General features: G+C 40.9%; 1 protein-coding gene across 8 annotated transcripts; it reads left to right on the plus strand.

Annotated features, from left to right (window-relative positions):
* The first annotated feature begins 2,339 nt into the window (after window positions 1–2,339).
* Window positions 2,340–137,391, plus strand: LOC126162846 (choline-phosphate cytidylyltransferase A-like). Of its 8 annotated transcripts, none has more exons than XM_049919611.1 (10): window positions 2,340–3,119; window positions 3,202–3,350; window positions 3,792–3,910; window positions 22,838–22,946; window positions 40,984–41,100; window positions 59,953–60,104; window positions 80,763–80,984; window positions 94,277–94,486; window positions 134,321–134,439; window positions 136,892–137,391. In XM_049919611.1, exons 2-10 carry the CDS (start codon window positions 3,341–3,343, stop codon window positions 137,034–137,036), a joined length of 1,203 nt encoding a protein of 400 aa, XP_049775568.1. In that variant the 5' UTR covers window positions 2,340–3,119; window positions 3,202–3,340; the 3' UTR covers window positions 137,037–137,391. The 8 variants fall into 8 exon arrangements, with proteins under 8 accessions (XP_049775568.1, XP_049775572.1, XP_049775566.1 ...); XM_049919615.1 differs by having other exon boundaries at window positions 3,202–3,317; XM_049919609.1 differs by lacking the exon at window positions 3,202–3,350.
* The last annotated feature ends 150,967 nt before the right edge of the window (window positions 137,392–288,358 follow it).

Here is a 288,358-nt window from a genome sequence, read left to right on the forward strand (position 1 = left end):
TGTTTCAGGACCAGATGAGATATCCGATTCTAAAGAGGTTATGTGACGGAACTTGCTACCCTACTAGTAGCAGTTTATCGTAAGTTGATGGGTACCTAATCACTAGAAAAAAGTGCAAGTCCTTCCCATTTTCGAGAAGGGTTATACGACAGATGCACGTAATTATAGGCCTATATTGTTGATGCCAGTCTGTTGTAGAATTATGAAACATGTTTTATGCTCATGTATTATGAGGTTGTTGATGAACAAAAATCTCCTCCATAAAAATTAAAGTGAATTCCTCACAAATCTTGTGAAACTCTGCTCGCTCTATCCCTCCGTGATATGTACAGCGATCAGTTTTATGCCGTGTTCTTAGAATTCAGGAAGGTATTTGACACAATTCCACACTGCCATATAATGAAAAAATAAATATGAAAGTACTGAGTATAAGATCAGATTTGCAACTGGGTTCATGACTTCCTTGCAGAGAGCTCAACTTGTTTCTCTAAACAGGACAAAATCAACAGATGTAGAAGTAATTTCAGGAGTACCCCAAGGAAGTGTGATAGGACCATTACTGTTTACAGTGTATATAAATGAAAATGTCAGAAGCCCTTCTGTTCACAGATGGCACAGTTGTCTATAACAAAGTAGCAACACCAGAAGACAGTGTTAATTTGCAGAAAGACCTGCAGAGGATTGATGAATGTTGCAGGCTCTGGCAGTTGACTCTGAATGTAAATAAATGTAACACATTGTGCATACATAGGAAAAAATACATTTCACATTACTGTACAACTACACTATTGATGACAAATTGCTGGATACAGTATATACAATAAAATATCTGGTCATTACCATCTGGGGCAACCTTAAGTGGAATGAACTCATAAAAGAAAAGGTGGGAAAACCAGATGCTACATTGACATTCACAGGAAGAATCTTAAGCAAATGTGTCTCATCTCCGAAAGAACTGGCTTACAAACCATTTGTCTGACTGATGCTTGAGTACTGCTCAATATTTTGGCACTTTTATCCTGTAGGACTAGTAGAATAGAGAGAGATCCAACAAAGAGCAATGACTTTTGTCACAGGGTCATTTGGTCGACGTGAGCGTTATAGAGATGCTCGACAAACTCCATGGCAGACACTATAAGAGATGCTATGCGTATCACAGTGATGTAATATTAAAATTCAGAGGGTGTGTTCCATGAAGAATTGGTCGGTATATTACTATCTCCCATAAGCGTCTCATGAAATGACAAAACATTTTTTAGAAATTAGAGCTAATATAGAGGTTTTCCAGTCGTGAATGGAACAGGGAAGGTGGGGATCAGGTAGTGGAACGAGAACTACCCTCCGTGACACTCTGTCAGGTGGCTGGTGTATTGATGCAGTGTAGAAGGAACACATTTCTGGACTAAAGTGACTGATTTCAAATCTTTATGAAGATTATTCTGATTTCTATTGATACAATGAACTGAGCTGTTGGCTTGAAAAAGATATATCTTTACTGACAAATTTCATTAAGGAATAACCATGTTGGAAGCAGTAGTTAATATTCCTAGCTCCCTCAACAGGGTTCTGTAGGATGTTCTTAATTTCACACAAGTAATCCTTATTACACATTCTTGGACTCAACTTTAGTTTGGTTTATGAATTACTCCGAAAAATAACCCCATACAACAATATGTATTGAAAGTGAACATAGTATGCTAACATTTTGTGTTATTCTCCTAGGTGTGCTACAAATGTTTCTGAAGACTTATCTGCAAAGTCTTAACACACAGATGATATAAACATGAGAGTGCTTGCTAAACTAGCAGTTCTAGATCTGTAAATTGTAAACAGTAAATGATTTTTGCTAAACAAACTTCTATGCACTTTTTCCAATCTGCTGAGCACAGTCACTGGTAATTCGTACAGAAAATATATTTTGCAACTGATACCAATAATTAAATGAGTTGTACTGTAAAAAATTTTATTTGTAATACATAAAACTGTGCTGAAGCTTTCATACTTCTGTGGCAATATACATTTCTAAATACATCAGGTCAGCTCATACATAATCCTTTAAAATTAATTTTTAATGCATCACTTAAAATGGTTGCAATCTTCTGAAACACTTTATGGTATGAGATGCAGAGTATAAGATTTCTATTAGTCAGGTTGAACTTCCTTCCTCATTTGCATTGTTAGTATCTTATTTTTAATATCAAATCATGAAGTGGGACTGACAAGAGACCTACACACATTCCCTAATGTATGTATTTTCCCCCATTCCCATTTCATGCCTGCAATTCCATGGCAGTGGCACTACCGATTTTTATCAGATTTATCATCTGGTCTGAAACACCATACAGCCAGACAGTACAACCATTATACATTGCTCTAAATTTCTCTGGGGAAATCACCAATGTTTTTGATGAGAAGTCTACTGAATAAAATGCGTGACAATGTTTCTACTGCTTTCGTTTAAACAAATTACTACGTTTTTGCAACGAAATGACGTTGCGGACCGAAGAATGAAAATGCACACTATCTGAATTTTTGCGAGCTACTTCTATATTCATCTCACCACTTTAATTGGAAGTGGGTGATATAAAACATGTTATCTCCTCATAAGACACGAAAATGGAATTAGGGATTGTCTCTTCCTCAATTAAACACTCACTCCCATGGACCTGATACTTAATAGTCAAATGTCTCTGCTATAATTTATGTGAACTAGAAAGAGAGCCTATATAGGCTCTCTGTATGTGACCTGCGTTTTCATGGATACGTTGCAATACGTCAAACTCGACGATGTCTAATTGTTATCGTCAATTCAGCACTTAAACGGTTCCAATTTTCTCTACGCCGCACGCAGAACAGTGCCTCTAGGAGGGGAGCCGTTACGTAGACCCGCTAAACGCGAAACGTGTCGTGCCAGGTCATAGCTGCACATCGATTAGGTTCACACGTATCATCGGGTAGACACTGCAACAGAACTGTTAGATATGTTTTCTGTTAGTATACATGCTTAAGTGTAAGAAGTGCTTATTTTCGAATCATTCGCTGCAAGAAATAGATACGTTGGCAGTTAACCAATTTGCCGGAATCTGTTGCGAACGTGACAATGTCATTGATTGGAAACAGTAAGTACAGAACAACAACCGACATATATAGCTTAACTCCTCGGTTACCATGTCTAATGTTTACGAAATAAAAATTTTCCAGTTATAATAATACTGTCGTAATTTCTCACATCCTGGCACGTCACAACATCATACGATAAGTGACGCAACTCATAGATTGAAATTACGGGAACACCAAGGATAACAATATTCAAACAAGTGAGTTGCGAAAATTATTATTAATGCCTCCAGGTATTGATATTATCTAAAACAGAAAATAAGAATTGGATGACTATTTTTGAAGTATTTCACTTGCGTGTAAGGGGAAAAAAAGCTTTGATTATATCCGTGAAGGCTTCGTCAATAGTCGATTACTTGATACCTCCACTCGGCTGTTTGCACACAAATGGATGAGTTATTAAGTTTTAACAGCAAAAGGATAACGAAAATGGTGAAATTCCATTCCCCTTTATTATGAAAATTTAAAATGGCACGAATTTGAACGGTACATCGCGCACATGTTTACAAAGGCAGCTAAAATCTGCAGCACCGTAACCAGTACACTAAAGATCGTCTGCTGCGACGCTCAAAAGCTGTTATTGCATGCCGATTGTTGTAACTGCATGGACTTTTTAAAGACAGAAATAAGTGCCTAACAGAAAGGAAGAGTGTAAGTTACATATGATGTTGCAGGTAAAGCTGAGCCAAATTCTGGATGGAACCTCCAGTCTCCGTCAAGGATGTCAAGAAAGCGTCCACGGGAAGTAGAAGGTTCTAATTGCCTGCGAAACAGTAATCTACCCATACAAATGGTGAGTAACATTAAACTACTTCATAATGTGAAATGGAGAAATCATAAGGCAGATATGAGGAGAAATTGCACGGCGGAAAATTTCACATGGTAGGCTAAAAGAGAAATTTGGTATGCAGAAATTATTGTTTATAAGTTTAAATAATTGTGTCACTAAGTGAATTGAAAGAAAGTTGTTTTGCACTGCTGTTCTACTGGAAACAAATTTGAATAAATTTTGTCTGTACAGATATTAGGGCGTAACGGGCTAGTGTTACTTATTTTAGTATGGTGTAAGTACCATATAATCAAGAAGCCCACGATGTTAGTGACTGTAGCAAGGGATTCTTGTTGAGTGGAAACATGGTGCCACTTTATAGTGCAATCCAAAATTGACTTAAGGCTCGCGTTTATGATTTTTATTTTTGTTCAAATGTAAAACTTGTAATATAGTTACATTTTACTTGTAAATTAAACAGTACTTTCATTCAGTAAGACCAGTTACAAAGGGGCCACTGCGAAGACTTTACATTACAACTTTGTGTGTTACACACCCCCAACATAAAAATGTTAGATATATGTCAAATCAGTTTCAGTTGAAGACAAGTAATAAATGTATATTTAGTAAAAAAATACTTTAGAATGTAAATGTAATTGCATTTTTTGCCGTAAAGTTACATTAGGAATTATAAAAACTAAAACAAAGAAAACATACGAAGATGACACTATTTTACAGTTAACTTCATGTGTACCATATTTGTGAAATGATGACTAAGTTTGTTATTGTAACATATAGCATGGAACAACTCAAGATGTTTCTTTTGTTGTGGTCTTCAGTCCAAAGACTAGGTCTCCACACTGCCCTGCCTTTTCATCCCTACATCCACATATTTATATTTATTTATCTAATAATAAATATGTAAGGATGTTACCCAAATGTACACACAAATTTTATGTGAAGTCATTATAAGGAAATGTAATACACAAATACATACATAAAATAATACCAAATAATACATTGTAATACAAATTTGCATACATACATACTTTCCCATCATGAATCTTATAGAGGGAGACAAAGGGATTAATGTAGGTGGCTCAAGTGTGATATTGGATCACCACTGAAATCTTGGATGTGGTGATAGACTGATCTTTAGTGTAGCCCAAGATTCAGTTTAGGTTTTAAGGTGATAATTTGATTGTGAGTTGGTGAAGCCGACAAATATGAATGCAAATGAAGGTTGTTGTAACGTGTTGATCTGTACCATAGCCTCGCGTTTGCATTTGTGTCATATTTAAACACAATTTGCCATTTTTTTGTTTTAACACACTGTTTGGCATAAAAACTAAAAGTGCAAGCAAAACTCAGAAAACGTATTAGATAACAGACAACTCTCTGGTGAGATTTTGATGCATATTTTGCACTTACATCGTAAATATGCTACAAAAAAATTCAAGGGAGACTACTGTTGTTGGTTGAAATAGTTCCAATCCTTAGTCTGAAGATGACAACAACAATAACAATTGACAGAAGGCTGTGAAAACCTTGCAATTCTGTTTCATTAAATTTTACAAAAGGAGCAAAACCAGTTTCTAAAAAAAAAGTTTCTAATATATATATATATATATATATATCTAAAAACAAAGATGATGTGACTTACCAAATGAAAGTGCTGGCAGGTCGACAGACACACAAACGAACACAAACATACACACAAAATTCAAGCTTTCGCAACAAACTGTTGCCTCATCAGGAAAGAGGGAAGGAGAGGGAAAGACGAAAGGATGTGGGTTTTAAGGGAGAGGGTAAGGAGTCATTCCAGTCCCGGGAGCGGAAAGACTTACCTTAGGGGGAAAAAAGGACGGGTATACACTCGCACACACACACACACACACACATATCCATCCACACATATACAGACACAAGCAGACAGACTGAGCGTGAGTCGTGCTTTGGTAGCTCAGTTGGTAGAGCACTTGCCCGCGAAAGGCAAAGGTCCCGAGTTCGAGTCTCGGTCGGGCACACAGTTTTAATCTGCCAGGAAGTTTCATATCAGCGCACACTCCGCTGCAGAGTGAAAATCTCATTCTGGAAACATCCCCCAGGCTGTGGCTAAGCCATGTCTCCGCAATATCCTTTCTTTCAGGAGTGCTAGTTCTGCAAGGTTCGCAGGAGAGCTTCTGTAAAGTTTGGAAGGTAGGAGACGAGGTACTGGCAGAAGTAAAGCTGTGAGTACCAGGCGTGAGTCGTGCTTTGGTAGCTCAGTTGGTAGAGCACTTGCCCACGAAAGGCAAAGGTCCCGAGTTCGAGTCTCGGTCGGGCACACAGTTTTAATCTGCCAGGAAGTTTCAACACATGATCTGTTTTTTTGTATTTTACATGTTTAAATAAAACTTCATAAGAAACTTAATCTGTTCATAGGTAAGATAAGACATTATATTTTCATTTTTTTAAAGTATTATATCGCTGAGCCTAAAAACATGCTATCAAAAGTGTGTGGTCATTAACAGATCCATATTTAGCCCTGGTTCCGTGTTATGGCCATGCATGTGGCCGTAAGTGGAGACATATATGTATCCTGTTTTGGCCACTTCTAAAACCTGATACAAAAACATCAATATTAGTGTTCTGTCCTACATTACACTAGGCTAATTTTATTTAAATAGGCTTATTAAAATATTTTTGGTATTTTTATATCAATATATACCTCATTGTTAGTATTGTCTTGGCATATCATACTAATTTACCTATGCTTGTAAGATACAAAATATGCAATAGGCACTATTCAAATATGCAACATTCTTTAACTCCATCTTTGTGTATTATTTATAGGAAAAATGAGTCAACCAAAGAATAAGAAGTGTCAGTATTCTCCCAGCAAAGTAAAAGATGCTCTAAAGGCTATTGATGAGGGAATGAAGGTTGCTACTGCAAGCAAGTTGTACAAAGTTCCAAGGACAACATTAAGAAACAAAATTTCTGGTGTATCTCCAAATGAATCTACAAGGCACTGTGGTCCACATTCCGTCTTAGGTGAACAAATTGAAAAAAAATTGGTCGACTGGGTTTTGGACTGTTCTAGCATGGGACTTCCAGTTACTAAAGAAAATCTCTGTGCACCTGTGAAAAAACTTATTGAGAGTGCAGATATTGAAACTTGTAAGGCTACATTTACTAACAATCGACCTGGATAAAAGTGGTATTATGGATTTCTTAAGAGACACACGGTTCTGTCATAAAAACATGCAGAATATGTCAATAGGGCTAGAGGTTCTGTTACAGAAGAGAAAATAAGAAACTGGTTTCACGAAGTATCCATCACTTTAAATGATATGGATGTGTTAAATGACCCAAACAGAATGTTTAATATGGATGAAATGTCTCTTTTTCTGGCTCCTGAAGGGGAATTAATCATAGGTCCTCGTGGCCATCATGTTTATGATGAGTCATGTAACTCTGACAAAGATAATGTTACTACATTGTTTGCAGAAGCTGAAATTCCCCGGCCTGTAGTAATATTTTTAGATGGGCACTGCTCTCATTTGACACTTCATTTGAGCAGATATTGTAGGGAAAATCAGATCATTCTAGTGCTCTCCATCCCAATTCTACACACATCTTGCAACCAGTAGACATAGCTGTCTTTGGACCTATGAAAAATATGTGGAAGAAGATTGTTCAGAAATGGCATTTTGAAAATAATGGCACTGAAATTTCGAAATCTGATGTACCTTCTGTTCTGTCACAAATTATTACAGAACCTAAAATGGTGGCAAATATTCGTGCTGGTTTCAGGGCAACTGGTCTGTTTCCATTTAATGTGAACAATGTAGATTCAGCAAGATAGTTGTTCGTAGTATACTAGCGTCAACAAAAGTTCAGACAAGTGAGGAACTTCAGACACATTTCTCATATATAGAAAAGCAGATTGATCCTGTCCTTCTAGATGAGTTCAGAGCAACCAAGAGAAGGAATAATGCGTGGGAAGGAAATCAAGAAGCATTATTACTTTTCAAGTTCTGGAGAAAAATAGCTGATGAGGTTGAAATGCATGGTGCTAGTGGTAACACTGATGACATTCTGACAGATAGCATAGCGCCTCCCTCTGAAGATAATCAAACAGAGAATGTTTCACAAAACCCAGACAGACTTAATCCTTCATCCATTCTAAATGTTGATAATATTGACATATCTTCAAAACGCAGCAGCATTTTACAGAATTCAGATATTCCTTCAACACCCACCAACAGTCTTATTCCTGCAGATATATCAACAACCCCCAACAGTATTTCACATAGTTCAGTTACTCCAACATCCAACCACAGTCCATCTTCGGTGCGTATCCAAGTGACACCACCAAAATCATTAGCGACAGTTTTTGAAAGTGTCATCACTTGGCCAGAACCCAAACAACGAGGCACAAAGAGAAAGAAAGAATATACACCCACTGTTGTGACTAGTGACAAGTGGGTGGAATATCATGAACTGAAGGAAAAAGAGAAGCAGGAGAAGGAGCAGGAAAAAAGGAAGAGAAAAGTTATGAACAAGTTAAAGTCCAAAGAGCAGCACTTGGCATTATCTCACGTAAAAAGGGGAAGACAAGAAACAGACAAGAGTTGAGTGATAGGAAAACAAGTTCTTCCGATGAAGAAGAATGGACAGTCAGTGGAAGCAGTTTAGATGACTACTTAGAAGGAGATGAAGATGAAATACCAGAAAATGTGAAACTATCTTCAAGTGAGATTTTGAAAGTAGGGGACTTTATTTTGGTAAAATTTAGTTTAACAGGAAATAGAAGAACAAGACCTGCAGTTTTTAAGTATGTATCTGTAATTTTGAAAGTGCTTTCACTCTGAATATGAAATTCAGTGCCTAAAAAGTTCTAATGTTCAGAAAACTTGTTTCGAATACATTGAAAATGATATTTCGACTATAACGGGTGAAGATATTATAGGGAAACTGCCAGATCCAGTCTTGATGGAAGAAGGACGTTCATTAAAAACAAAGTTCCCTGGTTCCATTGATACTTGTGAGAAATAAACTTGTCTGGAAGTTGATTTAATAATTACTTTGCCTAATGATTTTTTTTCTCTGTTCATTCAGTTTCTGTACCTTTTACCTATTTGATGTTTGTTTGTTGTCTTATATACTTGTATAAAGCACAGATTACTTTCTGGCACATGGACTGACAATTATTGTAGCCATGGTTTTATTATAATATGAAGTGGCCATAAGTTGGGAAACAACTGGCCATAGGTAGGGTTAACATGGCCAAAACTGGGGAAATGCGCCATTTATTTTTCAATATTTTTTTCTGCTTTTGTTATACAACTTGGAGTATTTGTTTTTACATGGTTGTAATGTGTAGACTTTGAAGCAATAGATACGATTTTTTGAAGTAATTTGTATACTGTCTTCCTATACTAAAAATGTGATGTATCTCGAATTGCCCTTAATGTGGCCATAACTGGGGTCTCGACCCTACAACGTTAATGTGAGACAGAAAATATTGCAGTGCTTTGGTGTCCTCTAACACTACTGAATGCAGTTTCGCAGTTGCCCACTGAAAGTGGTTTCAACCTATTCAGGGTCTTCGTCTGTGATTCTAATAATCCATCCCCATTCGATTTTCCAGCGGTCTAACTACATGAAGCTGCAGGTGAGCTGGGGGTACCTGAAAGATTCAAGGATACCAAACGACTGCACAAGAAGTCTAGAAGCTCAGGCAACCAGCTCATATGTCAACTCGATAGCATGCATGATGACCAAGAGTGCTATAAGTGGCCCATAGCTCTGCTACTCAGGTAGCAGGGCTATTTCAGGAGCACACTTCGAAAAAATAACTATGCACCATGCAGACACACTTAAAGCTGTGATGTCCCTTATCCTCACTCATAGACAGTATCAGTCAGTGCCCCAGGGTAGTTCTTATGGTGTTCCTCCAACATAAGAGAAGAAAGTGTGAGGTCCCCAGCAGTTTTGTAGATCAGATTGGAATCCATGTGACCCCTTTGTGTGCAATGATTGTTGAATATAGACAATGAAGGAAAGAACAGCAGTTGATTGCGAAATCTGTCAATTTATTACAGCAGATCTAGATTTCAACTGTTGCATAGTCATCTTTAGCGCATATAACAACAGGTGACATTACTCGAAAGTGTTGCGTAATGAACAATATTGGTTATTGTGGAGCATACAGGAATCTTAACTTAAGCCGTGACTATGTATTACAGATCTGCTGTAATAAAACTACAGATTTCACAATTAATTGCTGTTATTTTCTCCATAGTTAATTTTGTAGGTGCTACTTTGCCTATGAATCTGTCAACCTACACCAGATCTACATTTACATTTTTTTTTTTCTTCCAAACTGCATGCAGTCTGCTTTATTTACATTTAATGTCAACTCAGTCCTAAAATCTGTATTAGTGTCATAGGCATTTTTTTCTTTTTTAAGCTAACCTAACCCCTCTAGTTTTTCTGAAAGGATGACAGTGTTAAATGCTTTGGAGATATCTAATTAACTCCTACTAGGCTGTTGTTTTTTTCCCCACATTTCTGCTTATTTGTACAGTGCAGCAAGTTACTGCTGTTTCTTTGTTTTTACATGCCTGAAACCTAAGCTGACTCCTTTTCAGGAGCTTATGATTATTTAGATATTTGTTAATTGTGCTCCATCCATTTTTTCAATATTTTGATGAGTGATGGAATGAGTGCTATTGTACAGTCGTTTCTTACCTTTTACTTGTCACCCTTTTTAAATAATGTCTTCACTTTTAATATTTTTAGCCTTTCGGGAAACTCTGCTTCACTAAATGATAGGTTGGCAATGTACATCAAGAGTCTTGTGGTCTGTGGAGCATCTGCCTCTTCTGATGTTTTTAGGTTTCAAGCTTTTTGTCACTTTTGACACTTCATGTTCATTGGTTGGTTCTATGTAAGTTCTCAAATCATACTGTAATCCTCAGTGGAGACTTAAATCATCCAAAAATTAATTGGGAAAATTGCAGTTTTGTTAGTATTGGGCATCATAAGAAGTCCTGTGAAACACAATTAAATGCCTTCTCTAAAAACTTCCTAGAACAGATAGTTAGGAATCCCAATCAAGATTGAAATGTATTGAATCTAATGGCAACAAATAGACGTGATCCCTTTGAGGATGGCCACATTGAAACTGGTATCAGTAACCATGACACAGTGATGACAACAGTGACTACCAAGGATGTAAAGGTAAAGAACAACTAAAACAAGCAAAAAGATATTATATAGGCCTATTCACTAACAATAATATAAGGAATAGGATAGATTGCTAATCTCCATAAAGATGATCTGATGACTTGGCAGAGTGCACATGAGGTGTGCTTACTTGTGTGAATGCGTATATGTTTTCTTTGCTGAGGAAGGCTTTGGCTGATAGCTGCACGTGTAGCAGTAATTTTGTTGTACCTGTCTGCAACTCAACGGCTCATCTTCACTGTGAGTAGCAATCTATCGTATTCCTGATATTATTGTTATTTCAACCTGGAGTTTCCAATATGTTCAGTAAACTAGATAAAAAAAGATCAGTAGTGTCGTGTCTCAGGGAGGAACTTAAAACTTTCAGCACAGGGCAGGAACATGTAGAGGAACTATGGCTCAAGTTTCAAAGAAAAGTTGACCATAACAGGGTAGATATGTACCCAGTAGAACAGTTGTTAATGGGAGGGAACCTCTATGGTATACAGTCACTGTAAAGAAACTTCTAAAGAAACAGAGACTACTGCATAATAGGTGTAAATCATAAGACTACAGGCAGAGAGAACCTGAGTGAAATGCATTTGACTGTCAAGAGAGCAATTTGTGATGCCTTCAATGACTACTGTAGCAGAATATTTTCAAATGATATTTTGCACATCCCAAAGAAATTCTGGTAATATGTTAAGGCCGTTAGTGGCACCAAAGTTAGTATCCATCCCGTTGCGAATGAGATTGGAACTGAAATTAAGGGTAGCAAAGCAAAAGCTGAAATGCTTAACTCTGTTTTCAAATGTTTCTTTACAGAGGAAAACCCAGGAAAATTGCTCCAATTTCATCCTTGTACCTCTGAAAAGATGAATGAAATAAAAACTAGTGTCAGTGGTGTTGAGGAATCATTAAAACTTAACAGAGCTCCAGGGCCTGAAGGAATTCCTGTCAGATTAGATACTGAATTTGTGGCTGAGTTAGCCCCTCTTGTAACTGTAATCTGTCATATATCACTCAAACAAAAAACAGTGCCCAGTTCTTGGAAAAAAGTACTGGCACAACTGCCTACAGGAAGGGCACTAGAAGTGATCCGCAAAACACTGTTCAATACCCTTGACATTGATTTCTTGTATAATCTTAGAACATACTTGGAGCTCAAAACTAATGAGGTGTGTTGAACAGAATGACCTCCGCCTCAATGCCTATCAGCATGGATTCTGAAAACATCGATCTTGTGCAACCCAATTCTCACTTTTCTCACGTGACATACAGAAACCTTTGGAACAAGGCAGTCAGGCAGATGCAGTATTTCTTGATTTCCAAAAAGCATTTGCCTCAGTGCCACACCTATGCTTGTTGTCAAAAGTACGATCATAAGGGCATATCAAGTGAAATTTGTGACTTGAGTTGAGGACTTTTTGGCAGGGAAGACACAGCATATTATCTGGGATGGGTAGTCATCGCCAGATGTAGAAATAACTTAAGGTGTGCCTTAGAAAAGTTTGTTGCGGTGCTTGCTATTCATATTGTATATTAATGATCTTACAGAAAATATTAAACACTCCAACTGCACACATCCCACACCATAACAGAGCCTCCACCAGCTTGATCAGTCCCATGCTGACATGCAGGGTCCATGGATTCATGAGGTTGTTTCCATACCCATACCCATACACATCCATACTCTCGATACAGTTTGAAATGAGACTTGTCTGACGAGGCAACATGTTTCCAGACATCAACAGCCCAATGTTGGTGTTGATGGGCGCAGGCGAGGCATAAAGCGTTGTGTCGTGCAGTCCTCAAGGGTTACATGAGTGGGCCTTATGTTTCGCTGAATATTTCGCACGCTGACACATGTAGGTGTCCCAGCATTGAGATCTGCAGCAATTTGTGGAAGGATTGCACTTCTGTCACGTTGAAAGATTCTCTTCTGTCGTCCTTGATCCCATTGTTACAGGATCTTTTTCTGGCTGCAGCGGTGTCGGAGATTTGATGTTTTACCAGACTTCTGATATTCAGGGTACACTCGTGAAATGGTCGTGCAGGAAAATCCCCACTTCATCGCCACCTCGGAGATGCTGTGTCCCATCATTCCTGCGCTGACTATAACATCACGTCCAAACTCACTTAAATCTTGGTAACGTGCCATTGTAGCAGCAGTAACTGATCTAAGTGTGGTCAGTTTAGCTGTAGTGTATTCATCCATAGCTTTATTAATTTCTCTGTGCTTTCTTGATGCATAGAGCTTATGACTGGACTTCACTGACCGCGGTTTCTTAAAAGGGCTAACACCTACCTCTGTAGTTGACTGATTCAGGATATTTAATTCTTCCTCCATTGATGCAAAATCTACATCATCTGCACCATGGGAGGCTTCACCTTGTTCTGATAGTATCATTGTTGTTATTCTGTCAAAACATTAAGAACAAAAAAAGTCGTCACTGGAAACATCTTCACTTTGAAACAGAGTCTTCAAATGAGAACACACTTTTTTTTTTTTTGTCTCTTTTAAGGATATGCACATAGTCAGCACACTTCACTCTCCTGTGGCCCCAGTCAGAAGATATTTCAAACAGTCCCTTTCACTAAACACACTCCAACTGCGTCAACTAGCAAATTCCTCATGAAAACACAGAACTCACTGGATGGTCTCAGATTGTTTAGAAGCCTCATCTGTAAACAAATTAGTACTGAACAATTACAATACAGAAACCTGCAATAAACAACCACGACAAAGAAACTGACAAGAAACAACAAAAGAGTGTAAGAAATAACTGCAACAAAGAAAGTGAAAAGAAATAACTGCAACAAAGAAAGTGAAAAGAAATAACTGCAACAAAGAAAGTGAAAAGAAATAACTGCAACAAAGAAAGTGATAAGAAATAACTGCAACAAAGAAAGTGATAAGAAATAACTGCAACAAAGACAATAGAAATAAACATTATAACAAAGAAATTAGTAAGAAACACTTTCAGTGAAGATGTACATCCTTGAAAGTTAAAAAAATGATTTTTTAAAATAAAACCTGTCCAACTTAAAATTGGAAGCTCTCCTTTATCGAGAATATAGTAAGTACTACATGGTATTAATCAACAGAAAAAATCTATCTTTTCTGGATTGGCGTTTTTGGAAAAAAATTGTTTTTTTCTGTAAATTACAAAAAAAAAAAAAAAAAAGAATTCGAGAGGCGGCAGTAAAAGAACTTTGACAGATATGTCCAAATGGAGGATACCATTGTAATTGTAAAGCAGTTAGCGTTCAAATAAGAAAAAAACCTCTAACAAAATATCTAGAACTGTTTTCTGAAATTCGCAGATTGAAAATGGTGTTTCCAGTGTCATCTTTGAAGGCCTGTATCTTGGGGCAGGAACTTTTATGAAGAAAACAAAAATATGTGTTTCTTACTTACTCCTGAATTTTAAAATATGCTAAAATCAATAACATCCGAGTCTAGAAGGTAATCCCCCTGCCTGAAGCGATACGGATTATGCCCATTATTAAACCTATTCCTTCATTACCTCTGTTTGATTTTTTATCTGCAACCCTGTATTCATCTGACCAGAAGTCCTATTCCTCTTGCCACTGAACTTCACTAATACCCATTATATCTAACTTTAACCTATCTATTTCCCATTTTAAATTTTCTAGCTTACCTGCCCAATTAAGGGATCTGATATTCCACGCTCCGATCCGTAGAATGGCAGTTTTGTTTCTCCTGGAAACTACATCCTCCCGAGTAGTTCCCGCCCGGAGCTCTGAATGAGGAACTATTTTACCTCCCAAATATTTTAGCCAAGAGGACGCCATCATCATTACCCATACAGTGAAACTGCATGCCCTTGGGAAAAATTATTTGGAAGAGCAGTTGAACGGAATGGACAGTGTCTTGAAAGGAGGATATAAGATGAACATCAACAAAAGCAAAACGAGGATAATGGAATGTAGTTGAATTAAGTCAGGTGATGCTGAGGGAATTAGATTAGGAAATGAGTCACTTAAAGTAGTAAAGGAGTTTTGCTATTTGGGGAGCAAAATAACTGATGATGGTCAAAGTAGAGTATATAAAATGTAGACTGGCACTGATGAGGAAAGCATTTCTGAAGAAGAGAAATTTGTTAACATCGAGTATTGATTTAAGTGTCAGGAAGTCGTTTCTGAGAGTATTTGTATGGAGTGTAGCCACATATGGAAGTGAAACATGGACGATAAATAGTTTGGACAAGAAGAGAATAGAAGCTTTCGAAATGTGGTGCTACAGAAAAATGCTGAAGATTAGATGGGTAGATCATATAACTAATGAGGAGGTATTGAGTAGGATTGGGAAGAAGAGAAGTTTGTGGCACAACTTGACTAGAAGAAGGGATCGGTTGGTAGGACATGTTCTGAGGCATCAAGGGATCACTAAATTAGTATTGGAGGGCAGACTGGAGGGTAAAAATCGTAGAGGGATCCAAGAGATGAATACACTAAGCAGATTCAAAAGGATATAGGCTGCAGTAAGTACTGCGAGATGAAGAAGCTTGCACAGGATAGGGTACCATGGAGGGCTGCATCAAACCAGTCTCAGGTCTGGAGACCACAACAACAGTTTTCCCTTGCTTTCAGCCGTTCGCTGTACCAGCACAGTGATGCTGTTTTGGATGATATTACGAGGCCAGTTCAGTCAATCATCCAGACTGTTGCCCCTGCAACTACTGAAAAGGCTTCTGCGTCTGTTCAGTAAACACATGTTTGTCTGGCCTCGGAACAGATACCCCTCCATTGTGGTTGCACCTCCAGTTTGGCTATTTATATTGCTAAGGCATGCAAGCCTCCCTACCAATGGCAAGGTCCGTGGTTCATGTTTAATACAAAATCGAAATCTTTGCACTTCAAACACTTGCTCAATACTTACAAGGCATGTAATGAAATAGGCAGCTCACTTAATGCTACATAATATTAATGTTAGTCAGTCTAATTAGATGTAGGCTATAGGGATTTATGACTAGATCTCCCAGAAAATAATTTAAAAAATCAAATATAAATTTTTAAGGATTTATTTCACACTACTCTTACACAGTAACCAGTAACCAGTACATGACCGAAAGAAATCTTGATTTTGCTGCAGTTATGTATGCCCTAAGAGACAGTAGATCATCAGGTTTTTTTTTTTTTTACTTGGTAGGAAGTGGCTTTCTATACTTTATTGGCAGCTAATGTGGGTCTGGTTCAGCAAGCCTTCTTTTCTCTTGATATGAGTATCTATGGACATGAAAGTTTCTGTGTCTGGCTAACAGTGCTTTTCACTTAACTTGAAGGGATCTCCAGATTGAGATCATTGTCTTCAGGATTTCCAAACTTCTGAAGTCTTCTCTTTCCATTTTATTCACTATGAAATTTTTTGGATGTGCAGATTTTATCACTTCTGTCCATTCATCTGGTGTGTACACTATTGGACGTCTGTTTCATGCGTACACTTCAGTGTTAACCAAAATCATGATCACTAGGGATTCTGCTATGACCTACTTGCACAGGTACTCAGTCGGTGGCAGCAGGTGACCCAGCGGCATAATCTGCCTCCTCGGTCCCTTCATGCCTTTCTCGGCCATGGACAATGTCATCCTCCAGTGGAACTGCAGTGGTTTGTTCCACCATCTTGCTGAGCTCCGACAACTTCTCAGCCTTCACCTTTTCCTCAGCATTGCTCTTCAGGAAATTTGGTTTCCGGTGATGCGAACCCCCGCCCTCCGTGGCTATCGGGGTTATTATAAGAACTGGGCAGCTTATGAGAGTGTATCTGGTGGCGTCTGCATCTACGTCCTTCACTCCCTTTACAGCGAGTCTGTCCCACTACAAATACCTTTAGAGGCTGTCGCTGTTTGTATGTGGACGCCTCAGGCTGTTACTGTCTGCAGTCTCTATCTTCCACCAGATGGTGATGTCCCGCAGTATGTCCTGACTGGGCTGATTGCCCAGTTGTCGCCACCTTTTCTGTTACTGAGCGACTTCAACGCCCAAACGCACATAACCCTCTGCGGGGTGGATCAGTGGCCACAGGCCGAGGCAACATCATTGAGCAAGTATTGGCACAGCTCGACCTTTCTCTTTTAAATAATGGTGCCTTCACACATTTCAGTGTGGCGCATGGCACATACTCAGCCATCGACCTTTCGATCTGCAGCCCTAGCCTAGTTCCATCTGTCCAGTGGAGTGTGCATGACGTATTGTGCAGTAGTGACCACTTTCTGATCTTTCTGTCACTGCCACAGTGTCACTCTTCTGGGCACCCCTGCAGATGGGCTCTGAATAAGGCTGACTGGGACTTGTTCACCTCCATTGCCACTATTGAGCCTCTTTCCAATGACGCTGTTGATGCGGTGGTTCACTCAGTCACCACCGGCATCGTTACTGCTGCAGACTCTGCCATTCCCTGTTCTGGGTCCCCTCGGCGGAGGACTGTGCCTTGGTGGTCGCCCGAGATTGCTGAGGCAATTAAAGATCGCAGGCGGGCACTCCAGTATCACAAGCGGCATCCCTCATTGGAACATCTCATTGCCTTTAAATGGCTCCGTGTGCGAGCCCGCCGCCTCATTTGCCAACGCAAGCAGGAGTGCTGGAAAAGGTATGTCTCCACCATTGGCCTCTGCCCCTCTCCATCGCAGGTTTGGGCCAAGATTAGACGACTCTATGGCTATCGGACCCTCCGTCAGCGTACCTGCGCTTTCACTGAATGGAGCAGCCTATACTAACTCCAAAACAATTGCGAACCGCTTAGCAGAGCATTTTGCTCAGAGTTCTGCTTCTGCGAATTACCCACTAGCCTTCCGCTCCCTGAAAGAGTGGTTGGAACGTCGGAGCCTTTCATTTCACACGCGCCACCCTGAATCGTACAATGCTCCATTCAGTGAGTGGGAATTCCAAAGTACCCTAGCAACTTGCCCTGATACGGCTCCCGGGCCAGATTGCATCCCCTGTCAGAGGCTCAAACACCTCTCGGTGGACTACCAGCGACGCCTCCTAGACCTTTTCAACCGTATCTGGGTTGAGGGTGAGTTCCCATCGCAATGACGGGAAAGCATCGTAATCCCCATGTTGAAACCTGGCAAGAACCCACTGGAGGTGGACAGCTACTGCCCCATTAGCCTCACCAACATTCTTTGCAAGTTGCTTGAACGCATGGAGAGCCGGAGGTTGAGTTGGCTACTTGAGTCTCGGGGCCATCTGGCTCCGTCTCAGGGTGGGTTCCATAAGGGCCGCTCTGCCGCCAATAATCTGGTGTGCCTGGAGTCTGCCATACATACTGCCTTTGCCCACCACCAGCATCTTGTCGCTGTCTTTTTTGACATGCGGAAGGCATACGATACAACATGGCGACATCACACCCTCTCTACGTTTCATGGTTAGAGTCTTCGGCGTCTGCTTCCAATTTTCATACAAAATTTTCTGTCACTTCGTTTCTTCTGTGTGCAAGTTGCGGCCTCCCATAGTTCCTCCTGAGTTCAGGAGAATGGGGTACTGCAAGGATCTGTCTTAAGTGTCTGCCCCTTTGATTGCAATTAATGGGCTCACTGCAGCAGTGAGAACATCTGTCTCATCTTCCTTGTATGCTGACGACTTCTGCCTATACTATAGCTCCACTGGCATTGCAGCTGCTGAACAGCAGCTATGACTTTATCTTGATGGTGAACCTCTTGCTGTGGTAAAGACGCATTGGTTTTTGGGTTGGTTTTCGATACCTGATTGACTTGGCTGCCTCATATTCGGCAGCTTAAACAAATGTGCTTGCGGCATCTTAACGCTCTTCGTTGCTTGAGTCACACCAGCTGGGGTGCCAATCGCTCTACCCTTCTACGGCTGTACCAGGCGTTAATTCAGTCGCGTCTAGATTATGGGAGCCTGGCTGACGGTTCATCGTGGGATCCGACTCGCCACTGGAGCTTTCCGGACAAGCCCTGTCAACAACGTACTTGTGGAGGCAGGAGTCCCTCCGTTGCAGTTGCGGCAGCAACTATTACTAGTCGCTTATGCTACACACGTTTGTAGCTTGCCCGGGCATCCCAGTTATCGTCTCCTGTTCCCTCAGTTGGTCATCCATCTTCCGGAACGCCAGCCCCGGTCAGGGTGTATGATCACAGTTCGCGTCAGAGCTCTTCTCTCTGGGATTGAGGTTTTCTCTCTTCCACCTCTTTTCCGGGCCCCTCTGTGTATACGCCCGTGGTGTGTGCCCTGCCCATGCCTTCAGCTCGATTTGGCACAGGGCCCGAAGGACTCGGTCCCTCCTGAGGTCCTTCGGCACCACTTTCTTTCAATCCTTGTTGCGTTTCAAGGCTCTGACGTTGTCTATGGTTCGATGGTTGCTGGTCATGTCGGTTATGCTCTTACTCTAGGGCATCCTTATGAGCACCACTCATTGCCAGCTGGCTGCAGTGTTTTCACTGCCGAGCTGGTCGCCATCTCTCGTGCCCTAGAGTATATATGTTCCCGCTCAGGTGAGCCCTTCGTTATCTGTAGTGACTCCCTGAGCAGTTTACAGCTATCGTCCAGTGTTTCCCTTGCTCTCATCTGGTGATGGCTATCCAGGAATCCCTCCACACTCTTGCCCGTTGCAGCCGCTCTGTGGTCCTTGTGTGGACCCCGTGTCATGTAGGCATCCTGGGAAATGAACGCTGGCCAAACAGGCTGTTGGTGCACCAGCCTTGGAGATTGGCCTTTTGGAGAGTGACCTCAGGTCAGTTTTGCGGCAGAAGGTACTTCGCACCTAGTGTGAAGAATGGCGCACCCTTCCTTCACCCAACAAACTTCGGGCCATCAAGGAGGCTACCGGTGCGTGGTGCTCCTCCTTGCTGGTCTCTCGCAGGGACTGTTGTCCTCTGCCGGCTGCGCATTGGCCATACATGGATAACACACAGCTATTTATTGTGCTGTGAGGACCCACCTTTATGTAGCTGTGGGACAGCTTTGACTGTGGTCCATATCTTGTTGGACCGCCCGCTTTTAACTCACATAGGTAGACGTTTGCGCTGTCTGATACGCTTCTTCAATTTTATCAGATGACGTTGCGATGGCAGATTTAGTTTTGAGTTTTATTCGTGCAGGGGTTTTTTATCGCTTGATCTAAATGTTTGTCCTTTTTTTGTGTTGAGTCTTTCCTTTGGCCTACAATTTTAGACTGGGGTTTTTAGTGTGTTTCTTGGTGGTTGGCTTTTCCTTTTTTTTGTTTCTATGGTCGGTTAACCACTGTCACACTCTGTGTGATTTTAATTCCTTTTGTCTGCTCCCTGTCTGTGTCTTTCTTGTCCTGTGTCGTCTCTTGTCATCTCCACTGTTTCTTTTTATTCCTTGTGGGGCTTTCAAGTTCATGGAAAAAGGAACCAATGGCCCTAGTAGTCTGGTCCCTTCAGTCCAACCAACCAATCAATTATTAGGGTTTCTTCCAGTTCCATTCACATATGAAGCGTGTTATAATAAGTCCTATCAGAGGGAAAGTGGCAGAAGAGATTTTTAATGATATTTTTCAAAGAATTATTAAATGGTTCTCTGAAAATGGAAACTCCCTGAATTTTGAGAAAATACACTACATGCACTTCTTTACAACAAATAGTCATACTAGCAATTGTTGTAGCTCATGAACAGACGTCAGTCAACAGGGTAGAGTGCTGCAAACTTTTGGGTGTACATATTGATGAAAACTTGAATTGGAATCAGCATAGTACTGAGCTTCTCAAACAGTTAAATGCAATCACTTTTGCTCATCATATAATTCCTAGTCTTGGAAACAAACAAATCAACCTCCTGGTGTATTTTGCGTTTTTCAACTCTGTAATGTCTTATGGAATAATTTTCTGGGGTAACTCATCATTTAGGAAGAAAGAACATATTGCATGAAAGCAAGCAGTACCAATAATGTGTAGTGGCAACCTACCGTCATCATGTCATGAGTTGGGCATTTTAAATGCACCATCACAGTTCATATGTTTGCTAATGAAATTTGTCATAAATAATCCACCTCAATTTGAGAAGAATACTGATGTCCATACCTACAACACCAGAGGAAAAAACTTCAGTGGGTCGGAAAGGAGTTCAGTATGCAGCATCAAAAATTTCTGACTGTATGACCAATAATATAAAATGTATTGACAGTGAGCAAAGCTAATATTAAATTTAACCTAAAATCCTTTCTCCTTGATAACTCCATTGGATGAATTTTTATTTAAGAACTGATAGACTGTAAAAGAAACCTGGTTCAGTTGTATGAGTAGGACTAAAAAATAATACATTCGTTTATGATAACACTAGTTACAGACTGACTTGTTCCATTCATTTTGATAAAAAAATCACTCAAATCATCTATGTACATCTAGTACACAAATCTGCCACCCAAAACAGAAGAGAGTGGTTTTTATTATGTTCATTCATGGAACAACTCTTTCTGATGAACACCTCATGAGATTACAAAATTAAACCTCAACAGCTCAAGTTATGAAATAATGACAGTAAGGATTAAGACATCAAGTTAGAATACTCTGATAAATGAAAGTGCAAAGATTTTCAATAATTGTGAGGTGGCATCCTTTGTTGCACTAATTTCTTTCTGCAGTGCTACATCTAGTAAAATAGACAGCTTCTTGGGCAGATAACGCAGAATTTTGTGATTAGAAGATGCAAAGATGTTGTGCCTGGGTGAGGACAGTCTTGGACTCAAGAGTCTCTGAAATATGTAATATTCATTGTGAATGTGGATGCAGCTGTATTGGCCAGTTTCTGTGTGCAGCTTTCAAGCCTCATACAGATCACCGACAGAAAATTAAAAACTGAGTTTTGGCAAAAGCTGAACGGTCTTACAATACATACTGACTTATGTTGGTGAAATGTGAATGTTACACATCCAGCTACAAGAAGCTAAGTCCTTAAAGTTGCCATAGATATCAGAAAATGCAAAAATAGTTTTAAACTGGACAGTAGTTATAATTTTAGCAGTGCATGGCAGTAGATTTTTGGCAAAGTGTGGATAACAAGAAATTCACTGGGTTGTTTACATCTAGATGCAAGTGGTGTACCACTAGCCTTTTGTCCATCACAAATATTGACTAGATTTTTGTGTATATGACATCTTGTTGATGATGACTGACCAGTCACAGGTAGACTATTGGTTATAAATACCTCTACAGTACCACTCAAGGAGGTTACAATGTAACTGGATAGATAAAAAATCGACTCACCAAATGGCAGCAGCATACACACATAAAACAAAAACTTTCCTTCTCATGCTGTCCGGCAAGACTCCTCTGACCTGCTGTTCTGGGTGACTTTTCTGAAATCTACCCCTCTTCCTAAACCTCCCCAATCCTTTCCCATCATCCCTCTTCCTTCCCCTTCAACCCTTCTGCTGGAAGGAGCAGCCAATGGCTCCGAAAGCTTGTATACTTATAACCTTCTCTTATGTGCTTGTTCTGCTGCTGCTTGGTGGGTATATTTTTTTATCTGTCCAATTACATTATACTCACGAGGGCTAGTTAACCTGATGAAGATAATAGAGGTAATTGATGAAGTTGTATTCGAAGCAGTGAGATGACTGAGAAAATTTTACTGCAGCTATGTAACTTTAAACAGTGTGCCATTATTATTGATTTGTGACACATTATTAAGTTTTTGTGCACTAGTGAGTTTATGAATTTTGTTTTTGTTGTTATTATTATTAATATTGGAGCATAAATTCACTAACTGTAAACGTATATATTTCAGTCCATCTGCAAGCCAGCACCATTTAGTGATGAGCCTGAGGCAGCAGCTGAACGTGAACGCTGTGATTACAGCCAGCGTGTTTCTTTCAAGATGGCAAAATCTGGAAATGGTGATCAAATATTTAATGAACTACATACTCCCAATTTGGCTCACTTTTACTATCAAATATTCCCAAAGGTTCATAATAGATATCTAAGAAAGACTATTTGCTTGATATCTATAATTTAATTTCATTGGTGACCTATTATTTGATTGTATTTAAATAAAATCCAAAAGGACATGGTGATTTGCAATAATAGATAACCCCAAAATGAAAAGACAAATGTAAACACCTGCAATAAAGTGAGGTAGATAAGAACCACTATTCAACAGGTGAAAGGCACCCAGTATTGAAATTTTTCATTTTATCCACATCCAGCCAACTTTGACCCATTACATGATGGGAATAGGAGAGTATAGACTGAGATTTGAGAATGAGCTGAAAGCCTAAATGATTGTGATGCAAATATTGAATATGTATATCATCCATAATAACCATTATGCCACACACAGATATGTTCAATGGTGTGCCATAAATGATGTCGAGGTTTATACCCATTTCTGCCCTGGGGTACTCAAATATCTGATCTGAATCACTGTTCAACATTTGCATTCTTTATTGCAAATGCTCACAATTTAATTAGCCTTTTTTATGGAGTTCCAGCTAAATTATAACTTCTCCATGGGTCTCTGCTGTTCTCTCTCATTCAAAAAATTAAGAAATTTGAGAGGCCAGTGTTAAAACTTAATTAATACTTTGCATTACATATGCCATTTCTAAATAAAATTTTGGTGTTAAAAAAAATTAAAATAAAAAAAAAATCTCTAAATGTGGGAATTATTTCAGCCGCACCATCTACCAGTTTGTAGAATTTTCTGGTTTTCAGCAGAGTTGACTTAGTTGGAGATATGACAGTGACCTCATGTTGATCCATGTTATCTGCACCTGAAAATGATTTGGTCAGTTGTCAAAATATTTGGGCACAATAATAGAATTGTGCACTTTAGTGGAAACTTAAAAATGTTACAGTTAGTCAGTCACACAAAGAAAAAAATGTATACATGACAAATAATAAGTCTCTTTGCCGCCTGCAGAAAGCTGTGTCATGTAGTCAGTCAGTTGGTAGAATGTGATTCCTGATCTTTGTGTAATATTACAATAACTTATTTACAGCTTGTAAATTAACTAAAATTTTACTGCAGAATCATAACCATTGGAAACTCAAGGTTTGAATATCGACAACACTAGGGAATGGATGGATTGCTACTCACTTTAAAGATGACACGTTGAGTTGCAGACAGTCCCAACAAAAAGAGCCAGTTACAAAAGTGTCCATTCATCACCGAATACCACACCGGACTGGAAAAACTAAATGACATTCTTTGTCAGGACTTTGATTATCTATCGTCCTGATCCTACATAAGGTCTTTCCCACCACTACCCACTGCCACAAGAATTGTATCCCTGTAGAAGACCCAGGTGCAAGATCTATGCAATCCACCCACGCATCACTTTCTATGCCTGTCCTGTAACAGACTTATCCCTATCCCATCAAAGACTGGGCCAAGTGTGAAAGCAACCATGTCTTACATCAGCTCTGCTGCAACCATTGCACAGCTTTTTGTATTGGTATGGCTACCTAGTAACTGTCCACCAAGATAAATGGCCACCACCAAACTGTGACCAAGAGCAGAGTAGACCACCATAAGGCACAATTTGCTGCTGAACATAACATTCTTGATTTCAGTGGCTGATTCACAACCTGGTCCATCTGGATTTTTGCATTCACCACCAACTTTTTTGAACTGCAGAGATGGGAGTTATCTATACAACACATTCTCTGCTCCCAAAAGTATCCCACCCTCAACCTACAATATGCTACTGTCCCCACACCCTCCGACCAAGTTTCTGCCCATATGTCGTATCACCTCCTCCATTTTTATGCCCCTTCACCCTCATTGTGCACTGTCCTCTGCCAGTGCAACTGCCTATCCTTTCCCCTTCACTGCTCTTCTCCTTTCCCACTATCCATTTTTGTCCTCAGTAGCCATCTCCCAACATTGCGCTTGACTGTCTTGTCAGGCTGCCGTCTAGTCCCTGCACTCCCTGCCAGACAGCATCCTTCCCCCCCACCCATACCCTGCTACTGCTCCTATTTCCCCGCACACCCCGGATTGCCCTTCACATGATAGTTGCATTCCGGTCAGAGCTGCCAATGCTGGCAGTCATATGTGCATGAGTGTGCTTGTTTGTGTGAATGTGTGTATGTTTTTTCTTTACTGAAAAAGGCTTTGGCCGAAACCTAATGTGTAACATTTCTTCCATTGTGCCTATCTACAACTCAGTGGGTCATCTTTACTGAGTAGCAGTCTATCCTTTTCCTGATATTATTGAGTCATAAACTTATTGTTAAATACAGGGACAGGGAAAAAATATGGAAACACCCCAAGAAATGCATGCTTGAAAATAAATTCAGATGCTAGCCAAGCCTGCAGTTTGTTTTGTAGTATTTGACCACGAGCGACATCCGTGCAATGTCCTCAAAACATTACAAACATTAGTCATGGTCAAAACAGTGTTCTTTGTAGCTGTGAGTGCATTATGTTGGAACTAAGTGAAGCCAAATGTAGGCAGATTGTTGGTTATTATATTGTGGGCATTTTTGTAACCAAGGGAACCAAAATGGTTGGCATTTCAAGAGACAACATCTCAAACTCTGACAAAAATAAAGAGGACAATGGCTGCGAAAATCACTACAGGACTGATTGTTGCACTTGCAGTCTATGTCAGCATCAAAACAACACAAAGGGAACTCTATAAGCAGGAATTCCAAAACTATTCATCAGTGATGCTAATGTCCATAAAAGGAAAATGTGGTGCCAAAGCCATCAAACCTGTCATTTAGTCTGGCAAGTGTTGTTTCACAGTGTTTCCAACTTGTGACCGAGTTTATGTCCCGAGAGTGAAGCACTGCAGGGGTTTGGTGGTGATTTAGGCAGTCATATTGTGATATTCCATGGGCCCTATGTGTACTCTGAAATGTCACGTTACTGCCAACGATTATGTGAGCATTTTGGCTGATCAGTTCCATCTCTTGGTACAACGTTTGTTCCCCAGTTGTGATGCCTTGTTAAAAGACGACAGGGCCCCTGATTGCACAGCTCACATTGTCCAGGACTGGTTTTGTGAGCATAAGGCTTAACTGGTGCATCCCCCAGCCACCGCAATCGACAAACCTTAGTGTTACTGAGCCTCTGCGATGCGCTTTGGAGAGAAGGGTGCACGATCACTGTTCTCTCCCCCCCCCCCCCCCCACTCCTTTTTTACCTGAACGTGCCACTATTTTGCAGGGAGAATGGCATAAGATTTATCCATTCCAAGATGACTGGAAGCTGTTTTGAATGCCAGCAGGTTTCCTACACTGTATTAGGCATGGTAATGTGTTGTGGTTTTGGTGTTCCCATATTTTTGTCCAACCCCTATAAACAGCAGTTTAACATTACCATATGAAAATTGGAGATGTTAAAGTTGCAAAAAGATATTATCTTGTCAAATACGCTAAGGTAATGCAGATTAATGTAAAAGTTGCTTTCTTCTTTCACTGTGAGGACAAAATTGATCTTGAGTCAGGAAAGCATTACAAGCTGACTATGAGAATGTTTTGCAGCTGAACTAAAAGTGATGTCTGTACTGCCAACACTATCTATCTCCTTAGTAGACTTGTCAACTTTGCTGAATGTGACATGTAGGACAGCCACCCAGGGGGCTTGCCGCTCTTTGGCAAGTTCGAGCTTGGCTACCACGGGACCCCAGCTTTTGCAACAATTTTTCCCTTCCATGTTGCATATCTACCCTCTTGCTGTCTGGCATGTTTTTGGGAATGTGCCCCCAGGAGCTCGGCATTCAGGTGCCGGGTACGGGCTTGGCGACCCCGGGGTTCCTGAGCTGGGGACTGGTAAGCGTCACCAGTCCCCTGTCACTGTAAGCTCTGAGCACCACCGTGCGGCGCAGCGGTGGAATGTTGTGTGTCTCAGGGAATGGGGATCTTGGCTTGACCGTCCAGATCGCGAGGATGGAATAAACCTCTATAAACAACCCATCAATCTCAAGGTGTGCTGCGCACTGATGAGATTCATGGCTGTTGAGGTGGAACAGTCGTTAGCGGGCAACCTCTGGGGAACCTGCCGCACCTCAGTTGTATAAGGCTTACCTAGGCACGCGGGGCTCTGTCTAGGTGGACTTCTATTTCCCTAGCTGCTCGTGAGACCGAGATGGATCCTTCGAAATCCTCTTTTTCTTCCTCTCAGCGGAAAGGGTGGGCCGCTGGAAGGTTCTAACATCCAGTCTCTTAAGAGGGCTTGTGCAGTCAGTCCCCCTGACTCCAGCACTTCTTTGACAAGTCCAGTCTTAGGTAACAGAACACATTCTGGTAATCCAAATGTGTTTCTCATTGTGAAATGGAAGGAGGGTAGTTTCAAGAAGATTTCACCCTTCTATATTCAAAAGGGTTTGGAGGGAATCTGTGGCTCCTTAAAATCGGTGAAGCGCTTAGGTAAAGGGACCTTGCTAGTGGAAACTTCCACTTCCCAGCAAGCAACTAACCTCCAATCTGCTAAATGCCTTGGAGAGTATGCCATAGACACTGAACTGCACAGCACCTTGAACTACAGCAAAGGTGTTGTGACGTGCCGGGATCTAGTTGACATTCCCAAGGAAGAACTGCAATGTGAGTGGGCTCTGGAAGGTATCATTGATTTCCAACATATCATGAAGAGGATTGATGGCAATCTTGTCAAATCCGACTCCTTTATTCTGACCTTCAGTAGCACAAAACTTCCTGAACATGTTAAAGCTGGCTTCCTTCGCCTTAGTGTGAGGCCTTATTTCCCGACCCCAATGCGCTGTTTTAAATGCCTGTGTTTTGGGCATACCACCTTAGGACGTAAAGGCGAAGCGACTTGTGGCAACTGCGGTAAGGCTGCTCATGGAGTTGGTTGCTCGTCTCCGGCCAAATGTATCAATTGCTCTGGGAATCACCCTGTTTGGAGTAGGGACTGCTGAATATTTTTAGAGGAACGCAAATTCCAGAAAATAAAAACAACCAAGCGTATCCCCTATGGTGAGGCCAGGAAGATCTATAAGTCGATGCAACCTCCCACATTTGCTACATCTTTTGCATCCCTGGTTCAGAAGCCTGCTCCAAAAGTCGATGCCTCAACGTAGACCGAGGTGGTGAGTGTTGGCACTAACACCTGCAGCTGTCAGAGCACGTGCAACACAGCCAGTGTTTCAGAGCCAGTAGCCCCTACTCGAATGGCAGACAAAGGTACAGTGGTGAACTTGGGCCAGCCCCTGGCGCCTCCAACAGCTGAGGCAGTTCCAAAGCCCAGTGCGCCAATTACCACTCCCACATCAGCTCCCCCAAAGCCCACCAAACCACAGAAAGCTCCTGTACAGCAGCAACAGCGGGTCAAATCCCGTGGTAAATCGTCTGACCATGCGGATGTTGTTTTACGTGAGGCTTCATCTGACTCTTCCCCAGAGTTGATGGAATATGATGTATGTGTGGGCAATCATCTCGTCCCACGCCTGCCCCTCCACCTGCTGCGGTCTCCCCGCCCCGTCAGAGAGACAGGATGAAGGTGCTACCCCCATCATAGATGGCTCCCATACTTCAGTGGAACTTGCAAGGGTTCAGGACGCATGTGGAGGAACTTCGTCTACTCTCTCAGGGTAGACCACTGTGTCTATGTCTCCAGGAGACTTATTTCCATCCCTCATACTCCCGTGAGATACGAGGCTATACACTCCACAAAAAGGACGACCTGCGTGGGGAGAGAGCTAGAGGAGGCATTGGTATTTTTGTCAGGACGGACTACCACTCCTCGCCTCTCTCACCTACGACGACTTTACAGGCCGTCACTGTGTCCGTGCACGTGTGTCATCCATTGACCGTATGTTCGCTTTACTTGCCCCCACATGATGCACTTGATGAAGCGGCCCTCACTGACCTCCTTACACAGCACCCCCAGCCATTCATTATTTGTGGTGATTTTAATGCCAACAATGTGCTTTGGGGCTCTGCAATTACCTGTCCCAGGGGTAGAGCAATTGAGAGGCTTCTCCTGTCATCCTGTGACTACTTGCTCAATGGAGGACAGAGCACTTATTTCTGCTCAGGGACTGGGTCGTTCTGTGCCATTGATCTCTCGCTTTGCTCTCCAGCTCTTGCCGCGAGTGCTCATTGGGAAGTGGTCGCTGACTTGCACGGCAGTGATCATTTCCCAATCTGGATTCACCTGCCAGATGGTGTGGGCCCTGAAAGGAGACCACCACAATGGGTGCTCAGTGGAGCCGACTGGACGCTTTATAGCCAGTTGGCCCAGTTCAAACACTGTGCGAATGTTGAGGTGTGGGTGGATCATATTACCACAACGGTCCACCACGCCGCTGCAGCATCCATTCCACAGTCCACAGTCCACTGGCCACCGGAAGAGGCCACATGTCCCTTGGTGGAGTGCCGAATGCCACTCTGCAATCAGGATCAGGCGTGCAGCTCTGCGTCGTTTCCAGTGCCAGCCGACTGCTGAGAATCTTGCGGCCTTTGCAGTGGTGAGGGTAAGATGTCGCCACATTATTTGTGAGAGCAAGAAGAGGTCGTGGCAAAAGTTCCTGAACACCATTAATCGTTCCACCAAAAGTTCCATTGTGTGGGAGACCATCAGGAGAATTTCTGGCAGAGGAGGGAGGTGCCCCATAGGTGTTTTATGGATAACGGCACTCTCCACACGGACCCGCGAGATATTGCCCAGACTATGGCAGCATATTTACTGCAACAACCAGTCAAGATCCAGGTTTCCAGCGCCATAGAGCGGTTGCTGAGAGATGTAGTCTGGACTTCCAGTCCACCTCTCATGAAGTTTGCGACTGCCCATTTTCTATGTGGGAGCTGGATTCTGCATTGTCTGCAGCTCGTGACACATCCCCTGGTCACGACAGGATCCATTACAGTATGCTATGGCACCTCACAATGCGCAACAAAGAAATCCTCCTCGCACTTTTTAATGCCATTTGGGTGTTGGGTCACTTTCCTGGTGCGTGGCGTGAGGCAGTTTTAATTCCTTTTGTAAACCCTGGGAAAGACCGCATGAGCCCGAGTAGCTACCATTGTGTTGCCCTCAGTAGTTGCATGGGAAAGACCTTGGAGCGGATGGTCAACTGCCACCTTGTCTGGATGTTACAATCCCGGCAACTCCTTAGTAGCTTTCAGTGTGGGTTCAGGAGGTTTCGTTCCACGTTCGATAACCTTGCCCTCCTGGAGGCAGCTATACAACAAGCTTTCCTGCGCTGTCATCACCTTCTGGGTGTATTTTTCGACATCGAGAAGGCCTACAATACCACTTGGAGGCGTCTCATCCTGGAGCAGCTTCACGGATGGGGTTTCTGTGGTTGTCTTCCTCTTTTTATTCAGTCTTTCCTCTCGCCACGATATTTTAGATACTGAATTGGTGATGTCCTGTCTGATCGCTTTGAGCAGGAGAACGGACTCCCTCAGGGTAGCGTTTTAAGTGTGACTCTCTTTGCCATCGCTATTAATAGCATTATGTCCATAGTGAAAAGTCCTGTCCAGTGTTCCTTGTTTGTGGATGATTTCTCTTTGTTTTGCTCTTCTTCAAGCCTTGCAACGACAACGCATCAGTTGCAACTTACTCTTAGACGTTTCGATGACTGGGCACAGAGGAGTGGTTTTAAGTTTTCCACCGAGAAGTCTGTATGTGTTCTTTTTCACCATTCTCGTTCGATTTTAACCTTTCCTGAGTTGAGGATGAGGGTCACTATTCTTACTTTTAAAGACACAGTGAGATTTCTGGGGCTCATTTTTGACTCGCAGCTTACGTGGTTACCTCATCTTAAAGACCTGAAACGACGGGCACTTAAGGCTTTAAGTATTTTAAAATGTCTTAGCCACAGTACATGGGGAGCTGACAGGACTTGTCAGCTTCAGTTTTACAGGGCGTTTGTGCGATCTCGGCTCGATTATGGCTGCACGGTGTATGGGTTTGCGAGGCCTTCGTACTTAAAGATGTTGGACGTTGTGCACCATGAAGGACTTCAGTTGGCCACTGGGGCATTCCGAACTAGCCCTATACCAAGCCTCTGTGCAGAGGCTGGTGAACCGCCACTTCATATGCGGCGACGGCTACTTACAGTACGCCAGGCGTATAAAACTTTGTCCACACCATACACCCCTGCATACCATACCGTTGCTCAGCCTCCTCTGGCACGGTTATTTCATAACCGGCAACGTGCAACGCAGCCCTATGGGATTCGCACACAGGATTGCGTTGCTGCGATGTCTATGGCTGGTCTTTGTGTTTTACGTCGCGGTTGGAGAAGATTTCCACCTTGGCTCCTTCGGAGACCCAAACTTATTTTAGATTTGACTACTTTTAAGAAAGATAGCACACCAGATTTTAGATTCCAATCTCTGTTCTTTAACATTTTAGATGTGCATCACGGTTTCACCGTCGTTTACACTGATGGCTCCAAATGGGAGAATTTCTTTGGCTGTTCTGTGGTGTTCCCTGATCATGTTACCTGGATTCGCCTCCCTGCTGAATATACCATTTTCGCAGCGGAGCTCCGTGTGATCCTGAAGGCACTGGAGCAGATGAATCGTGTTCGGGGCGATCGATTTATTCTCTGCTCTGATTCTCTTAGTGCCTTACAATCACTGCAGAACCTGTACCTGACTGAGGAGATGGTCCAGCTGATATATGACCAACTGTACTTGCTCCAACGGCGGGGTAAGGAGGTATCCTTCTGCTGGGTGCCTGGTCATGTCGGAATATGGGGCAATGAACAGGCCGATCGGGCTGCCAAGGAGGCCTGCAGAGAGCAGGATGTGGTCCAGTGTCCTATCCGCTTGCAGTCTGTCATCTCTGCACTCCACAGGAAGTGCATGGAGTTGTGGGAGGACGAATGGCTGTCGGTGACGGCCAATAAACTGCAGTTGGTAAAGTCAACAACTCGGCCGTGGCATTCCTCCTGCCGGTTGCTCTGGTGGGAAGAGGTGGCCCTCACACGTCTTCGGATTGGGCACTGTCCTCTCACACATAGCTTTTTATTACGGCGGGAGGATCCTCCGTTTTGTGATGCTTGTGGTGTGCACATCTCTGTCCGGCACATTTTTACAGACTGCATTTTATACCGTGATGCAAGGGCAGAAGCACAAGTTGATGGGGATCTGCCTTGTGTTTTAGCTAACGATGAGACGTGTGTGTCTAGGGTCTTAAAGTTTTGTGATGTGTCTGGACTCTGGCCTAAACTTCTAGGCTGGAGGTTTTAGTGTACTGCAGAGTGGCTGGCCCCTCCCTTTTTTCCTTGCAGTCAGCCAGCCACTTCCATCTGCTACATTGTTTTAGCTCCCTCTACCACTTTCTTCCTGTGTTGACCATGTTTTACTGCTGACGCCCTGCTTCATCCCACGCTTTGGTGTGGGTAGGCACATATTTTTCAAAGCTTGTTACCTGTGTTTTATGTTCTGTTTTATATTACTGTTCTGAGTTTTTTTTCTTGACACCCGTCTCACTATGTTACTGAAAGGGTGCTGAAGACCTTGCTGTCGTGTGCCCAAAAAACCCTCTACTTATACTACTACTACTACTACTTTGGGAATGTGTACTGCATTTTCAGTAGCTGACATCAGAAAAATCTCTCCCTGATTTTCATTCCTCTTTTTTTTCCTTGTTCACCTTTTCCTATCCTTCCTTCGGTGTTTGAGGTTCCTCATTTTCTTCTTCCTGCCTGTGCACTCCTGAAGGCTGACTGATGCATCTGATGCGTAACAGGTGACTGGGTAACAAGCAATTCCCAGCCGTGTGTCAATACGTAGGGTTCACACATACCCCCTGGTACAGGCCAAGCCCAGGGAGGGGTGATTGCCTTGGCTTCTTCCTTCCAAAATTGCCTGTTGGTCCCTCTGTCAGATGTTTGTCAGGTGTGACCTCAGATGTTCGTCAGGTGTGACCTTAGGTGTGAACCGTCACCTAAGGAGGGTGCGCTCCCCCTCTGAGGGGGCCCCTAGTTGGAAGGAGCACGCCATCAGAGATGCTGGCAATCTTGCGGGATTTTTGCAGTGAGCCAGTTGCCTTCTTATCAGTCAACATCTACCAAACGCAAATGGAATAAAGCTCACAATTCAAAGACCCTCCCTTCTGCATCACGGTTTCTCGTGGCTTCACATACTGAAAATGACCAGTCTTTGCATCAGCAAATGTGCTGATGCAGTTTCTATCCCTGTGAAATCCTGCTCTCAATTACGATGCAGTGACATTTTGCTTTTGGAGACGGCTTCTGATTCTCAAGCACAACTACTGCTCGCAGTTTCGCTCCTCCACAATTATCCTGCTTCTGTCGAGGCCCGTCACACACTGAAATATTCGCGCAATGTTATTTACACTAGGCTGCTCGATGGTCTGACTGAGGCAGAAATCCAAACTTACGTCTCTGATCAGGGCGTCATTGCAATCCGTCAGGTGATAAAACAGGTAGATGCATCCTTAGTGCTCAAATGCACTCTGTTTCTCACATTTGATGTAGTGGTGCTTTCATCAGACATCAAAGCAGGATATGAAGTTATCACAGTCACATCATAAATTCTGAACCTGATGTGCTGCTATATTTGTCATCATTACAACCATATTTTAATATCTTATCGACACCCGCCAAGTGTGTAACCTGTGGTAGGGTTGCCCACAAGGGTGATTGTTTGCCAACTCCTCCCCACTGCATCAATTGCAATGCTGAATGTGCAGCCCCCACCTGAGGTAGTCCCACATATCTTGATGAACGGGCCATCCGCGAGATCTGGGTGAAGAAAAGTGCCTTATCCTGTCGTTTGCAAGTGGAAAACCCTGATGTTGTACTGTCTAGCACTTACAGTACTGTTCTTGCTACTTCTCGCTTCACGAAGGACATGGCCCCGCAGACATGCGACCTCAACTTAAGCACCGCAATTTTAAAATCTCCCAGTGTCATGGTAGCAACCCCGTCTCCTCCTCCAGCTGGAGGCTTTACTCCTCCCTGGTGACATTTGACGAACATTTCCCTATTTGTGATGACCAGGTAGACTACCTTATCAGTGTTATCCTTACTGCCGCAGAATGTTCCATTCCCTGCTCTTGCTCTTCATCTTCACCTCACCATGTCCCTGTCCCTTGGTGGACTGAGGCATGCCAAGACACAATTTGTGAGTGCTCTGTGTTTTTAACCATTATCTTATGGTGGCAAACTGTATTCGTAATAAAAAATGGTGGCGAACTGTATTCATTATAAACAGTTGCATGCACAGTATCATTGCATTCTTCGGGACAGCAGAAAAGCTAGCTGGATTTCATTTACTAGTTCTTTTAACAGTTCCAATCCCTATTCTGTTGTGTGGGCTAACCTCCGATGGCTCTCTGGGGCCAAGGTCCATTCTCCAGTTTCTGGCCTGATTGTAGCAGATGATGTCATAGTGCACCCTGTTGCTATCTCCAGCACCTTGGGCCGCTATTTTGTGGAGAATTCGAGCTCCAACCCCTATCACCCTGTGCCTTCCTCCATCAGAAATGAGTGGAGGAGGCTCAGGTGGTATTCTTCTCTTCTCAGAATTGTGAGTGCTACAATGCCACCTTTACTATGAGGAAGCTAGATCATGCTCTCCAGTTCATGCCGATCTCCGCCCCAGAGCCAGATGATATTCACATTGAGATGTTGAAGAACCATTCTCTTCTGGGCAAGCCCTTTCTCCTTCATACATACAATTGCACCTGGGCAGAGGGCATGTTTCCCAGACGCTGGCTTGAAGCCTCTGTCATACCCATACCTAAGCACGGTAAGGACAAACACCTACCTTGTAGCTACCTTCCCATTTCTGGTGATGGAATGTATGATTCATGCCCAGCTGGTATGGTGGCTTGAATCTCACAATTTACTAACCATTAAACAGTGTGGATTTTGAGTGCACTTTTGTGCAGTTGACCATCTTGTCACTTTTTCAATCAATGTTGTGAAGGCCGAAATACCAGACTGTGACCATGTTTTTCGAGTTGGAGAAAGCGTATGACACTTGCTGGAGGACTGGTATCCTCCGTACAGTCTACACGTGGGGCTTCTGAGGCTGCCTGCCCCATTTCCTTCAGTAATTTTTAAAAGACTGAGTTTTTGAGGTACACTTGGGTTTGCTTTGTTGGACACCTTCATCCAGGAAAACAATGTGCCTCAGGGTTCCGTCCTGAGCGTCGTCCTCTTTGCTACCACCATTAACCCTATTACGGCCTGTCTCCTGCTGGGCACCTCGGGCTCCCTTTTCGTTGATGGTTTTGTCAGCTATTGCAGTTCACGGACTTGCCTCCTTGAGCGTTGTCTTCAGCATTGTGTCGATCATCTTTACTCATGGAGCATCAACAATGGCTTTCACTTTTCCACTGACAAAACCATTTGTACGACTTTCAGGTGGCACAGTGTGCTCTTCCACTGTTTTTACATCTTGGGCCTGTTGCTCTTCCATTCATTGAAACTATGAAATTTCTGGGGCTCGTGCTTGATAGAAGACTTTCTTGGTCCTTCCATATGTCTTACCTGACTGCCCATTGTACCTGGTCCCTCTGTGTCCTACGTGTCCTTAGCGGTACTTCCTGGGGAGTGGATCGAACCATCCTCCTCCGTTTGTACCGGTCTCTTGTCCGTTCGAAACTAGACTATTGGTATTTCGTTTTTGCATCTGCACGTCAGTCCATCTTACGCCGCCTCAATACACTCCACCATTGTGGCATCCATTTGGCCACTGGTGCGTTTTACACTAGCCCGGTTGATCATCTGTGTGCAGAAGCTGCCAAGCTACCACTGTCATACTGCCATGATTTTCTCCTCGGCAGATACACCTGATGTTTGTCTGCCATGCCTGGCCACCCATTCTATGCCTCATTCTCCAATGACTGCTTTGATCGCCAGTATTGGGTGTGTCCATCTTCTCTGTTACCTCATGGAATTTGCTTTTGGCTGTTGCTCCAGCAGCTTAACTTCACGCTACCTGCCACTTTCCCAGTGGCTGTGAACCCTTCACTATCTTGGCTTCGTGTGCCAGTCCTTGTTCAACTTGGACTTCAGTTGCTTTCTAAGGACACTACTCTGGACTCCTCTATCGCTGTAAGTTTCTGGACCTGCGCACGGAACGTCACAATGTGCCTTTGTGTACACTGATGGCTGTCGGGCTAACCGTGGTGTCATGTTGTTGGGTGTGCCTTCATCATTGGCACCGACAATTTTCGGTATCGGCTTCCAGAACACTGCTCAGTATTTACAGTGGAGCTCTTTGCCCTGTATCAGGCCATGCAGTACATCTGGTGACACAGGCTTTCAAATTGTGTCATTTGCTCAGACACTCTCAGTGCCCTTTCAGAGCCTGTGTGTGCTGTACCCTGTACATCTCTTAGTGTAACAGATCCAGAAAAGCTTTCATTCACTGTGATGTTTATGTGGGGTCCCTGATCATGGCGGTCTGATGGGGAAACGGGGCTGTGACACTGCAGTCCTTGAACCTCAGCCTGCTGGTACTTCCATTCCCTCAGGTAACTCCTGTGTTGTCCTCTGTCAGTAGGTGGTGTCACTTTGGAGTCACCACTGGTCTTCCTTTAATGGGAACAAGCTCCGGGGAATTAAACCTTTCCCAGCAGCTTGGCCAGCCTCCTCTCGGCCCTCTCGCCACGAGATCATCACTTTAGCTACATTGTATATTGAACACTGTCTTTTTAGCCATCGCCATTTCTTAAGTGGTGATCCCCCACTAATATGTGCTCAGTGTCCTCAACTGTTGATGGTTCGCCATTTCCTGATGGAATGCTCTCTCTCTCCCTCTCTCTCTCTCTCTCTCTCTCTCTCTCTCTCTCTCTCTCTCTCTTAACCACATACGTTCTAATTTATGTTTGCTGTCTGAGTTATAAGCCATTTTAGTAAATAACACACAGGCTGTGGACTGCATTTGACTTATTATCAATCGTAGCAATATGACGAAGGGCATTTAATCTTTAGTTCAGGATCTCCGTTGTCTCTATGCAGTGGACCTTTCTCCAAGTCCATGTTTTTAGCTGTCTTTCCTTCCGTCGATTGGGCTTAATGTGTAATCATTTCTAACTCCTTTCTCATCTTCGTGTACTGTGGTTCTGACATGGGTGTGTATGACCCTAGTTGTTTTTGCACCCTAAAGTAAAACAAAATAAAAAAAAAAGACATAGGACAGGAGGTCAGTCTCTGTCATTGCTTGATGGTAGAAAGTTAATGTATACCCACAGATTTTGCAATTGGTCATGAAGTTGTGCTTTCCCTAATATAGTATGTAGTAACTGCAGTGTGTGCTGTGATGAAAATGATTGACATTAAGACATTTATCTTTGAATAACACATTTCAAATTGAGCATCAGTTTCGAATTTTGGGCATTTTCTTTTCTTCCTTACAAATTTATTTTTTAGCTATATCATCCCTGCCTTCTTCATTCAATTACACTGTTTTCTATTTTCTTCTGTTTGCATTTATTTCATTATCTACCTGGGGAGTAATCTACGGGCATGAAAGCTCAGGATTAAGAATTAACATTTGCACATAGTATACTTTTTGTATAGTCTTAATATCTTTTAAATGAATGTATTAGATAACAAAACTTAACCCTTACTTTCATGTTTAAAGATTGTAATACACTTTTTAAAATGTATAATTTGTTCAAACAATGGAAAGTTCAGGTTTGAATATTAACAATATTATGAATTGGATAGATTACTACTCACCATAACAGTGACACTTCGAGTGGCAGACAACCATAATGAAAAGACTGTTACGTGTTGAGCTTTTGGCCGAAGCCTTCTTCAGAAAGGAAAACACACACATTCACACAAGCAAGCACTCCTTGCACATATATGAACCCTGTCTCCAACCAGAATGGAACTAAGCTGTTTTGAACAGAAGCAGTAATATGAACTGGGGTGGGGAAGAGGGAAGAACAGCACAGTACGGATGAGGGGAAAGAGTTGGTGCAGCCTGGAGGAGTGTGCAAGGACTGTATGATGACAGGACAACCCTACTAGGCACAGTGTCAAGAAGGTATGGGGTGGGAGGAGGAGGAACAGGTAGTGGAACAGCAGATGGGTGGAAAAGGTGAAAAGACTGCTGGGTGCCATAGCAGAGAGCGGCATGCAGTGAGGATGAGGTGACGTGTATTGGGATGAGATGATAGGACAGAGTGGGCAAAAACCATTGTTTTGAGGGTTTGGGGACAGCAGGTTACTATATGTTGAGGCCAGGAAGATTTCAGGAGCAGTGAATGTTTTGTAAGGATAACTCCCATCTGCACAGTTCAGAAATGCTGGTGATGGGAAGGAGGATCCATATGGCCTGGGTTGTGAAGCAGCCATTGAAATCAAGCACATTATGTTCATGTGCATGTTGTGCCACTGGGTGGTCCACTTTGCTGCTGTTGGTTACAGATTAACGGTGGGCAGCCGTCCTGGTGGACAGCTGGTTGGTAGTCACACCGATATGAAAAGCTATTCAGTGATTGCAACAGAATTGGTGAATGACAAGGCTGCTTTCACAGGTTTTCTGGCCCCTTGCAGACTAGGATAAACCTGAATAGGAAGTGCTGGGTGGGTGGATTGGGCAGGTCTTGCACCTGTGTCTTCCACAGGGATATCATTTCTGTGTCAAGGGTTTGGGATTGGGAGTAGCATAGGGGTGAATCAGGATGTTGTGGAGGTCGTGTTGCCAACAGAACGACATTTTAGTTTGGGGGGACTTGGGATGCTGTCATCCCCCCACACTGAAAAATCACTCCCACACAGTCTGGCCACCTGGGAACTGTCTCTCTGCAGTGACAAAAACTCTCTTGCCCAGTACGCCAGAGGCCTCACAAAGGCCTTCACAGACAGGCTCTATCCTCCCAGCCTAGTCCCTAAAGAGGTTTCCTGTAACACACCTAATCCTCCCGCCACCCCCAAGGACCAGCTGCAAATGAGCGCCCCCTTTGTCACTCAATCCCACCCTGGACTGGAACAACTGAACCCCTTTGTTGATCTGGGCTTTGATTATATATCATCATGTCCCTGAAATGAGGGACATCCTACCCAAGCTCCTTCCCCCCTCACCCACCTAAAGTGGTGTTCCATTGACCACCCAACCTCCACAGCATCCTGGTTCATCCCCCTAGGCCACTCCCAATTCAAAAGCCTAGCCACAGGCGTCATAATCTCTGTGGAAGACACAGATGCAAGACTTTCCCAATCCACACACCCAGTACTTTCTTTCTGTTCCAGTTCTGTCACACACTTATCCTACTGCTTCAGAGGCCAGGCCAGCTGTGCTGCCATCATTACACAGCTTTTTGATTGGTACGACTACAAACAGTCCACTAGGATGCATAGCCTCCACCAAACTGTTGCTAAGAACAAAGTTGATCACATCATAGTACAACATGCAGTTGAGCAGAACAAGCTCAATTTCAGTGGCTGCTTCACAACCTTGGTTATAAGATTCCCTCCACCACCAGCTTCTCGAAACTATGCAGATGGGAGTTATCTGTAAAACACATCCTCTGGTCCAGAAATGATCCCTATCTGAACCTATGGTAATCTACTATCCCCACTCCCTCAAGCCAACAGTTTCTTCTTCCTCCCTCCTGTCACCTTCTCCCAGTTCACTTCCCCTCACCCTCAATGTCTGCTGCTCTCTGCCAAGGCACAACTGCTCTTTTCCTCTTCTCTGCTCTTCTCCTTTTCCTACCGTGCCCCCCCCCCTCCCCCCACATCCCCAACAGCCTCCCAAAGCTGCACCTGGCAGCCTTGTCCTGTCATCACATAGTCTCTGCACACACTGCCAGTTTGCGCTGACCTTCCCCCCCCCCCCCCCCTTCTCCCTCCCCATCCCAGTCCTTATCGCTGCTTCTATTTAGTGCGACAGTTGCACTCTGGTTGGAGCAGCCATAGATAGTGGTCATGTGTGCAGGAGGTGTGCTTGCTTGTGTGAATGTGTGTGTGTTTTACTTTCTGAAGAAGGTTTCGGCTGAAACTCAGTGCCTAACAATCTTTTCATTGTGCCTGTCTGCTCCCCAATGTGCCCTCTTTATGATGTGTAGCAATCTATCCTAATCAATTTTTGATAATGTGTTGTAACTGATAAATGTACTCACCAAGTGGTGGCAGGAGAAAACTTTTGTGAAGGTTAAAGAAATGTGCAAACTTTCGGACCTGTGGTTGCTTCTCCTGCCAGAAAGCTTGAAGGGGAAGAAAGAGGGGTGAAGAAAAGGACTGGAAAGATTGAGGAAGTGGAGAGAGTTCATAAAAGTTGCCCAGAACCCTGGGTCAGGGGAGAATTATTGGAGGGTTTGATAAAGTGCAAAGTGCTTCTCCATTTTCTCAACCTCTCCAGTCCTCTTCCTTCACCTCTCTTTCTTCCCCACCAGCCGTTACGCCATAAGGAGCCAGTATCCAAAAGTTTGCAGATTTGTTTATCCTTCATATAAGTTTTCTCCTGCTGTCCCTTGAAGAACAGGTTTTTTATCGATCCAATTACATCAAATGTACCCTAATCATAATTTGTTCCAAATACTTTTTTTTTTTTTTTTGCAAGCACTGCTACATGGCTCTTAAATGATTCAGAGAAGATGTCTTAAAATTGCAAAAAGCTGTTATATTAACAGTTTTTAACATAAATCATAATCAGGTTGACAGATATTATCCTCATAACATTGAATGAGAGTCCATTGATGTGAAAATTACAGATAGAGCACAGGACTCCACTATATCAGGCATCATGATTTTAAATTGTACTTCACTGAACTTCTATGTTCTGCCTGTACGTTTGATGTCACAGGACCTCCCCGTCCATGTTATGTTACTGATATTTGTTAACTTCATGAGTATTCAAAATGAAAATTAGTTGAAAATAATAAAAATGAGTCATTTAAAGACTTTGGTGGTTTTAAGATATCTTTTCTGAGATATAATTTGTTAATGTAATATTGAATCATTCTTTTTTTCTTAATTGTCAACAGTACTAACATTTGTATTTTTCTCACAGTTGGTCGACCAATAAGGGTGTATGCTGATGGAATATATGATCTGTTTCACCAAGGGCATGCCCGTCAGTTGCTGCAGGCAAAAAACTTATTTCCAAACGTTTACCTTATTGTAGGAGGTTTGTATGCCAAAATTTGTTAAAAATTATTATATTTGTTGATCAGCAAGTGCACTCCCCCTCTCCCCTCTTGCTCCCCCCAGCTCCGCCTCTCCCCCCCAGCTCCCCCTCTCCCCCCCCAGCTCCCCCTCTCCCCCTAGCTCCCCCTCTCCCCCTAGCTCCCCCTCTCTCCCCCTAGCTCCCCCTCTCTCCCCCTAGCTCCCCCTCTCCCCCCCTAGCTCCCCCTCTCCCCCCCAGCTCCCCCTCTCCCCCCCCAGCTCCCCCTCTCCCCCCCCAGCTCCCCCTCTCCCCCCCCCAGCTCCCCCTCTCCCCCCCCAGCTCCCCCTCTCGCCCCCAGCTCCCCCTCTCGCCCCCAGCTCCCCCTCTCGCCCCCAGCTCCCCCTCTCGCCCCCAGCTCCCCCTCTCGCCCCCAGCTCCCCCTCTCGCCCCCAGCTCCCCCTCTCGCCCCCAGCTCCCCCTCTCGCCCCCAGCTCCCCCTCTCGCCCCCAGCTCCCCCTCTCGCCCCCAGCTCCCCCTCTCGCCCCCAGCTCCCCCTCTCGCCCCCAGCTCCCCCTCTCGCCCCCAGCTCCCCCTCTCGCCCCCAGCTCCCCCTCTCGCCCCCAGCTCCCCCTCTCGCCCCCAGCTCCCCCTCTCGCCCCCAGCTCCCCCTCTCGCCCCCAGCTCCCCCTCTCGCCCCCAGCTCCCCCTCTCGCCCCCAGCTCCCCCTCTCGCCCCCAGCTCCCCCTCTCGCCCCCAGCTCCCCCTCTCGCCCCCTGCACCCCCTCTCGCCCCCTGCACCCCCTCTCCCCCCCTGCTCCCCCTCTCCCCCCCTGCTCCCCCTCTCCCCCCCTGCTCCCCCTCTCCCCCCTGCTCCCCCTCACTCAAATGGGGTAGTCACTTGACACAAGTATATGAATTAGCAGATCCAGTTAATTGATGAGTAAATCCATTCTTCTGACTAGTGTGTTCCATCCTTCTATCTACAGTGGTAACATACGAAGTGATAAGAAATCCGAGGAAGCAGATATTTGTTGAGAGACAGCTGATGGACATTGACACTACATGCTAATATACTTTGCAAGTGATGCAGAGATTCAGGAATTATTCTTACAACCGAGATTTATCTGAGAATGTTATTACGTTTGCGCTTGAAAAGTAATTTTTTTTTCGCGCTCTTCAGTCTGAAGACTGGTTTGATGCAGCTCTCCATGCTACTCTGTCCTGTGCAGGCCTCTTCATTACTGAATTAAAACTGCAACTTGCACCCATTTTAACTGCCTTACTGCATTCATTCCTTGGTCTCCATCTACAATTCTACCTCTACTCTTCACTCAGATACCAAACTGGCAGTTCCTTCATGCCTCATGATGAATCATGTCTGTTTATCAGTTCTTTTAATTAAGTTATGCCACAATTTTTTTTTCATCAGTTCTGTTCAGTGCCTCCTCATTAATTATATGATCTACCCTTGTAATCATCAACATCCTTCTGTAGCACCACATTTCTATTCTTGTCTGAATTTTTTATCATCCACATTTTATTTCCATACAATGCTGTACTCCAGACAAATAACTTCAGAAAAGACAACTAAACTTATATTAAATGTTAACAAATTCCTCATTTTCTTAATTTTTTTTCCCTACAGCTTGTGTACATGTTATATATTCTCTACTTTGGTCATCATCAGTTATTTTACTGCCCAAACAGCAAAACTCGTCTACTATTAGTGTCTAATTTACTAATCTAATTCTCTCAGCATTGCGTGATTTAATTCAACTACATTCATGTACCTTTGTTTTACTTTTGTTGATGTTCATCTTGTAAAGTCTTTTAAAGACATTGTCCATTCTGTTCAGTTGCTCATCCAAGTACTTTGCAACCTCCAACAGAATAACATTGTCATTGACAAATCTCGTAGTCTTTATTTCTTCTATCTGATATTTTAATTCCCTGTACAAATTTCTCCTTGGTTTCCCTTACTTAATGTACAGATTAAATAACATTGGAGTATTACAGTACATTGGAGATAATCCGCAACCCTGTCTCACTCCCTTCTCAATCACTGCTTCCCTTTTATATCTTTCTATTCTTATAATTGCATTCTGATTTCTGTGCAAGTTGTGAATAAATATTTGCCAACTTTTGCACCCTGTGTTTTGTTCCTGTTTCCTCCAGAATTTCGAAGAGGAGAACCTGGTCAGCATTGTCAAAAGCTTTCTCTATATCTACAAATGCAGTAAACATATATTTGCCTTTCTTGAACCTATCTTCTAAGACAGCTCATAGGGGCAGTATTGACTTGTGTGTCCCAACATTTTTCTGGAACCCAAGCTGATCTTTTATGAGGTTGGCCTCTACCAGTTTTTTCATTCTTCTGTAAATAATTCGTGTCAGTATTTTGCAAGCATGAGGTATTAAACTGATAGTTTGGGAATATTCACACCTGCCGACACGTGCTTTCTTAGGAATTAGAAGTATTACATTCTGCTTGACGTCTGAGCGTATTTCACCAGTCTCATATACTCTGCTCTCAAGTAGGAACAGCTTTCTCATAGCTGGCTCTCCCAGGCATCTCAGTAATTCTGAGGGAATATCATTTACTCCAGTGATCCTTTTTGGCATACTACTTTCAGCACTCTGTCGAATTCTTCTGTCAGTATATCATCTTCTGTCTCACCTTTGTTTGCTTTCTCTTCCCTTTCTATAACATTACCTCCCAGTTTGTCTCCCGTGTGTACCCCTTCTGTACTGGCTGTTTCAGAACTGTTGTAACAAACTTCTGGGGGAGGTGAGGTACACCATAAAGATTGAGAATAGCATAGTAACATGTGGCCACAAATGTGAATACAGCTCTAATGTTACAACAGATGATTAAAACTTGTACCATCAGATTGCAACACACTCCCAACACCAGCAGAGCATTGACTGTCAGACATGCTTGAACTTGCTTGGAGTTTCTTTGATTGTAGCACCTGCACAGACGATTCTTGCAGTGATATCCATTTCAGATTCCAAAGTATCATGATACATGAGATTTCATGGCTGTCCACAGAAAGAAATCAAGGCCCAAGAATATCTGCTGAGTGGGGGGAGGGGGGGGGGTGCCAAGGGGAATGGTCCATGGGCCACCACACCCATTCCATTGATGTGGGAATGACCTGTTCAAAAGCCCGTGAACAGCCAGTCCAAAATGATCGAAAACTGTATCATGGTGAAACTACATGCTGTGCCTCACATTTGCTGAAACATCTTCAAGCCAAGAAGAATCTGTTCCTGATCTGTTCTGATAATTCAAGACTGTCCAGTGGAATGGTAAAAGGTCAGCAGTCACCAACCAAACTCACCCACACATTGATTGTGAAATGATGATGTGTCGTGGTGTGGTACTGCACACCATGGGGTTTTCTGATAACCAAAAATGCTTGTTGCGCTGATTGAATACGCCATCCCTAGTGAATGTAGCCTCATCAGTGAGCAACACACAACCTGGGAAATGCACATCTTGGTCACTTTGTATCAGAAAGCACTGTGCAAAGTGTACACGTACAGGATGGTTATTGGGGAGCAATAGCTACACCCTTTGGAGATGAAAGGCATGTAATGACAAGGCATCTAAAAACACTCTCAACACCTACTAGAAATTCTTAAGTCCGAGGCAGTGGTATGTATGCTTGCACTTGGATTAATCTCCACGGCACCAAATACACTTTCTTCCCTAACGACAGAATGCACCAATTGTGGGCTGTCCTCACTAGCACTGCCACTTGTTAACAACCTTTACCCACACAAATTTCAATGCAGACATTCACACAAACTGTGATGTGGTTTATGTCTATCTAGAAAGCATTCTCAGTAAATGTATCCAGCAGTTCGTCGATTGCAATTGGCTATTCCATACATTAAGTTCATCTCTACTGGCTCACCGTTTATATATTTTTCCATGCTCCTCGTATGCTTGCTAGCATTCGTATGAAGAAATCCTCATGTTTCCTTCCAGTTCTTTCGTGTACATCACCACTTAGCGGCACCCCCTCCAGTACTCTCACATACATCATCACTTAATGGCATACAACAGTGTTTGCAACCGAGGTTGCTTTTGCAATTCTCTATCCTTATGGTTGTCCCACTTCCCATAGAAGTTTGTTTTCAGTTTCCCCTTCATTGCTTAGTATTGGCTTGCCATGTGAACTCTTGACAGAGATACAGCTGCTTCTATCTTCTCCAGAGGTCACTTTAATTATTCTGTAGGCAGCCTCATCTTTCCCCTCATTATGCATGATTATACGTTCATGCATTTCTTACCTAGCCATTCCTGCTTTGCCATTTTTCACTTTCGGTCAGTGTTATTTTTTAGTTATCCGTTTTCACTTCTTCTTGCTTGATTTGCTGCATTTTTATGTTTTCTCCATTGTTATATTTTCTCCTTTCATAAATTAGGTCTTGTATCCTGTGCATTATACAAGTGTTTCTGTTAGACCATGTGTTTATACTGATTTTATCATCTGCTGCCTTCACTGTTTCATCTCTCAAGGCTACCTCTTTTTGTCAGTCATGCCAAAATCGCTCTTCGTCATTTTATTTCTTTCGACTAACCTGTGCTGCATTTCCTTACTTTCCTACTTTTCTGCAATTTTTCAGCTTTAATATGTACTACATCCCCAATAAATGATGGACAGAGTCCACTCTGCCCATGGAAATATTCTGCAGTTAAAAATCTGGTTTTGAAATATCTGTCCTACCATGATGAAATGCATTTGACACCTTCCTGTGTTTCCAGTTCTTATCCACATATAGGACCTTCAGTGTGGTCTTTAAACCATGCGGTAGTGACGAAGTATGATCTGTCCAAATTATACCAGACAGCTTCCTCTTTCGTTCCTTCCCGCCAGTCCTTGTTCACCAACTATTTTTGCCTTGTTTCCTTTTCGTACTATCAAATTCCAGTCCCTCATCACTATTAAATTTTCATCTCCTGTAACTATCTGAATAATTTCGTCTCTTCTTCATCTTCAGAGCTAGTTGGCATATAAACTTGTACTAGTGTATTCAGTGTTGGCTTCAAGGCTATCTTGGCCATGATAATGTGTCCACATGCTGTTTGTAGTAGCTCACTCACATTTTTATTTTCTTATTTGTTATTACGTCTACTCTTACATTACCCCTACTTGATTTTGTATTTATAGTCCTTCATTCACTTGGCTGGACACACTGTTCCTCCTGCCACCAAATTTCACTGTTGTTAGTTATTTTATGAGGCTACAGTAAGCATTAATCAAATTCAAAATAGATGTCAATATCTTCAGCTTATCAAACATAGTCTAATGCGAAATACATGTCTCACGCTTTGTCGGATTTAAGGAGGCAACACTATCCTGAAACCACAAAAGCTAGTGGTTTGAATTCCCTATTCAATTGGAGCTACTTGGTGGCTCCACTTCAGATGGCCTTTAAGCCTCAGAAAAACTGTTCCGTGACTAGCGAGAGATAGAGAGTAAAAGAATTCTGAAATCAAATAGTTTACAGAATATCAACATAATCACAGTTGTTAGTTTTCCATGTCTGGAGGGTGCTGATTCCACATTTGTTATTCAGTTGAGGCACTGAGAACCATTTTTCTTCTTCTTTTCCTTCAGTGTTTGTCCCGTGTGCCTGCGGGGTCTGCTACATGGGTCCGTTGTCTTCATTTCACTCTATCACAGGCTGCATCTGGGTGGATTTTCGTGCATTTAAGGTCTTTATGAATTGTATCAGCCCAACGTTGGTTAGGTCATCCTTTGGGTCTTCTGCCGACGACTTCAAGTGTGTAACCCGCCTTGTCAATAGAGTCATCACTGGCTTATAAAACATGCCCAAACGATTGAAGACAACACTCACGCATCTTGTCTTGGATCAGTGCAACACCAAACTGTTTCCTAATGCTGTCATTGGAAACATGATCTAACTTAGTGAGGCCCACTGTCCACCTTAGCATCTTCGTTTCCATTACACTTAGGTGGTGTTCTGTCTCAACACCACAGTCGGCCAGCACTGTACAATGTGACTGGTCAGATGACAGTGTGATAGACTTTTGATTTTAAGTTATCTTTCATCCTGCGGTTGTAAGTGACTCCGGTTGTTATTTGCCACTTCATCCGGGCTGTGTGAGTTCTGGTGTTGACCTCTTCGATGAGTCGGCTGTCAACAGTGATTGTGGAATCAATGTACTTAAACTTACTCACATGAGTCAGATCTTCACACCATTAATCGTGATGGTTCCCATTTCATGTCTGTCTGATGTCATGTACTCGGTTTTCTTCAAATTAAGGTGCAAACCGTGTTGCACCAACCTTTCACTCCATTTTTGAGTTTGGCTCTGCAGATCGAGCTTGTTTTCTGTTACCAGCATCGCATCTTCAGCATTAAGTAGGGTCCTTGATAATGGCCGGTGCAGGTCAGCTGTCATGGTGTCCATTACGAGAATGAACAGAAGTGGTGATAATTCAGAACCTTGATGGACGCTGACTTTGAAGGGAAAGTCCTTAGATAGTCCTGAGGTTGTACGGACATAACTTCTTGGCTGTGCATAAAGTAACTGCACCCAGTTAATAATCTGTTGCCTCTGCTGGAAGATCATCTGGGCTGATGGCTTACCCAGGCTTCATTTTCCTCAAAGCAGTCTTGACCTCTTTGACTGCAATTTCTCTTGTGGGCACTTCAACAGCATGGCCAGTTGGTATTGGTGGATAGGGGAACTCTTCTGTGAAATAGCTGCACCATCGTTCTCTGGCCTTCTTCCAGTCAACTAGCAGATTACAGAATCCATCATTGACTCCGTAAACTGATGAACATCTTCAGAATTGCGATGTCTTGCTTCAGCGAGTCGATATATGTCCTGCTCTCCTTCATGTGTTTCAAGTTTTGCGTCTACGTCAGCATAACGTGAGGATTTGGTTGCTGCTATAGCCTGTTTTGCGTCTCTACAGGCTGTTCTGTATGCATTCCATCGCCCCGGTGTTTTATTGGCAAGTAACACATGATACAATCGTTTCTATGCGTGTACCATGTCTTTGATGGTGTCATTCCAGAGCCACATATCTCTATCGATCCTCCATCATCCTGGTTTTGTTGCATGTGCAGCTTCATGAGCAGACCCTTTCAGTTTCTCCCAGCTTTCTTCAACTGTGGTAACTGGTGCCAAAGGTAGCTAGTGGTAAAGTAATTCAGGCTGTGATGTTGGCTTCCTTATCCTTGAATTTTCACCATTTGATTCTTGCAGGTCCTGTGCGATCTACGTGCTTGTTTGTTGGCAACTTGTTTCGTAGCTTCCAGATCAATGGACGGTGTTGTGTCACAACTGTTTCATAGGGAATGACCTTTGCATCAAGCACATCTTTGAGATCACAGTGTCTCAAGAGGATGTAGTCAATCTGTATGACATTAGTGCTGCTGTAATGCGTGATTAGATGTGAGTCGCACTATTTGAACCATGTGTTTGCAGTTGCCAGGTTATGAGCTTCTGAGAAATCGAGGATACACTGACTGTCATCATTCTTTTATCCAAATCCATGCCCACTGTGAGCAGTATGTCCTTCCTCTCTGCACCCTATGTGCCCATTCAGATCACCAGTGATGATGATCTGGGGCACTTCAGCAGTCTTTGCATTAAGCATCCTCCAAAAGGCATCCTTGATGGAAGTTGCTTGGCCAGTTTCTGGAGTGTAGGCACTGAAAAAGTGGATTTTTCTCCCATCTGTGATGTACTCAATCTTCATCAGGCGATCATCATATCTTTGCGTTTCAGAGATATTACTGTTAAACTTGGATGATGCTATAATGCCAACGCCACTAGCTGTTCTGAGTGTGCCCTTGTACATCAGCTTGTAACCGCGTCCAATGTCGTACAATTTGTTTCCACTCCACCATGTTTCTTGAACTGCACAGATGTCTATGTGTCGAGCTTTAGGTAGTTCATTGTACTGGCCAGTCATGGTGCCGACATTGAGTGATGCAAGACGGGATGTGAGGGCTAGCTCGTTTAGTCATCGCCATCCATGATATGGTAACCCTTGCATATTTCTCACGCTGACTGGGCCATACCAACGCGCGTCGCCTACGGGGGACACCCTAGCCTTTGTACCATGTCCAGAAGACAACATTTCCATAAACACGTGACAGGCGCTGAGAACCATAAGGGCCTAAAACACTTCATAATCATAGCATTTATTCATGCTTTTGACATCTGTTGATCTTATGGTGAGTCAGATTTATCTGTGCTTTAGGCTCACATTGTATGTATGAACATTCATGAAAAGCTGTCTCATTGGTTTCTCTGATATCCACTTAAATGTGGGCTCAGTGACAGTGTGCTTTCTAGGCCCTTATGGTTCTCAACACCTCAGTTAATGAAAAGCCACTCCAGTTGCTTACTTAGAACTTTATTAAGTTTACACGGCCGTGTTTGGCCTTTGTGTTAGGTATTTATCCAGTATATCTGACAGTGCCATATTTTAATACCCAATATGCTGAGGATATAAGTATTTTATGTAATAGGAGATGAGAGATAGTGGTTATATATGTACAGTGAAAGTGCAGAAAAAGTATATAGCTTATGTTATGCTGTAGAGAAGCAGCATTAAATGATGGAAACAGTGAAAGTCAAGTGGATTTAAAAAAGTTCTGCACACAATGATGTCATGAGAAAATAAGTATAAAAACTGTACAATCCATTGCATTGAAACAGTTAATATGCTATAGCTTAAGAAGAATTATATTCTGACATATTTAAAAATTACAGTTTTATGTTTTTCAAATAAAATGCTGGAAGAAATTATTTGGTTTTAATAAAAGTATAAAACAAATGCAAGTCGAACGTCCTCTAGCAAGTGAAATTTAAACCACCAGGAACTGTTGATAGCTCTAATGTAGCTGGGATGCATTGTTGATTGCTTACAAAAGTATTTTTATCTAGTTATTTGTAAACATACTTTGCAGTTGTAATTTTGAAACACATCAGTATCTCTTCTTAAGCTACAGTGTGTTATAGTTATGACAAACCCATTCCTCTTGTGACATAACTGGGCTCGAAACTTTCTTAAAGTCTCTCGACTTTTACTGTTTTTGTCATTTGAAGGTGCTTCTCTACAGGATAATGTATGTTATGTGGGTGGTTATAGTTAAACTTTCGCTTCTTGAGTCAGTGTACACGGAAAACTATTTACAGATGGGTACACAACTTTATAGGAATAATGTTCAGACTGCGCACTGCAGGATTTGTGTTGTTAGAAGCGTTAGTGTGATGATTTGCCATTTGGCAGCAGTAATGGTATGGCGATGTATGGAGGAACTTGCACCTCTAAAATAAAGGATTTGCAGTGTTGAACGGCACACATTACTGTTATCTTTGCCAATATGTGACTCCTGCTCTACAAGAGAGAGGTTCTTTGGACTCAACTGTTAATGATGCACGAGGGAGTGCCATCTTATATTGCTCATGAGGTCACTTGGTTACTCTGTAACACATTTTGAAAAAATCAAATCATTGACAGATCGTTCCAAACTGCATAGCTACGAAGGTCACCATATTTGAACCCATGTGATTTCTGGCTGTGGGTTTACGTAAAGGACAGGGTTTATCACTGGGACAGTAACACACATTGGAGGTTGAAGAAGAGCAAAGTGATGGAGGTAACCATCATCGCACCTGAGATGTTTGGGCAGCAGTAGAGCTATCTCTAAGACGGTTCAGAGTTTTCGATGGATGCAGGTGGTTGTCATGTTGAGCAATGTTTGTGACCTGTACTGTAAACAAGGCATGCCATTAACAAATGTTTCCCTCTCTTGTGGAAATTACAATGTGTTTCTTTCAATGTTTTGTTCATTATTTCTCATCCGCATGTCCTTACAAATCATTCCACAAAGTTTCGTTGTTCTACGATCACTCGCTTTTTCTTGGGAGCCCCTGTCAAGTATTGAAAGTTTAATTGTATCCATCCTGTATATTCTTTCTGCATTTGTTATGTATTTGTATAAGCATTATGTCTCATCTCTTTGTATATAAAATATTTATATACCCACCATTATGTATTAACATATGACAGCTTCAGATAAGCTTCGCAAGGGCCTAGTATAAAGGTCAAAACTGGTCATGTGGACTTAATAATGTTCTAATTAAGCAACTAGAGCATTAATATTCTAGGTCGCTTAAATACTGTTGCTTAAAACAGAGAAATAAATAAAAATATCAGTTGAAATGTTTTTCTTTACTTTGTTGCTTTACTTACTCTTCATTGTAAAACGATTGTTGTAAATGGTGTGGGTAGGTGTTGATCTGTCTAAAAACTGTGGTTTCTGTTACAGCATTGCATTTGAAGGACAATGCTATCATGTCCACACTGTGGTACCTATCAATCCTAAAACATATATATTGTGATCATAATTTTCTGAATTATGCGGATAGGACTTATTCATGCAGTACATTTTTCACTTCGGCAGTCCTCCTGCCCTCATTTTCCACTACCGTATTTACTCGAATCTAAGCCACACCTGAAAAATGAGACTCGAAATAAAGGAAAAAAAAAAAAAAATTCCCGAATCTAAGCCGCACCTGAAATTTGAGACTCGAAATTCAAGGGGAGACAAAAGTTTTAAGCCGCACCTCCAAATTGAAACAAAGTTGGTCCATTGTAATATGAGACACGATTTAGGTCGAATGAATGACGATACAGCTACAGTGGTTGGGTTCGAGTCGTAAGCTTAGCAGTTAAGCTTTACCACGTAGCCATTGCTATGCGTCAGGCGCTCCGTCCGTATTTATACGGGTACCCTTCCTTTTTCACGTGCTTCGTCTGGTTTGAGTCGATTGCTTATTTTGCTTTGATCTGATAAGTGCCGTTTTCTTTGTTATAGGTGTTTGCGTCACTCTAAGCTGAAAATGCATTACTGCATTGTGTCATGCATTGTTTGTTGCATTCTGATAGTGTGTGTTTATGGCCTGTCACGGCTCGCGGCATGGCTTGCTTTTGTGCGCACTACCGCCGCGTACAATTTAAAAAAAAAAAATAAAAAAAAAAAGAGAGAGAGAGAGAGAGAGAGAGAGAGAGAGAGGAGGAATCGTCTCATTAGCGAAACAATGGCAAGAGACTGCTATTTGTTGTTACTTACACTGCTGCTTTCTTTGATAATGATCAACAAGAATCAAATAATAGACTGCGTATGATAGAACATGTTCTGAATGAGAGTTAGGCGAAAATTTTTCTCCGTTTGAAAATCTTTGCGGCCGCTTCTTTATTACATCAAATTCTGCACAGAAATTAGAGTCATCTTAGATTTAAAAATCTAGTCACTTGCCGTGCTTCATTTCTGACTGTATCACTATTAGGCATAAGAATAATACGAATATAAACATGACACGATACGTATATTCTTCCGCGTTTGCTGTTGTCTCACTCTAGTTTCGTAGTTTATTAGGCAGACAGGATTTAAATGAGATAGCAGCAAACACGAAAGAATACATGGCAAAATGTTTATATTCGTATTATTCTTATGGTGAAGAGAATACTGTATATGATTCAAATTTCATCAGGTTCCTGTTAGCAACCATCTCTTCTCACAGATAGGAAAAAATTCAGAACGTAGAGTTGGCCATATTGACAAACATCCCAAACAGTCTTGCCAGTCAGTTTTTCGTAGTACACTGAAATTGTGCTACATTAGAAGATGAACAATACGGAATTTGTATTTACTTCGTTGGATTATGTATGAAAATGCAGTGGTCGAAACTCGCGGCGGAGAAAAAAAGCTCGTCTCCCACTTTTTTTTTTAAATTTATTTACTGACGCAAAGGTTTTGGCACCAGTATTTATCTTTGTGCCTACAAAGCATGCCTGCGTAGCGCTACATATATTCGACGGCAGAAGTTAGTTGTGGCGGCACGTACCAACATTTTTCAAAACTTCCGCTTCCTTTGCGCTCGATTCTAAGCCGCAGGCGATTTTTTGGATTACGAAAACCGGAAAAAAAGTGCGGCTTAGATTCGAGTAAATACGGTAACTCCCTGCACCCACACCCTCTACCCAGTCTCCTCTTCCTTTGTCTCTGTAATCCTCAGCCCTCCCAATCCACACTTCCACACCATTGCATTGTGCACTGCACAAACGCACTGGCTCTAGTGTCCATGCGCCAGCTGCCTCTCCCTCCTGCGTTCCTGTCCCACATAACTGCTGTACCCTTCCATACCACCAAGTCTACCAAATCCCTACACCTCCTCCCACTTCCTGCCTCATTCTCCCTCTGCCTACCCCATGTGACATAATCCCTCACCCCATTCCACCTGCCAAACTGCAGTCCCTACACTATGTAGCAGAGAGAGAGAGAGAGAGAGAGAGAGAGAGAGAGAGAGAGAGAGAGAGAGAGACTGACTGACTGACTTGTACTATATAGTGAGTAATATCCTTTACTGCTAAACTATTTATGGACCAAGTCCTTCATCAGACATAGACAAAACAAAACACCAAAACACATGTGACAGTGTTGTCTCCAAGCACCAACACTCGACTATGACTGTGTCTCAGGTGAACAGAAATCCCTGGGGTTGGCGGTGGGGGTACAGAGCAGGTAGGGGGTAGTGAGAGGGAGGGATATCAGGATAGAGGTGAGGTAAGATGTTAGTGGTTCTCTGGGGTGTGTGCAGTGACATGGTGTACTAGGTGCAGCATCAAGAGGCTGTGCAGGTGGGGTTGGGGCTGGGGTGGGGAGTGAAGGGGAGGTAGGATTGGTGAGATGGGATAGGAGGCAAGTGTAGGGCTGGAGGAGGAGCAGGAAATTTGCCACTGTTTGACAAAAACATGCAAGTCATTTTCTCCTCCTCCTCCTCCTCCTCCTCCTCCTCCTCCTCCTCCTCTCAAAAGGCTTCGTCTTGTCTGCAGCTAAAGCTTCCCCTCTTCAGCAGTCCTTTTCATGTCCATGTATAAAGAGCTCCCATCTTATTGATCCTATTTTTTAAATAGGATGTTCTCAGTCATCCCTTCGTTTTCTTCTGATGATCTTGACTTCAAAAATGTTTTTGGGGAAAAAAATCATTTCTTATTAAGTGTCAGTGAGTTTCACTTTGGATTGTCCCATAACTTTCAGTGTTCTCTCTTCTCTCTTCTCTTGTAATTCTCCCCCAGAACCACATTTCTGCAGCTTCAAGGTGAGATTTTTCTTGCTTTGCTGATTTTCAGATTTCACACCCATATGCCAGGGTACTCCACACAAAGGTCTTTACAAATCCTTTCTTAGTTTGGAAGGTGATGTGCTCATTCAACAGAAGTTGTTCTTAATTTGGAAGCACTCTTATTTTCTTTGAGATGTATATTGTTTTCCTTCACAGTGCCACCAAGATATTAACATTTTGTTATTTCCTTGAGTTGCTCATTGTCTCCTTTTTGTTTCTGTATAACAGTGGTTCCTGAAGAGGGGATCAGCCTTTTCAGTAGTTGCAGGGGTAGCAGTCTGGATGATTGATTGAACAGGGCTTGCAAAATCAGTCAAAACAGCATTGCCATGCTGGTGCTGTGAATGACTGAAAGCAAGGGGAAACTACAGCTGTAATTTTCCTAAGGCAGCTTTACTGTCTGATTAAATAACGATGGTGTCCTCGTGGGTAAAATATTCTGGAGGTAAAATAGTCCCCCATTTGGATCTCTGGGCAGGGACTACTCTGGAGGATGTTGTTATCAGGAGAAACAGAACTGGCATTCTACGGATAAGAGGTGGAATGCCCAATCCCTTAATTGGGCAGGAAGGTTAGAAAATTTAGAAAGGGAAATGGACAGATTAAAGTTAGATATCTGGGGAACTAGTGGAGTTTGATGGCAGGAGAAACAGGACTTCCGGTCAGCTGAATACAGGGTTATAAATACAAAATCAGATATGGGTAATGTAGGAGTGAGTTTAATAATGAATAAAAAAATACGAACACGGATAAGCTCCTACGAACAGCATAGTGAACACATTGTTGTAGCCAAAGTAGACATGAAGCCCACACCTACCACAGTAGTACATGTTTATATGCCAACTAGCTCCACTGATGATGAAGAGATTGAAGAAATGTGTGATGTGATAAAAGAAATTATTCAGATTGTTAAGGGAGACAAAAAATTAATAGTCGTGGGGGATTGGAATTTGATAGTAGGAAAAGGAAAAGAAAGAAAAGTAGTAGATGAATATGGATTGGGGAAAGAAATGAAAGAGGAAGGGAACTGGTAGAATTTTGCATACAGCATAATTTAATCATTGCTAACACTTTGTTTAAGAATCATGAAAGAAGGTTGTATAAGTGGAAGAGGCCTGGCGATACCAGAAGGTTTGAGATAGATTACACATTGAAGCACCAAAAAAACTGGTATAGGCATGCATATTCAGATAGAGAAGTATATAAACAAGCACAACACGGCGCTGCAGTCGGCAACACCTATCTTAAGACAGCAAGTGTCTGGCGCAGTTATTGGATCAGTTACTGCTGCTACAATGGCAGGTTATCAAGATTTAAGCGAGTTTGAACGTGGTGTTACAATCAGGGCATGAGCGGTGGGACACAGCATCTTTGAGGTAGCGATGAAGTGGGGATTTTCGTAAGGCTATTTCACGAGTGTACCGTGAATATCAGGAATCCAGCAAAAAATCGAATCTCTGACATTGCTGTGGCTGCAAAAAGATTGTTTAAGAACAGGACCAGTGACTACTGAAGAGAATCATTCAACGTGACAGATGTGCAACCCTTCTGCAGATTGCTGCAGATTTCAGTGCTGGGTCATCAACAAGTGTCAGCGTGCGAACCATTCAACAAAACATCATCAATATGGGCTTTTGGACATCAAGGCCCACTCATGTACCCTTGATGACTGCACGACACGAAGGTTTATGCCTCGCCTGGCCCATCAACACTGACATTGGACAGTTGATGACTGGAAACATGTTGCATAGTCAGAAAAAATCTCATTTCAAATTGTCTCGAGCAGATGGACGTTTACTGGTATGGAGACAACTTAAAGAATCCGTGGACCCTGTATGTCAGCAGTGGATTGTTCAAGCTGGTGGAGGCTCTGTAATGGTGTGGGATGTGTGCAATTGGAGTGATATGGGACCTCTGGTATGCCTAGATAAGACTCTTAACAGGCAACATGTACATAAGAATCATGTCTGATCACCTGCATCCATTCATGTCCATTGAGTATTCTGATGGACTTGACAATTCCAGAAGGACATTGTGACACCCCACAGTTCCAGAATTACTGCAGAGTGGCTCCAGGAGCACTCTTCTGAGGTTAAACATTTCTGCTGGCCACCAAACCACAGACATGAACATTATTGAGTATATTTGGGATGCCTTACAATGTGCTGTTCAGAAGAGATCTCCACCCCCTCGTACTCTTATGGATAGCTCTGCAGGATTCATGTTATTAGTTCCCTCCAGCACTACTTCAGAAATCAGTTGAGTCCATGCCAATTAGTGTTGCGGCACTTCTGCATGCTCACATGGGCCATACATGATATTAGGCAGGTGTACTAGTTTCTTTGGCTCTTCAGTGTATAATGATAAGACATAGATTTAGGAGCCAGGTTTGAAATTTGAAGACATTTCCATGGGCAGAATTAGACTTTGACCACAATTTATTCGCTATGAACTGTAGATTAGAACTGAAGAAACTGTAAAAAAGTAGGACGTTAAGGAGATGGGACTTGGATAATTTGAAATAACCAGAGGTTGTTGAGAGTTTCAGAGGTAGCATTATGAACAGTGGACAAGAACAGGGGAAAGGAATACTGTAGAAGAAGAATGGGTAGCTTTGAGGGATGAAATGGTGAAGGCAGCAGAGGATCAAGTAGGTAAAAAGACGATGGCTAGTAGAAATCCTTGGGTAACACAATACATACTGAATTTAATTGATGAAAAGAGGAAGTATAAAAACGCAGTAGATGAAGTGGGTGAAAAGGAATACAAATATCTGAAAAATGCGATATACAGGAAGTGCAAAATGGCTGACAAGGAATGGCTAGAGGACAAAGTAAGGATTTAGAAGCATATATACCTAGGGGTAATGTAGTTGCCACCTACAGGAAAATTAAAGAGACCTTTGGAGAAAAGAGAACCACCTGTATGAATATCAAGGGCTCAAATGGAAAACCAGTCCTAAGCAAAGAAGGGAAAGCAGAAAGGTGGAAGGAGTGTACAGAGGGTCTGTACAAGGGCTGTGTACTAGAGAGCAGTATTATGAATTTGGAAGAGGACGTAGATGAAGATGAAATGGGGCCCCATTGGGAGAGCCAGCCATTACAAAACTCTTCCATCTGGTGAGCAAGATGTATGAGACAGGCGAAATACCCTCACACTTCATGAAGAGTATAATAATTCCGATTCCAAAGAAAGCAGTTGCTGACAGGTGTGCAAATTACCGGTCTATCAGTTTAATAAGTCACGTTTTCAAAATACTAACACAAATTCTTTACAGACGAATGGAAAAACTGGTAGCAGCCAACTTTGAGGTAGATCATTTTTGATTCCATAGAAACGTAGAAACATACGAGGCAATGCTAACCCTATGACTTATCTTAGAAGATAGGCTAAAGAAAGGCAAACCTACATTTCTAGTATTTGTAGACTTAGAGAAAGCTTTTGACATTGTCGACTGGAATACTCTTTTCAAATTCTGATCATGGCAGTGGTAAAATATAGGGAGTGAAAGGCTATTTACAATTTGTACGGAAACTAAATGGCAGTTATAAGAGTTGAGAAGCACGAATAGTGAGCAGTAGTTGAGGAGGGAGTGAGACAGTGTTGTAGACTTTACCCGATTTTATTAAATCTGTATACTGAGCAAGCAGTAAAGAAAAGGAAAGGTAAATTTGGAGTAGAAATTAAAACCCAGGGAGAAGAAACAAAAACCTTAAGGTTTACTGGTGGCATAATTCTGTCAGAGACAGCAAAGGACTTGGAAGAGCAGTTGAACGGAATGGACTTCGTCTTGAAAGGAGGATATAAGATGAACAACAAAAGCAAAACAAGGATAGTGGGATAGAGTAGAATTAAATCAGGTGGTGCTGAGGAAATTAGATTAGGAAATTGGACACTTAAAGTAGTTTTGCTATTTGGGCAACACAATAACTGATGATTGCCGAAGTAGGGAGGATATAAAATGTAGATTGATGATGGCAAGGAAAGTGTTTCTGAAGGAGAGAAATTTGTTAACATCAACTATGGGTTTAAGTGCCAAGAAGTCTTTTCTGAAAGTATTAGTGTGGAGTGAAGCTGTGTATGGAAGTGAAACATGGACCATAAACAGTTTAGACAAAAAGAGAGTAGAAGATTTTGAAATGTTGTGCTACAGAAGAATGCTGAAGATTAGATGGGTAGATCACCTAACTAATGAGTAAGAAGTGACCAGTTGATAGGACACGTTCTGAGGCATCAAGGGATCACCAATTTTGGTATTGGAGGGGAGCATAGAGGGTAAAAATCATAGATGGAGACCAAGAGGTGAATGCAGTAAGCAGGATTCAGAAGGATGTAGGTTGCTGTAGTCACTCGGAGGTGAAGAGGCTTGCACAGGATAGAGCAGCATGGAGAGGTGCATCAGATCAGTCTTTGGAATGCAGACCACCACCACAACAACAACGACATATCAGTCTTACCTGTACCTCATTTCTTGTCGATAGATGGATGGTTGGATAAGTAGTGGTGGATGTATAGATATATATAATTTACAACCTTCATCAGGATTCATATTTTCACCATTTAATATTTTTTCAACAAAGGCCATTAATTAAACAATTTTTTTTTAGATAATTCTTCGTAGGAGTGGCTAAATTTTGTGTTGTTGGCTGATATGTTGTATTTCGGTAGTTGTTTTCTTAACTGTGTAACTAAACCGTTGCCTTAATGTCACAAGTTGCCGATCCATATATGATGATACTAAAATGCCAGTTTTTCATTTTGCATTCTAACCATGGAATTTTAATATTATGATTAGTTTTTAGTATTCTTTTCAATGTTGGTTGTCAGTATTATTGTTTTTGGTCTAGTAAATACAGTAATGTTGTGTCCAATCTCAAATTATTTACTTTCAAGTTGACCATGTTTCTGATTTTAGTAGAGAATATTCCTTAAGCTTTGTATGTTTTTTGTATCATTTGTATGCACTTACAATTCTGAAACATGTAAAATATGTTAGTTCTTGCCAGCAGTGTGTGTGTGTGTGTGTGTGTGTGTGTGTGTGTTCATATAGAGTAATGATTTTCCATGACTTCTTATATCTTCTTGCATGTTGTCTTTTCAAAGATTTTGATTTTTAACATTTTACTGCTGATTTCTCACATCTGTGTCCCAGTGCTGCTTCATTTTCCTGTTTCGGAAGGTTGTTAGTGGATGCTCTTCTTCTTTGCCACTGGACATTATTGTTATTTTTTTTATGCAGTTTAAAGACTGTGTTTTAGCATTTATTGTCGCATGTACAATTTAAAATTGCCTAATTATGAGGGCTATCTGGGTGTAAATCCTTATTTTTTGTAATAATTATCATTTTATATTTATGTGTGTGTGTGTGTGTGTGTGTGTGTGTGTGTGTGTGAGAGAGAGAGAGAGAGAGAGAGAGAGAGAGAGAGAGAGAGAGAGATAATGCCCAAATAAGTTGGAGGCATTATGTTATTCACACTACCATACTTATCATGTATAGTAATTAAATTGGATGACGAAAAGACTGTTCACTGGTGCCTGATTGGCAACAGTAGTAAAATTTCAGACTTTTTAAAAATTTGGTAACAAAAAGCTACATACATACTGAAGGCATACACTTAGTTCTTAATAAACAGCATTCTAATTGTTTAAATGTATTTTGAAGCTTATGTTTTTTTTACCAGTCTGCAGTGATGCACTCACTCACAGCAAGAAAGGTCGCACAGTAATGACAGAGTCTGAACGTTATGAAGCTGTTCGTCATTGTCGCTATGTAGATGAAGTTGTTAGAGATGCACCTTGGGAACTTGATGATGACTTTCTTGCGTTTCACAAGGTATGATAAAATTTTTTAACTATTATGTTGTTCTTCTCACTGCATCTTAAGAAATGTTTGTTGGGATTGGCGGGGGGGAGGGGGAGAGAGAGAGAGAGAGAGAGAGAGAGAGAGAGAGAGAGAGAGAGAGAGAGAGATTTATAAGTATAATAAAATGCAAAAAGAAAAGTAAGATATTGGTATATGGATAGTACTTTGCCATTGCAGGTAATGCTTATCTGATTGCTGTATCTCATTTTTAATTTCTCGATGCAACTTTTAATTCACAGCAGTATGAAATCTGCTGCCATAATATTAATCATAATCATCAGCCTCTGGATAAGGGCCTCCTCTAGACTTTTCCAACAAATAACTCACCTTCCATTAGGTTATTGTCTCATTCTTTTATTGCTCTTATAATGCAGCTAAGATAGGTGTAATTTAATGAAATAAGGTATACAAATCATAGAATGCAGATGTCAGGAACAAGAAATGTATGATGATGGTCAACTTTTTATTAACACACATGTTATGTCTCCTACAATTTGTTAAATTGTCTCCTACAATTTGTTAAATTGTGTGGTATATTAGTATATATCCACAGCTTAGGCACACTAAATAATTGAGACTAGGTATTTTTTCTCTCTATTTTAGGAAAATTGTTATGTGATATCCAAGATTAGTTGCTCAGCCAAAATGTAGATTCAAAATCACTTCTGCTACAGCTGTAATGGCATTGCCTGTGCAATTGAAAAAATGACGATTAAAAATCTTTTTGTTGTTAGAATTATTTTTTCATGAGTGATTTCTTCTTTTATTTGTGCACTCAAGAGGAATATAGACTGATTATTTATAAAATTGTTTTTCTGCTCATCAGCCTGATGAAAACAAGCATTGTTTGTAATTAAATCCACCTTCAAGGTATTTTTGGCTTGATTACTCTGTTTCATTTTTCATTCTTCATGGCAACTTTCAGTTCTCAGTGCAAAATCTGCCATCATCTTCTTCTTTTTCATCTTCTTCATCCACATCAGACATCTAAGGTACACTGGTGGATTAGCTGGTTCTAGACTTTTCCATTGTTACTGCACATTTGCGGAAGGCATCTATTCACCTTCCATTAACTCACCTTGTTCTTTTCTTACTCTTGTAATGACATTTGTTGTGTCAGTAGTTGAGGTGGCCAATAAAAAACAGTCAGAATTCTACACAAAGGTAACACATTAATAAGTTTATTTACAATATGTACACATGGTAACAGAGATATACATAACCTGGTAAACATGTAGGTTCTTCTGTAGTGCTGAATTGCCTACAATGAGGTAGTGTTGTTGATAGTAAAAAATAGTCTTGAACAGTGGTGCAATCTGATAGACACTGACATGTAGCAGTTGCTTGGTAGTGTCGTGCTGATCAGTGTATTATCCTTGCTGCAGTCTTCTGTACTAAGGTTGATATAGTTTGAAGATTCACTGAGTCTGTAGAAGCAGCTCTGAATTACAACTACTTAGAACAATGCGACAGCCAATCAGTCGCATGCAATGTCATGTGAATTTACTGTCCTCTGTGGTGTGTTTGCGTGGTGCCCCCTTTGGAGACAGTGAGCTCCTCAGCGATGTGCTGATGGGGGGAGGGGGGAGGCGGGATGTTGCTTTTGAACGGCACACAGTGCACTGGGGAGATGCCATGCAACCTTGCAGAATAACCGTGGGGCACATGGAATAAAATGATATGGTTGCCTAAATCATCACAGAACCCTGCCATGTTTCTCTCTTGGGATGTAAACTGGCCAGAAGTTGGAAACAATGTGAAACAAGACCAGTGTGACTAAATGGCATTCTCCCATTGCTCCGTAGTCCAGGTTTTATGGTTTCGATGTTTTCTTGTTACTAGTGTTTGCATCACTGATTTCAGCTCAATGGCCACTTTGCATCTCATTTCGTTTACTGTGGATCTGTTGCGTGAGAATAGGTCGTATTCGCTGTAAGATCGTATTGGAATTCACCGTATTGTAAACCGGCAAAGAATCTCTTCGGTCCACTGCCTGGCTGCATCTCTTGGCCAGCTCCATTTCACTTCCATTATAGTCATTGTTTGCCTTCCATTCCAATCTGTTTCTGATCCACATAGATACAGGGAGTGGACTAAATATGTAAAAACTAAAAATCTGCACATTAATGTCCTTAATTTGCTGTAGGAAAACTGTTGTTCTTCAAAACAGCTTCCAGATGTCTTGGAATGGCTATAGATCCTGTATGATTTCAATGGAATCTTGTACCATTCTTCCTGCAAAATTGTTACGTGGGATTGACTTGATCAACCAGAATGGTCAAATAATCCTTGACAGTAATGCAACCTTGCAGAATAACCGTGGGGCACATGGAATAAAATGATATGGTTGCCTAAATCATCACAGAACCCTGCCATGTTTCTCTGTTGGGATGTAAACTGGCCAGAAGTTGGAAACAATGTGAAACAAGACCAGTGTGACTAAATGGCATTCTCCCATTGCTCCGTAGTCCAGGTTTTATGGTTTCGATGTTTTCTTGTTACTAGTGTTTGCATCACTGATTTCAGCTCAATGGCCACTTTGCATCTCATTTCGTTTACTGTGGATCTGTTGCGTGAGAATAGGTCGTATTCGCTGTAAGATCGTATTGGAATTCACTTTTTGTAACATATTTGATTTCATTTCGCGAGCTTCGTGTTCAGTTTCATATCATTTCGCAAGTTTCGTGTTCCTTGTAGCCTGCGTAACCACCTGCTTCTTATACATTGTTCTTGTTACTAGTGTTTGCATCACTGATTTCAGCTCACCCTACAATTCCCTGGATATGGAGGTCACTTCATGTTGTTTTGGCACTGGCAGGATTTGCAAGTGCGACTTTCAGTTATGCAACGATTTTTGCGGTTCTCGTCCTCTTATTTATTCACCTAATTCTCTTCAATGATTGTCCATCACAATCACTCAACATTCACTTTCGTCCGCATTGTGACTTAGTGGATGACATTTTTCTGCTTTCCCTGTATGTGGTTTAAAACTTAAATATGGTGCTTCTTAGACCTTCAAACACTTTAGCTCCCTGGCTTACAGAAGCACCCACCATATTAACACCAACAATTTGCTTATGTTCGACTTCACTTAGCTTTGATGTAATGCACTTAAGACTGTACAAAACACTGATCTTGTAGTGTCCTCGTTGAGACTGTAGAGTCTTGTACCATAGGAATCAAGGGAGAGGATGTTGTTTGGTGGCAGGTCTCCTCTTTCTACAACACAACTGCACACATGTATTAACAGGGTTCTTTATTTACTTAAACAGATAGTTGCTACTTAACTTTAACAGCATTCTTGTGTTGTAGTCCTCATTAGCCTCACTGCTGGTGAAGTACAGGTCCCACTATGCGATGAATGACAGGTGCCAAACTGGAGTGCAAGTTGGTGCGCCAGTGACTGAGCTAGTGACTAAGATTGAGATAGTGACTGAGACAGTGAGCTAGTAACTGAGTCTAAATACTTGTGTTCGAGAGGGCGTTGGCGGCGTGTCGGTTGCGAGCCTATCTTTGGCCTCTCTCCTGATAGGTGCGATTGATTCAGTGCTTACTATTGATCTTCTTGCTACATCTTTGCTGACCGGTATGCTGGCGACAGCTTACCTCAGCACATTCCCCACCCCCCCACCGCCTCGAAATGCCATACCATTGTCATAAAGGGAAGATGTGAATGACAATGGGGAGGGAGGCAGGATGCTGGATGTAGAGATGAGTTGGGAGTCGTGACTGTGGAGGACGGCATACTCCTGACTGTACCCTGCCATCTGGCTTGCGAGACAACAGATACATCCTCCAGAAAACTACTACCAGGGCACATGTCAAGGCCTGAGGGTCTGTCCTGGGGCAATGAGTGTGACAGCGATGGTGGGTCCAGGTCCAGGTCCATTGGGTCGGCAAGCGAGGACTATGGGAGCGAGGGTGCATCATCCATCCGCTCCTCCTGCAGTACCCTGGCAGCACCAGCAGGCAGCTGTGGAGGCCATTTAGTCAAGTGAGGCTGTGAATGTGGCGAAAGAAAAGCAGCAGAATCATGGGGCAAATGACACCCGCGAATTTGGTTCTGGTGGCAGTTCTGCAAACCACCAGGACCTGCAATGCTTTCCTGGATCATGCCCCTTTCCCAGCACCCATGGTTGCCATAAACTCTGAAGAGAACAAGATAGTGCAGCACAAAGCGATACTTGTGGACCATTGGTGGCACTGGATTCTCTAGTGGGTGTAGCAAGTGGAGCAGCATCTGATTGCGGTGGCCATGTAGAAGTTCTGCTGGTGACAGTCCGTCTCACGGATGGGAGCGGTAGGAGGTGAGAAAGTGTTGCAGCACCTGTTCCAGGGTGGACTGTGGATGAAATGGAGCACTTGTTAGGTGACAAATGCCATTTCTGAAACTTCCTGGCAGATTAAAACTGTGTGACGGACAGAGAACGAACTCGGGACCTTTGCCTTTCGTGGGCAAGTGCTCTACCATCTGAGGTACCAAAGCATGACTCACACCCCGTCCTCACAGCTTTACTTCCACAGTACCTCGCCTCCTACTTTCCAAACTTTACAGAAGCTCTCCTGCGGAAGTAAAGCTGTGAGGACGGGGCATGAGTCGTGCTTGGGTAGCTCAGGTGGTAGAGCACTTGCCCACAAAAGGCAAAGGTCCCGAGTTCGAGTCTCGGTCCGGCACACAGTTTTAATGTTCCAGGAAGTTTCATATCAGTGCACACTCCACTGCAGAGTGAAAATCTCATTCTGAATGCCATTTCGTTCACAAAACAGTTCAAAATAAGGTGAAGTGAACTGTGGTCTGTTGTCTGACACAAGAACTTCTGACAAACCTTTTGTGTAAAATATGGAGGGCAAAGCTTGAATGGTGCTCTGTGATTTGGTAGAAGTCATAGACGCTGCAAAGGGGAACTTGCTACAAGAGTCTGCCACTATGAGCCAACGACTGTTCCGAGATGGTCCTGCAACGTCTATGTGCACTCGTTGCCATGGTGATAGAGTCTTAGGCCAAGCTGAGAATGTTTGTGGTGGAGTGGATCGGTTTTCTGCGCATGCGTGACATTGTGACGTCATCTGTTTAATAGGGCGTCTGTGCCCTGCCGGGTACAGTGCCATGGTGCTAACTGTTCAATCCAAACAAGTCCCCAATGTCATTGATGGAGCAATTGCAACACATCAGGAATAAGCACACACGGTTGTCCACTATCATTTTGAACTAGAATCACATTCTTTGAACAGAAAGATTATGCCGACGTACAAAATATAGCCAAACAACTGAGTTCTGGATACTGTTCAGTGAATGAGGCCAAGGCATGTGAATGTAATGCAACAACGTCTTCAGATCAGGGTCCACTTTCATGGCATGTGCAATTTTTCTGTAGTGCAAGGGAAAAGATTCTAGCAACTCAGAGTCTTGCGCATTGATTTGGCAACAAGATGTGGCAGGGTCATCAAAATCAGAGTCTCGGCCAAGGGGAAGGCGAGATATAGCATCTGCATTGCCATGCTTTGCTGTAGGTGTGTACACAATGTTGTACTGACACTGCGAAAGCAACAAAGCCCATCATTGCAATTTTTGAGCAGTGCATGTAGGAGCTGACTTTGACGGATGAAACGAGGACTGGAAAGGCTTGTGATCTGTCACTAAATAGAACTTGCGACCATATAAATAGTGATGGAATTTGGTTACTACATACACAATAGTGAGAGGATCTTTTTCTATTTGAGAATAATTGTACTGTATTTGAGAGAGCAACTTGAGGCAAAAGCAATAGGTCGGTCTTTTGTACCAATTCTGTGCAAAAGCACGTTGCCGATTCCGTAGGAAGGAGTATCAACTTGCAAAACTACCGGCTTGGCAGGGTCAGAATGCATCTGTCACCAAGCAAAGCATTTTTGAGTTTCTGAAATGCGTCTTGACAGTCTTTAGTCCACACAAAAGGTACATTTTTGTAATGCAATGGAGCCTCGATCTGAGTGGCATTCAGTATGTGAGCCAAATGTAGTATGTCATCTTGCATTACTGATGGCACTTCAGATACTTTGAGAAGAACGGGTAGGTCACGGATTGCAAGCAAATGAGATTGGAGGGGGTGCACACCCTTGACTGTTTATCACGTGGCTTAAGTACTATAGTTCAGTTTGGAAAAGTCACACTTTTCGAGACAACACTTGAGTCCTGCTTCTGACAACACTCAAAAAAGAGTACGCAAATTGGCAATGTGGTCCTCTGGTGTACAACCTGAGATAACAATGCCATCAACGTAGTTTGAACAAAATGACACTTTTGCAGTCAGCTGTTCCAAGTAACGATGAAAAATGGTGTATGCGGAAGTGCTGCCGAAGGGCAAATGCAAATACTTGAACAGTTCTAAGTGTGTATTTACAACAACCTTTCTGTGATTCTTCATCCAATGGAATTTGCTAGTAGGCATCATGCAAATCTATCGTGGAAAAGTAATGTCCTGCACCAAGTCTGTCCATGAGTTCCTCAGGGCAAGGTAATGGGTAAGTGTCAACTACTGTGGGTTGACTGTAGACTTGAAGTCAGCGCAAATGCGAATGCAACCAGAAGGCTTAGGCAACAAAACAAGAGGACTTGCCCATTGACTAACTTGAATGGGAGCAATTACACTGTTATCTTGCAATTCTTTAATTCACTGGCTTCTTTTTCTCTTAAAGCAGTTGGTGTGGAGTGGGCCCAGAAAAACATAGGCCATGCATTGTATTTCAATGTGACATGTGCTACAAAGTTACTAGCTTTTTCCCGTTCCTTCTGAAAATAGTTAAGCAAACTAGCGACATTGTCTTGTGGTGCAAAAGATGATACTGAAAATACATTGTCTTGGATGCTAAGTCAAAACAAATCAAAGCCCTCTAAACTGAATATGTTCTCACTGTCTCTTGATTTCAACACAGTAAAATTCACTGTCCTAGTATGAGATTTGTAAGTGGCAGGCAAACTACACTGTCCGAGCTCTGGAATTTCCTGTCAGTTGTAAGCAGTGAGGTGCTTGCTAGATTTAAAAAGGTGTGGTGAGCCTAACTGTTCATATGTCCAGGGTGTATACGACCCGGGAGATCCGGGAAAGACCCAGGAATTTTTTCATCCGGGAGAAAACCGGGAAAAACCCGGGAATTTTTTAGAATTCCGGGAATTTTTCATGCTTTAGTTTTCAGTTAATTTTTTGTAATTTTCACTAGTAAGAACCGATATTCTAACAAAGGATATAACTGTATCCCACCACTGCAGAATAATACTGCAACAACATTACATGAACGAGAGAATAAAACTAAAATTGCAAAGGAAATGCGCCATATAATAAAAACACAGAGCTCATACAAGTGTCTGCCAACAGCAAAATGTGTGAAAGACTATGTAATGCTTCGTAACACAAAATTACCTCCGATGTTCGTGACGTCACAACTGTTTACATTAGATCCATTTAAGCAGTTACGGGCGGGCTCATGCGCATGCGCAGTTAAGTTGCGTATGAGTCATACCTTCTCCCGCTTCTGTCTACAGAAATGTCGCTGCTGGCAGCAAACCGTGGTATGTGAACCGGGAGGAAATTTCGAGGGGGGCGGGGGCAAACTCATATTCTTAAGGAAGCACCTAGCATCAAGCGCACATTGGTCTATCGATTGTTCAAATGATTTTGAAGCGCATCCCTGTTGGTTTTTGAAAATTTTTGAACACATTCTAAGTTGATTTCTGAATGAATCATTAGCTGATTTTTGAATGCATGCATAGTGTACGTGATGTCTCTGCCAGGGGAATCCTCATCGCATCTAGAAATAAACTTTCCAGCAGACAAAAGGGGCGGGGCTGTACGAGTTCAGTGGAATAAAGCCGAACGGGTGAATGCCAACTGCTGTTTATGTGATTGATCAGGTATGCGAATGATCAGTGTTGTTTAAATTACTAGAGAAGTCCATAGATTCAGACTACGAGAGTGGAAATAAGTGACAAACAAGATTAACTGGTAAGAAAGATTACGTATTATCTTCTCGGTGTACCCAAGAAAATGAAATTTTGAAAGAAAATTTTGGTCAGATCGCTAACCTAGAAAGGGCAAGTTGTATAGTCCCCGACTAGCAGCCGCTAGGTTATATTGTGGGAGTAGCGCGGAAAACGTGTTGTACGAACGTCTAACCAGAGAATAATCGCTGGATAACTAAACGGGTCTACTATTGCCTCGGTTTGAAATATTGTAGATCAGGGGCTGATACGCAGAGGAGTCTGAGTGTCATATAAGTTGTAGTGCGGGGGGGCTAGTCTTCACGTGATCCTTGTTTACATTTAGTTATTTTGCTGTTTGCTCTTCATTTACTGCTCTCACATCAAATGAAAACAAAGTGATTTCTGTGGCTGGGAGCTATCAAGTGAATTAAAATACATTCATGTAATTACGGAAGGCTAAAATGTGTTGTTAGTTTCAGATTTTATTTCCACCTTTCTGACAGTCAAGCATTAATTGCCTTGCAGAATAATGGAGGTTACTTTTGTTGCTTTGCTGCAGAAATCCGGCTTTTGATCTATCTTTCTGCTGAGACAGCCAATTTATTTGAAATGAAGTGTTTACCACACTATTGGCTAGTTTCAACTGTTCGCTGCATTTCAAATGCACGTTTTCATCTTCTAGCACGTATAGCATTGTGCCATAATAAAGAACTCAACATGAGATAATACAGTACTCGTACTCCAAGAAAACTGACATCCCGAACACCACACTGAAGAGCTTAATATCAGGTCGAGGCCTACTTCGTTGGCAATCTGGACATACGAATGTACACTGCAAGGCGAATTATTCGTTGCAGTATGATTCACGAAATTCCGACACTCTTGGAGTATCCTCTGATGTCTTGTTTCTTTTATGACATAATGTAAGATCTTTTAATGTTTCACACATACGGGCTGCCTACGTCATCGCAGCTGCGCAAGCGCAGTGACGCCTTTTATCTGCCGGAACAAATCTATTTCTAACAGATCGCGGGAAAATATTGCGAATTGTGGTTTGAAAAGCGTTATTTTCAAAGTAAATTTCCTTTTACGCAAGATGAACTATGTGCGAGAATGTACGATGAACTTCTTAAATCACAGAGCGTTTGACACTCTTTGATGACAATCCATTTGGAAGAATTTCCAGCCCAGAAGATCAGAGATTAATGACGGCATTAAAATTTTACTGGCACATTTGTGTGATGTATCTTAAAGTGTAAAACGTCCAAAAAAGATCAACATTATATGTGGAAGCTTAGCTTCTCTTGCGGCTTACAAATCGTAGAGACCTATACCATATCTGAAAGCTTTTCTTTTCTTGCAGCAGCACTGTTTATATTAACTTTACCTATTTGTGTGTTCGTGCTACTTAACAATGATGTTGCTATTGGCTGACTACATCACGTGTCCTATTCTTTGAATATCCGCTGTCATCGGCTGGCGAGATCACATGACATGAGCTATGACTGGCTTACAAAAGCGCATCGCAATCTTGATTTCAATGCATCGGAGAGTAACAAGCGGTATTTGGTGGAATACGAATTTATACTTTCGTAACATGAAAAAGTGTATTTTCACCCTGGAGAAAGTGTATCTTCAACCGGGAGATCCGGGAAAAATCCGGGAATTTTTTTTCCTTGTCCACATATACACCCTGTATGTGGCATGATTAAGCAAAGTTACTGAGGAACCTGTCTAACTGAAAGTTCACATGATGGCCAGAAAAAAATGGTGGTATGCTGGTCGACGGCATGTGTTGGGCTGTTTGATTGGTTGCTTGTGCTGCTGACGCAGCTTGTGCAGCCAGCAGTTGTACCATCTTCAATAGAGTAGCAATTTGTTGGTTCTGAAACTGAAAGTTTGTGCTAGATCCATCACATTGGCTGTCTGCAACTGAGACAAGGGGACAAGGGGTGGAGGGGGTGGGGAATACATGGTTTACACATGTACATTATAGCAAAAACAAGCAGAGCCTCTGAAAAGAGAAATGTGATTAGTTCTACGGAATGTGTACAAGATCACAACAATAGTTCAGCAAATAGAAATGTGCACCCTGCAAGCTAAAACATGACAGAAGCAAGCAAAATCTTCGGCCAAGTTGATTATCTTCAGTCTGCACTGTGTTATCCTCATTGTCACTCCCATGTCCTTGTTGACACAGTAGAGAAGAGGATGTCGTTTGGTGGCCAGTCTCCTCTTTCTACAACACAACTGCACACATGTATTAACAAGATTCTATATATACTTAAACTTTTACAGCTCCTTGTGTTGTGTTACAAGCTCTTCAATATTAGTCCTCATTAGCCTCACTGCTAGTGAAGTAAAAGTCCCGCTATGCCATGAATGATAGTTGCCAAATTGGAGTGCGAGTTGGTGGTGTGTCAGTGACTGAGCGGCTGCGCTGACTGAGACTGAGCTAGTGACTGAGGTAGTGAGCTAGTAACTGAGAGGAAAACGGAGCCCTCCAGTCAGTGGCAGCGATCTAAATACTTGCAGCGATGAGGGTGTTGACAGCATGTTGGTTGCGAGTCTGTCTTTGGCCTCTCTCCTGATAGGTGTGCTTGATCCATCGCCTACTATCGATCCTCTTGCTACATCTTTGCCGAGCGGTGTGCTAGCAACAGTTTATGCCAGCACAGTTCTCACTGCAACTGACACTTGAAATGTTAAGAGAACATTGCACAGGTACCGCTCATGGTCAAATACAACAGTCAATCATGCTTGGCAAACAACTGTATTCATGTTCAGGCAAGCATGTCTTGCAGTGTTTCCATGTTTTGGACCAATTCCTGACGTTACATGACATTATTTCAGTATGAAGCTGCAACTCTCATATGTATCTTTGAAATAAGACACCATAAAATGTCAACACTTCTGTGCTTTTCATTTATAAATATGAAGTTATGATGAACATAAATATGAAGTTGAAGTTGTCCTACCAGCAGCAACAGAAGAATCAACTAACATTGTTGTTCCCTCTTTTTTTTTTTTTTTTTTTTTTTTTTTTTTTTTTTTTTTTTTTTTTTTTTTTTAAAATTAAAGAGCATTATTTTCCTTTTTCTATGCCTTGAAGCACTTCCCTTTCACGTCTCTCTTCGTTACATAGAATAGGGAAATAAGAACCAGCCAATAAGAAGGATGCAAAATTATCATCTTCATTTGAGTCAAAAACAGCCATATACCCAACAGTCTGTGACCGGGAATGTTATCATGGTGGGAAAGCCAATCCTTTAATTTCTCCTTTGCTGGCCGGTTTTTCAGGTAAGGCCTCATGTGATCAATTTATGATTTTGAGATATTAATGTTGGTTCAAATTCTGAAGGTGGCAGGGGTAAAATACAGTGAGCGAAAGGCTATTTACAATTTGTACAGAAAGCAGATGGCAGTTATAAGAGTCGAAGGACATGAAAGGGAAGCAGTGGCTGGGAAGGGAGTGAGGGTTGTAGCCTCTCCCCGATACTATTCAATCTGTATATTGAGCAAGCAGTAAAGGAAACAAAAGAAAAGTTTGGAGAAGGTATTAAAATCCATGGAGAAGAAATAAAAACTTTGAGGTTCGCCGATGACATTGTAATCTGTCAGACACAGCAAAGGACTTGGAAGAGCAGTTGAACGGAATGGACAGTGTCTTGAAAGGAGGGTATAAGATGAACATCAACAAAAGCAAAACGAGGATAATGGTATGTAGTCGAATTAAATCGGGTGATGCTGCGTGAATTAGGTTAGGAAATGAGACGCTTAAAGTAGTAAATGAGTTTTGCTATTTGAGGAGCAAAATAAGTGATGATGGTATAAGCAAAGAGGATATAAAATGTAGACTGGCAATGGCAAGGAAAGTGTTTCTGAAGAAGAGAAATTTGTTTACATGGAGTATTGATTTAGTGTCAGGAAGTTGTTTCTGAAAGTATTTGTATGGAGTGTAGCCATGTATGGAAGTGAAACACGAACGATAAATAGTTTGGACAAGAAGAGAATAGAAGCTTTCGAAATGTGGTGCTACAGAAGAATGCTGAAGGTTAGATGGGTAGATCACATAACTAATGAGGAGTTATTGAATAGAATTGGAGAGAAGAGGAGTTTGTGGCACAACTTGACTAGAAGGAGGGATCGGTTGGTAGGACATGTTCTGAGGCATCAAGGGATCACCAATTTACTACTGGAGGGCAGCATGGAGGGTAAAAATCGTAGAGGGAGACCAAGAGATGAATACACTAAGCAGATTCAGAAGGATGTACGCTGCAGTAGGTACTGGGAGATGAAGAAGCTTGCACAGGATAGCGTAGCATGGAGAGCTGCATCAAACCAGTCTCAGTACTGAAGACCACTACAACAACAACAACAACAACAACAACAACAATATTGGTTAAGTTCACGAAGAATTGTCAGCCTGACATTTTTAGTAGTATTTCTTTATTTTTTACACATTTACTTTTTTTTTCCTTCGTAGTTTTCTCCATCTCCTTGTGTGCTTCACTCCTAGTCCTTAGTTGCACTGTTTTTTAACTTCTCATTTTTCTTTCTATTAACTCGTCTTTATTTGTTACTCTGTCTTTCCATTATTGGACTGTAGCTGGGAAAGTATATAGCAACGAACAATCTTTAATCTGCTACTCTCTGACTAGTGGATGTTTAACTATTAAAAAATGCAGTATTGGCTGATTACGAAAAAGCCATTCTCAAGCCCGCATTCACCACATGCAGCTGTGTAGCATATGTTCCCATTATAGATTTTGGGAACCTTTAACCGAGTGCCCTGTGTAATAAAGAACATAAAAAATCTGACAGTACACTTGTGAGCACCCAAATGCAAACTCTACTAATTGTCAGATCAATAATTTTGATAACATTTTCCATGATCGAAAGTTTATGAATTTTATTTTCAAAAGTAGTGGTGGTGTTTCGCAGCTTGTGTGAAGTTTGTTGAAAAGAAAAAAGCATTGTGGCAGGTCTACATCACAATACCACTTGTAGAACAATGAAATGAATTTAACAGCTGTTGAGTATTAGCAGATACACAAATAATTCTGCATTTAATTACCCTATTATAAAAAATCTGTGGGGTGTTTTCCTTTTTAGGGTTTTGTATCTCAGTCAAAAAACCCTAACCATTATAGGATCACTTTGTTCTCCATCTAGCTCTCTGTCCAACTCATAATACCCCTTTTTCGTAGGAAGTGGTAGATGTATCAAGATGGTATAAAAATTTAAGCTTCCGAGTTGATGCAATCGAAAGTTGTGGCCATTCATGTCACATATTTCGATACTTGTGAACTGGCGTATCAAACCCTATAGGGTACTTCCCATTGACATAGAATCATAAAATTCAGTGAGCAGTAAGGTTTCATAGTACAAGAAAAGCAAAAAATTCCAAATCCCTTGGCAGTGTAAATAAAACAAGCTTTTAAGTCAGTGCAAATGAATGAGATGAGATGGCCAAACATGTCACATATGATGATACTTGCAAGCTCACTCATTAAAATCTGTACGTGAATTGTCTACATACATATCATGCCTGGTGGTCTAGTGGTAAACAGTGTACTTGGAAACCGAGAGGTCATTGGGTTGGATCTCGATCAGACTATGAATATTTCAGTCATTGTTTCAACCTAGTTTTCACCTCTCATTGATTTGAGGAGTCACCTGAAACAACATGTGGTTCAGAATCCACATTAACCCCCTGCGGGTTCAGGGGTAAGAATAGGCCTGCGGTATTCCTGCCTGTCGTAAGACGCGACTAAAAGGAGTCTCAACTGTTTCGGCCTTTAATGTGATGGTCTCCTAAGGGGTTTGACCACTACCTTTCCAAATTTTCCGTTAGTGCGTACCATTTGGGGAAGGACGCCTTATCTGGTGCATCTTAAATCCATCTTGCCCTAAGATCTGGCACACTTGCTATTGTCATGGAGTTGGTCTTACATCGAGCTTCCGGCCACATCCGCTGCAGTGTGTTCCGGGTAGCATACATTCACTCCATTGTGCACTTCCATCTTTGCCCTCGTGATGTACATGGATATTTCGACACCCGACATCCAGCACGGTAGCCAGTCCGTTGTGGTGGGGTCGTCATGTATCCTCTTGGTGGTAGCCCCCTGACTACACAGGGATCGCACTGCTGATGCCTGAGCTGCTACCTCCCCATGTTTGCCGAGGAGTAGATGCCTATCCCTCTGGGGCATCGAGACTCCCGGCAAAGGCCATCCTACCAGGTGGTCTTTGCTGTGGCTGGGTGGCGCCCTTGGGGAGAGCCCCTGGTTGGAGTGGGTGGCATCAGGGCGGATGACCCGCAATGAAGCTTGGTACTTCATCTCTCGCTGGTGGGCCTCCACCAGCAGTCTCTAAGTGATTGAGGTCTAACCTCAATGGTAAGAAATACGAACCAAGATCATTTCCCTCCCTGGCAACTCCATGGGAGGAACGTATGGCTAAAGAAGACAGTGGAGCATATTCACCGTGGTACCTCGTGTGTACACGAGTTGATGGGGAATCATTTATGTCAACCAAGCTCCAGTTTTTTGTGGAGCATTTAGAGGACAAGTTCGTTGAGGTGGAGGGCTTGTCCAAAATGCGCTCTGGGTCAGTCCTCATCAAAACAGCATCCTCTGCCCAGTCACGGAGTTTGCTCGCTTGTGACAAGTTGGGGGATGTTTCCGTCACCATCACACCTCATAAGAGTTTAAACATGGTCCAGGGTATTATATTCCACAGGGATCTTCTTCTGCAGTCCGGCGATGAATTACGCACCAATCTAGAACGACGAGGTGTTCACTTCGTCCGGCACGTCCATCGGGGTCCGAGGGACAATCAGGTAGCCACCGGTGCCTTCATCTTGGCCTTCGAGGGTGACATCTTACCCGAAAAGGTGAAGATGATGGTTTACCGCTGTGATGTGAAACCATATATCCCTCCTCCGATGCGGTGTTTTAAATGCTGGAAGTTCGGGCACATGTCATCCCGCTGTACTTCCGGCATCACATGTCAAGATTGTGGACGTCCTTCGCATCCCAATACTCCATGTGCTCTGCCTCCCATCTGTGTTAACTGCGGAGAACACCATTCCCCCTGCGCGCCGGACTGTAGGATATTCCAGAAAGAATGGAAGATAATGGAATATAAGACCCTGGACCGCCTGACCTACTCCGAGGCTAGGCGGAAATATGAGAGGCTTCATCCTGTACCAATGACGTCGACCTACGCCGCTGCTGCAACACCAGTTCGAACATCTACCATGTCATCACATACAGTTGGATCTCAGCTCTGTCAGAATTCACCGGCCCCCTTGGTTGTGGGGGGGCACTTCACTCCCTGTTGCTCCTGCTCCACCTCCTTCAGGAGCAACACCACCCCAACCATCGGGGACATTAGTTCCCCCTTCCCAGCCGGAGAAGCATGAGACTTCTTTGGCTACTCTCGCCAGGAGGGGGTCCCTTGGGGCCCTCCCATCCCAGGCTTTGCCCAGTGCCAAAGCGGACACCCGCAAATTTCCGAAGCAACAACCGGCCGCTGGTTGTAGGGCCTCACGGTCGTCGTCTGTCCCTGAGACTGACCCAGTGAGACCCTCCCAGCCAGACCCACCAAAGGCACAGCGTGCAAAGCAGTCAAAGAAAAAGGCTCCCAAGCATCCTGACATTGCAGTGGCACCTGTGCCACCGCACCCTTCCAATTCTGCACCTGAGGATGAGGTGGAGATTCTGGCGTCCGCTGAGGACCTGAATCTTGCCAGTCCCTCAGACGCGATGGATAGTTGTGGCACAGGTAGTGACTCGGTAGCACCAGGGGCCCAGGAGGTGTAATCTGCCTCCCCAGTCCCTTTACATCTTTCTCAGCCATGGACAGTATCATCCTCCAGTGGAACTGCAGCGGTTCCTTCCATCATCTAGCTGAGCTCCGACAACTTATCAGCCTTCACCCTTTCTTCTGCATTGCTCTTCAGGAAACTTGGTTTCCAACAATGCGAACCCCCGCCCTCCGTGGCTATCGGGGTTATTATAAGATCCGGGCAGCTTTTGAAAGTGTGTCTGGTGGCGTCTGCATCCATGTCCTTCACTCTCTTCACAGCAAGTCTGTCCCTCTACAAACACCTTTAGAGGCTGTCGCTGTTCAGGTGTGGATGCCACAGGCTGTTACCGTCTGCAGTCTTTACCTTCCACCAGATGGTGATGTCGCGCAGCATGTCCTGGCTGTGCTGATAGCGCAATTGCTGCCACTTTTCTTGTTGCTGGGCGACTTCAATGCCCATAACCCTCTGTGGGGTGGGTCAGTGGCGACAGGTCGAGGCGCAGCCGTTGAGCATGTATTGGCACAGCTCGATCTTTCCATTTTAAATGATGGTGCCTTCACACACTTCAGTGTGGTGCATGGCACATACTCTGCCATCAACCTTTTGATTTGCAGCCCTAGCCTCTTACCGTCTGTCCAATGGAGAGTGCATGACTACCTGTGTGGTAGTGACCACTTTCCGATCTTTTTGTCACTGCCTCGGTGTCAGTCTTCTGGGCGCCCTTGCAGGTGGGCTATGAATAAGGCTGACTGGGGCTTGTTCTCCTCCACTGCCCCTGTTGAGCCTCTCTCTAATGATGACATTGATGCGGTGGTTCACTCGGTCACCACCAGCATCGTTACTGCTGCAGAATCTGCCATTCCCTGTTCTTCTGGGTCCACTCGGCGGAGGACTGTGCCTTGGTGGTCGCCTGACATCGCTGAAGCGATTAAAGATCACCGGCGGGCGCTTCAGCGTCACAAGCGCCATCCCTCTATAGAACACCTCATCGCCTTCAAACGGCTGCGTGTGCAGGCCCGCTGCCTTATCCGCCAACGCAAGCAGGAGTGCTGGGAGCGATATGTGTCCACCATTGGCCTCCATGTGTCTCAATCACAGGTCTGGGCCAAGATTCGACGCCTCTAAGGCTATCGGACCCCTGTCAGCGTCCCTGCGCTCTCACTGGATGGATTAGTTTGTACTGACTCCAACGTAATTGCCAACAGCTTGGCAGAGCATTTTGCTCTAAGTTCCGCTTCTTCAAACTACCCACTGGCCTTCCGCTCCATTAAAGAGCGGATGGAACGTTGGAGCCTTTTCTTTCACACCCACCATCCTGAATCCTACAATGTTCCATTCAGTGAGTGGGAATTTCACAGTGCCCTCGTCGCTTGCCCTGATACCGCTCCTGGGCCAGATCGCATCCACTGTCAGATGCTGAAACACCTTTCAGTGGACTGCCAGTGACGCCTCCTCGACCTTACAACCGTATTTGGGTCGAGGGTGAGTTTCCGTCGCAATGGCGGGAAAGTATTGTTATCCCCGTTTTGAAACCTGGCAAGAACCCTTTGGAGGTTACCGTCCCATTAGCCTCACCAACGTTCTTTGCAAGTTGCTTGAACGGGTGGTGAGCCGGCGGTTGAATTGGGTACTTGAGTCTCGGGGCCTTCTGGCTCCCTCTCAGGGTGGGTTCCATAAGGGCCGCTCTGCCGCCAATAATCTGGTGTGCCTGGAGTCTGCCATACATACAGCCTTTGCCCGCCATCAGCATCTTGTCGCTGTCTTTTTTGACATGCGGAAGGCATACGATACGACATTGCGACATCACACCCTCTCTATGCTTCATGGTTGGAGTCTTCGGCGTCTGCTCCCAATTTTTATACAAAATTTTCTGTCGCTTCGTTCCTTCTGTGTGCAAGTTGCGGCCTCCCGTAGTTCCTCCTGAGTTCAGGAGACCTGTTTTTAATAGCAATTAACGGGCTCGCTGCGGCGGTGGGAACGTCTGTCTCAGTGTCCTTTTAAGCTGATGACTTCTGCCTGTACTATAGCTCTACTGGCATCGCAGCTGCTGAATGTCAGCTGCAGGGCCCTATCCGCAAGGCGCAGTCTTGGGCTGTAGCGCATGGCTTTCAGTTTTCAGCAGCCAAGAGCTGCGTTATGCGTTTCTGCTGGCGACGTACTGTTCATCCGGAGCCGCGACTTTACCTTGATGGTGAACTTCTTGCTGTGGTGGAGTCGCATAGGTTTTTGGGTGTGGTTTTTGATGCCCGGTTGACTTGACTGCCTCATATTCGGCAGCTTAAACGGATGTGTTGGCAGCATCTAAATGCTCTGCGATGCTTGAGCCACACCAGGTGGGGCGCCGGCCGATCTACCCTCTTACGGCTCTACCAGGCGTTAATCCAGTCTCGTCTGGATTATGGGAGCCTGGCTTATGGCTCAGCATCCCCATCTGCGCTGCGGGTGCTGGACCCAATCCTACACAGCGGAATACGACTTGCCACTGGTGCCTTCCGGACCAACCCAGTGGAGGCAGGTGTCCCTACATTGCGGTTAAGGCGCCAATATTTACTGGCCGCTTATGCTGCCCATGTTTGTAGCTTCCCCGGGCATCCAAACTATCGTCTCCTGTTCCCGCAGTCAGTCGTCCATCTCCCAGAACGTCGGCCCCGATTGGGTTGTGTGATCGTGGTCCGCGTCAAAGAGCTTCTCTCCGGGCTTGGAGTTTTCCCTGTTCCACCTCCTTTCCGGGCCCCTTTGTGTACACCCACATGGAGTGTTCCTCGCCCTTGCCTTCGGCTCGATTTGGCACAGGGCCTGAAGGAGTCAGTCCCTCTGGAGGCCTTCCGCCGCTGCTTTTATTCCATCCTATCCATGTATCAGGGCTCTGGCGTTGTATACACTGACGGTTCGATGGTTGCTGGTCAGGTAGGTTATGCTCTAACTCTACGGGACCATTACGAACAACGATCCTTGCCGGCTGGCTGCAGCGTTTTTACTGCTGAGCTGGTCGCCATCTTTCGTGCCCTAGAGTATATCCGCTCCTGCTCAGGTGAGTCCTTCGTTATCTGTAGCGACTCCCTGAGCAGTTTACGAGCTATCGACCAGTGTTTCCCTCGCTCTCGTCTGGTGATGGCTGTCCATGAGTCCCTGCATACTCTTACCCGCTGCGGCCAATCTGTGGTCTTTATGTGGACCCCAGGCCATGTTGGGATACCCGACAATGAAAATGTTGACCGCCTGGCGAAAGCGGCCACCAGTAAACCATCTCTGGAGGTTGGCCTCCCGGCGACGGTTTAGCGGGCAATCTTACGCCGCAAACTTTTCGACCTATGGGGCACTGAATGGCGCAACCTGCCCATGCCAAACAAACTTCGCCCTATCAAGGCGACGACGACTGTGTGGCGTCCATGCGGGTCTCCCGCCAGGAGTCTGTTGTCCTCTGCCGGCTGCGCATTGGGCACACTCGGCTGACGCACGGCCACTTATTGCGCCGTGAGGACCCACTTCTATGTCGCTGCGGCTTCGTTTTGACTGTGGTCCACATTTTGTTGGAGTGTCGCCTTTTAGCTGTGCTCAGGCAGACGTTAGCATTGCCTAATACGTACCCTGCCCTTTTAACAGATGACTCTGCCATGGCGGACTTAGTTTTGCGTTTTATTCGGGCAGGGGGTTTTTATCATTTAATCTGAGTGCTTGTTATGTTTTTTTATGTTGATTCTGGCCTTTGGCCTATGGTTTTAGACTGAGTTTGTAATATGTTTCTCGGTGGTTGGCTTTCCCTTTTTTCCTCTGTGGTCGGCCAACCACCGTTACACTCTGTGTGATTTTAATTTGTTTTGTCTGTTCTCTGTCTGAGGTTTTCTTGTCGTGTGTCGTCTGTTGTCTCCATTATCCGTTTTTTACTCTGTGTGTGTGTGTTTTTAAGTTTTGGAACAAGGGACCGATGACCGTTGCTGTCTGGTCCCTTAAACCCACAAACCAACCAACCAACCAATCCACATTAAACTGTAGGTTGGTTAGGGACACACAAGTGTCTGAAGTGACATCCAATAGAAATACTTGCACCAGGCCATTGAGCCATACAAAATTATTATTATTATTATCTATATGCATAATTACGTTTGTAAGAAACCCTATTTTCCGTATCATGGTATGCTGAAGATTTGCAAGATAGTTTCAGTAACTTTTCTTGGTAATGGAAAGTCATTATCATGTGTACTGGAAAGTGAATTTAAAATGTTTTCTCTATTAGATATTAAAGGATACCTCAAGAAGATGGAAAAATAAATTTGTTGTTTATCATTGTACTACACTTGCTTAAAACATTCAAGATAATTCATAAACTGTTGTTGATCTTTCAGTGTGTTTATTGTACATGTTAAGTACAAAGTCAGTTAACCTGAACACATCAGTTGCCACTAACTTATGTTACTCGTATGTGTCTGTTGATTAATAAGTCTGTGTGTTTAGTCATGATACTATACTTAACTTTGAACTATGCTAGTTTTGCATCTTCAGGTTTTGGCAGCGCAAAGACTGTTCCATTAAGTTTCGGGTGTGCAGCCGCAAGAAATCTCCTTCTTCTTCTCTGGCGCATTTGCATCTGTGGCCGCATGCGCAGTCGCGCGGTACACGAGTATAAAGGGACGAAGCGAGCACTGGAGCGGCAGTCTTGCGGCTCACTCTGAAGATGGCTGAACGTTATACAGCCGAAATATTAGAAGAAGGAGATTTCTTGCGGCTGCACACCCGAAACTTGATGGAATGTGCTAGTTAGTTTTGTCTGTAAAGTTAGCACGACTAACAGAAAAAGAGCAAATTCTTGTAAAATATTTAAAGAAGATTTAATTTACATTACTTGCTTGTTCTGCAGATTGATTTTGTGGCACATGATGAGATGCCTTATATGACAGAAGATGGCACCGATGTATATGCACGACTAAAAGAAAAAGGGATGTTTGCAGCCACGGAACGAACAGAAGGAGTTTCCACATCAGATATAGTGGCAAGAATAGTGCGAGACTATGACATTTATGTACGAAGAAATCTTGCAAGAGGATATTCTGCAAAGGAGCTAAATGTTTCTTTCCTGAATGTAAGTTTTTATTTCATTTCTAGCTGTTACTTCATGGTGACGTAATACAAATAATATTATTTGGCAAACCAGATTGGTAATGTGGCCATGATGGCAGCACAATTGTGTTGATGCCCAAAAAGAAGGGAGGGGAGGCAGTGACAGCATACACTCTAGTACTTTTACAAGTGGAGTTCTGAGACACAATACATGTCTTTAAGCACCACTGAATGAAGTACCCATTTAGAACAAGACCAGTAACATAAGATACAATATTTCTCAGAGAAGCTGCCCATAGTGCTTTGCAGGTAGTGTCCCTAAAACTACCTTCCGCAGTGATGTCGCTATTTTCCACAGGGCTGACTGTTGATTTGTTGTCTGCTGTTTCAGCCTTGGGTGATAATCCCGGCTCTTTGTTCAAGTTTATGCCAATTGATTTTATTATTTTTTATTCAGTTTCCTCGTCTGTCACATTGTCTCTACTCCAGTAGATATCACACACTCTTTTGGTGTGACACGTGGCCTTTCAAGTCTTATGATGTCACAACACTAAAAGCTCATATGGCAGTTGCAAAAGCTAATTGATTGTGTGGCCTAGTGATCAGCCTTTTGGGCTATACTCTGTTCATCATAAGAATAAACATCAGGTAAACATTACACTATGTATTTTCCTGCATTTGCTGGAACCTCATTGGATTTCGTTTCACGTGGAGCAGAAGCCAATCTGTCTCGAGCACAGTCAAGTACGAAAATGAGGATATGTTTAATGCTGTGCATTACGCGTACATCGACTCAGCGATAATACGGGACAACACCTTTACCGGTGCATTTTACTTGGAAAGCACTGGACAGCACCTGGTCCAACTAAACTGCAGTGATGTGAACAGTTGTAGCAAAGACGTAAATGTAATTTAATTCTTGAACAGAAGGAAATAAGGGTAAAACACAGGCATACGCATCTTAGGTGATCCAAAGGAAAACATGCTCCCAATCTTAGCTAACATAGTACTGTAATTAAAAATAAGAGTGATGAAAATTCCTGATTTTATCAGGGGTAATTTTTCTCCATGAGCTATATGCAGCGTAAAAGCGCACTGCTGGGACTTCACTGTGTAGCCAAATATTGAAGCCACTGAAGGTATTACAGTCAGTCATCTGGTAATATCTGAACCTCTTCCTTATTGGACTCCGAGCAAAGCAGTATATTTCAGTATTGCCACAATGATAACGAGGCGATTGACAACAGGATCCCAAGCCACCAAAAAGTCCACATTTCCTCCTTCTCCTCTTTTACGATGTGCTGTTCTGCATTTTGCCATCGTTCAGCAGTGATGTGTCAACAAGCTTTGTGCATTAGTTCGAGTAAATTTGGCAGCTTAAATGTCTTGTTATTTCTCACGACATATCCCTTAACTTGGCTCCAGATCAATTCTGTTGGGTTCAGATAGCAGTGGTATGGTGACAACTGTAAAAATACAGCATTTGTACCATGGGCTTGACGTTGTGAAAATTATTTTCCTTGTTTCTACGATACTTATCACTCTGGCTCATGTGAGGCCACATCTGTCCTATAAAACAGTGGTCATATTCAGACAAAAAGTTTTTGATTTTACATTTTTCTCCAAAAAATCTAATTGTGTAATGTTTTTTATCTTCAAAATTTGTAACAATCTTTTATAATATATCGATAATTAAGAATGTGTGTTTGCAATGAAAACCAGAATTCTGCATGTGATATGTAATTAGAAACTAGAAGACGTGCATTTTTCTTGAAAAAATGATTGTTAAGAATGAGTTAATTACCGTATATTGATAAATTTCATATTTAAATGTCGTATGTATTGAAACGCAACAAAAAAAAAAAATTGTTGATCACATTGAGTTTCGAACTACCACCCACCAGCCCACTCAATTATCAAGAAATGAGGCTATCAATTATGCCATGATTACAGTTGCAATCACATCTCCAATATTTATTAAATCATGTTTCTCTACAAACGTCAGAGCTCATTTTTCTCTGTAACATCGTGAAAAACATTAAGAACAACTTGTTTCTAGCCATTAGTGGTGCTCTGCACACGTTTCACTAAGAAACATGAAGCAGTGTCATCCATTTGTGCGATACTTATGAACAGTGATACAATCACAGCACAAGTGGTGCTTAAAATAAAAATTACGTAGCTAAAGTATGATTAAGACAAACATTGATGGCTGTTAATACATCAGAAGGTCTTAAAAGTTCCATTTACAGTGACGTAGTAGTAAAATCTGTAATACGTAAGTTGGACCTACTTCCAAGAGCAGAACAACACCGGTGTACAAGAGCTATGGCTGCTGACAATCATTGTGTTTGTGTTTGTTTACATCAGATTTATTCTTATGATGAATGGAGTATAGTAAAAGCTGAGGACATGTGTTCGATCACTAGTGCCAGCTTCAGATTTTTTTCTGGTGGAAAGGTCTGGAAAAAGGTCTACTCAGCCTAGTGAGGCCAACTGTAAAGCTACTTGAATATAAATCAGCAAAATTGATGCACAAATCATGAAGTAGTGTTAACATTGACAGGTTCGCTCCAGAAAAGGTGAACATATGGTGTTTATTTAAGAGCAGTGAAAGCATCAACCATTATTTTTTCAGTTTCACACGAGACACTTGATGTATTATTACTACAGACATTATTCTTTGCAAGACTCTGGACTAGTTCTATGAAATTTGGATCTATGCCAGGAGTGGTCAAGATTTTGGCTTTTGGGCCATGCTCGAGCCCAAGCGCCAAAGCACTCAGCCTCGCTTCACATTCCCCAACTACCACACCACACTATCTGAGCGTGACGAGGGAGAAGAGGGCAAAACAGTGAAAATGACACATTTAAACGACAGTACATTCATACTGAGGATGACTTGGTCTTGTATTTAACATTTCTGAACAACACAAATCACAAACAAAACAAGTTTTCAGTATTAATTAATTATTTTTGGTGTGCTGAAGATATAATATAATTTATAACTGGTACAAACTATTGGCATACTGACAGACGCAGACAATTTTACAGTTTTTTGCACTCAAGTTACCTCATAATCGTGAAGTACTGTAGCACTTTTGAAACACCATTATCAGACTTACAAATCTACCTGAGAAAAGCAATGTAGTCGTCCTGGAGAGTTTTAACGTAAAACAGTTTGTAATTAAAACTGGAATTACCTTTCAGATCAATCGTTAAATCTGCACATGCACTGGTGCACTTTCAACTGAAACGGCAAACTGTCTTGAAAATAGATGTAAGATAGACAGTGTCCTCAAAACCTTTACGGAACTATTATTTTAATTCTTGCAAGGTCACAATGAATGCTTCAACCTTTGTGCTTTCTTTAATGCCAGTGGGTTTAGGGAACTGGATAGTCTGTGTGAGAAAGTGTCCCTTCCACAATGTGATTTCCTTTTTAAACGTATCCTCATCAAATCAGAAAGAAATTACCATGAGATGTCTCACTGTGGGTAGAGTGCAGTCAAGTCCACTTAAAATGCTAAGTCTGCAATCAGTTCCTTTTTCCTTGATAAATTCAACAATAGCGAAATTTAAATTGAAAAATCATTCCAGGCATACCCCTTGACTTAACCAATGTCTTTGCAGTAATATATTAAGTCTCCATACTCTTTGTTCATATCCATTGAAATTTTTTGCAACTGAAAATGGATTAACGGGTGCAACTTCAGAAATTTTGCTATTTGTACCACCAATTTCTTCAAGTGCTCCATATCTGCAAAGTTAGCACAAAGTGCTTCTTGATCTACAGAACAATGAACCCCATCTGTCAATCGTGATTTTTTGCTCTTCCACTCTCATCTAAAAGTTTAAATTCTTTCTTCATGGTACTATAATGTCGTTTTGTACCAAATAAGCAGTTCCTGTCACTTAATGCGAATTGAGAATTCTGAGCCCTCTCTTCTGTCATTTCCATTCATTTTAAGGGATTGTACCAATAGATCACTAGACTGCCCCTGGACCTCTGAACATACTACATACCACGAACAAATAGCAAAGAGTAAACAGAGCTGACACCACAATTCTGCCAAACTCGGAGAGTTGTACTGACCACAACATGCTGCACCACAATGCTAAACGAAATGTCATGCTGTTCTGGGTACTTCCGAGAACAATAGAGCAAACCCGAATGACAGGCCGGGCCGTGGTCTTCTCGCGGCCTGCACATTGTGCGTGTGCAGTTTGGCATATTGTGGCTGCCCCTGATCATGATGGTATGGCATTAGTAGTTAGGGAACCATTTGGCTGCAAAATTTTTTCCATGGAATGAAGAGGGGAAGGTTGGTGCTCCTTAGTTAATTTAAAAGTTCAGCCTCGTTTGTCTCTACATTTCTAACTTTTTCCTGCCCACGTCTGCATGATAATCCGAATTTCTCATGTTGTAGCCATAGAGGAGAAATGGCCACAAAATGAAACTCTACATTCACAACAATGAAATGTTGCCTTGCACTGTTGTTTAATTATACTCGTTGAGTAATGTGATTTTTCCCTATTTATTTACTGTGCACTGTTTATTAAAAATAAAAAATAACTCCTATATTTAGGCTCTTTCCGAAACAAGATTCCATTGATGAACAGTCTTATCTCAAGAGTTCCTTTGCTACCCTGAACGTATAGCTTTTATGTGACGAAAGCAGTGGTGGTTTTGCAGAGATGGTTTTCTCTACATCATTAATAATATTGCAGAAATTTCCATTTAGTAATACACGTATCTACTTCATCATTTTTGTGCATTTTACTTGTTCTTCTTTGGGGCAGATACTTGAGTCCTGCCTTATGGACTGATGACCTAAGCAATTTGGTCCCATAGATCTTACTACAAATTTACTTGAGTCCTGCTCCACTCAGCATTGTGTTCCTCCTTCCATTGACTTCACTTTTACATGTCAACATTTGCTTGCACCCTATGCTCCCTCTGTTGTTGGCATATCACGTCTTTCTTGTCCTTAATATCCATAAAATTAAGGTTGTTAACAGTAAGTTGTTGTGGATTCGCATGAAGGTGTTTTCCACAGATGCCTGTCATGTTTATTCAAATGCTTGTAAAGTTTATTTTTCTTTTTCACATTGCGAGGTAATAAAGCACAATGCTTTGAATTGAAACGTGGCTGTACTTACTTACATGACAAATTAAATCGTGCTATGGCTGGGTTAGCACATCACCTTGTCAAGTAACAACAACAACAAAATGCTAATAAGATAACAGTATGTGTGATGTTCTGCTCTATACGCTTCATAGTGTTTCTCTGCCAACATTTTTCCTATAAATTGCAGATTCAATGCCAAGTTTTTCTATAAAGGCAGCTAACTTGGAATAAATTAATTTCTGATTTCTTTTATTGCTGTAATATAAAATGCAGTCAATATTGTTTTTGCTGATTTGTGAGTATATTTTCTTTAGTCAATATTACATTCTACTCAGGGAATCTAATCAACATGTAGACATTTCCTTTTCTTCAAACCATTATCAAGGAAACTAAGAAGAAGTTGTTGCTGAGAAACAAATAGCAATAGTTGCACGGTGTCTTGAAGATTTTCTTCTTAATTTCATTCAATTTTGAAAATGAATGAACACTATATGCTGTTGCTGGGGAATGGTCAGTGACTTGAAATTTTATTCGAAATATGTACTTGGCCCATTACTGTAAAAGATGCAACACACCTGGTTGCAATGGTATTAAATTGATGAGAAGATGTGCTTCCAATTCTGGCTAGCATATTGGTTTAAATATAACTTTCCAGATGATTTATGTAGGGAGTTGACACAGTTTTAAAAATATTGGATGAAAGTTCTACTCAATGTGTCATTTTATAGTTGTCAAGGAATTGGTTATATTTTCATCTGTTGGTTATGTACTAAAGAAATGTGCTTTTTGTAAGTGGCCACAAAATCCTTAACAATTTTGTAATAGAAAGTTTATTGCACAGTTTCAGTACTTGGTATAGCTTTATAAATTATGGAATGGAGCTGTAATAAGAAGTAGTAATACTCTATCCTTTAAGTATCATTAAATATGTTTTGTGGTAAATACAGTTGTCAATCAGCTCAGGAGTTTTTGAGGCTGTACAAGTTTTGTTCTTTAGGAAAACACCACCTTGTCTGCTCCCAGGACTAAATGTCCCAGTAAAATTATATTTTGCATTCAGATAGCTCAATTTCGTGAACTGTTCTGGATACTCCCATATCCAATAAAATACTTACACCTTTTTGGGGACAGAATATAGGGAAGAATACATAAAGTGTACACTATGTACAGGTTTGAGGTTTATCCTCACATTTTCCCTCAATGTACTGGACCATCTTAATACCTCTCATTTGAACAAGATAATACTACTAATTGATAATTTTTAGTACAACACACAGATTTTCCTAAGATCCTTAGAACTGGAGCCTACCCATACAGTTTTGAGTAGAACTCAACAAGAACAGCCTATACAGAAAACAATAAACACATATTTATCCCTTTACAAAACCTCTCCCAGCAAAATAGTCCAGAAAAAAGAAAGAAAATATTTTAATTAAAGGTGCAAACTGTGGTAGTATTAGAAGATACTGGTCATGACAGAGGAATTGCTTCCCTCACTTAATTATTGTGTGTCCTACTAATCATCTTCCTTAGTATTCTCTTCATAATAATTAGATCAGGTAATGGCCTAGTTTGGTTAATACTGGAGAAAAATATATAGTATCACATTGTAAGAACCTAATGATAACTAAAAATGTGCTTTCTTAAACTAGTTGCAGTAAAAGACCCTTTCATATTACCTAAACCTAGAACCTGTACAGAGCTTACAAAAATATAAATATAAAAACTGGTCAAAGCATGATCTACAATTGGAAGCACATTCATAACACTGCAGCTTTGCTTTCTCCAGTATATGTCTTGATGTGCTCTATTGGCCCAAAGTGTGTTTTGTTTTTTCAACTGAGACACTTCTTGTTCCTATTTCCTCTTCATTATGTGTGTGTTCCCCATTACTCTTCTTGTTTCTCTGTGAGGCCCATCAATATTTATTTTTCCTTGCATTACAAAACTATTTTTTCTTAACTTCAATACCTGGTTGGGTATAGTCTCTCCCCCTGAATCCAAACAATTGTTTCTCCACATCTCTTTCTCGCAAGTCTCATGAAGGATATCTAGTTGTTCCACATAATGTAAAATTGAACTACCTCTTGACCATTTCTTCCCAATCATTTTTTCACATATCCAGGTGTGCATTCTATTGGTCAATACTCATATTAGATGGCTGTCATTAGTTCAGCCAAGAATTTGACCCTTGTAAAGTGCCTTCAAAATACTTTCAGAACTCGGTCAATGTAGGTATGTTGGTCATGGATCCAGTAGTTTGTAGGTTATTTCGTGCTGTCATTCTTCAGACCAGTTATTTCTCAGAATCTTCGCATTTCAGAATTTCTTTTGTATTAGGGAGTCCCATTGTTTGTCTTCTTATTTTAGATACCACATTACATCTACATCTACATCCATACTCAGCAAGCCACCTGATGGTGTGCGCCGGAAAGTACCTTGAGTACCTCTATCGGTCCTTTCTATTCCAGTCCCGTAATGTTTGTGGAAAGAAAGATTGTGGGTATGCCTCTGTGTGAGCTCTGATCTCTCTGATTTTATCCTCATGCTCTCTTCACGAGATATACGTAGGGGGGAGCAGTATACTGCTTGACTCCTCAGTGAACATATGTTCTTGGAACTTCAACAAAAGCCCATGCTGAGCTACTGAGCGTTTCTCTTGCCGAGTCCTCCACTGGAGTTTATGTATCATCTCCGTAACGCTTTCGCGATTACTTAATGATCCTGTAATGAAGCGCACTGCTCTCCGTTGGATCTTCTCTCTCTTCTATCAACCCTATGTGGTACAGATCCCACACGGGTGAGCAGTATTCAAGCAGTGGGTGAACAAGTGTACTGTAACCTACTTCCTTTGTTTTCGGACTGCATTTCCTTAGGATTCTTCCAATGAATCTGTCTGGCAAATGCTTTTCCGACGATTAATTTTATATGGTCATTCCATTTTTAAATCACTCCTAATGCCTACTCCCAGATAATTTATGGAATTAACTGCTTCCAGTTGCTGACCTGCTATATTGTAGCTAACTGATAAAGGATCATTCTCTCTATGTATTTGCTGCACATTAAACTTGTCTACATTGAGATTGCATTGCCATTTCCTGCACCATGCGTCAATTCGTTGCAGATCCTCCTGCATTTCAGTACAGTTTTCCATTGTTACAACCCCTTTATGTTCTACAGCATCATCCGCAAAAAGCCTCAGTGAACTTCCGATGTTATCTACAAGGTCATTTATATATATTGTGATAGCAACGGTCCTACGACACTCCTCTGCGGCACACCTGAAATCACTCTTACTGCGAAAGACTTCTCTCTATTGAGAATGACATGCTGCATTCTGTTAGCTAGGAACTCTTCAATCCAATCACACAATTGGGCTTTTAGTCCATATGCTCTTACTTTGTTCATTAAACGACTGTGGGGAACTGTATTAAACGCCTTGTTGAAGTCAAGAAACATGGCATCCACCTGGGAACCCGTGTCTATGGCCCTCTGAGTCTCATGGATGAATAGCGTGAGCTGGGTTTCACACGATCGTCTTTTTCAAAACCCATGTTGATTCCTACAGAGTAGATTTCTAGTCTCCAGAAAAGTCATTATACTCGAACATAATACGTGTTCCAAAATTACAAATTTGACTGCCTTTGTATGATTCCACATTGATGGGAAAGCGTCTTCCAATTTCTGCTAGAAAACTATAGGCTGTATTCTGCGCACAAGTGCATACACCGTCTTGTCTCGTGTTTCTGCTACGTGGTTCTGGTCTGCTGTGCTAATCATTCTTCAGCGGGTAGCCGTGTGGAGTTGTAAGAGAGGCTGTTCTCCAACTAACATAACCAAGTCAACAAATGCTCAGATGTCAGTTAAACAACATTTCACATTAACATCTTGCTGAAAATCAGTTTAATATTACAATTGCCAGACTATACAATTTTCTCTATGTGACAGATTGTCACGCAAGATCCAAATCGACACTGTTAGATATCTTTGCACAAAGAAGCAACCAGATGCACATTGTCATTTGCAGTGCTATTCCAGGGGCTGGGCTAATCACTGGCATGTTACTAACATGGAGTAAGTGGCCCTACATTACAGCAGGTGGTGATGCTTTAACACACATACCGCTCCCCTGACATACAGCATTCATGGATTACTTTGTTTCTGCCCAGAATTTACGCGTTCAGAAATCTTCCCCCTTATTTCGTCAGCTACGAGGGTTTGAAAAGTTCTCGGAATCACCACAAGAGGTCAGCACTTGTGCAACAAGTTGTTCACATGATATTCATTGGACTGTTGCCTGTAAACACATGCCACGTCAGTGCTCTTGGAAGAGAGCTGTGGTGGTGTCGTGACTCTGTTGTTCCCGCATAGTGATTTGTGAAGATGGAAAAAAAAAAAAAAAAAAAAAAAAAAAAAAAATCGAGATTCGACCAGTGATTAAGTACTTCATAAAGAAAGGTATGAAAGGAAAGGACATTCATGCCGATTCCCAGAATACACTGGGAGACTCTGCTTCTTTGTATTCAACTGTTGCCAAGTGGACAAATGAATTTAAATTTGGCCAGGAGAGCTTTGTAGTTGATACAGGGAGTTGTAGGGCTCTTGAATTTTCCTTGCTTCTCTTTTTCAATAGTTCTCCTGAGATCAGCTTAAAAGTACTTAGGAGCATTGTGTCAGAGAGCATATTTAAAATATTTGAGGTACTGATAATTGTTTTGAGTAGGTGTTGTAACACTGGAATTCTATTAGGAATCAACTTTCTACACATTTTCTTTCATAAGTTTTGCCTAAAGTCTTGTACATGCATAACAACGTAGTCCCACAATTTGGTGATCAGAGTCATGTTCAAAAATCCACTACTGATTGGTACAGCAGGGTATGTGGTTTTCTGACAAGCATAAGCATATTCAAAAACAGTCAAAATTGGAAATAACAGTAAGAGGCTTCACACAGTAAGTTGCAAGCCAGTGAATCCAAAAAATGAAGCAAAGTCTATCTTAAAAAGAATCTGATTAATCCTAGTTATGTCCAAAGCGACACTCCAGACCCTTAGGAAGTGATTAAACAATTCCATCTACAGATTGCTGCACAGTTGTGGAATATATTTGTCACTACTTGGTGAGAATACAATAAACAGCATTATTATTTTAAGGTGACAATGGAATGATTTTATTTTCAAATACCGGCTGAAGAAGTGATAAGTTATTAATATTTTACTTATTATGTTTCAGCTTCACGTGCCTTATGTGGGATATATTTGTTAAGTAAAATGTGAAAATTATAAATAAACAAAAAGAGGAAAATGGGATAGAACAGTACAAGTAATTATATGAAAAGCTGCAGTCTTGTTATCTTAAATTTTGGTTCATGTTCTGTAATGAAAATAACTGAATAAAATCATTATGTTCTGGTATTGTAATGCATCTACACTGAAGCACCAAAGAAACTAGTATAGGTATGTATATTCAAATACAGAGATATGTAAAGAGGCAGAATAAAGTGCTGCAGTCGGCAACACTTATATAAGGCAACAAGTGTGTGGTGCAGTTGATAGATCGGTTACTGCTACTATAATGGCAGGGTATCAATATTTAAGTGAGTTTGAACGTCATGTTATAGTTGGCACACGAATGATGGGACACAGCATCTCTGAGGTAGCAATGCATTGCGGATTTTCATGTATGACCATTTCTTAGTGTACTATGAAAATCAGGAATTCGACAAAACCTAAAATCTCCAATTTTGCTGTGGCTGGAAAAAGATTTTGCAAGAATGGGACTGACAACGACTGAACAAAATTGTTCAAGGTGGCAGAAGTGCAACCCTTGCACAAATTGCTGCAGATTTCAATGCTGGGCCATCAACAAGTGTCAGCATGCAAACCATTCAGTGAAACATCATCGGTTTGGATTTTTGGAGCTGAAGGCCCCCTTTTGTACTCTTGATTACTGCACGACACCAAGCTTTACGCCTCGCCTGTGCCCATTGATACTGACATTGGACTGTTGATGAGAGGAAGCATGTTGTCTGGTCGGACGAGTCTCATTTCAAATTGTATCAAGCGGATGGATGCGTATGGGTAGGGAGACAACCTCACGAGTCCATGGACCCTATATGTGAGCAGGGGACTGTTCAAGCTGGCGGAGGTTCTGTAATGGTGTGCGGCGTGTGCAGTTAGTGGTACAGGACTGCTGATACATCTAGATGTAACTCTGACACATGACACATACGTAAGCATCCTGTCTGATCACCTGCATCCTTTCATGTGTATTATGCATTCCAATGGATTTGGGCAATTCCAGCAGGACATTGTGACACCCCACATGTCCACAATTGCGACAGAGCGGCTCCAGGAACATTCTTCTGAGTTTAAACATTTCCGCTGGCCACCAGACTCCCTAGACGCGAACATTATTGAGCATATCTGGGATGTCTTGCAAGGTGCTGTTCAGAAGAGATCTCCACCCCCCTGACACTCTTACGGATTAATGGACACCCCTGTTGGATTGATGGTTTCAGTTCCCTCAGCACCACTTCAGACACTACCGTATTTACTCGAATCTAAGCCGCAGTTTTTTTCCGGTTTCTGTAATCCAAAAAACCGCCTGCGGCTTAGAATCGAGTGCAAAGTAAGTGGAAGTTCTGAAAAATGTCGGTAGGTGCCGCCACAACTAACTTCTGCCTTCAAATATGCATGCTTTGAAGGCACAAAGATAAATACTGGCGCCAAAACCTCTGCATCAGTAAAAAAAATTTAAAAAAAGGGTGGAAGACGAGCTTTTTTCTCCGCCCCGAGTTTCGAACCACTGCATTTTCGTACATTATCCGACGAAGTAAATACAAATTCCGTATTGTTCATCTTCGAATGTAGCAGCATTTCAATGTACTACGAAAATCTGACTGGCAAGACTGTTAGGGATGTTTGTCAATATGGCCAACTCTACATTCTGAATTTTTTCCTACCTGTCAGAAGAGATGGTTGCTAATAGGAACTTTTATGAATTGTGAATCACATGCAGTATTTTCTTCACCATAAGAATAATACGAATATAAACATTTTGCCATGCATTCTTTCGTATTTGCTGCTATCGCATTTAAATCCTGTCTGCCTAATAAATTACGAAACTAGAGTAAGGCAACACCAAACGAGGAAGAATATACATATCATGTAATGTTTATATTCGTATTATTTTTATGCCTTATGGTGATAGTCAGAATTGAAGCACGGCAATTGACTAGATTTTTAAATCTAAGATGACTAATTTCTGTGCAGAATATAATGTACTAAAGAGGCGTCTGCAAAGATTTTCAAACGGAGCAAAATTTTCGCTAAACTCTCGTTCAGAACATCTATCATACGCAGCTTATTATTTGGTTCTTGTTGATCATTACCAAAGAAAGCAGCAGTGTAAGTAACAACAAATAGCAGTCTCTTGCCATTGTTTCGATAATGAGACGATTCCTCTCTCTTTTTTTAAAAAAATTGTAAGCGGCGGTAGCGCGCACAAAAGCAAGCCATGCCGCGAACTGTGACAGGTCGTAAACACTCATTATCAGAATGCGACAAACAATGCATGCTACAGTACAGTAATGCATTTCAGCATAGAGTGACATAAACACGTATAACAAAAAAAACGGCACTCATCAGATCAAAGCAAAATAAGCAATCGATTCAAACCAGACGAAGCACGTGAAAAAGGAAGGGTACCCGTATAAATATGGACAAAGCGCCTGATGCATAGCAATGGCTACCTGGTAAAGCTTAACTGCTAAGCTTACGACTCGAACCAAACTACTGTAGCTGTATCGTCATTTATTCGACCTAAATTGTGTCTCATATTACAATGGACCTACTTTGTTTCGATTTGGAGGTGTGGCCTAAAACTTTTCTCACCTCTTGAATTTCGAATCTCAAACTTCAGGTGCGGCTTAAATTCGGGAAAATTTTTTTCCTTGATTTCTAGTCTCATTTTTCAGGTGCGGCTTAGATTCGAGTAAATACGGTAATTGAGTCAATTCCACATCATGTTATGGCACTTCTTCATGGTTGCGGGAGCTCTACACGGTATTAGGCAGATGAACCAGTTTCTTTGGCTCTTCAGTGTAATTCATTCAGAGTTATACCTCAAAATGTGTACAATTAGTTATGTGCATCCATTAATTATTTTTTTTACTCTTCCAGGAGAAAAAGTTCCGCTTGCAGAACAAAATGGTTGAACTAAAAGATAAAGGAAAGCGTGTAATGGAGAATATTGGAGAGAAGAAGGTAGATATGTTACAGAAGTGGGAAGAAAAATCACGTGAATTCATTGATACGTTCCTCCTGCTGTTTGGGCGGGATGGCCCCTTGGTAAGAAGAATGAAACGCACTGTACACCGAATTCGAAATGAGGTCTGTTAAATAAGTTACATTTATTCAGCATTGTTTTGGTGTGCAACTGTACCAATGCTGGGTATGTCGGCTTAAAGCACCTCGAGTTTTGTCAGCATTTTCTCTTGTAAGGCAATGTACTGTTTCCATTTGTACAACTGTGTTTGTGTTGTGTATGTGTGATTGGACTATGTTGCATGTGTAGTGATGTATGTTTATGTGGGTCGTATTTTGACTTGCAGTTATAATGTAGAGCTGTTGGAAAAGATATATTCACGTACACTTGGATGCACTGTCCAGATAATGTATTATAGAACATCTCAGAAATGTAAATGTTAAAAGTGAAATAGTGTGCATTTGTCATTTATTCCACCACTGTTTAGGTAGACTGATATAAAACCTGACTTCTGGCTAGCTGCCACAGGTACTTAGTTTGAATTCTTCACATAAAGCAGCAGTAAACTTTTCTTCTCATCAGTACTGTAAGTCTTACCATCTACACAAATTGCTGACATTGTAGGATGCTGAAGTTTGTGGACCAGTTGTTGTATTCTTATTGAGCTGTTTTGGAGTTGTGTAAGCTTGTGGTCTAGTAGCAATATCACACAGAATAAGTGAAACATTGGAAGTTTAAGCCCATTTTTTCCTGGATTTTTCAAGGATGCTCTTCTATTCCATCAGTCTGACTGAAGGGCAAAGATGATTTATATCACTTTCTGACCTACTAACAATAGCAAAACATTTCAAAAAAACATTTCACAAAAAATCTTGCAACTGTCTGTCCTCCTCAGATCGCTTTCTGCTCGAGTGTTGCCCTCAGTGCTGTGGACAACAGCCGTGAAGTCACTGTGTGATGGGACTGACAATCTACACAGCTGATTATATGACATATCACATCTTGCACAGTGATCTGCAAGGATGTACTGAAAAGTAACACCTTCAGTTTCTTTTAATGTGGAAACTCCTAAAGATTTTTGAATAAAACGAACTTCATTAACATTCTACATCTTTGTTCTTCATGTCTACATATTTATTACTCAACATCATCTCCCGGGTGACAAACATCTCTCTCCCAATGAGGAACCAATTTGTTGATACTGTCACTGTACAATGTTTTTGACATTCATGACAGAGCCACAACCTCACCTCTGCTTGCACCGCTTCATCACTATTAAAGTGAAGTCCTTGAAGCTGTTCTTTTAAGTTTTGGAAGCAGATGAAAATCACACGGGGCAGTGTCAGGAATGTATGGAGGATGATCGATGACAGTGATCCCAAGACATGAGACTTTACAGATGTTGCAACACTCGTGTGTGGTCCGGCGTTGTCATGCTGAAGGAGAATGTGCTCTATCTGTAGACGGTTGGAAACTTGGTTACAGCTCTCTGTTTCTCATGTACTGAAATAATTACATTACACACCAGCATGTTACAGGCTACAGTTCAGTGCCCTCTAACAGCAGAAGGTTGTGACTTGTGTCAGCGAAGTTGGAAAGTCGACTGAGTAATATGTATGACACATAATATGTCAACTGATATTGAGAATAGAATAAAAAATTAAGAGGCATTACTTTTCAACACACCCTTGTGCAGTGTGTGTTGCTGCACTTTGCTTTGACAAGCATAAAAATATTTATTTTTGTGATGTGAATTTGCACATGAAATATTATTGATAAACTGAATGAACACTGTACAGTATCAACATTGGTTAGATTATTAACTCCTGCTGCATACAACATGAAGGAAATTGAAATATTTAATTTACCGTCACATTTAAAATGTACCTGGGGAAAACACACAGGCTGGTGCGTAAGTCCATAATAGTTTTGTTTGCATATTATCACTCAGGTGGATGTACATGTATTTATCAGTTATGTCTTTCTACTTGATGTTCTAATATTGTTCATCCCATTGCACATTGGATTTAGTGTATTTAAAGATAATGAGAGTTGTTCAAATATTAGGAAATCGAGTGTCAACTGGAAAGTCATATTGTTTGCATTGGGTGGGATAATTCAAATTATTTGTGCCACATGTGGGCTGAGTGCCATAAGATAAAAGCCAGAAAATAGTTTTCATATATCAAGCAGGATCAGTTTGAAGTTAATGATTCTCCACATCCAGGAATGCCTATAGGCTTTGATGAAGATTATTTAAATAGTTTAATCCATGATGGTTCATGTCAGTGTTCATACCATTGACAAATATGATCAGCTGCCACCATTTAACCTTCTTGTGAAATTGATGTTTAATGTGTAAGGTTCGAAACCATATTGTGGGGATAATGTGATCTAATTTGCAGAAGGGGGGGGGGGGGGTGGAAGATCTAGTGGCCTCGCATCAAAATATAGTATCTGCTGCAGGCTAATGTGTGGGTCTAGGACAGGATCAGATTTTTGGTGACAATAAATAATGTAGTCAATTCACAAAACTAGAACTCTCAATTTATTGTTTATGTATTAATTCTTTAGTGATCATATAACAGTATTACATGTAAACTTGAACCATGGAAAATCCAGGTTGGGATAGATTGCTACTCAACACACAGGGGAGTCGTCGAGTGGCTGACAGGCACTGTGAAAAAAACTGCTAGATATTGTACAGCTATCAGAGTATGTCTTTCATCAGATAAAGCAAGCTTCTTCATTGTGTCTATCTGCCACACCGTGCTTCATCTATGTGGTGAGTAGCTACTTATCCTCTTTAGATTACATATAGACTTAACATTCTAGAGAAACATGTCTTCTTTCTTACTGATTTCAAGCCAGACATATCTGTTCTATATTAGCTGTTCCCCCCCCCCCCCCCCCCCCCCCCCCCCAGTGACAAATATATGACAAGACAGCTGAGCCAGTATAAGCAATATCTTTGCCTAATCTCTTAATCTCTTGCTGTGTATGCAAAAATAATTGTGTTGACAATCTGAAACATATACTTTTTTACTATGGCAAAAACACTCCTGCTGCTGACGGGAGCATTGTGATACTGCAACACCCTACTGCCTCAAAACTGAAGTATCCCATAGTAGGATCTTTTGCCTAGAATTCTGCAAAGTTTTCTACAGGTTTGTCCATGCACCTGATTTGCCAGTATATGTTGTCAGTTGAATTACTTGACAGGAACTTTCATAACTATTGCTGCTTTCACTGCAGCCCAGCAATAGGAATTATTCCAAGACTGAGCGATTCCTTTTACTAGCCAATAGTTTCTTGAATGAGCAGATGCAGCACTCTGATTTCCATGTAATTTAGCACCGTCACAGAATAGTGATTGAAGATTATGAGGATTGCACACGCACACGCACACACAGACAGACAGAGTCATAGAATAGAAAATACTGTACAGTTAAGTTTATTCTCACATTAACAATACTCTTACAACCAATATACCTCCCATACCTCCATCCACTACTTATTTGCTTGAGAAGACTGTTTGATTAATAACACCAGCTTCCTCTAAGAGGAAAACAAAGAGTAATTAATGTAGGGTAATGAAATGTTGGGAATACGTTTGTCTAGATAACATATTTAAGCAATTAACATGGCAAGATCACAAGTTAGTTTAAGCAAGAGATAAGCCATTGCAAATGTGAAATGCTGGTTAATTAATAACTGGTGTTTAACTGTCAGAATGTTGATGCAAGCATGCATACATGCCCGCATTGTGGTGTACAGATGCCAGAAGCCAGTTTGTGGAATGTAACATGATGCCTGTTGCACTTTGTCAGTCAATACAGAGATGATTAACGCTGTTAGTGGATGACGCTGCACTTGTTGTATGATGATGTCCCATATGTGCTCAGTTAGAGACAAATCTGGTGATCAAGCAGGCCAAGGCAGCATGTTAACACTATAGAGCATGTTGGGCTACAACAGTGATTTGTGGACAAGCGTTATCCTGTTGGAAAACACCCCCTGGAAGTTGTTCATGAATGGCAGCACAACAGGTTGAATCATTAGATTGACGTACAGATTTGCAGTCAGGGTGCATGGGACCTCTACAAGAGTGCTTCTAATGCCATATGAAATCGCACCCCAGACCACAACTCTAGGTGTAGGTCATGTGTGTCTGGCATGCAAACAGCTTAGGTATAGGCCCTCAACTGGTCTCATTCTAACCAACACACAGCCATCACTGCCATTGAGGCAGAACCAGGTTTTGTCAGAGAACACAACAGACCTCCACCCTGCCCTCCAGCAAGCTCTCTCATGACACCACTGAATTCGCAAAACGGCAGTGATTTAGGGTAATTGGAATGAGTGGAATGCACGCTACGGGGCACCTGGCTGAGAGATCTCCTTGAAGTAACCAATTTGCAACAGTTTGTTGTCACTGCAATGCCAACTGCTGCTCAAGTTGCTACTGTAGAAGCCGTACGGTGCACCAGAGCCATATGCCAAACATGATGGTCTTTCCTCTTGGAAGTGCCATGTGGCCATCCAGAGCCCAGCCTTCTTGCGACCATATATTCTCCTGACCACTGCTGCAATGAATCGTGTACGTTTGCTAAATTCCTGCCAAGTTTTTCTTCGGTATTGCAGAAGAAACATTCAGGTTCTTGTAACCCTATTACATAGCCTTGTTCAAACTCAATGAGTTGTTGATAATGGCGTCTTTGTCACCTGAAAGGCATTGTTGACAAAAATCAGCTCAACATGCCTAACCTCGGAGGTAACTACCACTCATGGCTGTTACAGCATATATTTAAAGCAAACCTGATTTGCATCCTCATACTTGTGTTACTAGCACCACTTTTGTGACTGGTGCAAAATTTGAATAGACATCATCTTTCAGGTGTAGAAACATGCTACCAACTTTTGTTTAGTCGCAAAACTCCTCAGTGTTGAATTCTTTTTTTTTCTTTTTTTTCCAGTCGGTTTATTACTGGAATTAATAACCATGTCCTGTACCCTTCTGCACACTAGGACCTCTCTTCTAGTACTGGCTCCTGTATTCCACAAGTTCCTATTGATTTTTGAATTGTTTAACATCCAGACATTTTTCCCAATCAGCTGTGTAGCTATAGTTTGATGACATCTTGTCATAACCATGGGCTTCTGCAATAGTCTAGTCTCCTATGGCCCTAATTACACGACTCTAAAACATATCCATCCTGGTCAAAGCTCGAGTAACTCTGATTCTCCACAGAACTGTCAAAAAAGTTCTCAAGGCCCTTTTCAATTTTATTGACATAAGTGTATTGTTCATTTCAAAAAGATAAAATTTTTAATTCTTTGGGTTATTATACACAGAATGACAGTTTTACATTAGAACGAAATGTTCTAGTCATCATCCAAACTTTTTGTTTTCTTTTCTGTATGTTCTGATAACTGCATCTCCTGTCATGTTATAGGAGACTGAAAGCGAACTTGTAATTTCATTTCTTCACAGTTTTATCATCTCGCTTGTAATCTCATTGTGTATGGTTTCTTTGCATAGTTCACTTTCTTGATTTCAATCTTTCTCCTGTTTGTAGGTTACACAATTTCACTGTGGGTGTTTGTGTTTCACAATCAGTGCTGCGTTTTTGTATTTTTCGTTTTTGTTCCTCTATTTGGGGAGATAGTGCAAATAAAAGCATTCATAATAAAAACTAGTTTTTTAAGTTTATAATGTTCAGATGAACAAAAAGTATCATCTGTTCATAATGTTGACAGGATAACAAAAAGAAAAGAGCTTTTCAGTTTGCATTACACTTGCGATAGAAAAACAGAAATTACTGTAGCAGCTACTGAAGAGGGGTGGGGGTGGCGGGGTTGTTCACTCAAGTAATTCTTTCTGCTCTAATTTATGGTGCTGAAATTATTGTTGATGCAATGAATACTATTCGTAACTACACTTAGCCACCAAGTAGGTACGAAAATGAGAGTAAAGCTCGTTGACATTCTTTTCATATCATCAGTCAACACAGCGGGTGCCTGCAACACATTTTGCGCCCACTCAAACAGATTGGCTGTGGAAATGTATTATTTCAATTCTTGACTTTACGTTTACACTGCACAATGTTACCAATAGACCATGAGCAGATACGGCACCATTACAACTTGAGCAGAAAACAGCACTTCCTACAGGAACTTCCACATGAAAATGACTGGATTTATGATTCTGCTGGGTAGCTAAATTAGTCATATACCCACTGGTAGTGTGTATATGTATGAAGTTATGTTGACATCTGACCATGTCGTCTGGGTGCAGTATGTTTTTGTCAGGTGGTGTAACTGAGTTGTGATGGTTGCATAGTATTTGCAGCTAGTCAGAGGACAAGTTTATGGAGCTGTCTCTCATAAGTATATCTAGGTCCTCGGTACCGCGTGCCGCAATTAGTCTCCGTCTCCTGAGGATCTGTCAAATCCATGGTGCTATCTGAATAATAATAGTGTCCATACATTTTGACAGGATGTTTCACTCATTTTACAACCAAGACATAACGTTATTCCCCCCTGAAATCTCCATGTAAGTCTTCAAATGATCATTTTTGGGCTGGTGTGTTGTGGAAAATCTGTTTTTGATGTTTTGGCATCCATTGAAGGGTCTGTTAAACTACCACCATTGCTGAGGAGTGTCAAACAGCGATCAGGGAGAGAGAAAAGAGCCTGTAAGAATTGTAATGTGGTCCAGTAAATGGAAACCTCACAGAATATAGATTAGCAAGAGCAAGAACTAGGCTATAATCAAACACTGTAAAATAAAATCATATAAAACTTTAACAAGAGTTCCAAAAATCTATAAGTAGCTTCAGTACATCAGAAAAAGTATGGGAGTGAGAGGTGAAGTCTGTAGTGAATCCTCCAAAATTATTTATGATATCGCATAGTATGCAAATTATCAATGAGATCGCCCCATGTTAGATGCCAAAAACATAGGGAATTGACAATTCTTTGACATGACATAGCATGCAAATTACTAGTGAGGTCACCTCATCCTGGGATCCAATAATTATGTGACATGAATAGTTAAGTGAACTCAAAAAACAGCAAACAGTTGTGAGATTAAGTGATTGATTAATGAGTAGAACAGATTGATTAGATGATTAAAACATGAAATGATGGCGATTTGACTGGATGTGAACCCAACTCCATTATGAAGGGGAAAATGGGGGGGGGGGGGGGGTAATGAATTATATGACCATTCTTCGTGGTCATTCTTCATATGGTGATGGTGTCACCTTTTAGTGGCAGTGCTGAGACAGCAGCTCTCATCAGGGAGGACCCAAGACCAGTCTGTATGGTGACTGCTCGTTGTGGATTGCAGTAGCTGAAATAGTGATATCACGATCTCAGAAGGCAGATGTAGGCGATGAATGGAAGAGCTTCCATGTCCTCTTGCTTCTGCGCTTGGCATTGCCATATGCAGACTACATGTGCAATGCCAACCAGTGACTGATCGCCGTTTCATGCCCACGCCTCCCAGTGCAGGGTGGAATTTTTCCGTCTTGCATGGGCTGGTGTGTGACTCTGAAATTGGCATCTTTCTCATGTTTTCACTGTCAAGACTGTTACCAGTGTTGATAGCACATTGTTCCAGTGTTTTTCTGCATTCCTAAGTTGTTGTGAAAGCAATTCTTTGTAATGTCTCTCTGTGTTGGACTCTGGCTATCTCTGCATGAAGCCTGGAGAGTCTTATGTTTGTGCTTTGTCTAAGAATCTGCTGGGGTTTTTATGATGTATAAGCAAAGTCCTCATTTTTTTAAACTGGCTGATATGTTCCGCAGTTCTTTATAGTTTCGCATGCCTTTCTGCAAATTCTTGACACTTTGTGTTTGTGCTCTGTCCTAGTGCCTGTGGACTGTGAGGCAGGAAATGCATTGTTATATGCACACTTCTTGTTGTCTGCCATGCTCTTTGCATGGTTTCCATTCTTAAACGAAGGGAGGGGATTTGCCAGGCTATCCCCTGCATGTTTTGCAGACTGTGCCTCTGGTGCTCGCTCTGTGGGGTTATACTTACCTCTTGTCCAGGGCTGTTTGCACTGTGGGTTGGGTGAAAACGGCCATCAGTGGATGTATTACAAGACATAAAAGCAGAGTTATCATCTGCAAGGGCAATAGTGGATAATGACATCACAACCACACCACATACAATTACCTGGTTAAGTGTCCAGACACTTCCACAAACTAACATCTCATGCCACCCTAGATGCTATACATTGTTGACAGAGAGAGTAGACTGTCTCAATTTTAGTTCATCAGGGACAGATGAGTACAACCTCTCTTTCACCACATGGGAGTGGGACCATGCATGGTCTTAGACCCCCAGTATAACATCAGGTACAGGTGGAGTGCAGTATGAAACATTACTCTCAAGTACTACTTCAAAAGAACACTAACACACTCTTTTTGCCAAAACTTCACCAAAGATGAAACCCTAATTTATGGAGAGGGTACAGCCATCGTATTTCTTTTGAAACCAAGGGAGGACTAGACAGATACAGCTATTGAAATACGGTTCTCAGCAGCTGCATCAAGAAGACTTTTGAGTGCATAATCAGCTGTTACTCGGTGTGGGCAATTGAGTTTATTGAGCTACTAAACCAAAGTCCAGTGTGAGTTTAGGAGATGTTGCCTACCACTTGACAAACTGACCGTACTGGAGGTATTGATACAGGAGCCCTTTCTAAGCAGACAGAAATAAATTAGTGTATTTTTGTACATTAAAAATGTCTCCATAACAAAGTTAAAAATTAGACACATGAATATAAAAGGAATAAGTACCAGCCTAAGAATTTTGACACACACAGGTTAACTATGGGCAGTAAACTTAAAACACTATTATGAAAACAACATCTGGAATGTGTGATCTGAGGTTTTCCTGGCATACAGAAATCTTGAAAATTTCTTTGGTAATCAGCTGGGTAGCGTCGTCCAAAAGGCACGATATTCAGCTAGCCAACTTCTTGCTATCTTCAGGCGTTCTTGGTGTCTGATTGATCTATGATGGATGCCGACTTTATATAATCTCCACCCCACGAAAACATTATTAGGATCAGTCAAGGACGACTTAGTACTGCGGAAATCAGGAGTTTACAGCATCCCTTGCCAGTGCGGGAAAATGTATATAGGACAGACAATACAGACGGTACAGGAGAGATGTAGTGAATGTAAACGCCACACAGACGAAGCACAGATGACCAAGTCCGCTGTGGCAGAGCGATGCATCTCACATGGACATGACGTGAACTACGATGGCACAAAGGTGTTACAGCAGTCGAACACCTTCAGGGACTGTATCCTGAAAGAGGCAGTGGAGATCCGGCTGCATGACAAACTAATAAATAAAGACAGTGGTTTCCAGCTAAGCAAGGCCTTGGCTCCAGCTTTGAGTATAATTAAAACACGACGACAGTCTACACGGAAATCTGCTCCTGTCAAGACATCTGAAGAAGAAGAAGAAGAAGTTGCATTGTCATCATGAAGGTAGAGTTCTGCAACCAGCCGTGGCCGTGGAAGGACTGTGGCCCATGATCTGTCGTGGGACGCCGCGCTTCCCCTACCACCCTTACCCCACCACTGGCTGTGGACTGCTCAAAAGCACCCAGACAGAGGCTGCGGGAGAGGGGTGGAGATTATATAAAGTCAGCATCCATCAGATATCAATCAGACACCAAGAACGCCTGAAGATGGCAAGAAGTCGGCTTGCCAAAATATCGCGCTTTTTGGACGACGCTACCCGGCTGAATACACAAGACATTTTCAAAAACATTTGGAATGCAAATAAAAATGGAGAATCCTTTACAGAAGCCAGGAAATCAACATCAAAGGGTCTCAAGATGGTCAGGCTAAAGCCTCTGAAAGATCAACTGACATCACTAAAATAAGAGTTTAATCAAAACAATGTCAGGGACAGTGTGTACAGAACCATCTTAAGAAAATATACGCCACCAAGATTACATTTTGAACATCCAAATATCTTCAAAACTGCATACATCATCACTGAAAACTGTAAAATACTTGCAGAATATTTCAAGCATTTATGCAACTGTGACCCACCAACAGAAAATTTCAATTTTGACAATACAACATCAAGAGGACCAAATTGGAAGCCACCAACGTTAAAAGAAATTAAGGAAACATGAGGAAGACAATATGTTGTTGTTGTTGTTGTTGTCTTCAGTCCTGAGAGTGGTTTGATGCAGCTCTCCATGCTACACTATACTGTGCAAGCTTCTTCATCTCCCAGTACTTACTGCAACCTACATCCTTCTGAATCTGTTTAGTGTATTCATCTCTTGGTCTCCCTCTACGATTTTTACCCTCCACGCAGCCCTCCAATGCTAAATTTTTGATCCCTTAATGCCTCAGAACATGTCCTACCAACCGGTCCCTTTCTTCTTGTCAAGTTGTGCCACAAACTCCTCTTCTCCCCAATTCTATTCAATACCTCCTCATTAGTTATGTGATCTACCCATCTAATCTTCATCATTCATCTGTAGCACCACATTTCAAAAGCTTCTATTCTCTTCTTGTCCAAACTATTTATCATCCGTGTTTCACTTCCATACATGGCTACGCTCCATACAAATACTTTCAGAAATGACTTCCTGACACTTAGATCTATACTCGATGTTAACAAATTTCTCTTCTTCAGAAACGCTTTCCTTGCCATTGCCAGCCTACATTTTATATCCTCTCTACTTTGACCATCATTAGTTATTTTGCTCCCCAAATAGCAAAACTCCTTTACTACTTTAAGTGTCTCATTTTCTAATCTAATTCCCTCAGCATCGCCTGACTTAATTAGACTACATTCCATTATCCTCGTTTTGCTTTTGTTGATGTTCATCTTATATCTTGCTTTCAAGACACTGTCCATTCCGTTAAACTGCTCCTCCAAGTCCTTTGCTGTCTCTGACAGAATTTCAATGTCATCGGCGAACCTCAACGTTTTTATTTCTTCTCCATGGACTTTAATACCTACTCTGAATTTTTCTTTTGTTTCCTTTACTGCTTGCTCAATATACAGATTGAATAACATCGGGGCAGGCTACAACCCTGTCTCACTCACTTCCCAACCGCTGCTTCCCTTTTATGCCCCTCGACTCTTATAATTGCCATCTGGTTTCTGTACAAATTGTAAATAGCCTTTCGCTCTCTGTATTTTACCCTGCTTTGCAGAATTATGGAAGCACGCTATTGACAATGTGATATCATGCCTAACAATAAGAAAAAAAAACACCCTGCAGGCTTGATGGACATCTGCATTAATACATCTCCTACATAAAAGGGATGTAAAACAGATCCTAATATTTATAGGGGAAACTCCCTCTTGTCGATGTCCTACAAGATCCTGTTGAAGGTACTTGTAAGCAGAGCAGAAAGAATACGTGATCCACAGTTAGTGGAGTATCAAGGAGTGTTCAGAAGATGTACAATGCTGTCAATAGAAATACATTACTCATCATTTTAACAGAGTTTGGACTAGATTACAAAAGAACAGAACAGAAATAATTAAATTAACTTTAACCAACTCTACACCAAAAGGTAAATGGCGAGGGAGGCCTAGAAAAATTTGAAAGAAGAAGGCAAAGAAAAGTATCAGAGCCTAAAAGCAGCTGTGAATCAGAATGCAGATTAAGATCTAATACAGAAAATTACCTGAAAGCTGAAAAGATAATAGATGTAATGAGAAAAATACGATTAATATTCCACATGCACACATGCAGGATGAATAAGACAGAATAACTAATCAAATCATTGGCTTACTAAACAATCACAAATCCAAAATTTCATGGCTGAGAGAACTAGGAAGAGAGACAAAAAATATGGAATTTGAAATTGTTGTAACCCGATGTGGGTCGTGACACTTCAGAAGCTCACGCTCAGACCAGAGATGATGCAGGATTTGAGGTCATTCATTTATTGGTACACAAGTGGCTATGTACAGGAATGACATGGCAACAGGGTCAAGCTGAGATTTGTCAGGTCTCTGTGGTTGGAGACAGTACAGAATGACTTGGATGTTAGTCTAATGAGGTAGATATGGTGATGTTAAGTTAAGGGGGTAGTTATGGTGATGATAAGGAAATGAGACTCTGGATTGGCCTACTGGTCTGCTTTTTATTGCATCTTCAGATGTTTGCAATTAACGTGCAGAAAACACAGATACTAGTTTATAACTTTAATAAGTGTGAAACATAGATGAAGGTTACTAGATTCTCCCACCAGTTTCCAAAAAAAATTGGCATCCAAGCCTTTAACTTTGATTCAGGTATACATGGTAACATATGGGACTACAGGCCATGAATCATAGAAGTGCCAAATTGTATTGCTCTAAATGAACTCTTAGATTCAAGTACTTGTTATGAAGAAAGTGATGTACAGACATACCGTATTTACTCGAATCTAAGCCACACTTTTTTTCGCCTGCGGCTTAGAATCGAGTGCAAAGTAAGCGGAAGGTGCCGCCACAACTAACTTCTGCCGTCGAAAATATGTAGCGCTACACAGGCGTGCTTTGCAGGCACAAAGACGAATACTGGCGCCAAAACCTTTGCGTCAGTAAAAAAAAAAAAAAAAAAAAAATAATAATAATAATAATAATAATAATAATAATAATAATAATAATAATATGGAAGACGAGCTTTTTTCTCCGCCCCGAGTTTCGACCACTGCATTTTCATACATTATCCAACGAAACAACAAAGTAAATACAAATTCCGTATTGTTCATCTTCGAATGTAGCAGCATTTCAATGTACTACGAAAATCCGACTGGCAAGACTGTTCGGGGTTTTTGTCAATATGGCTAACTCTATGTTCTGAATTTTTTTCCACCTGTGAGAAGAGATGGTTGCTAATAGGAACTTTTATGAATTGTGAATCACATGCAGTATTCTCTTCGCCATAAGAGTAATACAAATATAAACATTTTGCGATGTATTCTTTCATGTTTGCCGCTATCTTATTTAAATCCTATCTGCCTAATAAACTACGAAACTAGAGTGAGACAACAGCAAACGCGGAAGAATATACATATCATGTTTTGTTCATATTCGTATTATTCTTATGGCTAATTGTGATACATTCAGAAATGAAGCATGGCAATTGACTAGATTTTTAAATCTAAGATGACTAATTTCTGTGCATAATGTAATGTAATGTACTAAAGCGGCATCTGCAAAGATTTTCAAACGGGGAAACATTTTCGCTAAACTCTCGTTCAGAACATCTTCTATCATACGCAGTCTATTATTTAGTTCTTGTTGATCATTATCAAAGAAAGCAGCAGTGTAAGTAACAATAAATAGCAGTCTCTTGCCATTGTTTCGCTAATGAGACAATTCCTCTCTCTCTTTTAAGCCGCGGTAGTGCGCAGAAAAGCAAGCCATGCCGTGAGCGGCGACAGGCCGTGAACACGCACTATCAGAATACGACAAACAATGCATGACACAGTACAGTAATGCATTTTCAGCTTAGAGTGACGTTAACACCTATAACAAAGAAAATGGCACTTATCAGATCAAAGAAAAATAAGCAATCAATTCAAACCAGACGAAGGACGTGAAAAAGGAAGGGTACCCGTATCAATACGGACGGAGCGCCTACCGCATAGCAATGGCTACCTTGTAAAGCTTAACTGCTAAGCTTACGACTCAAACCAAACTACTGTAGTTGTATCGTCATTCATTCGACCTAAATTGTGTCTCATATTGAAATGGACCAACTTTGTTTCGATTTGGAGGTGCGGCCTAAAACTTTTTCTCTCCTCTTGAATTTAGAGTCTCAAATTTCAGGTGCGGCTTAGATTCGGGAAATTTTTTTTTCCTTGATTTCGAGTCTCATTTTTCAGGTGCGGCTTAGATTCGAGTGCGGCTTAGATTCGAGTAAATACGGTAAGTGCATGTTGACAAATGTGCAATGGCAAACAATAACCCTAGTCAGCGGTGCGTACAGGCAAGCTTCGCAGGTCATCCTTAATGTACAAGCTTAATTGAGTGTAATGCTCACTTACATAGTACCTGCTGCAGGCTTGTCTATCCAAGACTGGGTGGAACTCTTTTCTGTTTGGAACTCTTCTACTCATTGGAACTCTGCCTGGCTTGATGTTCTGAGGGCCTATATATATAGCATTTGGGGCTGTTTGCTTATAAATGGCACACGGCTGCTTCACTTTTGACCTTGACGAGCATGAAGTCGGTGGTTTTCAAATGCATGTGACTTCTTAATGGACTGAAGAAAGCAGCTTGCACAGTACATTGCTACCTAATTTATAAGACTTACAGCTAATATTCATAATTAGATATCTCTTCATGTTTCAGTCGTAATTGTACTTATTTCTTATAAAAGTTACATACACATACATAAATACATGTATTTCTCTTTTCTTTTAACTTATAAGCATACATACGGACATATAATCTTGCATTGATACAATTAATACATCCTTGTAATCACAGATATGTACTGTAAGTAATCACATCTTCTTCCGTACTTCATCTGCGATACTGTGTATCCTGTGGTGAAGCACTGGGGTCAGAAATGATTTCACGTAGGGGATGCCCTTCTTGTGAGATTTTCCCATGAGCTGGATCACAATTCACATGCACATGGTTGTAACACTTCTTTCCATTCCTGCACTAGATGCTGCATCTGAGATGTTAAGTGCCACTTCTAGGGCTACGAGGGATGGTGGTGGTTACTAATGCATAGATGAATATGCTGTTTTCCAATTGGATCTCAGTTTCTGCTACTCCTGTTTGCAATTTCAACTTATTTTCTAATTGTCCTCTCCCTCCTACTTGCTACTACTGGCAGAGTTAAGCTAATAGAGGGAAAGTGACCAGGGGTCAGTCTGTACAGATCACGGTATCTCCGTCACCTACACCTTTTGAATTCCTATACTTAAGTCCCACTTAAATCAGTTTTAAAATAGAATTGAGACTGTTCTTCCTCGTCATATGAACTCAGTTGTATCACAACCTCACAGGATTAAAGTTGAAATGAACTTCTAGTAATCTATTCACATATACTGTTATGAACTTCTTGTTCATAAATTGGAGTACTGCATTTGGTCCTCTTCATCGACTTATGTTCCTTGCTTGCCCTCTTCTCATACCTTTGTCATGTAATAGAACCTTGTCTCCGACTTTGAATTCCTTGGGGTTTTGAGTGTGATCACAGTATCTTATTCTCCTCCTTGCCATCTGATTCATCTACTGCATCTTTTCCTTTAGTTCCATTGCGTAATCGTCGTAGGTGTGTTATACTTTGGCCAGATCCCGCTTTAGCATCCTGGGAATGTTCCATATTCTTCCAAAAGATAATGTGATTGGAGTGAATCCAGTTGATAAATGTGGTGTGGTGTTACGTACAAAAGTGACAAAATGCATCCATTCATCCCAGTTTTCCTGCTTCATTCCCACATGATGGCGTACATATTCTGTTAGTGTTCAAAGTGTTCTTTTGTATGCTCCATTTGTTTGCGGATGGTATGTAGAAGATTGAGTAAGCAATAAACAATCTTTAGAAAGTTTGCTCCTTGGCCACTCAGTAACATTCTGCACTAAGACTTGCACTATTGTGTCAGCATCCTGTTGCACTGTAGGTTGTGCTACGATAAATTTTGTGAGGGCATTCTGAAATGCTAGGAAATATCTAGTCCCTTTCTCTGTTATCTGAAGTTGTTCAGCCATGTTGATATCACAATGAGCAAATACGTGGTTAGGTATTTTGGTCGCCACTAATGCCATCTTCACCTTGTTCTGCATAATCTTGTTCTTCTGACAATTCTCAAAACTTTGAATATACCTTTCTAGGTCTTTCTTCATACCTCTCAAGAGATCTACAACATTTAATACATCTACATTGATACTCCATAAGTAACACTTCTTAAGTGCCTGGCAGAGAGTTCTTCACAATAATTCTCTATTATTCCAATCTGCAACATTGCATGGAAAAAATGAACACCTATATCTTTCTGTGTGAGCTCTGATTTTGTTTTTCTTTGTGATGATCGTTTCTCCCTATGTAGGTCGGCGTCAGCAAAATACAGGGTGTCCCAAAATAATGTGTACACTCTTTGAAACTGAACACCTCTATAATCAAAGGGGTTAGAAATACAATTGTAGTGGTGTTAGGTGCCTCTTGGTCTGACTTAAGTGGTAAGTGTTCAAACTGGTGTCCATCCATCGCAATACACCATCTGTGACGACTTAAGACTGAGCGACATGCCAACTTTATTGTTTTCAATGGAATAACATCACAAGCTGGCTCAATTTGCTCTCTAAGATCATCCAGTGTGTGTGGTTTCACAGTGTAAACTGTGTTCTTGAGAGTACCCCACAGAAAGAAGTCTAAAGGATTTGAATCTGGAGAATTGAGTGGGATACTCCACACTCCCTCTTCGTCCTATCCATCTGGAAGGGAATGTACGATTGAGAAATGTCCTCACATCCTTGTAAAAATGAGATGGCACCCCATCCTGTTGAAAGCAATAATTTTCATTTCCAAACACAACACTAAGACCAGGATTTATGATTTCCAAGTACAAGTAGCCCATGACAGTGTTGTCAAAGAAGTACTGCCCGATTAACCCTCTAAAAGAGAGACCGTGCCAGACTGTTACTCCTGGTAGATTAACATGCCTTTGCCCAGTTATGTATGGATTCTCCCTGGCCCAATACGCCCAGTTAATTGTTGCATCTAAGTTTAAACATGCTTCATCTGACCAAAGAATTCGATCTTGGAAACTTTGCTCTTCTTCACATCTGTTAATGAACTACTCACAAAATTCGTTTTGCCTATCAGGATCATCCTCGTTAAGAGCATGGAGAAGTCTTGGAATGTAAGGCTTAAAGTTCTGAGAACGCAAAATTCTATGAACACTGCTTCTGCAGATCCCAGTCTCACGAGAGCATTGCCTCACAGATTTCTTCGGGGATCGTTTGTATGCCTGGATTACTGCATCAACACTCTCATAGTCTGTTGAACTTCTCTTTCGTCCGTTATGTCCATTCTTCATATCATGCACCATTCCTTTGACTTCAAACTTGTCTCAGATTATTGTAACAGCTACTCTTGTCAGTGGTGGTGTTCGGAATTCAATTCTCCAACGTTGGTGTACTGCACTCACATTATCTGTTTTCCAGTAACACTTTAGCACCCATTTCCATTGTTCAAATGATAATGCCATGTTTGCTGAAAATCCTGAAACAAAAGAAAGCATTGTTATGTTTTTCACCACCTTCTAAATTATTACCCATATAAATTGTATTTCTGTCTCCTTTAATTAAAGGGATATTCTGTTTCAAAGAGTGTATACATTATTTTGGGCACCCTGTATTTTCACAATCAGAGGAGAAAGTTGGTGATTGAAATTTCATGAGAAGATTCTGTCGCAGTGAAAAACGCCTTTGTTTTATTGATGTCTTCCCCAAATCCTGTATCATGTCAGTGACACTCTCTCCTCTATTTCTCAATAATACAAAGTGTGCTGCTCTTATTTGAACTTTCTCAATCTACTCCATTAAACCTATCTGGTAATGATCCCACACTGAGCAGCAGTACTCCAAAAGACAATGGAGAACTCCGTTTAGTAGATCTGTTGCATTTTCTAAGTGTTTTGCCAATAAAACATAGCCTCTGGTTCACCTTCTGCTGAACGTGTTCTTCCCAATTTAAGTTGCACAGATGATTCCTTGGTGTCCATTCATTACTGGCCATCTTGTTCTTCCCCATCAATCTCTTCCACATTCCTGATGACTACAACTGGGTCCTCTGGTGTGCAAGACAGTCTGTCTGCTACTGCGTTTACAATCCCAGTCATATTTGCCAATTTAATTCTGAATTTCATTAGTCTTGATGATGGATCACTCGTACACTCCAGTTATTTCAAGGGTTCATGATCAGTATATGCAGTGAATTTTCTTCTGTACATGTAAGGTTGGTAGTGCTTCACTGCCCACACTGTGTCTAAGAGCTCTTGTTCAATCATACTGTATCTCTCTCGGTGCAGTTCAGCATTCTGGATGCAGACGTTACTGGTAAGTCCTGTCCTAATTGTCCTTGAGTCAGTAAGGCACCGATCAACTTCTTGCTTGCGTGTGTTTTAATCCTTCTGTCATAATTATGTGCCCTAAGTAATTTACCTCTTTCTTTAGGAATTAACACTTGTCGGCCTGCAATTTTAACATGATTTTGCCTTCTTCCACAATGTGTACTGCTTCTATCTTAACTTTAGGACATCCATTATAACAGCTTCTTCCATGGTATTCAAAATACTCATTTCTGTCTATGGTTATCAAAGCTGCAGCCAAAGATACTCCCAACTGCTGCTTCTCCATTATTCCTTTGGTCAGATATGTGTTGTGCACTTAAATCCTTATCATGGGCCTATTTGTATAATGTCACACAGGCTCACTTTTCTTTCCATCTGCTTCTCATCTTTGTTCCTAGCTTCCCTTAGATGTGGCACTCTATCACTTCTTATTTCTTCTGACTCTTCACTCTAGAGATCTCTTTTAGCACTCAGAATTATTTCTGATTCTACTCGAACTCATGCTGAGGCCTCTGGGATCACAGTTTTCCTTGTCATCCACTTCTGTCGGCTGCCTTATGCCTGTTCCGTGGGCACTGCTCCTCTCTTCATGGCTTTCTCCTAGTCTGCAAGATTCTGTGGTTTGGCTCATGTTCTGTCTGTAGCCATAGTGGTCTGCCCGTGAGCCATAGGGTCTTTGTCACCTAATCTATGATTACTTTTACACTCTCACAGAAATCTCTGCCTAAGATTCCTTCATACAGGATGTCTTAACTCATGCTTCACTATATGAAACTTATGCTTTACACACACACACACACACACACACACACACACACACACACACACACACACACACACACTTTGTTTCTGCCATTTTTTTCCCTGACATTTGAGGCTTTAATGAAACAAATTGGTTACACATATATCATTCAAAGTATTTTCCATTGCTGGCCACTACTTTCTCCCATCTTTTGGGCAGTGTACGAATCCTGCATCGAAAAAATTGTTTATCTTTTGAAGCGATCCATGAGTTGATCCAATTTGTGACTTCTTCATGAGATCAGAAGTGTTGGTCAGCCAGGCCATGCACCATTGATCTAAACAGGTGATAGTCAAAGGGAGAAATGTCTGGAGAATATGGAAGGTGGGGTAGGACTTCGCATTTTAATGTTTCCAAGTATGTTCTGACCTATTTTGCAATATGGGGTCGAGCATGGTCATGCTGCAAAATCGTTTTATCGTGCCTCTCGCTGTATTGTGGCCGTTTGTCTTTTAATACTCTGCTGAAATGCGTTAATTGTGCTCAATAATGAGCACCTGTGATTGTTTCACTTGGTTTTAACATTCATAGTACACAACGCCGAGCTGGTCCCACCAAATGCAGAGCACGATCTTGGAGTCGTGAATATTCTGTTTCGCCGTCGGCGTGGAAGCATGGCCGGGATATCCTCATGATTTTTTGCATTTAGGGTTATTGTAATGAACCCATTTTTCGTCCCCGGTCACAATGCTATGCAGAAATCCCTTCCATTTTTGCCTCTGAAGCAACTGTTCACAAACACCGTTCAACGTCTCTTGGTTTCAGCTCACAAGAGACCCAAGTTCCTTCTTTCTGAATCATGCCCATAGTTGTGAGACATTTTGAAATGGCTTCCTGTGCCACTCACACTAATCGTGCCAATTCTTCTTGAGTTTGACGCGAGTCTTCACTCAGCAATGTCTCCAATTCTGCATCTTCGAAAACATTCTCTCTTCCACCAATATGCCAGTCTAAGATGTTAAAAACACCATTCTTGAAGTGTTGAAACCACTTCCGACACATTCTTTCACCAATAGCGTCCTTACCATACGTACGTGTATCATGTCTGAAATCAGCAACTCTGATAATAAAATTAAAACAATTTGGAATATTATTAAAAGAGAAACAGGTCAACCAAGAGCAGAGGAAGACAGTATTACCATCAAATTGAATGAAAGCTTTACGAACAAAAAGTCAGAAGTTGAAAATATTTTTAATAATCATTTTCTAAATGTTGTGGATATAGTAGGATCCAGGTGTTCATTAGAAGATGCTAGGCTGTTAATGGAAGAGGCCATACCTATGCAATTTGATACAATTTAAATCTCACCCACTTCTCCCTCTGAAATTAAGAAAATAATAAACTTGCTTAAAAGCAAAAACTCACATGGAATTGATGGCATTTCCAGCAAAATACTAAAAGCTTGTTCTCAACAGATAAGTAAGATTCTCAGCCACCTGTGTAATAGCTCTCTGGAACAGGGCATTTTCCCTGATAGACTGAAATATGCTATTGTTATACCTTTGCATAAAAAGGGGGATAGATCTGATGTCAACAATTACCGTCCAATCTCCCTTCTAACAGCTTTATCCAAAATTTTTGAGAAAGTAATGTATTCAAGAGTAGCTTCACATATCTGTAAAAGTGAAGTACTAACAAAATGCCAGTTTGGTTTCCAGAAAGGTTTTTCAACAGAAAATGCCATATATGCTTTCACCAGTCAAATTTTGAATGATCTGAATAACCGAAAACCACCCATTGGGATTTTTTGTGATCTCTCAAAGGCTTTTGATTGTGTAAATCATGAAATTCTGCTAGACAAGCTCAAGTATTGTGGCATGAGTGGGACAGTGCACAAATGGTTTAATTCGTACCTAACTGGAAGAGTGCAGAAAGTTGAAATAAGTAGTTCTCGTAACATGCAAAGATCAGCACATTCCTCAAACTGGGGAACTATCAAGAATGGGGTTCCACAAGGGTCAGTCTTGGGTCCTTTATTGTTCTTATTATATATTAATGACTTGCCATTCTATATTCATGAAGAGGCAAAGTTAGTTCTCTTTGCTGATGATACAAGTATAGTAATCACACCTGAGAAACAAGAATTATCTGATGAAATTGTCAATACTGTCTTTCAGAAAATTACTAAGTGGTTCCTTGTAAACGGACTCTCACTGAATTTTGATAAGACACAGTACATACAGTTCCGTACAGTGAATGGTATGACGCCATTAATAAATATAGACCTTAATCAGAAGCGTATAGCTAAGGTAGAATATTCCAAATTTTTAGGTATGTCCATTGATGAGAGATTAAATTGGAAGAAACACATTGATGATCTGCTGAAACGTTTGAGTTCAGCTACTTATGCAATAAGGGTCATTGCAAATTTTGGTGATAAACATCTTAGTAAATTAGCTTACTACGCCTATTTTCACTCATTGCTTTCATATGGCATCATATTTTGGGGTAATTCATCACTGAGGAATAAAGTATTTATTGCACAAAAGCGTGTAATCAGAATAATAGCTGGAGTCCACCCAAGATCATCCTGCAGACATTTATTTAAGGATCTAGGGATATTCACAGTAGCTTCTCAGTATATATACTCTCTTATGAAATTTGTTATTAACAACCAAACCCAATTCAAAAGTAATAGCAGTGTGCATAACTACAATACTAGGAGAAAGGACGATCTTCACTATTCAAGATTAAATCTAACTTTGGCACAGAAAGGGGTGAATTATACTGGCACTAAAGTCTTTGGTCACTTACCAAATAGTATCAAAAGTCTGACAGATAACCAACAAGTATTTAAGAAGAAATTAAAAGAATTTCTGAATGACAACTCCTTCTACTCCATAGAGGAATTTTTAGATAGAAATTAAGAAAAAATTTTTTTTAAAAAATAAAAAAATAATAATAAAAAGTAAAGAAAAATAAAAAAACACACAAAAAATAAAGTTGTTATATTAACTTAAGTATGTTGTTAAATTAACCTAATTATGTCATGTATTGGAAAATTCGACTCGTTCCACATCATTACGAAATATCGTATTCATGATCCATGGAACTAGTATTAATCTAATCTAATCTAATCTAATCTAATCTGCATTTGTCAGTCAGGTGGCGACACTTTGTAGATGTCTCATGCCGCATAATGTTGGAAGTTGGTGCGGTCAGCAGATTCAGATGTCAGTGGCTCTGACCTCAATTGCTGTAACTGCTGGGAAGGCATCATCTGATGTTTATTGCAGTGGTCTATTAATTTTGTGACCCTGGACAGTGGACAGCCTCTTGACTTCATCTGTATTCTTCTTGCTTCGCTCCTGCTGTACACTAAAAATGACAGCTCTCCATGTACACTGTATCAGATATACCTTGAAAGCTCAAGCCAGTCATCCTAAGATGGGGCGTGCTAGTTCTCCAAGGAGAAAATCTTATGTTTCGTATTCGAAGGCACCTTACTTCTTAGTAAAGGTACTCAGCAATTTATCGAAGCCTGGGCCCCACGTCTAGCATCGGTTTATATGTCGTGGGTTGCAACATACTTAGAAGCTCAAGCTCAGATCAGAAGTGACACAGAATTTGAGGTCACCTGTTTCTTGGTCCATAAGTGGCTGCGTGCAGGAGTGAGCTGGTGTGGGGTCAGTCTGAGATTTTTCAACCAATCAGTTACCAGAACAAATGGTCACTGTGGTCTGTAACTTCATTAAGATTCAGATATACGCAGTACTGTATGGTACTACAGACCACGAACCGTGGAATTGTGCTCTAATTGAACCCTTTGGTTCAAGTACTCATCACAATGAAAGGGACTTAAGACACAGGTACATAGAGACAAATGTATGATGGAAACCATTAATACTAGTCCAGAGGTGGTATATACAGGCAAGCTTTGCAAGATATCCGTAGTGTGCAAGCTTAATTGAATATGATGCTTACTTGCATAGTATCTGCTGCAGGCTTGTTTATCCAAGAATGGCTGGGACTCTTCTCTATCTGGGACTCCTCTGTTCAGTGGAACTCTGCCTTGCTTGACGTTTGAGGGCTTCTGTATGTGGCATTTGAGGCTGTTTGCTTAAAGATGTTACATGACTGTGCTGCTTTTTTATATCCAATTCACAATCAGTAAATGTGAAATCGGCAGTTCCCCAATATGTGTGACCTCTTAATGAACTGACAAAAGTGGCTTACACTGTACATCTCTGCCTAAGTTACAAGCCTTATAGCAAATATTCATACTTAGTTGATTTCTTTTTTCTTTTTCTTTTTTTTTTTCTGGCAACGCCCTCATGATTCAGTCATTACAACAATGAGAAACAGAATACTTCGTAATAAAGCACTAGCAGAGGGACATGTTCAGGACAGAGAAACACAAGAACTGTAAGAAATTGGACACAAGAAGAGAAGGAATGAAATTCTTGAAGAATAGAAGTAGTATGGACCTAAAGGAAACCGCAGCTGAAAAAAAAAAGGAGAAACAATGTTGATTTATTGTACCCTCTAAAAGGGCTAGGGAAACATGTATTGAGACCTGCCAATTGTTTTTGTGGAGGATTTTGTAATCTTCTCTTCTGGCTCTTATCTTTCTTCCATTGGCTCCCAAAGACAAATGATGCAGATAAATTTTGAAGATTTGTTTTAGAAGCCACGGGTTTTTGGTTTTCCATTGAGATAATTAGTGTGTGTGTGTGTGTGTGTGTGTGTGTGTGTGTGTGTGTGTGTGTGTGTAGGGGGGGGGTGTCAGTGTGTGCGTGCTAGTTTCAACCATAGACATGTTTTTAGTATACTGACATTGCTACTGTGGGACACACTCTTAGTTTTAAGGAATCGGTAAGATTTCTTAACATTGTATTTGGTGCAAAGCTTTGCTGCTTATGTGTCTAAAAAGACCTTAAAACGAGAATTGTGAAGGCTGTAAACAACTTGATATTTATAAGCTAGATGATATGGAGTACATACAGGTCTCCCCACATATTGTTTTCCAAATCCTTCATTAGATACTGGTTGTATTAAGACTATACAATGTATAGATCAGTAAGATCTTATCTAAGAATGTTAATGTGTCCACAACGTGGGTATTAGGCGAGTTACTGGCACCTAAAGAACAAGTTCCACACATAGTGTATGCACAGAAGTTGGTGAACTATCACTTTCTACATGAGTGCTTGTTTCTTACGGTGCAACATGTTTATAATGCAATGTAATTTCCCCAGTTTTCAGTATGTATTCTCATTGTCCAAACATAATTTGGATATGCCTGCTTAAATCATAGATTGACAGTGGGATCTGGGCAAAGGTACACCTCAAAAATTTAGATGCAGTCAAACAATGGAAATTCCATGATGGAATAACAAGAATATTAAAATGCTAGATTGCTACTGCGTTGAGTTGCAGACAGACAAAATGGAAAAGAATACAAGAAATATATCAGCTTTTGGACAAAGTCCTTCCTCAGTGATAGGACACTCGCACATATTCACACAAATACAACTCACATACAAATGACCACTGTCTCTTAGTGTCAAGGCCTCACATTTTTCTGCAGATATGGTGGAAAATTGACAGAGGCTGATTTGAGGGCAATAGAGGTGGATCATCGTTGGATTTAGGAGTAAACCGAGTTGGTCAGGTTTCAGTATTGACTTTGGATTGAGTCTAATTTGTAGGGTTATTGACAAAAAAGTGTTTTCACTGTAGGGATCAGGAGGAGAGAAGATCTTTAACAAGCCCAGCGTGACTGAATATGGGGCAAAAGATTAGGACCTTTGGAAATGGCTGATGCTTCTGTGGGACCGAGGCTTTTGGAGGACAGGTACATGACTGTGTTGCAGGTCAGTTTAGGTTCTGGGTTCTGTAGGGGGCAGCAGGGAGTTCTGAGGGTATGGTGAATGTAGTAGTTCTGCTAGGTAGATTTGGAGATAATGAGGGGATGCAAGGAAGATTTGATGGAGGCTTTTGTAGTGGTGATGAGTAGTGGTGGTCAAAGGCAGGAGTATGAGGTGAATGGATTATACTTTTTTGGAGGGGAGGAGGGAGCAGGGGCATTGTGCATGCTACTCTAGTTCCTGGAATGCAAGGGTTTCAACCTGGGAGATGGTATGCAGAAGAAATTTAGGTGTGGTAGATATAAATGTCCAAATCCAAGAGTGAAATAAATATCCCTCATGGCTATTAGTAAGCCCAGGGCTATATTTGCATTTGACACAGAATCCCTGATTCAATTTCAAACAAGTGTTTTATGAATCTTTGAATGACTACTGTAACTTTAAGTTTGCTTACACTGATTATACCAAGTAATTGAAGGCATTTGACTGCTTGGCTATTTTCAGTGACAGTGTTCTTATTGCTTGTCTGCCAAATCAATTTTTAGATTTTGTTGTAGAGCTTTTTGTCATTTTTAAACATGTGGTGTGAATTAGAAGAGATCAGTGCAAGGACTTCCTCATATGCTTAAATTCCCGTAGCACCCATCAGAGGATTCAACAATGATATCCAGTGAACTGAATGGTTCAGAAAATCGTTTAGCCTCCTCCTTTTACAATTTCAAGGGAAATAGGTATCACTGATTTGGGTACCATGGCACATGGTTATTCATAGGAATGAGCAAGTTGACAATGCAACCAGGAATACTTGTAAGGGACATGTGGGGACACAGTGAATCATGCACTAAATGCTATCTTCTAACACCACAAAAGAAAAATTATGCATCAGTGGAAGAATACATGGCTGGAGATACAAAGCAACACACTGTACCAGACACTGTGGCAGACATAATTCCAGTCGCTCAGATAGGAAGTGGCACTAACAAAACCAAGAATAGGACACTGCTGTATGATGTACAGCTGTCTCTGATGTGGAGAAGCAGCCCTGGTTCATGGTGCATGTGACATGCCAGTTAGTGTGCCACATCTTGACTGACTGTGTACTGTATTCAGTGAAAAGAACAGAAATTTTCCTGAACAGTAACCTACCAATCATTTAACGACTCAATAAGTTGTGTGTACAAATAGTTTTAAAGTTTTGCATGTTATCTGGTCTCCTACCCGAACTATCAGGTACAGCAAGAAATTTTTTGTGCACCTCAGTGCAGATTACTAATTGATTCCTCTCAATGAGGAACCATCCATATTCCTTAGTAAATTGTTGTACACTTTGACTCTTTTTACATTTCCTTTTGTAAGAGTTTCCAAAAAGTTCTACTGTACACATATTTACTATATTATAACCATAATTACATGAATTGCAAAAATAGTATGAGCTCTTATAATCCGGATGCCATCTGCTGTAAATTAAAATCATTTTATCAATCATCCAGTAGCACATATTCCATTATACAGTAAGAAGCTACATTCTGGAACACATTGTGGCTAAGTCCATCACCTAGGAATCTAAAGTCATCAGTTGTTCTTGAGACTGCTAATTGGTGTGTGTGTGTGTGTGTGTGTGTGTGTGTGTGTGTAGGGTGGAGGGTAGTACAGTAATTGCTATTTGATTTGGACATATACTATTCTTTTGACTTTGCTTATCTGAACAACATATTGACCTATAAGTGAGAGGAAAATATAAAATTATAAATACACCAAATAGCTAGCCACTGCTTAGGTTCAGGAGGTGAAATTCCAGTGCTGCAGATACTTCTGTTTAAATGTGAAAGCACTAATCCCAGCTTTTCTAACTATTACTACCCTCTTCAGAAAGGAAGTAGGTTAGAAAGGGACAGCAGATCACTCAGATCCCAGGATGAGAGGGACTCACGTGCCTTATGGACATCCTCACAACAAATGGGCGCCCTGTCCTCCTTGGGTCTGAGTGTCCTGCTGCTCCTTTCTAACCCTCCCCAACCTACCCTTTTACCTGTCCCAATCTACCCTCTTAACTATCTGTGAAGGAAGTAATAGTTCCAGAAGATGGGATTAGACTGTGTAATCTGGAATTGTGTTTCTGCAGCTGTCTGCCTGTTGTCATGTTGATGGAATTGTGACATATTTTTGTTTCTGGTAATGTGAGCTATATTTCCACAAGTGTGTTATTTTTTGTATGGAGTGATCATGTATATAAAAAGTTCTAGCTATAAACTGCTATCAGAATTGACAATAGCCAGGTTCTGTAGCTGTATAGAAAGACATTATTCAGAGTGAAGTGCAGATCTAAAATATAACTTAATTGCTTTAAATAATATGCTGAAAGGTTGAGAAGTCACAAACATGCAACTATTTTTTGTACTAATATGTCAGATATTTCTTTATAGATGTGGGTTTTGTGGTTCACGCATTTGTGAGGATGCCACCATGTGAGGCAGAGTGATATGCTTGGTTTGTTACAGTGGCATTGTTTGTAATTGACACAAAGTTTTCATTTTGTGTATTGCATTAAATTCTGTTCAGTGTATTATTTTTCTCTTTAAGTCTATCCATCCGAACCATGTCTCCATCTTACATTCATTTTCATTACTACTCCAACAGTTAGGTCTTTTCCCCTCCTTGAACCCTTTGTGTTTTATGTTTCTGGTTTCAATGCATATTGTTCTGCCGAACAGTCATGTTTCTGCACAATAAAGATATGCTGATCCCTCTTTAGTGATTCAAACGCCTTCTCCTGTTAATTTATGTGTTTGATATACTTTGAATTTTTTTATTGTCATGTTACAAATGGAGCTTAAAAATGTGGAAAAAATGGGTAATTCTCTTTGTTTTAGGGCTGAACATGTGTAAAATGGTTATCTACAAACAATTAAGGATTTCAACAGTTTTTAAATGTTCACGGATGAAATATGTTTGTTTTCTGCTATCTAAATAATGGTACCAGAAATGAAAGTTAATGGTCTATGATAAATGAAACACTATCCCTCAAATTCTAGCCATACAATAACTCAAACAATGGAAAATCCAGGATGGAATGCAACAATATTATGAAAAGCATAGTTACCACTCACTATTTAGGAAAGATGCTGCATCACAGTGGCACAACAAAAAGACTGTCCGAAAGTTACCTTCAGCCAACAAGGTCAAACACACACACACACACACACACACACACACACACACACACACACACACACATATGACCATAGTCTCTGGCAGCTGAAGCTGTGGCTCAGCATCTCTACTATATGGTGAGCAGCAACCATCCTTTCCATAATATTGTGACTAGCCTTATAACAACATAGATAACCTAGTAAAAATCACAGTTCATGATGTTTTCTACTTGGCAGTACCTCTCATTTATGATCAGAGTGCTAGCTTATTTTAGTTGTGCACACTCCCTATTGTACTGCAGAATTATCTCCTGGGACAGTGCAGCTAAAATGAACAAAGTATTCATTCAGCAATGCTGCTTGTAGAAGATACACATCTTGCAGAGCCCCCTTCAAAGATCCTTTAAGCTGCTGCTTTCATGAGTGAATTAAGTTGCCTTACAATTCTTCCAAAGAATCTCTATATGCCGTCTGTAATAATTTTGTAGTCACAAGGATGTGGAATCCTAGGCCTCCTTGCTCCATCCTTGTATTTGGCATATTGTTCCAGGTACTACAGTATGAGAGTGTCACATGATGATTTATGGATTTTACTGTTCCCAGTGGTTGCTTGCCAGTGGTGTAATCAAACAACAGTGGATCTTTCAGCATATTTTTATGCAATGCAAGATCAAAACTTAGCATGTTTCATCCAATAAATTTGAAAAATTTACTTTGAAATTCATTGAAAATTTTTCATTGTTTCCCTTGCATAAATTTTGGTTTCATTTAGCTACTTTTTGTCAACAAAACTTTTTACTGAAATCTCTGATGAAGCTCTGTTGGCTGTTGTAGCAACTTTCTAACACAACTATTGAGCCACCGAGGGTCTCTTCCAAAATCCTGCCCAGTATCCAAGTCTAAAGAGTATTGGACAATACTTACAAATTTTATCTGTATGTCCTTCACAATGTTTTCCTCAGCAGTGAATAGTTGAGTGACTCTGCAGATAACTGACAGTCTGTTTCTTGTCACACTTGATAAACAAAAATATTTTGCTCTTTTTCTCAACTTTCCTTTTGACTCCTGTGGTCATTGATGCTGTAACAGCCTTTTGGTCACTTATTCCCTCATCTAGGTAAACTGAAATGAAAAGTTCATATCTGTTCATCACTAGTTAAAAAGTTATTCCCTTTAGCTGCTATTGATAATTATCAGAAAAGATGTTAGGAACAATCGCTCACACATTCTACTTTCAGGCACCTGTTTTAATAATTTGACTCTCCAGTTCTGTAGCTTGCAAGTTGAAGTCTCTTCCTATTACCATAGCGTGATCAGATAAATTGCCTTTGATATTCTCCAAGTTTCACCCAAAGCTTTCTGTGAATTCAGCTCCTTTGACGATGGTATATGAAAACATCAGATTACCAAATGTAAACCATTTGCAATGCTTGTCTTCAATCAGATTATTTTGTATTGCCAATCTGTAAAAACCTGGACAAATATTATCAGATTCTGTACAGTTGTAAATCACCATCAAAGCAATCATTTGCAGTTGAGTAGGTTTCTCTTCCTATCATCTGTGACTCTGGAGGTGAGTACTCATCTGTGAATCTTGAGATGAGTGTACAATCCAATGTGAGAGGCAAACAGTTTGCCACAATGATGACATGGTGTCCCAGGTGAAGAAGCTTCAATCTTTCCAGTTCATGTCATCAGTTCCTTTTCTTTTTGATGCTTCCTGTTATCAGTCACTGTTCATTGGCTGTTTAGTCAAAACAAAGTGTCTGATGATAGCCTAATGATCCCAGAGCGAATGTTCAAGGTCTGAGGTCTCACAGTTATTAATACTAATTATACAACTTCATGACAGCCTTATTTGCATCTTTAAATTGTCTCCTCTGACCTCCCACACAGTGTTTGCTCATTGTTAACTCAGAGTACAGTGCTTGCTTGGGAATGCAATTATTGGGCATGTGCTCTACATGCACAGTTCATCGTAACTGGCATCCTAAGACATTCGCTTCTGTACTGGTTGTCTGTGCCTCTTCTAGGATGTTGACATATTTTTGCATCTATCTTGCAGTGTTTTATGCAGAGTCCTCAAGCATTGCTGGTGATGTCCCAGCTTTTTAAGATGCTGTCTGTAATGTGTGTAGGATTCAGATCCATTAAACAGTGTGGGAATTACAATTGAATTGTATGCAAGGATCTTTGTTGCAACATTGAATCATGATTGTCAAATACTCGAGATTTTAGTCTGGCAAAGGATGATTCAGCATGTTTAATTCTATATTGAATTTCTGAATTGATATTTGCACTTGTTGAGGAGATGGTGTCAGAGTAACGAAATGTGTTAGCTATTTAAAAGGTCACTCCATTTATGGTGATAGTGATATTTCTTTGTCCACCTCTAGGTGCTGTTTGGTAAAAGATCCATGTTTGGTATTCAGTTTGAAATCAGTTTTTTTGTATGCTGTGGAAAAGGCATTCAGGATTAACCATGGTTCTTCTGACTGAGCTACAAATGCTTTATCATCGACATTCTGCAACTCAGCTAATGTTCCAGAAAATATTGCAATAATTGCTTTTAAACAGGTCAAATTAAACAGTTTTCCATCCATCCTGTAAGTTAACTTTTTTCCTGGAGTTAGATCATCTTTGAATAGCTGCATGACAGTGGCAACATACGAGGAAAACATGTGAGGGCAATCACATACTATTGCTCAACACCAGTGTTGATATGGAACGGGTCCCCAGCTAAAATCCTCCATAAAGCTTCACAGTTTTTTTTTTTTTTTTTTTTTTAATTTGAATCAAATGCCTTAGTGAGATCAATAAAGGCAGTTTAGAGGTCTGTTTTGTCCTCTGCATTTTTTTCCTGAAGTTAATGAGTAGTGAATGTCATTTCTGTGCTTCCTCTGCAAGCCCTAAAGCCACACTGGCTTTCTGGTAGTAATTGCTCCTCTAAGGGCATAGCACAATTCTCCAAGCTACACAGCAATAATCTTCCACGGTACTTATTGCAGTCTATGTAATTTCTTTTCTTAAATATGGGAGCTATCAAACTATCTGAAATCAGGAAGTGTTTCTTCAGTGTTCTGAATTTTAACAATCATTTCAGGTATGTGTTTTGAGGGGTTCCCCGCCATAATGCCATTGGTGTTTTGTCTATCTTGTGATGTATATTTGAATTAATTGGAATCTATTTGTTGTCAGTCTGCCTTCTTTTCCTAGTGCAGTGTGTGCATCATGACACTGATAAGTGAATCTAAACCTTGTCGTGAACACTTTCTGCCATTAGCTAATACTTCACTAACAATTTCTCTTTCTTATTAGGGAGGATGAATTTTCCCCTTTGTAATTAATGTGGCCGATTTATTCTTTCCCCCAGTTCGTCGCTGCACCTGTGGAATGGGCCCCTCTAATAAATGTTCATATGCTGCATGTACTCAGCTACCTGAGTAGCTGCTTCCTATGTGCAACACCTTGCTGACCTTTCAGTCAATGGAGGAAACCAGTAGAGTTCTCATTTACCAAACATTTTGAAACATATGTAACAAGGAATTACTTTTTATCTTGTTACGAGAAATGCTTTACATCTCAGTTACTTTATAACACATTTACCTAATAAGTAATGGGGTTAGGCAACATTAATGCTTGGGATGTGGTCTATCTCTTAGACTCTGAAGTCCTTATACTGCTGTCTCTCTTAACTGTGCCCTGCACGTGAGACTCTCCAGTTTTGTATTTTGTTGCAGATCCTTTGTCCATACTCTTCCACTGGAGTACTCATGGTCTATTTTGAACTCTTCATTCACATTTTCCATTCCCTTTATGTTCCATATCTTCCATCCATTGAATCTGTTTATGTGGAAAGTTTATAGTCTGCCTGTTAGGTCCATCTCACTTCCTACCCGATTACCAGTGTTTAATGTGATACAAAGACCAGTTTTGTCATAGCAACTCCTCTTACAATGTTAAAACTTCTATTACATGAAATTCTTTTATTTTATTTTCCAGTCTCAGAATATGCAGTTGATATCAGAATTAATTTTAACTTCCTAAAAAAAGTCATCATCAAGCGACAGTTGAAAAAAGGAGGATCTTTAGTAAAATACTAAGAAATTAAATTACAAACTCAACTCTTTGTATAAACCTATACACACTTAAATGCATTGCTTATATACTGAAAAGACAATGTCTTCCACCTTTGATTGTAGTTTTGTTTTCCAGTATTGGCAAGTTTTGTCTGTTATGTCTTTTTTAAGTGCTAGATGATGTCGGTGGGTACAAGCCACAAAGCGCTCCAACCATCAGCTGGTAAACAAAAAAACTTACGAAACACTTCAAAAGTACTCTGTGTGCTGATATGATAAGAACAACAACTTAAGGTGTTGCCAATGTTATTACAAGTAAGACAATTGCTGATGCTGTGACAGTTTATTTTGTTGCAGTTAACTCACAATGGCCAGTGTTCTCATTTCAACTATTACTTTTAAAGTGGGGTTCCTGTCTGAAGAAAAGTAAATGCTACTCTCTAGTATTACCATAACATGAAATACGATGAGACTAGTATTGTGGTGCAAATTCGTAATTTCTTAGACGAATGCAATTAAGGTTAAATCAAGGACACCATCAAAGTAAATATGTTGGAAAACCTTGTAAGCAGGGACAGAGGTTCAGTTTACGGAATTTATTAAGATCTCACGGGCCATATCATCCATCAGAGCTGGAAAACACTGATAGAAAGTGGAAAACACTGATAGAAAGTGTGTCCTACAGAATCATGGTGCAGTCACCAAAAAACAAACAAGCACAAGCGGGTACAAAGATTCGAACTTGGCTATAAATAGTGGTGCATCATCAACCACACTATACAGTCTGGTTAGAGTTAAGGCAGTGAGTACTCGACATAATAACGTATTTTGTCCTGATTGGTGCAACTGAAGGCAAGATGCCTTAAAAATACTGATGTTGTTGTTGTTGTTGTTGTTGTTGTGGTCTTCAGTCCTGAGACTAGCTTGATGCAGCTCTCCATGCTACCCTATCCTGTGCAAGCCTCATCATCTCCCAGTACTTACTGCAACCCACATCCTTCTGAATCTGCTTAGTGTATTCATCTCTTGGTCTCCCTCTACGATTTTTACCCTCCACGCTGCCCTCCAATGCTAAATTTGTGATCCCTTGATGCCTCAGAACATGTCCTACTAACCGGTCCCTTCTTTTTGTCAAGTTGTGCCACATACTCCTCCCCAATTCTATTCAATACTTCATCATTAGTTATGTGATCTACCCATCTAATCTTCAGCATTCTCCTGTAGCACCACATTTCAAAAGCTTCTATTCTCTTCTTGTCCAAACTACTTATCGTCCATGTTTCACTTCCATACATGGCTACACTCCATACAAATACTTTCAGAAATGACTTCCTGACACTTAAATCTATACTCGATGTTAACAAATTTCTCTTCTTCAGAAACGCTTTCCTTGCCATTGCCAGCCTACATTCGATATCCTCTCTACTTTGACCATCATTAGTTATTTTGCTCCCCAAATAGCAAAACTCCTTTACTACTTTAAGTGTCTCATTTTCTAATCTAATTCCCTCAGCATCACCCGACTTAATTAGACTACATTCCATTATCCTCGTTTTGCTTTTGTCGATGTTCATCTTATATCTTGCTTTCAAGACACTGTCCATTCCGTTAAACTGCTCCTCCAAGTCCTTTGCTGTCTCTGACAGAATTTCAATGTCATCGGCGAACCTCAACGTTTTTATTTCTTCTCCATGGACTTTAATACCTACTCTGAATTTTTCTTTTGTTTCCTTTACTGCTTGCTCAATATACAGATTGAATAACATCGGGGAGAGGCTACAGCCCTGTCTCACTCCCTTCCCAACCACTGCTTCCCTTTTATGCCTCTCGACTCTTATAACTGCCATCTGGTTTCTGTACAAATTGTAAATAGCCTTTTGCTCCCTGTATTTTACCCCTGCCACCTTTAGAATTTGAAAGAGAGTATTCCAGTCAACATTGTCAAAAGCTTTCTCTAAGTCTACAAATGCTATAAGCGTAGGTTTGCCTTTCCTTAATCTTTCTTCTAAGATAAATCGTAGGATCAGTATTGCCTCACGTGTTCCAAAATTTCTACGGAATCCAAACTGATCTTCCCCGAGGTCGGCTTCTACCAGTTTTTCCATTCGTCTGAAAAGAATTCACGTTAGTATTTTGCAGCTGTGACTTATTAAACTGATAGTTGGGTAATATTCACATCTGTCAACACCTGCTTTCTTTGGGATTGGAATTATTATATTATTCTTGAAGTCTGAGGGTATTTCACCTGTCTCATTCATCTTGCTCACTAGATCGTAGAGTTTTGTCAGGACTGGCTCTCCCAAGGCCATCAGTAGTTCTAATGGAATGTTGTCTACTCCCGGGGCCTTGTTTCGACTCAGGTCTTTCAGTGCTCTGTCAAACTCTTCACGCAGTATTGTATCTCCCATTTCATCTTCATCTAAATCCTCTTCCATTTCCATAATATTGTCCTCAAGTACATCGCCCTTGTATAGACCCTCTATATACTCCTTCCACCTTTCTCCTTTCCCTTTTAGAAATGGGTTTCCATCTGAGCTCTTGATATTCATACAAGTGGTTCTCTGTTCTCCAAAGGTCTCTTTAATTTTCCTGTAGGCAGTATCTATCTTACCCCTAGTGAGATAAGCCTCTACATCCTTACATTTGTCCTCTAGCCATCCCTGCTTAGCCATTTTGTACTTCCTGTCGATCTCATTTTTGAGACGTCTGTATTCCTTTTTGCCTGCTTCATTTACTGCATTTTTATATTTTATATTAGCCCACCCAAAAGTCCAACACTCTTGATGTTATGGGCATGCTTTCTCAATGTTCCTACCTGCATTCTTTTGATTTCTGTTTGTCTGGCCTTCTCCATTCAAGTATTGGGTAGTAGATGGTGTAGGCATTCTGGAAAAAATAATATTTCTTGCTTTTCTTCAGTTTTCACTGCACTAAATTTTTGCCATGCCAGCTAAGCTGCTTCAACATAGTCAGATGTGGTTTGACCGATGACAAAACTGTTTGTCAGGTACCTTGTGATATTGAAGAAAGCATGATTTTTCAGAAGGATAATGCCTAAGAATCACACAGGAGATGTCAACCCTCTGCGAGGATGTTGCAGTAAGCCAATATCTCAAACTGTGATCACATGCTGCAGAATGCTCCAGTCTATCAACCAAAAACATTTCCTTGAAAAGACAGAGAGAGATCTACAGCAGAGCCAGAAACAAAAATAATTGTAGTGCACTTTCAGTGGGGCAAGAAAATAATTGGAAAAGTGTAGCATAGAGATACAAGCTACAGGTGTAGTGAATGTGGAGTAACAACTTTGGAAATTACCATGTTTTAAAATGTATCTCGCAAAACCGAAATCGTTATCCTGAAAGATCCCAAAAGAGGTTATTGTATATGAGATAAACTGTACGGTTCATTATTACCAATCAACCCACTGAAATATCAATCGTGAAGTTACTGTGATTGAAGCACTGCTGTGCTACATGCTGTGCATTGTTCACCATGGCGTAGTGGTTGTATTTTATGGCTGGTGATCTGCAAGTTGTCGGTTCAATTCCCTCCTCCTCCAATTATTAATGATTTATTATTAGAGGTTTCTGAAAGGTTCTGGGGCTTCATTATTCACTTCATATCGTAATTCGCTAGAACATTTCTATATTTGGACAAATAGGAACAGGCTTTGCTGAGGCAGGCATTTTAGTTCGATCATTTCTTCCATGTGTACTTAAGGAACTTACGTTCATGTTGATAACCCTGCTCTCATAACTGGTGCTTGATTCCAGGTTCTGTGTGTCATAGTTTGTTGGAGACGCTAAGTATTTCAGGTAATGGCATAGTCTTAGCTCCAATAAACCTTGCAGATGCCACCACGTTCATGGGCAGGAACCAGAATACTAAAGTACATTATACCTGTGGTCTACATTGGCTGACAATTTTGTATCCATTGGTACTTTGACAGTGTTTGGCAAAATGGCTAAAGGTATTCAATTGTGTTGCTAAATACAGTATCCTCCTTCATCCCTGCTCCAGTCCTGCTCCAACCCCTTGCCTCACAGCTCATATTCCTGCAGTATGCCTAGATGCAAGACCTGTCCCATACATCCTCCCACAACCACGTACTCCAGTCCAGTCACAAGCGTTTCCTATCCCATCAATGGGAGGGCTACCTGTGCAAGCAGTCATGTGATCTATAGACTACCCTTCAACCTCTGTGCATTTTTCTATGGGGGCATGATACCCATTGAGCTATCATTCCCTACGAATGATCACCAACAGACAGCTGGGCCACCCAGTTACTGAACATGTTGCCCAACATGATATTCTTCACGTTAATGACTGCATCGCAGTCTGTGCCATCTGGATTCTTCCCACCAACACCTGATTTTCTGAATTACTTAGGTGTCCATCACATACCTATCCTCTTCCCTACTCCTTGTCCAGCACTACATAGCCTTCTGTTCCACCAAAAGACCCACTAGTCTTTTTCCCCTTCTCTACTTCTTTCCTTTTTCTGACCCCTGTCCCCGTGCACAACTCCTCAAACTTCCCAACTGCACCTAGTAGCCCTACCCTGTCCCCACCATGTCCTTGCATGCTCCCACAAGCAGCACTATACCTCCCTGCACCCTAACCTGCTATCTTTTCATCCTTTCCCCTTCCCATTCCCTCCCTCTCCTTATCCCAACCACCCACTGGTTACTTCTCCCACCAGGCACAATTGCCGCATGCAATCCGACCCAGTGGTCAGAAACAGTAGGTGTGTGTGTGTGTGTGTGTGTGTGTGTGTGTGTGTGTGTGTTTGTAGAATTTTGACCGAAGCTCAAATGTGTAGCAATCTTTTCGTTGTGCCTGTCTGTAACTCAACATCTCCTCTATATGGTGATTAGCGGTCTATCCTTTTGATAATATTTCCATTACTCCATCCTGGATTTTTCATTATTTGTTCTTCATAATCAGTTCCTTATGATGGAGACAATAGCAGTGTGAGAACTGATTTCCACTCCGGGCTGCAACTTCTGCTATGTCCATACCCTGCAAGCCACCATACGGCTCATGGCTAGCAGTGTTGTTCAATTTAAATTTTGCAGCTATTTCCTCCTTTACATCTACATCTACATCCATACTCCGCAAGCCACCTGACGGTGTGTGGCGGAGGGTACCTTCAGTACCTTTATCGGTTCTCCCTTCTATTCCAGTCTCGTATTGTTCGTGGAAAGATGGATTGTCGGTATGCCTCTGTGTGGGCTCTAATCTCTCTGATTTTATCCTCATGGTCTTTTCGCGAGATATACGTAGGAGGGAGCAATATACTGCTTGACTCTTCGGTGAAGGTATGTTCTCGAAACTTTGACAAAAGCCCGTACCGAGCTACTGAGCGTCTCTCCTGCAGAGTGTTCCACTGGAGTTTATCTATCATCTCCGTAACGCTTTCGCGATTACTAAATGATCCTGTAACGAAGCGCGCTGCTCTCCGTTGGATCTTCTCTATGTCTTGTATCAACCCTATCTGGTACGGATCCCACACTGCTGAGCAGTATTCAAGCAGTGGGCGAACAAGCGTACTGTAACCTGCTTCCTTTGTTTTCGGATTGCATTTCCTTAGGATTCTTCCAATGAATCTCAGTCTGGCATCTGCTTTACCGACGATCAACATTATATGATCATTCCATTTTAAATCACTCCTAATGCGTACTCCCAGATAATTTATGGTATTAACTGCTTCCAGTTGCTGACCTGCTATTTTGTAGCTAAATGATAAAGGATCTATCTTTCTGTGTATTCGCAGCACATTACACTTGTAATGTTTTTTGTTTTTCAGTAAGATGCTAGAGGCAGAGCGGGAATGTGGTAGAACCTTTTGTATGTAGAATTCAACCTGGTGTCATAGTTCACACTTTATTATATGCTTCTCCTTTAAAAACAGAAATAGTGTTTTGAATTTTTGGACTTTTTGATAAGCCTTTAGGAATCTTCAGTTGGTCATTTGTGCCCACAGAAGCTACTGGCTTCAAAATTTAGATGCATTCTTTCATATGTTTAAGTAAAGATTTTTAATGTAGCCTTAACTGAATTTTCCATCAGTGCTTGACAGAACTTGATAACAATGCTTCCCCTCCTCTGATAGAATATATTATAGATAAATTGCAGCCTGTCTGACATTCGCAGCTAAGATGAAACCCTTTATGTTCCATTCCAACAAAAATGTAATTTTACTTCTATCTACAATTCAGAGCATATCTCAAGATTTCCATTATTTTTGCTTCTCTGGAGAGCTTCTCATACCTGTCAGTACAAGTTACTGCCACTTGATGCTTGCAATTTTACACGTCAGTTACTGTCATCTCAGTAAATAAAATGTTTGAATGCAACGCGTTCTGCAGTAAACACATCTTTTACTTATAAACATATTGTGATCTGTAAATATTGTTCTTAATTTTGTAAAGTGTTCTCTGTCGATACTATTTCTACTGAATTTCCTTTTGGTGGCCACCTATCTCCTGTGATGAAGTCACTTGTTTCTGGTCTTGAATCTGTCGTAATGATTTTACCCATTAAAATACAGTTATTATGCTATTGATCATCACTTCTTAACTGCAGCTTCAAAGCAGATTTGTTGCTAAGAAATGAAAACCCATGTGTACTTATCATAACAGTTAATGTTTGTTGAGGAGCATTTACATTTAATGCTTGTTTAACTTACAGGGCTCAGTATTTTAAATCAGACAATTGTTGATTTGTTGGGAATGTTTTACAACAGTTTTTCACTTTTTCGATCAGTGACGTAGTTTCCAAACTGAATTTTCACTTTGCAGTGGAATGTGTGCTGATTTAAAACTTCCTGACAGATTAAAACTGTATGCCAGACTGGGACTCGAACCTCAGACCTTTGCCTATCATGGGCAAGTGCTCTACTGACTGAGCTAACCAAGTGTGATTCATGGCCCACCCTCACAGCTTTACTTCCACCAGTACCTGATTACCTACCTTCCAGACATCACAGAACTTTCTCTTCATACCTTGTAGGACTAGGACTCCTGTGGAGTGTATTGTGGAGACATGGCTTCATTTGCAGTTTTCAGTTGCTGTGAATTGTGTTATACTTTGATAGAAAATCTAGGCTTGAATGTAAGTACTTAAATGAAGCAAATAATGGAAAAGTAAAAATAGCATTGGAGTGCTTTTGTTAAACTTAGCAGCTTTTTCATAACTAAACTTCATATATGTGTGAAAAGGCAAGTTTACAACCTGTGTGTTACCAGCTTATGGTTTTTGGCAGTGTGTCACTGACTTTTTGCATTAAAAGTATTTGAAAACTGACAGGTGCTCAATGATCAATTGAAAGATGCATATGGAGAATTACTGGAAGAGACAGGAAACAAACAAATGGATTGGGGAACAGATGTGAGTGGAAGAAGTGATAATTAATAGACTGAAATTTAGATGGAGCAAGGATTGCTGGATTCCAAAAGATAAGCATTGACATAATGGAAGGTGGATAGATGATGATAGAAACTGGGTAAAATATAGTTGAAGACCACAAGCCCAGAAGGCCTTTATCCAGCAATTAATGTTGGCTGACTAATAAAGATGATGAAATAAGGATAGATGACTACCCATGACCGAACAGAAAAATTAGTTTATGTTTATTTAACAGTCCTTATCTTTTTTCTTCCAAGAAAGTTAAGTATTTTTTAATAGCCACAGTACTGTTTCTAGGTATGTGATCATTTCATTTCCAAGAATTTGAGAGAGAGAGAGAGAGAGAGAGAGAGAGAGAGAGAGAGAGAGAGAGAGAGAGAGAGAGAGAGAGAGAGTTTTCATTAGGAAATTTCAAAATTATTTTTACACTCTACTCATGGAATCATTCATACATTTTGTTCTGAATGAATGATTGGAAGTGCCCCTGCTTAACTTCTCTCCCTAATGTATAGGTGAAATGCTTTTATGAGATATTCGGTGAGGGCACAATTTACATTTATCAAGCATTTCTCCCCTGTGATGCCACAACTGATAAGTTCACTACATTTTACAGTCACAAATATGGAATGAAGGAAAAGGGCGTCTGATGCAAGCTCTATCTCCTCCAGCCAGTCCTCGGCGTGATGGCTCACCCACGTCATCTACCAGCAATGATGTTGATGAAAGCACAAGGTATGCACTAAAACAACAAGCGTATTTACAGTGTCTAGATGGGCTGTTACTGGGGTTATATATGACAGATGTAGTTCCATACGATATTGACTTTCCTGGACGTCTTAGCTGACTGAAAATTGAATTGTTAACTGTGACGTTTTGGCTAAAGTTTAAAGTTATTAAATTTTACAGATAATATTCACTTATATCTTTCCCTTGTTACTATTTTAAATCAAGCCTTGCTATGTACAGTTGTTGATTTGCCAATTGCGACACTTACTTTTTATCAACATCAGATGTTCCAGTTGCTAGTGATATAATTTTATTACAAAATCAATTTTGGTTGTGTAAATAAATTTAACTCTAGCCGACATCACAGTGAACTTGTGCATTTTGTTACATTGTTGGCGTTGGCGTAAATACTTAACATGGAGACCACACAGCAGTCGGATTTTTGTATCAGCCTTTCAAATCAGTCAATGCAACTCCCAAAAAGTCTCCAGAAAATAGACCTAGAAATTTTTCTGAGTGTTTTTGATACCCTAGATAAGATCATTTTTTTATGGATGGTGTGGCTCTTTACTAGAATGCTTGCCTGCCATGTGGGCAACATGGGTCTGATTTCCAGTCATTGTTAACTTTTAAACAAAGGTCATGTTTCTGTGAAGTGTAAAATAAAATTTCATTTGTGAGGTTTTTAATCTAAACAATCTTTCTTCATAAAAGATAGATAATTAAGAATTATATATTCTGATCACAAGAATGTACAGACAATGACAGAAACAACACTTTATTATGTCTAGAAATAACTTGTTACAAGAAGACACTTGACGCGGAGTAACTACACTACTAGTCCGATAATCCTAATCAGAATGTCAACATGTAACTGAGGGTGAGGCTGGACAGTCCCGACTCTGTAAGCTGTTGGCTGGACGGTAGGGTGCACTGAGGAGAGGCTGTGCCCGCATTCTTGATTGGCAACTTCTGTGGCTTGCCTTACAACAGCATGCCTAACTCTTGGGTGTGGAACCGATGTGGGTTACTACGCACTTACAATGGCAACTGGTTTTTTGTGTGTGATGTAATTAGAAATAAGGAAGCATGCATTTTTATTAAAATGACTATTAGGTTCATTGATGATCATATATTTGATGAATTTTATATTTAAATGGTGTTGCCATTCAAACTGAATTTGGGGGGGGGGGGGGGGGGGGGGGGGGCAGGCAAAGATCAGAACAAGACTCGAACCGGCCATCTGGAGTTTACCAGACCGAGCACTACTGACTTTTATTTCCATCTTTATATATTTTATGCATCATGGAAATGCTCATAACATGTTTAAAAATTTGCACCTGCCATAAATGGAACATGGGTCCCCCATATGGTAGACAAACATTCTACCACAGAGCTATGCAGTCCATCATAAATTTGAACTTCCTTTAGGTATTAGACACTTGGGAAACTTCAAAGTTGATTTTTGTGAGAACATTTTAGAGCAGCATTGGCATGCTTTGGGAGACTGATACTCGAGTTCTGAACTTCATTTACCATAAATGCAAGAAACTAAAAAAATCCAATTGCTGTGTAGTCTCCTTTTTAGTATATTTGAAAATTACTTGTAATTGACTTGAAACCAGCTGAGCAAGTGAAACTGCAACATAATTTGCAACTGAAGCATTTGCTTTCAGATAATGTTGTCAGTCATTGTGGAAGAACTCCGGCTCATCAAGGAGTGCCCACCTAACCTCTGTTTGGGAGCAAGAAAATTTTAAATTTTTAATTAATTTATATAAGGAGCAGTGTGACTAACAAAAGGTCATACTAGTTTTACAATATTTATCTTTAAAATTTGTAGTAGTGTTTTATTCTTGCTTAGGCTTAAAAATTTTTCCACAGGCACATTGTAGTGAAACGATGAAGTAAGAAATTATATTTTCATGTATTGTTCTCATCTCTGATTCTCTTGCCTTTATTGTTGACATTGCCCTTATAGGGAATTTATTATTGTTCAAAACTAAAGCTGCAAGTGAATTGCAAGATTTTAAAAACCATGTGTTTGAAAAGTATGGTTTCTACTTACCACATGGAGGAGGTATTGAGTTGCAAACAGGCACAATGAAAAGACAGCTAAACATTTAAGCTTTCAAACAAATTCCTTCTGTTCAAAATCTTAAATGTTTACCAGTCTCATCATATTGCCTGTCTGCGACTCAATGCTTCTGGTATGTGGTGAGTAGCAACCCATCCTTTTCATCTTGTTGTTACTCCATTCTGGAATGCATACTGTTTAAAAATCATTAGTTCTATTCAGGGCCCAGTTGAGAAGTTGGTTGGGCAGTAAAAATAAAGAAGATATTGTGAAGATAGAAACTAAAATTTTCAAACAGTGTCTCATGTTATACTTCTTAATAATTGCTATTTTTTAATGTACTTGTTTGTTTGCAAAACTGAAAATTTATTCTCTTGTTAGCAGCCCCCCACCACCAAAAGCTGGTCGCTATGACTTCTCCCCCAACTCTTCAGCACAACAGTTTGCTGGCAGACCGTCAGGAGACTTCTCTGATGATGATGATGATGATGATGATGATGATGAAGATGAAAGACAGTCAAAATAACAATAAAAAATGTAAATCTTCCATAAGCAGAATCTGTTGGTGCTGAAGCTTAGTGCACTGTAAGCTGATCTTTTATGAAAGGAGTGTTTGACTGTAAATCTCCAAAGTACTGTAATATTGTTTTAATTGTTTTATAGCAAAAAAGAATGTAAATGAGCCATCTGCTGTAAACTATTATATATTTAAAGTCTTTTAAATGTTTTAAGTTTTCAGAAAGGCTGGACTTAGTTACAAGTGGCGATTGTTTTGTTGATATTGTGTCTAGTGTTACCTAAGGAGATCGCTCCTAATTTTTTTTTCTTTTTTTTTTGCTGTAAGCTACAGCATCAAATAAAATTTTGTTTTGTTTGAATAATGACTGTCATGTTTTGTGTGTTGTGATATGCATACTCGATTACAAGCTCCACGGCTTTTGGTTCATCTTTATTCCCAGTCTCCCTCTCCATAAAGTAAATGATTCAACCACAGAAATAATTTCCCGTATGGTGTGTGCGTTTTTGAACTTATCATGACGAAACTCAGATTGAGTAACATCATTGTTACCTTTGAAATTTTTTTGGCGCACATAGGGTCAAAATGAGGGAATCTGTCAAGCACTCTGAACCAGTCTTTCTAAATTAATGAAGAAAAAAGTTGCTAGAGTTCGTGTGTCTGTCTGGCACGCAGTTCTAATCTGCCAGGAAGTTTCAGACAGAAACTTACAGAAACTGATTTGTTAAAGAGTGTATGAAATTTCATTCCATGGACTATTCAAGTTGAGGTACACATTGAGTCTTACCTTGTGCCTACAGAAGGCCCAACATCAGGTGAAGAGTGAAAGCCAGACAGCTGACATGGGATTATAAGAGCAGCGACTTGTTACACAACATGAATGGTGCTTTCATCTTTGGCACCTGGTCTACATATAGGTATATAAACAAATCATACCACTGCCATAGCAACATGGTATGTAACCAAAATATTATGTCTTTCCTATGGATTCACCTGGCTAGAATCCCAGAAACCACTCATGCAACACACCAGAAAATATAAGGCCATATCAAAAAACTGGAGAAAGCAATATCACATTGAAGCGGAATAGTTGCAAGGAAACAGTATATTCAAAATGGATGTGCACGCTATATCAAGGGATGACAACACAAAAACCCAAACACAGCATGATGTTTACTGAGAAAAGTATGAAATATTCAGTAAAACATTGTTTTGTTATAAAAAACTTGTCCATGTCATGTCATGTTTGTCTCACAGATAAATTCCTGTCAGATTTCAGTCTGCTTAAAAAGCCAACATGTAAGTTAATACAGGAATGAAAATCATTAATCCTTTAATCACTTTGGTAACTGCAATGTGGCCTCACAGATTACAAGTCTTTTATGCAGCGAAGTTACACTGATCACAGGAATAAATATCATAAATGGGTAAGGAGGTTGTAATGAAATAATTTGTGCATGTAATGATAGAGAGCATTAGCAAGTTCATTGCTTTTAACAATAAAATTTAGTGCAATTAAATACAAATTTGGAGAACATTGTAGCCTGTGTGACAGTGAAACACCCATTGTATCGAGGTAGGTAAGTACACCATGTGCAGTATGTACTCTTACATTATCGTATTGAAAGACGACATTATAGAAACATCAAAGATGTAATGTGTGCTGTCCAAATTACCAGCTATGGGAACCAGAGATGATCATGTGTGAACCCAGTTTAACACAGTGTTTCAGGACCATGTGACAAATCAAGCTGGGATATTTTTACTTCCCCTCTCGTTTTGCCATCTGCCTCCTTAAAATTCATTTTTTCATGTCTGACTAATTACCATTAACATACGTGAATATAACCTGCATTTTCATAAAAGAGAAAAGTTGGCCCTCAGTCTTAAAGAATATAGCAACAGGTCTAATTTTGTGCTTAGTTTTGTGTATGTCATCAATTTCCTAATTTATTTTGACTATTCCTTGTTAATATCTTTTGTTATAGGGTGAAATCAGTAATTGTTTCATAACTTAAATTCTATTGTTGACTTATAAAACAAATGTTAATTCTGTTCTAATTATAAACATTTGGAAGACGAAACACTGGCATTCTTAAAGTATTTATTTGGCTCTATTCAAAACCATATTAGCAAATCCAGCACTTAATTAATTCCAAAGAATTACCAGTTTTGTCAAAAGTATTGTTTGTGTCACTATATCTGTAAACAAATAATATGGCTTAACCCTCGTATTAGAAGAAATTATTAAAAAGAAAGAATTTTTCCATGTATTCATTTAACTGAATGAGATATCTTTTAATTGTAATTTCTATAACTTTAACATCCAACAATGTATAGTTTCAGTACCTATTACTGTGATGATATATAAATGCCCAATTTTTGGGCTTGAGTCAGTCAGTCCATGGTCAATTTTCAGGCAAGAAGGGTGTGTTGGTTAGGTCAACAACAATGCATCAACTTAACTGTGTAAGACAAATAGGCCATGTGTTAAAACGATGATAGTGTCTGTTCAATACGTAAGACAAATAGGCTGTATGTTAAAACAATGACAGCATCTGTTCAATACATACCATATTATTCTGCAAGAACTGTGAACTGTGTGGTTAGGTTTTTACTGCTCATAGATGTTCAACGGTAAACTATTGTAGCAGTATGCTGACATATGCCTGCAAACTGTTAATGAGGCTTATCCAAATTTGCTAATAGTTAACTGGCCATATTATCTGTAATATTGGAGGGAGGGGGGGGGGGGGGGTTGTGAACAGTAAAAGTAAAGAACTGTGAAACACAACTGTGCAACATCATTCACAGTAGTCAGTGTTAAACTTCCACCACCCATTTTTCAGCTAGTATTACAGTGCAGTATGTCAACATCAAAGACAGTCTACAAGGAAATAAAGCAGGCAAACATCACAACCAATAGGCTTATCATAAATTCTGAAAAAACCTGATGTCAGGAAGAACTCCGCTTACAGCGAGTGGAATTGTTGGTTATTAAAACACGACTGGTTTCACGGCTTAAAGCCATGTCATCAGGTGCAACAAAGTTAGATCGTCATAGGTACACCCATCACTCCTAGTCAAAATTTACTATTCAGAGAATATTGCCAATATTATGTCAAGCAAAATGTAAGGAAGTGCTCCATTCTTGAAAATTTGCCTGCATCAGTGTGAACAGCAGAACAGCTCAGTTCAGGAAAAGGCAAAAGCGGCCCCCACAGATGACAGGTATTTTAACGTCGTTGCACCTGATGATGTGGCTTTAAGCTGCGGAACAGGTTGTGTTTTAATAAACGACAGTCATACTAGCTGTAACTGGAGTTCTTCGTAGCATCATGCCTTTCAACAGCTTTGGTTGCCCAGAATATTAAATAGCTTCTGAGAAAACATCACAGAAACCTCTATCCTGCAAACCCTATTTTTACCACTGGAGGGGAAAAAAGTCTCAGATGTGATGCATACAAAATTTTTAGGCATACATATTCAGGAGGATTTGATGTGGGAGATGTACCTTAACTATCTATATAAAAAAGTGAATACGTTATGCTGTTAGCATTCTCACTTAAAATACAAGCTGCCCATTGGTGGTGACAATGTACTGTGGTGGTATACTGTTACTACTGATGTACAGAATAATTTTTTGTGGGAATTCCACAACTGAAATTAAAATGAAGAAAAATATTATCATGATAAAGATAAACGCAGGGATTCCTGTAGACCCTTTTTTAAAAATCTGAAAATTCTGCCTCTGCTTTGTTTGTATATAAAAGGGAGCATCTTAAAAAGAAAAGAAAACCTTCAAACATAACTATGATTTACATCCATATGAAAGCAGACAGAAGCTTAATCTACAAGTATACACAGTAAGTACAGACATATGCAACAGATTAATTTACCATACTAGCATTACTTAAAATCCATGCTGACATGAAATACATTTAAGGTAAAACTGAAACAGTTCTTGCTTGACCACTGCTTCTACACTGTCTCTGAATTTCTGGAATATCATATTAAGTAATAAATATTATCAAATATTCTTAATTATGTACTATGTTACTTTATACTGTAATTTACTTCAATTTTGTCAATCTTGTAGTCTCAATAACTACTGCTATCATATGTACAAGCAATGTGGCATGTCAATTTACATTATTATGTACTTTGTGTTATCATGACTGCTGTAACTGTAAACTGTGTTTACCCTTTGGCATGTATGATGTGTACAAAAAAGTTCCAAAAATGATTTCCTGCACCAAATAAATGGCACTCCAAATCACCACACTACATCTGGGTCTGTATTACAATGTAGTTTGCCAATGTTCATTCTGCTGAGAGCCTCCACATACAGATACATAAACACTGATGGTGTATGCAGACGCATCTGAAAATAGAACATGGTACCACACGTGTCCATTGTTGTCATTTGGTGCACCATTGTCAGTGTCTCTCACTCTATTGCTGAGTCAAGGAATGTTGTAACAGTGTTTGCCATGCTGACAGTCCACGATGTTTCAGATGTCGCCTTATTGTATGGATACTTGTCTGGCTGCAAACAAGCCCATTATGACTCCAGGTATGTAACATGGCTTTGATCCTGCACATAAAGGAAGAACCAGATTTGCAGTTCTGACAGGGCATACCCCCACCCCTCAATAAAGAAATCCCCTTTCTTCTCCAGGAAAACAAGATCAAATCACGAATTTATATATTGCCCAACTACATGTGCAGACATGTCCATTCAGTATAAGTTTGACGAAAGCCAAATGTAATTTTTATTGACTAATAGCAAGCATACCCAGAGCCATTTGCAGTAAAATCTGGTAACTATTTCATCATTCACTGTGAAACTATCACAAGTTGCCACCCCAAACCCAAGCCTGCCAACTCAGATTCTGTGTATCTTTTTAAGAAGATACAGGACCGAGGGATGTGAAGAGGTTTCAGTCAAGACCTGTCATATGACAGATGTACTAAGGAACAAGAATATGTCATTAATAAAGTATAATATAAAACATTGTACTGATTGTGCTTTATTAACATGTTTGAAGATGCTTATAGCAGTTCGTATTCAGGTATCTCATGACAGTTACAGAATTCAAGAATCATACTAAATTGTTATGTAAGTTTTATGTAGCAGATCTATTCTAATATTTATTATGTAGTGAGTCCTGTAAATAATATCTAATAACTCTAATAGTACTTTAGTTTGAATGAATTGATTACCTGTTATAATGTTCAAAGGCGAATGAAAGTTTTTTGTGTATCTCTTTCCGTTAACAGAAAAAAGTCTTCCAACTATGTCTGATGTATAATTATCAGCACCCATTACAATACTGAACAGCCTTGCAAAGTAAAATAATCAGTTCATCTGTGCCAAACAAAATTTATATGAAAAACATTTTTATCCAATTGAAACAAGCAGCACAAAAATCCCCCTCCTTAGTCACCTGCTCAAATTCAGATTAGCCATATCTAAGCTGTAGCTTAAGTGCAAAACATAAGTGTTTAGTGAAAATAAATTTCATTTAGTTTGAAAAAACATTTCTCCACTCTTGGTGCCATTAGCTGTTTTTTTAAAAAAATTATTTTATAACTGGTTGGGTAAGTTAGTTCCATTGTCTGAGAAAGTGAATGGCAATACCATCTTCAGCAGACCACGCTTAGTAAAACACTGAAAAAACTAAACTCAGCCCGAACAGGCCATGAAGGCCCAATGGTACCAACCAGCCGCTGTGTCACCCCCAGCCCACAGGCGTCACTGGATGCAGATATGGAGGGCCATGTCATCAGCACACTGCTCTCCTGGCCATGTGTCAGTTTTCGAGACCGTTAAGAAAATGCTATGGTGTTTAAACCAACCTCTGGGTTGACAGCTTTACATCATATCTTAATTGTTCATGATTTATGCATGAGACAGAATTCCTGCCCAGTACATACCAACAGGAGACAAAATTTTTAGCACTGCTGATAAAAAGATCGTCCTAGCATTTGAAATTATTAGTTTTGTGCAGAAATTATTAATAGCCAAGGCGTCAGATGATGTGAAATCTCCATAGCATTTCACCTGTGCAGCCGAGTGACATCTTCAGGTGCAACAAATAAAGTGTCAAGCAGTGACTGAAGCTTCTAGGAAACGTAGGTGTGAAGGTGTCAAATTCAGTGGCCAATGGCAGAGATTTCCTATATGGTAGAGGAATGGTCAGATACTCCACCTGTTATACAATGAACAAGGGACTTTGGTGCATGTGCAAAGGCTGTCAGTTGTACCAGTGCGCTCCATCAGATGCTGAATGCCAGAATTGCAACCACAGTGGCGTGTGACTATCCTTGTCATTGTCATCTGAATAGTTGAGTTGCCACCAGGGTGTCACCCATTGGACGACCAATATTTCTCTTCATGGCCACTGTGATTTTTAATACTGCCTGTGCTGGTTTCCATGCTGTGTGAAGTTGGAAACATGTCTATCTAGTCCAAGACTCATAAAGCTGAATATTTCTACTGTTTCTTTAATTATGATATCCCAGTACAGTGACAGACTAGAGAATTTTGGTACTTTTGTAGTCCATGTTGAGCTCTAGACAGAAAATGCTTGGCCACTGGTGATTTATGTGGTTGGTCCAGATATGTGTGTCGTCTGTATCCGACACATTTGTCTTCCACAATGTGTCAAGTTTGTCTGATATATGCCTTCTGCAGCTGCAAGGGAACTTCTAAAAACCAGGCTTTCTCAACCCAAGATTGTCCTTCACTGATCCTAGAAGAACTCTGAGTTTCATTGTTTGACAGAAAATACATTTAATTTTATGTCCCTGTTTTAAGAAACCCCACCAAGGTATGGAAAGATCACCTTTCCTTTCTGTTCTTAACTTCCATCTGAAACCTGACACATGTTGGATGTAAGACACAGAAAATCGTCTGTTTGGAATATCCATTTTACAGGAGTAATGTATAGAGGCAGCATAGCTCGTCAGCTAAGATTTCTGAATCAGTGTGACTTGTGCTCTGTGGATCATTGTCCCAAGCATGCCATGTCATTGAAAAGGATGGTGACAGAATGTGATCTGTAAGTGCAAGTTTGTCTGTATTGGTTTACAGTAGATAGCATGATTGACCCACAAGATGTCTTCCTCTTTTCTCTGTACCAGCACATCCAGGATCAGTAGTTCAGATTTTTTCTTTATCTCCAGTGTAAACTTGATGTTAAGGTGAAGAGAAATGAGGGGCTGTAGAAATACTGTACATCCATTGATGCAGTGCCATGGGATCAGATAAGGGTGTCATTCAGAATTTGCCAAAGGTATGAAGGCTTTAACTCTGCTAACTGGAGTGCTCCCTCTTCGAAACCTTCCATAAAAAGATTAGCCACAACGAGTTACAGGGGACTTCCCATCACATGACCATCAGACTGTTCAAAGTGTATGTCACTGAATAAAAAAAGATATAGGTCAAAGTGAGAATACGCTTGAACAAATCTACAAGTTTCCCTATCAGCTTCTCATCAATGAGCAACAGCTATTCCTGCAAAGGCACTCAAGTGAGATCATGTCAAAACTCACAAGTATATCTGAAGGTGTGAGTCATAAGTTCTGAGCAGATGAATGAAGTCCGTATGTGGTGCTCACATTTTCCTACAAAATTGTTCAATTCTACTGTCACGTGTATTGCCATGTTGTATGTAGGCACTGTACCTTAACACCTAGTGCATGTCGGACAATGTTTTTACTGAAGAAACATAAAGTTAAACATGGCTTCTGTCCAACAACAAAACTCAGAGCTCTTCTATATTCATTGAAGGTCAATCTTGGTTTGGGACAGTCCAGTGTTTGTACGATTCTTTGTAGCGGCAGGAAGTCATATACTGGACAAACCTGTTACACTATGGAAGAGAGATGTGTCAGATATCGGACATTGATTACACACATTTGTAGACCAGTTACAAAAATATGCAGTGATCAAGCATTGTCTTAGTATGGACTACAAAAGTACCAAAATTCTCTCATCTACACCTTCATATTGGGATAGCATAATTAAAGAAGTGGTGGAAATTCACAGTTCGACCAATATTGTAAATAGAGATAGGGGTTTCTGACTTAGCACAGTGACCACAATGGGAAACTACTGGTCATCCAAGTGGTCACACTTTGGTGGTGACAAATATTCACCTATCGATGGCAAGGGCGATCACACACCAGCAAGGATGAGTATTTTGGCATTTGGCTTTCCACAGAGGGCACTGGTGTGGCTGACAGTAGTACACAGTAGAAATGACTGTCTTTATGCATGTGCCAGCGTCCTCAGTTTTTCATCCAGTAGGTGATGTAACTGTCCATCCCTCTAATGTAGAATAAATCTTTGCTGTCTACCACCAAATTCGGCGCCTTCACAACTGCGCATACTCCACTTAGATTGCCACGCATAGGAGGCTTCAGTTATAACTCAACAGTGTGTTTATCACAATTGAAATGTTGGTCAGTTGGGATGATGAAATATTGTGTGGATTCCATGATGACATTCAAAGTGTCATGTCAGAAACATTTCTGCAACTTCTCTGTCAGAAAAGCCTTGATCAACATATTAGTTTCTTTCTTAGGGAGGAGAGAGGAGTAGGTTGGGGAAGGGCAGGCTGCTCATTCCCCAGGAAGAGGAGTAGGTGGCAGTTGGTAGGTGATTGGATCAGTTTTACAGAATGTCTCAAACCGTTATCCCCACCCCCATGGTTCCTACTCCTTCAGCTGCCCTCAGTGTAAAATTGGTCACATCACCCACCTACAATATCAAAGGCAGGGCAACTTATGAAAACATACTTGGTGATAAACAACAAACTTGTGTCCACTGGCACAACGTTTTATATAGGCATGTTCACCAATCAACTGGCTGAGCACACAAATGGGCACAGAAGAACTATCTGCCCTGGAGACACTCTGTACCCAGTTGTTGCATATGCTCTACAGCATGACTTAAGGGACCTGAATGCCTGCTAAACCACATATATACTTTAATAAATCCTTCAAATGAGGACAGGGAAGTGTAAAAATAGGTGAATGTGCAATGTGTCCAGAGAGACTTTAGGAACAATAAAAGCATTCCAGGAGCCATGTTCAAATTTTAGAGCACCAATAAAGTGATCTTGGGAAGCAACAGGTCAAAGATGGGAGCTACACTTTGAATGACTGACATGTGCAGATGGAAATAAGATACTGGTGGCATAAAGAAAGTGATGAAAAATGGAACTGAAATGGAGAAAAGAATAAAACTGACAGGGATTCCTAACTCCTTGCTTTATGTTAGATATGAGTTTGTTGAAGCCATTTTCACGACAGCAGTAACTCCTCACTAAACACAAGATAGTGAGGCAAAGTCTACATGAAAATTTTTATTATCAGTAACAAAAACCATTAAGCAGTAATTGTACTAAGAACAGGGTAAGAATTTCAAGCCCTAGTTATCAAATTTACAAGATGTTCTTACTGTTTGCCTCTACTGAATAAATGTTTTATTTAGATTGGGTTCACTGCCACAGAACATAATCCTTTAAGACAAGCGAGAGTGAAAATTTGCAGAATAAGATAACACACTTGTCTAATAAATTACGAGCAGAATTGCTGGCATTCAGGAGGTGACATGTATAGAACCTTTGATAGACACATATAAAAGTTAAAGGGTCACACTACCTAGCTTTCGGAACATCATCAGGGAAGACAGAGGGATATGTTGGGGAAGGTTAAAAAGAGTAATAAAGACATACCAGTAGTGAGGATGAGGGCACATTCATGACATAGTATGGAAAATAATGACCTGTGTGTCACATATCTACATATCTCCAGAAACCTACCAAAGAGTTGGTAAATCTATGCTAAGCAGAATCACTACTGTACTGTGTTCCAAAGGTGGGGCAGTAATGTTTTGACGCTTGAGAGAGAGAGAGAGAGAGAGAGGGAGAGAGATAGGTTTGTGTGTGTGTGTGTGTGTGTGTGTGTGTGTGTGTGTGTGTTTTTTAGTGATAAGAGCAGAACTTACCAAGCTGAACTTCGTCATTAGCTTTTCTAAGTATTGACTCCATGTCAACTTCTTATTTAGCTGGAACCAAAGAATTTTACACAGCGAATGACATTTTCGCTCTGCAGGGAAGTGTGCGCTGATATGAAACTTCCTGGCAGATTAAAACTGTGTACCGGACCGGGACTTGAACTCGGGACCTTTGCGTTTCACAGGCAAATGCTCTACCAACTGAGCGACTCATGACCCGTCCTCACAGCTTCAATTCTGCCAGTACCTCGCCTCCTACCTTCCAAACTTCACAGAAGCTCTTCTGCGAACCTGCAGAACTAGCACTCCTGGAAGAAAGGATATTGCGGAGACATGGCTTAGACACAGCCCTGAGGGATGTTTCCAGAATGACATTTTCACTCTGCAGTGGAGTGTGTGCTGATATGAAACTTCCTGGCAGATTAAAACTGTGTGCCGGACCAAGAATCCAACTCGGAACCTTTGCCTTTCACGGGCATCTGCTCTACAAACTGAGCTACCCAAGCACGACTCACAACCCATCCCCAGGTAAAGGTCCTGAGTTCGAGTCTCGGTCTGGCACACAGTTTTAATCTGCCAGGAAGGTTCAATTTTACACACTGTTTTTCATTTAGTGTATGACCATTAATGTCTACTTCTGGTGCTAGTAGGGCACATTTACATGTTTTAAATAGCATTGAATGAATCTTTGTGAGTTTGAATCTTAAAAATGTTTCTAGGCCAGTTCAGCTATGACCTAAGTTGGACCTGGTGCGGTTGTTACCATTTATTACCAGTTTATGAAATAATTTTTACTGTTTCAGTCACTTTTTACTAATATTTGTGAGCAAGACGCATTTTGGCAGCATGCTGTGATCATCAGGGGCATTACAATTATCATCATCATCATCATCATCATTTATCGTACATAACAGGCCATAAAGGCTCATGACAGAAAGCAAAAGAATATTACAAACCAGAATAACACTATACAAAGATCAATAACAAAATCAGTAACGCAGGAAGGAGCATTGTCCTGATCACAGCTGCAGATGTTGTTCCACTTTCTTCTGTCCATTGCATCTTCCGGGATGCTGTTGGTTCTACCTTCTGCAACGTCCTCATCGCCCTATCTTTCTACTCTTTCCACCTAGTCCTTGGATGACCTCTTGGGCGTCTCCCAATCATATGGGGATTGAACACTCAGTTGGGGATATATTCTCCAGATCTTAAGAGATGTCCCAACTGCTGGAATCGTCATCCTGTGGTGGTCCTACCAATGCCAGCTTTCCCAAAACGTTGGTACAAGTCCTCTTTTTGCCTCCTTCCCCATCTTCCATTTTATCTGTTGAATGTAGGCCCATAGATCTTTCTGAGCACTTTCCTTTCAAATGTGCTCTTCAAGTGTTTGTGAAGTCACCCATGTCTCACAGCCATATAATAACTGATTTTACCAGTGCATTACAATTATATGAAAATTAATAGGAAGTGAATTGAGGATTATTTGCAGGGTGTGCCAGTGTATACCTTAAGTGAGTTGTGTGTCTAATTCATTTCATTAATGAAAAATCCAGGAAAGAATAATGACATTATTATGAAAAGGATAGATTACTACTCATCATATAGTGGAGATGTGGAGTTGCAGGCAGGCACAACAAACAGATTGCTAAACAAGTAAGCTTTTGGCCAAAAGGTTCCCTTCTGAATTACACAACATACCCACACACATTGACAGGGACATAACTCACGCACACATGACCACTGTGTTTGGCTGCTGAGACCAGAACCCCCACCCCTGTCCTCTGTCTAACCTTTCAATTGCTGCACCTAGCTGCCCTACCCTCTCCCCACCTAGTCCCTCTATGCTCCAACAAATTTCATTTCTTTGGCTAGGACTGCAGTGTTTGAGATTGGCCTATAGCTTGATACTAAACATTGGTCTCCCTTTTTGTAAATTAGTACTGTCTCTGACAGTTTCAATAAGTCTGGAAAGATTCTTGTGAATATTCAGTTGTTTATTGCTGTGGCTAATGGCCAAGCTATTTCAGTGATAATTTTCATATGGAAAGTACAGGTCATCCCACAAATAATCTGCACTCTGAAGATTTGTATGCTTTCAGTATGTCATTAGATTACAATTTCTCTCAGTTTTTCATTTTTCAGTGTGTTTATTTATTAAGGTAGTCATAGGATCCACAAACAAGTCTGGGATTTCATCTATAGTGTTTTCTATAACTCTAATAATGGCCATTAAAATCATCAGAGCTGCAAGCACTGAAGGAAGGAGTAAGCTTATTCCTGGCTTTGCCCATTAGATTACAGGTTGTTTTGCATGGCGTATGGGCTCCTCTTATTCGTCTATCATTGTTCTTCTTCTTTGCTTCCTTCAAATCTATTTTGTAAAGCATTTTAGCCTTTAAGTAAGTACAGTGAAGCATGAGCTTGGTTTCAATCTCTGCAGCTGCATTGGAACTGTCATCCAAGATCAGAATAATGCATTTTAGATTAGTTCGTTCTTTTTCTTGGCAATTTTTTGTCACTGTTTTTCTTTGACTAGGTGACGTTTCTTAGGCTTCAATGGGAATATACACTGAAGAGCCAAAGAAACTGGTACACTTGCCTAATATTGTGTAGGGCCCCCACGAGCATGCAGATGTGCCACAACATTAATGTCTGAAGCAGTGCTGGAGGGAACTGACACTATGGATCATGCAGGACTGTCCATAAACCTGTAAGAGAACGAGGGGGTGGGGATCTCTTCTGAACAGCACCTTGCAAGACATCCCATATATGCTCAATAATGTTCATGTCTGAGGAGTTTGGTGGTCAGTGGAAGTGTTTAAACTCAGAAGAGTGTTCCTGGAGCCACTCTGTAGCAATTCTGGAAATGTGGAATGTCACCTTGTCCTTCTGGAATTGCCCAAGTCACATGAATGGATGCAGGTGATCAGACAGGATGCTAATGATTTGATGGTCATGTATTTGACTGCTGATTTCTCAAAGTCTTTATATGTATATGTCACCTTTCAGAGTTACATCTACATGTATCAGTGGTCGGGTCGTATATCACTCCAACTGCACGCGCCCCACACCATCACAGAGCTTCCACCAGCTTGAACAGTCCCCTGCTCACACGTAGGGTCCATGGATTCATGAGGTTGTCTCCATACCCATACACATCCATCTGCTTGTCACAGTTCTAAACGAGACTCGTCCGACAGACAACATGTTAACTCTCATCGACAGTACAATGTCGGTATTAACGGGCCCAGGCGAGGCATAAAGCTTTGTGTCGTGCAGTCATCAAGAGTACAAGTGGCCCTTCAGCTCCAAAAACCCATACTGATGATGTTTCATTGAATGGTTCGCACGCTGATACTTGATGGCTCAGCATTAAAATCTGCAGCAATCTGTGGAAGGGTTGCACTTCTGTCATCTTGAATGATTTTCTTCAGATGTCATTGGTCCTATTCTTACAGAATCTTTTTCCAGCCACAGTGATGTCAGAGATTTGATGTTTTACCAGATTTCTGATATTCACAGTACCCCCATGAAATGGTTGTATGGGAAAATCCCCATTTCATTACTACTTCGGAGATGCTGTGTCCCATCGCTCATGCGCCAACTATAATACTGTGTTCAAACTCACTTCAATCTTGATAACCTACCATTGTAGCAGCAGTAATCGATCTAATAACTGCACCAGTTAGTCGTTGTCTTATATAGGTGTTGCTGACTGCAGCACTGTATTTTGCCTGTTTACATATCTCTGTATTTGAATACGCATTCTGATACTAGTTTCTTTGGTGCTTCAGTGTATCATCAGACTTGGTTTCAGTGTCTGGAACATGAAGTTTAATGCATCACTAGGTACTGTCTCTGTAGTTTTCTGTTGCCAGTCAGTATCAGACAATGCAGCTCTGAATGAATCTAGTTTTCTTTTGTGTCATCTCTTCTCTAAAACTGATGATTTGATGGTCATGTACTTGACTGCTGATTTCTCAAAGTCTTTATATGTAGCTCCCTAATTAGTGCACTGTGATCTTCTGTCATCAGACAAACTATATTTTTTTTTGTAATCCCTGCTATATAAGTTTTGATAATGGTGTCTACACAGGTTGGAAGTCTGTTTGCTACAAAGAGTCCATAACTGTTAACCAAATTCAAGAAAACTCTCTCTTTTATGTCAGGGATGTGTACACTAAGATCGCCACACAGTGCTACTGTTGAGCTAAGGCATGACATATGACATAAACAACATTCCATTTAGGTGATAAAATTTTCAAAATTTCTGTTTGGTGAAGGGTACACAGAGCAATAATCATAGTTATATCCAATAACTCTACAGCAAACAGTTCTAAATCTAAATCTGAGCAGAAAATGTTTTAAGCCTAGTTTCCTCACACTGAGATTTGCATTGATGTTATAACTGACATCTAATATTATTTTAATTTATTTCAAAGCAAGAAGATTATGAAATCTTTCGTTTCTGTGCTGTATCAATATTTTATGAGCATAAGCTATAAATTCGTGGCAACAGAGAGAAATGAGAGTCAGCATTAAACAATATCTCTGTGCTTCCTTGAATTATGGGCAAAGACTGCATCTAATAATTTGGTTTTTATTCATATTTCGATTAATTCGTTTCTCTCTCAAGGAAAACACACTAATTTCTGTTCAAGGCAAAGTTACTGGGTAACTTCGGCATGTGTGGTTGTTTTTAAAATGTATTTAACTGGAAGTTATCTACACCTCATAAGCTAACAAAATATCAGACTTCGTAAACACATAAAATCTGTGCAGGTTCTGTTTAAAGGAGGGTACAAGTAATGATTTTGAGAATGAAAATATCTAAGTATCAGTATGCAAAACAACATTAGCTTCTACTGGTACAATTTCAGTGGCCACACTTAATTTTAAGTACTGCAGGATAGTAAGGAATAGGAATTGACATAAAGGAGGTTTGCTGTATCTTTACAATAATTATTCTTTCAGTCAGAAGTTATATTTACATTCATCAGAACAACGGCAGTAATAGTACAGACCAAAATCATACCATACAAGGTAATGAAAGAATAATGAACAACTCATTGTTGTGTAATAGCATATATAGTGAAACATGAAATAAACCAGAAGTGCTAGCTCCACACTGTATGCTTATTCTTAAATAAACATGACATTTTCCTTAATAAGCATGTAAATGATTTTAAAAATGAGAATTTCTCTTAAATTATTCAATGATTCTAACTCACACCTGCACATTTTTTTTTTTTTTACTTTCGTAATAAAAATAAAAATTGAGTGTAACCATAAGTACAAATTAATTTGTGATGTGAATGTAAAATGACTCATTCTACATCATTACAACCTTTCATGAAAAGTGATCCATGGAACATATAACTAATTTAACTAACTAACCAACCACAATGTTCACAGACTTATCACCAGGGATGGCAAATTCTTGGTACCATGAACTCATTGTTCCAGGTATTCAATACACATGTAATGCTCAATCTCTTCTTAGCCATCCAGTGCTCAATCACATAATAGATCTGGCTTCATGTCTTCATTCAATTCATAGGACACACAAAGATGGTTCCTGACAGTTATTGGCCCAGAGAAAATTAGTCTTAGTACACAAAACTCCATAATTTCTTGCCATTTGGCAAAAAGTTCTTAATGAGCTAGGGACCAAGACAACCACTTTCTCACCTAAAGCAGCTACAAAAACAGATGAAGAACTGAAAGCACAGATGCTATTATCTCAGATGTATCATGTCCACCACAGATCCAGGAAAGAGCTCATGAATGGCATAAACCTCTTATTTCTCAGCATGGAGCTCACAGTGCCTCATCAATAGGGAAGTTCAAGTATCTGATCACTAACTCATGTGGTAACAAGGTGAGCTGCTGACTTTGATATGGCAGAGCGATCTTTGGATGATACCACATTCTTCTCTCAAACCTCCACACTGTGGTCGTGTAGCACAGATGCACATGACAACAGCAGGTGGGAGGATTGAACGCAGGTGCAGATGAGGAAATGGGGAGGTTAACTACAGCTGATGACATCTCCCTGCGTACACCCCAGTATTCACTGTGAGGGTGACTGCGAACACCTTCTTAAAAAACAGTTGCAAGGCCCATGCCTCCACTCAAGAAACACAGATGCTGTGATTAGCTGGACAGCAAAGTGACCTTCTAGAGCAACACGATGTCCTTCCAGGAGTGGCACATCCACAGACATCGTTTTAGGCTGCTGGACAGGTGCTGGCACTGATGATGGCAGCAACAGGACATCAGTCTCCATGGGCATCACAGTGGAAGATGCCAGCTGCAACTGGTGAAGAGGCAGCTGCGATTGCAGATGAGGACCCCAGCAATGTGTTAGGTCTGTGAATAGACAGTCTGTGGCAGAATCACTGACATACTCATCTGCACGGCACAACTGATTTTAGTAGCACCACAGTAGCCAGTAGAAATTTGAATGATGTGAAAAGAATGTCCAATTGCTTTGGTAATGACTCCATACTCCCAAAGCTGTTTCTTTTCAAAAACTTTGTAAAAGACATCATCCCACAGCTGGAACGTCATCTGACCTTGCAAAACAAATTGTTTCTTTGGTGGCCAAAGAAGATGCAACAGGATATGATGCCTTTGACTGCATAACAATTCTGTTGGTGACTTCCTGTCATATGGCAATGAGTGGTAAGAGGACAGAAAATTTTTCAGTGCCTGCTCCCATGTATGGGAGGAACATAGTTTCTCCATTTGACTTCTGAATGTTCAAACAAACTGTTCAGCTTCACTGTTACAATGTAGGTGAAAAGATGCTATGGTCACATGGTGTATGTCACTGGCACCTCAGAGAAATTGGTTGAAGTGACTTTTAAGTCTATTGTTCGGGAAAAAAGACCTCTGGAAGACCTTCACTACAAAAAACAAATGTTAAAGGTAATACCATAGATGGAGAAGTGGTGGATGCCATGGGGACAAGAAAAGGAAACTTACTATAAGCATCAGCCACTAATAACATACAGGTATTCAGAAGGAACCTAAAAACATCTCTCAGAGAACAAAATTTTTATAAAATGAATGAATTCCTAGAGTAATAAGGCATCCTTTTAAGCAAAAATAGAGGGAACCACCTTTTTTTAAACATGTAATATCTCTTTATATTCGACGAATTATTCTGATACAATTCTATCCTTGAATGACGTTTACTAATTTTCTATCTTCATACTCGCAGAATCCATGCGAAAAGTAGTTCATACAATGGCTATGCCATGAGCGCATAAGTATTCATTGTAGTACTCTCTCTGGTGGTTGTTAGAAAAGAGAAGAAGGGAGCTTCCGAGATTGTCTTCATGCCGATTAACCTGAGCTTGGTTTGGAAGAACTGTAATCTGATTATTGAGATTTATCACAGAAAATAACTGATACGAACTGTACGATTAAAAGGAAATATATATAGATGGCTCCTCCAAATAAAAGGTGTGTATTTTAAATTTGAGAATTAATGATATTTATCGATATATTGTGTAGTTGTTAATCAGAAGGGACTTCCGAAAGACTAGATACGAACCTGCATTTAATAATCCAAGAGCTCCATTAGTTCTTCGGAAGGTTAAACTTCATCAAAGCCAAATATCCGCTTGATCTGAGGTTTCCCGACTGATTATACAACGCTCCCAAAATTACGAGGCATTGTATTTGTACAGATTAGCAGACTGCCGCAAAGCACGAGCCTGCAGAGAAGAAGAATCATCGCCTGATTTCATTCTAACAAGTAAAATTTCAGAATCATTTTGAGTGACTGAGCTATGACTGTGTTTCCTATCATGAATGATTGATTGCTCGAACTATTTGAGAGCTACAGAATTACGTAGATAGGAGGAAAAATTACAGTGGCGACCGTGACAGGACTCTCTTGGATTGTTATATAATATATGTATTTTTTGTTTTATGAAAACCAACGAGAACGAGAGGTAACTAATCTGAAGAGACATTCGGTGCCCATAGTACAAGATTGCTGGTACCAAGAAACGATTTCAACTATTGGACAACACCGAGACTACAGAACAAGGCCAGAGAAATCTAATTTTTTTTTTATCCTGTAGTTAAAATAGTTTGAAATCAATTTAGAAAGAACCTTTTTCCAGATAGTAGTTAGATTGTAGAACTATATATTGTGTGATTTTTGTATCTGGACATTGAACTTTATACCATCTGTGAAGTAATTTGAAAGTTAAGTGTGTCTACAACAGTAAATTTGAAACTGTATTTAGTGATTAGAACCTGATATTGACAGTTATTTAATGGTATTGACTAGAGCGGCATTTAAAATGTCATTGAATCAGCAACGAGAAGTGCAACAGCCTTCAGCTGTTTGCGCAGGAGCAGAGGCCACGGATAGCAATTCTGAGACTGTTGTGGCTAGCAGTAGCAATATAAATAATCCCGCTGGTTCAGAAAACATTCATACAACAGCTGATCATTCATACAGACCGTTGTTGACACATTAGTTGTTATTATGCAACAGTTGTCTCTATTACCCAAAGGCCAAGCGGAGGTAAAACGAGACTTATCCGTTATACAAAATGAACTCCAAAATCAATTAGCCGAAAATCAAACAGAATTACAAAATCAGTTAAGAGCAACCTTTACCAAATTAGACCAGAGATTAAATACCCAGACACAGGAAATAAAAGAACAGGCAGAAAAGACCAAACAGAATCTGATTGCTCAAATTGAGCAAGTCCGCCAACAATGCCAAGAAAACAATAGTAAATTAAAAGCGGAACTAACCAAATATGTATCCGTCAAAATTGACACGATACAAAAACAAGTAGAACTGTTTCCTCAAGTAATACAAGCTCAAGAGGACATACAGTGTTCCGTAGCTATGATACCAGAAATTATAGAATCCCAAGATAATCTAAAGAAGCAATTTGACGAAGTGAAGGAAAAACAGGAGACAGTGGAACATAAAATGAATGTACTTGCGGGAAAGTTTTCAGTAATGACATTAGAGAGGCAAAATTTTCCTTCGGAAACCATAGAAGAAACTGTGAAAGTAGCTTTACAGTCAATTTCAGAGAGTTCCGAGGAGAATTTTTTCAACAAAGGGTTAAAGGAAGTTCGAGAACAACTTGGCGAAGAATTCTCGCGTTGGAAAGAAAATATCGAAAGATCACTAAATCTCTCGCAGGAGGATTTATAAACACCGAGAAGTAGGAAACAAAACTCTCAATCTGTGCGTGACATTCCGTCGACGTCAAGATCCGATGTAGACAGAACTGGAACGTCACAAGTTAGATTCGATATAACGGAGAGCCACAGGGAATAGTACGAACAGGATGATTTTTGGAATCGTAGTACCGTTGAGGAAAAGATGATTAAACAAAGACAATTTCAAATCTTTAACCCTGACAAAAAGAATGTTCATCCTGTAGTCTTTATTCGAAGTTTCAGAGGTCTATTTCCACGATCTTGGACAGAATGGCAAAAGATTAGTTTTGTATCTGGATATATACAAGGATCAGGAGCACTGTGGGCATCCGAACAAACATCTTCTTGTAAATGTTACAAAGAATTTGAGCTGGGTTTTCTAGCAAAATATTGGTCTGCTGGAATACAAGAAAGACTTAGGCAGGAAGTATTATATCCTGAGCCTTTCTCATTTTCTAGAGGATCTCTAAAGAGATATTTTGAGAAATACATTAATAAATCTTTGTATTGGAATGTACCGATTCCTTTGCCAGATATACTCAGAATACTCAAGTCCAGACTACCCACCAGTATAAGGAATCAGCTGTTATATATAAATGATAAGGATATAGACTCATTTATGACTGCGCTTGATCGTATTGATATAATTGAGGAGGACAATAAAAGGGCAAGAGAAATGTCATACCAAAGAAGAGCAATAGAAGCGAATCCGAGCTGCAACTCGAGTGGGAATGGCAGAAATGGTAGCAGTAACAATAATCATAACCAACTACACTCTCCGAGGAGACTTAGAAATGGACAAAATGCAAACAATAATTATTACCATAATGGAAACTTTAGTAATGGTGCAGCGAGGGGCTATTTTAGGAACAATAGGAATTTTAATCGATATAATCCAATGTATGGCAACACAGGACAGTTCTACCAACACCAGCAGAACAACAACAATAATTACACGGATCAAGTAAGACAATATAGACCGAATTCACCACAACAACCGATAATCACTGAAGTAGCTGAAGAGACAAATACCAATCGGACCAACAGTCAGTCAAACTAAACATGACCGCATCTTGCCCCGGAGGAGCGGTCAGGGGATCTGTTAGGGGCGAAACAGTAAAATTACAATTGTTAAGATATAATGATGGTGAGCTGTTGACTGAAGAGTTAACAAAGGAGGAGGAGGATATTAGTGTTTAACGTCCCGTCGACAACGAGGTCATTAGAGACGGAGCGCAAGCTCGGGTGAGGGAAGGATGGGGAAGGAAATCGGCCGTGCCCTTTCAAAGGAACCATCCTGGCATTTGCCTGAAGCGATTTAGGGAAATCACGGAAAACCTAAATCAGGATGGCCGGAGACGGGATTGAACCGTCGTCCTCCCGAATGCGAGTCCAGTGTGCTAACCACTGCGCCACCTCGCTCGGTAGTTAACAAAGGATTTAATAATGTGTCATAATGACAGATCGAGTGTTCCGGTATCGGAAGTATTTGTTAAAATAGAGGAAGTTCCAACGAATGTGATATTAGACACCGCCGCTTCCGCCAATGTCGTCTCAGGCGCTCTTTTTAGGAGAATTATTAGGAAGAAGAAGGTACCAATTTTGCCGGCACAGAACTGCAAAATCATCGGAGCTGTTGGAGCACGCTCTCCCAATGTCAAAATACAAACACAATTAGAGATGAAAATGGGAAATGTAGCAATATAATGCATGTTTCTGGTAGTGGAGAAGTTATTAGTGGACTGTATTCTTGGTATTGGGAGTATGCAGGAGTACGATTGTCAGATTGATTTTTTGGAAGGAATAGTTAAATTTAGATTAAATGGAGAAGAGATAGCACTGGATTTAAATAGAAAGGAAACGGTGCATGAGAAATATTGTCGCGGTGCCATAATTCAATTAATTGACACTACAAATGGTTGTTGGAAGGAGCTTTCAGAGGATTTGATACAACAGGAGGACTTTAACCAAACAACAATGATAAAAGCTAGTGAATCAAATCAGCTTACCGGAGAACAAAGGCAGCAGCTTCATTATTTGTTAGAAGCATATGAAGAGATTTTTTATGAGAAACCAGGAATTATTAAAGGGTATATTTGTCACCTACAAGTGAAGCCACATCAGACTTACTGTTACACGCACTATCCGATCCCCTGGCATTTAAAACAATCCGTTCAAAGGGAGATAAATAGAATGTTAGAATGGAACTTGATTGAGCCATCAACTAGTCCATATTGTTCTCCGCACTTAGTCGTCCCAAAACCTGGAGGTAACGTTAGATTAGTTCTGGATGCGAGAGAGATTAATAAAATAATAGTACCTGTAAGAACTCATCCGGAAAATATAGATGAATTAATTCAAAATTTCCAGGATGTTTTGTACTTAACTAGTGTTGATTTGAGAAGTTCATATTGGCAGGTCCAAATGGATGAAGAATCTAGGAAATATACCGCGTTTATCTATGCTGGGAGAAGTTACCAATTTAGAGTTGTCCCGTTTGGACTTAATATTAGTGCCAGAATATTTATTTCAGCGTTGGATTATGTTCTTGGACCAGAATTACGTAGTCGTATAACTGTGTTTGTTGATGACTTATTAATAGCCACAAAAACATGGGAAGAGCATTTGCATATTTTGGAAAGGATCTTTGCTGTTTTCAAGAAAACCGGAATTACAGTAAACTTACAAAAGTCTCATTTTGCTTTACCACAAATTAAGATCTTAGGACATATGATAGATGCGAAAGGTATCCTGCCTACCGAGAAGAAGATAAGTGCAATTCGAAATTTTCCATCACCACGGAATAAAAGACAGCTGAAGGGATTTATAGGTATGACATCGTTCTTCCGTTGTTTCATAAAGACTCAAGCCATGAATTCTGAGGCATTAAACCGGCTTCTACGGAAGGATGTGCCATGGCAATGGACTGAAGAATGTGAACTAGCTTTTCGAGACATTAAAGACCAACTCGTTAACGCATCCTTATTATATCACCCAGATATGAATTGTGAGTTCTGTCTGTCCACGGATTCATCGGATGTTGGATTAGGTGCTTGTCTCTTCCAAATAAGGAAAATAAAAGGGGTACCAACATTCTGTCCGATAGCATTTGCTAGTCGAGTGTTATCGCCCTGTGAAAGAGCCTATACGACCACAGAACTTGAAGCACTTGCGGTTATCTGGGCATTCAAGAAGTTTAACTATTATTTATATGGTTCGAAAACGATTGTGTATTGTGACCATCAATCACTAACCTTTTTGCAAACATGTAAATTATTACATCCTAGACTGTCACGAATGAACTCTATAGATGTAGCAGTCAGGGCGAACAGGCTTAGATGGTGGGGTCATGTTACACGCATGGGAGAAGCAAGGTTACCCAAGAGACTCATGGATTCAGCAGTAGAGGGTAGGAGGAGTCGGGGCAGACCAAGGAGAAGGTACCTGGATTCGGTTAAGAATGATTTTGAAGTAATAGGTTTAACATCAGAAGAGGCACCAATGTTAGCACTGAATAGGGGATCATGGAGGAACTGTATAAGGGGGGCTATGCTCCAGACTGAACGCTGAAAGGCATAATCAGTCTTAAATGATGATGATAATGATGATAATGAGACTGTCATGTTGGACAATGACACTACAACAGTACCAATTTAAAATTATTCATGTGTCTGGCAAAGAAAATATCATTGCGGATGCACAGTAGATCCCCAGAAGGTTTAACTCCGGAAATAGAATCAGTAAATACTTCGGATTTTCCAGTATTACTGTTGCAGGACAATATCTACAAGACTTATTATGTACATCTTTGTAGAGATATGGGAAATTTACAACGAAAAGATCCTCGATGGAAGAAGATAATTCAGCTAAAGGAACAACAAAATTCAAGGGCTAGTTTAGATCATTATAAATTAGTAAATGGAGTATTATTCTTCAGATGTGGGAAGGACAACAATCCACGGTGGTGTGTATGTATCCCAAAGGAATATGAGGAAAAATTAATTTGGTTTACCCACGTATCATGGGGACATTTTGGTGTAATTAAATGTGCCAATAAAATAGGAGCATACTGTTATTTTCCGAATATTCGGAGAAAAGTGCACCAAACAATACAAAACTGTTTACTCTGTCAAAAGGCAAAACCGGATAATAGAGGTAGTAAGCATGTTCTGCATTCAATTATTCCACGAGAGCCAAGGGCGTTAATTTCGTGTGCTATCTGCGGCCCTCTCTCACGATCAAGAGGAGGAGTCAAATTCATTGTTGGATTCTTTGACGTGTTTACAAAATATGTAAAACTATATCCATTAAAGTGTGCTACTGCTAGAGCTGTTGTAGTGAGATTGGTGCGTGACTATCTTCCGCATGTAGGTTTACCGAAATCCATAATTACAGATAATGCCAGAATTTTTACTGGATTTAAATGGAAGCAAACATTAACACAACTTGGTATTTGACAAATTTTGACATCATGTTACCATCCACAAGGTAGTCCAATAGAACGAGTTTTTCGAGAATTAAACCGATTTATGCGTACATACTGTCACAGTAAACAAACATCATGGGCTGATTATGTGTCAGAATTTGAAGAAATATTTAATAATCTGATACATACCTCAACTTACTTTACTCCAACAGAGCTTATGTTTAGTCAGATTGAAAAGAACTTCTGGATAAACCATCTGCCAAAGTATGAAGACCAGAATTTAAAATGGGAGGAAAAGATTTGACTCGCACTTGTCAATTTAACTAAAAAGGCAATACAACGGAAATTGACATATGATAAACGGATTCACTGGATTCAGACGTTTCATCTTGGAGAAAAGGTTTTATTGAGGCGACACATCCATTCCTTGAAAGTGATGAAGAACATAAAGAAATGGAATCTTATTTATACCGGACCATATGTTATTGTAAATATACCAAATCCTGGATCATACTTGTTGGCATATCCCGAATCGAAAAGAATAAAGGGATTATTCCCGCATAATGATATTAAGAAATTTTTTGAAGGATCGTAGTTCTGTGATACCAAATATTGAGAAGAATTTAGAGTGGAATTTGACTATGAGTCGAATGTGTATATAAATATCAAGAAGTTTATGTTGTCTAGAGGTTAAGAGACAGTGAGATTGCTCCTGTGATAGGTTAAGAGACAGTGAGATTGCTCCTGTGATAGGTTAAGAGACAGTGAGATTGCTCCTGTGATAGGTTAAGAGACAGTGAGATTGCTCCTGTGATAGGTTAAGAGACAGTGAGATTGCTCCTGTGATAGGTTAAGAGACAGTGAGATTACTCCTGTGATAGGTTAAGAGACAGTGAGATTACTCCTGTGATAGTTTAGCACAAAAATTTTAAGATAGGTAGAAGAATTTGTTAATTACTAGTGTTTGTAAGTGTGGACTATGAGCAGAAGCCACAGTGATATACAATGAAAGTGCGTCTACATTTCCTCAAGACACGGCACTTATGTGAGAATTGCGTGTGAAACTTGAACAGTGTGGGATATGTAGGTAAATACGCTGTGTGTATGATGTGCGCTGTTCGCGCAAGATAACAAATGAACTGTGAAATGAAGCAACAGTCGATAATGTCACTGTTGCAAACAATTGAAGAAACTCTCTGGTTGCGCGAGAGAAAATTATTATAATTTTTAGATTTTTTTATTATGCCTTCTTTACCAGGAGAATTAATTTAAGAATTTTAATTAACATTTTAAGAATAGCAGTTTGTGTGTTTCATATTATGGACATAATTGTTGAAATATATTTCCATAAATGTTCATGAGAGGATGAAGAAGATTCTGCGAGTGGATGATTTGTTAAATGAACATACGTCATCATTAATGATATTTATTTGCAAGTGGATCTATAAATCAATGAATTATAAGAATAATGAAAATTTTTCAAATTATTGCTTTTGTGGAGTCAGTGTCATATGCCTATGTTTAAAATTTTTCATCAGGTGTAAACTTAAATTTTATCCATAATTTCGTAATTGAAAGCAAACCTCGGACAGATTCAATGCTCTACTTCCACCTGCACTATAACAAAACGAAGATTAGATTTAAAATTTTTTTGAGACGAATACATTCGATATGAGCTACAACAAAATTTAAATGCCCACAGCCTATTTGGCAATGTTTTGGACAATCAGCAGTTGTAATGCAAAACAACTTTGGTATTGAGGACTACAAAAAAAATTCCGATTGTCAGGACTGATGAATGTTCCAGTCTAGTACAGATGGAAGAATATAAGAATCCACTCCGATTTTGAGTTCAACGATTAAATATGGACTTCGTTGCCTTAATCCACTCTCTTCCACAGGTTTATTCAGTCAGAACCTTTTCTTATTCCACTTTAAACCTGTTTCATGTTCCTGAGATCATCTTCCTGTTTTACGGCACATTACCAGCTTCTATCCTGTACCATAAGCCATCGCCTGTCCTCCGTGCCGCCTCCACCAGACGCTGTACGTCGCCTGCCCGATGTCCGTACCCAGTGTTCCTATCCCATCGACTTCACAACGAGATCGCCGGGTACATCGTCGAAAGAAGAATTTTGAAATTTTTTTTTGAGCAATATTGTAAAATTTTTTTTGGCTATGAGGCACTTCTCCTTCAATCTAATCTATGGAGCTTCTATATATTTCAAAATTACTGGATTTAGGCTTTCCTATCTTCTTTAATACCTGAGCTGGGGTCTATTTTTCCGGGTTTTCCAGGGTTTCCCTGTGAAGGCCAGTTGCCAAATGGGTAGACCTTTTTCGTAATTACACCAATCTACATCTTCCCTGGTTATGTACTCGGGATGCGGGTATACCCCGGTACATGCAAAAGCTACAGCTTAGGTATTCTCGTAACGTATTATCTTAACATGTTACCCATACTGTCTATAGTAAAATTCTACTAATTCAAAATATTCCTCTTTTGAATAAACAACCCAACAAATTTTTTTCTGTTTGCTCGCAAAGTGTATTATCATTAACTTTGCTCGCTGCAAGGGGCAATTGTAATATCTCTTTATATTCGACGAATTATTCTGATACAATTCTACCCTTGAATGATGTTTACTAATTTTCTATCTTCATACTCGCAGAATCCATGCGAAAAGTAGTTCATACAATGGCTATGCCGTGAGCGCATAAGTATTCTTTGTAGTACTCTCTCTGGTGGTTGTTAGAAAAGAGAAGAAGGGAGCTTCCGAGATTGTCTTCGTGCCGATTAACCTGTGCTTGGTTTGGAAGAACTGTAATCTGATTATTGAGATTTATCACAGAAAATAACTGATACGAACTGTACGATTAAAAGGAAATATATATAGATGGCTCCTCCAAATAAAAGGTGTGTATTTTAAATTTGAGAATTAATGATATTTATCGATATATTGCGTAGTTGTTAATCAGAAGGGACTTCCAAAAGACTGGATACGAACCTGCATTTAATAATCCAAGAGCTCCATTACTTCTTCGGAAGGTTAAACTTCATCAAAGCCAAATATCCGCTTGATCTGAGGTTTCCCGACTGATTATACAATGCTCCCAAAATTACGAGGCATTTTATTTGTACAGATTAGCAGACTGCCGCAAAGCACGAGCCTGCAGAGAAGAAGAATCTTCGCCTGATTTCATTCTAACAAGTAAAATTTCAGAATCATTTTGAGTGACTGAGCTATGACTGTGTTTCCTATCATGAATGATTGATTGCTCGAACGAATTGAGAGCTACAGAATTACGTAGGTAGGAGGAAAAATTACAAACAAAAAAAGGACCTCTTAAAAAAAAAACTTCACTTATGCCATGTGGACAAAATTGTGTATTCCTAACATAAATTATAATGATAAAATGTAAATTTATTTATATCATAGGTTAAAATGCATACTACCAATTATTCTACATTAAAAAGTATTCACTTGAACTTACTTATGTGATGAACACAAAAATTTATATTTTAATTTAAATAATAATGACAAAATGTAAATTTATTTATTTATTTGTGGTGCTGTGATAAAAATGTGTACTTCTAGTCAAGCTGCTATTTTAAGCATTCACTTGAACTTATACCAGTAAAATGAAGGTTGTAATATTGTCTGCAACCAATCGTTCATAGAAAAAAATTATTTGTGCAATTGTGTATTTTTGTATTATTTCACTTGACTTGTCCTATATTACTGGTACACCCTTTGTACAATATGTAATCAACAGGGCCAAATAAAAAATCAAATCAAATCAAATCAGTGATAGTCTTTGAAACTAGGAGAGTGTTTATCATGAAGTACTATTGGAATTGCTCATCCAGCAGTAACTGTAAATGTGCCTCATGCAAATCAATCTTTGAAAAATATCTGCTCTTTCCCAGACTGTCCATCAATTTCTCTGGACATGAAAGAGGAAAAGAATCCATGACAGTTTGTGGGTTTACTGTTTCTTTAAAATCAGCGTACAGACATAAACCACCTGAAAGCTTACAGAAGATGACCAAGAGTGATGTTCATTGGCTTACAGACACAGGTTGGATAAACCCACTGTCTTTCCATCTGCGCTGTTTCTGACCAACTTGCTCATGTATTGCATGGACAGACTGTGCATGAAAAAATCACTGCTACACATTGTCTTTCTCTGCAATGTGTACTCCAAAGTCTTTAGCCCTTCCTAAATCTGGTTCAAACAGTTCCTTGTACTTACAACACCAGTCAGAAACATTAGTGTGAGGAACAAAAACACTGATTTGCAACACATTGTCTTGTATGTACAGGTTGAAGAAATCAAATATATCTAAACAAAAAATGTTTGTACTGTTTCTAGAATTGAATATATTAAATGAAACATGCTGTCACTCCATGAAAAGTTGCTGGTAAACTACGGATGCCAACAACTGGAATTTCTTATTCACTGTATGCAGACAAAACAGAAGTAGGCTGCTGTAACAGTAGGCTACCGAGTCTGAAAAATGCACCTATACTGATTAGGGAAACAGAAGCACCAGTGTTCAACAGTAACCTAATTGTCTTTTTTTCCGCTCATAACTGAACAAAATGTTGTTTGCCTGTCTGTATAATAGTGAAAGATTTCTGTGATACAGATGTGGAAGTTTCAGCTCATGCCTGAGTGAGTGGCAGTGCCAGACCCATATTTTCTTGTTGACAGTAAAGATGCAGTCACCTTATGTCCACTCTATGGAAATTGGGCACTGTCCTTGCCTTATGCATAAACACACCACTTGAACATGACCTTCACATCCCTATTGAAAGCAATATGCATTACAACAAGGACAATCTTTCTGATAATGTTGCAAAAAGCACTGCAGATATGATTTTCTAATGGAGTTTTGTAGCACACATCATGTACCACGAGACAGGAAGTCTCTACTTCTAACTTTACTGTTCTTACTGTTTGTCTGACTTCAGTTTTAATCACTTAACATTTTTCTGTACTTGAGATTGAGCATCTGGTGCACTGTGAACAACTGAAATACAGTAGCTTCAAAATCAATCTCTGTTGAGTCCTCAGTTGTTTGAGATTTGACAATAGACAGAACTGTTTCTAATTAGGGTCTGGCAGTTTGAGAATTGCATCGTGGATGTATGAGTCTGATTCAATGTGTGAATTGTATCACATAAAAAAATGATATTGTTGTGACTCGCCGATTATTCAAAGTGCCGCCGCGCAATTACGCACGTCCTCTACGTGCGGCGCTGTCTGCCAGCCATGCAGCAGCTGCGCCACCAAAGCGGCCAGCCGAGCAACGGCCACTAGACTGAGACTCAGTGTTTAATTGAATGCCGACTTGTACACAGGTCAACTTGCTCAGTGACTTATATGTGTTGTTGTGTTGTCCGAAATATGTGTTAAATTTGAAGATCTAACAATTGGCGACGAGGATGGGATTTTTCCTTTTCACCGTTGACTCACAGGGTTCCATGGCTACTGTCCAGCAGCTCTTGCAAAATCTCCTTGAACAGCAAACGCTTCTAACAGCGGCGATTCGCGATTTCACCGCGGCGTCAAATGCAGGGCGTTTCTCATCGTTGGCTGCACCTCCTTTTCCACCTTACAACGAGATGGCGGAAGACTGGTCTGATTATGAAAAACGTCTTCGACAGCACTTCTTGGCATTTCATGTCATGGACAAACAACCATGTAAGTCTCTGTTCCTTTCCTGGATTTCACCTCAAATGTATCGGTCGTTGTCGCAATTGGCTCCTTTGAAGGATCCTGCATCTTTGTCCTTTGCTGAAATGTGCTCCCTTCTGTCTGTCTATTTTCAAAAGCAAACGCATGTGGTAGCCTCTAGTGTTGCCTTTTATCGTTGTCAAAAACAACCAAATCAGTCCTATCGCGCTTGGGCTGCTGAACTTCACGGCCTCAGTCGAAAGTGTCAATTTGTTACTGACGTTCACAAAGAATCCTATGCCGATTCCATGGTACGGGATGCTATTATCCGGTTGGCACCCGACAAAGAAGTTCGGCAATGTGCCCTTCAGTTGGCGAATCTGACTCTAGATGAAGTTCTCTCCATTGCGCAGTCTTTTGAAATTTCTCGCGCTGCTGGGGCGCAAATAGAAGCGTGGGGTGACGTCGGGAAAATACAACCTCTGTGTGCTGTTGACGACGCGTGCAGCGCGACCCCGCCAGCCGATGTGGCCACAGTATGCTCCCACGCGCAGCCTCGGCCTAGCCGTAAACAACCTACTAAGAAACTGCAGCAAAATCCCCGGCAACTTCCTTCATGTCCGCGGTGTTTTACGAAACATTCACGCAAGGATTGTCCCCAACGTTGGGCTGTGTGTCACAATTAGAAAAAGAAAGGTCATGTGTCTTCCGTTTGTAAATCTGACCGCATACATGATGTTCATGAACATGACGCTGATTCTGATTCTGTGTTGTCTGTCAATTGCACTTCTTCCCTTTCAGGGAAGTTATTCCTCACTGTCCAAATCCTTGGTCGAGATGTTCGCATGCAAGTGGATACCGGTTCTGCTGCCACTATAATTAATTCTCAGATGTATCTTCAGCTGGGTTCTCCACTCCTGTCCCCTGTCACTCGGCAATTACGGACATACAATAAACAGAAGATTTCTCTCTTGGGACAGTTTAATGCTGAGGTATCTTACAAATCCGTCGTTCGCACTGTTCCCATAATTGTGGTCGACCAGAGCAACGAAGAAAATCTTTTTGGTTTCGATGCCTTTCGCGTTTTTGGGTTCTCCATAGATGACTCTGTCAATATTGTCTCTGACGCTATTCCTTATGCTCAACTGGATTCCTTGTCGACGACATTTTCGTCCCTTTTTTCTCCTGGGTTAGGCCATGCAAACGAATTTGAAGCTCATATCACGCTCAAACCCACTGCTCGGCCTAAGTTTTTTCGGGCTCGGCCCATTCCTGTGGCCCTTCGTGATCGGGTGAAACGGGAGTTGGATCGTCTCACTGCTTCAGGGGTCTTGCTTCCTGTCACTTCCAGTGAGTGGTCCTCTCCTGTCATTGTAGTTGCTAAGCCCATTGGTGATATTCGTCTCTGTGGCTATTTCAAAGCCACTGTAAATGCTCAATGCCTCATCGACACTTACCCTATGCCCCGTCCTGAAGAACTGTTCACTAAACTTTCTGGAGGACAGTATTTTTCTAAAATTGACCTGTCGGAAGCTTATCATCAATTTCCTCTCGACGCTGCTTCCCGGCAGTTTCTGGTCCTTAACACGCCTTTCGGCCTCTATCAATACCAACGCTTGCCATTTGGGGTTGCTAGTGCCCCTGCTCTCTTTCAGTGATTCTTGGAACAATTATTGCTCCCTGTCCCGGGGTGTATCAATTACATGGATGACATTGTTGTCACTGGCTCCACCACTGAAGAACATCTTCAAAATCTCCTCACACTTTTTAATGTCTTACAGACTGCCGATCTTAAGTGTAATCTTCAGAAATCACAATTTTTTCAGGCATCTATCACGTGCTTGGGGTTTCAACTCTCTCAGGATGGTATTCGTCCGATTCAACACACTGTTGCTGCGATCGATGCCCTTCCTCGCCCTACATCTGTTAAGGAACTGCAGGCTTTCTTGGGGAAAATAGCAGACTATCACAAGTTTTTACCGTCTGTGGCATCGGTGGCTCAGCCGTAGCATCGCCTGTTGCATAAAAACGTGCCTTTTCACTGGTCCGCGTCATGTGATGTGGCTTTCCGGAAATTAAAGACTATGCTGAAACAGGCCCCATGCCTGGCTACTTATAGACCTGGCCAACATCTTGTTCTTGCCACAGACGCCTCTCAATACGGGGTCGGTGCAGTCCTTGCGCACCGTTTTTCTGACGGTTCGGAACAACCCATCGCTTATGCCTCCAAAATGCTCACGGATGCCTTATGCCTCCAAAATGCTCACGGTTGCCCAACAGAAGTATTCTCAAATTGAGAAAGAAGCTTTGGCCATCATTTATGCTCTTCATAAGTTTGGTGTTTTTCTCTATGGCTCAAAATTTCATCTTGTTACGGATCACAAACCACTTGTTTCCTTGTTTCATCCATCAACGTCACTTCCCGACAAGGCTGCACACCGCCTCCAGCGTTGGGCTCTTTACTTGTCCCGTTTCAATTATGAGATTCATTTCCGGCCAACGGCTCAACATGCGAATGCTGATGCTTTGTCTCACCTTCCCATGGGTCCTGATCAGGCATTCGATAGGGACGAACTTTTGTGTTTCCACCTGGATGTTGCTGAGCAGCGGGTTGTGGACGGGTTCCCCATCACTGGGGACAGGCTGGCGGCTGCTACGGGTTCTGACCCTACCCTCTCCCGGGTGTTACACTGTATTCAGAAGGGTTGGCCAGATCGCCCGTCCGCTAAGACTTCTGATCCGTTGCGGAACTACTACACTTTGCGCTACCGCCTCACGGCTAGGGATGGTGTTATCCTCCTCTCCACTGACAATGCTTCGCCGCGTGTTGTGGTACCTGCGTCTTTGCGTGCTTCGGTCTTGCGCCTCCTTCACCAGGGGCACTGGGGTGTGTCTCGCACAAAATCTCTGGCACGCCGTCATGTGTACTGGCCTGGCATCGACTCTGAAATCGCACACATGGTCGCTGCCTGCGGCCCTTGTGCGTCACAGGCCGCTGCCCCGAAGTCATCTTTGTCACCGTGGCCTTCGCCTGAAAAGCCCTGGGAGCACATTCATGCTGACTTTGCGGGACCCTTTATAGGTACTTATTGGCTCCTCGTAATTGACGCCTACTCTAACTTTCCTTTCATTGTCCGTTGCACGTCATCTACCACCGCGGCAATCACCAGTGCTCTCGCCCGCATTTTTTCTTTGGAAGGCCTCCCCTCTACTCTTGTTACTGATAATGGTCCGCAATTTGCCTCTTCCGACTTTGCAGATTTTTGTGCTCGTCACGGCGTTACGCATGTCACGGCCCCGCCGTTCCATCCACAATCCAACGGTGAGGCTGAACGACTGGTCCGCACATTTAAGGCTCAGATGAGGAAACTTCTGGCTTCTTCTGCTGCTGATGACGCGCTTCTCCAGTTCCTGGCGTCTTACCATTTCACCCCCATGGGCGATCACAGCCCGGCTGAGCTCTTACATGGCCGACAGTCCCGCACGCTACTACATCTTCTGCGGCCTCCCACCTCACGGCCGCGGGTGCCTTCACTTGGCCAGTTCACCGCCGACGACCTCGTCTGGGTACGGGGATATGGCAGGCGGCCAAAATGGAGCCCGGGCCGCATCTTACGACACCATGGCAGATGCCTGTATGAAATCCAGATGGACACGGGTGTTGCAGTGCGTCATTCGGACCAGCTTCGGCCTCGGGTGCCAGCAACGCCTGTTCCGAATGCCGCCACGCCACCTTTGGCTCTACCTGATGCTCTTGGCATCTCTCAATACTCACAACGCAGCCCTCTCACCGTCATGCCGATGCCAGCACCAGAACGGATGCCACCAGGAGACGTGCCCATGCAGGAACCAGAGGACCATCCTCTGTCAGAGTACATCTACTCGCCTCCTCCTCCAACGGACGCTGACACATCGCCCATGACTCCTGTCATATCAACTGGACTTGCCGCAACGGGCAGATTGGTGCAGGGGGCCCCAGCAGAATCGACCCCTATGTCTCCTGTCATCTCGACCCGTTATCATCGGGGACACTTCCATCCGTACGGGAAGCCTCCTCCTCGAGACTTTACGGTGAGTCAAACAACGCCTATGGACGTTAGCCATCTCCAGGACACCTCCATCAAGACCAGTGCAACAATTTCAAAGGGGGGAAAAGTGTTGTGACTCGCCGATTATTCAAAGTGCCGCCACGCAATTACGCACGTCCTCTATGTGTGGCGCTGTCTGCCAGCCATGCAGTAGCTGCGCCACCTAAGCGGCCAGCCGAGCAGCGGCCGCTAGACTGAGACTCAGTGTTTAATCGAATGCCGACTTGTACACAGGTCAAATTACTCAGTGACTTATATGTGTTGTTGTGTTGTCTGAAATATGTGTTAAATTTGAAGATCTAACAGATATCACTATAGTAAATACCACAATAACACTTAAACTTGCAATTTCTAGTGAGGCCTCTGATTTCTGCAATCCACTGTTTTGTTCTCTGAGCAGGCTGCTACTTCAGAGGAAAAAATTTCAACCTTGCAGATGTTACTTGGATCTGACTATTGGAATGTTCATCCATCAATTTAACCAGATTGTTGTGTGTGACTTTCTAGGGAACAGTTTGCCCTCACAACATGACACACAGACAGTAGATGTCAGGATCAATGATGGATAAAAGGTAAACATTGCACTCCATAACTGTTATTTTGTAGTCTGCAAAATGTGTCTCCATTTGTGACTAATAGTCCAACCATTCTTTTTCCTGGCTATGGTATGGATGAAATTTTGGTGCAGCTATTGGCAGTGGAACTGCTGGTTTACTCAGTAATGGCATAAAGTGGCTGACAATGAACAGCAGTCATTCAATCTGCTGACCTGAAACTATGCAAGGTTGATGAGAGATATTTCCTGTGATAGCTCAGGCATGGTGAAACATGAAATACAACACACTAACTCAGAAGAACAAAATGGGATCAACAGCAATTATCAAAAAGATGTCTGCAACTCATGCACAACCACCAGCAGGTGAACTGGCTCAAATATGATCAACTTAGGCCCAGTTCCTTGTTGTTATTTTTTATGATCCAACAAAAATACAATTGTCCGGTGTTTGATTGATCTGGGGGATGGTTGATGGGACTACAACACACAAAGTATTAGTTCACTTTGTTACAAGAATTATAAAAAATTTGCTTAAGTTTATACAATCCATAGTCATAGAAATGTGTCAAATATTTACAGCTGTATTTGAATATTAAAACATCATTTGATGCACATATTTACTAAACTCTCCTATTAGAGTACAAAATTCTCAATATTCAAAAGTACAGTTTCATATAAGATGTGAGTAACACACGAGCCCTAACTAGTCGACATTGCCTTCTCGATCAGAGGTCACAAACTGGGGCAGAGCCTTCCTCTGCTCAACTGTATACAGGCCTCTGAATGATAGAGCTATGGAGCTGCGAGGGAGGGTGTGGTTCCACCAGTGCCTCTCATTTGTTAGTGTGGATAACACCAAGACATCACTAACTTCTACAGCATTGATGTGAGTTGCCTACTGCATGATCTTTGGATGATATCACATTCCTCCTGGCTCAAACTTCTGCACTGTGTTCATGTAGGCAGATGCACATGACAACAGTGGGGGGAAAACTGAATGTGGACGCAGATGAAAAGTCAAGGAAGGTAGTTATGTCCGATGGCGCATCCCTACCCACACTCCAGTATCCAATGCGAGGGCAACCAGGAACAATGGCTAAAAAACAGTCACAGGGTACACACCTGCATCCAGAGATACAGATGCCGTGGTCGGCTGGAGAGCAAAGTGATTTTCTGGGGTGGCACAATGACCTTCCAGGGCAGCACATCCATGGACATTGGTTTAGGCGGGTGAGTGGATACTGCCACTGGTGACATCAGCAGTGTTAGCAATGGGCCATCAACCTCCAAGGACATCACAGAGAAAGGTGCCAGCAGCGACTGGTGGAGAGACAGCTGCAACTGCAAGTTAGGACCCCAGCAATGTGCTGGATCTGTTGTCAAACGTTCTGTGGCAGAATCACTGACATACTCATGGTGCAGCTGATTTTGATGGTGCTGGAGTAGCCAGCAGAACTTCGGTTGATGTAAGAAGAATGTCCAGTTGCTTTGATAATGACTCCATGCTCCCAACACTCTTTATTTTCAAAGACTTTGTAAAAGACTTCATCCTGCAGCTGAAACTTTGTCTGACCTTGAGGACTGAACTGTTACTGCAGTGGCCACAGAAGACGCAACAGGGTGTGATATTCACCTGCTTTATTTCTTCATTGATAGTCCTTGGTGTTGACATGCTGTGTTGTTATACTGGCTGAAAAATGGAGGGTGGAAGTTCAACACCGACTACTTCAAACGATGCAGCCAACAGTTGCACAGTTGTGTTTCATAGTTCTTTACTTTCACTGTTCACACCTCCCCCCCCCCTCCCCCCAATAATACAGTTATATGGCCACTTAACAATTGGCAAATTTTGATAAGCCTCATTAATAGGCCGCAGGCAAACATCAGCATACTGCCACAATAGTTTACTGTTGAATATCTATGACCAGTAAAAACTTAACCACACAGTTCAAAATTCTTGCAGAATAATACAGTACATAATGAATAGACACTGTCATTGTTTTAACACATGGTCTAATTGCATTACACTTATTCCACCGTTAAGTTGATGCATTGTTGTTGTTCTAACCAACACAGGTTTCTTGTCTGAAACTTGGCTGTGGATTGACAGTCTCAGGATCAAAAATCGGGCCTTTATATATCATCACAGTAATAGATACTGAAACTATACATTGTTTGATGTTTAATTTACAGAAATTACAATTAAAACCCAACTCATTCAATTAACTGAATACATCGAAAAATTGGTTCTTTTTAACAGTTTCTTCTATCGCAAGGGTTAAGCTGAATTATTTGTATAAATCATGAAATTAACAGATATAGTTACACAAACATTACTTTTGATGAAACTGGTAATTAGTTTGGAATTAATTAAGCACTGGCTTTGTTAACATGTTTTAGAACAGAGCCAAATAAGTAATTTAAGAATCCTGGTAATTCTTTTTCCAAATAGCTATAATTATTATAGAATTTATATTTGTTTATAAGTCAACAATAAAATTTAAGTTATGAATCAATTACTGATTTCACCCTATAAATAAAGTATTAACTAGGAATAGTCTAAACAAATTAGGAAGTTGATGACATACACAAAACTAGATCTGGTGTTATATTCTTTAAAACTGAGGGCCAACCTTTCTCTTTTATGAAAATGCAGATTATACTCATGTATGTTAATGATAATTAGTCAAAAATAAAAATAAAACTGAATTTAATATGTCAGATGGCAAAACAAGAGAGGAAGTAAAAAGATCCCAGCTTGCTACATCACAAGAGTATGTTAATGATAATTAGTCAAAAATAAAATAAAAAACTGAATTTAAGGTGTCAGATGGTAAAATAAGAGAGGAAGTAAAAAGATATCAGCTTGCTACGTCACAAGAGTATGCCTCTGACAGTGTAACAATTCAGCCACTGCTTTCCCGTCTCCTGATAAGAAGTGGTGAGGGCAGAAAAATTTTCAATGCCTGCTCCCATATGTGGGACAAGTGGGGTTTCTCCATGTTACTTTTCAATGACTGAACAAACCAATCAGCTTTACCACTAGGCTGTGGGTGTAAAGCTACAGTGGTCATATATTGTATGGTGTTGGCAACACAAAACTGTTGGAAATTGGCTGACATGAATCATGGTCCATTGTCCAAGACAATGACCTCTGGAAGACCTTCAATACAGAAAATGGATGTTAAAGGTGATAATGCAATTGCAGAAGCTATGGATGTCATGGTAACAACAAAAGCGTCAACCACTAACAACCATTGAGTATTCCACAAAGGATCCGCGAAATCAATATGAATGTATTGCCACAGTCTGGTTGGATGAAACCACTCAAAAAAGTGTTGTAGCAGAGCTGATGAATGTTCCACACAAACTTTGCAACACAATGCCATTTGCTCAATCTGACTGTTCATTCCCTGCCAGTACAGTCACATCTGATGAGATGTTTCGTACAAACTATGCCCCAATGACCTTGGTGCATCAGAGATAAAACTTCCCCCTGTATGGGGCAAGAACTCACAAGCAACGCATTGTCATTCTCTGTATGCAACAGCAGAACACTTGATAGTGGGTAATGATATGGTTGGTTAGTTTGTGGGGGTTGAAGGGACCAGACTACAAAGGCCACCGGTCCTGTGATGATATGAAAAGTAGTGACATGCCACTGGGTGGTGAATTTCTTTCAAGATACTTGGGCACTCATTGAGCATGTATTGCGAAACAACTTGCAGAGCTGTGGCAGAAGAAGTTGCTGCAACAACAAACCAAAAATTGAGAGATAATTTTTGAAGACAGAATCTGAAAACAGGATTCCTGTGTCGCTACCAACTGGTAACCAAAACAACAAATCAACATTTGAATCTTGAGCATGGGCCTGTACAACAACTCATAATGATAATTAGACAATATCAGAGTCCAATGTTGCAACTTTGGCATGTCAGACTTGAGACAGACTTAGTAGGATTGGATAAGAATGTCAAAGGCCAATGATCTGCCACAAATAGAAATTCAGACAATAAAATGCTGGTGGAACTTCGTAAAACCACTGATAATTATGAGTGCTTTTTTTTCAATCTCACTATAGTTCCACTGCAATTTGTTTATAGTTTTCAAGGCAAAAGCAATAGGTCTATCAGAAGAACCAATTTTATGAGAGAGCACTACTCCAATTCCATTAGGAGATGCATCCATAGCTATTATGACAGGCTTAGCTGGGTCAAAAAGAATCAAACCATGATGACTTAACAATGCGGTTTTCAATTGTTGAGATGTGTTCTAGCATTCTTTGGACCACACAAAAGGAAACCCTTTCTTGCACAGCTGGTTATGTGGTGCAGCAGTTTGCACAGTGTTATGAATAAATTTGATGTAATATTTGAGCTTCCCCATGACTGATTGGAATTCCTTAATGTTAAGGGGCACTGGCAGATCTCTAATAACAGCCAAGTGTGATGTAATGGGATGAATACCCTGTGCATTAATTATTTGACATAAGTAGTTCTGTTCTTCCTGGAAGAAGGAGCACTTTTCTTTGTTTCACTTTAGGCCAGCAGCAGAAAAAACTTGAAACAGGCAATCTAAATTTATTAAATGCTTACTAGTCATACAACCCTTGACTACAGTACTGGGTAAATAGTTTGTACAGCAAAGGATCTTTGTTGTGAACTATTCAGGGGCCATTGAAAATTGCAGGAGACAAAGCTCTTCCAAACAGTAGTCTTCGAAACTGGAACAAACATAGGTGATTGTTTATCACAAAGCATTGCTGGGACTGCACATCCAGGAGTAACTGTAAATATGTCACACATAAATCTTTGAAAAGTATCTGCTCTGCCCCAGACTGTCCAACAGTTCCTCTAGACATGGAAGATAAAAAGAATCCACGATGGTTGTGGGTTTACTGTTTCTTTAAAATCAGCACATAGATGTAAATCAACTGAAGGCTTCAGCAGAATGACCAAGGGTGATGCTCATTGGCTTGCTGAAACAGGTTGGATAATCCTGTTGTCTTTCCCCTGTCCAGTTCCTCATGAACTTGCTCACATAATGCATGGGGGACAGACCACGCATGAAAAAATTGCTACTAACATTTTCTTTCACTAAAATGTGTGCTTCGAGTCTTTAGCCCTTCCAAACCTGGTTCAAACAGTTCCTCATGTTTACTACACAAGGCAGAAACATTAGTGTGAAGCACAGGAACATTGATTTGTAACACATTGTCTTGTTTGCACAGGTTGAAAAAGTCAAATAAATCTAACCCAAAAATGTTCGTACTGTTTCTATAATTGTGTAAATGAAATGAACCATATGTTCAGTCCACAGAAAATTGCTGGCAAACTGCACTTGACAAAGAATGCTATTTCTCATCCATTGTATGCAGACGAAATAGAAGTAGGCTGCTGTAGTAGTGAGCTGCCAAGTCTGAAATATGTGTCTTTATTAATCAGAGAAACAGAAGCACCAGTGTCCAATAGCACATCAATTGTTTTTTGTTCCACTCATAACTGAACAAATGTTTGTTTGCCTGCCTGCATACAGTGGTAGAAGATTTCTGCAATGAACACATGCAAGTTTTGGCTCATGCCTGAGTGAGTGACATTGCCAGAACCATACTTGTTGGCAGTGAAGCTGCAGTCAATGTACACCACTCTATGGTGGCTGTCACCCAGCCCTGGCTTTCCAAGTAAACATACTGCTAGAATGTGACTGTCATGTCCCTACTGAAAGCAATATGCATTACAACAAGAACAATCTTTCCGATAGTGTCAAAAAAGCACTGCAGATAACTTTACTGTTCTTGATGATTGTCTGAATTCAATTTCAATTGCTATTCTGTACTTGAGACTGAGCATATGGTGCACTACGAACAACTGAAATGCAAGACCTCAAAATCAGTCTCTGCTGAGTCTTCAATTGTTTGAGAGTCCACAATAGACAGAACTTGTATTAAATCAGGGGCTGGCAATTTGAGAATTGCAGTGTGAATGTGTACAGCTGATACATTCAATGCATTAAAATTAAATAATAGAAAATCCAGGATGCATTGCATCACATAACACTATATCACTATAGTTAATTCCACAAGAACACAAACTTCTAATTCCATGTGAGATCTCTGAGTTCTGCAAGCCACTGTTTTATTGCTGAGCAGGCTGCAGCTTAACATTGCAGCTGCTACATGGACTTGACAGTTTAACCAAATCTTCACAGTGACTTTCTCAGAAACAGTTCCTGCTCACAACTTGACACACAGGTGGTATATGTCAGGTTCAAAACGAATAAAAAGTAAGCACTGCGCTCCATACCTGGTACTTTGTAGCCTGAAAAATGGGCCTCCATTTGCGACCAATAGTTTGACCAATCTTTTTCCTGGCTATGGTACAGGCAAAATTTTGGTTCAGCTACTGCCAGCAGAGCTGCTTGTTTACTCAGTAATGGCATCAAGTTGCTGACACTGAGCAGCTGCCATTCAGTCTGCTGCACCTTAGTGCACCTCGCACACAACCACTGGCATGTCAACCTGCTTAAAAGACAATCTACTTGGGCCTCATTTCTTGTTGCCATTTGTTATGAGCTGATGAAACTACAATCATCCAATCTTTGATTGGTGTGTTGGATGGTTGATCGGAACTACAACATCTGAAATATTAGTTTACTTTACTACACGAATGATAAAAACTTTTACTCAACTTTATACAATCCATAACAGCATGAAATTGTAGAATATTTACAACCGTCTGAATATTGAAGTCTCACTTGATGCATACATTTACTAAACTTTTCTCTTGAAGTATGAAGTTCTCAATGTTCAACAATACAGTTCCATCTGACATTAGTGACAGATGATCTCTAACTAGTCGACATTGTCTTCTTGATCAGAAGTCATGGACTGCGGTAGAGCCTTCCTCTGCTCTACTGTACATCAGCTTCCATGTGGTGGCGCTGTGGAGCTGGGATCGAGGGTCTGACTCCACCAGTGCTTCCCATTCTTTGCTGTGCTCTGCGGCAAGTCATTGCCAACTTCTGTGGTATTGTTGCAAGTTGCCAACTTTTGTATGGCTGTGCAATCTTTTGATGATATCACTGATTTGATATCTGAACTTATTGTAAATTATAAAATGGTGAGTGCAGTAGCCACCAGAAAGATCGCGGGAGGTGCACATCAGCACGGCGCGTCACGGACAGTAGTTGCCATAAGTAAAGTCCCATCCACCAGAGGGCACGCAAGAATTCGGCTGCCCTCTGCCAGCGGAACAACAACAACTCAGACAGCACGGGCCGTGCCCAGTCAGTTCACATTCACATCGGGCATGCCTATCAGACAGTTCCCGGTCTACACTATGTGAAGTGCAACGGAAACATGAATCATGTTACTACGTTTATGTATAGAATTGTAGTACTATTAGTTCCATATGAATATGTAAATACATGTATATTCACTGTGTTACTGTTGTGGGCTTTTACTGTAAGGTTTTAGCAGTGTTCTTTTATACTATTTTATGCTTTTTGCATGGGAAATAAGCAGTGAAAATAATGTTCATATTCATATTATCTTTTATACATTGACTGTTACATTTTAGAAGTGTATGTTGTGTCAAAGAGTGATGTTTCAGATCACAGTATTGGTTGTTTTTAGTTGCTAGTGTTTTTTATGCTTATACTTCCTCAAATATAGATGAAAGATCACATTTGGTTCACAGGCACTGCATATTAACACTTGCTATAACTATGGGCACATTATTTTATTGTAAGTTTTGCTGATCTCTTCTTGTAATTTGTATCCTTGATTACTATGATTGTCATCAGCAAACATTACAGTTTTTGTGTTGCTCTTTAAAGTAATTGGAAGATCAGTCATGCAGGTTAAGAACAAAAGCTGGCCCAGTACATACCATGGAGGGACCATACGGTATGTTTCCCCATTCTTGTGTTAGTTCCATGCCTTTAACAGAGTCAGTCAATGAATCATTTTGCTTTCTGTTAAGAAGATAAGACTGCATCTATCTGAGAGGGACATCACATCTGTCATAACCTTTACAGTTTGCATATTAGAATTTGGCAAGGTTACACAGTAATTTTTCTGTTTAGCTCTGCCGTGACTGTGTTCATGAAGTTTTATATGTTTTTTTTCTGTAGAGAAAACTTTATGGAAGCCAGACTGAGAAGCAACTAATAAATTATGCTCAGAAAAAATTATTTGCTGCCCTATCATAGGCCAGATTCCCAGAAACATTTGAAAAGAATGATGTAAGTCTGTAATTAGAAGAAATTTGCTTGTTTTTTGTTATATAGATGAGTGTTACTACAGCATATTTAAATCTGTCAGAAAAATGCCCTGTGTCATTAATTGTTTACAGAGGTAAGTAAATCACATAAATGACATGAGGACAAGACAGATTATTGTTTGATGTAAAGATGTCACATTAAGTTGCAGACAGGAACAATGAGCTGCTGGAGATGACGGTCATGTATGTCTTAGGTGTACTTGCTTGTGTGAATGAATGTATGTGTATTTCCTTTTCTGACAAAGACTGCAGTAGAAAGCTAATATGTAAGTGTCTTTTCATTGTTCCTATCTGCAACTTAATGTGTCATCTTTATGGTAAGTAGCAATCTATCTTTTCCTTATATTGTTGATATTTTAACCTGGAGTTTCCACCATTGTAAATCATGTAATGTCAGAATAAGATTTTAATATTCTGCTGGAAACAGTATCACTGCTGCAGAATTTCCACTTTTTGGTGATCTGATGAGTTTTAAAATCTTGTTAACTGATTATTTTGTCACTTCTTGACAGTAAAAATAAAAAACACAATATTGTGTATGTTCTAGAGGACTTATAACACTACTGCCTGCTGCTGCTATACCATAACTTTAAAGTTGGAGGCAGGTCATGAAATAAAACTATCTTGATAAAGCAGTGATGGTATAAAGCAACAGAGTTGTGTTACCCTCTGAAAGGAATTTAGTTGTGTTGACCGTGATATACCTAACGATGGTGGCTTATGGGAGGTGAAAGTCAGAATTACGTAAATATTTAAACAGTAACAAACATTATTTTGCCTATCCACAGTGTCCAAATAATAATAAAAATGGTCACCAGCCTAATTAGGCACAAGAGTGAGTAACATTCTTGTTCAAGAAAATAGATATGAGTAACTTTAATGGACAGACACAGCCTATACTTTATCACACGAGGGTGCAATGAACTCTGGCACCTGCATATGTTCACGTTAAAGGTGGAGCTGACAGAGCTGAACAAACTATTTGCATAAATACAACAGATAATGAAACACACTATTACCTTGAGGACTTAGTCAAACTAAATGGTCTCAATAATGTTACTATTAATATTCACTGTAGAATCATAAACTGGACATAGGCTCAATATTACTTTTCAAACATTCCTATCTGACATGAAAAATGGATATGGTTCACAGCGAAATTAGTTATTGTGCATAGGTTAAGTCTCTCACTACTAAACACCTTTCTACTTAGAATGAAAATTAAATGGAATTCATTAACAGATTATTTCTCACTGTCTTTTGAATAAAGAAGTTACTGTTTTCATAGATAGTACTCTTTCTATTAATCGTTATCTAGCATGAGCATAATAGACAAACTGTAGATCCTGTTACACCATTAATATGCACTTTTAATACACAAAAGGAACCCAATATTATACAGAATTTGACTTGAATAGCAAGCGTAATTACAACTTTCTATAATTAAGTAACTTTGTGCGCTTGAACTACTTTCAATGGAGGGGGGCCCTTAATCTTGACCACTGTAATGGAGCAAACTAAACACACTTTCAATACACTAAAGAAACAAGCCCTTAACAAACATGAACATGTAGCTTTCAACAATAGTAGTTCTCAACTTTTACTGCAGTAGAACACAACTTGATGTGGTTATAAGACAATAGCTCACCTTTGGGTGATTTTAAACAGACTGCACTGTGATCATTTAATTTTCAAAACTCTATAAGCCACAGGTTTGAGAACATTCACTTTAGAAATTGGCAACAAAATATTAATAAGCAGTTTTAATAGAAAAATTATTTTCAGCAAGCATCATTTACTATATTACTCAGTTCTGCTACATTAACTTGAACTTAGTTTCTTATTACTATCTTCAAGTGGCATTAATTAGTAAAACACTGAGCTTTAATGTTCTATCAATAAGTACACTCGGTAATCACTTTAGCAAGGGAAGGATCCTAAGTGGAAATGTGACCGAGGATAAATCAAGGTAAGTTTTCATAAATTGTCTTTTGGGTACCTTATTATTGAAAACAAATAAATCATCCGCATGAGCTGATCCTTCACTGTACATTTCTACAATTCCTTAGTTCCTTTTCAGTGATTATTCAACGTGGTGGCGGGTGCATGTTGGTGGCTGGATTTGCAGGTGGAAATGCTGGACTCTGTCATTTCTTGGTGGCGATGATAGATATCAATTCCAGAATAGTTCCAGCTCTTTATCCATCCTTTTGAGGCATTGGAAAGCGGCACGGAAAGCCTCTCTTGGCACCAGCACAATACACAACTTTTACATGAGCAGTTGACAGTTTGGTAGCTCGTCCCCGACTGACTCTTGATTCCACCTTTTTATCCATGCCCACCACATTTTGCGCGTGCTACTTAGTTCTGTTCCATAGGAGAACCACACCACCTTTTACATACAAAATAACTCAGAACCCTAAGTGAAGGTCAGCAGTTTACATAACAGTAACCAAACATATTAAATAAAACAGAACATTTGCACATATTGACATTAAAAAAAAAATCACCAAATTCAAAATATGTACAGTAAGCTTTGTTTCCCTCCAAATGAGACAAAGAATTTAAATGTCAGATACACTACAAAGCATAGAATCAAACCATGACAACAAAGTTTTTACAAAGAAAGGAGTATACAATTTTGTGTTATCGATTCAATCAAACAACATTTACAGAAGCTCAACGATGGAATGTTGAACATAACAGAAAGCAAAATGAATCAAAAAAAGGTATGTAGTGTCTAAGCTATGGTGTTACAGACTAATTAATGGAATTGATCAGTTTAAAATGCCCTCATCAGACTTTAACTGACTGTTGTGATCAGCCAAAATTACTTGTCCTGTTATTACAAGAATTCAGTGTTTTTGCTACAATCTGTGATACCTGTCCTCAGTATGGGATCGTACACCACTTTCTGCAGACACTGGAAGGAGCAGAAGGTAGAGGGAGCATAGAGGAGGGGTAAAATTTTCAAATTTTGCTTCTCATGCAAGACATGGTCAGTCAGGTCAGGGCTGTAGCCCTTGGTTGAGGCAATAAATTGTGTTACGTCTAACTTTGCTTTGAAATCTTCTTTGGACATAGGAATAGATATGAGGTGGTGCATCACTGAGCAGAAAGATTTATTTTGTGTGTTATTGGGTGTTGTGAGCATGAAGTTATTATTGGGTTTGTAGTTCTTACATGTCCTGATTGTGATAAGTTTTATTATGGTTAATCAGACAGAGAAATGGCAGCTAGATTGGCTGCACATGATCACAGATGGAGGGTTCAGAATTAGGAGTCCACATTTGTTGGGCATGTACTGGTGAGACTGACAGCTATCAGCCACAATCCCCTTTCCTCAACATAGTAAACAAAGGCCAAAAATCAGCATGTTGTAAGCCCTAGAATTCAGCAAACATCTGGCTCACAGCACTGATTTAATATTAAATGACCAAACACAGCTCAGTACTTCCCCTCTAATAAACTGCACTTAATGCTTATAGTTTTCCAAAGCTTCCCAAACTGTATGTTCCTTTCTAGTCTTCCATTTATGTGTACTTGTTTATTTTATTGTAATTAGCTATGTACTCCATACATCCTGTTAGTCAATTGTCACTCTATCTTTTACTCTGTTTCTGTATCACTTTCCACATGTAATACCTCTTCAAGCTATTCTTTAGTACTCTTGCCAACTACTAATTTTATCTTGTTGGAACTGTTAACTTAAACTGTCAAATGGGCACTGTTTTTTGAATATAGTGTTAATGTTTTACCTGGTTTGCTTCCTTCATATTTATTTACTGTTAAACTTTTAACTTTTTAATTGCATTACCACTCCGCTGTAAAAGATGAAATTTACTCTGTTTTTGTGCCCTAGTCTAAATGAGTAATATCTTTTTCAATATTGTTCACAAATATTGTAACTTGATTGATGACACCAATCAATTAAAGTCTGATGATAGCCTTGTAAGCTGAAAACCAATCATCTCAATAGATTTAATTTTCTGTGGAGTCCATTTTATTTGAACCACTATTTTTATTCCTTTTTTCTTTAATGGTGTCCAGAATGGTTTAGAGTGTTTTATAGCATGTGGAGCAACCAATGAAATTGACAGGTTGTTGTCAATGGGATGCACTGCTATTCGCCATTCATCTCTGTTTGCAGTAGCTATTCATATGGCTGGACAGCTGGTTAAGGTCATGCCAACACAAACATCTGCACAGTAGTTTAAAAAATGTTGGCATATGGTGTAGCTTGTTTCCACAGCTGGCTCCACAACTGGTGGGGCAGGCTATACCTACAACAAGCCAGGAATAGGGGATGCACTGGGTTGCTGACAAGGGAACCTCCCCATCGCACCCCCCTCAGATTTAGTTATAAGTTGGCACAGTGGATAGGCCTTGAAAAACTGAACACAGATCAATCGAGAAAACAGGAAGAAGTTGTGTGGAACTATGAAAAAAATAATCAAAATATACAAACTGAGTAGTCCATGGGCAAGATAGGCAACATCAAGGATAGCGTGAGTAGTGGAACGCCGTGGTCCCGTGGTTATTGTGAGCAGCTGAGAAACAAGAGGTCCTTGATTCAAGTCTTCCCTCGAGTGAAAATTTTACTTCTTTTATTTTCGCAAAGTTATGATCTGTCTGTTCGTTCATTGACGTCTCTGTTCACTGTAATAAGTTTAGTGTCTGTGTTTTGTGACCGCACCACAAAACCATGCGATTAGTAGACAAAAGGACGTGCCTCTGCAATGGGAACCGAAAACATTTGATCGCAAGGTCATAGGTGAACTGATTCCTCCACAGGACACCACGTCTGATATATTCTATACGACACTGGTGACGGCGTATGCGTCACATGACAGGAATATGTTATCGACCCACTTAACTTGTACACTTGGCAAATGGGTAAAAAGACCCTTCTACCTTGCCCGATTTAGGTTTTCTTGTGGATGTGATAATCACTCCCAAAAAAGTGATGAAAACGTAAGAGTTTGTCACATAAACAGCAACAAATGAATGCAACAATTTCACAGTCGGACAGATAATAATTGTCTGAAAATAAAAAATAAAACTTTTCACTCAAGGGAAAAGTTGAACCATGGACCTCTTGGTCCGCAGCTGCTCACACTAACCACAGGACCACAGTGTTCCTGAGCTCACGCTATCCTTGAAGTTGTCTATCTTGCACATGGACTACTTAGTTTGTATATTTTGCTTATTTTTTTCAAAGTTCCACACAACTTTTTCCTGTTTTCTTGATTGATCTGCGTTCAGTTTTTCAAGGCCTATCCACTGTGCCAACTTATAACTAAATCTGAGGGGGGTGCGATGAGGAGGTTCCCTTGTGAGTGGAACAGGTCTTACACATGGGACATTCTTATGGACAAGAGCCATGTAATAAGAACTCAGATGTAGGGTGGATATAGTAATGGAGGGTTAGAAAGGATATTCCTTGTTTTAGGACATAATGAAAAATAATTGAAGCCCTTGTAGGGTGTGTAGTTCAACTGATCCAGTCTGAGGTGATATTAGTTACTAATGGGTTGCTCCTTTGTGCTATTAGTGGGTGTAGTAGGAGTACACTGTCTTTCTCTCAACACAGCTAATGAAGTGAAGATAGTAGGAGTAAACTGTCTTTCTCTCAACACAGCTAATGAACTGAAGATATTTTTGATGGTTTGTAGATTTATATGGGTGGAAGTCTTTATGAAACCATCAGAGAAGTGGAGATCAGCACCTAGGAAGGTAGCTTGCTGATCTGAAAATACTGCTGAAATGGGTGGGGGATAATGTGATAAAGCAGTGGAGGAAAGAGGAAAGTTTGTTTGCCCCTGGGCCAACACTATGAAGATATCATCAGTGATTTGAAGCACATGAAGGGTTTACTATTTTTCAGTGGCTAGGAACAATTGCTCTTGAGGGCCTATAAGAAAGCATTCGTGTAAAGCTGCTGCAGAACTAATTTGCAGAACTGTAGCTCTGAATCAGTCAAAATTTTAAATTTATTCTAAGTACAGAGACCTGTCTCAAACAAAATTATATTCTCCAATACAAATTTAAAAAAAGGAATGTTAACCATATTACGCATTTCTAGCAGGTGGGTGCAGAGTATTAACCTGATTTGAGAATTTACCATATAAACAAATAAATACATAAGGTGTGGTCTTGGCAGTAATATATCAGCATCTTGCTGATCAGTAATAATTTCCCCTGGACTTTTCACAATTAGTGAATAGAATATATTATTTATTCACTTTTAAGTATATTTACATGCAGTCTGTGTTATCATACAAAGTTTATAGATGAGGGCATGCTGATAATTACTACCCCCAAATCTTTTATTTGAAAGCTCTAAAGGCTTTGTAAACAAAACAAATGTTATCAACATTCTAAATCTTTATTCTTCATGTCTACATACTTGCAGCCCTCTGCCACTACCGGCGCTCCAAGCTACAGCATGTAACATTGCAGTGTGTAATGTAATTATGTCAGTGCATGAGAATCAGTGTGGTGTAACCTAGTTTCGTATTCAAAGAATTCATCTACATATCTGTAACTAGCATGTCTGACCATTATATAATTTCTATGACATTCTCATTAGACTGTTACAGAAAGAAACTGCAACTGACTACATACTGAGACTTCAGCCTGACAATGCCAGACCATGCACAAGCACTGTGACATTGCAACAATTTGATGCCTTTGGTTCACTGCCATTGATCTCCTCCATACAGTATCGAATTGGCTCTACTGGAGTTTCACCTGCTCCCAAAACTTAAAGAAAACTTTTAAGGATTTCACTTTGATACTGACGACAAAGGCAACCATAGATAAAACTGTGGCTCTGTCAACAAATTCAACAATATACAGTGACAGTATGAAGAAACTGTTGTGTTGTTGGGAGAAGTGTGTTCCTTGTTAAGGTGCCTATGTTGAGAAATAAATATGTAGACACAAAGTTTGGTGAATCTACATGGCTACATCTTTCTAACACTACAGATGTAACTGATGAGGCGGTGGAGCAGGGGTATACAAACGCTCTGATTTATCGCCTACTGTGCTATACGCGTCCAACAATAATGAAGATAAACAAGTGGAAAATTTGTTCATAGAGATCAAATCCCTCGACAGAAAGTGCCTGATATGTGTCCTCTACAAACCTTCTAAAGTGGGTGCATTTGCCTGCTTCGAAACAGCTCTTTCAAATCTTGAATTGACATATGAGTATACATTTATAGCTGATGACACTAACATAAATTTTTTATACAACAGTTCAAATGGCTCTGAGCACTATGGGACTTAACATCTGAGGTCATCAGTCCCTATACAACAGTCCTTCCAGTGTGAAAATTTATTGGTTGCTTTCTTCTTCAAACATGTCACTATTTCAGCTTACTCCTGCCCATCGTATGAATAGTAGCACACTCTCATGGATATACACTCCTGGAAATTGAAATAAGAACACCGTGAATTCATTGTCCCAGGAAGGGGAAACTTTATTGACACATTCCTGGGGTCAGATACATCACATGATCACACTGACAGAACCACAGGCACATAGACACAGGCAACAGAGCATGCACAATGTCGGCACTAGTACAGTGTATATCTACCTTTCGCAGAAATGCAGGCTGCTATTCTCCCATGGAGACGATCGTAGAGATGCTGGATGTAGTCCTGTGGAACGGCTTGCCATGCCATTTCCACCTGGCGCCTCAGTTGGACCAGCGTTCGTGCTGGACGTGCAGACCGCGTGAGACGACGCTTCATCCAGTCCCAAACATGCTCAATGGGGGACAGATCCGGAGATCTTGCTGGCCAGGGTAGTTGACTTACACCTTCTAGAGCACGTTGGGTGGCACGGGACACATGCGGACGTGCATTGTCCTGTTGGAACAGCAAGTTCCCTTGCCGGTCTAGGAATGGTAGAACGATGGGTTCGATGACGGTTTGGATGTACCGTGCACTATTCAGTGTCCCCCCGACGGTCACCAGTGGTGTACGGCCAGTGTAGGAGATCGCTCCCCACACCATGATGCCGGGTGTTGGTCCTGTGTGCCTCGGTCGTATGCAGTCCTGATTGTGGTGCTCACCTGCACGGCGCCAAACATGCATACGACCATAATTGGCACCAAGGCAGAAGCGACTCTCATCGCTGAAGACGACACGTCTCCATTCGTCCCTCCATTTACGCCTGTCGCGACACCACTGGAGGCGGGCTGCACAATGTTGGGGCGTGAGCGGAAGACGGCCTAACGGTGTGCGGGACTGTAGTCCAGCTTCATGGAGACTGTTGCGAATGGTACTCGCCGATACCCCAGGAGCAACAGTGTCCCTAATTTGCTGGGAAGTGGCGGTGCGGTCCCCTACGGCACTGCTTAGGATCCTACGGTCTTGGCGTGCATCCGTGCATTGCTGCGGTCCGGTACCAGGTCGACGGGCACGTGCACCTTCCGCCGACCACTGTCGACAACATCGATGTACTGTGGAGACCTCACGCCCCACGTGTTGAGCAATTCGGCGGTACGTCCACCCGGCCTCCCGCATGCCCACTATACGCCCTCGCTCAAGTCCGTCAACTGCACATACGGTTCACGTCCACGCTGTCGCGGCATGCTACCAGTGTTAAAGACTGCGATGGAGCTCCGTATGCCACGGCAAACTGGCTGACACTGACGGCGGCGGTGCACAAATGCTGCGCAGCTAGCGCCATTCGATGGCCAACACCGCAGTTCCTGGTGTGTCCGCTGTGCCGTGCGTGTGATCATTGCTTGTACAGCCCTCTCGCAGTGTCCGGAGCAAGTATGGTGGGTCTGACACACCGGTGTCAATGTGTTCTTTTTTCCATTTCCAGGAGTGTATTTGCAATGAAATCCCAAAACTGAGTAATTTCTACGTCTCAAATATCTGTACCTAGCATGTGTGACCATTATGGTATACTCATTAGAATGTTCCAGAAAGAAACTGCAACTGACTACATACTGAGACTTCAAAGTTTTTATTTTATCTAAACTTGCAACTGGGGCATAAGAAATAGTTTGGGGCTAATCCCTTCTTGGACATACATGGAAAACTTCATGAATTTACTCAGAGACCTCAGAGGTGTTGTACACTATGCATACAAACTATGCCCCACTCCTGAAAATCACGTTGCTTACAGCATCTACTGGGCATTATGGCATTGCAGTCCAAATGATGAAACTTGACCCACTACTGCCCACTACAACAGATATCTTCAATGGCTTCTTAACCACAAATAGTTTCACTGAGGCCAGGAAACAGGGACTAGTTAAGCCACTACCTAAAAAGGACATTGCTACAGCACCTTCTGATTACTCACCTATTTTCATCCTTCCTGCATTGTCCATGGCATCAGAATATATAGTCCATGACCAGCCAGCAAAGCATCAGAATGTGTAATCCACAACCAGCCAGCAAATTACCTAACTGTTAACAACCTACTAGATGAATATCAATCAGCTTGTTGTTAAGCAACCGTAACTCACAAAAAAATCACACACACACACACACACACACACACACACACACACACACACACACACATATATATATATATATATATGAATACCAATCAAATTTCCATAAACATTACAGCTGCAGCACAACATCTGCCTTCATAAAGGTAACAGATGACCTGAAGATTGCCATGGATGCACAAGAGACAACTATCATGTGCTTCTTAGACTTCAGGATAGCCTTTGACACTGCTGAATTCGACATTTTACTTGCCAAACTTACCAACCTAAATTTATTATCACATGCAGTGCAATGGTTTTGCTCATACCTGATGTCATGCCAGCAATGCAACATGTCTGGGACTTTAAAATCACAATGGGGGCAGGCAGGTAGTATCAGGCATCCCCCAGGGTTCAGTATTAGGTTCTGTACTCTTTTCATGGTACTTAAGTGATATGTCATTAGTTTCATCCCACTGCCAACACCACATGTTCAATGATGACCTCCAGTTGCATGTAAGTCCAAGACCAATAAACCTGAAGAAAGCCACTGAGAATCTCAATACCAACCTGTAAGCACTGTCAAAATAGGTGTGAGATATAGCGTTAAAGTTCAACTCATCCAAAACCTAAGAGGTACTTCTGGTGTCCAATGGCACATAAGTTGAATGTGTGCCAGAGGATTGGACCTGGATACCCACTAGGAGTCTCTGTGCTCTGGCACACCTGTGCCATGAGCCTCACCGTGCAAGTGAGCCACTCTCTGTGCCGCGTGAAGTCTGCAGCCAATCGTGTTCCCGTGGCCATGTATTTAGGTGACCGTGTGGTGCTATTCCAGCAATCTGATACTCATCTACATCTACATACATACTCCGCAATGCACCATATGGTGTGTGGTGGAGGGTACCTTGTACCACAACTAGCATCTTCTCTCCCTGTTCCACTCCCAAACAGAATGAGGGAAAAATTACTGCCTATATGCCTCTGTATGAGTCCTAATCTCTCTTATCTTATCTTTATGGTCTTTCCGCGAAATATAAGTTGGTGGCAGTAAAATTGTACTGCAGTCAGCCTCAAATGCTGGTTCTCTAAATTTCCTCAGTAGCGATTCATGAAAAGAACGCCTCCTTTCCTCCTGAGACTCCCACCCGAGTTCCTGAAGCATTTCCGTAACATTCACGTGATGATCAAACCTACCAGTAACAAATCTAGCAGCCTGTCTCTGAATTGCTTCTATGTCCTACCTCAATCCGACCTGATAGGGATCCCAAACGCTCAAGCAGTACTCAAGAATAGGTCATATTAGTGTTTTATAAGCATTCTCCTTTACAGATGAACCACATCTTCCCAAAATTCTATCAATGAACCAAAGACGACTATCCGCCTTCCCCACAACTGCCATTACATGCTTGTCCCACTTCATATCGCTCTGCAATGTTATGCCCAAATATTTAATTGACATGACTGTGTCAAGCGCTACACTACTACTGGAGTATTTAAACATTACAGGATTGTTTTTCCTATCCATCTGCATTAATTTACATTTATCTATATTTAGAGTTAGCTGCCATTCTTTACACCAATCACAAATCCTGTTCAAGTCATCTTGTATCCTCCTACAGTCACTCAATGATGACACCTGCCCGTACACCACAGCATCATCAGCAAACAGCTGCACATTGCTATCCACCCTATCCAAAAGATCATTTATGTAGATAGAAAACAACAGCGGACCTACCTCACTCACTTCCCTGGGGCACTCCAGATGATACCCTCACCTCCGATGAACACTCACCATTGAGGGCAAGGTACTGGGTTCTATTACTTAAGAAGTCTTCGAGCCACTCACATATTTGGGAACCAATCCCATATGCTCATACCTTAGTTAGGAGTCTGCAGTGGGGCACCAAGTCAAACGTTTTCCGGAAGTCAAGGAATATGACATCCATCTGATACCCTTCATCCAAGGTATGCAAGATATCATGTGAAAAAAGGGCGAGTTGCGTTTCACAGGAGCGATGTTTTCTAAAGCCGTGCTGATGCATGGACAGCAACTTCTCTGTCTCAAGGAAATTCATTATATTCGAACTGAAAATACGTTCAAGAATCCTGCAACAAACAGATGTTAAGGATATTGGTCTGTAATTTTGAGGATCCGTCCTTCTACCCTTCTTTAATACAGGAGTCGCCTGTGCTTTTTTCCAGCTGCTCGGAACTTTATGTTGGGCAAGAGATTCGTGATAAATGCAAGCTAAGTAAGGAGCCAATGCAGTAGAGTACTCTCTGTAAAACCGAATTGGACCCCAGGGATGTCTATCACTATGTCCTCCATACAGGAATCTGTACGAGACTCAAACAACGGTATGTTTGTACGATCCTCCTGCGTGAAAGATTTCTCAAATGCTAAATTTAAAATTCCAGATTTTGTTTTGCTGTCTTCTGTTGCCAGGCCAGACTTATCAGTGAGTGACTGGATGAAAGCCTTCGACCCCGTTACTGATTTTATGTAAGACCAGAATTTCCTTGAGTTTTCAGCAAGATCTTTTGCTAAGGTATGACGGTGGTAGTGGTTGCCTCTCCTCATTCTCCCGATCTTTCTTGTACCGCGAGTGCAACTGTCTTTGCTTCCTGAGCATTCTCCGAGTTGCGCTGTTAAACCATGGTGGGTCTTTTCCTTCTGTAACCCACATTTTTGGCAAATACTTCTCCACTGCGTGATTTACAATGTGTTTAAAATTTGCCCATAATTCTTCCACGTCCATCGTACTGGAAGTAAATCGTACTGGAAGTAAATGAAGTCAATTCATTTACTAAGTGGGATGCTAACAACTGCTTATCTGCTCTTTCTAGTAAGAATACTCTCCTAGCCTTCTTGCCCGACTTTTCAACTTTTGTAACCGTAGTCGTAATGATAACATCATGATCACTAATCCCTGTCTCAACACTGACACCGTCGATGACATCTGGTCTGTTCGTAGCTACCAGATCTAAAATATTTCCATTACACGTTGGCTGTCGATTTAGCTGCTCAAGACAGTTTTTGGATAATGTGTTCAAAAGTATTTCACACAACGGCTTGTCTGTACCACCTGTACTGAATCCATAGACATCCCAGTCTATACTAGGTAGGTTGAAGTCGCCTCCAACTGATATAGCATGATCTGGGTACTTCTGCAATCCAGAATGTAGACTCCCTTTGAATGATTCTAGAACTGTCATGGTGGAACCTGGTGGCCGGTAATAACACCCAACAATTAACTTTATTTCTCCTAGCCCTGTTAAACATGTCCAGATAACTTCACAGTCACGCTCTACTTCGACCTCAGTAGACACAATATTTTTATAAACTGCAATGAAGACACCACCTCCTATGGTGTCTAATCTATCTTTCCGATACATGTTCCAACCTTCACTAAATATTTCAGAAGTTCCTATCTCAGGGTTCAGCCAGGTCTCAGTTCTGAGAATAATTTGGAATAATTTGTGTGCCACATGCTTCCTGGAGGGCAGTAAATTCAGGAACTTTATTCCAAACACTCTGAAAATTTACTGCTAATATCTTGATAGCTGAAGTGTCTTTACACTGAGCATGTCCTGACTTCCCTGCCTGCACGTCGACTGGTAAGTGTTCATCAGGATGCCTCGCACTACTGCCTAGGCTAAAATACCCCCATGTGCACGCCACAAGTACTCTGCTACCCGAGTAACCATTTCCTTTGTGTAGTGCACCCCTGACCTATCTAGGGGCGTCCTACAATTCCCCACCCAGTAGCACAAGTCTAGAAATCTGCAGCCAAGATCGTCACAGAGTCAACGAAGCCTCTATTTGAGACCCTCCATTTGGCTCCAAACCAAAGGACCCTGATCCACTCTGGGAACGATGCTGTAAATAGAGAGCTCTGCTTGCACCCCACGTGCGAGGCCAGTGGTCTTCACCAAATCCGTCAGCTGCCTGTACGAATTGAACTCGCCTAGTTCATGTAAGTATCTCGGCCATACTGTGTTCCAGTTCCGTGTATTGTTGTTTGGAGGTCTCCTGCACTGGTGTTGTCTTGTTGTGTTTGTCACTTCCGTTCTTGCTTGCTTACCTCGTGCTGTGTCCAGGTCAGTCATAGTGTATGTTGTCCACTACTTGTTTGTCTGCCCTGTCTGTTCATTGTGAGTGATACATCCCATGGCTTCCCCCACCTGGTGGCTTCACATCCTCCTCCTCTGCCATGCACTTCTCACCGATCACACTTGGCTATAACATTGGCGATGAGGTAAAAGGTTTGGTAGCATGGAAGCTAAGTTGGTCTGTCTCCTGGAGCAACAGCAGCAGCTCAAGCAGCAGCAGCAGCAGCACCAGTTAGATGTCTTACAGCAATCCTTGCAGTTGCTGACGGACAAAGTCACAGCACAGAATGCCCTATCGCACCAGCTCATGGGTGTCCCAGTTTCTGACACTTTCCCACATCTGCCGTCATTTCTGCCCTTTAACAACGATAAGGAAGACTGGGAAACACATTTGCATCATCTGAAACAACATTTCACAGTGTTTCAGGTCAATGATGACTCATTACAGGGGTCATTATTCTTGTCCTGGGTGTCACTGGACACATTTTTTCTGCTCCGCAAGTTGGCACTGCTATCAGACCCTGTGGCTCTCTCCTTTGACAAGACATGTGTGCTGCTGACTAACTACTATTACCAGCGATACTATGTCTTGGCATCTCGGCTTGAGTTCCACCAGTACCACAAACAGCCCAGTCACTCATACCATGCTTGGGTCACAGACTTGCAGAGTCTCAGCCGCAAATGCAACTTCAGTTGAACCAATCAGTGTTGCAAGGTGTCGTGTGTGGACTCCTTGATTCCCGATATTGCCATTCAACTGGCACCCAATTCCAAGGTTCGCACAGCTGCACTGAAACTTGATAAGCCCTTGTTGGAAGACATTCTGTGCATAGCCCACTCCTTTTAAATCACACAAGTGGCAAACGAGCATTTCACAGCGAGGCCACAAGTGGCAGCAGTAGAGTGCTCCCCATGTGCACCTCCTGCACGCCATCAGCAGGGTAGAACCCACAGAGAGCAACGTCATCAAGACTCCTCCTTGTACGATGTTTCTATGGCTTCAGAGCCACCGGTCGCGCCTTGTTGGCAGTTGCATGGGTCACTTCCGTCCTTCTCGCAGTGCTTTTCCATCCACTCTCACACAGACTGTCCCCATTGCTGGAAGATGTGCACACTCTATGAGAAAGATGGCCAATTCTGATCTGGCAATCAGTAATCACACTGCAATCAGTTGTCCCACTGGATGACCCATTGATGCAGAAGTTGTTTCTCGTGTTCCGCACTTTTAATGTGGATGTTCATATCCGGGTCGATATGGGGGCCACTATCTCCTTGATCAATCTGGCGACGTATACAGGCCTGGGTTCCCCGGAGCTGTTTCCCAATTCTCAGCGATTGGTCACATATGGTGATGGTTCTATCCCCCTTTGTGGGCAGTTTTCGGTCCAGGCCACCTATAAACAAGTTCTCCAGATTCTGACCCTACTGGTGGTTGACCACCCCTTGGCTTCAAACAGTTTTGGACTCGATGCTTTCATACTGTTTGGCTTTTCAGTTTATGATGAAGTTAAGGTCGTTTCCACTGCTGTTCTGTTCCAGGACCTCGCTGATCTGTGCTCGGGCTATGCCTCTCTGTTTCAGTCTGAATTAGGGTGTGCTTCAGACTTCCAGGCGCATATTGCTCTCCAGTCAGGTGCTCAGCCTCAGTTCTTCTGGGCTCGGCCAAATCTGGTGGCCTTACATCCAGCTGTCAAGCAAGAGCTCAACTGACTGCAAGCTGCTGGTGTCATTGAGCCTGTGAAACCAAGTGCTTGGGCGACCCTGTTTGTGGTGAGCAGGAAACTCAATGGCTCTCTTCGCCTACATGGGGATTTCAGAGTTACACTTAATGCCCAGCCCCAGGTTGAAACTTATCCCATTCCCTGGCAGGAGGACCTTCTTGCCAAACTTGCACATGGCAAGTACTTCTCTAAGATCGACCTGGCTGGGGCTTACCACCAAAAACCCTTAGATGAGGAACCCCAGACATCGTTGAAATCAACATGCTTTTTGGATTATATTAATATAAGTGCCTTCCATTTGGTATTTCCTCAGTGCCGGCGATTTTCCAGAGGTACCTGGAGCAGCTCACTCAGCCCATCCTGGCTTGTGTCAGTTATCTCGATGACGTCTTGGGTCACCGGCCATACACGCCATGAGCATTTGTAAAACCTCGGTACATTATGTCATGCCATGCAGACCGCAGTTTACGCTGTCAGCTGGAAAAGTGTAGTTTCTTTCAACCAGAAGCTAGATATGTGGGGTGCTGGCTCAGTAAAGACGGCATTTGTCTATCAAATTGCTACATCATGGCCATCAACTCCCTTCCCTGCCCCAAGGATTTATCTGACCTTCACATTTTTTGGGCAAGGTTAACTGCAAAAAGTTTTTAACCCAAGACTGTTGACGTTGCACAGCCCCTGAATAACTTTTGTTGCAAATGGGTGCCTTTCAAGTGGATTCCTGCCTGTGATCAAGCTTTTCTTCACTTGAAATTTGTGCTCAAGTCTGCCCTCTTGCCTGACTCTCTTCTCTCCAGGCTGCCCCTTGGTTGGGGTGGCTGATGCTTTGGCCTATGGTATTGGGGCAGTCCTGACTCACAGGAATCAGGATGGCTCCAAACAGCTCATTGCAGGCTCTCAGTTCCGGTGAGTGTCCTTCTGTTCGCTGTGGAGGCTGACGCCCATCAGGTGATCACCACCCAATTTGTGCCCCCACGTCCTCTGCTTGATACACTGTGGACACTGGGGTTGACCTGTACGAAGGTGTTGGCTTGCCAGCATGTATATTGGCCTGGTATTGTAGGCAACATCAAATGCTTGGTCAGTGGATGCACGGTGTGTGCATGTCGTCAGGCCAGCCCTCCACAGTCATTTGCACCCTGGCCCACACCTCACTGGCCCTCGGACTGCATCCATCTTGATTCTGCAGGCCATTTCTTGGGATCAATGTGATTGTTTATTGTGGATGCATACTACCGATACGCGTATGTGGTGCGCATGGCATCCACCATGACTGAGGCCACCCTCACAGCCTTGGCCCACGTTCTCACCATCAAAGGTCCACCTTGTACCTCGGTCTCTGATAATGGCCCCCCAATTGACATTGGCCTCCTTCCACGCATTCTGTGAGGCCAATGGTATCAAATACATCTGCACCTGTCCACTTCATCCGTCCTTCAATGGCACATCAAAACGACTTGTCAGGACGTTTAAACAACACCTGACAAAAGCGGTTGAAACCTCTGCCACAACATCGGCCCTCACCGTGCTCCTGAGAACTTGTTGCACCACGCTGATGGATGGTCATAGTCCGGCAGAACTCCTCCATGGATGGCAACCAAGGACACTGCTCCTTCTGATGATGCCATCACCTTCTGAGACCTGCTTTCGACCCTCTCAGTGCTACACCCTGGGCACAGTGGTTGGGGCCCACTTGTATGGGGGCAAGGCTGCTTGGACTCCCACCACAGTAATCACGACCTTTGGATGGTGTGTTACGTCGGTACAGACGCAGAAAGAGCTTGAGCGCTGCCACCATAACCAATTCTGTCCCTGTACTCCTTCATGGCACCTCATTTTCCCCAAACCCTCACTAGAGTGTGCACAAGGCCCTTGAGTTGGCCCCACTGCCAATGGCCTCTGGCTCCCACAGGCATGCCAGCACTTCCTCCTGCAGCCTCCAGGACCAGAGATGCTGTGCAATGTCCTGCTGTCCAGTGACATTTTGATGGATTTCATAGCCTGCCTTACCAACCCACCACTGGCAGTCATTGACACAGGGTCTCTGTCCATCCCTCCCTCCATCCAACACAGCACCATGTAGTGCTTCCGTCTCTATGCATAGGTTTCGGGGGGGAGGAATCTGGTGTCGTATGGCACAGAAGTTGAATGCGCAACACAGGATATGGACTTGGATACTCACTAGGGGCCTCTGTGTTCCGGCATGCGTATGCAGTGAGCCTTGCCTTGTGAGTGCGCCACTCTCTGTACCACATGAAGTCTGCAGTCAATCGCGTTTCCCACGGCCGTGTATTTAGGCGGCCACACAGCACTACTCCGGCAGTCTGCTACTCATAAGCATCTCAACCATACTGCATTCCAGTTACGTGTGTCATAGTTTGGAGTGTTGCTGTGATGGTGTTGTCTCATTGTGTTTGTCACCCCTGTTCTTGCTTGCCTGCCTCATGTTGTGTCCTGGTTGTTTGTAGTGTCTGTTGCCCACTACTTGTTTGTCTGTCCTGTCTGTTCGTTGTGAGTGGTTTCCCCCACCTGGCGGTTTTGCATCCCCTTTTTCCACCGTGCACCACTCGCTGGTCGCTCTCAGCTACAACAGTACTGGGTGGTCATTATAGGCTCATTAGTCTGAAATGACTGGAATTACTAACATTTCTAACGCTAAGTGGGACAAATATCAACTTACGTCTTTCAGAAAAGTGCCCAGGAGTAATAATAGATGAAAATCTAAATTGGACTGAACACGTAACTGCAACATGCAGGAAGGCATTAGCTTCTCTCCATGCCCTACAAAAATATAAAAAACTCTCCCTCTTAATCTGAAAAAGGAACTTGTACAAACACTTAAACTTTTCATTATTGATTACAGCAATGTTATCCTGGAAGGGTTTTCTCAGGAAAGCTCATTAAGAACATCTGTGTCCATTATATCTGTGATGTTCAGCTCTTTGATCCTATTCTACCTGTGTGCACACAAGATTTCCATACTCCCTGTCGTCTCTACTGTGTTTAAAAAAAAAAAAAAAAAAAAAAAAAAAAAAACACTTTCCCTCATACCTCTCCTCGACTTTAATGTTATTATCTGAACAACATGGCAGAACAGCCATTCCAATCAGAGGCAAATCTTTTCTGTCCCACTCTGTCATTCAGCCTCTTTCTCAGTCTTTCCCAACTCTGGAATAAACTCTCACAGGGTATTAGGTAACTGAATACATCTCCAGCTTCAGAAGGCAGTTAATCACATATCTACTAAAGCAACAGTAAGGATTACTATTGTTCCTATATGTACTCATTACCCTTGTACATCCTTCTCCCCAACCAGACCGTCCTCTTTTCCCAGTATTCTTAACTGGTGCAGTGTCCTTAAATTTCCGTTTCCCAGAACCTGCTACATCAGAAAACATCTATCTTGTAAACCTATATATTCTTTTTTATATCTGCCACTATTATTACTATTACTATTAGTGGCAGCTCCTGCAGTAATACAAGTACCGCCAGCATTAACCTTATTAGTTCATAGTCAGTATTATTTAGTGACATTGCCACTTCAGACACTCAAATCATTTTAATACTATTTGTCATACTAAAACTGTTATTTCTTCAGAAACCATTATGTTAAAAATGGTACTGTATGTCTGAAATCCTGATCTGACATAAGATCAGATTAAATACACAAAATAAAAATAAATAAAGAATATAGATGTAGAATGTTAATAACGTTTGCTTTATTTAAAAAGAGTTTTCCAATAAAAAAAGTTGGAGACATTACTTTTCGGCGAGATCTTGTACACTCCTTCTGGTGTAAAAATATTGTATATTACATTATTCTTAACATTGATCAATGAGACAAAGATATAAATATATACAACTATCAATATTTTCACCTTAGTGAACGGAACACAACAGTGTTCCTTGGGGAGAACCTTACACATTATTCATAGTATATCATTAACTTGAAGCTAACAATAGTGTAGTCAAATTACACAGTACAGCTGCAGTCTTAAAACTAAAGTCAACACTACAGATATCAAGTGAAAGAATACAGCACTAATCTTAAATATTAAAATTAACATTGCCCATATCATGGTACTTTTTTATATTGTAACACAGGTTTTTTGTTAGCCTGTCATAAATTTTTTTTAATTTTTTAAATGGCAAGAATCATGCAACAAGATGAAAATTGCTTAAAATTTTGAGGGCATCCACTTTATGGGAGTTTCCTGCTATTGCTAGCTTTTGCCTTGGAATGTCAGTGTTTGTATTATTTCTAGTACTGTTCTCGTGAATTGTTTCCCTAATAACACGTTCTTTATTGTTATTCCTGACAAAGACTGCACACACACATATAGACATTCAGACTCATAATACACTCCTGGAAAACGAAAAAAGAACACATTGACACCGGTGTGTCAGACCCACCATACTTGCTCCGGACACTGCGAGAGGGCTGTACAAGCAATGATCACACGCACGGCACAGCGGACACACCAGGAACCGCGGTGTTGGCCGTCGAATGGCGCTAGCTGTGCAGCATTTGTGCACCGCCGCCGTCAGTGTCAGCCAGTTTGCCGTGGCATACGGAGCTCCATCACAGTCTTTAACACTGGTAGCATGCCGCGACAGCGTGGACGCGAACCGTATGTGCAGTTGACGGACTTTGAGCGAGGGCGTATAGTGGGCATGCGGGAGGCCGGGTGGACGTACCACCGAATTGCTCAACACGTGGGGCGTGAGGTCTCCACAGTACATCGATGTTGTCGCCAGTGGTCGGCGGAAGGTGCACGTGCCCGTCGACCTGGGACCGGACCGCAGCGACGCACGGATGCACGCCAAGACCGTAGCATCCTACGCAGTGCCGTAGGGGACCGCACCGCCACTTCCCAGCAAATTAGGGACACTGTTGCTCCTGGGGTATCGGCGAGGACCATTCGCAACCGTCTCCATGAAGCTGGGCTACGGTCCCGCACACCGTTAGGCCGTCTTCCGCTCACGCGCCAACATCGTGCAGCCCGCCTCCAGTGGTGTCGCGACAGGCGTGAATGGAGGGACGAATGGAGACGTGTCGTCTTCAGCGATGAGAGTCGCTTCTGCCTTGGTGCCAATGATGGTCGTATGCGTGTTTGGCGCCGTGCAGGTGAGCGCCACAATCAGGACTGCATACGACCGAGGCACACAGGGCCAACACCCGGCATCATGGTGTGGGGAGCGATCTCCTACACTGGCCGTACACCACTGGTGATCGTCGAGGGGATACTGAATAGTGCACGGTACATCCAAACCATCATCGAACCCATCGTTCTACCATTCCTAGACCGGCAAGGGAACTTGCTGTTCCAACAGGACAATGCATGTCCGCATGTATCCCGTGGCACCCAACGTGCTCTAGAAGGTGTAAGTCAACTACCCTGGCCAGCAAGATCTCCGGATCTGTCCCCCATTGAGCATGTTTGGGACTGGATGAAGCGACGTCTCACGCGGTCTGCACGTCCAACACGAACGCTGGTCCAACTGAGGTGCCAGGTGGAAATGGCATGGCAAGCCGTTCCACAGGACTACATCCAGCATCTCTACGATCGTCTCCATGGGAGAATAGCAGCCTGCATTGCTGCAAAAGGTGGATATACACTGCACTAGTGCCGACATTGTGCATGCTCTGTTGCCTGTGTCTATGTGCCTGTGGTTCTGTCAGTGTGATCATGTGATGTATCTGACCCCAGGAATGTGTCAATAAAGTTTCCCCTTCCTGGGACAATGAATTCACGGTGTTCTTATTTCAATTTCCAGAAGTGTAGTTAGTATCCTAAGCCTGGATAAAAGATGGTGACATTGCTCCATAGGACCAGCCTTGCATATTAAGCTGTGTCTACACAGGCTGCGCCGCACTGTGGCATGGAAAACCAAAAAAAAAAAGTTTGATGCAGAATGGTGTGGACATTGAACTGCACCACTCTGCGCCACAATGAACAAGTTACACACAGTGTCAGTACATTAAAGGAAATGGTTCATTATGTGCATCATTCTGTTTGGACAGCATATCTCATTTTCTTTTTTTTCCCCCCTGTGTGGGCATGACTTTACATGGACAGTTGTTTTTTATTTTAAAATGTTACTCATATGAGTAGGCTATATGGGATATGTGACTGAAAGATCCAAACTATGCTATATGGAAATAATTATTACTTATCATATCTCTCAGTTTCCACATGAGATAGGACACTCCTGAGATCTTTCTATAAACTTGGTTGATATGCTCTTCTCAATATGTATTGCCAAGAGTTTGACACATTTATTTTCTATATTACTAGCCAATCCTGAAACAAGTTTTTAGGTTTTGTCTGGATTAAAAATAAGTTTATTGGCTGCAAACCAATTTGATGCAGAATCAAGAGTTTCTTGCATAAAATCATTGAGAGCTGGGAAGCTGTGATGTGAAGTAACAAAAGTTTTATATTAGTATAGCAGACTATGGATTATGATACACAATGGAACAGATCATTGACAGCCACAATGAAAAAGAAGGGGCCAAGGATTGAGACCTGTGGAACGCTCACAGTGAGTTTTACTAATGGGGAATATATGCGAGATATGTCCACAAAGTAAGTTCTGTTTGGTTATATAAAACAAACGTGTATAGATACAGAAAAAAGATTTATTGTACAAAAATCTACAACTGTTAAACTACTTTTCTACATAGCTTCTGAAATTTTGTATGCATTTGTCATAGCGTGGCACAAGTTTTTGTATGCCTTCTCCATAGAAGGTTGTCACCTGTATATTCAATCATGTGGCAGCATGTTCTTTCAGCTCGTCATCATCATTGAACTGTTGACCACCAATAACAGATTTTAGGTGTAAGAAGAGATGAAAGTCACTAGGAGCGAGGTCCAGGCTGTACGGAGGATAATCAAACGCATCCCAGTGAAATTCCTGTAAGAGTTGTTAGGTCACATTCACCATGTGAGGTCGGGCATTATCCTGGAGAAAAACAACACTTTTTGACACTAATCCTCAGTGCTTGTTCTGTATTGTGCAGCGCAATTTCTTAATGGTCTCACAGTAACCATGTACATCGATTGTTTGCCCTTGTGGTAAGAAATAAATCAGCAAAATGCCTTTTCTGTCCTAAAAAATGGTGCACATGACTTTTTGAGGTGTCGAGTTTGCTTAGGCTTAACCTTCGTTGGGGATGAAGTGTGCCTCCATTCCATTGATTGCTGTTTTGTTTTGGGGGTGTCGTACGATACCCAAGTTTCATCCCCTGTGACTATCCGAGAAAGAAAACTATTGCCTTCATCACTGAAGTGTGTCAAAAACTGAAGTGCAGTAACCATCCATTGTTTTTTGTGTTGATCAGTAAGAATTTTGGGTACACAACGTGAGCAAAGTTTTTGACATTTCAGTTTTTAAGTAACAATTTCATGAATAAATGATCGTGAGATTTGCAGAACTTCCACAGCAAGGGCACTACGTGTAAACATACGGTTGTGCTTAATCTTCTCCTCTATTATCTGAACCAGTTCATCAGTAACCACAGATGGGACTCCACTTCGTTCTTAATCGTGCACTTTATCACGTCCATCATTGAACAGTGTGACCCATCTTCTAACCATTGAATCACTCATAGCATTTGGTCCATAAACCTCACAGATTTGCTGATAAATTTCCTTCTGTTTAACTTTCTTTGCATTTATAAAATGAATCACAGATCTGATTTCACATGTGGCAGCATTTTCAATTACGTCTGACATTATAAAGAAGTGCTACAAAGCAAACATTGGCAGCAGTGATCTGAAAATGGCGTACATGTCTTCTCCTTAAACGAGAGTATCTGCTACGCATGCCCCGAACAGCGATCGTAGCGCTGCTGCGGATAGAAATAGAGACGGAACTTACTTTATGGACAACCCTTGTATTTCTAATCGAGGCAAGCTGTCTTCTGTCATTCATGCAGGAAGAAATGACTGCTAATGTAAAATCAAGCAATAGGAAGTCCATGCTGGAATATCAACATTGCAGCTCACTGTACAATCTTTCAACCAAAGCCTTCTTAAAAAAAAAAGAAAAAACACACACACATATGCAAAAGCAAGCAAACCTCTTACACACATGACTGCTGTCTCTGGCCTTTCTGGCCAGAACACAACTGTGTTACATTTAATGGAAGCAGCAATTTGGAGTGGGGAAGGAGGAGGGATGGTAGGACATGTGTGACAGGACGGAAGAAGTCAGTGTTGCCTGGCAGAGCCTGCACGGACTAGATGGTGGCTGGACAAGGTTTCCAGGCACAGCACCAGGATGTTATGGGGAGGGGGGGGGGAGGATGGGAATGGGGAATGGACTAGATGGTGGCTGGACAAGGTTTCCAGGCACAGCACCAGGATGTTATGGGGAGGAGGGCAGGGGGGGGGGGCAGGATGGGAATGGGAAATGGAAAAGGAGAGGGACATAGAAGGGGAAAAGATTGGTGTACACATTGGCAGAGAGTGATGCGCAATGAGACTGAAGGGGCATGAACTGGGAGATGGTGATAGGATGGAGGGGATAGAAACTGTTGGTTGGACGTTGTGGGTGACAGTAGTTTACCACAGATCGAAGCCAGGATGATTTCATGAATGGAAAATGTGAGGCCAGTATGATATCAAGAGTAGAGAATGTGTCGTAAGGATTTATCCTACGGTAATCTACCATCCTCATACCCCCCACCCAACAGTTTCTGTCCCCTCTGTCGTACCACCTCCTTTCAATTCACATCACTTCAATGTCATTATGCACGGATTTCTGCCAATGCAACCACCAGTCTTTTCCCCTTCTCTGCTCCTCACCTCTTCCCCACAGCCTCCTGAAGCTGTGCCTGGTAGCTCTGTCTTGCCACTGTCTAGCCCCTGCAACCACCTTCTCCACCCCATTCTGGATTCCTGCTTCCATTCAACATGATACAGCTGCATTCTGGCCAGAGCAGCCAGAGACAGTAATCATGTGTGGCGTGTGTGAGGTGTGCTTGGTTGAGTGAATCTGTGTGTGTTATTCTTCCTGATGAAGGCTTTAGCTGAAAGCTCAATGTGTAACAGTTGTTTCATAGTGCTTGTCTCTAACTCAAATTGTTATCTTTACAGTGAGAAGCAATCTATCCTTTTCATAATTTACTGCTAATGTAGATTGGTGTAAATTATAATATGCAAATTTTGTTAGTAATACATTGAAAGGAATGAAATCAGATGCTATACTTCGATCACATAATACAAGCGACACCAGATTCTTGTTACATAAAGCTGTTAAAGTCTAATCAACCATTTCCACAGTATCTGCAGATGGTATTTATACAGAGCCAAAATTCATACTGACTGTTGCAAAGGTGTTCATGCTTTTTAAAATAATTGCTTAATTGAATGTACATCAGTGTTTCAAATATATTTGAGAGTATTGACACAGCAGAAACTGGTCAGTAGTTCTGTGGCAGTTGACTATCATTCTTTTTGAATAGGGGATACTTTTGAGATTTTGAATGAACCAGGGAACACTCCTTACTCTAAAAATTGACTAAAAATAAGTGAACTGTTCTTTTTACAACACAATCAGACATCCAGTAGCAGTCCATACTTTTGAATTAGATAATTTAGAATCAGTTTTACAGACCTCATCAGACATGATTTTATCCCAATGAATCAAAGGCCCTTTAAACAGCTGAGGACCGAGAAGAGCCCTTGCAAGCCTTAATTTTGTCTCCAAGTTTTCGGACTCATGTGACAAAGTAGTCACTCATTTCTCCTGAACTAAGCAGAGTTTGACATATCACATTAATAACACTACAGGATATTACAATTTATAGTTTTGTATAGGTCAGAATTCCAAGAAAATGGAAATGAGCGTTTGGCTGTATTGGCCGAGTGGCCCCTTATGAGGCAGGTCTTATTACATTTGATGCCACATTGGGCGAGCTGCATGCTGCATGGGGATGAAATGATGATGAAGGCAACACAACACCCAGTCTGTGAGCGGAGAAAATCACCGACCAAAGCGGGAATCGAACCTGGGCCCGTACGACGGCAATCCATCAAGCTAACCACTCAGTTATTGGGGAGGACAGAATTCCAAGTCATCACATTCTTCAAAATATAAGCACACACACTGATCAGCCAGAACATTATGACCACTGGCAAGTACACCCATCCAGATGATAGTAGCATCATCTGGTGAGGAATAACTGGAACAATTAATGTTGGTCTAAAGTTACCTAGTATGTCTCTGTCACTTTTGTGTGTTGCAAGTTATTTATAATTTTAAGGCATTTAAAGAAATTGCTGTGGTGGTCACATGTCTGACTCAGTAAAAGGAGGATTGTTGCCCCATGACGCAGTGAGAGTGAGTTTGCTCTGTACGCTTGTAATAATTTCACAAGTTATGAATATTGTGTTTACCAATAAATAGTGTGGAAATCATATCTCTATGCTGTACCACTATTCTATCACACCGCTGGTACCCCATTTCCCACAGTACCATGGTCAAGAATTTTGTTTACAAGATAGAGCAGGGGTATTTTGATTCCCTTAAATATACATTTTAGAACACAGTAACTGAAACCATAGTAGTTCCCTGTTCTGCTTGTTTACATCTGTAAGTTAGTAACATCTGTAGCAGTAATTCAATTCTTCTCCCAGCGAATCTTTCATTTGGTGTACTCTGCTATTGGGAAAAGAAAGCCTGAGCTTCAGATGTATCATTAATTTATGTTAAAAGTGGTCTGGCAGAGTTTATAAAATATTCTTTGAAAGTTTAGTTGTTTCTCTAGCTGTCTCTTGTATGGCTGTTGTCTTGGATGTGGTATTTTGTGTAATAAAGAGTGTGGTGTCTCACATTGGGACCTGTTGTCTGTCACCCTGATCCTATCCTAAGGTAGGACACTACATCAGTGACCCATGATGACCGCATACTGACATATTTTCATGCTGGTTTGGATACTAAACATCAACAATGTAGCCATTGTGCAACTGTTGTGTACTGCAATTCACAATTTGCAACTGTCTCTCCAGCAACCCAAATTCATCAAACGTGAAAGTGACACTCACCAGTACAGTGCTTCAACAGCAGACAACAAAGCTGAAAATGATTTACTGTTACTTTGTTGCCTCTCCTGCTTTGCATGAGAATCTGACACATACTGAGCCACACAATCCAAGAGGTCAGATTCATGATCATTCGCTCTGGCTGACATGTCTTCCATGCCACAAGCAAAATCATTTGACCTGATAGTGGTGCAGCCAGCTACACAGTCTTGGGATGTTTTTACCACACTTTCAGCTGTGCTTTGAACAGATATGGAACATTTGTCTATTTTACCTCTATGCATGTCACCTTGGCAATTGACACAACTACCCCCTGACATTGTAACCACCTGCTTTAGTGCTCATCCTAAGCTACCACCATTTCACACAGACCAACTCATTGTCTGGTTCACAATAGGTGAAAGTATCCTCACCACATATGACATCACAAGTGACAGCACTAAATTTCTTATGCTGCTCAGTCATTTAGGAGAGCATACTGATGTGCTAATGAGCCCCCCACAGATAACAAGTACACTACAGCAAAATCAGCTCTTCCTCTCACAGTTGCCAGAAGAACAGCTACAGCAAGTGATTTATGACAAAAACTGGGGAACAGGACTGTGTCACAGCTCTGGCCTAGGTTAGACACTCTAGTTGATTATTAACTAATGTTAGACCACAAGCTTTGGACCTTATGAGTCGTCAAACTTCTGTTGCAAGTGCAACTTGCCACGACACCCGTGTACATGAATTGGTGGATAAAAGGCTCAAATTGGCAGACAGAATCTTTGCCATATTCACACACTGACAATACATCATGGTCTCAGTCCAGGACAGTGTTCTTTACACAAACACAACAATCTCCTATGCACCTGGCAACCATATCCCTCATGGCACCACACCTGCGTGGGCCCAACTTTGTTGGTTTCGCTTGCAGTTTGGCAATGCTCCGTGTATCTACTGCCCACCTTCTGACTACCCAATAGAGTAACACAGTCCATGATGGGTGCACCAGACTGTGGATGCTATTGAAGTTGCCTCATCTCACACTACAGCAATGAATTGTCTCTTATGCCACAAACACAGAAGGGCACCACACTTTACATCCTCAACCAATTATGCCAACAATATTATCTCACTGATTTGGACTCCAACGCAAGAACTGCACCTTCAGCCCTTTGTCTTACATCATGCGGCAGTTTTGCTATATAGCTCCAAGCCTCATACACTGGATCTGGACCTCAAAGGTGTGATCACAAGGAACTTCCTCATTGTGGACATGAGTGAACTTTTACTCTGTGCTAATTTCCTTCCCCATTTCTGATTACTGCTGGATTTGGTTATTAATACATTGATTTACCAAGAAAAAACCTGCTCCATTTCCAGAGTCACTGGCCACGTCCTTCTGGCAACACAGCACACCATTGCCACATCTCTTTTGGATGACACACAGAATTGCACTTCAACTGATAATCGTCGTTGTTCGCTACGAGAATGCATTACATTCTACAAGTTCAACAACTCCACTTTGAAACACAGCTGGATCCTCTACACCTACAGCAGGAAAATGACACCACAAGATGTTGGAAGAACTCACCGCAGCATGGCGCCATCAAGACATTTGATCAGACACAATAGTTACCTTCACTTGCCTGTGATCCCTTTGTTGCACCCTCTCAGCCCAGTTTCAACAGAGCAACGGCAATCTCCAAAGAAGCGCCTCTGTCATTGACAAGGTCAGTATGCCATCTCCTACTCATGTGCTTCCCCCCTGAAACCCCGTGTGTTACTGCATCCCCAGTCTCACTGTGAGTGTCATTTACACAGTATGCTCTGTGCTGCTAAGACAGAGGACAATGAATTTTAAAAGGCAGTTCATGGGCTTCCCACTTTAAGTCAGTGCCAAAGAAAGGTGGGACTCTTTGTTTATTGTGGAGAATACAGGGCTCTTAAGGCTCATATGATAATTGACAGTTACCTGAAACCAGACATTCCTTTTACTTATTTATTTATTTTTATTTTATACATGTAGTACTATAGGACCAAATTGAGGCGCAAATCTCCAAGGTCATGAACCATGTCAGTATATGAAATTACATCAGAAAAGTAATAACAGATAAAATAAAATGTTTACCAAAAAATCACAAGCCCAAGTGTATGTAAACACAATCAACAATATATCACAGGAATCAGCTTAATTTTTCAAGGAACTCTCAACAGACTCGAAGGAGTGGTCCATGAGGAAACTCTTCAGTTTAGATTTGAAAGCAGGTGGATTACTACTAAGATTTTTGAATTCTTGTGATGTTGTTGTTGTTGTGGTCTTCAGTCCTGAGACTGGTTTGATGCAGCTCTCCATGCTACCCTATCCTGTGCAAGCTTCTTCATCTCCCAGTACTTACTGCAGCCCACATCCTTCTGAATCTGCTTACAAGGGAACCTCCCCATCGCACCACTCTCAGATGTAGTTATAAGTTGGCACAGTGGATAGGCCTTGAAAAACTGAACACAGATCAATCAAGAAAACAGGAAGAAGTTGTGTGGAACTATGAAAAAAATAAGAAAAATATACAAACTGAGTAGTCCATCCGCAAAATAAGTAACATCAAGGAAATTGTGAGCTAAAGAGCGCCATGGTCTCGTGGTTAGCGTGAGCAGCTGTGGAACGAGAGGTCTTTGGTTCAAGTCTTCCCTTGAGCGAAAAGTTTAATTTTTTACTTTCAGACAAATATCAAAGTTCAGGCACTCACACATAATCATCTTCGCTCTCCAAAATTCCAGGACATGTTCAGATTTGCTTGGGCACGTGCAGGATTTGACAGTCTGCACACGGAAAAATTTGAAAACGTTAAAAACATATGTTTTGACAGAGCACAAGGAAAACTGTGTGACTGGGAAACTGTTGAATTCATTTGTTGCAGTTTATGTGACAAACTCTTATGTTTTCATCACTTTTTTGGGAGTGATTATCACATCCACAAGAAAACCTAAATCGGGCATTCGCCAAGTGTATAAGTTAGGTGGGTTGACATCATATTCCTGTCATGTAACGCACATGCTGTCACCAGTGTCGTATAGAATATATCAGACATGTTTTCCTGTGAAGGAATCAGTTGACCTATGACCTTGCGATCAAATGTTTTTGGTTCCCGTTGGAGAGGCACGTCCTTTTGTCTACTAATCGCACGGTTTTGCGGTGCGGTCGCAAAACACAGACACTAAACTTATTACAGTGAACAGAGACATCAATGAACGAATGGACAGATCATAACTTTGCAAAAATAAAGAAAGTAAAATTTTTACTCGAGGGAAGACTTGAATCAAGGACCTCTCGTTTCTCAGCTGCGCACGCTAACCACGAGACCACGGCGCTCATGAGCTCGTGTTATCCTTGATGTTGCTTATCTTGCACATGGACTACTCAGTTTGTATATTTTGCTTATTTTCCATACAACTTCTTCCTGTTTTCTCGATTGATCTGTGTTCAGTTTTTCAAGGCCTATCTACTGTGACAACTTATAACTAAATCTGAGGGGGGTGCGATGGGGAGGTTCCCTTGTTAGTGTATTCATCTCTTGGTCTCCCTCTACGATTTTTAACCTCCACGCTGCCCTCCAATGCTAAATTTGTGATCCCTTGAAGCCTCAGAGCATGTCCTACTAACCAGTCCCTTCTTTTAGTCAAGTTGTGCCCCATACTCCTCTTCTCCCCAATTCTATTCAATACTTCATCATTAGTTATGTGATCTACCCATCTAATCTTCAGCATTCTTCTGTAGCACCACATTTCGAAAGCTTCTATTCTCTTCTTGTCCAAACTATTTATTGTCCACGTTTCACTTCCATACATGGCTACACTCCATACAAATACTTTCAGAAACAACTTCCTGACACTTAAATCTATACTCGATGTTAACAAATTTCTCTTCTTTAGAAACGCTTTCCTTGCCATTGCCAGTCTACATTTTATATCCTCTCTACTTCGACCATCATCAGTTATTTTGCTCCCCAAATAGCAAAACTCCTTTACTACTTTAAGTGTCTCATTTCCTAATCTAATTCTCTCAGCATCACCCGACTTAATTCGACCACATTCCATTATCCTCATTTTGCTTTTGTTGATGTTCATCTTATATCCTTCTTTCAAGACACTGTCCATTCCATTCAACTGCTCTTCCAAGTCCTTTGCTGTCTCTGATAAAATTACAATGTCATCGGCGAACCTCAAAGTTTTCATTTCTTCTCCATGGATTTTAATACCTACTCCGAATTTTTCTTTTGTTTCCTTTACTGCTTGCTCAAGATACAGATTGAATAACATTCGGGAGAGGCTACAACCCTGTCTCACTCCCTTCCCAACCACTGCTTCCCTTTCATGCCCCTCGACTCTTATAACTGCCATCTGGTTTCTGTACAAATTGTAAATAGCCTTTCGCTCCCTGTATTTTACTCCTGCCACCTTTAGAATTTGAAAGAGAGTATTCCAGTCAACATTGTCAAAAGCTTTCTCTAAGTCTACAAATGTTAGAAATGTAGGTTTGCCTTTCCTTAATCTTTCTTCTAAGATAAGTCGTAAGGTCAGTATTGCCTCACGTGTTCCAATATTTCTACAGAATCCAAACTGATCTTCCTCGAGGTGGCTTCTACCAGTTTTTCCATTTGTCTGTAAAGAATTCACGTTAGTATTTTGCAGCTGTGACTTATTAAACTGATAGTTCGGTAATTTTCACATCTGTCAACACCTGCTTTCTTTGGGATTGGAATTATTACATTCTTCTTGAAGTCTGAGGGTATTTCGCCTGTCTCATACATCTTGCTCACCAGATGGTAGAGTTTTGTCAGGACTGGCTCTCCCAAGGCCGTCAGTAGTTCTACTGGAATGTTGTCTACTCCGGGGGCCTTGTTTCGACTCAGGTCTTTCAGTGCTCTGTTAAACTCTTCACGCAGTATCGTATCTCCCATTTCATCTTCATCTACATCCTCTTCCATTTCCATAATATTGTCCTCAAGTACATCGCCCTTGTATAGTCCCTCTATATACTCCTTCCACCTTTCTGCTTTCCCTTCTTTGCTTAGAACTGGGTTTCCATCTGAGCTCTTTATATTCATACAGGTGGTTCTCTTTTCTACAAAGGTCTCTTTAATTTTCCTGTAGGCAGTATCTACCTTACCCCTAGTGAGATACACCTCTACATTCTTACATTTGTCCTCTAGCCATCCCTGCTTAGACATTTTGCACTTCCTGTCGATCTCATTTTTGAGACGTCTGTATTCCTTTTTGCCTGCTTCATTTACTCCATTTTTATATTTTCTCCTTTCATCAATTAACTTCAATATTTCTTCTGTTACCCAAGGAGTTCTACTAGCTCTCGTATTTTTACCTACTTGATCCTCTGCTGCCTTCACTACTTCATCCCTCAGAGCTACCCATTCTTCTTCTACTGTATTTCTTTCCCCCATTCCTGTCAATTGTTCCCTTATGCTCTCCCTGAAACTCTGTACAACCTCTGGTTCTTTCAGTTTATGCAGGTTCCATCTCCTTAAATTCCCATCTTTTTGCAGTTTCTTCAGTTTTAATCTACAGTTCATAACCAATAGATTGTGGTCAGAGTCCACATCTGCAACTGGAAATGCCTTACAATTTAAAACCTGGTTCATAAATCTCTGTCTTACCATTATATAATCTATCTGATACCTTCTAGTATCTCCAGGATTCTTTCATGTATACTACCTTCTTTCATGATTCTTGAACCAAGTGTTAGCTATGATTAAGTTATGCTTTGTGCAAAATTCTACCAGGAGGCTTCCTCTTTCATTTCTTAGCCCCAATGCATATTCACCTACTATGTTTCTTTCTCTCCCTTTTCCTACTCTCGAATTCGTCACCCATGACTATTAAATTTTTGTCTCCCTTCACTACCTGGATAGTTTCTTTTATCTCATCATACATTTCTTCAATTTCTTCATCATCTGCACAGCTAGTTGGCATATAAACTTGTACTACTGTAGTAGGCATGGGCTTCGTGTCTATCTTGGCCACAATAATGCATTCACTATGCTGTTTGTAGTAGCTTACCCGCACTCCTATTTTTTTATTCATTATTAAACCTACTTACATTTTTCCTCTAGCCATCCCTGCTTAGCTTGTGATAGCTTACTGAAAATGGATGCAGCAGTACACTGTGCGCCTTTCTGCACAAGAGTCAAGGACATGTGATCCAAATGCAGATTGGATTTCTCCCTTGTATTAGCTGAGTGTAAACTGCTTATTCTTGGGAATAGGCTGATATTGTTCACAAGAAATGTCAGTAAGAAATATATATATGTACTGAGAGGCCAATGTCAGAATACCTAGACTAACAAACAGTGATCGACAAGAGGTTCAAGAAACTTACACCACTTGTTGTCCAAACCGCCCATTTCTGAGCCAAAAATACCCATTGAGAATGGGAAGAGTTACCCCAAAATATAATACCGCAAATGAAAATAAGCAATGTAGACTACTTTTTATGTAGAACTCTCACTTGCTTCAGATACCATTCTAGCAGTAAAAATGGTAGCATTAAGTATTTGAACAAGATTCTGAACATGGGCTTTCCACGACAGTTTACTATCTTTCTGAACACCTAGAAAACTGAACTGTTCAGTTTCACTAATCATACGCCTATTCTGTGAAATTACAATGTCCGGTTTTGTTGACTTGGAAACTGTAAAAACTGAATCTTACTGTGATTGAGCATTAGTTTGTTTTCTACAAGCCATGAATTTATGTCTTGAACTGCACTATTTGAAACAGTGCCAACGATGCACACAACATCCTATACTACCAAGCAAATGTCATCAGCAAACAGAAGTATTTTAGAAACACCTGTAATACTAGAGGGCATATCATTCATACAACCAAGGAACAGGAATGGCCCCAGCACTGATCCCAGGGGCACCCCTCATTTAACTGTGCCCAATTGGACCCCATATCATAGCCATTCTCAGTACTGTGGAGAATGAGCTTTTGTTGTCTGTTATTAAAGTTAGGCCAGTTGTGAGTGACTCCCCATGTTCCATAACAGTTCTGCTTCTGGAGCAATATTTTGTGATCTACACAATCAAATGACTCACAGAGAAAAGAGAATATATCATTTTCAGTTGTTAAAACTACTTCTAAAACCAAACTGTACACTTGATAGCAAATTATGTGACATAAAATGATCAATTATCCTTACATACACAGCCTTTTCAATAACTTTAGCAAAATGACATAGAAATAGGTCTGAAATTGTCTACGTTATCCCTTTCTCCCTTTTTATAAAGCAGCTTTACTACCGAGTACTTTAATTGTTTGGGAAATTGACCATTCCCAAAGGAAAAATTACAAATACTGCTAAATACAGGGCTAATGTGTGCAGCACAGTATTATAATATTTTGCTAGGTACCCCATCATATCCATGAGAGTTCTTAGTCTTCTTCAGTGATTTGATTATTGACTCAATCTCCTCCTTGTCAGTATCACAGAGGAGTATCTCAGATATCAGTCTCGGAAAGGCATTTTCCCAGAGAGTTATATGATTCCCTGTAGAAACTAAATTTTTATTTAATTCACCAGCAATGCTCAGAAAGTGATTCTTAAATACTGTACATACATCTGACTTCTCAGTAACTGCAACAGTTTTACTACCTACTGACTAAATTGTCAACCTTGTGCTACTGACCAGACACTTCCTTCATGACTGACCATATGGTTTTAATTTTACTACGTGCTATCCAAAATTTTTGGGACTGGTGCTGCCATCTGTTGAAAACCTTACCTTTTGACTAATGGTCACTATCACCCTCTAAGTAGTCCCCATCTGCACCTTTACACCGGTCCCAGCACTTCTGCCACTGGTCAAATGTTTTCTGGAAGTCCTGTTCTTTGAGGGTGTTTATCACTGCCAGCAATATTTCTTGAATCCTCTCTAGAATGTCGAACCGATGGCCTTTCGACTGGAGTTTCAGTTTTGGGAATAGTGCGATGTTGCAAAGTGCCAAATCTGGCGAGTACGGAGGGTGGGGCACAACTGCCATGTTATTTTTTGCCAAAAAGTTCCTGGTGAGAAAGGATGTGCGACAGGGTGCATTGTTGTGTTGCAGCAGCCAGTTCCCATGACACCAAAGTTTGGGCAGTCGTCGTCACACATCTTCATGGAACCGTTGCAAAAGGTCACAGCAGTACATGGAATTCACTGTTTGGTTGGGTGGGATGAATTCTTTGTGCACAATTCCCTTGGTATCAAAGAAAACAATGATCATGCTCTTCACTTTGCTTTTCACATGTCTCACTTTTTTGGGTCTTGGAGAACCCGGGCTCTTCCACTGGGGTGATTGTTGCTTTGTCTCTGGGTCATAACCGTAAATCCATGTCTTGTCACTGGTGATAACCCATGACAAGAAGTTTGGATCATCAGATGCGGTCTGACGAACGTCCGTGCACACTTCAATATGCTGTGCCTTCTCCTTGGCAGTCAAGATCCTTGGCACAAATTTTGCGGTGGCACGATGCATGCCCAATTCATCAGTCAACATTCGTTGACATGTCCCGTAACTAATATCCACCTCATCCACAAGGTCTTGAATGTTTCAACGTAAATCTGCACAAACCAGTTGTTGAAGTTTGGCAACAATGTCTGGTGTTATGTGGCTAACGAGCCCTCTAGTGTGAGGATCATCTTCGACATCTGTACAGCTGGCCCCAAACCGAGCTTGCCACTCAAACACATGCATACGGCTCATGCTCTGTCCCCCAAGCAATCATTGCAAGGGTATCCATAGCACTTTTCCCGAGATTTGCACAGAATTTGATACACATGCGCTATTCTGTTCACAGATCCATCATAAAATTGTCAACCACCAAACACAGAGTATTATGGAAATCACTGTGGACATGCAACATGTACTCCCAGCTGAATGACACTCTGCACACTGACTCATCAGAGATGCAGCTCTTGCCACCTAGCAGTGCAAAGATCTACTACTCCCACTTTCCAGATGGCACCATCAGTCCCGAAAATTTTGGATTCCAACTCGTACCCTGTGGATTAGCTATTCTATTCGCGTACCACATACTCTTTGCCTTCCTAATAACATTTTTAAGCACTTTACAGTACTGTTTCTCTTGGCCTACTGTAGCTTTGTTGTGACTACTTCTAACATTTTGATGTAATTCCCACTCTATTCTATATGATATCCTTATCCCACTAGTCATCCACCCAGGCTGCCTTTTACTGCTAGTACCCTGTTTAGAACATTCTAAGGGAAATCAACTTTCAAAGGACATGAGAAATGTGTTGAGGAGAGCATTATATCTGTCACCTATGTTACAGAACTATAAACATCCTGCCACTCTTGATCCTTAATGAGGTTTAAGAAACTCTCTATTGCCATTGGATTAGCTTTTCTACGTACAACATTTGTCTGAGTACAAAAACCTTTCAGTGTTAAAATTTGTGCTTCATTGTCTGAAATGTAATTCACCCTTTTACTAACAGAATCACCATCTAGTAATGAAGAATGAATAAAAATGTTGTCTACGGCTGTGTTACTGTTCCCTGTGCCCTGGCTGGAAAGAATACAGTCTGCATCAAATCATATGATTTTAGGAGATCTTCCATCATCCTTTTTCTTGCATAATCACATACAAAATTAATATTGAAGTCACCACAGACAACTAACTTTTTATACTTCCTATAAAGTGAACAAAGAACCATCTCTAGATAGAGCAGAAACGTTCTGAAATCAGAGTTAGGGGAACTATAAATAACAACAATTAGAAGTATAGTTTCACTAAATTCAACTGCCCCAGCATAACATTCAAATACCCATTCAGTGCAGTGCTTTGATATGACTGTGGATTCAAATGGAATACTGTTTTTCACATACATGGTCACTCTCCCACTCAGCAAAGAACTCTTTGAAAAACAGCCAGCTAATCTGTATCCTTGCATGTCCTAATGTTTTCAGTGTCCTTTACTACAGGCAAGAATATCCTAGATACTGATGAGTGCAGAAGACTTTGACAAGACAATGATTATCACGCCTTTTGGCTTATTTGAGTTCTTGTTTATGCCACACCAACTCAAGAGCATGGCTCAAACCTGGCAGCAGTTTATTGATGGTAGTTTGTTCAATCTCTCTTTATGCTATTCCTACCTAGATGACATCCTCATTTTCCCCCAGACAAGGGCATACATGAATAGTATTTTAACAAGTTTTCATTACATTTGCTGATAACAGTGTCATGATTATCAAAGAAAAATGCCAACTTAAACAAGCTCACCTTTCTCAGACATCTCATCAACACTGCTGGCATTCACCCTACACCACAGTAAACAGAATTCATCTGTCAGCTGTGAACGCCACAGGACTTACAAGAGTTATATTGATTCCTATGGATGGTTAATTTCTATGGCAGTCATCTTCCACAGGCAGCCACTATTCAGGCCCCACTCATTGAGGTTCTTGCAGACAAGAATACCACCAGTAAATGTAAGCTGGCATGGACCCCCCATGTGCAGAATGCCTTTGACCCACTCTTAAAGACAGCCTTGCACATGCCACAACTTTTGAACAAACTCTTCCTCATGCTCAACTCACTATTATGTCTGACATGAGTGACTTCACTATTGTGGTGCTTCTCCAGCAGGAAGTGGCAGGTGTGCAGCAACCACTTTGATTTTTCTCATAAAAACTGTGGTCCACACATGACTGTGAACTTCTAGTGGTTTATGAAGCAGTCTGCCAGTTCAAAAATGATGTACAAGGCAGACCACTAGTCATTTACACAGACCACTGACAGGTAGTGGACTAAGTCCAAAATCCATCAAAAGACATGTCTCAGACAATTTTTCCACATGGACTATATTGTACAGTTTACAACTGACATCTGCATCTGAATGGTGCAGACAACATTGTTGTGGACTGTCTCTCATGGATCAATGTCATTTCCACACAAACTGAGTATGATACATTTACAGAAGCACAGCTGCAGGACCATCAACTACAAGACCTTCTGCATGATCCTACAACTAATCTCCAACTTGACCACTGCCCAATACCAATCACAACTAGACAGATCTTGTGCAATGCATCAGAAAACCAAACTCACCCTCATCTCTCAGCAAATTTGGAAGCTCATTTTCAACCAGTTGCATGACATGTCGCACCCAGCATCTACTTGACAACATGCCTCACTTCATGTGGCTGAACATTATGAAAGATTGCAAAGAGTGAACAAGTGCATGCATGCCATGTCAATGGAGTAAAGTGGGGACTCACACACAACCATCCCTGTAACAGTCTGAGATTTCAACTGCATAACCCGATCAGTAGAGGCCATACCTCTCTGAGATATTATGTCAGATTCAACAGTCAGGGCTTTCATTAACACATGTATTTTGGAGTTTGGCTACTATGTGTCTATAAACACGTTGAACAGTGGTGCCATTCCTTGAAAATGGCACCTATGTGTCATGGAGGCCAATGGACTGAGGCCCTGCCTTGGTTGCTGTTGGGTGTATGCTCAGCACAAAAACATGATTTAGGGGCTCCTCTGGCAGAGATCCTGTATGGAAAAACATTCTCCTTATCTGCTGATTTTGCACTACAGCAACCACTTGTCGCAGCCATGGACCTACCCATCCTCGTTGCAAGCATCATACATCATATAGTGTGCCTCTGTGACCCTCTTCCACATCTACACAGCATGACACAAATCTTTGTACACAAGCCTCTGGCCAGTTGTGATTTTGTTATGCTCTGTAGCAACAGGATCCAGTTGGCTTTGCAGCTGCTGTTTACCGGCTGCACAAAGTGCTTAACAACAGGTACATACTTTCAAGATATTACTGAATGGCAAGCCAAAGATAGTGACGATAAACCATCTCAAGACTGTGTGGACCCTGCATGATGGCTCGTCTACTAACAATCCACCACTTCCTTCATGCCACACAGCTCTACCCCTTGCCATGCAGCTGGGTAATCTGCCAGCACACACTGATCCTCCCATTGATTTCAAGGTATGCCTCAATGTTCAAACCTTCCTGCCTGACAATGTTACTGTTGTTATGGTCTTCAGTCCAGAGACTAGTTTGATGCAGCTCTCCATGCTACTCTATCCTGTGCAACCCTCTTCATCTCCAAATAACTACTGCAACCTACATCCTTCTGAATCTGCTTAGTATTTTCATCTCTTGGTCTCCCTCTATGATTTTTACTGTCCACACTTCCCTCCAGTACTAAATTGGTGATCGCTTGATGCCTCAGAACATGTCCTAGCAACCGATCCTTTTTTCTAGTCAAGTTCTGCTACAAATTCCTCTTCTCCCCAATTCTAATCAGTATCTCCTCATTAGTTTCATGATCTACCCATCTAATCTTCAGCATTCTTCTGAATCACCACATTTCAAAAGCTTCTATTCTCTTCTTGTCCAAACTATTTATCGTCCATGTTTCACTTCCATACATTACTACACTCTGTACAAATACTTTCAGAAAAGACTTCCTCACACTTAAATCTATTCTCGATGTTAACAAATTTCTCTTCTTCAGAAACGCTTTCCTTGCCATTGGCAGTCTACATTTTACATCCTCTCTACTTCAATCATCATCAGTTATGTTGCTGCCCAAATAGCAAAACACATCTACTACTTAAAATGTCTCATTTCCTAATCAAATACCCTCAGTGTCACCTGATTTCATTCGACTACATTACATTATCCTAGTTTCACTTTTGTTGATGTCCATTTTATATCCTCCTTTCAAGACACTGTCCATTCCGTTCAGCTGCTCTTCCAGGTCCTTTGCTGTCTCTGACAAAATTACAATGTCATCAGCAAAACTAAAAGTTTTTATTGTTTCTCCATGGATTTTAATTCCTACTCCAAATTTTTCTTCTTTTTCCTTTATTGCTTGCTCAATATACAGATTGAATAACATAGTAGATAGGCTACAACCTGGCCTCACTCCCTTCTCAACCACTGCTTCCCTTTCATGCCCCTCGACTCTTATAACTGCCATCTGGTTTCTGTACAAATTGTAAATAGCCCTGTAACTTACCCCTGCTAAATTCAGAATTTCAAACAGAGTATTCCAGTCAACATAGTCAAAAGCTTTCTCTAAGTCTACAAATGCTAGAAATGTAGGTTTGCCTTCCCTTAACCCATCTTCTAAGATAAGCAGTAGGTCAGTATTGCCTTGCATGTTCCAACATTTCTACAGAATCCAAACTGATTTACCTTGAGGTTGGCTTCTAAAAGTTTTTCCATTCATCTGTAAAGAATTTGTGTAAGTATTTTGCAGCCATGACTTATTAAACTGATAGTTTGGTAATTTTCACACCTGTCAACACCTGCATTCTTTGGGGTTGGAATTATTTATTATATTCTTCTTGATGTCTGAGGTTATTTCACCTGTCTCTTACATCTTGCTCACCAGATGGAAGAGTGCTGTCCTGGCTGGCTCTCCCAAGGCTATCAGTAGTTCTAATGGAGTATGGTCTACTCCCGGGGCCATGTTTTGACTTAGGTCTTTCAGTGCTCAAGCAGTGCTTCAAGCAGTGTCATATCTCCCATGTCATCTTAATCTATGTCCACTTCCATTTCCATAATACTGCCCTCAAGAACATCACCCTTGTATAGACCGCGATATACTCCTTCCATCTTTATGCTTTTCTTTTTTTGCTTAGGACGGGTTTTCCATCTATGTCCTCTTCCATTTCCATAATACTGCCCTCAAGAACATCACCCTTGTATAGACCGTGATATACTCCTTCCATCTTTATGCTTTTCTTTCTTTACTTAGGACGGGTTTTCCATCTGGGCTCTTGTTATTCATACAGGTGGTTGTCTTTCCTCCAAAGGTTTCTTTAATTTTCCTGTAGGCAGTATCTATCTTACCCCCTAGTGATATATGCTTCTACATCCTTACAATTGTGCTCTAGCCATCTCTGGTTACTCATTTTACACTTTCTGTCGATCTCATTTTAGAGATGTTTGTATTCCTTTTTGCCTGCTTCGTGTACTGCATTTATGTATTTTCTAGTTTCATCAATTAAATTCAACATCTCTTCTGCTACTCAAGGATTTATATGAGCCCTTGTCTTTTTACCTACTTGATCCTCTGCTGCTTTCACTATTCCATCTCTCAAAGCATTCTTCTTCTTGTATTTCTTTCCCCTGTTCCTGTAAATTGTCCCCTAATACTCTCTCTGAAACTCTCTACAACCTCTGGTTCTTCCAGTTATCCAGATCCCATCTCCTTAAATTCCCAACTTTTCACAGTTTCTTCAGTTTTAATCTACAGTTCATAACCAATAGATTGTAGTCAGAGTCCACATCTGCCAATGGAAATGTCTTACAATTTAAAGCCTGGTTCCTTAATCTCTGTCTTACCATTATATAATCTATCTAAAACTTCCCACTGTCCCCAGGCCTATTCCATGTATACAACCTTCTTTCATGATTCTTAAACCAAGTGTTAGCTATGATTAAATTACGCTCTGTGCAAAATTCTACCAGGCTGTTTCCTCTTTCATTCCTTACCTCCAGTCCATATTCACCTACTACTTTACCCTTTCTTCCTTTTCCTACAAATGCATTCCAGTCCTCATGACTACAATATCTTTGTCTTGCTTAACTATCCATATAACGATGTCCTCCTGAGTAGTCCCCACACGGAGATCTAAATGGGGAACTATTTTACCTGTGGAATATTTTACCCAGGAGGACGCCATCATCGTTTACCATACAGTAAAGCTGCATGCCCTTGGAAAAATTACAGCCGTAGTTTCCCCTTGTTTTCAGCCATTCGCTGTACCAGCACAGCAAGGCCATTTTGGTTAATGTTACAAGGCAAGATCAGTCAACCATCCAGACTGTTGCCCCTACAGCTACTGAAAAGGCTGCTGCTCCTCTTCAGGAACCACACATTTGTCGGGCCAATCACCAGATACCACACCATTGTGGTTGCACCTACACTACAGCTATCTGTATCGGTATCGATGAGGCAACCAAGCATTTCCACCAACGGCAAGGTCAATGGTTCATGGGAGGGGGGGGGGGAGATGAGAATAATAGAAGAAGAAATTCTGTATATGGTATCCAGCCTCAGGCAAAATGCATGCCTTGGTCATGCAAAAACTGTGAGATTGCTGGTTTTGTTATAGATCACAAAATTCCATGGAATTAACACAGAGAGTATGTGTGCACGAAACTGTCATGTATAGTGGCAACATAGTCATGTTTCATACGGTCTACAACTGTGACATTATCTGTCAGGCTGTTACTGCAAGAAAAGGCAGTAGAAATTATCACATCAAGTATTAAGCTGCAGCACTGCAGGCCATTATTTCTGGAGCTGATAATAATGATTGTTTATTGTCATTATATCGTATTGTGCCTCATCCATGTCAAGGAACATTTAAGTATGTTCAGGAAGTGGTATGGGATACACATCCGCAACACACAGAATGAAGAGTCATAAACTTACCAAGCTGTCAACCATAGTAAACAAGAGATGGCTTTCTGATGATTGCCCAAATAATGTTCAATTCATTACTCTTGGATGTGAATATGTTAACACTGAAGAAGTTTAACAAAACAGCATGTGTACCTTCCACTCAAGAAAAAAATTACAGGAGGCCTAAAGCTACACTCAGTGTACTCAATTCAGGAATTTTTTGACTCTAATGACAGTGAATGGATGAATTGCACTTTCTTCAAACTTTTAGTTTAAAAATTATGTTACATTAATATACTTGTTCAAATGTGTTGTACTTTGCATATTTATTATCTGCACTGTTATTTGATGCAGTTTGCTCAGAAATCATTGGTGAATGAGGCAGACCTAGTAATAAATGGTAAATAGTAACATTATGTGTCTCCATATTTAGTATCAATTATCAATCATTGCACCAGTTTGAAGTCTTGAAACTTTTTCACATGAATTTTGGCAATATTTTTCTGACATTTCTTCTAGGTTGCTGTACTAATTGTAGAGAACACGATATTAATTGCTCAGCACACAAACCTGGATGGGTTATAACAGAATGTAGCAGTAGCAATAGCAATAGGTAGGGATACCTCCTGGTTAATGCATTAATTATAAATAATAGCAAAACAAGAAATATTGTGTTTCATTTAAATGCTCCCAAAAAGGAAATTAAATCAATGAAACTTCTTGGCTTCCATATTCACAAAAGTCTTAGCTGGAATATACACTCACACAAATTACACACCAGATTTTCTCATGTGATTTATCTGCTACATAATCTGACAGTCCAAGTTAGCAAAACTCACTTACTGTGTGCATAAGTGAAATGTGATTTATTCATTTCATTACATACCAGTTTTAAATCATTACACAGGAGACATGTCAAGATTTATGGTAATAAGATTTTTATAAGAGAAATACAAAAGCTTGCATTATTTTTATTTCCTTTTGAGATAATGCTGGTACTATAGCTTTCAATATACATTAATAAAATATATAACTCCCTTGGACTAACAATGAAACTGTCCTCAAAGAATTCTGCAATAGAATAACACTTTTCTGCCAGGAGAGTAAAGAGCTATCTTTTAACTGAATCACGCTCCATCTTTAATATATTATCCCCTTTCATTTTATTATAAAGTTTTAACTCCATATACCCTGGTGTTATCTTATTATAAAGTTTCAACCAAATATACTCTGGTGTCACCCCCCCCCCCCCCCCCCCCGCCCACCCCCAATGAACCATGGACCTTGCCATTGGCGGGGAGGCTTGCGTGCCTCAATGATACAGATAGCTGTGCCGCAGGTGCAACCACTACAGAGGGGTATCTGTTGAGAGGTCAGACAAGCATGTGGTTCCTGAAGAGGGGCACCATCCTTTTCAGTAGTTGCAGGGGCAACAGTCTGGATGATTGACTGATCTGGCCTTGTAACACTAACCAAAACAGCCTTGCTGTGCCGGTACTGCAAATGGCTGAAAGCAAGGGGAAACTACAGCCGTAATTTTTCCCAAGGCCATGCAGCTTTACTGTATGGTTAAATGATGATGGCGTCCTCTTGGGTAAAATATTCTGGAGGTAAAATAGTCCCCCATTCGGAGCTCCAGGCAGGGATGTTGTTATTAGGAGAAAGAAAACTGGCTTTCTACGGGTCAGGGCATGCCATGTCAGATCCCTTAATCAGACAGGGCAGGAGGAACAAAACTTCTGGTCAGGTGAATACAGGTTTATAAATACAAAATAAAACAGGGGTAATGCAGGAGTGGGTTTAATAATGAATAAAAAAATAGGAGCACGGGTCAGCTACTATGAACAGCATAGTGAACGCATTATTGTAGCCAAGATAGACACGAAGCCCACGCCTACCATAGTAGTATAAGTTTATATGCCAACTAGCTTGCGGACGGAGAACAGATTGAAGAAATGTATTATGAGATATAAGAAATTATTCAGATAGTGAAGGGAGACAAAAATTTAATAGTCATGGGAGACTGGAATTCAATAGTAGGAAAAGGAAGAGAAGGAAAAGGTGTAGGCGAATATGGAATGGGGATAAGGAATGGAGGAGGAAGCAGCCTGGTAGAATTTTGCACAGAGCATAACTTAATCCTAGCTAACACTTGGTATAAAAATCATGAAAGAAGGTTGTATATGTGGAAGAGGCCTGGAGACAGTGGAAGGTTTCAGACAGATTATACAATGGTAAGGCAGAGATTAAGGAACCAGGTTTTAAATTGTAAGACTTTCCGGGGGCAGATGTGGACTCTGACTACAATCTATTGGTTATGAATTGTAGCTTAAAACAAGAAACTGTGAAAAGATGGGAATTTAAGGAGATGGGATCTGGATAAACTGAAAGAACCAGAGGTTGTAGAGAGTTTCAGAGGGAGTATTAGGGAACGATTGACAGGAACAGGGGGAAAAAATAGAGTAGAAGAAGAATCGGTAGCTTTGAGAGATGAAACAGGGATGGCAGCAGAGGATCAGAGGATCAAGTAGGTAAAAAGATGAGAGCTAGTAGAAATCCTTGGGTAACAGAAGAGGTATTGAATTTAATTGATGAAAGGAGAAAATATAAAAATGCAGTAAAGGAAGGAGACAAAAAGGAATACAAACATCTCAAAAGTGAGATTGGAAGGAAGTGCAAAGGGGCTAAGCAGAGATGGCTAGAGGACAAATGTAAGGATGTAGATGCATATATCACATTGGGTAAGATAGATACTTCTTCTTCTTGGTTGGCTCTACAGTCCTTGAAGAACCTTGGCCTCCTGTATCACCTGCCATAGATACCACCTACAGGAAAATTAATGAGACCTTTGGAGAAAAGAGGACCACCTGTATGAATATCAAGAGCTCAGATGGAGAACCAGTTCTAAGCAAAGAAGGGAAAGCAGAAAGATTGGAAAGAGTATATAGATGATGATGTTTGGATTATGGGGCACTCAATGCGCGGTTAACAGCGCCCATACAAATTCCCAACCTTTGCTCACTCCAATCTCACCACTTGCATGAATGATGATGAAATGATGAGGACAACACACGCTCCCAGTCATCTCGAGGCGCATGACCTTGAAGCGCATGACCTTGAAGTGGACTTAGCCGCTGAGCGAGCCAGGGGGGGAAGCGGAGTTGCTCGATTGTGTGAGAGGGAGCGCAACACGGGCCCTAGTATTACTAGGCCCGTGTTGCTGGAAAATCAAAAGTCACATGACTGCGCTATCTTATCGGGACTTCCGGCGCTTGGTGCTGGGGTCTCCGCGCACAGGCAGCAGCATGCTCAGTCGACTCGAGGCAGCCGCACGGAGCACACAGCCATGCCGTACCGTCGTAGAAGATATGCAAGGAGGAGCAGAATGCCTGTGTACAAGACTGTTATCAGTTTTGATGAGACACCAAATTATGTCGCTCAACAAGAAATACTTAGTGGGCCAATAACTTTTGTTGGCTGTAAGATTAATTTCTCTTGTACAACAAATGAAGTTGTACCAGGTAATTCATAGATGACCATTGCTGTAGTGAGGGGCGATGAGAAGCCTAAAGCTGGATTGGAGTCGTACTATGACAGAGACCTTATCTCTTATAGAACATTTGCAATTGGAGTAGTTGCTGACAGGAATTATGGTACCTGTGTTGTTACAACAGACAAGCCTTTCTCACTGTACACAAGGTGAAAATCCCTGACCCCACCGGGAATTGAACCCAGGACCCAGTGCTCAGGAAGTGAGAATGTGCCCGTGGGGCCGAGAGCTGTGGATGAAAGAGTATATAGAGGGTCTATACAAGGGCAATGTACTTGAGACGATATTATGGAAATGGAAGAGGACATAGTCAAAGAATTTGATGGAGCACTGAAAGACCTAAGTTGAAACAAGACCCCGGGAGTAGACAAGATTCCATTAGAGCTACTGATAGCTTTGGGAGAGCCAGCCCTGAAAAACTCCACCATCTGGTGAGCAAGATGTATGAGACAGGTGAAATACCCTCAGACTTCAAGAAGAATATAGTAATTCCAATCCCAAAGAAGGCAGGTGTTGACAGTTGTGAAAATTACCAAACTATCAGTTTAATAAGCCACGGCTGCAAAATACTAACACAAATTTTTTACAGATGAATGGAAAAACTGGTAGAAGCTGACCTCGGGGAAGATCAATTTGGATTCAGTAGAAATGTTGGAACATGTGAGACAATACTGACCCTATGACTTATCTTAAAAAATAGATTAAGGAAAGACAAACCTATGTTTCTAGCATTTGTAGACTTAGAGAAAGCTTTTGACAATTACAGACTGGAATACTCTCTTTCAAATTCTGAAGATGGCAGGGGTATAATGCAGGGAGCAAAAGGCTATTTACAATTTGTACAGAAACGAGATGGTAGTTATGAGAGTCGAGGGGCATGAAAGAGAAGCAGTGGTTGGCAAGGGAGTAAGACAGGGTTGTAGCCTATCTGCTATGTTATTCAATCTGTATATTGAGCAAGCAACAAAGGAAATAGAAGAAAAATTTGGAGCAGGGATTAAAATCCATGGAGAAGCAATAAAAACTTGGAGTTTTGCTGACAACATTGTAATTCTGTCAGAGACAGTTTATGAGCTGGAAGAGCAGCTGAATGAAGAGGACAGTGTCTTGAAAGGAGGATACAAAATGAATATCGACAAAAGCAAAACTAGCATAATGGAATGTAGTTGAATGAAATCAGATGACACTGAGGGTCTTAAATTAGGAAATGAGACACTTAAAGTAGTAGGTGAGTTTTGCTATTTGGGGAGCAAAATAACTGTTGATGGTCGAAGTAGAGAGGATGTAAAATGTAGACTGGCAATGGCAAGGAAAGTGTTTCTGAAGAAGAGAAATTTGCTAACATTGATTATAGATTTAAGTGTCAGGAAGTCATTTCTGAAAGTATTTGTATGGAGTGTAGCCATGTATGGAAGTGAAACACGGACAATAAATAGTTTGGACAAGAAGAGAATAGAAGCTTTCGAAATGTGGTGCTACAGAAGAATGCTGAAGATTAGATGGGTAGATCATGTAATTAATGAGGAGGTATTGAATAGAATTGGGGAGAAGAGGAATTTGTGTCAGAATTTGACTAGAAGAAGGGATCGGTTGGTAGGACATGTTCTGTGGCATCAAGGGATCACCAATTTAGTATTGGAGGGTAAAAATCATAGAGGGATACCAAGAGATGAATACACTAAGCAAATTCAGAAAGGTGTAGGTTGCAATAGTTATTAGGAGATGAAGAAGCTTGCACAGGATAGAGTAGCATGGAGGGCTGCATCAAATCAGTCCCTGGACTGAAGACCACAACAACATTCTCATCTTATTTGAGCTGAACCTCTCTATGCAGTATGTGAACTAATGTTCACAAATGGTTTTATTGAAATTGTGTGACCACAAAAAATAGTAACAGTTTGATTGATTTCAACCGATAATCAGTTGAATTATGTGTGGCTTTTAGATAGTTACTCTACTATAGTAGTAAGTAAACTGTTTATTACTTCAAAAGTAATTGCCACTGCTATTAATATGTTTATCGTACTGTGAGAGAAGATGGTCAATGCCTTCAAGGAAAAACATTTGCAGTTGCCTATGGAACCATAACTGTATCCAGACATGCACCTCTTCATCCAAAGCAAATCAATAATGTCTTTCTTCTGGACTCCAAAAATATGAAAATCACATGGCGAGACATTTGGACTGTACGTGGAAAAGTCAAAACAACTTTGCAACATACCATCCAAACAACATTTATTTATTTATTTATTTTATTTCGTCCTTCAAATCCTATATGTATAGAATATATACAAGGATATTGGACATGGTTAGGTATTTACAAGATAAAATACAGTTTGTATTGCAATCCTAAGGACTAGATATTGAAGTAATTTAGCACAGATTCATAAATACAACAAACACTACAGGCAACATACAAATAAGAATATTAATAATGCATCTTTATTTTTGTTGTTTGGCTTTTATATATTCTGTCAGACTGTAAAAGCAATGATCAATTAAATATGCCTTTACTTCAGCCTTAAAACTACAGAGTTTACCTATTGATTTAATATGTTTAGGTAGATTATTGAAAATCTTTATCCCAGTATGTAGTGTGCCTTTTTGGCACAATGATGTTCTCACCCGTTTCACATGAAGGTCAGATTTTTGCCTTGTATTGTGTGCATGTATATCTTCATTTTTTAATAAGATATCTGGGTGTCGATCGATATATTGTTTGATGAAAACTGACGTTTCATAGATAAAAATGCAAGGAAGAGGAAGAACTGACAGTTTTTTGAATATGGGTCTGCACGATTTCATATTGTTTACCCCTTCAATAATTCTTAGTATTCTCTTTTGCATCCTGAAAAGTTTAATATTTGTTGTTGTATTGCCCCAGAAGATTATGCCATATTTAATTACAGAATGCACATAGGAGTAGTATACATTTAACAGGCTGGCTTTGCTGCAACAAGTTTTTAAGATCCGTATCATGTAACAGGTTTTGCTTAGTTTTCTTTGCAAATATTCAATATGTACCGCCCATTTTGTGTTGTTCTGGAGCCAGAGTCCCAGAAATTTAGTGCTGTCAACACTTTCAAGAACTCTGTCCCTAAGTTCTATTTCTATGTTTGGGTGGTGTCTTTCTTTTACATTATAGAAATTCAGTGCTACTGTCTTTTCTTTGTTTATAATTAGCTTGTTGTAGCTGAACCACTGTTCTACACTGTTCATTGTTTGGATAGCGGAGTCTTTTAGTTTTTCTTCTGTTTTACCACTAATAAGGAAGCTTGTATCATCTGCAAATTGGAGGGTAGTTTGGCAATACTTGTTGTACATAAGATCATTGACATAGAGGAGAAACAGAATGGGTCCTAATACTGATCCTTGAGGGACACCATATTTCACATTTTCATATCCTGAATAGTAGTAGCTGATTTTGTTATGGTCAGTCTATTGCACTTCAACCACCTGTTTGCGACAACATAGGTATGCCTTGAGCCATTCATTGGATATACCTCTAATTCCTAACTGGTCAAGCTTCTGCAGTAGGGCACTATGGTCAATGACGTCAAAAGCTTTAGATAAATCAAGACATATGCCTGTCACAAACTCACCTGCATCCAGTTTAGTATAGATTTCATTAAGAAATTCAAATATTGCACTTTCAGTTGAATAGCCTTTCCTGAAGCCATGCTGTGAAGGAGAGAGAATCTTATTTTTATTTAGGAAATCAGACAATCTCTTATAAAAAACTTTTTCTAAAATTTTAGAAAATACAGGCAGTAGGGCTATTGGTCTATAATTTGAAACACATTCTGGATTTCCTTTTTTGAACAGTGGTTTCAGCTTTGCTGTTTTTAAGCATGAATGGAAGGTTCCTAATGCCAGTGAGCTGTTGCACAAATGTGTCAAGGGTTCAGCTAAGGCAAGACAGCATTTTTTAATAATTGCATCTGGTATTCCATCAATTCCACATGAGTAGCCTGTTTTCAAGGTTTTTATAACTGATAAAATTTCTTCAGAATTTGTGGGTGAAAGGAACAAAGATGTAGACACATTTCTCACACTATTGCATGTTGGAGGTGATATTTTGTTGTGTTCTTCCAGTCCACTCACCAACTGTTCACTTACGTTTGCAAAATATTTGTTGAAGGTCCCTGCAATTTCTGCTGGGCAAGAAATCATTTGTTCTTCATAACATAACTTCACATTTTTATATTGTTTAGTTTCACTTGTTGTTTGATTTTTTATAACTTCCCATATAGCTTTAGATTTGTTTTTTGAGTTTTCAATGTATTTGTCATTTGCCATTGTTTTAGCTTTCCTTACAACATTTTTGAGGATCCTCTTGTAATTCTTCAAGTACAAATGAAATTCATGAGGCATGTTCTGTGTCTTTGCTATATCGTGTAATCTTCTTTTCTCTGCACAAGATATTCTAATACCTATTGTAATCCATTTGTTCTTTTTGAAGTTACGTTGACATTTTTGCTTTTTTAATGGAAATGCAGCTTCAAAGTATGACATGAAGATTTCCATGAATTTTTCAAACTTTTTGTTAGTATTTTCACAGGTATAGACTTCATACTAAGTTTCTTCACTTAGTCTCTGTACAAAAAGGTTTATTTGTTTGTTAGTGAATTTCCTTGCTTCTTTTACAAGTTCCTCTTTCTCAGTTGTTTCACTTGGGGTGTGCAAAGCAATAAACTGTGCATAGTGATCACTGAAGCTAGTATTAAGATTTCCGGCACATAAATTGTGATTTACATTTGTGTTTATTAATATCTGATCAATTGTTGAGCTAGTTGTTGGTGTAACTCTTGTAGGAGAGTCTATGGTGGCATTTATGTTATATGTTTCCAGTAGGGTCATCAAGCTTTGCTGGTCTTTTGAGATTTCTTGAAAATCAATATTAAAATCTCCACATATGATCACTGTTTTGTTGAAGTTTTTTATAGTATTTAAAGCTGCTTCTAGTTGGTGACAGAAATCATTTAAGTTCCCATCAGGGATCCTATATACACAGATGATTATTAATTTTAAAGCAGAGAGTTCAACTGCAGATACTTCAAAAATTTTCTCTTCAGCTAACAGTTCAATGCATTTTATGTTACAATAATCAATGCCACTTTTAACAAATATACATGACCCTCCATGACTGGATGTAATTCTAGAAAATGATGAAGAAAGATTGAAGTCTGAAAGTTTTGTGACTGACATTCCATCTTTAGGCAGCCAGTGTTCAGTTATACACACTACAGAAACGTTTTTTAGCTCATCAGTACATAAAATTTCAACTTACTTAATTTGTTTAGCAATGATTGGACATTTTGATGAATCAGCATGAAATTAAAGGGTTTGTTAGGCTTTGGCATATTGTTAGACTTTGGCATATTTAACTGATCACTTACCTTTACCTTGTCAATAAAAAATCATTCAGGTGTGCTGGAAGTACTGCTTTTCTTTTCCCGACTGCACCTATTCTTCTATTATCATCTGCAGCAGCATTTTCTTCTGTGTCTGGCTCCCCTGGTAGTTGTTCAGCTGCTGCACCTGCTGTTGATAATATTGCTGCTGGTGTTAGAGCTGGGTCTGCAATTGGTAGAGCTGTTACTGCATTCATTGTGCCTGAATATTGGAGGCACCTAGTTCCTTCTTTTCTTGTTGATGTTGGTGACTAAGGTCTTGCTGGCGTTGTTTCCTTCGAATATTTGGGGGGCCAATCCAGGATGATTTTACTTTTGAGTGTTTGATGCCTCTTGGAGATAATTTCTTCAATTTTTCCGATGAGCAGTTTTTTCCCCATGTTGTTAACGTGCAATCCATGTAATGTGTGGATCTGCGCCCAATATTATTAACATTTACGAGTTCTACATTTCTGAAATGTTTGCAAAGTAATGAAATTTGTTGGTTGGCATTGATTATTTCTTTATTTACGCATGACCAAGACGATAAGTCATATCGATGTGGAATGTTCAGCACTAAAACATTTGTGTGTGTCAACTGTCCTAAGCACCTTTTTAGTTCTTGTTTTGCTTTGTGGGTTTCCTTTTTATATACGTCATTTGACCCACCCATTAGCACAGCAAAGTCTTCAGAGGATAAGTCAGAAACGTCTGTGGATCGTACATGATTGCAAACTTCCGACATAGAAGCACCAGGCTTTATGTAAGCGATTGTTTGTAAACTGGACTGACCGTTCAGAAGGCGAGCAAATCCACGACCATGACTGTCTGCCATCAAAACTACTTTTCTTCGTTTAGGTTTCTCTGCCTGTTTACAAGGTCCACCGTCGTTATGGCCAAACAATTTAGTATCAGCGCTGGACATATACTTGGTATTTGAGTCACGCAAATGTTCAGGTCTTTCAGTTTCATTTCCTTTCATAACAGTAGTTGAGTTGTTGTTCTTTTGGATGTATCACTCCGCGTATTTGTAGTTTCATATTCAGCTCGGAAGTTAGTTTTATCACATGCACAATGTTTCTTACCTTGCACGGTTGATTGCACACTGAACCTGCTTGTAAACGCGGTATTAGGGTCATACAATAACCTTTGTTGAGAATCAGGCACTTTGTTTTTCACTTTGCCTGGAATTTCGTGGTTACTGTGAGGCAAGTTTGATGTAGGTTCACACTTTCTAGTCGTAAGTTTTTTTAGTTCGCTCATCAGAGTATTAATGGGTAATTGCAGACTACTTAAATGATCATTTAACTTTCTGATTTCATCACTACAATTCGTGCACACGCTGTTTTTATCGGTGTAATTTTCACTTTTTTCCGCATGAACACTATGCATATCAACATCACATAGACAGTGAAAAGGTATGTGTTAGGAGGCACAGTTCAACTACCATGTAGAAGCATGAAAATGAAAAATCTACAAAAGATGATATACTGGAGGGCAATAATTATAGCTGTACTGCAAATGTCAGACAGTCAGAGCAACACCAATATGTAATGCTAAGAGAATAAGTGGACCTATTGAAGATGTAAAAAGTTCTCTGAAACATGTTTTGGTACTAAAGCAAGAAGAATTGTGTTTGGGCATAGCATAACCACATTTCAATATTATACAGAGTGTTTCATAATTCATGTTACACACTTCTAGAGGTCACAGAGTGGACTTAATAGATCAAGTTTTACATAGGAACTCACATCTGGAAATGATTCGTTTTCATATTACAAGGAAAACAAGATGTATAGATTTCAGTCCTATTTATGGTGGTATTAGAATGGCTGTGTGATATGACAACCATCAAATTTGGTGCACACATTGTATCTGCACAGTAAGTTTGCATAAACTCTATCCAACATATGTGGTGTGTGATTAATAACTTCTGCCGCAGCCATGATCTGTTGAACAAGATCTTCCCACAACTAAATAGGGGTCTTGCAAACAGGACTCTTTATATTGCTCCTCAGGAAGAAGTCAAAAGGAGTTAAACTGGGGATCTCGGTGGCCAAACATGTGGTCCACCTTGACCTAGTCACCTCTTCCCATAGACTATGTTCAGACAGTTTTGGATGCTAACCGCAAAATGTAGTGTTGTGCCATTATGCTGGAACCACAATTCATCCTGAATGTTGAAAGGCTGTCTTCCACAAACTACACCATCAGGTGTTGCAGGAATATCAAGTACCTGGCACCCTTTAATGTGTGGCCCAATCACACGACCATTTCAGATACCTGCCCAGAGACTGATCCTCAAGGCATGCTGAAATCTTCATGTACAAATGGCTTTGAGGTTTCTGGATCCCAAATGTGGCTATTCTGAGCGTTCAAAACACCTTACAGTTGAAATGCACTTCATTGGTGAACAAAATTCGCCTTGGAAATTGAGGAAAATCAACACAACAATGTAAAAAAGAGGTACAGAAATTGACACATGGCACAAAATCGACTGGGAGCATGGTGTGTACCCCCTGAGGGTGATATGGGTGGGGTGGCTGTTCATGCAGAACATGCCAGACAGATGAGTGAGACACATGCAAGTCACAGGCAATTGGTTGAGTACTCGTCAATGGGTTCTCTTCAGCCTGATGAATCATTTACTTTTCCAATGCAACAGTGCACCACCTTCTCGGAGCACCACAGTTTGCTCTATTATTTGCAAATTTCCTACTTTCTCACTGCCATTGTTCTGCTCTGGCAAAAATGGGATGAGAAGGAGCACCACAATTTGAAAAATATTCATGGTATTGATGTTGAGCTTCTCTTCAATTTCAGTGAGCTTCACTGTAAATTAACAACATATCAGAGTACTCTTTGTGCATGTACTCAGGCATCCTTTTATTGCAACACTTGTCTCCATAATGTCAACTGACACTTCACCAGGACGCATGAAAACAAGGCAGATGAAAACAGGGACAATACATCATTGTACCATTCAAGAACATGGGTAGCCTACCATAACAGGCAAACTGCAGAAGAAACATCTAGTGCGCGACTGAGTAGCTCTTTTTTTTCCTTGCAACATGGAAATAACGATTTCTGGACATGGGTTGCTATGTAAAACTTGATCTACTAAGTCCCCTCTTCAACCTGTAGAAGTATGTAACATGAACTGTGAAACATGCTGTATATTAGAAAGGAAATGTGGATAAGAGAACAGGTTCAACCACAAGATAATTATTTAGTGTTTTTGAAATGCATCCATACCCAAACACAAGAATGCAAAACAATGTGCATTTAGTAGTACATGTTGTTAAGGGTGCAGAATTATTTTAATATTTTAGAATGGATGGGTAGACTGCTTGCTTTACAAAACAGAGTAATCATACTCATTAACATGTAGGATTTGTTACAATCAACTAGTTATGTATTCCATGTTTGGTTTGTGCTTTCTTTTATGTTTGAGGTGCTCCAGGCACATCGTGTGGTGACGCGAGACTGCCATCCAATGTGCTTGGGTCATCATAAGTAAATGTCTCAGCGTCTGCAGTGCCATATGCTGTGCCATGCAGTTCCTCCTGTAAGGATTCCATGGTATTGGGCTTCCCAAGAATGAGATGCTTCTCTGAGATGATGTGAGAGACAGGAGAAGTAGGAGTTGTTAATCAGACTATGAATAGCAAGCACATAATTGGACAATAGCAAAAGGCTATGTTAAATCTGGCTACGTGATTAATAAATTCATTGCTAGTGAGAATGTAGTCCTCTGTACTTATTCCAATAGTAACCGATTAGTACGGAAGAGGATTGACTTCAGTACAAGGTTCCAATTGATGAATTTCAGCCCCTTGGTCAGGAAAATTGATGGGAACCCTTGCAATGTAAACTCACTTTTGTGCCAGAAAGGGATTATCCAAATAGGATTTCAGTTGTTTAGTAGGTTACCTGCACATATTAAGAATGCTGATATGAAATTATTCCATAAGTCATTTACAGAATATCTGCTACACCAGAGTTTATATTCTGTTAAACAGAAAAATATTCTTATTTATTAATAGGTGAACAATATTCTCATTGTATAGTTGTATTGTATAAGCGGCAGTAAAATGAAAATGAGACAGATGTAAAATAGTGAGTAACCTGTTGATTATTTCAAAAGTTATCACCATAACTGTTTGTAGCAGCACCATCGTTTAGGATAGGGAAAGTTAGTTTTGTGCAATATTCTGAGCACAAGTTACAGCCAGATCCAGGCTGGATTGCAGTGAGTTAAGCATACCAACAGTTGCGAAGTAGAATAGAGGCCACAGGGCCATCAGATTGCTGAAAGAGTATACGTAGCAGTTTTGCATGTCGCAAATCACAGGCAGAAGGGGCCCACTAGTCAACCTAATGTGTTATGAGTACGTGACGCGAAGTGGCATGTATGGCAAAATAGAGGCGCACAGCCATGTACAAGTAGGTGCGGGTTTCTAACAAGATGCATTCAAATGTGGCAACTCTCTTGGACGGCGGGGTGTGTCACACCACCAGCTACACGCAGCAGCAGATGGGGTGCCAATGTTCCAGTCCACGGCGGGTTGCTGGTTCGACCCTCTGAGGCCGATGCGGGGTCCGTAGCCAGGCAGTGGCGGGCCACTCCATGGCTTGCTACCATGAGCATTCGTCCTGGCTTCCAACACACGCCAGAGGTATCCCGAGGCAAGGGCGTCAGATTCAGACTTTGGATCACGGGCACTTGTTGTTGCCGTGATCTTAGCCATGCCGGCGAGAAGCACACAGCTGGCCGCCTTTGGCTCATGCTGAGTGGCGCTGAGCCGGCAGAGACGCAGGCCACTGAGTCAACTGCCGGCATCCTGATGATGTCGCAGCTCCGCTGCTGTACAAGGCCAACACACAGCAGTGCATGCACGGGTCGCTGAGGCAACCATTTTGTTCCAAGCCGTTCTGCAGACAGCAAAGTGGTGTCCTCAGCATTGTGGGACCCAGTGACACAGATTGAGAGGATTGTGGGCACTGTAGTAGGAAACAATAAATCACTTGTAAAGCTCAGACGAGTCTTAATAGGCTACGGTGCCTTCTACCTCTTCCTATTACGTCTGGTATTGCTGTTACATTCAGTGGCAGAAATTCCTACTACATGTTAGTACATTTATCACACTGTGAGACTAAATGCTCGATGCCTTCATGGAAAAATGTTTGTGGCTGCCTATGGAACCATGATTATACCCAGGCATACGCGTATTTGTCTGAAACAAATCGACAACCCACTGCTGCTCATTGAGATTCTGGAATATGGCACCACAATTAACACACAGCAGTATGCTGACACTTTACACCATCAAGTCCAAATGTCCAGGAATGTTTACAGAGGGCATCATTCTGTTGCAGGATAATGCCCCGCCCACATTGTAACGTGCCGGGCTGTAACCTCACCTGGTGCACCACATGTAACGTGCCGGGCTGTATCCTCACCCGGTGCACCACATGTAATGTGCCGGGACATGTGTTTGTATTAGTGCCACTTAAAGTACTCATCACAACCGGATATACCGGTATTGAAACATTTCCTCACCCAGTAGATAGTGCGCAGTGTTCTTGACCTACCTTGCTTTGTTTATTCAATATTGTCTTCCTGCTTGCTGCGTCCGTCTCACCTAAATCACACTGAAATTAAGAAGCCAGGATCCTAGGTGAAGTTTTCCAAAATCAAAAGTCAAGATCGTATTCATTGTTGAACGTTTATGCCAACCACAGTGCGATTTATTTGTTATCACTCGCACACACAATATTCATGTGACCAGGCCTCTTACACTTAATCGTCACAATAGGTAGGTCAAAAACTTGCAGTCTTTAACAAAGTTTACAATTACAATTAACGAAAAATTAACCAACTTGCCGCACTTTTGCTCCAAGAGAATCTGACCAAGAACTAACTTGAGAACTGCACCAGCGCGGATCTTATATAGATGAGTGCTTGAATATTTGACTATTTCTGTTAATATATTATAGTTTATAATTTCCTAGGGTTAAAATGATCCTTTCTAACTGGTGTTGAAGTTAACTATTGGGTTTTATTATTTAAATAACATGAGTGAGCTGTATCAGTTTAAATATGCAGAACTAACTTATGCATCTGCCGTGGGAATTCCCGACTTATAACCACGGCAGCCCTTCTGAACAATAATTTTTACATATTCAAATTTACTTAATTCTTAATTAATGCACTTTCAAAGTTGAGACTGGCATTATTTTACGTAGAAAAATAAAGGTAGCAAAAGTATCGAAACAGATCTCGGAATTATTTGGTAGTTTGGTCACAATTGGCACTGAAAGTCATACAGGCTACAGACTTTAAGTTTTAATATATATTTAACTAACAGACTTTAGGTTAATTTAAACACTTTGCTGGAATCAGTAAAATTTGGGCTTTCTTTTGGATGCAGTCTTAGAGCTGAATTTGATCTATTAGCTCACTCGAATTTTACTTAATATGTATTGCACAATACACATCATTGTTCATAACTGTTAATATGATGCATTTCCAACAAAACTAATTAACTCATTACTTTCAGAATGGACATTAGAATGTACTGAAATAACGGATTTTATTAGGGGAATTTTATTTAAACTATTTCTGGATTCGGTACTATGAGGCTGAAGGCCACAGAATCTTTAGTCGGAATCTGAGTAGTGCAAATGAAAAAAAAATAAAAGTTCATTGCTTAACTAAGTTACTGAAGGAATGTAAAACCAAAACAGGATAGCAGTGGGCAACCCTGCTTCGTTACAACATGTTGTCAAGTTTGTTTTGAGTACGCTGTATAAGTTTACTGGGAAGCCCTTATGAATCCTCCATAGATCCCCAGTCTTTCCCCATGCCATTTCCATATTTTTTGAGCTATGAAGAAAGACATTTGTGGCTGTCAATTGCTTCAGATGAAGAGGTGCACATCTAACTACAAAACATGAACATTTTTAAAATAACACTGAGGAAAGAAGACTGGACTGAAACAATGAAAGCACAAAGCACAATCAAGGATTATGATGCATTTATTAACACACTTATGCATCATTTTCAAGCAGACTTCCCCAGAAGAACCCATAAGAAAAAGCAAGGTCATAGTAGCAATTGGATTACAAAATAAATACTGAACTCAGGACTAGAGTGAAGGAACTCAGACAAACAGGAAACATGGGGACATGTAAACAGCATCAGGAGAAGTACAGTCAGTCAATGAGAGAAGCAAAAGCTACTTCAATAAACAAAGCCATAGCAAATTCAAATTGTAAAAGTAAAACAACATGGGACATAATAAACACTCAAAGACACAGTCAAAAGAATGTAAATAAAAGAGATTTGATTAAGTCAATGATTATAGAGAACAATGTAGCTGCAGATGGAATAAAAATTGCTAATATACCCAACAACAATTTTCTAGATATTGTGTAAAATGTAATAGGGGGAAGAAATCATCATGGACCAAAGCATCCTACAACAAATAGGCCACCATCTCACTCAATATTCCTGAAGCCAGTAACAAAAACAGAACTCATAAAAAAAACTCAGAAATTAAAATCCAATATTTCTTCAGGAAATGATGAAATATCAAATTATCTAATAAAGTACATGAATAAAGAAATAACCGAACCACTTTTGGATGCAGCCAACAGCTGAGAAGGAGTAACAATATATAAGAAAGGTGACCTGAATAACTACGGACCAGTGTCTTTAATCTCTGGTTTCTCAAAAATACTATTATAGGGTTGCTCATGTATAGTAAATTGACCACATTCCTAGAGAAACATAGCATTCTGATTCCAACACAATGTGGTTTCCAAAAAGGGAAATCTACAGAAACTGCTTTCTCAAACCTAGCAGAATCTGTTATAGATGCATTAAACAAAAGAAACTACGCGTCTGCTATGTTTATGGATTTGTCTAAAGCTTTTGACACCTTCGTCATACAGGAATAACTGAAAAATATTTCGAGTTCTGAAGATCCATACGAGAATATATCTCTGGATATAGATATATATTTTTACATATTGTTGTTCAGTGCGCAAATATATATAACTATTATATCTTATCATATAAGTAACAGGAACAGATAGGCTAACATATAACCTTACGTAGGAGATATCAGCTCTCAGATATCGTTACGAAACGAAAACAAATCAAAACGTACGACACTTACACTACGGAAACTTAATCACAACTGCCCCACATTGTTGGTACAAACCCTCGAGCATGCACACGTTTGCAAAATCATCGTCGAAATTCGACCAAGTGTTAAGCTTCTTGTACAAGCCTAATGCTTGAGTATATTTATCATCACAAGCTCAAGCTGGAACGCTTGTGCAAGCACGCTGGTCAAGCATGCTTGAGCGCTTGTAGCCGCCTTCACGGTTAATAAAGTATCTGAATTAACTTCTTCCGCATTGCGCCCGCCTCTGGTGTTGTGAGGAAAACGTCGATAATCTCTTGCTGTTCTTTTTCTCAACGGTAAGTTATCCTTCTTCGTTCTGATGTTGGACCGGGAAGTGTTGGCGGAATTTATTAGGTGCTACGAAAGACAGCCATGTTTATGGAATATTAAAAGTAAAGAATATCACGATAAAATGAAAAGAGACGCGGCATATTTTACAGACCTGTTCTGTGATACTTTGATGTTTTCAGCTTTTTAAATGAACAGGAGACACCAAGATGCTCTTCGAGTAATTAACAAGAAATAGAGGTACCTGAATTAGGTTGATAGTGATATTTAGTTACAGTAGCACTGTTACAGTTAAGATAGGTGCCTATGCTTTTATTTGTTTATACTATACTGCAATACACATTGTTTTCTTTTACATTTTTCTTTAATGCTAATGCATAAAATTATGTTGCCAAGGAACTTGTCCTTCATTCACAAAGTAGTTCATAAATTCGTCTCTCACATGTTTAGCATCAAGTGGAATGTTTCTTGCAGGTAGACCTTTGCAATAGTGGCAATTAGAATCCTCTGTTGTTAAGCCATAAGGCGTCACGAGTGACAAAAGATTAAAATACGTTTCCTCATTCGTCCTGGGGTAATTATGCCAATCACGAGGATATGTCTTCAATTCACCCCGTAAATTTGTATGAGAATACGATTTTCGTTTTTTAAGCCACTCTTTACTCCATATATCGCATTTCCTCTTTTGTTTTTTTCCGTAAAACAAGCAAAAAGGCTGCAACAGTAAGCGCATCGTCGCCTGTGCTCGACATTTTCCAATGTAAACAAACTGATACTTGTACGTGCGTGCTTGAGTCGCGTGGAATTTGTGCATGCTTGAGCAAGCACGCTTGCACAAGCGTGATTGTCAAGCATGCAGTAGCGTGTGAGGGGGTCTTCAGGGATGGACTGAATTGTCTCAAATTTTTAGTTACTTAAAATACTGAATGCTTAAAAAATAACAATCTATTGGTACTGTTAAATACATTAAAAAATCTAGTGGTTTCTGGTGGGTCTTGGTAACACAAGATACCTATGGTTGGCGAGGGGGGCAATAAAACCAATGATCTCTATACAGTCACAGAGATCAGTGAATGAAACAAATATGATATTTGGCATATGGGAGCCTTTATATTTAATGAAGTAACAGCTTTTTCATGAGATGAGAAAACATTTTATTTTCCAAGCACAGATCAAAAACCCACAAGAATAAACAACTCGTAACCAAGCGGACTACGGCAAAGATAAAAATCTGTCAGCTACAGCTTTCACCCGCTGTTTTTGGCGCAGTGGATAAATGACGTCGCCACATCAGCCCCCCTCCTTTTGAAACCGGGTGCACCAGGTATGTGGGGAAACTTGCACTTGATTTTTCTACCAGCTCTCGTGAAAACATCTGGTGCATGCAATGGCTGCTCCTGTTCTGCACTTGCTGCTTCGTTGTCCTCTTCTGAAATCGAGGGCTCGGCGAGACTATCTGCTGTTTCTTTGGCCTCCACGTTTGAGGGTGATTTTGCAGACCGAGGAAGGAGTGTACCCTCTTCGGTGTAAGCAGGCTTAAGCCGCTCAATTGAGACTGTCTCTTCTTTACCATCCTTATCGATTTTGAAGCTGTGGCTTCCTCTTGTGATTACCCTGTATGGTCCAGAGTAAGGCGAAACAAGCGGAGGGTGCACCGTATCATCCCTAAGCCACACGTGGGACGTTGCTTGCAGGTCTTTATGTACAAACACTCTCCGGTCTCCATGTCTGACAGGGTTAGTGGGTTTGATGTTTCTCATTCTATCGCTGAGTTGTCTCGCGAATTGCGTGCATAGCTCAGGGGCGAACGGCTGTGTAGATGCTGGAACGATAAATTCTCCAGGAACCCACAATTGCTCGCCATAAACCAATTCTGCGGAAGAGCATTGTAAGTCCTCCTTCACGGCCGTTCTCAATCCGAGTAGGACCAGCGGTAGTGCTTCAGGCCATGACGTGGAACTACACATATATGCAGCTTTGAGCGTGCGGTGTAGTTGTCCCATCATTCCATTACTAGATGGATGATAGCTTGTGGTGCATAGGTGGTTGCACCCGCACAGTAGTAAAAGCTCATTGAAAAGTTGGCTTCCGCGATCTGTTGTTATGTTTTGCGGAACGCCAAACCTGGAGAACCATGAATGCAACAGTGCTTTTGCAACCGACTCCGCAGAAATGTCTTGTATTACAACTACTTCTGGCCACCTGGTAAAACGATCAATGATTGTGAGCAAATAGCGTTGTTCTGAAGAGCATGATAGCGGGCCCACAATGTCCACATGTATATGTGAAAATCTTGCAGATGGCGTCGGGAAGTCAGCAATAGGTGCAAAGACATGTCTGCCGATTTTATTACGCTGGCATGTTAGGCATGCACGCGCCCATGCACGACAATCTTTTTGTATTCCGGGCCACACTACCTTGGAGGAAACTAACTTGGCTGTAGCTCGTACTCCTGGATGTGATAGATTATGTAGTGCACTATAAATCTCGCGACGATATTGTTCTGGAATGTAAGGTCGCTCCTTTCCTTTTGCTACATCACACCAAATTCCGTCTGGAACATTTGGGACAGACACATGTCTGAGCTGCAGCGCAGTTCTCTGTTCTCTATTAGACGGCGCAAGAAAGGATCTTCTCGTTGTTTAGACGCTAACTCAGTCCAACGAATTGAATTTAAACTGGCACAATTCCTAGACAGGCAAGCTGCGACCAGGTTGTCTTTTCCTGAAATGTGACGCACGTCAGTTGTGAACTGTGCAATGTACTCGACTTGCCTGCACTGACGTGGTGAATTGAGCTCTGGGTCTCGTTGAAATATAGCTACTAACGGCTTGTGATCGGTAAAAATTGCAAAGTGCCTCCCTTCGACAGACGTGCGAAAATGCTTTATGGCTAAGTAAATAGCAAGCAACTCACGGTCAATAGCACTCCATTTTTGCTGCTGTCGAGTCAGGTTTTTAGAGAAAAATGAGAGCGGCTGCCATCTGCCATCAACTTCTTGCTGTAGCGCTGCACCCACTGCTGTTTGGCTCGCATCAACCATGAGCGCTAAAGGAGCGCTCAATCTTGGATGTCCCAGTAGTGTTGCCCGAGAAAGACATTTCTTTAAGTCATGGAAAGCTGCTTCAGCATCTGGACTCCATGGAATTTTACGATTTCCTGTTGTATTTTTACTTGCAAGTAACGTTGTGAGTGGCTCTTGGGCGGCAGCTAATTTAGGTAAGTGACGTCTGTAATAGTTGAGCATGCCTAAAAATCTGCGAAGTCCTTTGTAAGTTGTGGGAAGGGGCATCTGTTGTACTGCTTCAACCCGCTCAGGCAAAGGTGACAGGCCTGCTGCTGAAACCAAATATCCCAGGAACTTAACCTCGCGTTTTCCAAACGTGCACTTTGTTTCGTTAATAATTATGCCATACTCTGTCAGACGGCGGAAAAGCTGCCGCAGATGTTCGACATGCTGATATACAGAACCAGACAATACTAAAATGTCGTCCATATAACAAAATACGAATGGTAATTCTCGAAGCACCTCATGCATGAATCTTTGCCATGTTTGGGTAGCGTTTCTGAGGCCAAATGGCATAAAATTGTACTCAAACAAACCGAATGGTGTGATAACTGCTGTTTTTTTAATGTCAGATGGAGCCATGGGAATCTGGGAAAATGCTTTGGCGCAATCAATTACACTAAATATTTTGGCATTGCTAATCGTACTGTTAAAATCAGTCACATTGGGTACCGGGTAGCGGTCGGGAATTGTGCGGGCATTGAGCGCCCTGTAGTCTCCACATACTCTCCATAAATTGTCTTTTTTACGGACCATGTGAATTGGAGATGCCCATGGACTATCAGACCTACTTACAATACTTGTTTTTAGAAGTCTGTCGAACTCAGCTCGCGCCGCGAGCAACTTCTGTGGAGGCAGACGCCGCGGGCGGAAGGCAACGAGTTGACCTTGTGTCGTGCTGATGTGGTGTTGAGTATTGTGTCTGCATTTCCTGGTTGCGTTGACGAGTTCGGTAAGTGCTGGAAAGTCTTGAAGCAGTTTACGAAAAAGTGATTCCTCCGACAGTGCTCTGATATTGCCTACAGTATACGAATCGCTACGACTGTCGGGTGTCTTCTTGCGTGACGCACACGTGTGCGCCCCGCTTAGTTGCGGGTACGAAATCGTATCACCATATCCCGACGCGGATGACGCGGTAGAGGAGCCGGAAATCTTCGTGCGGAAAGACACGGGCACATCGCACTGCACTTGAACCGACACGGAAGACGCAGTAGGCAATATCCCTTCTGTGGGAACTGTCACCAAACGACAGTTAACCAGGTTGGGCATAAGTCAGTAGTTCCGTAAAAAGTCCGCCCCAATTATAGGACTCGGCACATCAGCAACCACAAAAGTCCATTTTGGATGGAAGTTGGAAGTCAGATGTAATGCCAACTGTTTCTCACCATAGGTAGATATTCTGGAATTGTTAGCCGCAGTCAGCACATGTTGCGTCGTTGTCGTGAGTATATCACCTCTCTTTCTCGGATAAACACTGACTTCTGAACCTGTGTCAATCAGAAACTTCTCACCTGAAGAGAGGTCCAACACGAACAATCGGTGTGATTGGTTGACTGCAGATACCGTGGCGTTTTCACCTCTTTGAATCACGCTATGACTCGGGCGCCTATGTTGTTGTTGACGAACGTTAGCGCCCTTTAACGCCCGCCTTTTAAGTTTGGGTAGCTGCAGGGTTGAATACATTGACGGGCAGTGTTACCGAAGCGTCTGTGGTACCAGCACCATTGATCTGTCAAATCCTGTTGGATAGCATTTCTTCGTCTTTTCCAACTGCTACTTCGTAGCTGCCGGTGGTGTGAAGTTACTTGCACGTTGAGTTTTGCCACTTGTGCTGCCAGTTGCTGTATGGTGGGTTCGGTCGATGATCACTGCTGTTGGGAAGTATTATTGCATGTTCCTGGCTCACTGACGTTAGATTCCAGCACACTACACGTTCTTGGGACTCTATCCTGGCTGTAGTTGAATTCGGAACCCGCAGAAACTTCGGATAAGGTGTTTGCGATGGTGTCTGCCTTTTTTGCTAAGACTTGCAATGGTAAGTTTGTTTCTGCTGCAATGACGGCACGGATGTTGGCAGGAAGTTTACGAAGCCATATTAGACGTAAAGACTCTTCAGGTAGGAGTTCCGGGCCGGCTAATGTACGTAAGGCTTTGAGTACTTGTGACGGAGTCTTGTCGCCCAAATCTTCGTATGCGAAAATTTTTTGTAGTCGCAAATCTGGTGACAACGTATAATGCTGTATGAGAGCTTCCTTTAACACAAAGTAATTTTGTTGCGACAAGGTTTCTTCTACTTGCTCTATAACATCTAAATTCATATGTAAAACCACTATATTAAATTTGTCAATGTTGTTAGACACCCCACGCTGCCGAAATATGCATTCAGCCTGCGTAAACCAAAGCTGGGGGCGCGTCGGTCAGAACGCGGAAAGCTTAACATTTCCGTGTCGCGCGTAGGTACTCCCATCTTTTGCGTTAACGTCTGTCGTTCCGTTTTGTGGCGAATCAAAGGGCGTGGACCGCGATCCTTGGTCGAACAGACTGTAGTCTTCAATCTTGATTCCACTGCCCCATGCTTTTGTCTCTGAATTCATTATTCTCGTCGGTATATATATTTTCTTTATGCTTCTGCTACGATTTTTCGGGGTCACCACTATGGGAGCCTTTATATTTAATGAAGTAACAGCTTTTTCATGAGATGAGAAAACATTTTATTTTCCAAGCACAGATCAAAAACTCACAAGAATAAACAACTCGTAACCAAGCGGACTACGGCAAAGATAAAAATCTGTCAGCTACAGCTTTCACCCGCTGTTTTTGGCGCAGTGGATAAATGACGTCGCCACAGACAGAAGGCTTCCGATTTCTGCTGATTTGTGCCAACTGACGACTGGAATGAAACTGTCTAAGCTATAGTGCTTCAAGCTATTTGATACAAAGTTAAGTGACCTGGGAAACAGAACTCACATGTAACAAATCTTTTAATTTGTTTTTAATTTACTTTTGGGTACGCCTTATATGAGAACTCCATAACCGATTTCGAAAAATATATGGCAGTTTTTTTAATGATAAATGTGACAGAAATTAAATCTTTCAGATTCAAATAGGAAAAGATTTTGAAGAGCACTTACACAGCTTCCCATTTGAATATTTTGATTTTTCTTTTATTATGGGTTACGAGATACTTACCCAAACATCGAAAGAGCTTTGAGGATGTTTATGACAGTTCCAATAACTGCAACATTTTGTCAATACAGTTTTAACAAATTAAAGCTGATAAGAAAATACTTAAGGTCGAATATAGGTGAAGTAGATTGTCAGATTCAGTTATCTTCTCAACAGCATACGACACAGCTGCTAAATTTGAAGCCAATGACATGATCAATGACTTTGCTTCACCCAGATGCAATGGAAAGTAAAATTGTATTGAAAACTGATTTCTTGGAAAGAAATGTGGTCTCAAAACTTAATTATAGCGCTTTTTATTTTATTTCGAATTAATAATTTTTGCACATTAATAATATACGGAAAGGAAATAAAATGTTTTCTTTATTACACATCATGCTGAGATAGAGGAGCTGTCATAAACTCTGACACAAAGATTTTGTTGTACTTTACATTTTTTTAGTAATTTTATACAATTTGTAATTTATTTACTGCTATAATACGTCACATTCATTCGTTCACCGTGTGCAGTATTTTTCATTTATATACCATAGCTCTTTTTGGCAAAATTTTTCAATAACGCTCTTTTGAACGGGAGCAGCTTCGGCGTTACAGTTATTACACGGGCGCATCGTTCGCCCCGATACAGCGCTGGTTGCGTAATATATTTGAAAGATTTTGATTTGATCAGCGTATTATTGCTCAGCGTGTCAACCTAATCTGTACATGTTCAGTATTGATGCAGATTCGTAAATACCGAGCAATAATAAAAACAGCGACACAACCTATCTATAGGTGTTGTTGAAAATAGTGGAGTGACCATTTCAGTCTTTGTTTTGAAACTGATCTTCCAGCTATATAATATTACAAGTTTCCGCCCGTTTTGCGAGCCATCATGAACAGTAAACTTTGTTTTGGCACTGTCTTCGTGAACCGTGGATAATGGGAAAATGTCTACTTTTAACTGTTAAGATAAGAAAGTAGAAAAACTAGAATTTCAGCTTGAAGAGAAGGAAAGCCAATCTTAAAATAGTAAATATCTTAGAAAATATCAACAATAAGTAATATCGAAGGTAGCAACTTTTCAAGTTGACCTGGCGGTGTCCCATTAACGGAATTAAAAACTAAAAATACCGAAATGTAAAATATGACTAAAGATTTGGTTCTCTCTCTCGGAATTTTGTAGGATGAAAAAATTGTGTTTAGAATATGTGCGTAAGAATTTTCTCAACTTGCTATTGACGTGATAGCCGTAATTCCAGGGAGGTAAATGTATTGGAAAATAGTATGTATGCACTTTGAATTTTCTTGAATGTGATTGGGGGATTCGGACATCTTCATTTATAAATACTGAACTGCTCTTCTATTGTCATCGAGACACTACATTTGACACATCGGTGTGGATTGTTGTAGCGTGCACATTTTACAGTCGTCATAGAAAGTATGGTATGTAACACGGAGCTTCCTCATTTTTACCGTTCATTTCACAAATATTCAACAGGGCATATATTTTAATGTACTTGTTTATTAATTGTTCACATTCAGGAAACGACATTTTCTCGAAATTGCTTTTGTACACGCTGTAAGTCAGTTGCGACTTTTCATGGCAGCCACACGATGTTTAAAATTTTTCAATCCACACCGTAGTAATATGGCTATTATTTTTTACTTTTTTTTATGTATTCGTGGTGAAATATGACAGTGCAGCGTCATTTGAACAACACAATGAAATGATTTTATACCGTAACTCAGGAGAACGATGTTGTGTGGTCACCTTCGATGCGAATATTTCAGTGTCGTGTCAAGGTCGGAATGGATGAAATGCCCACAAAACACTATCAATACCGTACCGCAACTACGTACACCCTGATGGCTTAGTAGGAAGTATTTTGCGTGGTACAGGGTTACTTCCCGTTCTATAGAAGGCTGGATGCATTACTGCTTAAATGCCCGTTGTGTTTTGCAATTAACCTAATCTTGTCTGCACGGTCCCTGCGGGAGCGATGCAAAGAGGGAAGAAGGATCTACAGATTCTTCTTTAACCTGTTGGAAATACGGTACCCGGGTAGTTGTTTCCTATAATAACAACTAACAGGTAGTATGATTCCATTCAAATATATTTTATTGCTCAACAAGGTACAAAATATGTTGCCACGAACATCGATCAGAGTGAACCGGGGAGGGGGGCAGTAAAGAATACGCAGAAAGTAAAGCGTTTCCTTAGTTCAACCGAGTCAGTTGTGCGCATGACGCCAGAGTGAGAGCAGCAGCGCTGAGCAGTACACTAATCCTTGTTGTGACTCATAGTTCTTGATGTATTTGATGGAGTACTTCGAATTCTTCCCCCGAAAGTACATAGTTAACAGCAGAAACTTTACGAATTCGGGAGTGTTACGGTTTTTGTTGTAACTGCATGGGTATATGATTCTGAACTTACATAGTTAGCGAACTGTGTGTGGACGGCGCGATTAACATTGCGTTCGCCAGCTTTATGATTTGCCCTGTGAAATACCCAGTCAGACTGTACTATTGAGTGAAAAATTAATTTTTACAATGCCAGGCTGTGATGCTAATGGTGTGTTTCCTACGGTACAACCGGAACACGAAAGGAACTGACTTAATATATCAGAGTCCCGCGTAACGAAACATTACAAGAACAATGTCTGTTCAAATGTTGTAGGAAAGACGGTATAAATGTTGCTCAAGTACAAATATGCCCTCGCTATTCGCAGAAGCAGATTACATTAGGAATTTCAGTCTGAATTGTTCAGATTGCCGCGAAAAAGAGTTCTCAAAAGCCAGACACAGTTCCGTCGTGCAACTTGCCGTGCGATTGTTAGTGTGACACTTGCAACAGAACAGAAGCAAACGGTGTAAGAAACGAGAACTACATAAAAGATCTCTCAAGACTCTGGGAAAGCTGTCACCAAATAAGAAACATCTTAATAAAACTTCCTTCTGCTGCTGATAAAGTTACTTTGGTGAATGTTATAGCAGCAATAGAAAGAAGGAATGCTGGTCTTACAAACAAGTTTTTGCAACTTGCATTACAGATCTTAGGAGTCAGCAGTCAAGAACACAATGACTTCTGCACGAGGAAGAAATTAATAAGGCAGTTCTTGTGTATAATGAAATTACTCTTGTGTTGGGAAAAATATTTTCACCTAATCAAATAAAAAGTTTATTAAAGGACTCAAAAAGGGTTCACTGGAGTTATGAGGAGATTTGCAAAGTGATTACTGTACGTGCTTTATCACGGATACTTTTAATTTTCTGAACAAAAATACCGGATATCGACGTTAAGAGCCTGGATAAACCACTCTTTTTGCAATCCTGGCATTTTGAAAGATGTTTTAGTTACGATGAAAATGCGGGCTAAAACTTCCACCGGCAGGGAACATGTTTGCATTTTGCCTTTTGACGAAATGAACGATAACAGCAGGATTTTCTGTGACCAACAAGAGGACATGCTGTTAGAACCCGACTGTACCTAATGTTTTAGTCGTCATGATGCGTGGCTGTTTCCAAGATGGAAGCAACCTGTTTATTTTGATACTTGATTTGATTTATTGAGCACCCGTTTTATCATGTACAATGATATGGGGTTTGTCATGTGTTACATACAGAAAAAATATGATTAACAACATATTATGTAAAAAATATCAGTGAACAAATCTGAATTAAATATATAGGAAAAACAATTATAGCTTACATGATATAAATTTGTAACAATATAGGGCACAAATAAGTTACATATATTCTGTGTATAATGGACAGCAACAAGAAACAATGATTATAACACTCTATATTGACAAGTTAATTAATTTTTGTGTGTACATAAAAGAGTCTACCCCACGACACAAGTTTGTATATGAGTGAATTATAAGATAGGTGAAGGCACACCATCTTTCAGAAGAATTCATGTATTCACTAACACTGTAAAAACTATTATTAATTGACATTCTTTTGAGTTCACTTTTAAAACTGCTCAGCTTCTGAATCCTTTTAATTTTTAAGGGAAGAGCACTATAGAGAATTTTCGGGTGGTATGTTGCACTCTTGTTGTACTGGGCTTTGTTATGCACTTCTCTGTGAAAGTCATTGCTCTGTCTTGTTGTATAGTCATGGAACTCACTGTTTAAAGAAGTAAACTGGGGTGAGACTTCAGAAAGCATATACTTTCATAGATGTAAATGAATGAAGAGTCATGATTTTATATTCCTTGGAAAATTCCCTACATGGATCTCTAGGTGCAGCTCTTTTTATGATCGTTATCGCTCGTTTTTGAATAAGAAAAGAGCGTTTTGCCTGACTTGAATTGCCCCAAAATATGGCACCACATCGCAAAAGATTATGCATAAAAGCATAATATGTACACGATACTGTTTGATCACTGCAGCAATTTTTGAGCATTCTAAATACTTAGCAACATTTACTTAATTTTTTATTGAGCACATCTATATGTTTGTCCCACTTTAGATGCTCATCTAACCAAATTCCTAAGAATTTTGTATTTGGCGTTTGTAGTATATTCTGTTGGCCTAGATTCACAGTTATATTGGGCTTCACATTTTTTGACACATGTCTGTAATTCATCCATAATGTTTTTTTCTCATTTACAAATAAACAGTTGTCCCTGAACCATTTACTTGATTCAGCTGTTGTTGTTTCAATTTTCCCGTTAAGGTCAGTCTCATTCTGAGCTTTAATAAAGAGACTTGTATTATCGGCAAAAAGTGCACAATCAGCTTGTGTTAAATAGCTTGGCAAGTCATTTATAAAGATCAAGAACAACAGGGGTCCCAACACCGTACCTTGGGGCACCCCATAACTAACTTCCTTATTACCAGAAAAGTATGACTTTCCATCATGAACTATTTCTACTTTCTGGCATCTGCCAGATAAGTATGACAGCATGAGCAGTACCACGGACTCCGTAGCAACTAAGTTTTTCGAGCAGTAGTTTATGATCAATTAAGTCCAAGGCCTTTGATAAATCTCAAAAGACCCCACAATTTACTTCATTATTATCAATGGAATTTAGGACAAGTTTTAGAAAGTTGTATATAGCTGTTTCAGTTGATTTTTTCTTTCGAAAGCCATTTTGTTCATTGACCAATACTCCAAATTTTTTTTTAGGAAATTAGAGTCTTCCATACATTACTCTTTCTATAATTTTTGGAAAACGAGATATCATTGATGAAGGCCTGTAGTTTTTTTTTACATCATAACGATCCCCATTTTTGTATAATGGTTTTATAATTGATTGTTTCAGCTTTCTAGGGAAAGTGCCAGTACTGAAAGATGCATTAATTATATCTACAAGAAGAGGAGTAATATATCTGCTGTGTTTAATGATCTTGTCTGGAATGCCATCGGTGCCACAGGATAATTTATTTTTTAGTTTGCTGATAGCATTCTCTACCTCATGTACTGTTACAGGATACAAAAACATAGTTTTGGGATTCAATGTGATGTTATGACTGATGTCTGTACTTCTTTGGGTTCGTATGAGGTTTTGAACTACACTTGTATAAAGACAATTGAATATATTGGCAATGTGTAATGGGTCATTTATAGTTTTGTCCTCAGTTTTAATAACAATGTTGTTGTTTCTTACTTTGCTTCTTCCTAAGTAACTATTCTTCGAATGACAACTGCTCTCTTGAATGAAATTATTGTCACCTTCGCCAATTTGCACAAGGTTGTAGGTTGTGTAGCAGACATGGAAACAAAACACATTCCCGTTTGGAAGGAGCTTTGCGTGACGTGCACAAACAGTTGTTTCCCTCATCCAAGTGACATACGGAAGCATGTGTGAGTGTTCGCTGATGTCCCACATTTGCTGAAGCTGTTATAGAATCATTTGCTGGATGAAGGCATTATTGGCATAAAATAAGGCAGTCACAAAATTCGTGTTCGAGAGACTGTAGAGGCCGTAGACAGAGGCAATATGAAAATATGCCCAGAGTTAACTCAGCAATACATCACTGTTGAGTGCATTTAGCAGTTGAACTGCTGTCTAGTATAACTTTTAAGACCATTCAGTGTTTAATGCCAGAAGGACTCACTAGTGACATCATACAGCTGGTGGGTGATACTTTAGATGTCCTCAATTCAAAGACCTTCAAAGGTAAGAAGCACAAGAACAATGTCTGCGCAAGTTCTACAAATGCTATGAGAGCATGTGCATTGGATCGTCAAGACATTTGTTACCTTTTCAGAAAGGATTCACGAAATGTATTTGGTCACTCTTAGGTCTGTTCAAATATACAGGGTGTCCCACTCAAACCTCCCTGATTTCAAGGACCCAGGAGAGAAAAACCACAGTAGGTACGACAATGAAAAATGCCCCACATTGTAGAGCATCTCAAAGAATTTATATTCCTGTGTCAGAAGTGCTAAGTATTGTCACCAGAGTGCAGTATGGTTGCATGAGGTAAAAATCGCGACTCCACAGCAGCGCGCGCAAGCAGTAGTGTGGTTCGCAGAAACAAAATCGCCGATTACTGTGCAAAGAAATTATAATCATGTGTATGAATATGATCCACCTGATGTAAAAACAATTAAGGAATGGTATAGGAAGTTTCTGGCAACAGGAAGTGTTCTGAAATATTCTGAAAGTGCAACTTATGGAGTTTCAGAAGACACAGTGTAGGACATCAGACAAACGTTTCTCAGAAGCCCACATAGTCAATACGTCAAGATTCTAGGCAACTTGATGTACCTCGATCAACATTGCATCATGTAGTTCACCAGTGTCTCGTATGTGTGCTGACAAAGTGCAGATTCTGCAACATCAGACACTGAATGACAAACCACGCTGACTGCAATTTGCTGCGGATATCCCGCAGCATATTGACATGGAAGCCAGCTTTGTGGAAATATGTTTATTTTCAGATGAGGCAACCTTTCATCTACAGGGAGGGTTAATAGGCATAAAGTTCTGATTTGGGGTTCGCAAAATCCACACATTGTCGTTGAACATGTTTGTGATAGCCCTAAACTAAACATCTGGTGCGGGTTAATGCATGACAGGATTGTAGGATTGTTCTTCTTTGCAGAACAAACAGTGACTGGGTCAGTGTATCTGTACATGTTGGAGCAGTTTTTGTACCCTCAGATACAAGACTTGCAACCCAACATCATTTTTCAACAAGATGGGGCTCCGCCGCATTGGTCAATGGCCGTTCGCAAGTTCCTGGATAGGAAATTTCCCTATTGTTGGATCGGATGTGGAGGACCCATTGCCTGGCCACCACGTTCACCCGACGTTACGCCGCTTGATTTCTTCATGTGGGAATTCATGAAGGACCGCGTGTATGCAACCAAAGTGGACGATATTCCTACGTTGTGACATATCACTAACAGAGGAAATGTTACAAAGAACTTGGAAAGTAATTGAATATAGGCTTGATATTCTTTGTGCTGCAAATGGTTCACATGTAAAGGTGTATTGATGATAAATAAATAAATTGTTTGAGATGGTCTACAATGTAGTGCATTTTTCATTGTTGTATCTACTGTGTGTTATTTTTTTTTTTTTTTTCCCCCCTTCCTGGGTCTTTGAAATTGGGGGGAGGTTTGAGTGGAACACCCTGTATACTTACTGCCAGGATGAATCAGAACTGTCGGGACAACTTCTTTTTTCTTGTAAGGGGCCTGGGACATTTTCATGAACATCCAGCAATGGTAAATGTACAAAATAGAATGAGGCTATTATTGTTAAGTGCCAATGCTTCGATATTCCTCTGTCTAAAGCTTCTTTCATTGAACCTGATGAAGAAGGAACATTTGTGACTGCAGCAGTGTTCAGCTGCATTTTTCCTATATGTCTGAAGCACCATCAGTTGTTGAGGGGCAGAAAGAAATTGAGGGGATACAAGTGACTGCAGGAAATTATGAGAGTTCCTCAGTATCCTTGGGTTCGGACTATACCATGGAAGGATTTTGGTACCTTGCTGAATATATAGCTCATCGGTGCAGGCAGTATGATAGAACATTAGCCACACCCACTGAAGAGCTGATTGCAGTCCCAGGAGAAAAACCTGTCAGCTTGTTGTGCATAATTCCTTGTGAAGTTTAGTTGTGCCTTCAGAAACATGGCTTGAGGCAATAAGCCAATTTGAGCTGACTTTAACTCAGCTTTATGGCAGTGACTACTGGTCTAGAGAAATGGAGATCATTAGTAAGTTGCGTTCATGAGCGGTTCCCCAATATACACAAAGAGATAATTAGAATTTATGCTAGAACTAGCTCATTTATTCGTTCGTGCTGGCTTTCATTCATAGCCAGAGTAAGAACATATGAGATAACTCATCGAAAAAAGGCAGAATATGACATACGTCATCACAATAATTAGTTGGTTGATTGATTGATTTCTTTATTAATCCATGTAACAATTTACATTGTGTGGATTTCGTCAGCAAAATCATATACATACCAATATACGTACAATTATACACAAAAAATTAGTATTTACACACATTTTTGAGGTATCTTAAATTAGTTTTATATCCTTATGTAATTTGTAATTTTCTTATAGTACTGTACAATTCTGGATTTCATATTATAATTATTTCCTCATGTTACAATGCAGGCTACTTTAATTACACTACATGTTTTAATTCAGATAGTTCATTACTGCGTAATAACTTTTATTTAATAAAAATTTTTTTAGTTTTGTTTTGAACTGTCTGATTGTGTCAATATCTTTTATTTTTTGGGGTAATTTATTATATAATTTAATGGCATTGTACAACAAGCTCTGCTGAGTTTTAACTTTATTTTTCCTCTCTAGATGCAGATTGTATTGGTTTCTAGTTTCATAGCTGTGTACTAAAGAATTTTTCGTATAGCACTCAATATTTTTTTTTTTACATACATAGTACTTTGAAAAATGTATTCACAGGGGACAGTTAGGATTTCCAGCTTTTGGAAATGTTCAAGGCAGTGAGCCGTACTGCCACTCTTGGTTATTATATGAATTGCTCTTTTCTGTAATTTGAAAACTATTTGAATATTTTTACTGTTGACTCCCCAAAATATTATTCCATAGGTAATAACAGAGTGGATATAAGAAGAATATACAGATCTGACACATGTAGTATCACACACTGCAGTCAGAATTCCAAGAGCATAACATGCTGTAGCGATTCTGTTACTAAGTATTTTAGTATGTTCTTCCCACTTTAACTGACTGTCAACATGCATACCAAGAAATTTTGTGTAGTCTACACATTCTATAGTTTCATCGTTTAACTTAAAGTTGTTATAGTGTGGTTTTTTGCAGACATAGAAGTTAACAGCATTAGCTTTTTTTTTTTTTTTTTTTTTTTTAATTTAGTGTTAGTTTGTTATTGGATGCCCACTCACGTACACTGTTTAGTGTTTGTTCAGCTTTTTCTTTCAGTGCATCTGGTGATTTGTCACTGATTAGAACATTTGAGTCATCTGCAAACAATATTGTTTGTCCATGCTTGATGCTCTGTGGGAAGTCATTTATGTAAATGAGGAATAGTATTGGGCCAAGGACACTACCCTGTGTGACACCAATATTTACATAATTTGGGTCTGAAGTATACTTTAGAATATAGTTTGAGCAACTTGATATATGTGAGATTTCAATTATCTGTCTTCTATTTTTTAGATATGACTGGAACCACGTTTTCACAAGTCCCCTTATTCCCAGTTCATCTAACTTATTTAACAATATGTTGTGGTCTACTGTATCAAACGCTTTAGTTAGATCAAGAAATATACCTGTTGTGTAGTTCCCTTTATCTAATGTTTCTAGAATGTGTTTTGTGAGGTGTGCTGTTGCTGATTCTGTGCTTTTCCCTGATCGAAATCCAAACTGGTAAACAGACAGTAAGCTGTATTTATTTAAATAATTCATTAGCCTATCTTTCATAAGTTCAGCATGCAGGCTATTTTGTAAATAAAGACTGTGTGTGTAGGTACATACATTTTTAACAGAACCATTGTATACAGAGTGTAGTTGCGTGTGATATTGTGTTTGTAAACATCTGCTGAATTTTTTCATGGCATTTCAAGATGATTTTACAAATGTTTTTGCACATTTACAACGCTGCTTTGTAGATTCTCAGCAGAAGGGAATCGGTAACTGAACTTGCTTTTTATTTATGTAATCATAATTTACAGCAGTTATGCTTTAATGTAAATGAATTTCAGTGTGATTAAATTTATAGTATCCCATTTATTTGAGTCAACATTTTGCATTTCAATGCGTGTGAGTGTGGTCATGATGTGATAGTTCACCAATGCATAAGGCATAAGCCACGAAAGAATATCTCATCAGTTTTATCAGTAACATTTTAGCATTTTGCACTGAGTTAGTCCTTCTTTTAACTATGATCTATCATAGGTCCTCAAACAAAAATTGTACCCAGTTCTTGGAAAAGGTACAGGTCACGCCTGTCTACAAGAAGGGTAGTAGAAGTGATCCACAAAACTACGGTCCAATATCCTTGACATTGATTTGTTGTAGAATCTTAGAACATATTTTGAGCTTAAACATAATTACGTATCTCGAACAGAATGACCTTCTCAATGCCAACCAGCAGAGTTAGCTGCTCAGCAAATGACAAAAGAATCAAGAAAGAAAAGGAGGCGGCAAGCACTGGGCTGTTGTGGCACTGAAGAAGACACAGAGTATGGGCCAGAGCCATTCTAGTGCACAAAAGATGCAGAAATGTAAATCTGTATAAGAATGTGTAACAAAGAAAAGTTTTAAACCTCAGTATCTCTGAACTCCATTTTTTGCAATAAATGACCCGTTTTCTAAAAAAGGTACTGATGGTAGAGTCATGAAATTTTCACAGCATGACAAGTGTGAGATTCAACACATATGGAACTAGAATAATTAAAGTATTCTGAGTTGTTTTGTTTTTGTTCATTTACTTACAAAATTCTGTCAAAAAATTGAGAGTTTGAAAAAAAAAAAAAAAAGGATAGCATGCCCCACAGTACAATTTTAGTAATAATTCTAGTTCAGTGTATCTAGAAAGGTGCATTCATTAATTATGGAAAATTGTAAGTTCGTGTGTTAAAAAGTTTCCAAGTTAATGGTCACAAAATTTGATTATTTAGCATTGGCAGTGTAGGACATACAATGTCCCCCTACCTGGAAGAATGCTATAGGCTGAAATTAACAGTACAGATTGTCTGCAAAAATCAGCAAAGTCCTCTGACTGGATTGGGGAGGGGGGAGGGAAGGGGGATGTAAAATTTTGAAAAGTGCATGTTGAGTTTCACTTGATTGATGTTCTTAGAATCCATGCTGGTTGGCATGGAGGGGGTCATCCTGTTCGAGATACCCCATTATGTTTGAACTCAGATTATGTTTTAGGGTTATACAATAGATGGACATCACTGAGACTGGTCACTAGTTTTGTGGATCCCTTTGTGACTAGGGTACGACCTGTGCTATTTTTCTTATCAGTGGGCATAGGTTTTTCTTCCCCACCATGAACCACAGACCTTGGCGTTGGTGGGGAGGCTTGCGTGCCTCAATGATACAGATAGCCATACCGTAGGTGCAACCACAATGGAGGGGTATCTGTTGAGAGGCCAGACAAACGTGTGGTTCCTGAAGAGGGGCAGCAGCCTTTTCAGTAGTTGCAGGGGCAACAGTCTGGATGATTGACTGACCTGGCCTTGTAACAATAACCAAAACGGCCTTGCTGTGCTGGTACTGCGAACGGCTGAAAACAAGGGGAAACTACACCCGTAATTTTTCCCGAGGGCATACAGCTTTACTGTATGATTAAATGATGATGGCGTCTTCTTGGGTAAAATATTCCGGAGGTAAAATAGGCCCCCATTCGGATCTCCGGGCGGGGACTACTCAAGAGGATGTCGTTATCAGGAGAAAGAAAACTGGCGTTCTATGGAGCGGAGCATGGAATGTCAGATCCCTTAATCGGGCAGGTAGGTTAGAGAATTTAAAAAGGGAAATGGATAGGTTAAAGTTAGATGTAGTGGGAATTAGTGAAGTTCAGTGGCAGGAGGAACGAGACTTTTGGTCAGGTGAATACAGTGTAATAAATACAAAATAAAATAGGGCTATGCAGGAGTAGGTTTAATAATGAATTAAGAAAAAAAAAAGGAGTGCGGGTAAGCTACTACAAACAGCACAGTGAACACATTATTGTGACCAAGATAGACACGAAGCCCATGCCTACTACAGTAGTACAAGTTGATATGCCAACTAGCTCTGCAGATGATGAAAAAATTGCTTAAATGTATGATGAGATAAAAGAAATTATTCAGGCAATGAAGGGAGACAAAAATTTAATAGTCCTGGGAGACTGGAAATTGACAGTAGGAAAAGGAAGAGAAGGAAACATAGTAGGTGAATATGGATTGGGGCTAAGAAATGCAAGAGTAAGCTGCCTGGTAGAATTTTGCACAGAGAATCATAGCTAACAGTTGGTTCAAGAATCATGAAAGAAGGTTGCATACATGGAAGAACCCTGGAGATACTAGAATGCTTCAGATAGATTATACACTCCTGGAAATGGAAAAAAGAACACATTGACACCAGTGTGTCAGACCCACCATACTTGCTCCGGACACTGTGAGAGGGCTGTACAAGCAATGATCACACGCACGGCACAGCGGACACACCAGGAACCGCGGTGTTGGCCGTCGAATGGCGCTAGCTGCGCAGCATTTGTGCACCGCCGCCGTCAGTGTCAGCCAGTTTGCCGTGGCATACGGAGCTCCATCGCAGTCTTTAACACTGGTAGCATGCCGCAACAGCGTGGACGTGAACCGTATGTGCAGTTGATGGACTTTGAGCGAGGGTGTATAGTGGGCATGCGGGAGGCCGGGTGGACGTACCGCCGAATTGCTCAACACGTGGGGCGTGAGGTCTCCACAGTACATCGGTGTTGTCGCCAGTGGTCGGCGGAAGGTGCACGTGCCCGTCGACCTGGGACCGGACCGCAGTGACGCACGGATGCACGCCAAGACCGTAGGATCCTACGCAGTGCTGTAGGGGACCGCACCGCCACTTCCCAGCAAATTAGGGACACTGTTGCTCCTGGGGTATCGGCGAGGACCATTCGCAACCGTCTCCATGAAGCTGGGCTACGGTCCCGCACACCGTTAGGCCGTCTTCCGCTCACGCCCCAACATCGTGCAGCCCGCCTCCAGTGGTGTCGCGACAGGCGTGAATGGAGGGACGAATGGAGACGTGTCGTCTTCAGCGATGAGAGTCGCTTCTGCCTTGGTGCCAATGATGGTCGTATGCGTGTTTGGCGCCGTGCAGGTGAGCGCCACAATCAGGACTTCATACGACCGAGGCACACAGGGCCAACACCCGGCATCATGGTGTGGGGAGCGATCTCCTACACTGGCCGTACACCACTGGTGATCGTCGAGGGGACACTGAATAGTGCACGGTACATCCAAACCGTCATCAAACACATCATAATACCATTCCTAGACCGGCAAGGGAACTTGCTGTTCCAACAGGACAATGCACGTCCGCATGTATCCCGTGCCACCCAACGTGCTCTAGAAGGTGTAAGTCAACTACCCTGGCCAGCAAGATCTCCGGATCTGTCCCCCATTGAGCATGTTTGGGACTGGATGAAGCGTCGTCTCACGCGGTCTGCACGTCCAGCACAAACGCTGGTCCAACTGAGGCGCCAGATGGAAATGGCATGGCAAGCCGTTCCACAGGACTACATCCAGCATCTCTACGATCGTCTCCATGGGAGAATAGCAGCCTGCATTGCTGCGAAAGGTGGATATACACTGTACTAGTGCCGACATTGTGCATGCTCTGTTGCCTGTGTCTATGTGCCTGTGGTTCTGTCAGTGTGATCATGTGATGTATCTGACCCCAGGAATGTGTCAATAAAGTATCCCCTTCCTGGGACAATGAATTCACGGTGTTCTTATTTCAATTTCCAGGAGTGTATAATGGCAAGACAGACTTAGGAACCAGGTTTTAAGTTGTAAGACATTTCCAGGAGCAGATGTGGACTCTGACCACAATCTATTGGTTACGAACTGTAGATTAAAACTGAAGAAACTGCAAAAAGGTGGGAATTTAAGGAGATGGGACCTGGATAAACTGAAAGAACCAGAGGTTGTACTGCGTTTCAGGGAGAGCATAAGGGAATGGGGGAAAGAAATATAGTAGAAGAAGAATGGGTAGCTTTGAGGAATGAAATAGTCAAGACAGCAGAGGATCAAGTAGGTAAAAAGACAAGGGCTGGTAGAAATCCTTGGGTAACAGAAGAGATACTGAATTTAATTGATAAAGGGGAAAATATAAAAATGCAGTAAGTGAAGCAGGCAAAAAGGAATACAAACTTCTCAAAAATGAGATCGACAGGCAGTGCAAAATGGCTAAGCAGCGATGGCTAGAGGACAAATGTAAGGATGTAGAGGCTTGTCTCATGAGGGGTAAGATAGATACTGCATACAGGAAAATTAAAGAGACCTTTGGAGAAAAGAGAACCACTTGCATGAATATCACGAGCTCAGATGGAAACAAAGTTCTAAGCAAAGAAGAGAAAGCAGAAAGGTGGAAGGAGTATATAGACAGTTTATACAGGGGCGATGTCCTTGAGGACAATATTATGGAAATGGAAGAGGATTCAGATGAAGGTGACGGGAGATATGATACTGCGTGAAGAGTTTGACAGAGCACTGAAAGACCTAAGTTCAAACAAGGCCCTGGGAGTAGACAACATTCCATTATAACTACTGACGGCCTTGGGAGAGCCAGTCCTGACAAAACTCTACCATTTGGTGAGCAAGATGTATGAGACAGGCAAAATACCCTCAGACTTCAAGAAGAATATAATAATTCCAATCCCAAAGAAAGCAGGTGTTGACAGATGTGAAAATTACCGAACTATCAGTTTAATAAGTCACAGCTGCAAAATACTAACACGAATTCTTTACTGGTAGAAGCTGACCTCGGGGAAGATCAGTTTGGATTCCTTAGAAATGTTGGAACATGTGAGGCAATACTGACCCTACGATTTATCTTAGAAGATAGATTAAGGAAAGGCAAACCTACATTTCTAGCATTTTTAGACTTAGAGAAAGCTTTTGACAATGTTGAATGGAATACTCTCTTTCAAATTCTGAAGGTGGCAGTGGTAAAATACATGGATAGAAAGGCTATTTACAATCTGTACAGAAACCAGATGGCAGTTATAAGAGTCGAGGGACATGAAAGGGAAGCAGTGGTTGGGAAGGGAGTGAGACAGGGTTGTAGCCTCTCCCGAATGCTATTCAATCTGTATATTGAGCAAGCAGTAAAGGAAAAAAAAGAAAAGTTCAGAGTAGGTATTAAAATCCATGGAGAAGAAATAAAAACTTTGAGGTTCTGTCAGAGACAGCAAAGGACTTGGAAGAGCAGTTGAATGGAATGGACATTGTCTTGAAAGGAGGGTATAAGATGAACATCAACAAAAAGAAAAAAAAAAGGATAAGGGAATGTTGTCGAATTAAGTCAGGTGATGCTGAGGGAATTAGATTAGGAAATGAGACACTTAAAGTAGTAAAGGAGTTTTGCTATTTGGGGAGCAAAATAAGTGATGATGGTCGAAGTATAGAGGATATAAAATGTAGACTGGCAATGGCAAGGAAAGAGTTTCTGAAGAAGAGAAATTTGTTAACATCGAGTTTAGATTTAAGTGTCAGGAAGACGTTTCTGAAAGTATTTGTATGGAGTGTAGCCATGTATGGAAGTGAACAATGGACGATAAATTTTTTTAGACAAGAAGAGAATAGAAGCTTTCGAAATGTGGTGCTACAGAAGAATGCTGAAGATTAGATGGGTAGATCACATAACTAATGAGGAGGTAGTGAATAGAATTGGGGAGAAGAGGAGTTTGTGGCACAACTTGACCAGAAGAAGGGATCAGTTGGTAGGACATGTTCTGAGGGATCAAGGGATCACCAATTTAGTACTGGAGGGCAGCGTGGATGGTAAAAATCTAGAGGGAGACCAAGAGATGAATACACCAAGCAGATTCAGAAGGATGTAGGCTGCAGTAGGTACTGGGAGATGAAGAAGCTTGCACAGGATAGAGTAGCATGGAGAGCTGCATCAAACCAATCTCAGGACTGAAGACCACAACAACAACAACAACAACAGGTTTTTCTTAAGCGATTTACAGCATATTATGATAAAAATGGGAGCTAACTCAACAGCAAATTCTTTGTAGAATTTGACAGAGATTCCATTACCATCTTTACAAAAAATGGTTGAAATGGCTCTGAGCACTATGGGACTTAACTGCTGAGGTCATCAGTCCCCTAGAACTTAGAACTACTTAAGCCTAACTAACCTAAGGACATCACACACATCCATGGCCGAGGCAGGATTCGAACCTGCGACCGTAGCGGTCTAGCGGTTCCAAACTGTAGCGCCTAGAACTGCTCGGCCTCTCCGGCCGGCTTCATCTTTACAGTACTGCAAGAAGTCTCTTCCTTACAAGGGAATGGTCAGACTTGTCATGCCGAAACATGTATTGATTTTTTTAGCACTGTTATTTAACTGTGCAAGAGGTCCGTATGCAGAATTGTAGCTGCTGACATGAACTGGAAGTCACCTAAAAAAAATTACGAACATGGCTGTGATTCCTGCTTGGCGCTTGCAGTGACGGCTGGCCACCCCTGGAAATGGCGAGTCGCGAGTGTTGTGCGCATGGTCGGGAAGAGCGGCCGTCTTATCGAGGCGTTCACTAAAGAGGAATATCGCTGCAAGGTTTTGGTGGAAAGGAGAAACGAATATTCGTTTCTGTGGCATGCACGTCCTTTTAGTTTCTGGTACGTATTTCGAAACATACCGTCCTGAAACTTGTTAGAGATGTGAAAGATATTCTGTACATGTTCATCTATACTCCGCAAGCCACTTTACGGTGAACATTCAATCTCCCCTCACAGGTGATGGTGAACTCTGTAAATGTTTTGCTGCTTGCCATGGAGATATGCCACAGACGCCAAATGAAGCAATCAACAGAAAACACGCGTGAAGACTATGTGTTTTGTGACATTGTTGTTAAACTTCTAGACGAGCATGTAAATGGCGCAGACATGTGGCTAGAAACAACTGAAACACTCGATATTGCAGACTGTGACTCTACAGATGGTGAAGACACCGACGAAAGTTGCACTCATGAAGACTCTTCGAGTGATAGTGCCACGTACCATCATCAATTATCTCCGAAAGTAACACCAGCAACTACAATTACCTTATCAGACAAAGAAAAAGCGGTGACGTATTGGTTGAACGAAAGTGGTAAGAAACGCCTATGTGTAAGTACTGTTCAAAATAAGTATCGGTTTGTCTGTTCTGAACGTGAATTGTCTAGGTGGAAAAAGGAAGTAGGTGGACGACGTAAGAGTCGACTGGAAATTGTGACGGAGATAAATGCGCGACTTTTTGAGCTATTTACCGATGCCAGACAACAGTCATTTAATGTCAGCGATACAACTTTTCGTGATTGGGCGTTAAGAGATTGCCAACGCGATAGGCGCTAAAGAATTTACAGCTTCTCAAAGTTGGATTAGTCGCTTCAAAAGATCACATACAATTGTGGCAATAAAAATAATAAAATTTGTATCGAAAAACAGGTCAGAAAATGAAGTGACACAAATCGAAATGATAGAAGCTTTTCTTATGAATGCAAAAAATAAGATCGCTAGTTTTAGTGAATCGTACGTGTACAATGCAGATCAGTCAGGTTTTCAAAAAGAAATGCGTGCGAAAAGAACACTGTCATTCAAAGGGGAAAAACATATTGAGGCGATTGCGCAGTTCACGACTGCACTCACCCATTCATACACTATAAGGCCCATAATTAGTCTGGATGGTTCATTTCTGCCTAAACTAGCCTATATGTGTGTCTTCAAGAACCAACTGGACGTTTTGGACCACGTGTCAAAAGAACAATGTTCTACGCAAACAATCTTGTGGTAGACGCATCGAAGTCTGGAAAAATGGGAAATGAAAACGTTACACTTTTCATGCGTCATGCTTTTCTTCCGTTCTGCGGGAACAAATCTCTTCTCCTTCTAGATTCGTGGTCAGGTCATAAAAGGTCTGATTCATTAAAAGCTGTATTTCGAGCCCACCCTGACAAAGAAGTAGAGATACTTCAGATTCCACCCGGCACGACGAACGTAATTCAACCTTTGGACAGAGAATTTTTCCGTCAGTGGAAGGCATTTTACAGAAAACTAACAGAGAAAATTATTGTGTGCAGATCACTGCAATTTCCTGTGTATCATCGTGACAATATTCTCAAGCTGCAATCAGTAGTACATTATCAATTTTCCTACCCACGGTTTCAGAATTTGATTAAATATGTGTGGCACTCCTTGAAATATACTGATACTAGGCCTGATTCATTCCAAACGCCAGCCCAGTTTTGTCTACGGACATCTAACAACGTCTGTGATTCGCAGGGCTGTCATATGTCGTCTTTGCTTCTATGTTCTTGGTGCACAAAAAACCTATGTTTTGAACATTGTATCAATATTTCGCATTTTTGAGGTAATTACAAGAAATAAAATTTGGACATGTTCTAAACCGTATATTTATTTGTGTCTATTTCATAGCTATTTGGAAAGAATGTTGTAGATAACATATCAGCCATATTTGTCAACGAATGTTTAATTATCATACGATTCCTTTCACTGGGGGAATCAGCTCTCTCACTGCTATGGCAAGAGAGCGGCGCGTAGCTAACGCCACCTTGTCCCTAGATGGCGTTGGTATAACATAGCGAGAGAGGTCAGGGTTGTACAAGAGGCAGTTATAAGCGCGGAAACCATGCGACAATAATGTCTTACTTCATCAAATTGTTTACAGACTTCCAGTTCATGTCAGCAGCTAAAATTCTGCATACAGACTTCTTGCAATGTTAACTCACAGTGGTAAAAAAAGCAACACAGGTTTCAACATGACAAGTCTGACCATTCCCTTGTTAGTAAAAGAACTTTTGAAAAAGGAATTCAGCATTTCTGCTTTTGCTTTGCTACCATGGTACGCACGCTCAGTTTCAGTGGGAGACTGCACCCTGAACTTGCTAGTTGGCTGTAAGTGTTCGAAGTTCTCCTTTGTGCTTGCATCCCATATATGTTAATTTTACTTTACGGATGATGATGAAAACAAAATCTTTATTTTAATTATAGTCTATTTAAGAACAGTCTGACTAGAGAACTCTGTACACATGTAAATATTATTCCCAACATGGGCCACTAAATTAGGTCCACTACTGATGATCTGTATGCATGTCTTGATAAATTATCAAGTTTAAGGAAACTAGTGGTAGGCATATGCCTTTATAAATCAAAAGCAAGTAATATGATTAATCCAACATTGTTTCTTAAAAACTTTGAACAAATGGAGTCAAGTTCAAGCCCATAAATGTCTCATTAGCTAGACTATCTGAATGGTAGAAGACTATTTGTTGACATCAGAAATGCCAAGAAAGCTACATCCTAAAGATCAAATACACTCTCTGGTGTCCACAGGGCCCTTGGCCATGGATGTACCTGCACTCATGATGCACACAATTTCAGAGACTGTGCATTCATACTGTTCGCAGGTCCACTTATGGAGGGCACCTCGGTTGGCCCCAGAGTGCATTCTGGTGAGCCGCCAAAGAAACAGTATTATTCAAGTGATCTAAAATGAGTGCTTGACCTATTCTGTAACCTGTATTACTGTTGTCCAGTCAGTGTGTTCAGTGCAATGCACAACCTGTACTTCATTGTTCTACAAAGTACTATGTTCCATAAATCATGTCCGTTCTTGCTATAGCAAACTTGGCGATGGGTTATCGTTAAGTTTTCTCTGCATGTTTGTGTCCGTGCTAAGTCACCTGACAAACATCGCAATTGAAGAAATGCTCCCACATATCAATGCCTAGCAGCAAGCTTTTACAGGACAATGGCAGGCTCTCACCACTGCTCTCAGTCAGGTGGTATCTGTGTGTTCAGGGTAAGTTACTCTTACTTCAAGGCAACTGTAGCCCTTTCCAGCACATGCTGAAGATTGGTACTCCTACGAGACACAGTTACACCAACAGTTTGAGGTCTTTCATGTGAGAGATGCAGACCTGTGTAGTGCTTTCTTTCTTTCCTGGCTTTCGCTGTGCATTTATCAGTTGTTGTGCCAGCTTTTGCCTTTGCAAGAACTCACCAGCTTATTGCTTGATGAAATGTGCAAGCTTCAATCAACCTATTACTGTGACATAATGTATGTTATTGTGACACATACAGAATTTTACCATTGTCAGAAATGCCCAAACGTATCTGACAAAGCCTGGGCTGCTGAACTATAGGGGTTGAGCTGTCATTGTAAATTTGTCTCTAGTACCCATCACAAATCCTATTGTGATCACATGGTGCATAATGTTATTATTTGTCTAGTCCTGGATGGGGATGTCCATGAGAAATCAATTAAATGTGAGTATCCAAAGGTTATGGATGTGCTCAATATAGCAAAGGCCTTTGAAGTGTCATGGGCCGCAGGAGATAAGATTGCTGCGTTGGAGGAGGTATCACAAGTTGCTCAGTCAACACCTGTTAGGCATGCTGCAAGTGTTTAGGATGAAGGGAAAGCCACTGCAGCAGTACATCTTTTGGCTCTGCTTCACATGGGGCAGCATCGGTTATGGCCACAGCAGCAACAGGCTGCTTCACAACAGCGACCACTTGCCCACTTTCTGTCGTGCCTGTACTGCTTTTTCCAATATGAGTGTAATCTCTCTTCAAACATGGTGACCATAGTAGTACCGAAGGACATAAACTGTAACTCTACAATGATTGTTTCACTGAACAAATTGTTTATTGACTTATGTGTGTTTAATAAACAACTAAAAATGCAAGCGGACACAGGAACTGCAGAGACTTTAGTAAGTGCACAAACTTATGTGGACTTGGGCTCCCCTCTCCCCTTACAGGTTTCATTGAAGTTTGTTAGCTACGATAAACTACATATTCTGATCCCAGGAGACAGAAGCGGGGCAGCCCTCTGCTCCTGTCTCTTACAGATCTGTTGGTCGCCCTCTCACCTTCGTAGTTGTGGACCGTTCCCATGTATCAAACCTGTCTGTGTTAGATGTGTTTCATGCTTCTGGTTTCTTCATTGTTGGTGAGGTAAATTTAGTATCAGATCAAGTTCCATATCAGCAACTGGAGTCCCTCTCCTCTGAATTTTTATCTCTGTTTTCCCCTGGGTTCGCAGGTGCCTGTCGCATTGCATGACTCTCTCAAGGCCTAACTGGACTGTTTGAGATTGCTCAGTGTCATTCAGCCTGTTTTTTCCCAGTGAATGGGCTACACCACTGGTCATCATTAAGAAGCTGACCAGTAAGCTTTGCCTCTGTGGCAACTTCAGTAACATGATTAATACACAGTCCATGATAGATACATACTCTTTGCCCCACCCAGATGAGTTGCTCGCAAAATTATCAGGTGGCTACTACTATTCCAAGATTGATTTGTCAGAAGTGCACCTCCAGCTCCCCTTGGGTGGCGTTGCTAGTGTGCCCACAATTTTTCAGCATTTTGTAGAACATCTGACAGCCTCTGTGCCTGGCTGCAGCAATTACCTCGATCATATCATTGTTTTGGATTCTTCCACCGAAGACCACCTTAGAAATCTCTGATCATTGCTTTCTACTTTGCAGTGTATGGGTCTCAAGTGCAATCTTGCCATATCTCAATTTTTTCAGCCATTAGTTGAGCACCTAAGTTTTAAGGTTTCTTGCACAGGGGTCAAGCTTTTGCTTCACCATGTTGACGGAATTGTGCCTTTGCCATGGCTGACCTCCATTAAGGAACTGCAAGCATTTCTAGCTAAAGTTGCATACTACTATAAGTTTTTACTGGATGCATCTACTGTTGCTCAGCCACTGCACATGCTTTTGTTTAAAAATGTGCCCTTTTTCTGGTCCCCAGCTTGTGACTGAGCATTTACTTTTCTTAAACCTAGCTTCAATTTGTCCAATGTCTGGCCACTTTTCAGCCAGGTCAGCATCTTGTGTTGGCAACAGATGCCTCTCAGCATGGTCATGGCACAGTGTTGGTGTGAAAATACATGGGCGGGTCTGAACGATCCATTGCTTACACTTCTAAGACTTTAATACCTGTTCAGCAGCAATATTCTCAGATTGAAAAGGAGGCTTTAGCGATTGTGTTTGCCCTCAAGAAATTTCACATCTTCTTGTATGGTCCATTTAATCATGGAACACAAGCTGTTGGCTGCTCCTTTCAACACTTCAGCTTCTGTGCCAGACAAGGCAGCACATCGTTTGAAGCGGTGGGCTCTCCTCCATTCCCATTATCATTATCAGATCCATTACCAGCTGCTGGTGCAACATGCTAGTGCTGAAGGCTTATCTCACCTTCTGATTGGGCTAGACTTTGCATTTAATCATGATGAATTGCTTTGTTTCTATTTAGATATTCAGAACCAGAATGCAGTTGATGGTTTTCCCATCAGTAGTGCCATGACAGAATCAGCTATCACTGTGGATCCTATACCTAGACACTTTGTGCAGCATGGTTGGCCAGAAAAACCCCTGGATCCCTTACGTAATTACTTCTCCTCCAGCACCACCTTTCTGTGTTTAATGGGGCTCTTTTGTAAGCTATGGAGGATGCTGCTCCCTGGGCTGTGATTCCTGCTTCCTTGCGCCATTATGTACTGCATCTTATGCATGTTGATCATTGAGGGACCTCTTCCACCAAAGATTTGGCCCGCTAACCATGTGTATTGGCTGGGCACAGATGGGGACATTACACAGCTTATCGCCATTTGCACTCACCATGCTCAGCAACAGGTGGCCCTGAAGGTGTCTTTTACCCCCTGGCCTACGTTGCAGCTCCTGTGGGAGTGTCTACATGTTGATTTGGGTGGGCCTTTCTTAAATCAGAAGTGGCTCATTGTAGTGAATGCCTGTTCAAAATTTCCCAGCATGGTGCATTGTCTATCCACATACACAGCGGTCACTATTTTGGCCCTGTCTAAAATTTTTGCAATTGACAAACTTAAGTATTCTGTGGTTATCAATAAAGGCCTCTTGCTTTGCTATCAAGAATTTGCATTTATTTATTTATTTACTTTTTTTTTTTTTTTTTTTTTGGGGGGGGGGGAGTGATGTTCACCATACCACAGCTCCCGTGTTTCATCCTCAATCTAATGATGAGGCCAAATGTATGGTTTGGATATTTATTTAAAACTGTAGTGTGGATGCGTGTACCTGGCAGTTTCCTGGAACCTGCTTCAGACCATTTTTTGGGTTAATACCATTTCACTCTGGTGGGGGAAAAGAGCCTGGCAGAGCTGTTACATGGGCACCAACCATGGACCCTCCTTCACCAGCTGCATCCGACACCACGTCCACTGGCATCACTGGCTCAACAACTCCGGCCAGGTGTGCCTGTCTGGGCCTATGGTTTTGGCTGCCAGCTGAACTGGGTTCCTGCCATCATTGAGCATTGCCAGAGCCGGCACCTGTGGCCGTCTGCACTTCGGATGGGCGGACTTTGACCAGCTGCAGCCGCACACAGTGGGATCTGTTCCAGAGGGACCACCATCTCTCCTGCCTGTCACGAGTGGGCAGATGGAGAGCCGTCCTGCCCCTTAATCACTTCCGCCCCTGATTGATGGTGACTGCTGCCAAGATCAGGCCATGACATGGACATCAGCACCATCATTGGTGTTTTCTGTGACTTGTAATCTCTCCCACTGCCCCCACTGCCACCAATGCCTGGTCCTGTGTTGCAGGTGGTCCATTTTGCGTTGCAGAGGGGGTCACTGCCTGACTGATTATTGTCTTGGGTTCCTGCCTCCACCTCCACTCCTCAACTGCTGTCGCTGCTGCAGCCCCCACTGCATCTGATGCTGCAGCCACTGCCACCTCTGTTGTTGGGTCCTGTGCAACCATCATCTCAGATGCAGGTGCAGGTGTGCCTATCTGGGCTTGTGGTTTCAGCTGCCAGCTGAACTGAGTTCCTGCCATCATCAAGCATCGCAAAGGCCAGCTCCTGGGCATCGTCTGCACTTTGGATGGGTGGACATCCCATCACTTCGACCAGCTGCAGCCACACACAGTGGCTTCTGGTACCGACTGCTGACCTCAGTGAGAATGCTGTTAGAGAGACACCATCCCTGGTCGTGCCCTACCGCCTGTCACGAGTGGGCAGATGGAGAGCCGTCCTGCCCCTTAATCACTTCCGCCCCTGATTGATGGTGACTGCTGCCAAGATCAGGCCATGACATGGACATCAGCACCATCATTGGTGTTTTCTGTGACTTGTAATCTCAGTGCCTGTGAGATCAGTGCTTTTTTTTTTTCATGGTTATAGTGCTTTATCGGTACCAGTTCTTTTTCGGTATCAGTGCTTTTTTTTCTCTACCATGCATTCTTTCTGCACAAGGTATTTTTTTGTGGCTGATGATTTTGTGCATTTATGTGGTTCTGTCAACTCCTAGAAGGAAGGAGTGATGTACCTTCATTCATGACATGCTCGGGTTCAGTGCTTGTATGTCCATACAGTTCACAGGTCCGCTTATACAGGCCACCTGGGTCGGCCCCCTGGCATGCTCTGGATAGCCACCAAAGAAACAGTATTATTTAAGAAAGTAAAAAAAGCAATACTGCAAATTACCTTCCACTCAGGACAAAATGTCATTTCAACAAATGTAGGTGACATGCTGATGGATACAACATTAATGTTGTGCAGGATACCTTTCTTTTTGGACTGCACGTCACTAAGCTGGAATTTACATAGGCCTCATAAATAGAGCCTCATATCCTTTAAATTTCTGAAACTGAGTGAGGCTGCACTGTTGCCAGCACATTGAACTTGTATTCAGAAGAATAGTAGTTCATATCCTTGTCCGGGCATCCAGATTTATGTTTTCTGTTGATTTCGCTAAATCACCAAAGGCAAATCCTGGGATGGTTCCACTGAAAGGACACAGCCCATTTCCTTCCCCATCCTCCAAAATCCTGCCTTTCAACATTTTATTGGGCTTCTAAACATTTTCTATCTTGACACTGGCAGCTTTCTGCCTCTTTACCCTCAGAGCCCATGTGCTTAAAGAGTAGCCTATTCTTCTTTCCGCCGAAAGTGCTTTGATAATTTTATCTCAGAAATTCATCTCTACAAAAGTGAATTATTGTACACACTCACACACACACACACACACACACACACACACACACACACACACACATTGTTGTTCTATAAATATGCACTGCAGCTACTGTAAATTAAAAGTTATATAAAATAGTAAATGCAACCATAACAAAATGTATAACATAATCATTTTAACAATGTTAGTGTAAACATTCTAGGAAGAAACATTTGTGCATGGTGGCTTCATTGCCCTGTGTGTCATCAACATTGTTGTAATATGTACTGCAGCTTATGCAGGAATTGACGTATTGAACTTAGTTCACTACGGCATCTATCCTAGTGGTTAGCAACCATACGACATCCTTCTCCAGTGGCCTTTGTGTGAAGCAGTGTCATAATTCAGTCATGCCTCATGCCAACATCGTCATCATTGTTAATACACAATGTGCATGTAGGCCTTATTGGGACCCACTTACTACGATCTCTGACCATTTCTCTTTCTCCTCGAAAAAATGCTAGGCTAGTACTTAAACCAATAGGAACCGTGCTACATAATGGTGTTAATGATATAACAAACTATCCGTGTCTCATTCAATAACTTGAACCCAATATTAAAATTAAAATGTACTTTGGATGAATATTGTGTGTGCCAATTTCATGAACACTCCATTTGATGTGCAGCTTATCATGGCACTGCCTAAGTGGGCCCTATTTTATTGACCTAAATTTCTCTTCTGAAAGGGCCGAAATAAGTATTGTACCCGAAATTGGATTGCTCATTGAGTAGTTTATCTGGCTCATTTACTTTGTGTTTGTAAATTCTCTTTCTTCTAAAATCTCCAGCTTTACTCATTTTGGTGCCTTGTGCAATATTTCCAGAACATCTTCTATTCTACCTGCTTTGTGCTTAGTGGCAATTAAATGCTGTCCAAAGGCAGTCTTGTTATTGGAGCCAATGTGTTCTCTAGATCATGTCAGAAAACTTCGGCCAATCTGGCCTACATAATAACTATCAAAAGCTCCACATTTCAGTTTATACACTCCTGACCCTTCCAATTCTTATCTATGCCACCTGATTTTATCTACAACTTCATGTCTTCACCTGTGTTGTAGCAGCCCGGATGTAAAATTTGCGATTCTACATTTCTTAGGGACTACGTATACCAGTATGCTTCTTTGAAACTTGATTGACTATTCTGCTTTTAAATCCACTGGACACGACTACCTGCTTTAAGATATTCAACTCAACCTGTACATCTTCCTCCATTCAGCTCAACCTGTATATCTTCCTCCTCCAAGGGTAACTTCAATAGACATAATATCATGGCACTGACAAGGGAACCTCCCCATCGCATCCCCCTCAGATTTAGTTATAAGTTGGCACAGTGGATAGGCCTTGAAACACTGAACACAGATCAATCAAGAAAACAGGAAGAAGTTGTGCAGAACTATGAAAAAAAATAAGCAAAATATACAAAGTTTCCTTGTGAGTAGGCTTTCTTATGTTGACTGGGATGATTAGAACTTACATTAATTGTTGCATCAGTGTGTGCAGGTTTACAGTAGATTGAGAACCTAAGTTTATTGTCAAGCCTGGTCACTGCCAAATTAAAAAAAAAAAAAATCTTCCTTCACTTCTCAACCTCTGGTGTGTACCTAATATCACTAAACTGTTGTTTGCAGACAGAGTGCAGGGATATCAAATCATTCTCATCATCCTCAAGTAGTACAAATGTGTCATCCACCTACCATTTGTACAATATTACAAAGGAGTCTTCAGAAAATACCTCAGTTTCGATGCTGTTACTGAAGATATCAACCATGCTGTTAATGAAGGTATCAACCAAGATGCCAGAGAGACAATAACCCATTGCAAGGACATTATTCTACTGGTAGACCCTATCATTAAATGCAAAGTAATTATAACTTAGTCTGAATTCCAAAAGATCCATGAGCTCCATAATTTCCCCATTCCCCATGCTACCATGTTGTAGCAGGTTGTGTCTTGTTACTGTTAAAGTTTCAGCAACCGGGATATTAGTGTATATATTTACAATCTTGAAGGAGCCCAGAATCATTTTCTCCATAAGAGTGAGCTCCTTTGCTTCAATGGCAAAGCAAACACTGCTGGGAATGCAATAGTTTGTAGGGAATCTGTAAGCACCTGTTCACTTTTTATATAGAAATTTGTTCAATTTCACCATTGGGGCCTCCCTGCCATTGACTAACCCATGCATACTTTTCTTTATGTAATTTTATAAGGCTGTTGACTGGAGGAAGTTTGGGGTTCATGTTCAAGATCCTATTTTTTTATTTGTTTATTTATTCATTTATTTGTTTATTTATTTTTTGCACAGAAGAAATAAAAATGATATCTTTGTACTACTTGAGGATGATGAGAATGATTTGATGTCTCTGCACTCCATCTTCAAACAATAGTTTAATTGCAAGTGTTAGGAGTGTATGAACTGAAACATTGAGCTTGTGATAGTTATTATATAGGCCAGACTGGCCAAAGCTTTCTAATATGATTCAGGGAACACATTGGCTCCAGTCACAAGACTGCCTTTGGACAACATTTAATTGCCACCAAGGACAAAGTGGGTAGAATGGAAGATGTTCTGGAAATATTGCACAAGGCACCAAAATGTGTAAAGCTGCATATTTTAGAGGAAAGAGAAATTTACAAACATAAAATAAAGGAGCCAGTTTTAAGTATAATAATTATTTCAGTCTTTTTAGAAGAGAAATTTATGTCAGTAAAGCAGAGCTGGCTTAGGCAGTGCCATGATAAGCTGCACTTCGAATGGAGTGTTCATGAAATTGGCACACACAGTATTTGTCCAAAGTAAATTTTAATTCGAATATTTGGTTCAAGTTATTGAGTGAGACACAAGTAGTCTACTGTATGATAGGTAGCACAATGTTTAGCACAAGAACACTTTCTAGTGGATATTATATCGTTTGAGTGTAATCTGTAATCAGAAATGCATATCAAGCCTGCAAACATGTTGGATTGGGATGTTTAAATGTGAAATAAAGTTTCGTAGAAGAGCATTTCAGTGCATCTGTAATTGGATTAGCATGTCAAGTTAGTAAATTATGTCAGATCATGAGGTGTGTATCTGAAGGGTGGTGTGATCATAAAGGGAGGCACTATACGGAAAAGGCTGTTCATGCAGCATGCATGACCAGTGACACAAAATTGTTTGAAATTACATAAAATGCTTGAGTAACCATATTTCAGTACATGTCCTCTATAATTCACAACACTACTTGAGTGAATAGATGCGCACTTTGAGTACAGGGCAAGGCAGCTTCAAGGTGGTCGTTCATGATGTGATTTAGTAATGATTCAGAGCCATGGCACATTTGTTTTAGTAGGGCTACAGAACTGTGTTTTTAAAACTTTTGGCCAAACAAATGATTGTATTGTTTTTAAATGTTTTGTGTATATAAAATATAAGTATTACGACATGTGGAAGACAACCATCTATACGTACAATGCAAAATTTGTATTGGAGCAACACATGTGATTTGTTTGATTGTACTTTATATGTGAATGGTTATAAAGGTGCTGCAGTGTTCCCTATTTTAATTTGATGGGTCTATTGGCCGTGGACGCATGCTTGAACATGATATGCTTGTCCTCTGTTCAAATATATGACGGATATATGTCACACTAGTATTTGTATTTGTGTAATACCTGTACATTTGTTGTTGTCTTCATTGTGTTGACATCAGGTTTAATAAACGTGCTTTGATGCATCCCCATTTTAAAATGCAACACACACATTGGATGGGGATGTGCACTTGTATACAAAGCGCAATGCTAGTGCCATCAAAAGTTTCTTGTTGCTGTTGGCTATGTTGACCTCCAGTTTGATTTTGACTTGATGACAGGCATGTGTGGATTGTGGCATTCATTCTGCTAACATTTACAGAGCATTTGTTGCCACTCAGCGTTTATTATTAAAATCAGATACTATCAGAGCAGGTATGTTTGTACTCAGATAATTAATTTCTGTTATATTTGAACTTTTTCTTGTAATACCACTTTTATATTCGCTGTTCACTGAAAACTGTGTACTGCTTTTGTAGCCTCAGTGGGCCAGGCTTGAAAATGAATGGGTAAGGATTCGAAACTAGTCACCTAATTAATAACTGCAGCTGTTGACAGAACCATTAATATATACTGTAGGGAATTTAAATAAAGTCGCTGTTCCCTAGCAACAAAATGTTGAAACTGAAGAAAAAATGTTAAATTATTGCTGGGATTTCGAGGGTATGCACTAAGAGCCAAAAAGGAACATAATAAATACCACTAGATCTATATGTTTCAGCAAAAAGTGACATGAATAAAACTTCAAGGCAGTAGAATTTTGTATCAAATGATATGAGAAACAAGATTCTAGGACAAATGATTTCCACTTTATGGAAGAACAATTGCTATACTTTTTTTTCTATAGTTTCAATGACACTTTTTAATGTAATGAGGTTGAACTGTAACTTTGCCAGTCTCTTTGAAATAGCAAGCAAAAAAGTTATTCCATGTACCTTGTGACCATTCTACAGGCCTACACAATTAATTTTACTTTGTCACAATGCAGCATGCACAGATCTACATGTAACCTCCATTTCAGTTCTGCAGCACAAGAAACGATTCACTTACAGAGAGGCCTGTTATCAAACAATCCAGATTAAATGTTAATTGTATAAAGTTCATGGTCAAAGGTACAATCACCATCCATTAGACCTCAATTATATCAGACCTGCAATAGATATGGAAACCAAACACAAACAATTTTTATTATATGATCATTCTAATCCATTGAATTTCCCAAAACATGACTCTAAAATTTATATGAAAACATTTTGTGCTGCTGTGTGTAAAGTAGTACTACTGTTACTATAAAAACTATTAAGGTTGTGCATGCTGTAATCCAGATCACTCTTAATATTTTACTTGCTATCCTGTTGTTTGTTCATTTTGTAAAAAAAAAAAAAAAAAAAAGTGCTCTATCACTGATATTTATATTCTTGGTATCGAAATATAACTGACCTGTCTCATTATCATTATTATATTTATGTGCTACTTCAATTTCAGCACAAATGAAGAAGCAAATAAGCAAACCAAAGAGATCAAACCACAAAGCCCAAAATGAAATAAAACCACAAAAAACAAAAATGTACACAACCTCTTTAGAGTGTTAGCATCATTTTCGTGTATAATGTTATTCTTAACCTTTGCAGTTCTTGTCTGTCAGAAATTGATGGTAGGTCCATGATATGTGATAAGCTCACTGATTACAGTTAATCTTACGCATCCTGTTACAATATGTGTTTTCACAGTGAGAGAAATGGCAATTGATGTGGCACCACAAAAATCCACCTAACAGTTGCTATACACTGGGTGTTTCAAAAAGAATTTTGGGGTTTAAGGCTTTTTAGCATTTATTACATTCATCATATAGTTATAAATAAGGTATACGAGGAAAGAGCAGGTCAAACAGTTTTTTTGTATACATGTGTGCATGCATATTCACTGTTTCCTGACCAAAAGTGACTGTAGAATGTGTTGAACGAGTAAGAGGATCTTTCATGCCAAGTCCCAAGAAATGGCTAGTTGTGAAGTAGCATTTCCAGTGCCATCTGTGTGAAGACCTGTAGTAGTTGTTAAAAGCTCTAAAGCCTACAGACTATGGTTTACATGCCAACTTTGCAAACAAAATGTTGCTGCATGATGGTGAGGTTTTCTGAATTGTGTCGTCGAAGATTTTCTGGATCGTGTTGCCTTCAGTGATGAATCAACATTTCATCTAAGTGAAACGAGCACATTGGAGGGGTCAGCATATCCACAGGAGATGGTACAGCTGCAATAAGGCTGCTCTACATTTACATTTACATTTACATCTACATACATACTCCGCAATCCACCGAATGATGCATGGCCTCGTACCACAACTAGCATCTTCTCTCCCTGTTCCACTCCCAAACAGAACGAGGGAAAAATGACTGCCTATACGCCTTTGTATTAGCCCTAATCTCTCTTACCTTATCTTTGTGATCTTTCCGCAAAATGTAAGTTGGCGGCAGTAAAATTGTACTGCAGCCAGCCTCAAATGCTGGTTCTCTAATTTCCTCAGTAGCGATTCATGAAAAGAACACCTCCTTTCCTCTAGAGACTCCCACCCAAGTTCCTGAAGCATTTCCATAACACTTGCATGATGTCAAACCTACCAGTAACAAATCTAGAAGCCCGCTTCTGAATTTGCTTCTATGTCCTCCCTCAGTCTGACCTGATAGGGATTCCAAACGCTCGAGCAGTACTTAAGAATAGGTCATATTAGTGTTTTATAAGTGTTCTCCTTTTACAGATGAACCACATCTTCCCAAAATTCTACCAATGAACTGAAGACGACTCTCCGCCTTCCCCACAACTGCCATTACATGCTTGTCCCACTTCATATTGCCCTGCAATGTTACGCCCAAATATTTAATCAACGTGACTGTGTCAAGCGCTACACTACTAATGGAGTATTCAAACATTACGGGATTATTTTTCCTATTCATCTGCTTTAATTTATGTTTACCTATATTTAGAGTTAGCTGCTATTCTTTACACCAATCACAAATCCTGTCCAAGTCATCTTATATCCTCCTACAGTCACTCAATGACAACACCTTCACATATACCACAGCATCATCAGCAAACAGCCGCACATTGCTATCTACCCTATCCAAAAGATCATTTATGTAGATAGAAAACAACAGCGGACCTGCCTCACTTCCCTGGGGCACTCCAGATGATACCCTCACCTCCGATGAACACTCACCATTGAGGACAACCTACTGGGTTCTATTACTTAAAATGTCTTCGAACCACTCACATACTTGGGAACCAATCCCATATGCTCGTACCGTAGTTAGGAGTCTGGAGTGGGGCACTGAGTCAAACGCTTTCCGGAAGTCAAGGAATATGGCATCCGTCTGATCCCCTTCATTCATGGTTCACAAGATATCATGTGAAAAAAGGACGAGTTGCATTTCGCAGAAGCGATGCTTCCTAAAGACGTGCTGATGCATGGACAGCAACTTCTCTGTCTCAAGGAAATTCATTATATTTGAAATGAGAATATGTTCGAGAATCCTGCAACAAACCGATGTTAAGGATATTGGTCTGTAATTTTGAGGATCCGTCCTTCTACCCTTCTTATATACAGGCGTCACCTGCACTTTTTACCAGTCACTCAGGACTTTATGTTGGGCAAGAGATTCGCAATAAATGCAAGCTAAGTAAGGAGCAAATGCAGTAGAGTACTCTCTGTAAAACCGAATTGGAATCCCATCAGGACCTGATGATTTATTTATTTTCAACCCATTCAGTTGCTTCACAACCCCAGGGATGTCTATCACTATGTCCTCCGTACGGGAATCTGAACGTTGTTTTATACCATATCCTGGTGAAAGTTTATGGGCCTTTCTTTTTCAGTGAAACAATGGTAACTGGCATTTCTTATCTTGCTGCAGCAGATCTATGGCTCTATCCTCTGTTGGCAGAAGCTGAGTCACAGAAATTTATTTGGGAACCCCACTGGCATAATTCAGTATGCAATTGGTTAAATGAAGTTGTAGACCACCACTGTATTGGCGTTAAGGGGCTGGAGTTTGTTTCACATGGCCTCCACATTCACCAAATCTGTCAAGTGATTTTTACCTTTGAGGGTTCATAAAGGATCACATGTATGTGCCTGTGCTACCAGATGATCTACCTGACATATGAAACAAGACTGAAGCAGTTGTTGCAACAATTACTCCAGACACACTGATCAGGGAAGAACTCGCCAGTCGACTCAATGTGTGTTGTGTGACTTAATGTGTGTTTTGTGACAAATAGTGCTCACAGCGAATGCTTGTAAGAAAAAAAGTGTTTGAATTGGTCTTCTGTTGGATGTATTATTTATAGTTGTAAGTTAAATGTACTAAATACTACACAGCCTTAACACCCCAACATCCATTTCGAAACATCTGGTATCGCACTGCATAGACTGACTGATGTCTGAAGGACATCAGTATTGTACTCATGTGGTATTAATAAACTTGCAAATGATACATTCCATATGCACACTTTGTTTTTCTTGTGTATACAGCGAGCTGTAATGCTGAGGACTCTCAAGTAATGCTGGTCATAAAGAATTTCCTTCTGGATGCGGGGCTTTCTTGTCATTCTGTCAGAGCCTCCGATATTTTGAGTGACTGTATTATGGACCAAAACAAGACAAAAATATCCAGTAAAGTGAGTTCTAAAGTGTATACCTTAAGAGCTATGAGCACTTGTCCATCTTCAGTACTGTGAAACACATATCCTCTACTGCAAGCACTTCGCTGTTACAAATGACCTACAGATGTATTAAACAAATGAGGGCACACTCCTCTATTATAGTCCATGGATACAGCATGCAGTAGACATCTGTTAGTTTTGTTACTGTAAACTATGTTCACAGTTCTTCATAAGAGCAGCACATACATTGTTTCTAATAGAATCAGTTTGTGTTATCCTTTTACACTGTAGTTTTACTTTGCACTTGGCTGCATAATGGAAGCTTATTATTCCACATGGGAATTGCAAGACATCACCTACTGTTATGGTATGGCAAATGGAACAACTGTATAGTGAAAAATAATTAGAATTCAGGATATTCAGCCACTCTTTCCAATGATGAACAGACTGTAGCTTTGTAGCTCTAACAATAGCAGATCACACTTTAGGCACAAATTTTCATTTGTTCTGAAATATTCTACTGCTGATTCTGAATCATAATTGTAGTTGTGAGTTCATTCTCTATTGAAAGTGGCTATTAATCATCAATACATCATCTTAGACACTGCACTGCAGTGCTCTATGTAGATTTTCAGCACATATCAGGGTTATTCATTCTGTACTTTAGGTGATCCTGCATGAACAGTTGCTATAGCCATATTATTATCATTTACAGCGTGTCCAAGCTGTTCAGCCACTAGATCAGCCTGCCAGAATGCAGTTCTGCCAATGGCTGTTGCAGAGATGTGGCGAATATCCACTCTTCACAGCAAACAGACGAGGCTGGTTTCGCATGGGATGAGACTGTCAACTTTATGGGCTGATGCAAATCCACATGCAGTCAAAGAAGCGAGGCATCAGTGCTTATTTTCAATTAATGTATAGGCAAGAGTTATTGACGATAGACTAATAGGACCTTACATACTACCAAACAGGTTGACTGTTGCAAGGTATCTTCAGCGCCTATCAAATGACTTGCCTATCTCGCTAGAGGACATACCATTCCAACAACAGCTGGAGATGTGCTTTATGTGTGAGAGCACCAGCTCATTTACTCCACAATGTCCAAGAACACCTCACACAAACATGTAATGGACAATTGATTAGTTAGGCAGGTCCAGTAAGTTAGCCAGCTCATTCCCCCGATGTTAATACCCTTTTGGTTATGGGGACTCTTGAAATCTTACATGTGTGCAAGCCCCATTAATGCTGTACAGGTGTTGGATAAAAAAAATGGAGACTGAAAAAAACATATGACTATGTCTAATATGGTGTAGGAAACCTGTTGGCATTCAAAACAGTTTTCATTCACATCAGACAGGATAAGTACAGTTCCTACATGGTTTTCAAGGGAATCTTATGGTGGGCAGGGAGATGGGCCAATTCATCCTCATGCTCACAAAACCAGTCCTGGACGATACAAGCTGTGTGAAGGGGGGCCCTGTTGTCTTGGAACAAAGCATCACTACTGGGAAACAGACATTGTACCATGAGGTGGACCTGATTGACCAAAATGGTTACATAGTCATTGGCACTAACATGACCATGCAGAGTAACCATGGAGACCATTGAATACCACCATATGGCAGCCCAAATCATGTTTACGTAGTCCTTGGCAGTAATGTGACAACACAGAGTAACCATGGGGCCCATTGAGTACCACAATATGGAGGCTCAAATCATCACCAAATCCCTGCCACATTTCACTCTTGGGATATAAACTCTGCCAGAGTGTAGAAACAATGTGAAGCATGAATCATTAGACCAAATGACTTTCTTCCTTTGCTGCATAGCCCAGATTTGACATAATGTTTTCCTGTTACACGTATTTGCATCAGCTGCTTTGAAATTCCAGCTCACCCTACAGTTCCTTGCTTATCTTGTTCCTGTGTGTTATTTTGGTGCTGATAGGCTTTGAGGGTGCAACATTTATTTCATTTGCAGCTGTCATTGTCTTATTTCTCAACACAATCCTCTTCAATGACCATCTGTCAACTTTGTGACTTAGTGGATGATGTTTTGCCACATGTTGTCCTTGACACGGTGCTTCTTAATACACCAAACACTCGGCTCTCTTGATTACAGAAGCACTCACTATATGAGCACCAACAATTTGCCCCTGTTCCAATTCACTTCACTCCAACATAATGCACTCACAACTACACAGAACACTGTTCTGACCACAGCTGACACTTGCAACATATTGAAGACATTGCACAGGAACATGTCATCAATGCCTAACAGCACATCTGTTACCAACCTGGAGTTTTTCAGAGAGTTTGTGATTCCCTCAGACAGTGAACAGAAACATACCTTATTATGAATGGACATGATATCGAGCACCTCCACCTATGGCATACAGATGTGGATCATATGCCAGAACAAGCCGATTGCATTAGAAGCCCTGCTGATTCACAATAACAGAATGATGCTCTTATTTTTGTTTACTGCATTCTGTAGGCCATTCATAATAGCAAAGAGCCTGCAGTAGAAGAAATGTGTTTCACAGTAGCAAAGCTGAACAAGTGCTCATAGTTCTTTGGGAATGCATCTTACAGTTCACATTTACTGGTCATTTCTTTCTCATTTTGGTCCATACTACCACCTCTCAAAATATGGAATACTTCATTTTAACCACTTTAACACCCTGTACGTGTGTGTGTGTGTGTGTGTGTGTGTGTGTGTGTGTGTGTGTGTGATGTCTAAACATGTTATAGCATCTTCTCTGTTGGAGAATGATATATTGGGTGAAGCAGAGGCTTGTTAAAGATAGTAGAATCATACATTTGTTACTTCTCATTAATTTCTATTACAAGCTAAAATCCGCATACAGTGGCACAGAAGATAGGCTTCAACCCAATGACTAGATGGCGAATCATTGGCCTTTAGACACTGCCAGCGGCAACACTTAAAGCAGCCCAGATGGAAAGTGACCTTGCTTGGTAAATAATCTCGGCCAGTGCCAATGCAGCAAACTGGTATAGGCAGGTGAGTGCAGGATGGCTGCCAGCCTGTCCCAACTGTAGCAGATGACAGGGCCATAGACATTTGGGGAGCAAACTCCAGTCTAGTGACTGGCAGGTATGGACTGACACAAGTGGTTGCCCCATTGGCTTGGCCTCCTGGTACAGGCCAGGCCCAGGGAGGGGTGATTGCTTGAGCTGCAACTTTCCCAAATTATCGATTGGTCCCTCTGTCAGGTGTTTGGGAGGTGTGACCTGAGGTGTGAACAATCACCTAAAGCAGGTGTGCCCCTTGTGAAGGCCCCCCCCCCCCCCCCAGTTAGAAGGAGCATGCCATCGGAGATGCTGGCAGTCATGGGGGGATTTTCTCGCAATGAGTCAATCATGTTCGCAATCAGTGCCTACAAACATAATGTAATGAGGCTAATGATTCCTCGTGGTCTCATGTACTAAAGACGGTCAGTCCTTCATCACGATAAATCCATTTATTATTAAGAAAGATGTTGATGCAATTGCAGCCCTGTGAAATCCTGCTCTCATTTATGGAATGGCACTTTGCTTTTGGAGACTACTTCTGATTCTCAAGCACAACAACTGCTTGCCGCCTCACTTCTCCATGGCTACCCCGTTTGTGTTGAGGCCTATAGAACTTTTAATTCTTCCCCGGGTGTCATTTACACTAGGCTGCTCGATGGTTTAACCGGTCAAAATCCAATGTTACCTCTCTGATCAGGGTGTCATTGCCTTCCATCGTTTAATGAAAAATGTAGATACCTTCTTAGTGCTCAACCGCTCTCTTTTTCTCACCTTTAATAGAGTGGTGCTTCTGTCCAAGATAAAAGCAGGCTATGAAATTATCACAGTCTGGCCGTACATTCTGAACCTGATGCGCTGCTACCAGTGTCATCGTTTCAACCACACTAGAATGGCTACCAGTGTCATCGTTTCAACCACACTAGAATGTCTTATCGACGCCCAGCCAAATGTGTAACCTGTGGTAGGGATGCACATGAGGACAGTTGTCCGCCTCCTTCTCCCCCGTGTATCAATTGCAATGGCGGCCATGCTTCCTCCTCTTGGGATTGTCTCTTGTATCTTGATGAGCTAGCAGTCCAAGAGATCTGGGTAAAGGAAAAAGCCTTACCCAGTCGCTTGCAAGTTATTGGCTAGTTTCAAACCCTGCATTCTCCCATCTGACACCTATAGTTCTGTTCTTGTTACCCCTCACTCCATCAAGGACATGGCCACGCAGACATGTGACGTCTAATTCAGCTCTGAGGTTGTACAGTTGCCCAGTGTCAAGGTAGCATCACCATCCCCCCATCCTGCTGTTCAACAAGCCATCAAGCTCTCATCTCAAGGGGGCGAAGCTACCAGCTATACGACTGGTAGGCTGGAAAGGACAGAAAGAGTACTCTCGTGAAGACTTCATCTGTCCCTCCAGCCAAACACCACCCAAGTCTTCCTCTAACTGGAAAGACTTGAAGAAGTCCACCAAAGGCAAACAGTCTTCTCCTTCACCACTAAAAGGTGCTCTTCGATGCCAGCTGGCCTCCGTGTCACCAGTGTGCACCACCAACTGTTTTTCAGCTCTGGACTCCGCAGACTGACCGCATGAGCAAGCTGATGATTAGATTAGATTAGATTAGATTAGATTAGATTAATACTAGTTCCATGGATCATGAATACGATATTTCGTAATGATGTGGAACGAGTCAAATTTCCCAATACATGACATAATTAAGTTAATTTAACAACATACTTAAGTTAATATAACAACTCTTTCATTTTTTGTGTTTTTTATTTTTATTTTTTTTTATATATATATATTTTTTTTAATTTATATCTAAAAATTCCTCTATGGAGTAGAAGGAGTTGTCATTCAGAAATTCTTTTAATTTCTTCTTAAATACTTGTTGGTTATCTGTCAGACTTTTGATACTATTTGGTAAGTGACCAAAGACTTTAGTGCCAGTATAATTCACCCCTTTCTGTGCCAAAGTTAGATTTAATCTTGAATAGTGAAGATCATCCTTTCTCCTAGTATTGTAGTTATGCACACTGCTATTACTTTTGAATTGGGTTTGATTGTTAATAACAAATTTCATAAGAGAGTATATATACTGAGAAGCTACTGTGAATATCCCTAGATCCTTAAATAAATGTCTGCAGGATGATCTTGGGTGGACTCCAGCTATCATTCTGATTACACGCTTTTGTGCAATAAATACTTTATTCCTCAGTGATGAATTACCCCAAAATATGATGCCATATGAAAGCAACGAGTGAAAATAGGCGTAGTAAGCTAATTTACTAAGATGTTTATCACCAAAATTTGCAATGACCCTTATTGCATAAGTAGCTGAACTCAAACGTTTCAGCAGGTCATCAATGTGTTTCTTCCAATTTAATCTCTCATCAATGGACACACCTAAAAATTTGGAATATTCTACCTTAGCTATATGCTTCTTATTAAGGTCTATATTTATTAATGGCGTCATACCATTCACTGTACGGAACTGTATGTACTGTGTCTTATCAAAATTCAGTGAGAGTCTGTTTACAAGGAACCACTTAGTAATTTTCTGAAAGACAGTATTGACAATTTCATCAGTTAATTCTTGTTTGTCAGGTGTGATTACTATACTTGTATCATCAGCGAAGAGAACTAACTTTGCCTCTTCATGAATATAGAATGGCAAGTCATTAATATATATTAAGAACAACAAATGACCCAAGACTGACCCTTGTGGAACCCCATTCTTGATAGTTCCCCAGTTTGAGGAATGTGCTGATCTTTGCATATTATGAGAACTACTTATTTCAACTTTCTGCACTCTTCCAGTTAGGTACGAATTAAACCATTTGTGCACTATCCCACTCATGCCACAATACTTGAGCTTGTCTAGCAGAATTTCTTTGATTTACACAATCAAAAGCCTTTGAGAGATCACAAAAAATCCCAATGGGTGGTGTTCGGTTATTCAGATCATTCAAAATTTGATTGGTGAAAGCATATATGGCATTTTCTGTTGAAAAACCTTTCTGGAAACCAAACTGACATTTTGTTAGTACTTCATTGTTACAGATATGTGAAGCTACTCTTGAATACATTACTTTCTCAAAAATTTTGGTTAAAGCTGTTAGAAGGGAGATTGGACTTTAATTCATCAATGCAATTACCTAGGACTGAGATACAACTTGGTGGAGATAAAATTTCTGGACCCCACAGAGCAGGCTCCTCCAGCTTCTGTGCCCTGTAGTAGTGACTCTTCACAGTCTGTCACTCGGCAGCTGCTGAGATGACACCCCTACATCTCTTCATTGTGACTCTCCTCCAAGAAATTAAGCAAAGGCAAACAATCTTCTCCTTTGCTGGCTAGAAGATCCTCTTCAATGGAGTCACTACGTGATACCTTTGCTCAGCCGATCTCCAAGCACCACCAACTGTTTTTCTGCCCTGAACTCCACAAACTGATGGAAGGAGGATACTGATGCCTCTGTAGATCTTGTGGAGCAGAATCCTCCAGCCTCTGCACCCTGTTGCAGTGAGTCTTCGAAGGCTGTCACTCGGCAGCTGCCAAGATGACACCCCTTCATTTTTTCCCACCTCCCCTTCCCTCATCATGACTCTCCATCAATGGAACATTTGTGACCTGTGATCCAACATATAGGACTTTGATCCAATGTAAATATTGCTCTTGGAATCACAGCATCTGCTTGTTCTCTGCCGCCAGGAAACAAAGTTGGCCCTCATGACCGCTTTGAGCTCTTGCATTTCTTCCCGATTTGCTTTGACTTCCCCCCCCCCCCCCCCCCCCCCCCCCAAGCACGGCATTCCATCTCATTCCATCTCATGGTGAAGTCATGCTGCTCATTTATTTGGAATGACATTCATAGTCAACCCATCTCCCTGACTACCCATCTTCAAGCTGTTGCAGTTCACCTTTTCCTTCCCCACCTGATTTTTTCCCTCTGTACAATTTATGTCCCTCCATCATTTGATGTCACAAGGGCAGACTTTCTTCAGCTTATTGGGCAGCTACTTCCCCCATTTCTGCTACTTGGTGACTTAACCCTTTCGCGGGCTGTGGGAAATATACTTCCCACTAATGGTGTTCCTTTACTGCATTCATGGGAATACGTGTTCCCACTTCCATACGCTCCTGGCCCCTAGTGGTAGTCCGCTGCACTAGCTCTGGTTTCTGTTTGTTGCTAAACATAGCTTTTAGGGGTGTGGGAAGTATATATCTCACCAAATAGTGGTGTTCCCAGGGTTCTTGGGAAGTATGCTTACCGCCAAAAGTTGTTTCTGAAAGGGGCTTGGGAAATATATATACCACAATGTCTTTTGTGGTCCTTGGGAAGCGTACTTACTACAAACGTCGAGGTACCACAATGCTTGTTGGAATACGTCTTACCACCGCTGTATTTGCCTGACATCTTGTGGTAGTACACTGTACCAGGTGTATGAAAACTGCTACAACAATCAGTTTGTGTGTATCACGGGATCACTAGTGTTGTCGGAAGAGTTTGCTTTGCTTCTGAAGTATATGTCTGTGTCACTATTATCAGCTCATAGCTTTACTGTTTTCACATTGTGGCAAGTAAATTTTAATATGGGTGGCAAATATAATTGGAATATCATATTATCACTTATTGTTCGCCTCACAATCTTTCTTTGCTTTTCGTAGCAAAAATGTTAAAGAAGCATGTCTATCCTAAGAAATACACACCAGAAGAAGCACTGGAGTTGCTTTTTTCACTACCTAGCGATCCTGAGGATTCTGAAATAGAAAGTGATGAAGCTTTAGAAAATGAATTTGTTTCAGACATTGATCCGTGTTTGGTTCCACAACATAATATCAATAACAGTGTAAACAATTCTTGCTCCATGGACATCGATATTTCTAGTGGCAGTACCATAAATGCAGAAGAGCCATTGGCAGAAGAGGAATAGTCCGATGACACTGATGTTTTCGACTTACTTCGCATTGATACAAAAGGAGAACCAGTTGTCAACGACCCATTGACAAAACACAGCACAGAGAGAGACTACTTCCTTTCTTTATTTACCAATGAGATGCTGGAGTATGTGGTTCACCAGACAAGTCTGTACGCAGAGCAACAGAAACAAAAACGGCAATCTGGTCAGACTGTAAGTGAGTCAACAAATAACTGGACAAATTTATCTGTAGAGGAGTTACAGGCCTGGATTGGAATGAATCTCTTGACGGGTGTGGTTGTGTTGCCAAGTGTAGTGCACTACTGGAGTTCAGAACCTGCCTTAGGTCAGCATTACATATTGAAACCTATGACATGCAAACGTTTCAAAAAGATATGTGAAACTATTCACATAAATGACAACAGGCTGAATCCTCCAAGAGGGCATCCAAACCACAATAAACTTCACAAGGTCAGACCTCTTATAACCTTTCTGAACAACACAATTCGTAAGCCATACACTGCTAGTAAGGTAGTGGCTGTGGATGAAAGCGTGAGACCTTTCAAGGGACGGCCTTTGCTCAAGCAGTATATGCCTCTCAAGCCAGTAAAACGAGGATACGAGGTATGTTGTTTAGCAGATTCAAAGACTGGCTATGTCATAAAATTTGATATTTACACAGGAAAATCAAATGACGGATGTACAGAAAATTCTCTGGGACAGCGTGTAGTCATTAGCCTCACCCAGGACCTGAAATATAGTAACAGTTTAGTAGTGTTTGACAACTTCTTCACCACAGTGAATCTAATACAAATGCTTTTGAACAATGGAGTCTACTCTATAGGGACTGTCAGAGCGAACCAGAAAGGGCTTCCTTCAATGATGAAAGATAAATGTACCTTGAAAAGAGGAGAATTTCAGTTTCAATGCAAATGTGGCTTTGCAGCTATAAAATGGATGGACAACAAACCTGTCACTATTTTGACAACTTCAGACAATCCTAGAGATACCACACTTGTCTCAAGAAAGAATAAGGATAGCACAACCAGCACGGTTACGTGTCCCACAGCTGTGGCAACATACAATACCATAATGGGAGGTGTAGATCACTTTGATCAACTTAGAGAATGTTATGCAATAGGTCGACGTTGTCGTAAGTGATGGCATCGGATTCCCTATTTCCTATTAGGCATGGCAGTTGTAAATGCCTTTATGTTGTACAAAACTAATAAAGGACAAGAGGGATATGATGACCAATTGAACTTTGATTACGACTCGCAAAACAATTGATAGATGGCTTTACATCTCACAACAAAAAAAAAAAAAAAAAAAAAAAAAAAAAAAAAAAAAAAAAAAAAAAAAAAAAAAAAAAAAAAAAAAAGGGGGGATGTCCAGTAACCATTCTAACCAAGAAGAACACCGTACCAAATCATGTTCAACTGGCAAAAGTAGGTGATCATATGCCTGTTTTAGAAACAAACTACAGACGGTGCCGAAAGTGTTCAACAAAAGCGCGTGACAATGGCTGCTCCTGCCATGTACCCCTGTGTATCGAACCATGCTTCTGTCACTTTCATGGAAAGTAAAAAGAAAATGTAACAAACATTTTAACATTTTGTTGAAAAAATTATTACTTGTAAATTTGTAATGTAAATGTTTTTGAAATGTTGATGTTGTTGTGGTCTTCAGTCCTGAGACTGGTTCGTTGCAGCTCTCCATGCTACTCTATCCTGTGCAAGCTTCTTCATCTCCCAGTACCTACTGCAGCCTACATCCTTCTGAATCTGCTTGGTGTATTCATCTCTTGGTCTCCCTCTACGATTTTTACCCTCCATACATCCCTCCAGTACCAAATTGGTGATCCCTTGATGCCTCATAAAATGTCCTACCAACCGATCCCTTCTTCTAGTCAAGTTGTACCACAAACTCCTCTTCTCCTCAATTCTATTCAATACCTCCTCATTAGTTATGTGATCTACCCATCTAATCTTCAGCATTCTTCTATTGCACCATATTTCGAAAGCTTCTATTCTCTTCTTGTCTAAACTATTTATCGTCCATGTTTCACTTCCATACATGGCTACACTCCATACAAATACTTTCACAAACGACTTCCTGACATGAAACTTCCTGGCAGATTAAAACTGTGTGCCCGACCGAGACTCGAACTCGGGACCT

The sequence above is a fragment of the Schistocerca cancellata genome, chromosome 2 (assembly GCF_023864275.1).
Source record: "Schistocerca cancellata isolate TAMUIC-IGC-003103 chromosome 2, iqSchCanc2.1, whole genome shotgun sequence".
Lineage (NCBI taxonomy): Eukaryota > Metazoa > Arthropoda > Insecta > Orthoptera > Acrididae > Schistocerca > Schistocerca cancellata.

Coding starts and splice junctions, on each gene's coding strand:
- LOC126162846 (XM_049919609.1), top strand. Junction 60,105..80,762: donor ACTTTCTTGCGTTTCACAAG/GTATGATAAAAT, acceptor CTTGTTCTGCAG/ATTGATTTTGTGGCACATGA. Junction 134,440..136,891: donor GATGTTGATGAAAGCACAAG/GTATGCACTAAA, acceptor TTCTCTTGTTAG/CAGCCCCCCACCACCAAAAG.